The following is a 265,133-nucleotide window of genomic DNA, read 5'->3' on the forward strand; positions in this document are numbered from 1 at the left end:
AATTCAGACCTTATTTATTAATATAAATTCTTTTAAAGATATTTTGTTCAGTGTGAAAAGCATTTTATAGAAGGTTTAGATTGTGTCTGGATTGGAAAGACGCTGGAGTACATATATTATGATTGATATTATTACTTTTCCAAGTTTCTGAAAAATGAAGAATGACTCTGATAATGATGAGATGAGTTACACGTAGTAGTGGTTCAGTTTGAGAAATGATATTATACACATGCACGAATCTAGACGGGGGGTCACCCCGTCTAGAAAATGAAAATTTATTAAATATATATAGTAAAATTATCGCGAATATGCCTCGACCCCCCCCCCCCCCCCCCGGCATTCCCCCCTCCCCCAATGGATTAGGAATTTCATGATTTTGGGATTTTTTTTTTATATACATGTAGGTGCGTTCAGAGTTGTACATACCTTTAGTGAGATTTAGATCTACCGCTGACAGTATTTGGTCAAATTCAAACAAGTGGTAGTCTTTGGTTACCAACTGTAACCGTAAGAACATATAAAACGGTGATAAAATTATTCTCTTGTAAATGTGTTGCAGTAAATGTATTTCCTAGAACATTTAACAAAACGTGCTCCCTTTAAGGATTTATTCTACTAAAATACACAAATTTCACAATTTTATTTCTAAAATTATAGTTCAAGGGACGTCATGGAATACTATAATATGACTATCAATCCATCAATCATTTATGAAATGATCGCTAAATTGTAAAAGAACTTGGTATACAGTTACATTTTCAGTCAAATTTTGACCTATTTTAAGTGATTTTTTAAAATATCACAAATAATGGAAATTTAGTATTTTGTGACCGCGTAGAATTTACGGTGCTAGTGAATTTGTCTGGATCTGTATCGGTCGTGTGCAGTACGAACCGGGTGAGGGAATGTTGGCGTAAAGGGTATAAGGTATAAGGTTGAGGCACGCTGTGGGCCGTAAGGTAAAAACGAAGGATAGATGTGCCGTATTCCCGATGGTCCACCAGTATACAGATCCAGAGAAAGAAACAGGCAATTGATGCAGGATTCTGGATTTATTGGACGAGATTCAACGATGGCAACATGATAACAATTTAACAGACAGACATGTTACAAACAAGTCGGATATGGCCAGTAATGGCCTCCGGACTCAAGACTCTGGGTGAGTCGGACGTGGCCGAGTGTGGCCGCCGTATTCCAGACTGCCGATTGACAATTGTACATAACTATATATATAAGAATCTGAACAATGAGTATAAATTGACAGGTTATGACATTAGTAAGCTGAGTGAAAGGTTTACAGATATAAAATAATTAAATAAACTCAATGAGTCTTTGATGTCCAAGAAATGAAAAACTGATAATTGCACAATGTTTTTTTAAGAGATTAACAGTCCTTGAGACATGGCATTCTGTCTCTTTGAAATCACATTAAGTCCGAAAAGTGTCAATTACTAAATAAATAATAACTTTGTACGAAATAAACTGTGAGAAAGTAGGCCTATTACGAAACAGACATTGGCCGAACTTGCCTTTAGTAACAATCTGGTGAACTCTGAACGCACTTCTTTTTTCCTAGGTATGATTTTTTTTATTTGAGATCAAGCACGTGGAATCAGGGGGGATGGGAGACTTTTTTGCCCAGCAAAGATTTTTTTTTATTAAATTTACATGCAAACAATTTAATTAAGATGGGGATGCACCCACCCACCCCCCCCCCCACCCCCACTTTTATGGGACCATGTAATAATTTGAATAAAGGAAATAATCAGTGAAATTGAAGTTAAAGGTACACTGTTCAACTCCCTACCCCACCATTTTCGCTAGCGAAGGGTTAACGATCCACTCTGCTCCTCTAGAGGAGCAGAGTGGATCATAAACCCTTGGCTAGCGAAGATGCACCCCACCGGATTAGGATTTTCAGAATTTTGGAAAGTAACCATTTCCTTTTTTTTTTTTTTTTTTTTTTTTTGCTTGTCAAGATTTATGAAGCTTCCCCCTTTTGTTACGTGCCTGGAGATATAGTAGGTATACAACGCCCCCCCCCCCCCCAATGGATTAAGAATTTCATGATTTTAGGAATTCTGATGATTAGTGTAGCCCCCCTCTGACTTTCACTTTTAAAATTATTTTTCTGGATCCGTGCATGATACATAAAAAATTAATTTGATATCACGTAATATAAAAGTTATTTCACAAAACATGTCTGTGATCAATTCAAAACAATCTTTTTAAACAGATTTAAAAGCAAAAAGTTTTAATTGTTCAGAGGGCCCACACCCCTGACCCACCCTTCTTTATTCGCAATTAGTACATGTACATTTATATAGTTTATGTAGGCCTATGAATGGGTCAGTTATTTGATTGTAAAAATACTGGGACATTTAGGAATAATTTTGTTCATTCCGGAATTATTCAGAAATGCAGAAATCCGGATATTCCCTTGTCTTTCCGGATTGGTTTTAGTTGCTTTATTTCTAATTTCGATTTTTCGTAAGTGGGGGTACGTAAGCTTGCCCATAGTTTCATGACAAGCACTGGAGTTAGGCAGGGTAAGCCCTACTACCTTAATGATGGTCTATGTGCTTGTATATGTTATTGTACATATGTTCTATATATTTTACATGCTATAATCATTCTGATGTATGTATTTGTAGGATCTCTCCCACAATATGAGGAACCTGACCAATGACTTGTTTCACTTGGAGGAAAGAGTAGACATCATAACTTCCTGTATGATCCTACCAGACATCAATATTAGTGTCGGTGGAACCTCATTGTCACAATGAGAGAGAGAGAGAGAGAGAGAGAGAGAGAGAGAGAGAGAGAGAGAGAGAGAGAGAGAGAGAATCTTAACTCCTAGTATGATTCTACCAGACATCAATATTAATGTCAGTGGAACCTCAATGTAACAATGAGAGAGAGAGAGAGAGAGAGAGAGAGAGAGAGAGAAGGAGAGAGAGAGTTTTGTATACAGCAGTATTTACATGTATAAATTATTTAGAGATCATGAATATCAGTGTTTAATTAATATATCAATATAATAAAACAATATTTAATGATATCAAGATCTTTTTTTTTATGTTTTGATATAGAGAATGAAAACTAACATTTTGGATAAAGTGCTTCAAGCGACTTGGACACGATTTGACCTTAAAATTCAAAATTTTATTTTTCCAATTTTAATGTTTAGAATAGTTAGTATGGGTACTTTAATCTTTATCAAAGTTTGAAAGTCAAATATTAAGTTATAAGCAAGATACAACGTTTGAAAATCTGTGTTTTGTAAGCAAGGCTGGAGCTTTGTTATCGTTTACATATGTGTTTTATTGGTATAAGTCTCAATCAAATGTTGCTTTTTTCTGTTTACCATTTTATCTATGAACATATTGAATCGGTTTACTTTGTTTCCACAAGTCATTTGGTCCTAGAAATGTTAATTCCATACTTTACATTATTTGTTAACAAATATAAGACTTGGGCTTTGTTTAGATAACAGTGACTTCTTACCTCTGTATCTCTCTTAAAGCTTGACTTCTAACATTCAAATTTTGGTCAATCATTCAAATGAGCAAGTAAACCATATTATACATAAAATAAGAAAAAAAAAATTGATCAAAAATCGTGTCCAGGTCCCTTTAACAGTTTTATTAAGTATATTTTAAGAATTCAAATACTTGAATGACTTTGTTACTGCAAATAATCAATGCAATGCGATGCATGTCAAAATGTTTCGATAAGTTGCGAATCAACTCACTAATGGCAGGGGGGGGGGGGGGGGGTGGATAGATCAATATTGAAATGACCTACTAAAGCAGTGTAAAAACGTTTATTACCAATGTGAATTGTTTGACTTAGAAATGTAACATCTAAGGCAAGTTACTGAATTTTAAATTTAAAAAAATACATCATCGTCATCACAATATGCTCGAATAGTGTTCCTATTTTAGAAATGTAAATTAAAGTTATAAATTCGGAGATCAATTGCTTGAACAATGGCTTTATAGCGTCAAGCATATATTGTGGCTATTAACGTGAATGGGGACTAAAAACATTAAACATAGAAATAAAAAAAATCTATCTGTATCCTGCTTTGAAATATTTGGATTTTGTTGCAACTCGAAAATATCGGAAAATTTTCCATTCTAAATATTTTAAGATATAAACAGAAATGCAAAAAAGTGTACCAGGATATGAACTTGGTAGGTTACGTTATGAAACCTGTGATACCATAATAACTTTGTAATTCTTTCCCTTTCTTAATTGGAATCGTAGAAATGCGTTTTTTATGATACCAAAGATGAGTTTGTATTTGATCCGTAAACGTATACTGTGGATCTTTGACAATTGTTTAAACTTAATCCATCGCAGTGGAACATCTATTAGCATCAAAGACATAACTGCCAATCATATTTTTCCAGCCTTATACACATTGTACAAGTTGACATCTATTGTTTATATATCCGATACCGATAATTATGCTATCGAACAACATACAAGTGTAGATATTATTTTCAATTTTCTTTTTTCAGCAGAGTTTTATTACCTCCCTTACCTCTGGGCTATTACCCCTCCCTACCATACCTAGCATGTATTAACTTGTTTCTCACGCTGTGGTGCATTTAAAACGTCGCCTCCCACACCATAAGACTGCTATAACAGTCAATAATGTCCTCATGAACAGGTCTACGATCTTAGGAGAAACGCTGATTAGATGTCAATCGGCTACATGAAATCAATCCGTTTTGCTGGCTAAAAGTTTGCGTTTCCCATCGTTCCATTATAGGGGCTATAATTGTTTTACACCATCTATAGACAGGTGCGGCTTACGTACCCTAATAATGTTAACATCTCTATGTCAGCTTCATTCAATTATATCTAACTCAGTGACATTCACAATTTGATACTTTGAAGGAAAGTGATTCAGGAGAGCCCTAAGGAGTGTTCACTTGAAAGCAATTGTGACAAAAATTGCCTTATACCATTTACCTACAGGAGTTTAACAGGTTTAACCAGTAGCCTATTATTAACATAGGAGTTTGTATACGCCTTCCTATAGAGGGTGTGCCAACTATTGATGCATACATGCAAAGACACTTGGTGCAGCGGCGTCTTATTCTGCAAGCGAGGATCAAGTCCTCTTGGGACCATTGGGCCAACACTAGCGGTCCGTGTCAGCTCGTGTTTTTTGCATTTTGAAATGGATGTCTTATTTTTTCCACACTTCGACTGTTTCTCTAACGTAGTCTAGCTATATATTTTTTGTGCATTTATTTGCAAAACGCAGTCACCATGCAGTAATGAAAGAAGGATTCAAAACTTTAAAACTTTTAAGAGTTACTTCTCTTGGTTCACATGTGTCTGTCTATTCAGTTTATTAATGTATTAAAATCATTTTCACAAAAGGTATATTATTTTGATATGCTAGATATTTAAAGCAAAACGTATTCAAATGCAAAACTTTCTCTCTGGTGAAGAAGAGTTTTATAAGTTTATAATTAAAAATAAAAATCTAATTAAACAAATTGATTAACAGTAACGTGCAGTATATGTACAAGTACATTTTCAAAAAAACATGCATACACATACATTTTCGGGTCACATATTGTTTTTATGAAGCATAAAATGCAAATACAATGATTTTTTTGAAGACGGATAACTTTTCCATGATATAGAGAAATATCGGTAAATGTCCCAAAATAGGTTAAAAATACATTCTTTAAATTTTAAAAGTCTTGAGAGAGAGAGAGAGAGAGAGAGAGAGAGAGAGAGAGAGAGAGAGAGAGAGAGAGAGTAAACACAAACCCACACAGGATATATACATGAACGACTAAAAAGAGAGAAAAGGATATCGCTTATTCTGTTATTCAATACTTGTGAACGCAAAAATATAATGTAACATGTTCACTAATTACACGTTTCCCTCACTCAGAGCACAATCTAATAAAATGAATATCCTTACATTTACTTAACGTGTGCCTCTGATGTTAATATGTTGCTTTAATTTAATGTGCTGTGAATTCGTTTTGTTTGTTTTCATATTTGCGAAGATGAGAACTCTCATTTTACTCTTATCCACAATTTCATCATTTTTACCTGAGATACACCCCCTCCTTTCAAGCACCAGGGAAAACAAGTGTGTAAAAATGCACTGTTTTTTGTACTTGGTTGCAAGTCTTCATTATGAAAAGATGGTCATTTACTTTATAAGCATAACAAAGAATCGATTCAACATTTTATAGAATTTATGTAATTTTGTTGTGCCTTATTTCCATCTGTAATTTTCAAATAGGAAGATTTTCGATTTTAAAGAAAACAATTTTTAGTAGGCCATTTAAAGTTATAGCATACAATACCGGTATATAGCAAATTAATTTTTGAACTGGTAATGATATAGCGTGATTTTGATTCAATCAAAGCCTTAAATAATTCCTACAGCCATCAATTCTTCTTAGCTAAGTTAATTCAATTGGTTTATATCACGTCAACAATACGAAATAAATTTTGCTTAAAGATGAGAATTATTAGAGATGGAATAAAATGAGAATTTCAAACTCAATCAAATAAATAGCATTAAACTAAAGATGAACGGACCACCTTGTTCAATGCTTAGTTTTCTAAAGCAAAATATCTGCAGCTATTTTTTATTGGCCTACTTACTGCATTATACAAATAACGTACAAACATATTTGATTGCGCCCATGAGAAAAGGGTCCTTATGACGTTTTGTATAAAACAGAGAAATAACGTCATAAAGAAATGACGTTACGTAAAAGAAAAAAATCTCGTCTGAAAGTACAAAACAGCAGCGCTGTAATTCCGTTACTTCGTTTATGAACGTGTTTTAATGCTGAAACGTGTTTAATAGCAGTGCCCCATACTGCAGTATCTTTTGTAATAAATAAAATGAACATATTGATACTTTTTTAATATTTTACTCATTTATATAAGTCACGATCGAATGTAGATTCCGTGCTTGTTTGATACGAACAAAAAAAAACAACTCTTGATCATCCGCATAAGAAAAACTTGTACTGCATACTGCAGTGTCGGAAAGAATAACACGATTAAAAAGTTTACATTCCGTAGATTAACTTGCGGTACTGAATCTGATTTCTGAATGTTTTGAATATAATATAATTTTAGAGTTACCGGTTAATGAGACAACATTATAATCACGACCACGTTTTTTCCACCGATTATAACTTGATGATCCGCCCGTCGGCATCTGTTTACTCGCGCGACCGACTTTAACTTCATGTAGGTCTTCCATTTTCATCTAAACAGGCTCTGAATCTCTGAAGATTCGGGTCCACAAAGAAGTTTAACAATCTGGGTGAAACCCATAGCCTTTTTATTACAAGATAAATATTTTAATCACTGTTTATAAAGGCATTTCGGAAAACAAGAAAGATAATCCACTTCTGTAGAAAATACCATGAGGCTCCGCACGGGGAAACTGATATTAAATAAGATGTTCAATTTATTTCATATGTTCAATATTAATGAGTGTTCTTAAAATCTGAATTAAATAGACTAGTGATTGAGTTATTATCAAAAATAGGTGTTTAGTCTATAGGTTGATACTACTTGTAGATCCAGTCGTTTATCAATTTATATAACTTGATGTTGCTTTTTAGAAAGCCAATTTTGTTGATTTTTTAAAATAGATAAATAAATAGATAATAATAGGTTTTCTTTTTAACTCCGTCTATTATTCAGACTTTCTAGAGATTTTATAGATTATATATACACTCCGAAAATTGTTTGAACTGAATGTTATATGTAACTATAAAATGTGTTGCATACAAATTTAGGCGCAAAGGCGCAAGTGAGCTTTACAATTGTCATTTATTTGTTGCGAATATAGATTTATACAATATAACCAACACCTTATTTTTTGACCCCGCTCTTTTTCTCCTGTAGTCGGCCAGTTATATATTCAGGCACAATAGCGGTATTATTTAATAGGTGCTTTTAAAGTGCGGATTATTCCGAATAAAAATTAAAATATTTTTTTCAACTCTTCATTTGTTTGAATGCAACAAAATTGTAAAGAACAGATAGACATTGACCACGAACATTTAATCAGCTTCTTTCTCTGAGTCATCAAAATGTGTTAAAAAAGCGTACATGTTTATTGTATATAATGATAAAACATTTAAAAAAAATTAAGGCAAAGTTACGTTTGTAGAACCTTTTGGTGCAGCGATTCAGTGATCTAATATTTCAAATACTTATGTTGGCTAGCGATGTACATGTACTGGTTTAGATTATTTAAAGCTACTGTATTGATTACAATTAAACAATAATTAATAATTGATTAGATTTTTTTTTCAAATTCAAATTAGTTGTCCAAAAGTTTTGGGAGCCTCATTTCTTTCAATATATATATTTTTTTGGAGGGGGAGAGGTATTGACCGATTTCTTCTGAAAATTTTCCTAAATGACAAACGGTATATGCATGTAAATTGTGCGTACAAGATCTATTGTAAATTAGAATATAACCTGCTCAGTTTGTTTTATAATAATCTATAATATATGTAGATGCATTTCGGCAGATAAGATACTAGTAATTCTAGAGGAAGCTTAAAAACATGAAAAAAGTTTTTAATTAAAAAAGGTTAGTGTGCTATTCATTCAAAAACTACGGGACATTTGAGCTACATATATAAGCGCTAAATTATTAATGTGTCTACAAATACCCCATGTTAACAAATGAGCTAACTCATTGTATTAACGTCTGTTTAATCACATTAATTACATGTCGACAAATAACCCATATAACAAATAAGCCAACTCATTGTAGTAACATGTGTACACTCTGAGTCATTACATTCTAATTCAATTTAGACGTAAACTATAGTTTTCATTAAACCTAAGAGTATTTAATTTGTGCCCGATTTTATTCTTTATGATTTAATATAATTATAATTTATTGCTTCAGAAACTTGATAATCTAAATAATAAACAATGTTGTCTTGACAAATATAGTGGGTGCTACAAAAACATTAAGAAAATGCTACGAGAGAAAATCACAAGCTTTAGTGCTTGTATTGAGATTTCAGTAAAAGAAATGTCGAGTGGAGAGGGTAAATAAATCAAGGTTCACGATTCGATACCTTTGTACAATATCATTTCCATATCACTCCTATTAAAATGGAACCAACTTTTTTTTTTCAATTCCACTACGCTTTTAATTGTCATACATGCTTTAAACTGTTGTCAGTTAACTTTATGAAAATATTGGTGCTCACGATTTCCATGATTTTATATTCTTGCAATTTCACTCAAAACAGAAACAATGCGGAATAAGTGCTCGCGTAAAATATGAAAATATGTATTATCAGCAACGTTACATATTGATTTACACATAAAAAGGAAACAAAATTAACTACGATGAAGAGTTTTAATTGTGGCAATAAACGTGAGATAAAATAAACATACGTTCGATCCTGGACAAATTTAATTGAAATCAAACAAGAGCATATCTCATTTCATACTTTGACTAGATAAATATTATTTTTTTTTAACTTTAATTTTAATTTTAAATCAAAACACATATCTGTATCGCACATTATCATGCTTACTTTCAATATGTAGTCCCCATTTAGTTTTGCAGATGCCTATGCTAATTGTCAAACTCTCGAAATTCATGCCAAGCTTGCGAAGATGATTATTATCATTATATGGATATAAACTAAATTTGAATTTGGTGAACTCGGTGTATCTTTTATTGATGCACGTAGGAGCAAAATGACCGGCGCGAATTGTCTCTAAGACCGAAACGTCCCGCAATCTTACTAAGCTTGCTGCGTATTTTCATAAACCAATTACAGCAAATACACTACCGCTTTGCTTAAAATGTGACTTTTATTTAAACGACTTGATCGAATTCACGTGTGAATAGAGACACTTTTAGGTTAGTAATGTAGTAAGGAAAAGAGTAAATATAAAAGAAAGTAATTTAAATTATTACGGATTACAAAAATATTAAAGCAACATAGAATTTATCAAGCCACGAAGAAATAAAAACGAACGAATCAAAATTAAAAAAATTATAACCATTGATATGAAAACGCTAAGTGTCAATCATGTGTAAATGTACAGAAAAATAAAAAAGCAAAATAAAGAAAGGAAAGATCTACTTTTGGCAAAGTTTTTTTTTATATAGCATGTGCTTAAGAGTCCAGTGTGCATATACATTGTATTTACACCATGCAAATGAAAAATGCCATGTTCATTGTACTTAGTTATTGATAATGAATAACTTTATAAAAATTATTTGAATTGTACAATTAGTTTATATAAGTAGTTCGTTACACGACTAAGATATGATTTATTCAGAAAACATGAATGTGCGTTAAAAAAAACTTCACAGTTTTAGTGACAATTACATTTTCAATGTGCATGAGTTGTGTAAAAAATATGCATTGATATAAATGCATTATTATTACTTAAAGTTATTAATAAGGAATCAAAAAAGAATTTAGTAATGATATCTTGAAAAGCAAATATATGATTAACAAATAAAACTAAGGAGCTATATACCTAACATAAAAATGACGTTGATGAAATCATAACGTAACGTCGCAAGGTGAACAACGTCATAGATAAAAATACCGTAACTTTAAAAGCCAAATAAAGATATTTATAGTTATTGGATCTTCATGAAACTTCATAACTTTAATCTTCTGACAAATATAGATATAAAACCATAAAAATCTGAAATTGTGAAAAAAATGCCATAAGGACCCTTTTCTCATGGGCGCAATCATTTGAATTACTTCCCTTTGACCGAGGAGAGAGAGAGAGAGAGAGAGAGAGAGAGAGAGAGAGAGAGAGAGAGAGAGAGAGAGAGAGAGAGCTGTTGAATACGTTTTTAAGTATATACATGCAATATATATATTATGTGTATTGGTATTGATTATTTCTGTACATAAGTGATTTTTCTTCTATGAGTATTTGACACATTAGTATATATATCATATTTAAGAAACATATTAAAGAATGTACTTCATATGTATACATGCAATTTTCTCTGTACATGTAATTTTTTCTTAGATACAACCTTAAACTTTTTAATTTAAGCACAGATTAATGTAACGATTAATGTTTATAAACTTTATTAATCAGCTTTTACTCTTTTTCCTTATATCAATGCATGCATGCATTAGTTAACATATCTTACAACACTCCTATGGGACACTTTATTAGAATAGGAGTTCATTTGTGATGTGCACGCCAACCATATTTGATCAAAATTAAATTATATATAATATATAAAATCAGAATCTTGGTTTCTTTGTTCATAGATTGATATACGAAGTGTTGTCCAATAAAAATCGAAAATGATATACTTTACATGCATCAAACTAGTACACTGTACACTGCCAGTATTGAGTAGAGGTCACGGGGTAAAAAAGACAGGTTTAAACTTCACCCCTTCATGATATTTTCTGATTGTCTAATCATTGCACGGTGATTATTTAAGATATCTTTAGAATCCTTTTATATTGCAGCACATTAAGCTTTAATCTCTGTGCAACACTTATGAGTTGACGACCCCTACTGTTATTAAGATATATATCAAGTAAAAAGTCAACCACCCTAGATCGTTTGGTACTCAATACAATGCAAACGTTTCTTTCAAAAAGTAGGGAAATAACTTAACTATTAAACAATTATATGTTTTAGATTATCAGTTTGATCATAGTTTAGGAAATATTTGTTTAAGGTTAAGAATTGTTTGCCACGTCAAAGTCCTAAGATTTGTTTTAGCCAGTAAATATTATAAGGACAGACGATTTTACTAATTGCATGAAACTTATCAACACATTACAACTTTTTTTTTCATTTATCAACACATATCAATTTTATTTACAGATAAAATATATAGATAATAAGTATTTCATAGAGTTCCATGAAAAAAATACAATCTCTCAATTGTTAGTGTCCCTAACGTTTGATAAACATAGCATAAATTACACACACACACATACTCGTAAATACATGAAACTCACTACACATGACTTTTCACCAGAAAGTCACTACACACACACACCCACCCACCCAACCACCCACCCACAAAGTTTGGTTACATTTTGAATAGGCATATACGAACAATTGTTCATGTAAAGTAACATAGCATTACATTTACACATGATGAAATTTATTTACATTAAATTATATGTGATGTTTCCTCTGTAGACATGAATAATGAAATGATCAAAGTGACATGCTGTATTGGATTTTCTTCACTTTACCTGTTATCAATTCAGCCACAAAGAGGTTGTCTCTGGTGTTCACACATATACCGGATGAATACTGTAAATGACAATTGTCAATGTAGCGGAGGAACTGTCCGTCTTCATCCAGGATGTGGATACAGTCGTTGTTATAGTCTGCTGTCAGGATCCGACCCTGGCAGTCTGTAGTGATACCGGCTGGATCAAATGGTTTTTTAGTAGTAGAGGAAGGACCAGTGTATGTAAACCGGAGATTCCCGGCCTGATTAACCACCACTATTGCATTGGCCATAGAGTCAGCTACACAGATATCTAGGTTTTTGTTCTCAGTGATGTATTTAGTGTAATCATTAGAGGAATAGAGAGGTTTTCCTTTGTCATTGTATTGAATTGTTTGTTTCTCTGTGGAGCCAGAATAACGCACAACTTTTGATTGTTTCTTATTATCAGTGATCATGACAACCAGGAGGTCACCAGAGGAGGTACAACAGACATAGAGAGGATACCACCCCTGTAGTTTGATCACTGTCTGTATCTGTGTATTCTTCACTATGTTCACAGTTCTATCTTTGTAATCAGTATGAACTAGTTCACCACTCTGTGTCACTGCTATGTCATATGGTAAGTTCCCTGACTTGGTTTGGATTGACTTCAGTAGTTTACTGTGGAGGTTGTAGAGTCTCATCATGTTGTCCTGACCACTCGTCCATACTTCATCATCACTCAGACAGGACACACTGCGTAATTTATTATATTGTCCATACTCTGTCTTTATATGTGTGATGATCCGTGGTACATCAATGAGTGGTCTGTCTGGGGGAGAGGACTCAGCACCAGGAGAATCCAATGTATAGCCATGTTCTTCTGTTTTGATAGATAACGCTGAGAGAGACCCAATCTGCTGATAAATCTGTTCTTTGTTTATCTTCTGAGGAATGAATCTTGGTAAAGAAACTGTGAGTTTAGGAGGCAATCTTCTGAATTCAGCAACCCTGGATTTGTAAGTAGAGACAAGGCTGACATCATTGGAGTTGAGTGATTTCTTCAGATCAGCAATGCTCTGTTCAATTTCAGAAATACTGTGTTTGATTTCATTTTCCTGCTTATCAAGGACTACCAGGTGTTTGGATTCCATTTCATCCACGTCAGATTTCAGTTTCATGATGGCAATGTCTATTTCTCTGTGCAAGTCTTCTCCATGCTTATCTAGAGCTGTTGTCAATTTCTTGGGGTTTTGATGCATATCAGCTTTCTGAACTTGGATATTAGATGCAATCTCTTGGTATTTAGGATAAATCAATTTCTCTAATTCATCTAAATTTCTCTGTAATACATCTTTCTTGCTTTGAAGGGTTTTTAAAATTTCAACTTGTTTGTGTCCTATATGTTCACCTGAGGAGACACACTGCAAACAAATAGGAATGTCACATTGTTCGCAATAAAGTTCACACAATTTTTTGGAATGTTTTGAACATTCAGGTGCAAATCCCCGCTTTTTGAATGTTACCACCTTGTGTTCTTTGGATTCATCTAAGAGGTGTTTCCCAACGCAGGCTATACATAGATGAATGTGACAAATGTCACAGTACATAGGGGGGCCCGAGGTCTCACAGAGATGACACCGTAACACATCCTGGGCCCAAGTACGGCGTTCCATGGTCAGATACCTTGATAGATTGGTTTAGAGAATTCTGAAGAAAAATAATAATTCCAGGTTAAATAAAATAATGTTTTCAATATGAACATCAAGTTGATTATTGTGAAGAAAATCAACCTACGGGTGAACTTTTGCGAGACAAGTTTGCGTTCTTTATTATGACCTTTAAATAATTTGAAATTCTTTGCTCATTTTTACTTCATTTAGCGTTAAGATATAACACAGAATTTTTTCCCGATAAAATCTACAAACAATTGCTACATGTAACTCATTAGACACCGGTTTTTTGTTTAAAGACAGACTACATACCTTCACTCTTCAATATGGCGACTCAGGTATTTTACTTCCTGGTCTGGTCGCTATGGCGGTGTGACGCGCTCTGCCTGTCCGTGAAATTATCACGTGATAAAATGCAGTGGTGAATATAAGGGGACCCGTTCTCCCCTCTTGGTGCAAAATTTCTTTTTTAGTGATATATTTTAAGCCTCCTCTCTATTCAAAGAAAAAAGTGTTTCGTCGTATTTCACAATCAAAATTTTTACAGGTTTGTACTGAAGAAGTACATATGACATATATATATATAAAACCCCACAAAATAGACAAAAAACGATTATATCAAAACTTTCTGTAACTCTTACAACTGTGAAAGAAGTTTCAAATCTTTCTCTTGCAAACACATCACATTTTTAGAAAGTTTAGAGAGTTTCTTAATTGGAAATACGCTGGAGTATATTTTATGATTGATATATTTACTTTCCCCCGTTCTTGAAATACGATGGGCAAGTCTGATAGTAATGAGTTATAGTAGTGTTTCAATATGAGAAATAATATTATACATAAAATATTCGATTTAATATCGTGCGTGGATTCAGAATTTTTTTCAGAGAATTAAGATTCCGTTTCCTAGATGGGGTCCATTAGAGCCTATACATTTATTTGGTAATTTATTGTGCATACCTGGTATGTGTTTTAACAAGTCCGAAATATCCGTGGGATTCCGGACTCCTCTTCCACTACCCTCCCCAGATCAGTTCATGGCAATGTATTTTTATGGACGTAAATGCATACATGCGTATTATCTCACAAAGTTATATATCTCTGTTCAGTACTAAAAAAAACTTGTTTTTACAGATTAAATAAAGTTTTAATTTCCTAGAGGGCCCGGCACCCTTACCCACCCTTCTTTATATGCGCATAAGTACATGTATATGGTAAAAGTGGGTCGGTTATTTAATTGTAGAAATATACATCTATAGGAAGAATTTTTCTCATTACTGAAAAATTAATTCTATTAATTAATTAATACGTAATTACGAACTTATTAATACTATTTATTGCTAGCTGTTTTAAATATTGGTTTTAAATGAAATACTACACTAAAATTGCATCCGATTGTTTTGATATTATGCGTTCTCCCTCCCCCTCCCCAAGTGATCACTGGGTGTCGAGGATTATTTGCAGAAATCCGGATATTCGTTTGTCTTTCCGGATTGGTTTCATTTGCATCATTACTACTTTCGATTTCATTAGAGGTGGGCGTACGGTAAGCTTGCCAGTTTCATGACTTACTTTGAAGGTCTTTGATGGAGCCAGCGATCAGAACAGTGGTGGATGGAGAGGCGTCAGAATCAGACGAAGAGGAGAAAGTAGACGGGGTGACCTACTAACTTACATAGTCATTGCGTGTTTTGAAACAATGAATGGTCTATTGTTGTTTATTCGGCTTGATCTTGTTGATATTTTACCTTTATATTCAGATATATTTTTCTTAATAATACGCTGCAATAAGACTGCGGTGTAAATAAAGTTTACATATACATTCTGCATATTAAAAACAAATTTACAATATATATCATTTTTTAAGTTAAAATGTTAAAGACAATTATAAACAGATAAAAAAACTTCGTGACAAGCCCCTGTGATTCTTGATCATTTTGCAAACTGGTATGTTTTTGAAGACCAGTCGATAATTTTCTTGTCTATTATTTTCCAAAAAAGATAATGGGTTCCTGTGCGTGAGATGGATGAATGTTATATTTCTGCAAGGACAAAAGGGGTTAAATTGGAGGTGATGTCTTCCTCAAAGACTGTTTGTGTGGATTGGGGGTGGGGGTGTTTGAGAACCTATTTGGTGATTAAAAAATTGCATTCTTGAACTTGAATGTTATTGAAAGATGTTTTGGAATTGACAACAGGCCTCAAGCCCTTCCTCAAAAAACTCTTAAGATTGTTTTTGCTTCTGTAGATCTTGATTATTTTTTTCATATCAAAGATCTGATAATCAATTTTTCATATTTAATAAGAATACAATCAAACAGATATCTTAAAGCTGTATTTAGAAACTGACTATTTAAGCTAACTGCACTCTGACATATATTTTCTGAATACAGATCTCACAATGTGGTGACCATAGAACTACATGTAGTATCCCAGTGACCTCTTATTTAGGCAAAGGAATTTTAGGCAAAATCTCAAAATTCCTTGTAGAGCTTTGATCATTATGATAAAATATATAGTTAACATTAAGATGTCAAATCCTCTGTAATTAATAGGTGCTGGATGTAAGACGGTCGGACCAGAACTTTGTGAATGCTGTGTCTATATCAGGAGAGGCCCTGGAGTCAGATGACGAGGGGGAGACAGACCCGCCCATCCCCGCCCTTAGAGGTACTATTGTCAATCAGCTGATTCATGCAATATCTATTTTCTGTATAATGAAAATGAAGGCAAAAAATTTTGAATACTGGAGCTCGAGGTTCCTAAAATTAATATCCAGATAAAATCGTCAGAAGCATATCTCACATATTTTGAATTGTTGTTTTTTTTTCTAGCAGATATAAACTAAATGAAAGTATGATAAATGAATATTTGAGGTTTGTGATTTTATATTCTCGTGATTTGATGCAAAACGGTTGAAATGCGGAATTAAGTACTCAATTAAGGAATATACAGTATAATTTTATTTATTAAAAACATTTCCAAACGGAATAATATTAATTTACTTTTATACAATTACTATGCACATGAGTGTATGTATGTTTTAAAACTTGTAATTGAGTTTGTTAGTATGGAGTGGGTCTTGAAATTAATTTATACATTACTAAAACTGCTTTCTTTTCCTGTAGAAAGGAAAACAAATAAAAGATAACTAAAATTGTGTCAAACTGTGCAGAAAAAAATTGCTAAATAAAAATCATGTCGGTATATCTTTTTCAGATGTTCTCACAGATCCTGGTTCCCTGTTACTCATTATTTCTGAAGGATTGTAGTTGTTTTATACAAGTTTTTACATTTATGTTCTTATTCGTTCCACTTATTAATAACTGAACAGAAATTATTTACAATAATAACAAAACACATGATTAGTGAAAGAAACGTTTATTTGCTGCATTTATTTACACGTACAAATACATATAAAGATTCTTCAAACTTTTTTCTGAAATAAATCAATTTACATTTTATTGTGCACAGTCCTTCGATTTTTAAATGTCACTAAATAAGTGGGTGGGTGGGGATTGTGTAAATGCGGCAAAGAAAGGCCTTCGAATGAGTGAAAATCGTCCTTAACTTGAATACCTGTTCTACAGGTTATACGCTATAAATAGTAGCCAATGACTACAGGTTAAAATCTATAAAAGGAAAACATAAAACATGTGTTCTAGTACCTATGACAAATTAATGCATTATATTTCTGCTTGACTTAGAAACTTCTCTGCATGAATAGATCAATCAGGGAAAGTGTCAAAACATATTTTCTAATATGTTTTTTATGTTTATAGTAGAACACGGAGAGAGTGAGACCAGGCAAGAGGAGACTGGATCTCACTCAGTGACCAGACTCTACTCCAGTAAACCAAAGTACGACAGGTAAGTTATCAATATGTACATGTACCAGGTAATGTAGATATATAGGGATATACAAGAATATAAGAGATGCTTACACTATTTTTCCTTCCATGTTTTGTTTGTTTGACCAGAGCACTGTTTAAGAAACATGTTAAATACAAAGAAATTGTTAAGTAAGAACAGTGTTATCATGTTGATCGATTTTATGTCAAAAGTTGAAAAGGTTGTCAATTTTAGATAATCGATTTGAAATCTTATAATCAATTGTGGTCGTTTAATACATTTAATACTTTACTTTTTGTTTTGTTAATTATTCTATATTCGATGAAAATGAAAACTTTTGCACACTTTTATTTTAATCTCAAAAATGTGTAACGCTTAAACTTATAACAATACAGTATGTTACCTTTTATGATAGTCTTAAATAAGTAAGTGTAAATTGCACTAATATATATATTTGATTTAACCACAACAAAAAATTTAGTACTCCAATTTAATGAAGTAAGAGTGAAAATGACAAAAATAATAAGGTATACAATATGGCTTTATGTATTTGTAGATAATGTTTCTAAGTTAACATTTTACTCATTGTTCGTTTTGATTTTTTTCCAGTCTGCTCCACAAGAAGTTAAGTAAGTACAAGGACCAATCAAAAACTTTTTGCCATACATCTGGCTCTTTTACTAAATGGCATATTTTCATCAAATTTTGTATACACTTGTTTAAAATTCAAACAGTAATTTAAATCAATTTGAATTTAAAATATCAAATATAATTATATATGTATATGTTCACTTATAAATTAAAACTGAAAAGGACTATGAGCGGTTTTATGCATTTTTGCCCCCAAAATCAGTTTTAGAAAGAGCTTTAAAAATAAAATGAAAGATATTTAAAATCTTATTGGAAATGAAGGTGTAAAAGGTTATCACCACAGTGACGTCATAATGTAGAATTGACGTAATGAAGATTTTGATAGATTGATGTTTTGTAGCAAAATATGGGTGTTTTCGATGGTTTTTTCGACTGGGAAACATTAAGCGCAGGCTTGCTCAAGTACCATTTTTTAATAGAATGTGTAATATGTTTAACGGTGCGACCGTTGGGGCGAGCACAGCATGTGATCAAACAATGAATTATAATAAATTAATAAAATAAAATTAACAACGTGAAATTTGAATGCCAAAAAATAAAACATACCTATTTTTCAGTAAATTTTCATTATTCATAGTTTATAAGATTTGTTATAATTTATTTATTTATATGTAGAACAATAGTTTAATCTCAGATACAATGTTGTTAAATAATAAAGATTTTAATATATAAATATTCATTGCAATGCATCTCCTCTTTTAAAGTGATTGTGATTATGATTGATTGATTGATTTCCCCCTTTTTTTAGCAGTAGACATTTTTTCTTAAACTTACATATAAAACTTGACTCATCATAGAGCTCCCCCCATGCTAATTTTTTTTTCATTTTTGTCAATCTATACATAGAAAATCGACTTACCATGGATTTGCCCCTCCACTTAAAAAAAAATAATGTTTAATTTTATTTTTACTTTACGCTTAAAAATATTTGCTTATCATGTTAAAAGAACATGGTGTTGCCCCCCCCCCCCCCGCATGTAATAAATGGAAGTGAAGATAAAGAAACCATTGAACTGCTAAAGAGCTGAAGGATTAGAATTTTCATGATTTATTTTTCTTTTTGCTTGCAAAGATTTTTTGGATGAGGCTGCCATCCACCCACCCACCCCCTTTAAAAAAAGGCGCTGCTACGTATAACGTTACGTTTCAGGAAATTACCGTAATTATAGTGAATAAAATATTTGTGAGCATTCATCCAAATTAGTGCAATTTACAACTGTTTCCTGTATCTGAAGAAATGTCCTTATTCGTCAGCTGTTCTTTATCTTAGGCTTTGCAAGATTTTAAGAGGATTTTGGTCATTTCAGCAGATTTACAATAACTTCAATGAGAGTAATTTCCCCTTATCAGTGCTTATTGTGACGTCAAAGCTGACGTTGGTTTAGTGTCGTCTTACTCTTTAAAACTCCCCATAGAAATAAAAGTATGCGAAGTATACTGTTTTATTTACTTAAAAAGCATGATATGTTCTTAAAATTACACATCTTATAAGCTTTTCAAAGGTTTTACTTTGATTCTCGGGAGAACGTGATGTTGGAACGTGAGGTTGGAAACCATTGGTACTATGAATTGTGGGTCAAAATTTACTGACACCGAAAAAATATATCGGATCAATGTGTAAACGTTTGTGACGTCACACGATTATTTTTTATTGAAAGTGTACTGAGGTGAACTTTAGAGGTAACATTGACTGTATTCGCTTACATCGCTATTGTTTTTACTGTCTAAATTTGTCTTGCTGATTCTCGTGAGAGTGTGAAGTGATAAAAATTGCCATGATTACAGGGAACTACTGGGACGATTAAAACGATGCATTACTGGTCCGATTTACTGACGCCAAAAAAATCCGTTGAATGAATGTGCAACTAGTCCGAATTTTCTATTCACACACGCCTTGCCGGTAGAGCTCGCTTCGCGCCAGCGCTGCGCGCCGGCGAGCTGCGCTCGCTATAACTATCTGACGAAAAACGTATGTTAAAATCGCACTTGAGCACACCTGTGATTTAGACTTCCAAATGCAAAATATGGAGCAAAAATGAGAATATTTTTATTTGTTTGCAAATTTGCGGGAACTAGGTCATTTAAGTGACGTCATAGATATACAGCGAATGAGCAATGATGACTAAAATCAGGATTAAAGTTATAGGCATTCTCTTTACAATGATATGTGAAGATTTTATTTTTATATGATGCTATTTAAAGATTGGTTGAAATAGGGGGGCAGATATTTGACCATAGCGCACATACAAATGTAGTCCTTTTAAGGTCACTGCACACAGTTTTTGTGTTATGTAGAAAACCCATATAATATTGAAAAGAATGTTTCCATTTTGTTATGACATGTAATTAATCAGGAATCAATGATCTTTTTTCTTGGTTTTCATCGTAATTGTGATGGAGATGTTTGTGTTCAGATGGGCAAAGGGAGATAATTCATCAAATATAATCTATTTATTGTTACCGGAGATGCTTTGTATTTGAAGAGTAACACTGCTTTTAGAAATTATAGAATAATTCAATACAAGTATATTTAAAGTACATGTGTGTGGTAATTAATTTAAAACCAAAACCCTGTAAATTGTGTTATGTTCTCAATGTCTAAAAAATTGTGGGTGCGAGTAGACTCATCCGGAAAATTATTTAATTTTGAAATAGCCAACACACTGTGATAACAGCTCCCCCATTTTCTCCCTCATTTAGAATCTCAGTATTATTATTAATATTAGGTTAAAAGTGCTTCAGTCACAGTTTAAGTGTAAGCCTCACTACCTTTATGATGGTCTATGTACTTGAAAATGTATATGGTATTGTTAATATGTTCTATATATTTTTTTTTTACATGTTATAAACATTCTGATGTATGTTTTTGTAGGATCTATCCCACAATATGAGGAACCTGACTAATGACTTGTTTCACTTGGAGGACAGGGTAGACATCATAACTTCCTGTATGATCCTACCAGAAATCAATATTAATGTCAGTGGAACCTCAGTGTCACAATGAGAGAGAGAGAGAGAGAGAGAGAGAGAGAGAGAGAGAGAGAGAGTTTTGTATATAGCAGTATTTACATATATAAATAAATGATATAAATTAATATATAAATTATTTAGAAATAATTGAATATTAAGGTACATGTACATTGATTATGAATATCAGAATTTAATTTATACCAGTATAATAAACATTATTTAATGATATCAATATTTTATTTTTGATATTTGATGTATTTTATGCGCAAAAATACACAGGTTCAAATCTAGTAATATAGAGAATTATCAGAATGTCCACGGGCACCCAGTTTACTATTTACATGTACTGACAGAAGAGAACAATTTCAGCATTAGAACCCATGTCTTGGAATTTAATATCAATACAAAATACGAAATCGGTTGTCAACTTCCCGTTAAATGTCAACTTTGCCTTTTTTGCATATTCACATCAGAGCTGGGGAATTACCAGTGAGCATATGCTCACAGATATCTTGTTATTATTTTTGTAAAATTACGTTTTATATATAATTATATCAATGATTTTTTCTTTAAAACGCTTTCTCCTTATTCTAAAATAAGGTTTGTGACTTATTAACAACATTTGTATTGAGTGGTGAAAGTAGTAAAATACAAACATATTATAAATCGTTCACAAACATATTTTATATATGAATTGAATATTTCACATTTTTAAAAAATTATGTTTTACATATATATTTATGTTTTTTTCTTTATTTAAATATGATTATTATACATGTAACTTGTGTCTGAGCATATTTGACATGTTTCATTCAAAAAAGTTATTGTGCATTTATTTAGAATTATTCCAAAGCTCCAAAATATCTTCTTAGCAGCCACAGGCACCTGACTTTATAATTTTTTGTCATAATAAATATTAATATCCTATACCTCATAATAAACAAGGTACCTATCGCCGCCACGTTGTATTTATTTCAAACTGCCACATCAGCTGAAATATTTGCTTAAAACTCATCGGTAAAATTTTTGTGCGATCCTCTCTGTCTCCCGATTGTTCATTCAACATCTAAGCTTACAGCCAATTTAACAAAGGCGCACAAAAATAGTAAATCGATTTATGTTGCACATTTCTTCGAATTATAACCGTTGTTTGTTTTCTGTTGGACGTGGCATCGGTAGAAAATGTTTAAAATGCAAATGTTTCTAAATGATCTAAAAATAGCAACATGGAATTAATGCAAAATACTACTAAAATACAGCTGTTTTAAAATAATTTTGCTGTCTCTGGGTCTTCTCTCTCCACAAATATGAAACGTGTAAAGATGACATATTTCAACATTAAAAATGTCAATTTTTGAAAAGATAGAGAGATGACCCAGAAATGACTAGTTATTTATTTTTCAAATTTTTTTGGAGGATAAAAAACAGAGTTCACTGAAAGTTTATGACGATGTTGTATCAAACACCACTTTGTACCACGGAATGTAAAGTCTTCTACGTGGCTTAATGGTTTTGTCCGGGATTATTGAATAGTGAATAAAAGTTCGCAGTCTTTTGGGTTTAAATCCTCCTGGTGATTCCTTCATTTTTTTTTTATCTTGTTTTTTAAATGGATGTCGATCTAACATTATTGAGTCTGACATCATCATGACAATTTAGTACAGTCCGTGATTTTTCTTAGGTCGCTGTAGGCTTCGACCAATAGATAAACGGGGCGTGTAGATTTCGGTCTGGCTGTTTCTATAAAGCTATGATTTAACTATACATTTCTGTAACAAATAGAGAGAATTGTACTCGGTAGATGTAAATATAAGCATTTGAATCCCAATTTATTCGTGTCGATGATTCCTGCAAACTTACAATCTTGGGCGCCCAATTTCCTACAATAAAATGTATAAAGATATTAAGATGATTAATTACTGTAAATTCCTAATTAAACGTGAGGAATTAATATCCGCGTAAAATGGCGAGAAGCACTCCACGCGGATTTTAGAATATCGCATTTATTTTCTGAGATTTAAGAATTATGAGTGATTAGGATGAAAGTTCGGCATTCGCGATTTTATATTCTTGCGTTTTGATACAAAACACCGGGGTCACGGAATTAAGTGTTCGCGAAAAAAGAAATCTACAGTAAGTAAAACAATACTTTGAGGCTAAAGAATATATATGATTAAATCTTTACGAACAAAGCCAATATTAAGGAAAGATCACTGAATACATTGTACATAGGATCTAGGGGAGCAGCTCGTGTCGTGAAGTATCGACCACAGAATGTACACAGTATACACACTGAAAGTAGAACTCTTGCTGACGAAATAATGGCTTTTGGAATAGAAAACGATTCAGACAGGGTATAGATATAGTTAAATTAATTAGATAAAAGACTCCACAGACTGCTAACGTCTCAAAGAGAAAACCAAGACATGGGTGAATTTTGTTTTGGTTAATTAAAACACAGATGTTTGGATTCAACCAAAATTAATAAAAATATGGATGAATATCTGAGATCTTTCACATACATATGGAGAAAGCCTGTTCAGTGAAAATTAATTCTACTAAATTAATGTTGTAAGAATTACATTTTCAGTGCCTTTATGATAACAATACGGATTGTCACGTATAAACCAATACATTTAACTAATGACGCACATGATGTAAAATGTAGTAAGGGGAGAAAAGCGGGTTTTGTATGATTATACAATATAATAATAACACTAACATATAAATTCAAATCCATAATGTAATCTTTAATCTTACTATAGCTAAACATTATAATAAGTAAAAAAGAAATTATACTTTGAATATTAAAGGTTATAATTATGGTTGGCACGTGATAAAATTTATCGGGCTTTATTGGATTTGATCACGCCCCGACCAACATTATCACGTCATAATACCCAAAGAATGATTCCTTATTCCTTAAACCAAAATGCATTAATGAATTAATTTATACCTTCTAGCAAACATTGAATCGATTTTTTGTTTAGTTAAATCTTTATCCACTAACCCCCCCCCCCAAAAAAAAAAAAATGAAAGAGTGTTATGTAAGCACAGTGGGTCAAATTTAGAAGAAAGAACTCGATACCAAATCAGAAATAACAATACCAATAGGACCCCTTTATCAGTCCACATCGATCGCTATACACAGGGTTATCAAATTGATATGGAGTTTAAATAAATTTGTCTCTACTTAAGGAGGCTGGGGGTCACAATATAATATTATATAAAACCATCAAATTTATTTCACAATTTTATATGCAATTTCTGAAGCTATCAGCTACTATTTGGTAAAGAAAAATTTCATATATTTTAATATAAAATTTGATCATTTTCCATCCTTTAAATGGAGCTCTTCTTTTAAAGGAGATCAATATTGTCTAAAATGGCAGCCACCCCCCAGCCCCTTAAAAGTTTTATAAGGTATGATTTAAGAATTCAGATAGCTGAATGACCTTGTTACTGCAAATACGCAATGCAATGCATGGCATGTCAAAACTTTTCGATAAGTTGCGAATCAACTCACTAATCGTGTGTGTGTGTGTGGGGGGTGGGGGGGGGGGGGAGAAAATACTTTAATATTGAAAGGTCTTTCTAAAGCGGTGTAAAACATTAATTTTAATTACCAATGTAAAATGTTCGACTTAGAATTGTAACATCTAATGCAAGTGTTTGAATTTGAAATTTAAAAAAAATACTTGATCGACAACACAATAATCTGGATTGCTGTTCATATTTCAAAAATGTCAAAGTTATTAATTAAAAGATAAATAGCTGAACAATGGCTTTATATAGTCAAGGATATATTGAGTAGTAACTTTTAAGGATGTTGGTAAGTGGGGACTTAACAATATTAAACAATGAAAAATTGTTTTATCGGTACCCTGCTTCAAGATATTTCTGAGTTTGCTGCAACTCGATAGTAGGCATAATTTTCCATTCTAAAGATTTCAAGAAATAAACAGAAATGCTAATGAAAACTTCACCAGGATATGAACTTGGTTTGTTATGTGATGAAATCCTGTGAAGCCCTAATAGCTTTGTTAATTCTCTTCCCTTTCCTAATGGGGATTGAAGAAATGAGTTATTGTGATACAAAAGATGAGTCTGTATTTGGTCCGAAAATGTATGCGAGAATGACAGTGGGTTTTCTGACAATTGCATGAATTAACCTACTTCATCTCAGTGGGACATCTATCAGAGGCATAAAAGAAACTATCACTTATATTTTTTTTCAATCAAATACACATTGTACTGTGAGACATCCGTATAAACTCCATTTGTTTATTTATAGAAAATTATGCTATCAAACAATTGACAAGTGTTACTAACATGCTACACTACTTTTTCAGCAGAGTTGTGCTACCTTCCTCCCCTCTAGACGGTTGTCTCTCCCTTCCATACCTAGCATGTATTAACTTGTTACTCACGCTGTTATGCATTTTAAACGTCGCCTCCCACACCATAAGACTGTCGTGACAGTCAACAGTACCCTCATGAACAGGTCTACGATCTTAGCTGAAACGTTAACTAAATGATTAGATGTCAATGGGCCACAGTTGGGGCAATTAAAAAATCAGTCTGTATTGCTGGCTAAAAGTTTGCTTCTCCCATCTCGTCACTGGGGCTATCATTATTTTACACCGTCTACAGATACATGTAGGTGCGACTACGTACCCTAATGTTGTAAACATTTCTATGTCAGTTTCATTTGGTTATATCTAACTCAGTGACATGATACAATTTGATACTTTGAAGTGATTCAGGACAGTCCTAAGGAATGTTCACTAGAAAGCAATTAGGAAAAAAATTGTCTTATACGATTTCTTACCAACAGGAGTTTAACAGGTTCAACCAGTAGCCCATTATTTACCATAGGAGTTTGTATACACCATCCTATAGAGAGTGTGCCAACTATAGATGCATACCTGTAAAGACACTTTGTGCAGTGGCGCCTTATTCTGCTAGCGAGGATCGAGTCCTCTTGGGACCCCGGGGCCAACACTACTGCTCCGTCTTAGCTCGGTTTCTTTTGCTTTTTGAAAAAGATGACTTACTTCTTCCACTTTTCGACGGGTTGTCTAAGGTATTCTAGCTATATCATTTTGTGCATTTATTTGCATAAAGCAGTCATCATGTAGTGAGCGAACGATGCAAAACTGAAAAACTTTTAAGAGTTACTTCTCTTAGTTCACATATATCTGGCTAGTTAGTCTATTAATGTATTAAAAGCTTTTCGAAAAAGGTATATTATTTTGATATGCTAAATACTTAAAGTTCGAATGCAAAACGTTCTCTCTATTAAAAAAAAGTTTTATAAGTGTATAATTAAAAATTAAAATCTGATTAGATAAATTGATTAACAGTATCGTGCAGTATATGTACATGTACATTGTCAACAAAGAAGCATACACGTACATTTTCGGGTCACATATTGTTAACAGTTTTTATGAAAGATAGAATACAAATGTGATGACCTTTTTGATGGATAACGTGTTCGTGATATAGAAAAATAGAGGTTAATGTCTTCAAATGGGTTAAAAATACAATCTTTAAATTTAAAGTTCTTAGAGAGAGAGAGAGAGAGAGAGAGAGAGAGAGAGAGAGAGAGAGAGAGAGAGAGAGGGGGGGGGGTTAAACACAAACCCACACTGGATACATAAACGACTGAAAAGAGAGAACAAGAGAACTCTTATTCTGTAATTCAAAACTTGTACAGGAAAATATAATGTAACATGTACACTTAATTATTACGAGTTTCTCTCACTCGGAACACAATCTGTTATTAAAAGGATAATCCTTACATGTACTTTATGTGTGCTTTTTGTGTTGATATGTAGCTTTAATTAATGGGTCGTGAACTCGATCTGTTTGTTTTCAATTTTGCTAAGATGAGAACTCTCATTTAACTCTTACCCACAATTTCATCATTTTTACCTGAGATACGCCCCCTCCGTTCAAGCACCAGGGAAAACAAGTGTGTAAAAATGCCCTGTTTTTTGTACTTGGTTGCAAGTCTTCATCATTTACTTGATAAGCATAAGAAAAAGAATCGATTCAACATTCAGTCAAATGCGTGTAATTTTGTGATACAAATAACCTATCAATATTTTTGGATTACTTCCCTTTGACCGAGATGAGAGAGATTGAGAGATTGAGAGAGAGAGAGAGAGATAGAGAAAGAGAGAGAGAGAGATACATGTAGCAGTTAAATACGTTTTAATCATATACATGCACTATATATATAATATGTGTATTGGCATTGCTTATTTCGGAACATTCGTGATTTTTCTTCCATGAGTATTTGACACATTAGTATATATTACATATTTAAGAAACATATTTAATTTAAAGAATGTACTTCATATATGTATACATGCAATTTTCTCTGTACATGTAATTAATGTACTCGGTTTTATGTACATGTAATTAATTCTTAGATATAACCTTAAACCATTTAATTAAAGAACAGATTAATGTAAACGTTTATAAACTTTATTAATCGGCTTTTACTCCTTTTCCTGATATCAATGCATGGTCCACACTTCTATATGGGACACTTTATAAGCACACGAGTTCATTTGTGCTGTGCAGGCCAACCATGTTTGATCATAATTAAATTGGGTTTGGCTCTTTATTATTAAAAGAATTCAATCAGATCGAGGAAATATGCAAATATAAAATAAGAATCTTGGAATGTGTACTCGAGATATATCGCTAAAAAGAAATTGACAAAAGTTGAAATTTAAAAAATAAAATCAGATCTTTGAGAAAATTAACTATAGATAACAAAGAATCTAAGCTGATCTTTTATTATGAGGTTTATAAAATCCAGTTTCAGTGACAACTGTTTTAAGTAAGTGTAAGAAATTCTGTAAAGTTTGATATTTATCAATTTAAAAAAATGATCATTTGGTACTCAATACAATGCAAACATTTCTTTCCAAAAGTAGTGAAATATCCTAACTATTAAACCATTTTTGAATATCAGTTTTATCATAGTTAAAGAAACATTTGTTAAAGAATAATAGATGTTTGCAACGTCTAAGTCCTTAGGTTAGTTTTAGTCAGTAAATGTAATAAGGACGAAGATTTTAATGTTTGCATTAAATTTATTAATACATTACATTTTTTTTTATTTATCAACACATATCAATTTTGTTTACACATAAAATATATAGATAATAAGTATTTATATAGAGTTACAAGAATAAAATACAATCTCTCAGTTGTTAGTGTCGCTAAAGTTTGATAAACATAGCACAAACTACACACACATGTTAAGTTTGGTTACATTTTATATAGGCCTATATGAACAATCGTTGATGTATTAGAACATAGCATTACATTTACACATGATGAAATTTATTTACATTGAATTATATGTGATGTTTACTTTGTAGACATGAATAATGAGATGATCACAGTGGCATGCTGTATTGGATTTTCTTCACTTTACCTGTGTGATTATCACCAACAAACAAGTTGTCTCTGGTGTCCACACTTAAACCGAATGGATTCTGTAAATGACAGTTGTCAATGTAGCGGAGGAACTGTCCGTTCTGATCCAGGATGTGGATACTGTGGTTGTTGAGGTCTGTTGTCAGGATCCGACTCTGGCTGTCTGTAGTGATACCGTCTGGATAAAATTGTTTCTTTGTAGTAGAGGGAGGACCGGTGTAGGTAAACCGGAGTTTCCCGGCCTGATTGACCACCACTACTGAATTGGCCATAGAGTCAGCTACACATATATCTAGGTTCTTGTTCTCTCTGATGTATTTAGTGTAATCATTAGATGAATAGAGAGGTTGTCCTTTGTCATCGTATTGAATGGTTTGTTTCTCTGTGGAGCCAGAGTAACGCATAACTTTTGCTTGTTTCCTATCATCAGTGATCATGACAACCAGCAGGTCACCAGAGGAGTTACTACAGACATTGAGAGGATACCACCCCTGTAGTCTGATCACTGTCTGTATCTGTGTATTCTTCACTATGTTCACAGTTCTATCATTGGGATCAGTATAAACTAGTTCACCACTCTGTGTCACTGCTATGTCCTGTGATATCCTCCCTGACTTGGTTTGGATGGACTTCACTAGTTTACTGTGGAGGTTGTAGAGTCTCATCATGTTGTCCCTACCACTCGTCCACACTTCATCATCACTCAGACAGGTAACACAGCGTAGTGCATTAGATTTTCCATACTCTGTGTTTATTTCTGTGATGATCCGTGGTACATCAATGAGCGGTCTGCCCGGGGGAGAGGATTCAGCACCAGAAGAATCCAATGTATAGCCATGTTCTTCTGTTTTAATAGATAACGCTGAGAGAGACCCAATTTGCCGATAAATCTGTTCTTTGTTAATCTTCTGAGGGATGAATCTTGGTAAAGAAACTGTTAGTTTTGGGGGCAAAATTCTGAATTCAGCAACCCGGGATTTATAAGAAGAGACAAGGCTGACATCATTTGAGTTGAGTGATTTCTTCAGATCAGCAATGCTCTGTTCAATTTCAGAAATACTGCGTTTGATTTCATTTTCTTGCTTATCAAGGACTACCAGGTGTTTGGATTCCATTTCATCCACGTCAGATTTCAGTTTTTGGATGGCAATGTCTATTTCTCTGTTCAAGTCTTCTCCATGTTTGTCTAGAGCTGTTGTTAATTTCTTGGAGTTTTGATGCAGATCAGCTTTCTGAACTGGGATATTAGATACAATCTCTTGGTATTTAGGATAAATCAATTTCTCTAATTCATCTAAATCTCTCTGTAGTGAATCTTTCTTGCTTTGAAGGGTTTTTAAAATTTCAACTTGTTTGTGTCCTATATGTTCACCTGAGGAGACACACTGCACACAAATAGGAGTGTTACATTGTTCGCAATAAAGTTCGCACAATTTTTTTGAATGTCTTGAACATTCAGGTATGAATCCCCGATTTTTTAATGTTACCACTTTGTGTTCTTTGGATTCATCTAAGATATGTTTCCCAACACAGGCTACACATAGATGAATGTGACAAATGTCACAGTACATAGGGGGGGCCGGGGTCTCACAGAGATGACACCGTAACACATCCTGGGCCCAAGTACGGCGGTCCATGGTCAGACAACTTGATAGATTGGTTTAGATAATTCTGAAGAAAAATAATAATTCCAGGTTAAATAGAATAATGTTTTCAATATGAACATCAAGCTAATTATTGTGAAGAAAATAAACCTACGGGTGAACTTTTGCTAGACATAAAGGAAGTAAACAAGTTTGCGTTGTTTATTATGACCTTTAAATAATTTGAAATTCTTTGCTCATTTTTACTTCATTTAGCGTTAAGATATAAAACAGAATTTTTTCCCGATAAAATCTACAAACAATTGTTATATGTAACTCATTAGACACTGGTTTTTTGTTTAAAAACTGACTACATACCTTCACTCTCAAACATGGCGACTCGGGTATTTTACTTCCTGGTCTAGTCGCTATTGCGGTGTGACGCAGTTCCTGAAGTGAAATATGATGGGCAAGTCCAATAGTATAATGAGTTGTAGTAGTGTTTCAAGATGAGAAATAATACATACTAGTATGTATGATACATAAAAAAATCGATTTAATATCGTAGGCGGATTCAGGATTTTTTTTCTCAGAGAATTAAGTTTTAAGGGAGAATTCCGTTTCCTAGAGGGGGTCCATTAAGGCCTTTACATGTATTTGGTAACTTATGGTGCATACCTGGTATGTGTTTTAACAAGTCCGAAATTTCCGAGGGATTCCGGATTCTTCCTCCACCCCCTTACCTAGATCAGGTCATGAAAATGTATATTTATGGACGTAAATACGTATCATTTCATAAAGTTATATATCTGTGTTCAGTACTAAAAAGTAACTCGTTTTTACAGATTAAATAAAGTTTTAATTTCCTAGAGGGCCCGGCCCCCTGACCCACCCTTCTTTGTATGCGCATAAGTACATGTATATGGTAACAGTGGGTCATTTATTTAATTGTAGAAATATACATTTATAAAAAGAATTTTTCTCATTTCTGAAAAATTAATTCTATTAATTCATTAATTAATTGATACGTAATTACAAACTAATTAATACCATTTATTGCTAGCTGTTTTAAATATTGCTTTAAAATGAAATACTACACTAAAATTTCATCCGATTGTTTTGATATTATAACAATACTTGTGCTTTCCCCCTCCCCCTCCCCAAGTGATTACTGGATATCGAGGATTATTTGCAGAAATCGGGATATTTGTTTGTCTTTCCGGATTGGTTTCATTTGCTTTATTTCTACTTTCGATTTTACTGGGAGTGGGCGTACGTAAGCTTGACCACAGTTTCATCACTTAGTTTGTAGATCTTTGATGGAGCCAGCGATCAGAACAGTTGTGTATCGAGAGGCATCAGAATCAGACGAAGAGGATGAAGTCTACGTACTTACAAGTACCAATTCATAACGTGTTGCATCAATAAACAGATGAATGGTCCAATGTTGTTAACTTTTATTCAACTTGATATTTTCCCTTTAAATTCAAATATAAGATTTTTCTTCAAAATAGACTGCAATAAGACTGCGGTGTTAAAAAAAAACACCATAATATGCATACTAAAACTATTTAATATTTTTTGTTAAATTGTTAATGGCAATTCATGATCATTTCCTAGCACGTTTTTGGACACTGGTGGAACATTTTCCTCTCATGTAATTTCATGTTCGCAAGTCAAGGGTTTCTGATCTGCACCGCTTGTCACAAACTACTCTGAATTTCATTTGTATACATACAAAAAGTTCAATCGGTAATTACTTCTTGTTCATTATTACATGTATTACTGCTAGAATCTCTGTGAGAAGCGGTGCGGATCAGAAACCCTTGACTTGGGAAGATGATGTAATTTCCTATGAAAAGATAATGAGTTTCTTGGCGAAAGATGGTTTGATGGTATATTCCTGCAAGGTCAAAAGGGGTTAAATGTCTTCCTTAGACAATATGGAGGGGTGTGTAATATTTTGATGATATATATGTGCATTCGTTTTTTAACCAGGGACATATATACTATACTTAGTATTATTATATAAGTCCCTGCTTTAACTTGAACAATGGAATGTCATGTGAAGGTGTTTTGAAATAAATAATAGGCCTCAAGCCTCCCTCAAAAGATCAAAGCTTAAATTAAATCACTTAAAACTTTCTTTGCTTCTGTATATCTAAACTTTTTTCATATCAACGATTTGATAATTGATATTATATGTTTGATAAGAATACATCAAAACAAATATGTTAAAGGTATAAGAAATAAACTATTTCAGCTTATTTAACAATGACATATTTTTTTAGTACAAATTTCACAATTAATGTTGCATCCATAGCAAGATTTGAACTTGCACCCCTGTAAATTTGAACCAGTCACCTCTTAGGGCATGGAAGTTTTTGCAAAATTTAAAAATTCCTTGTAGAGTCTTGATCATTCCTATGATGAATAGTTAACATTAAAGCTATACACGCTATAATTTACGTGAATTTTGAATGACAGTGAAAACGCATGTGTTTGTCTACTTATAAAAGTTATCCTTAATCTGTAAATTACAATGGTGAATTCCATCCTGTTACAAAGATATAGATTTTTAATTGTTTATTTTCCTGCCAGGAAAATATACCTTTTCATGAATATTGATGAATGAAGAGCGAAACCGACCTCATTGCGCATGTCCGCGGAGAACTAGGTGGTCGTTATTGTTCGCCTAATTAAATATCCAACTTGATTTTTAATATGCTGAACAGTTGTTAATTTGAAATACATACATGTATAATGAGTAAAATACGTCTGTCATTCACGATACCCTTACTTCTGCATTAACACTAATAAGATCTATAAATAGCACATAGGGGAAAAACACAGGTCTACGTCATTTTTTTAAAGGAAGTATTCATATCTACTCACAGGCTTGTATTTTTTTCCTTTGTTTGTACTCGTATATCGGACAAATTTATGCTTTACTGAAAATGTTCTTTCCTATCTATTTGAAACTATCACAATTATGAAGATGTTGACCCTTCACCAGTTGTGGTATGATAGACTAAATTTAGCTGTCGATATCACGTGATAGATTGATATTCACGAGGAGGCATTACTTTCCTGGCAGGAAAATAAATATTTTTTATTGTTTAATATTTGTGATCGAATTGAGCATTATAATTAACAGCATAAAGATAACTTTTATTAGTAATCAAACACATACATTTTCCCCTTTATTCAAAATTGACGCAAATTATAGCGTGTATAGCTTTAAGATGTAAAATAAATTCTCTGTAATCATTAAATGCCCGATGTCAGACAATCGGACCAGAACTTCGTGAATGTTGTGTCTATATCTGGAGAGGCCCTGGAGTCAGATGACGAAGGGGAGACAAACCCACCCATTCCTGCCCTTAGAGGTACCATTGTCAATCAGCTGATTCATGCAATATCTATATTTTCATGATTTTGTAAAAGAAAAGGATAGCAAAAAAATTTTAATACTGGAGATTCCTAATTACATGTAAGGAAATAATATCCAATAAAATCAGGAGAAGCATATCTTGCAGATTTTAAAATCTTGATTTTTTCTTGCAAGGTAAACTAATTAAATGAAACTATGATAAACATTTGAGGTTCATGATTTCATATTCTCGTGATTTGATGCAAAACGGTTAAATCAAATTGCGGAATTAAGTACTCAAATAAAATAAGGAATGGGAAGTAATTTTATTTTGTATTCATGTAATTTCCAATCAAAATAAAATAAAATTCGTTTTTTTTTTTTTAGCTCTGATATATACATGAAGCATGCACATGATTATTCTGTTACATGTACATTGTATGCAGGTTTTAAACTTAATAATTCTGTTTGTTAGTATGCAGTGACATGCATGGGGTCTTGTAGGTAATACATGTATTTATACATTACTTGCTATCTTTCTATGTAGAAAGGAAATAAAAAAGAGAAGAAAATTAAAATTCTGCCAAACTGTGCAGAAAGCTATTGCCAAATAAAGAGAGAGAATGAGAGAGAGAGAGAGAGAGAGAGAGAGAGAGAGAGAGAGAGAGAGAGGACACTGGGTCCCATTCAGTGACCAGCAACCAAAATTATGACAGGTAATTCCAAAAAATGAAATGCTTTCTTTGGTGATTCTTGTGGAGCACATGGCTAAAGTTTTAAGTTGCATTTGGCCTTTAACCCAAAGGTTGCTGGTTCAAACCCTGCTGTGGTCGTTTGATGTTGTGTGTTGTACACTTAGACAAGGGACTTTATCTACAGTGTCTTAGTCAACCCAGGCAAAATTGGGTACCAGCTTATGCTGGGCTTTAACCTGCAATGGACTGGTGTCCCCATCCAGGGGAAGTCAATGACTCTCATCTCATCTGCTTAGCACCATAGAAACCGAAATAAGCACCGCCCTTATGCACCTAATGGCTCGGAGAAGAATATAACTTTGGTGATTCATGCAGGATATGAAGGTGGCAACATTGCAGAAAAATTACATAACTCACTAACACGGGTTATGTATTTTTTTCCTGAAATGATTGCTACCTTCATAACCTGCCTGAATCATCAAATAAAGCATTTTATTGTTTGTTACATCTTTGCTTAAACAAATTAATAGATTGATTGTTAAAAGTTAGTAAAGTTCACTAAATTTCTGTTAATATGCATCTGGTGCCTAAGCTAAAAGAAAAAGCCATATCATCTCCTATTGGAATTTAAATCTGATACCAGTATGATTTTTTTGTGCTGTCCTTGATTTTTCTTTGGTTGATGAAGGTTTCGTCAAATCGATAAATGGGGTATATAGATTTTATTCTTGTCAGTTTCTACAGAGCTATGAATTTAATTTAAGGAATAAGAAATCATTCTTTGAGTAATATGAGGTGATAATTTCGGTCAGGTCATGGTCAAAACCAATAAAGCCCGAAGGGCTTTATGAAAGATTGACCACGCTCTGACTGGATTTATCACCTCATAATATTCAAGGAATGGTTCCTTATTACTTATATCATTTTAAATTATTTCCAATTTGTACATGTTAAAACAACATACATCTAAAACCACTATTTTTTATGTAACTCATGTTATTTATTATTACGCAGCACAACCAATACCGTTTTTCGGTTTTGCTATTAGACATGCCCATTTTGTGTCACTCAGGTTTTATGAATTTTTTGGGTTTTAGGGTTCAAAATTGATTCCTAATGTTATCACAGACAACGACAGTTGAAAATGTAAATATAACAAATTTCGATGAGAAATGGAATGAATTATACTTGTTGGTTGTAAATATATAATTATGTACAAGGTGCATGTATTAGATATAGATATTTTTCTGATTAAGTTTTTTTGTGATGGAGAGGATGCAGCATATATATACAGAATCTATTTTATGTTATATTAATTTACTTGTATATCTGCAACACTATTTGTCCGCCCATGTTTTATTTGCTTGAACAGAGTACTGTTTATGAAACATATTAAATACCAAAAGAATAAAAAAATAATAATAAGGTATGCAATATGGCTTCATGTATTTGTAGATATTGTTTCTAAGTTAATATTTTGCTTATTGCTTGTTTTGATTTTTTTCCCCGGTCTGCTCCACAAGAAGTTAATTAAGTGTGAGGACCAACCAAAACATTTGGCATACATCTTTTACTTAATGGTATATTATCAAATTTGGTAAACTTTAGTTTGAAATTTAAAACATTAATTTCAATCAATTTGAGTTTAAAATATTAAATATATATCTGTATATGTAAGAATTATTCATAACTTAATACTGCAAATGTTAAGACCACAGTGCAAAGCCTTTTGTGTTATTTAAGCAATAAACCATATAATATTGAAAAAAATTCAGTGTTTCTGTTTTGTTATGACATATAGGAGAGAGGAATGCCAGTTTGAGGAGACACTTGGTGGATTCTGTCCATCAGATGTACCTGGTGTCTGCCAAAGATCTACACAACACAAGTCTGCAACTCCATAAGTCAAAGGCTTTGATTGGGGTAAGTACATGTAGCCAACAAATCAAAGGCACTTATTGGGGTAGGTACTTGTAGCTATCAAATCAGAGGCATTAATGGAGGTAGGTACATGTAGTCAACATATGAAAGGCACTTATTGGGGAAAGTATATGTAGTCATCAAGTTAGAGGTACTTATTGGGGAAAGTATATGTAGTCATCAAGTTAGAGGTACTTATTGGGAATAATATATGTTATCATTAAGTTAGAGGAACTTATTGGGGAAAGTATATGTAGCATCAAGTTAGAGGCACTTATTGGGAATAGTATATGTAGTCATCGAGTTAGAGGCACTTATTGGGGAAAGTATATGTAGTCATCAAGTTAGAGGCACTTATTGGGAAAAGCATATGTAGTCATCAAGTTAGAGGTACTTATTGGGGAAAGTATATGTAGTAATCAATTTAGAGGTACTTATTGGGGAAAGTATATGTAGCATCAAGTTAGAAGCACTTATTGGGGAAAGTATATGTAGCATCAAGTTAGAGGCACTTATTGGGGAAAGTATATGTAGTCATCAAGTTAGAGGTACTTATTGGGAATAGTATATGTAGTCATCAAGTTAGAGGTACTTATTGGGGAAAGTATATGTAGCATCAAGTTAGAGGTACTTATTGGGAATAGTATATGTTGTCATCAAGTTAGAGGCGCTTATTGGGGAAAGTATATGTAGTCATCAAATTAGAGGCGCTTATTGGGAAAATTATATGTAGTCATCAAGTTAGATGTACTTATTGGGGAAAGTATATGTAGTCATCAAGTTAGAGGTACTTATTGAGGAAAGTATATGTAGCATCAAGTTAGAGGTACTTATTGGGGAAAGTATATGAAGCATCAAGTTAGAGGTACTTATTGGGGAAAGTATATGTAGTCATCAAGTTAGAGGTACTTATTGGGGAAAGTATATGTAGCATCAAGTTAGAGGTACTTATTGGGGAAAGTATATGTAGCATCAAGTTAGAGGTACTTATTGGGAATAGTATATGTAGTCATCAAGTTAGAGGTACTTATTGGGGAAAGTATATGTAGTCATCAAGTTAGAGGTACTTATTTGGGAAAGTATATGTAGTCATCAAGTTAGAGGTACTTATTTGGGAAAGTATATGTAGTCATCAAGTTAGAGGTACTTATTGGGGAAAGTATATGTAGTCATCAAGTTAGAGGTACTTATTGGGGAAAGTATATGTAGTCATCAAGTTAGAGGCACTTATTGGGGAAAGTATATGTAGTCATCAAGTTAGAGGTACTTATTGGGAATAGTATATGTAGTCATCAAGTTAGAGGTACTTATTGGGGAAAGTATATGTAGTCATCAAGTTAGAGGTACCTATTGGGGAAAGTATATGTAGTCATCAAGTTAGAGGTACTTATTGGGGAAAGTATATGTATAATACAAGGGGTTATGTATTTTTTTTTCTGCAATGATCGCTACCCTAATAACCTGCATAAATCAACAATGAAAGAATTTTTTTGTTTATATTTACATCTTTCTTTTAACAAATTAATAGATTGACTGTAAAAAGTTAGCAAAATTCATTAAATTACTGTTAATGTGCATAAGGTACGTTAGCTAAAAGAAACAGTAAATAGTCTTCTATTAGAATATGTATCTGATATCGGCATGATGTTTTGTGCAATCCTTGATTTTTCTTTGGTTGATGAAGGTTTCCATAAATATGGTGCATAGATTTTAGTCCTATGAATTGCAATAAATTTTGATAAGAAATGGGGTGAATTATACTTGTTGAATGTAAATATACATGTATATGTACAAGGTGCATGTATTAGGTATATTAGGTATTTTTCTGATTTAGTTTTCTGTGGTTGGAGAGGATACAGCATGGAGATATGGAATCTATTTTATGTTATATTGATTTACATGTATCTGTCAACACAATTTGTCCTCTCATGTTTATTCGCATGGACAGAGTACTGTTTAAGAAACATAATAAATACCAATAAATTTAAAATGAAAAAGATAATAATTTATATATATATATATATTTATATATATATATATATATATATATATATATATATATATATATATATATATATATATATATATATATATATATATATATATATATATATATAATATGGTATGCAATAGCGATTCATGTATTTGTAGAATTCTGATATTGTTTCTAAGTTAACATTTTGCTCATTGCTCATTTTGATTTTTTTCCAGTCTGCTCCACAAGAAGTTAAGTAAGTACAAGGACCAAGCAAAAACTTTTTGCCATACACCATTAATTTTGTAAACATTTGTTTAAAATTTAAAACGTTGCACTAATTTCAATCGGTTTGAATTCAAAATACTTAACATATATCGGTATACGTAGGAATCATTTATAATTTAAAACTTCAAATTTTAAGGTCACAGCACAAAGTCTGTTGTGTTATGTAAACAATAAACCACATCATTTTGAAAAGAATGTTTCCATTTTGTTATGACATATAGGAGAGAAGAATGCCAGTTTGAGGAGACACCTGGTGGATTCTGTCCATCAGATGTACCTGGTGTCTGCCAAAGATCTACACAACACAAGTCTCCAACTCCATAAGTCAAAGGCTTTGATTGGGGTAAGTATATATAGCAAACATCAAAGGCACTTATTGGAGTAGGTACACGTAGCCATCAAATCAAAGGCACATATTGGGGTAAGTACATGTAGCCAACATATCTAAGGCTCTTTTTGGGGAAGATACAGGTAGCAAACATATCCAAGGCACTTTATATTTGGGTAGGTACATGTAGCCAAGATATCAAAGGCACTTATTTGAGTAGGTACAGTAAAACATGGTTATAGCGAACACGCTTATAATGAATTGACGCTTACAGCGAAGTGAATTTCATTCCCCAAGTCTCTATTTCATGTTGTAAACTTGACGGATATAACGAATTACGCTTATAACGAAGTTAAATTGGCCGTCCTTGGGACTTTGTTATAAGCGTGTTTTACTGTACATGTTACCAACACATCAAAGGCACTTATTAGAGTAGTTAATGTAGCCAACATATGAAAGGCACCTATTGGGGAAAGAGTATATGTAGCTTACATATCAAATGGACTTGCTAGGGTAGGTATACTTAGCTAACAAATTAAAGAGACTTATTGGGATAGGTAAATGTACAAGTAGCCCATAAATCAATTTATTGCAGTTATCATATGTACTTAATCAGGAATCAATGATCTTACTTGGTTTTCATCATAAATGCGATAGAGGTGTTTGTGTTCAGATGGACAAAGGGGGGTAATTCATTATATATAATCTATTTATTGTTGCTGGAGATGCTTTGTATTTAAAGAGTAACACTGCTTTTAGAAATTATTGAATAATCAATACCAGTATATACATGTATAAAGTACATGTGTGTGTTAACTGTTTTAAAACCAAAACCCTGTAAATTGTGTTATGTTTTCAATTTCTAAAAAAATTGTTGATACAAGTAGATTCATCCAGAAAATTATTTAATTTTGAAATAGCCAACACACTGTTGTAAAAGCTCCCCCATTTTCTCCCCCTGTTTAGAATCTCTGTACATATTATTAGCTCACCTGAGCTGAAAGCTCAAGTGAGCTTTTCTGATCAAGATTTGTCTGTTGTCTGTCGTCTTTGGCGGCTTTGTCGTTGTAAACTTTTCACATTTTCGTCTTCTTCTCCAGAACCACTGGGCAGATTCCAACCAAACTTGGCACAAAGCATTACTGGGTGAAGGAAATTCAGGTTTGATCAAATGAAGGGCCACGCTCTCTTTAAGGGGGAGAAAATTATTGAAAATTTGTTGATATTTTTCAGAAATCTTCTTCTCAAAAACTATTAGGCCAGAAAAGCTTAAGCTTGTGTGGAGGCATCTTCAGGGAGTGTAGATTCAAGTTTGTTCAAATCATGTTCCCCGGGGGTAGGGTGGGGCCACAATGGGGGATCAAGTTTTACATAGGAATATATAGAGAAAATCTTTAAAAAATCTTCTTCTCAAAAACTATCAGGCCAGAAAAAGCTAAAATTCGAAAGGAAGCATTCTCAGGTAGTGTAGATTCAAGTCTGTTCAAATCATGGTCCCCGGTGGTAGGATGAGGTCACAATGGGGGTATCAAGTTTTACATTGGAATATATAGAGAAAATCTTTAAAAATCTTCTACTCAAAAAATATTAGGCCAGGAAAACTCAAATTTGAGTGGAAGCATCCTCAGATTATGTAGATTCACGTTTATACAAAGCATGGTCCCCGGGGGTAGGGCGGGGCCACAATTGGGGGATGAATTTTTATATAGGAATATATAGAGAAAATCTTTTAAAAATCCTCTTTTAAAAATATTCTGGGAAAGTTTTCAGTCCAAAACGCAGTTACTTGTGCGAAAGCACAGGTTGTGCAGATTAAAGTTTGATGAAACCATGATTCCCTAGAGAAAAGTGGGGCCACAAAATGGGGGGGGGGGGTAAAGGAATAGAGAAAAATCTTCTTACAGGTATAACAACAAAAGGGTCTTGGATTGGAAGACTTTTAATTTTTTAGCAAGATCTACTGTACTTAGTTGTTAAGATACTTTGATTTCGATACTGTAATGCTAATTTGATCAGAGTTAAGGCAATTGTTGCTCAGGTGAGTGATGTGGCCCCTGGGCCTCTTGTTATTAGGTTTAAAGTGCATGCTTCAGTCATTGTTTAAGTAGGCAAGTAAGGCAGAGTAAGCCTTTCTACCTTAATGATGGTCTATGTGCTTGTATGTGGTATTGTTAATATGTTCTATATATTTTTACATGTTATAATCATTTCTATATATATTTTTACATGTTATAACCATTCTAATATATGTATTTGTAGGATCTCTCCCACAATATGAGGAACCTGACCAATGACTTGTTTCACTTGGAGGACAGGGTAGATATCATAACTTCCTGTATGATCCTACCAGACACCAATATTAATGTCAGTGGAACCTCAGTGTCACAATGAGAGAGAGAGAGAGAGAGAGAGAGAGAGGGAGAAAGAGAATCTTAAATCCTTGTATGGTTCTACCAGACATCAATATTAATGTCAGTGGAACCTCAATGTCACAATGAGAGAGAGAGAGAGAGAGAGAGAGAGAGAGAGAGAGAGAGAGAGAAGGAGAGAGTTTTTGTATACAGCAGTATTTACATGTATAAATTATTTAGAAGTAAGTGAATATTAAGTTACATGTACATTGATCATGAATATCAGTATTTAATTAATACCAGTATAATTAAACAATATTTAATGATATCAAGATCTTATTTTTTGATGTTTTGATATAGAGAATAAAAACTAACATTTTGGATAAAATGCTTAAAGGGACTTGGACACGATTGAAGCTCAAAATTCAAAATTTTATTTTTCCAATTTTAATATTTAGAATGGTTAATATGGGTACTTTTAATTCTTTATCAAAATTTGAAAGTCAAATATTAAGTCATAAGCAAGATACAACGTTTGAAATCTATGTTTTGTAAGCAAGGCTCAAGCTTTGCTATGGTTTACATATGTGTTTTTATTGGTATAAGTCTCAATCAAATGTTGCCTTTTTTCTGTTTATCATATCATTTCCACGAGTCAATTGGTCATAGAAATGGTAATTCCATACTTTACATTATTTGTTAACAAATATAAGACTTGGGCTTTGTTTAGATAACAATGATTTCTTACCTCTGTATCTCTCTTAAGACTTGACTTCTAACATTCAAATTTTGGTCAATCATTCAAAATGAGCAAGTAAACCATTTTATACATAAAATAAGAAAAAGAAAATTTTGATCAAAAATCGTGTCCAGGTCCCTTGAAAAGTTTTATTAAGTATATTTTAAGAATTCAAATACTTTAATGACCTTGTTACTGCAAATAATCAATGCAATCCGATGCATGTCAAAAAGTTCCGATTAGTTGCGAATCAACTCACTAATGACGGGGGGCGGGGGGGATATATCAATATTAAAATGACCTACTAAAGCAGTGCAAAAACATTTATTACCAATGTGAAATGGTTGACTTAGAAATGTAACATCTAAGGCAAGTTACTGAATTTTAAATTTAAAAAAATACATCATCGTCATCACAATATGCTCGAATATTGTTCCTATTTTAGAAATGTAAAAGTTATAAATTCGGAGATACATTGCTTTAACAATGGCTTTATAGCGTCAAGCATCTATTGTGGGTATTAACGTGAATGGGGACTTAAAACATTAAACATAGAAATAATCTGTCATGTTGTAAATTTTGAATTTACTGGGTGGGTGTAAATACAAAATTTACAACATTGTCATGTTGTAAATTTTGTATTTACACCCACCCGGTAAATTCAAAATTTACAACATGACAAATCTATAAATATTATTTTCATTTTTTTTTCAGCAGAGTTGTGTTACCTCCCTTAACTCTGGGCTATTACTTCTCCCTACCATACCTAGCATGTATTAACTTGTTTCTCACGCTGTGGTGCATTTGAAACGTCGCCCCCACACCATTAGACTGCTAAATAACAGTCAATAATTAATGTCCTCATGAACAGGTCTACGATCTTAGGAGAAACGATGATTAGATGTCAATCGGCCACATTAGGGGCAAAAAATAAATCACTCCGTATTCCTGGCTAAAAGTGTGCTTCTCCCATCTCGTCATTGGGGCTATAATTGTTTTACACAACTATAGAGAGGTGCGGTTTACGTACCTTAATAATGTTAACATCTCTATGTCAGCTTCATTCGATTATATCTAATTCAGTGACATGATACAATTTGATACTTTGAAGGGAAGGGATTCAGTTTTCTTTGCAAAATATAACAGCTTATATTTTCAAATTTAGATGAAAAGAGATCAAGCTTTCAACATTATTAAATTAAGCTGAATAGTATTTTGTATGAAAATTGCATGATATTTGCATGATATTCGCATGAAACAACAATGAAGCATAAGATATAATTTTCGCATGAATATTGTGCGAAATTTTAATCATATGATATTCGCCTGAAAATTATGTCAAAATCGCATGAAGTTTTTGCATGAAATTCATGCGTGTTATTTTTCGTCTCCTTCTCATGCGAAGAATTCGCATGAACTTCATGCGAATTTCATATGAGAATCATGCGAGCCACTTTTGCCTGTGTGCAATTTGATACTTTGAAGGGAAGTTATCCAGGAGAGCCCGTAGGAGTGTTCACTTGAAAGCAATAAGGAAAAAAATTGTCTTATACCATTTCTTACATACAGGAGTTTAAAAGGTTTAACCAATAGCCCATTATTAACATAGGAGTTTGTATACACCTTCCTATAGAGGGTGTGCCAACTATAGATACATACATGTAAAGACACTTGGTGCAGCGGCGTCTTATTCTGCAAGCGAGGATCGAGTCCTCTTGGGACCATTGGGCCAACACTAGCGGTCCGTTTCAGCTCGGGGTTTTATGCAGTTTGAAATAGACCACTTATTTCTTCCACACTTCGACTGTTTCTCTAAGGTAGTCTAGCTATATAATTTTGTGCATTTATTTGCAAAACGCAGTCACCATGCAGTACTGAAAGAACGATTCAAAACTTTAAACCTTTTAAGAGTTACTTCTCTTAGTTCACATGTGTTTGGCTAGTCAGTTTATTAATGTATTAAAATCATTTTCGCAAAAGGTATTTTATTTTGATATGCTAGATATTTAGAGCAAAACGTATTCAAATGCAAAATTTTCTCTCCGGTAAAGAAGTTTATAATTAAAAATAAAAATCTGATTAAATAAATAGATTAACAGTAACGTGCAGTATATGTAAATGTACATTTTTAACAAACAAGCATACACATACATTTTCGGTCACATATTGTGAACAGTTTTTATGAAACATTAAATGCAAATGCAATGACCTTTTTTCTGACGGATAACTTTTCCATGATATAGATAAATATCGGTAAATGTCCCAAAATAGGTTAAAAATACATTCTTTAAATTTGAAAAGTTCTTCTTGAGAGAGAGAGAAAGAGAGAGAGAGAGAGAGAGAGAGAGAGAGAGAGTAAACACAAACCCACACAGGAGAAATAAACGACTGAAAAGAGAGAAAAAGAAATCGCTTATTCTGTTATTCAATACTTGTGCACGCAAAAATATAATGTAACATGTTCACTAATTATACGTTTCTCTGACTCAGAGCACAATCTAATCAAAAGAATATCCTTACATGTACTAATATTCTTCTAAAGAAAACAATTTTTAGTAGGCCATTTAATGTTTTAGCATACAATACCGGTATATAGCAAATTAATTTTAGAACTGGTAATGATATACGTAGCATTAAACTAAAGATGAACGGACAACCTTGTTCAATGCTTAGTTTTCTAAAGCAAAATATCTGCAGTTATTTTTATAGGCCTACTTACTGCATTATATACTATATTTGGATTACTTCCTTTTGACCGATGAGAGAGAGAGAGAGACAGAGAGAGAGAGAGAGAGAGAGAGAGAGAGAGAGAGAGAGATCTGTAACATACGTTTTTATGCATATATATGCACTATATATATTATGTTTATTGGTATTGCTTATTTCTGAATATTAGTGGTTTTTCTTCCAGGAGTATTTGACACATTAGTATATGTTACATATTTTAGAAACATATTTAATTTAAAGAATGTACTTCATATATGTATACATGCAATTTTCTCTGTACATGTAATTATTTCTTAGATATAACCTTAAACCTTTTAATTAAAGTACAGATTAATGTAAACTTTATTAATCAACTTTTACTCATTTTCCTGATATCAATGCATGGTACATATAACATTTCTTACAACACTTCTATGGAACACTTTATAAACACAAGAATTAATTTGTGCTGTGCAGGTCAACCATGTTTGATTTAAATTAGGTTTGGCAAATTATCGATGACAGAATCCAATCAGATCGAGGGAAATGACTCTTTAATATATGCATATATAAAGTAAGAATCTTGGTTTCTTTTTTGTAGATTGATATACGAAATGTTGTCCAATAAAAATCAAAAGTGATATACTTTACATGCATCAAACTATAGTACACTGTACACTACCAGTACTGAGTGGAGGTCACAGGGTAAAAAACCAGGTTCAAACTTAACCCTCTCTAGATATTTTCTGATTGTCAAATCGTTGCACGGTGATTATTTAAGATATCTTTAGAATCCCTTTATATTGCAGCACATTAAGCTTAAATCACTGTGCAACACTTATAAGTTGACAACCCCTACTGTTATTAAGATATCAAAGACAAAGTTCAAGGGTCAAACTACACTACCAGGTATCCTGATATCAACTTTAATGCTGACATTTAAACTTATGTATATATACTCGAGATTTTCTCTGTATTGACAAATGTTGAAATTTTTAAGAAATCAGATCTTAAAGAAAATTAACAATAAATAACAGAGAATCTAAGCTGATATTTTCTCATGAGGTTTATATATAAAAGTAAGAATCTAAAATCCAGTTAAAGTGACAACTGTCTAATAAGTGTCAAATAATATTGTAAAATTTGATATTTATCAATTCTAAAAAATGATCATTTGGTACTCAATACAATGCAAACATTTCTTTCCAAAAGTAAGGAAATATCCTTACTATAAAATGATTATAGATTTTGTTAAATTGTCAGTTTTATCATATGATAGTTTAAAAAATATCTGTAAAGAATAAGAGATGTTTGCAACACCTAAATCTTGAGGTTAGTTTTAGTCAGCAAATGTAATTAGGACAAAGGTTTAAATGTTTGAATTACATTTACCAACATATTACAAATTTACTTTCATTTATCAACACATATCGATTTTATTTTCACATAAAATATATAGGTAATAAGTATGTATATAGACTTGCAGGAATAAAATACAATATCTCAGTTGTTAGTGTCACTAAAGTCTGATAAACATAACACAAATTACACACACACACATACATTTTGGTTACATTTTATATAGGCCTAATAAACAATTGTTTATGTATAAGAACATAGCATTACATTTACACATGATGAAATTTATTTACATTAAATCATATGTGATGTTTACTTTGTACACATGAATAATGAAATGTTCACAGTGACATGCTGTATTGGATTTTCTTTACTTTACCTGTTTCATGTTCAGCCACAAAGAGGTTGTCTCTAGTGTCCAAACACAAACAATATGGATAGTCTAAATGACAGTTGTCAATTAAGCGGAGGAACTGTCCATCCTGATCCATGATGTGGATACAGTAGTTGTTATAGTCCGCTGTCAGGATCCGACCCTGGCTGTCTGTAGTGATGCCAACTGGTCTTAATGGTTTCTTGGTAGTAGAGCGAGGACTGGAGTAGGAAAATCGGAATTTGCCGGTCCGATTGACCACCACTACTGCACTGGCTCTATGGTCAGCTACACAGATATCTAGGTTCCTGTTCTCACTGATGTATTTAGGGTAACGATGATCAGATGAATAGAGAGGTTGTCCTTTGTCATCAAATTCAATCGTTTGTTTCTCTGTGGAACCAGAGTAACACACAACTTTTGCTTGTTTCATATCATCAGTGTTCATGACAACCAGGAGGTCACCAGAGGAGGTACTGCAGCCACAAAGAGGTTGTCTTTAGAGTTCACACATATACCGTATGGAAACTGTAAATAGCAGTTGTTAATGTAGCGGAGGAACTGTCCGTCCTGATCCAGGATGTGGATACGGTGGTTGTTACTGTCTGTTGTCAGGATCTGGCTCTGACTGTCTGTAGTGATGCCGGCTGGATTAAATGATCCCTTGGTAGTAGAGGGTGGACCGGTGTATGTAAATCGGAATTTCCCGACCGTATTGACAACCACTACTGCACCGGCTTTATTGTCAGCTACACAGATATCTAGGTTCTTGTTCTCACTGATGTATTTAGTGTAATTATCGGACGAATAGAGAGGTTGTCCTTTGTCATCGTATTGAATGGTTTGTTTTTCTGTGTAGCCAGAGTAACGCACAACTTTTGCTTGTATCTCATCATTTCTGATCATGACAACCAGGAGGTCACCAGAGGAGGTAACACAGATAAAGAGAGGAAACCTCCCCTGTATTCTGATCACTGTCTGTATCTGTGTATTCTTCACTATGTTAACAGTTCTATCATCGGGATCAGTATAAACTAGTTCACCACTCTGTGTCACTGCTACGTCCTCAGGTATCTTCCCTGACTTGGCTTGGATTGACTTCACTAGTTTACTGTGGAGGGTGTAGAGTCTCATCATGTTGTCTCCACCAAACGTCCACACATCATCATCATCAAGACAGGACACACTGCGTAATGTATTAGATTCCCCATACTCGGTGTTTATATCTGCGATGATCAGTGGTTCATCAAAGAGCGGTTTGTTCGGAGGAGAGGACTCAGCACCGGGAGAATCCAATGTGTAGCCATGTTCTTCTGTTTTGATAGATAACGCTGACAGAGAACCAATCTGCTGATAAATATGTTCATGTTAATCTTCTGAGGGGTAAAATGTGGTAAGGAGAATGTGAGCTTAGGAGGCAATCTTCTGAATTCAGCATTCTTTGATTTGTAGGCAGATACAAGGCTGATATCATTGGAGTTCAGTAGTTTCTTCAGATCAGCGATGCTTTGTTCAATTTCAGAAATACTGCATTTGATTTCATGTTCCTGCTTATCAAGGACAAACAAGTGTTTTGATTTCATTTCATTCATGTCAGACTTTAGTTTTTGGATGGCAATATCTATTTCTTTGTGCAAGTCTTCTCCATGTTTGTCTAGAGCTGTTTGTTAACACTTAGTTCATGCAAAGTACACATAATAGGCGCACTGCTGGTTTGTGGGGGTAATGTCCTTCTTGTTATGACATTTGGTTAAAAAGGTTAGATAGAGTCACAATATCTTGGAGTTTTCATTCAAATTAGCTTTCTGAACTGGTATGTTAGATGCTATATCTTGGTATTTAGGATGAATTGATCTTTCTAACTCTAGTAAATCTCTCTGTAAGACCTCTTTCTTGGTCTCAAGGATTTTCAAAATTTCAACTTGTTTGTGTCCTAGATGTTCACCAGAGGAAATACACTGCACACAAATAGGAATGCCACACAGTTCTCAATACAGTTCGCATAGTTTTTTGGAATGTTTTGAACACTCAGGAGAAAACTTTCGATTTTTAAATGCCACTACTCTGTGTTCTAAAGATTCGTCAGAAAGATGTTCCCCTACACAGGCCTTACATAGATGTATCAGACAAATGTCACAGTACATAGGGGGATTGGGGGTCTCACACAGATGACACTGTAACACATCCTGGGCCCAAGTACGGCGGTCCATGGTCAAGCACTTTGAGGGATTTCTAAAAAAAAATTCCACTTGCGATCATATTGTACAACCTTTAAATAATTGCAGCTGTATTCAATTTGACTTCATTGAGTGTTCACAAATAAAACAAATGAATAGAAAACTTTTTTCTGATAAATTCTATAAACGTGTGTTACATATAACATCTTTAGCACCAGTTACTAACTCATAAAAAAAATAGATACCTTTACTTTCCAATATGGCGATTTAGATATTTTTACTTCCTGTTATGATCGCTACGGTGATGTGACACGCTCTAGATATCTACCCGTGTGATCATCACGTGATGAAATACAGTGGTGGGTGCAAACAGGGTAGCGACCCCTTTCGGTGCAATTTTTTCCAATAAACATGCAATTAGCCAAATTATTGTAATTTGTGAAAGTTATTTCTTTTTCCTTTCCACCAGGCAACTTTTCCCGTCTTGTCTAAAATGAGGGTCATTAATTATTACATGTTAGTAAATTGAATAGAATTGAATTGAATTGAGTTAGCATCTACCGTCATAAATCCCCCGATTTAAAAAATGAAGAAATTTGCATTTCCATGATTGGTGTTTTTTTACATGTTTTACAGTTTACTAATTATATTCCGCTTTGTGTTCATAGAAGATTTGCCTGTCAGTCTAATTAGTCTTTTTAAAAGCCAATGTTTCACTTTTCATAAAAACTGGATCACAATTGTAATATTTTTGTAAACTATTTATTAAATATGAATGAATATTTATTTTTCACGCTTTGTTCAATAAATTTACGATCTCATTGTTTCATTTTGTTCTTAATTTTTTTTATCATTTTAATTTTTTGAATCAAAGTTAATAACCGCAAAAGTACTGATTGGAGTGACGAATATTTACAAAGGCTGTCTGTGGTCAATGGAACAGCAAGATTGGAATTCTGCTGCTTACACCAGTCTTAGCATGAAGTTTGGTGTATATACCATGTCGATTTTACAATCTATCAATAAACTGCGCAGAAAGCAATTTGTACCTTAAAGTTATGTTGGTAAATGTAATAAAGGTATTTTTTGTTTTTCTCACAGATGACACTGTAACACATCCTGGGCCTAAGTACGGCGGTCCATGGTCAAGCACTTTGAGGGATTTCTAAAAAAAAATTCCACTTGCGATCATATTGTACAACCTTTAAATAATTGCAGCTGTATTCAATTTGACTTCATTGAGTGTTCACAAATAAAACAAATGAATAGAAAACTTTTTTCTGATAAATTCTATAAACGTGTGTTACATATAACATCTTTAGCACCAGTTACTAACTCATAAAAAAAATATATACCTTTACTTTCCAATATGGCGATTTAGATATTTTTACTTCCTGTTATGATCGCTACGGTGATGTGACACGCTCTAGATATCTACCCGTGTGATCATCACGTGATGAAATACAGTGGTGGGTGCAAACAGGGTAGCGACCCCATTCGGTGCAATTTTTTCCAATAAACATGCAATTAGCCAAATTATTGTAATTTGTGAAAGTTATATCTTTTTCCTTTCCACCAGGCAACTTTTCCCGTCTTGTCTAAAATGAGGGTCATTAATTATTACATGTTAGTAAATTGAATAGAATTGAATTGAATTGAGTTAGCATCTACCGTCATAAATCCCCCGATTTAAAAAATGAAGAAATTTGCATTTCCATGATTGGTGTTTTTTTTTACATGTTTTACAGTTTACTAATTATATTCCGCTTTGTGTTCATAGAAGATTTGCCTGTCAGTCTAATTAGTCTTTTTAAAAGCCAATGTTTCACTTTTCATAAAAACTGGATCACAATTGTAATATTTTTGTAAACTATTTATTAAATATGAATGAATATTTATTTTTCACGCTTTGTTCAATAAATTTACGATCTCATTGTTTCATTTTGTTCTTAATTTTTTTTATCATTTTAATTTTTTGAATCAAAGTTAATAACCGCAAAAGTACTGATTGGGGTGACGAATATTTACAAAGGCTGTCTGTGGTCAATGGAACAGCAAGATTGGAATTCTGCTGCTTACACCAGTCTTAGCATGAAGTTTGGTGTATATACCATGTCGATTTTACAATCTATCAATAAACTGCGCAGAAAGCAATTTGTACCTTAAAGTTATGTTGGTAAATGTAATAAAGGTATTTTTTGTTTTTCTCACAGAACTTGTTTTCCTTTTATTTTTTATTTCAATTGTTTCTGACAAAATTACTTTTTATGATATTTCTGCTTTATTTCGAAACATGCATGAATTAACTGATTAACCCGGGATCGTGTTAAAACATGTTTTCTTTGGCTGGATGTCATTCAATGACCAAACTATACTACAGTTTACCTAAGTATGACAGGTTAATAATCAATAGAGAGAGAGAGAGAGACAGACAGACAGACAGACAGACAGACAGAGGCAGACAGAGAGACAGATGGAGAGAGAGAGAAAGAGAGAGAGAGAGAGAGAGAGAATGGCACTTGACCATATGTATAAAATAACTTTCCATCAAAGGATTTGAATAACATAATAATTTTCTAAATTTCTTGATATATGAACCGTTTGTTAACACTTAGTTCATGCAAAGTACACATAATAGGCGCACTGCTGGTTTGTGGGGGTAATGTCCTTCTTGTTATGACATTTGGTTAAAAAGGTTAGATAGAGTCACATCCATTAAACATCTATATGTTTCTATAAAAAAAAAAGGAAAATAAAAAATAAAAAAACCCCAGGTGTTACATTCCTGCGTCAAAGCACATAAATGCTCACCATTTAATGAATGTGTTGTTTCATTATTGTGTATGCATATTTAATAATCACTGCTCATTTTGTGTATTGTCATGCACAGTACATACACACGTCAGTACATTTTCATTGGAGCCAGTTGAGTAACGTACAACTTTGGTTTGTTTATTATCATCAGTGACCATGACAACCAGGAGGTCACCAGAGGAGGTACGCAGAGGAAGCCAGGTCCCCACCGCCGTAGTCTGATCACTGGCTGTATCTTGTATTTTTCACTTTGTTAACAGTGCCATCACTAGGATCAGTATAAACTAGTTCACCGCTCCTTGCGAAAACTATGTCTACTTGCTGTTTCCTTGAATCGGTTTGAACAGACATCACCATCTTACCTTGGAAGTTGTAGGGTATCATTATGTTATCTTGACCACTGGTCTACAGTTCATCATCACTCAGACGGGACGCGTTGCATAATCTATTAGATTCCCAATACTTTGTTTTTATATATCTGTGATGATTTGTGGTACATCAAATGGGGTTTTATTTGGGTTAGAGGACCCAGCACTGGGAACCATTGTGAAGCCATGTTCTTCTGTGTTGATAGATAACTCTCACAAAATGTTTATAAATATGTTCTTTGTCGATCTTTGTAGGAATGAATTCTGGTAAAAAAAGAAATTTAAGTTTATGAAACAATCTTCTGAATTCGGCATTCTTTGATTTGTAGGCAGAGACAACCCTGACGTCATTAAAGTTCAATAATTTTTCCAGGTCTGCAATGATCTTTGTGATTTTAGAAACACTGTATTTGATTTCTTCGTCTTGCGTTTTTCAGACAACCAAATGTTAAGATTTCATTTCATCCACATGAAATTTCAGTTTTTAATGACATTGTCTATTTCTCTGTGTTTATCTTCTCCATGTTTGTCTAGAGTTGTAGTCATATTTTGGGAATTTTGTTTAAGATTAGACCTTTAAACTGTGATTTCAGATGCAATATGTTCACCTGAACACACTCAAAACAAATCGGAATGTCACATTGTTCACAATGAAGCTCACACAATTGTTTAGAATGTTTTGAACACTCAGAAGCAAGCCCTCGTTATTTAAATGGTACACCTTTGTGTTCTGCAGATTCATCAGAGAGATGTCCTCCCACACCAGCTTTACAGAGATGTATGTGACAAATATCACAGCACATATTGGGCCCCTGGGTATCACATTGATGACATCGTAACACATTCTGGGCCCAACAACGGTTCATGGTCAGAAACTTTGAATGACTTTGTGGGTTTTTAAAAGAATTCTGAAAAAATAACCTATTTATCATTAGATAACTTATTATTTGAATGTTTGGTGATACAGGATGCCGATGGAATGAATTTTTCCTCATTAAAGTAGTCCGAGTATCGCACTACGTCATAATACGGATTTTACAATATTGGTTCGACTTTTACAAAGCGTTTTTGATACCCGGTATTGATTTTGCTCTACATCGCTGTTATAAACAATGGCAATAATAAGCAATTAGAACGGTAATATATGTATTCTATGAGAGATAGAAATGATTAATGTTGAGAAACTCGATTCTGTTAAAGTAAAATGAAAAACGAAGTTTCTGATTAACCAGGATCTCAGGTATGCTTATATCTTCTTTGTTTTGACACCCCCCCCCCCGAATTTTTCTTTTTCTTTTACTAAAACCGGTTTAAATTTAGAGACAGAAGCTATTTCGAATTTAATCAATCGTCAATTAATTATTGTTTAAATGATATCTAACATTGTTGACAGATCTAGGCAGAAAACTGTAGCAACATGTGATTTTTACAGATTGTTTCGTCAGGGTCTACTTGGTTTAGAGCTTATAGCGTGAAAAGTAATCCGTCAACATATAATTTTTTTTACCAAATCTTTTTTCTAAGATGTCAATCTATAGAATAAACACCATGAATTTAAGTTTGAGTCCATAAAATAGCCAAAAAATTACCAAACGCGATACTAGCATTGCATTTTTTGTATTCTATTTTGTTACATTAAGTCCAAAAAGCGTACTTACTTACAAAAATTTGCGCAAAATTATTGATGAGGTATGGCTTAAATAAATATTTATACTCTACTTTGTATGTTCAGTTCTAATTTTCCCAAAATTGGTGAATTTTTTTAGGAAAAAAGGACGTCTGACAAATTTCATAATTGTCAATAATTTTCGCAAGGGGGTTCACCCGTCTGAGAGGTGATAACAAACAAACTAGCATGTAAACATACATATTTTCTTTTGAATATGTATTGCTAGAATGTATATTTATAATTTAAAGCTAAGCTTTTAATGATTGAGCCCATTAAGTGCCGAGTATAGGACTACCTTAAAAAACTAAACTCGGGCATAATGGTTTAAATTGACATAAACTAGAAAATGTACTTGATTTTGGCCTTTATAAGATTGATAACATCTTAAACATTTCCTCATTTTTATTTCATTCAGTGTTTACAAATAAATCACTCACTGTCTTGGATAAAGGCTGCAAACACATGGTACAAAACACTCCTAAACAACAGTTACTTATTCGAAAACAAACCTTCACAATCCAACGTGGGCGATTCATGTATTTTTACTTCCTGGTCTGGTCACTTTGGTCCATGGTGTGACACGGTCTCGAGGTTGTGATCATCACATAAAAAACTTCAGTGGTTGATAGAAGGGTACCCGTTCCCCCTCTCGTTGCAAAAAAGAACTTGATAATAATTCTTATAAATTAAGACCTTATTAAATCTAAACAAATTAAATCGTTCTGTTTCGCTAAAGTCTGACAATTGCAGAAAACCAGTTTTAATCTATCTAGGCTTCTATTCAGATTTCCTCCCAAAAAAGAAAAATAAAACGAAAAAAAAAGAAGATATCGTTTGTACAATGGAATACAGCTTTTCAGCATTTTTTATGTTATGAAATTGTGAATCATTTCAGTTAAAAACAGAATATTATCAGATATTTTTATGAAGAATTTGGAGAAAAAAAGTTATCTTTGAAAAAAAATAAAATGTAAATATCCTGGAATCTGATATATGAGGGACGGGTTCAATTAACATGAAGACGTGTATATATTTAAAAAAACATGTATTGTATTATAATCATATAGATATTATGTGCAGATCTATAATTTTTTCCAGAGAAGGTCAGAGGGAGGAACTTGCTTGCAAGGTATTGTCCAAGGCAAATTTCTGTAAATTAATCTTCTTTCCGATTTTAATGAGGCTGAACTATAATAGAGGTGGAATGGGAATACTGGGACCCCCTCCTCCTCTCCCTCCCTTTATATCTGCGTTGGACTATATTAAAGGGACAAAGACCTGATTTGATATCAAACAGGGATAGGGTGGATTACTTCAAACATAATCGATTAAATTACAATTACTTGGGATTTTAAAAGTAATCGATTACAAGACTTTCAATTTTAGAAGTCAATTTCATTCTATAATTTTAAGTATCAAAATGCTTTTCCATGAATTAGCGATTTAGCAATTTTTTTATAAAACAGTTTATTTTATAAGAATGAGTGTTATAAAAGAGACTACATTATGAATATATCTATCTAATAGTGAATACTGACTTATAAAGTCAGTATTCATTATGATCTGTGCGAGGATGACAGAAATCCGTTTATCGGTTTGTATTTCCGAATTGGTTTCATTTGCTATAGCTATACTTATATTGGCTTGTTCATGGTAACAAGGGACAGTTTGGGAAAAAATACTTTTTTTTGGGTTAAATTGAGAATTGCTGTACATTAAGGCTTATGACTGTTGCTAAAATCCATGAAGTGATTTTTAATGATTATCATTACACGTAGTCAGACAGATGTCTCGTGTTGAAATTGATATGCACTATGTAGGCATCTACTATTGTTAAGTACAAAAAAATCAGGAGTAAAATGCGAAACTTTCGGCTATTTCTGAGGTGTTGATTTTACAGTGAAATAGCAAGCTACAGAAGGGAGGAGAAATAACACGAAACGTAGGTGGGTGGGACAAAGTAAACTATGCATCAGTAATTTTTTGATATGTTAATTGGGACATACACAGGATTGTCAACCTGTTGTTACATGTAGAATTCAGTTTGGGTAGATATAAAAGGCTGAAATATTAGGAAAAAGGCCTTATAAGGAGTGAATTAAGATATTTGTGTTGAGTGGGAACCGAGGAAATTCTGGTTACAGAGTTTCAAAGACACATATCCCCTTGCTTCAGTGAATTGTATGAAAAAACTGTTCTGTGGAAATTTTCAGTTAAACATTCATTTATGTTTAATCTTGTTACATGAACACAACAGTACTTAAATATTTAATCGTATTGCAAACTTTGGAAAAAACAAGCATGCTAGCCGCTTTTAAGTAATTCCAGTACTTTGATTAATCTTGTTCATTGACATCCATTTGAAACTCTTTCGTACACACAGTCACATGATTGTGAGGAGCACGGTGAGTGAGGTGGAGTCAAGAAGGGTTAGTGGTGAACCTCACATGGCTGAAATAGTGCAAAAGAGGCACACGTTATTTAGAAGAAAATTTATCAAACAATTTATTAAGACAATCAATCAACAAATGTTCGTGCTTTGACGGTACGTTATATCATCACATAGTGCAATATGAAATGTGATCTAATTGATTGCTTGTTTTAATTTTAAAAAACATGAACAATTAAATAATAATGAGTTTTAAAAATATACTCACTCAACTTCCACTGTAAAGTGAATAATTATGAAAGAGCGGCCGTTTTAGATAATGCTCAACTTTTCATTTTATATATATGTCTCCGAGTTCAAAACGATTTCAATGAGTTTTCAGTCAAATCAACGGCTCAAAACATTGTTTGATTGTTCACAAATATGCTATTGGGTTGTTGTAATTTCTCAAATAAACCCTTTGTTGAATTTAATCCAGTAAAATTAACAAATCTTTCGTATGTACTTGAATGCTTTTATTATTTTTTGTCATTTTCTCATTGCGAATTGACAACAATTTTATTAACACTAGAAGTTGATATATCAAAAAAACATAACGTATTTTAAAAAATTGTAATCGGAAAAATTATATTATATATATTTTTTTAAATTTTTATTGCAATGATCAAACGTTTAACAAATAGGCATTTAATCTTATCTTACATGTTAAAACATGATCCTGATATATTGATGTTACCTAATGTTCATCAAATATATCCTACCCTCTACTAATCGGATCAAGATCATCAAATTTCGTTTAAAGCTTATATGAATAAACTTGTAATTTTGATGCACCTTTAATTCGATTTTTAATTTTTAGTATTGCATCCAGCTTTCAGATTCTCGATTAAGAACAAAACTATTTCTCGATGAGCTGACAATGCACTAAGGATCATTGTCGTGCAGCATTTACTTTGCACATAATGCTTTACTTTGGAAATTTAACCATTATCTTTATATTAAATCTTTATTTCTGTTTATCGCACAAACAGACCCCACGCTAACCCACTCCTCCTAAATTAATGAACTTGTTTTGAAACGAGTTTGTTAAATATTTTGTAAATAGATCAATGTTGTTTTTTTATGACGAATGCATTCAAACGGTGGTTTTTCAGGATAAAAAATATGACAGAAGAACTGCACAAAATATGATAGGTTTTTAAAAAATATATCACAGCTATGTCAATGAAAGCTTAAAAAAGAAGACATCGTTATGCGTATGTATGCAAAATATTAATTATGGTCAATTAACGACCTTTATCGGAGAGAGAGAGAGAGAGAGAGAGAGAGAGAGAGACCTTATAAAGCAATTTCTTAAATTTTTGATTTAAAAAGGATTTTACAAAAATTGTGCTCGATTGTTGAAAAACTTTTTTTTTGCGATGATAGTCACTTTTATAGCGCGTATTAATCACCAAAGAAAGTTATTTCATTTTTTTATTTCCGCATATATATTTGAATAATTCAAGTACATGTACATGAAAAGTGAGTACTAGTAAACGTAAGGCTTATTTTTTATTAATAGTTAACGAAAAACTGACAATTTTACCACATATGTGAAGGTAACAATAAACTTGGAAACCATACTCTTAATGTAGCTTTCGTTTGAATCATCATAACAAATTAGCACGAAAAAAATCATACACCACAATAGGAATACATACACAACATTAATACTTGAACAATATGATCATTATTTATCATATCTACTTGAATTAAAATAAACACTAAATTATAACTACATGTACATCTAAAGATACTTTTGAACGCATTTTTTACAAGTGAAAGAACTGCATGTAAATATATTAACACTTGGATAGGTCGTTTAACTAGATTGTGTAAATTCTTGTTTTTTCATTTTCTATTTTGAACAAAACATTTTTTTTTCATTTTCGATATTTATCAAAACAAATTCTTAAGAATTAGGTGAAATTAAACATGGATGTAAATAAACTAATTTCAATGAGTGTTCATAGGTCATAATTATTAAATTCAAATGAAACAAACTTTATTGATCAATTAGGGCCCCTTTAACTGGCAACAGACTAAGTGGAAAATCTTGTAAATAAACAATATGCACAATTAACACATATTCAAGAAGAATAGAGTTGTATGTATGAAAAAAGACAGACATAAACATTGTGTTTGTAAACATGTATCATTACATGTACATGTATGTATATGCATAGCATGTAGATTCATATAAAATAGTCAGATTTTACTTAACATTCTAAACATTTTTGCAGTAATCTAGAAAAATTTCTTGATCGGCACGTGGCACTTACCTAGTGCTAGTGGTATAGAGGATAGGGGTTGCAAAACTATTGTGTATTTAGACTAGATTAAACTTAAATTACATTTTTACATCTCAAACCTATTATTTCTGGGAAAAAATATTTGATTATTATTTTCATTCAGGGATAAGACAGAAAACTCAATATTTGCCTACTCGTAAATTACCTTAGTCTACAATAACTTGATTTGTTTAAAAGAGCTTTTTACTATATACCAAGAGGCATGTCTTCTACATGTACTTCACTCCTCAACTCCCCAAGGTGATTGTTAAAATATGAGCAGTTTGTTTGCAATTCTAAGGGCATGTTTACGAGAAAACTATGCAAATATGAAAAAAAAAAACATTAAAAGGAAAGATGATTATCTTTTTAAAGAGGAATATTTAATAATTAATTGTTGCACATATTGTGTCATATTTCTATCTGTCGAATGATGAAACAAGAGTGTAATTGTTGGCTGGATGCTAAAAATGATTATTATTCATTTTTGTCAGTTTTTGAGAAAGAATTTCTCAGAAACCGGCGATTTAGTTTCTATTTTTTTTGTTAATATGAAACTCTTATTATATTTCGCTATTGGTATATCAAATCCACCATTTGATTCTCAAAGACTTAATAGCCATAAACAAAATAAAACAGGCCTATTTCAAATGAACAAAAATTGGTTGTTTCTAAAATTCTATTTTACAAGTGATTTTCATCCACTCAGAGCATATGAGTCGGACAAATACTGTATATACATTCATTAGCTTATTTACAAATGTTTTGTTTATATAAGATATATATATGTACTATAAGAACAACATACAGTCACTAGTTAGTTTGTATATTGTCATGCATAATATATTTAAGTTTGTTTACATGCCATGCATAAAATAGTCCATCCACATTGACTGACAATTGGATATTTTACAGTTTGTTTATATTTCATAATGTCCAAACAGACGGACTGTTAGCAAAAAAAATATTTCATAAAACAAATGTAGGACAGATCAATTTGATATTGAAATAGATTTGAAGTAAATCATTTTAAATCTACACATTTTTTATGACTATAATCTTTCAAATTCAATATATTCACAATGCTCACAAATAATGTATAAAGAATTTGTACACAAATCAAATTTATTACTGTTTAATGTTTATATGTAATATTGAATTTTCTTCACTTTACCTGTTTTCCACTCACCCACATAGAGGTTGTCTCTGGTGTCCACACATAAATCCCTTGGATGTTCTAAATTACAGTTGTCAATGTAGCGGAGGAACTGTCCGTCCTGATCCAGGATGTGGATAAGGTCATTGTTACCATCTGCTGTCAGAATCCGACTCTGGCTGTCTGTACTGATGCCGACTGGATCAAACGATTCCCTTTTAGTAGTAGTAAAAGAACCTGTGTACGTAAAACGGAGTTTCCCGGCCTGATTGACAACCACAACTGCTCTGGCTTTACGGTCAGCTACACAGACATCTAGGTTCTTGTTCTCACTGATGTATTTAGGGTAACGGCCTGATGAAAAAAGAGATTTCCCTTTGTCATCGTATTGAATCATTTGTTTCTCTTTGGAGCCATTATAACATACAAGTTTTGTTTGCTTCTTATCATCACTGGACATGACAATCATGAGGTCACCAGATGAAGAAATGCCGATAAAGAAAGGTCTCCACAGTTGAAGCTTAATTACTGTCTGAATCTGTGTATTCTGCACTATGTTCACAGTTCTATCATTGGGATCAGTATAAACTAGTTCGCCACTCTTGTTCACTGCTATGTCCCCTGGTATTTCTCCTGACTTGGTTTGGATTGACTTTACTAATTTACCTAGGAGGCTGTAAAGTCCTAGCATGTTGTCTTGGCCACTCGTCCACACATCATCATCACTCAAACAGGACACACAGCGTAATCTATTAGGCTCTCCACACTCCGTGTTTATGTCTGTGATAATTAGTGGCACATCAATGAGGGGTCTTTTTAGGGGAGAGGCCTCAGCAGCGGGAGAACGCATTGTGTAGCCCTGCTCTTCTGTTTCCATTGATAATGCTGACAGAGAACCAATTTGCTGATAAATCTGTTCTTCATTAATCTTCATAGGGCTGAATCTTGGTAAGGAAACTATGAGTTTAGGTGGCAAACTTCTAAATTCAACATTCCTGGATTTGTAAGCAGAGACAAGGCTATTATTATTGGAGTTTAGTAATTTCCTCAGATCAGCAATGCTCTGTTCAATGTTAAAAATACTGCGTTTGATTTCATTTTCCTGTTTATGTAAAACAACCAAGTGTTTTGATTCCATTTCATTTACATGAAATTTCATTTTCTGTAGAGCAATGTCTATTTCTCTGTGAAAATCTTCTCCATGCTTTTTAATAGAGTCTGTCAATATCTTTGAGTTTTTAATGAGATCTGCTTTTTGGTCTGGGATTGCAGATGCAATGTCTTGGTATTTTGGAAAAATCAATTTCTCTAGTTCTTGCAAATCGTTTCGTAGTACTTCTTTTTTGGTTTCAAGACTTTTCAAAATATCGACTTGTTGGTGTCCCATATGTTCACCAGAGGATGCACATTGAACACAGGTAGGAATGTCACATAGTTCACAATATACTTCACATAATTTTTTTCTATGTTTTGAACATTCAAGAGTAAATATGCATTTTTTGAATGTTACCACTTTGTGTTCTTTTGGGTAATCTAAAAGATGTTCGTCGACGCAGGCAACACACAGATGCATGTGGCAAATGTCACAATACATGATGGGGCCCGGGGTCTTACAGAGATGACACCGTAACACATCCTGGGCCCAAGTACGGGGGTACATGGTCTGATACCTTAATAGATCTGTTTAGAAAAATCTAAAAAGAATAAATCATAATCTCAGCTGGAAATAGTTTTCAATATCTTCAGTGATCTTATTCTTGTTCATCCCCAACAACAAAAAATACCAAGTGAGAGGTTGCAAGTAATGCAGTTTACGCTTTATATTATGACCTTTCAAATGATTTTAATTTTTTTGGCAAATGTTCACTCTATTTAGCAAGAGAGTTAGAACTGACCACTGCATGATATAATTGACAAACACCCACTGAACACTGGTTATTTTTCTACTAACAAACTACATACCTTAACTCTACAGCATAACGGGTATTTTTACTTCCTAATCTGGTCACGATGGCGGTGTGACGCGCTCTACCTGATCGTGAGATAATCAGGTAATAAATGCAGTGGTGAGGGAGCCGATATTCATCCCTCGTTGAAATTTTTACAATTTTTTTTAAGAATATAGGATATAGATAAATCTAACATCTTCATTTTATTTTATTTACACTTAATTTATGTCAATGTATTTTACATGTATATACTGTAGAAAACACAGATGGCAAACTTGTAAATAACCAAAAGCTTAATAAATCTAAAATAAATTATTGGCTTTGGCGCCATTGTTCAATTGTTCAATTATGTGCAAAACAAACATTATGTTCAATGCCTTTTTCTGGCCCCTTCTCCATACAAGTTTTCTAAAAGTGCCTTTTTCTTAATGTTGTTGGTTATTTAAAAATTAATTAATATATTAAAATCCAAATTTGCACATAGGTTGTATGGGAGCAGCTGTTGCCGTGAATAATCAAACATAGACTGTAAACCTTATACACACTAAAAGATGATCGCTCTGATGAAATAGTTGTTTTGCTAAGCTACATGTAGTTATTTAGTTTGAAAATCATTTGGACAGGACATAAAGATAAGTTGAATGAAATTGATAAACGACTTAAGCTTCGAAACGTGTATGGGACAGACAGCAAATATTGCAAACAGAAAACCAAGTGATGTGTAAAACCTTCTTTGGTCATTTATAACACAGTTTTGAATTCAGATTTTACATTAATATCTATATTTTTTTAAAAGAAAGAAGTTCGAGATTGTTCACTGATGGGCTTTTCAGTCAAATTAAATGCGACTTAAATAATATAAACACACTCAAATACTATACAAACCTTTAAAAATATATTGATTATGCTAAGTTGTTCAGTTTTATCCCGGATCAAAGGACCACAGACATAACATGGTTGACTTTGCTGAGAATTATTGAAGAAACCTAAACGAAACCGGCTAAATAAGTGTAAAATTGAACCTGAAGGTTAAGTGTGTTTAAGGGGAACGGACACGATTTTGGTCAACGTTTTCTTTCTTTTATTTTTATCAAATACGATGTTTTAGTAATGCATTTCTAATAATCAACTAAAATTTGAGTATCTGTCGTTTAGTTACATGTATAATTAAGATATAGAGCTTACAATTCTTTGTCATGTAAACACGGTTCGTGCCTTGTTTTTGTTTACATTGGTTAAATATACTGGTAAAGGTTCTATTTTAAGCTGGCTTTTGCTATTTACTTATTTGTTTGAACACAAATATACAATAACCAAAACTGGAATATTTTGAATTTCATATAAATACCAATATATCTTTGAAGTTTTTAAGAATAAAAACTGTTTTAGATTTTGGAGTAAGAGAATCAGAAAATATAAAGCAGAGTAAATGTTTTACCATGTTGGGTTTTCAATGTTTGTTTCTTCTAAATGATATGTAATATGTTTAATCATTGTTTGTGATGTTGATGCTAGGAAATATGCCAATCACAGAACCATAATGGTAACATGTATTGTTTGTACCACATAGCTAAAGATTTGCATACAAAGATGGAATAGCAGACAAAAAATGTTATATGGGATGCCAGACATAGATAAACACAATACATTTACCATTTATCCGAAACTATTGCTGTTGATATCATATCATTAACCTAATTGACGTTAGTGAAGTATGTGGCTTGTGATACATTCTGAGGTTGAAAGAGAACAGGGAGTTAAGATTGCGTGATCTATAAATAAATATTGAGGATTAAAAGGTAACGGAATAGAATCAAAGGATTACCTTGCATAATCATCGTTCCTGACCATGGCGAGTACTTGAGTTCCATGCCGGCTGAGATAGAGATAATATGACACAGGGTGGCCTTGTGCGGGGTTAGGCTTAAGGACACATACATGATGCACCAAAACATTGCACATGAAATTGAAAGTTTAGCATATTTTCTGCTCAACATTAGCAAGCAAATTAATTTTTTTAGAGAGACAAACAGGGACCACCGTCAACAACATTTTGAAGGTTTTCTTCTCATTTCACAGCTCAAAGTCTTTATTATTAAATGTTTGTACTTTGAATTCCTCTTTTTGACCAATAATTTAGATAAACAGAGTTTAATATAGTCTAGCCAATCAGAACACGTTAAAACAAACCGTTAAAAAAGTAAATAATTTTTGGAAAGAATGAACACTTTTACCAATATTACTGAATGTAACAGTGGTAAAAAGGGTATTTGTTCCCTGACATTTTTTGCATTTTTATGGTAAAAATTGACCCCTTGTCCTAGAAAAATTAAGACAGAGGTATAATACATGTATGATCAAGACCTAATAATAGTTATAAGTATTGATATAAAAAGTACTTTTCTCTATTAATTTTATTTTATCATCAATCTTTACAACATTTCTGGAGATGGTCACAAAGTTTAATTAAAGATTTAAGTTTTCTAAAAACTGCTATTTTGGCTTTCCCAAGCAACTGTATATTGGTTTTAGTGGAGCAGCTGCTGTCGTTAAATATCAACCAGAGAATGTAAACATTATTCACACTGACAGAAGAACGCTTAAGATAGAATATAATTTAGACAGGAGTTAAAGATTAGTTAAATTAATCAGATAAAATACTTAAACTCGGACATATACAAATGGGGCACACGACTAATGTTACGAAGGGAAAACCTTGAAGACATTAGCGAAACCTTCTTTGGTTAATAGTATAATACATACGTTTACATTCAGATTTAACAATATTATTTAATTGAAGATTTAACAATATTATATAATTGAATACATTAAATAGACCTACTACATGTACAATCTTATAAAATAAGAACCTTTCATCTCCTCATGTAGTTCACTGTATACAGGATTATCACTTTGATATACAGCTAAAATAATGAAGTCTCTTTTAAAATTATCATCAGGTATAAGTTAAGAAATCAAATATAGCTGAATAGCGTTGTTACTGCAAATACGTAAATAAATGCAAAACACTTCAACGCTTTCCGATTAGTTGCAATAACCTCACTAATGGAAGAGGGGGAATCATGAACAATATTTAAAACTTTCTACTGCGGTGGACAAAGTTATCAATATTAAATAGCCGACTTAGTTTTTTTGGCCAATTTTTGAATTTTTAATAAATAACTCTTTTTCAAATTAACACAATTCGTTGGAAAGCTGTCGGACTATTTTCAGATGCAAACGTAATAAATTCAAAGGTAAATGAAATGTAAGAAGTTGTTTAACAATGTCTATATTAACGGACAATGGTCTTTTGTGAAATTAGACTAAATTGGTTGTTGGTAAGGGAAAAGGAAGGAACAGAACAGCACAATCAGAGAAACAGTTGATGTAACTGAATTCTTTTTTCAAATATTTGGATTGTGATGATTCCCTCAAAATATTTTTAAAAGTATACGACAATGCTAAAAAGTTATTGGGCTCTGAGCATGGTTGTTACATGATCGAATCCTTAAGAGCCCGAATGTCCCCTAATCGGCCTCGATGTATGTGTACATACAACACCTAGAGTTTTGCTTTTTAACGGTGGATCGAGATAATTTTTTTAAACCAAAGATGAGTTGTATTTGTATCAATTAGGGAACATGAGGATGAAAATGTGTTTCTGACAATGCAGTATCAGCTGCATAAACTAAATTCACTGTAGTGTAACATATATCAACAGCATCAACGACAAAGCTAACGTATTTATTTATAATTTTTTCTTCTTATGTACATGTTGTACTATTTGCCATTTGTTTATTCTTATATAATCATTATTCTTTAGAACAATAGATAAGTGTTGATATAATGATATATTATTTTGTCAGCAGGGTCGTATTACCTCCCTAACATCTAGGCAGTTGTCCCTCCATACCATACCAAGCATGGCTTAACTTGTTACTCACAATGTGATGCATTTGGAATGTTGCCTCACACACCATAAGACTGTTATGACGGTCAACAGTGCACTCATTACCACGTCTACGATGTCAGCTGCAACTTACTGTTTTGGATGTTAATATGAGCCGCAATCGCAGCAAATACGTAATCAATCCGTGTTACTAACTATAAAGGCGGTTCTCCCATCTTGTCATTGGGGCTATTATTATTTTCTACCGTCTATAAACTGCGCAAATAATTTTTTTGCGGGAATTTTCAAGAAAGAATTTCTTTTGCTAAGGCATCTAGTTAGTAACTTATTATGTGTTTTAATAAGTCGCATTTTACCAAATCAACTGTACGGAGGAACCAATGAGATTGCTTAGAGGTCACGTGATGGAAAGTGTTTAGAGGTTTCTCATGATATATAGACGTGGATTTTTTTGTGTTTAAGCAGTTTGGATTATTAAGGATTTTATTTGTTATATCGGAACTTTCCATCTCCAGTGCAAATTATTGTGCATTGATTGTAAGAAAAGCGGAGGAATTTGCAGATCTAACTCTGTAATTAAATGCAGAGAAAGTAAGGGAACTTTTCCCTGAAACTTGATACAAGTTCGATGCCTAACCCAAGTGGTAACGAGGCTGGAGCTACACCCAATTCTGGGACTGGCATTAATCATGATAATGCAAACGTGACTTTACCCAATTCTGGGTTGAATGAAAATGTACCTTATTCTGGGTCAGACATTCTGAATACATTCAATTCTGGATCTACATTTTCACAAGGCCGTTGTGCAGTCAATTAATTCTGGATCCAGATACAAATGAAATACCATCCGCCAGTGATAACAACCATCCGAGATCTCGCGAGACTCCGGTAACGGGAACAATGGCGGCGCACATACGCGAATTTACGCTAGGGACAATTTTGAACAAACAACAAACGTTGTTACACAATGTAATGTTTGAAATCAAGGAACTGAAATCTAAAACTCAAATCACTGAAAATCGAAAGAAGACAGAGAAAATACACCTCGGCAGACCAGAATCCGATGAATCTGATGACGACGATATGGAAGAAATTCGGAGGACAGTGTCACACAAACCGCACATTTATATGGAGTTAGACGATCTCCTCCAAGCCGAACATATAGGTTCAGATGAAGATGAAGACCTGATTAAACAAATTGAACATTTTTACGAACAGGACGAGAAATGTTCAGGGAAAGTCAATGATAGATTGGCTTAAATAGTCAACGATGGAATGTGTATTCGTATAAATGACGATAAGAAGAGAGATCTGTTGACTAAACATTACAAACCTGAAAATTGCGAAAATTTACAAATTCCAAAAGTAAACAAAGGCATCTGGACCTCACTGGGACGACGAGCACAAGACAATGATCTCAAACTACAAAATTCGCAACACTTGTTTGCAAGGCTTTATATCCATTGTTGCATTTAATGGATTTACTCATGAAAAGCTACAAATAAAGTTGAGATGAAAACAACGGATGTCAAAAATGTTTTAGCCTTAACTACAACGACACCTTCAAATTAATGCAAATAGCATTTGCTGATTTATCACAACGCCGTCGCGATTGTCTCAAGCCAGAGCTCACCAAAGAATTTAAAACATAGTGTGCTGTGGACAATCCCGTTTCCAGCAAACTCTTTGGTGATGATCTTGACAAACAGATGCGCGTCGAATAAGCAGAAAAATCGTACACTTTAATAGAGCAGATAGAAACAATCGAAAATATCTGCCCTATGATAGACAAAAGACATTTTTTCCAAAATTTGGACACAGGCAATTCGGTCAACGAAATACAAAGTCAACTTTTTTAGAGAGGCGCCAACAGCTAAAGTTATCCAGGAAACAAAACCACTTACCAGTACAGAAGAAATAGACCAACATGTAAGTGATTTATAACATATGATTGGGGCTTATTCTGTGGTGAACACGCCAGAAAATTTTCATGGAGAAAAAATTCAATATTTCTTAGAAAACTGAAAGAAAATTACATCAGATCCTTGGACTCGTCAACAAATGAAAGGTTATAAATTAGAATTTTCTGGTGTACAACAACAGGCTAAGATGCCAAGAAATTATTGCATCAAGAGAATCAAAGATCTTATATTAGGAGGTTTGTATATAAAAGTGACATGGCAATCTTAGTCTTATCTGGGTCCAATTTCAGTGACAATCAAGTCTCCAAAAATAACATAAGTTTGATATCTATAGATTTGAGAAAACTGATCTTTATGTTCTCTATACAATTTAGAGATTTCTTTCCAAAGATAGATAGTTTTACTAGCTATTGAACAGTTATAGTTTAAATTATTAGTTTTTTCATAGTTTAAGAAATATCTACCAAAAATAAGAATTTTAAAATTCTGCAATGTCAAAGGCCTTAGTGATAATGTACATTGTTAGAAACCAATGTTAACAACAAATTGCTAAGATTACATTTATTGACACAAATCAATTTGATTTACATGTTAAATACATGTACATGTATATAGATATTAAGTATGCATACATGAATAAAACACAACCCTTAATTCTATCCTTCAGAGTCACTACAGTATGATAAAACAATAAAACACTGTAAATAACAAACACAGTTTGGTAACATTTGATAAAATTAACAGAAGTTTCTTGATTTATTGTACAACATTTTTACTTGACAAATTTATTTACATTTAGAAGTGATATATTGTCTTTGTAGACATGTACTAAAATGATCACAGTTTGTTTACATGTAATATTGGATTTTCTTCACTTTAGCTGCTGTACATTCAGCCACAAAGACATTGTCTTTGGTATCCACACATAAACCCCATAGAATCTGTAAATGACAGTTGTCAATGTAGCGGAGGAAACGTCCGTCCTTATCAAGGATGTGGATATGGTGGTTGTTAAGGTCTGCTGTCAGGATCCGACCCTGGCTATCTGTAGTGATCACGATTGGATTAAATGGTTCCTTGGTAGTAGAGGGAGGACCAGTGTATGTAAACCGGAGTTTCCCTGCCTGATTGACCACCACTACTGCACGGGCTCTGTAGTCAGCGACACAGATATCTAGATTCTTGTTCTCACCGATGTATTTAGGGTCAACTTCAGGTGAATAGAAAGGTTGTCCTTTGTCATTGTATTGAATCGTTTGTTTCTCTGTGGAGCCAGAATAACGCACAACTTTTGCTTGTTTCTCATTATCACTGACCATGACAACCAGGAGGTCACCAGAGGAGGTACTACAGACATAGAGAGGTCTCCACCCCTGTAGTCTGATCACTGTCTGTATCTGTGTATTCTTCACTACGTTCACAGTTCTATCATTGTAATCAGTATAAACTAGTTCACCACTCTGTGTCACTGCTATGTCCCCTGGTATCTCCCCTGACTTGGTTTGGATTGACTTCACTAGTTTACTGTGGAGGTTGTAGAGTCTCACCATGTTGTCATCACCATACGTCCAAACTTCATCATCACTCAGACAGGACACACAGCGTAATCTATTAGACTCTCCATACTCGGTGTTTATTTCTGTGATGATCCGTGGTACATCAATGAGCGGTCTGTCCGGGGGAGAGGACTCAGCACCGGAAAAATCCAATGTGTAGCCATGTTCTTCTGTTTTAATAGATAACGCTGAGAGAGAACCAATCTGCCGATAAATCTGTTCTTTGTTAATCTTCTGAGGGATGAATCTTGGTAAAGAAACTGTTAGTTTAGGGGGCAAAATTCTGAATTCAGCAACCCTGGATTTATAAGAAGAGACAAGGCTGACATCATTTGAGTTGAGTGATTTCTTCAGATCAGCAATGCTCTGTTCAATTTCAGAAATACTGCGTTTGATTTCATTTTCCTGCTTATCAAGGACTACCAGGTGTTTGGATTCCATTTCATCCACGTCAGATTTCAGTTTTTGGATGGCAATGTCTATTTCTCTACGCAATTCTTCTCCATGTTTGCCTAGAGCTGTTGTTAATTTCTTGGAGTTTTGATGCAGATCAGCTTTCTGAACTGGGATATTAGATACAATCTCTTGGTATTTAGGATAAATCAATTTCTCTAATTCATCTAAATCTCTCTGTAGTGAATCTTTCTTGCTTTGAAGGGTTTTTAAAATTTCAACTTGTTTGTGTCCTATATGTTCACCTGAGGAGACACACTGCACACAAATAGGAATGTTACATTGTTCGCAATAAAGTTCACATAATTTTTTGGAATGTTTTGAACATTCAGGCGAGAATCCCCTCTTGTTGAATGTTACCACTTTGTGTTCTCTGGATTCATCTAAGAGGTGTTTTCCCACGCAGACTACACATAGATGAATGAGACAAATGTCACAGTACATAGGAGGGCCCGGGGTCTCACAGAGATGACACCGTAACACATCCTGGGCCCAAGTACGGGGGTACATGGTCAGACACCTTGATAGATTTGTTTAGAAAATTCTGAAGAAAAATAATAATTCATCAGGTTAAATAAAAAAATGTTTTCAATATGAACCTATCAACCTAATTATTGTGAAGAAAATAAACCTACGGGTGAACCTTTTTGAGACATAAAGGAAGTAAACAAGTTTGCGTTCTTTATTATGACCTTTAAATAATTAAAATTCTTTGCTCATTTTTACTTCATTTAGCGTTAAGATATAAATCAGAATTTTCTCCCGATAAAATCTACAAACAATTGCTATATGTTACTCATTATACACCGGTTGTTTGTTTAAAAACAGACTACATACCTTTACTCTTCAACATGGCGACTCAGGTATTTTACTTCCTGGTCTGGTCGCTATGGCGGTGTGACGCGATCTGCCTGTCCGTGAGATTATCACGTGATAAAATGCAGTGGCGGATATAAGGGGACCCGTTCTCCCCTCTTGGTGCAAAATTTCTTTTTGGCTATATATTTTAAGCCTCCTCTCTATTCAAAGAAAAAAGTGTTCAGTCGTATTTCACAATTAAACTGTTTACAGGTATATGCACTGTAGAAGTGCACATATGACACATCTGTCTGTTTGTCATATCACAAACAGTACATTTGCTAAGCTGAAAGTGTCTCAACTTGCACAAAACGTAATAAGAATTATAATTTATTAATATCTCATTGATTATCTTTTTTACAATATTTTTTGTTTAGTAGCATTGTTCAAAAAACGTTCAAAACAAGCAATATTTTCTTTCGATTTCTTTTCAGACCCCTCCCCCTTTTCCATATAGGTTATATATATAAAAAAAACCACAAAATAGACAAAAACGATAATGTCAAAACTTTCTGTAACTGTTACAACAGTGAAAGAAGTTTCAAATCTTTCTGTTGAAAACACATCACATTTTTAGAAAGTTTAGAGAGTTTCTTGATTGGAAATACGCTGGAGTATAATTTATGATTGATATTTTTACTTTTTCCAGTTCTTGAAATACGATGGGCAAGTCCAATAGTAATGAGTTCATGAGAAATAATATTATACATAGAATATTTGATTTAATATCGTGCGCGGATTCACATTTTTTCCCCAGAGAATTAAGTTTCAAGAGCGAATTCCGTTTCCTACAGAGGGTCCATTAAGGCCTATACATGTATTTGGTAACTTATGGTGCATTTGTTTTAACAAGTCCGAAATTTCCGTGGGATTCCGGACTCCGACTCCTCCTCCACCCCCCCCCCCCCCCCCGCCCCCCGATCAGGTTAAGAAAATATCTAGCTGTTTTAAATATTGCTTTAAAATGAAATTCTACACTAAAATTGCATCCGATTGTTTTGATATTATACTCTGTCCCGAGTTTTTGCTTCCACCACTTTTTGCATGATATTTCAATATTAAATAGTAAATACCTTTGTGCTCAAACTAAGTTCATCCACTAATATAAAAAATGTCCAGATTATCTGTTTTGAATAGCCCCCTCTACCGCTTCAGGTTTCAATACACATCCCGAAATTGAAAGTCTACGGAGATTTTGCATTGCAACAGCCATTAATAAGCCCGGATGATAACGTTAAAAAATTGTGCGATGTATTCCGAGTGTATTCCGAATGGAGAAAAGATGTAAACATTCCCCATTATAAATCTCCGTTAGGAATCTGTTTTCGTTCCTGTGAGTTTTTCTGAGTGGAAAGGGATAATTGTTCAATGAAGATATCTTGGATATATCCCTTTTAACGATTTCAACTGTATTTCTTTCACAGGTATGTGTAATTTTATTAAAAATCATCAAAAAGCGATGGAAGCAATAACTTGGGACAGACTATAGAACAAGACTTATGCGTTCCCCCTCCCCCTCCTCAAGTGATCACTGGGTGTCGAGGATTATTGCAGAAATCCGGATATTCGTTTGTCTTTCCGGATTGGTTTCAGTTGCTTTATTTCTACTTTCGATTTCAATTTAATGGAGGTGGGCCCACAGTTTCATGACTAACTTTGTAGATCTTTGATGGAGCCAGCGATCAGAACAGTGGTGGATGGAGAGGCGTCAGAATCAGACGAAGAGGAGGAAGTCGACGAGGTGACCTACAATATTTACCTATCCATAACGTGTTGAAAATAATCTCAGCAAGATTCGTTGAAAAAATTAATCGTCCAGTGTTGTTTATTCGGCTTGATATTTTCCCTTTAAATTCAAATATAAGATTTTTTTGATAACAGACTGCAATAAGACCGCTGTATAAAAATACCCACGAAATCTGCATATATACCTAAAAAAAAACCCACCAATAATTTAACTACTATCAAGGATCGTATTCATGTATATACGTCCCTGCTGCTATTAATAATTCATGATCATTATGAAGCATACTTTTGAAAGCCATTAGAGCATTTTCCTTTGTGTGTAATTTCCCATGAAAAAGTATTGAGTTCTTGTGTGGGAGTTGGATGGATGTTATATATCTGCAAGGTCAAAGGGGGTTAAATTGGAGGTGAGGTCTTCCTCATAGACTATTTAGAAGGGAGGGGGGGGGGTAGTGATTGATAGAGAACCTTTTTCAGTGATAAAGAAAGTACATTCTTGAATTTGAATAGATATATTTAAGTAGTTTAAAGGTGTTTTAAAATCAATGATAGACCTCAAGTCCTTCCTCAAAAGATCAAAGGTAAAATTAAATTCCTCAAACTGTCTTTGCTTCTGTTAACCTAGATTACTTTTCATATCAAAGATTTGATAAATAATTTTTATAAGAATACAATAAAACAAAAATCTTAAAGCTGTAAGAATCTGACTATTTCATTTGAACCAATGTCCCAGCTTTGATCATTCCTAAGATATATAGTTAACATTAAGATGTAAAATAAATTCTCTGTAATCATTAGGTTCCTGATGTAAGACAATCGGACCAGAACCTAGTGAATGCAGTGTCAATATCGGGAGAGGCCCTGGAGTCAGATGACGAGGGGGAGACAGACCCGCCCATCCCCGCCCTTAGAGGTACTATTGTCAATCACCTAATTCATGCAATATCTAGAGTTTGTAAAGAGGAAAATGAAGGCAAAAAATTTTGAATGCTTGAGATACCTACAATGTAATTAAATGCGTCAAATTAATATCCAGATAAAATCGCGAGAACCATATCTTGCAAATTTTAAAATCTTGTTTTTTTTCATGCAGAGTGAACTAATTAAATGAAACTATGATAACATTTGAGGTTCTTGATTTAATATTCTCTTGATTTGATACAGAAAGGTTGAATTTCAGAATTAAGTAATCGTGTTAAATAAGGAATCTAAAAAAAAAATATTTACATTCTGTGATCTTCAAAGCCTCTAAATGCAACAAGTACCGTATTTTTCCGACGATTAGTCGGTATTTTTTTCCTCTGAAGCAGAGCACCCGACTTATCGTCTTGTTCGACTTGTCGTAGGCTCGTAGTCAGAAATTTTTAAAAAATAGCATTAAAAACCTTGGTTTTAATCATCTTGAGTTGGCTGTGTGATTGAAAATTACGTTGAATTCACTGTTCATCGTCAAAAGTCAAATTGACGAGTTTTTTTATGACGTCACAAACGTTGAACGCTGTAAACTGCAATGTCACAAGCGAAAATCAAAGTTCTCGCTTGTGGCTGTTACTGTGGCTCTTCCATTAATATCAACTTACCCTTAGGATAAGATAGGAATTTTAAGGTATGGATCACATTTGCAGACAAGGCAAGAAGTTAAAAAATGTAAATATAAGCATTAAATCATGATTTTTTGAAGTATACACTCTCATAACTGCAGCGGTGTGTGCATACAAATTTTCATAACGCCCTAACGCGCGTTACTTAATTTGTATGCACACACCGCTGCAGTTATGAGAGTGTATACTTCAAAAAATCATGATTCAATGCTATAATATTTTTAATTTCAGTAATTTCCAAACTGAATAAAATTGTTTTTTAGCTCTGATTTATGCATGTACATGTACCATTCACATGAATATACTGTTTACATTGTATGCGTGTTTTAAACTTGGTCATTCTGAGTTGAAATATGTGGGGTCTTGTAGGTATAATACATGTATTCATACATTACTTGCTATCTTTCTATGTAGGAAGGAGAAAAAAGAAAAGAAAATTATTTAAAATTCTGACAAACTGTGCAGAAAGCTATTGCTAAATAAAAATCATGTTGATACAATTGGTGATTCAAGATTTTTGATGTTCTCACAGATCTTGTACCCCTTTTATTCATTAATTCTGAAGGATTGTTATTGTTTGCATAATCTCTTATCTTAGTTCTGCTTGATTTAGAAACTTCAATACATGAATAGATCAACCAGGGTTAGTGCACAAAACATATTTTCCTTATGTATGTTTTTTATGTTTATAGTAGAACACAAGGAGAGTGGGACCGGACAAGAGGAGACTGGATCTCACTCAGTGACCAGACTCTACTCCAGTAAACCAAAGTATGACAGGTAAGTAATCAATATCTACATGTACCAGGTAATGTAGATATACAGGTGTATGCAAGAATATAAAACAGAGAGAGAGAGAGAGAGAGAGAGAGAGAGAGAGAGAGAGAGAGAGAGAGAGAGAAATTACACTAGTACTGGATCCCATTTAATGACCAGGCTTTACTCCAGCAAACCCAAGTATGATAGAAAAGTGATTATCTAAACAATAAAATGCTTTATTTGGTGACTTTTGGGGGATATAAAGGTGGCAACATTGCAGAAAAAATACCTAACCTGCTAATACAGGTTTTGTAAACAAAATTCTGCAATGATTGCTACCTTTATGACCTGCATGAAACATCAAATATTGCATTTTATTGTTTATATTTACATCTTTCTTTTAACAATTTCATAGATTTAGGTTGATGAAGGTTTCGATAAATCGATAAATGGGATGTTAGATTATAGTTTTGTCAGTTTCTACAGAGCTATGAATTACAACAAATTTCCATTTAATCCAAGATTCCTCTGACTCTAACCCCCGCTTTTATATTGTGACTTGCGCAAGTCACAATATAAAAGCGGGGGTTAGAGTCAGAGGAATCTCGGATTAATTTCCATTATGATAAGAAATTGAGTGAATTTTACTTGTTCGATGTACTTGTAAATATACATGATTTGTACAAGATGCATGTATTAGATATAGGTATTTTTCTGATTTAGTTTTCTGTGGTGGAGAGGATACAGCATGGATGTAATAATGTAATCTATTTTATGTTATATTAACTTACATGTACCTGCTAACACTATTTGTCCTCCCATGTTTTATTTGCTTGAATAGAATACTGTTTACGCAGGACAGTTAAGGCAACATTTTGCTTTTAAACAGCAGTAAAAGGAGGTCTTTTTGCTTTTGTCTATTCATTTCTGCATAATGAATAGTTCTAAACTATTTTGGGTGTTATTGTAAAGATATGGGTCTCCTTTACTTGACCATGTCTAAATTTGTCGGTCACGTGACTTTTTAGGGTCACGTGGGCGTCTTTTAGACAAAAATCGTCAATGCTAAAATGAGACAAAAAGTTCAAGGGTAAGGCAAAGAAATTTAAGAGTAAGTAATATGGCAACATATTCAAAATTATCCATACATCATAGAAATCAATGCTCATTCAGTTGTAAAGTTTACTAGTTATGAAAATTTCTTTAAAAACTGGCTACTTGTTCCTAAAATAGTGCATTTTTGTATATCTTCATTGCAATTACAATGTAAACCTTCATCTCTCAACAAATGAGCATCAGTTTTTATAAAGAACTCGTAAAAGGGAAGAAAATCATACCAAGTTTGATAATATCTATAGCCGTCTTGCACTTGAACTTTTGGATTTAATTTCTCAATCTAGAAGTCCTCTCAAATCAATACACATTTCAAACGCACAAGTGATCCCAAAAGGGGAGGTAACTCTTTGAGCGATAACTCTTTTGATATAGGCGCGATGTCATTTTCTCACATAATCCGAATTAATTTTAGGATATGTTTCAACAGTACATTATGTAAATGGTTATTTAAACATAGTGCTTCTGTTTTATTTATTTCAAAAGAGAAAAGATGGTTACGATGAATCGTCCGCATTTCCTCTGTTGTATCATGGATGTAAACAAAAAACCGTTGTGTATCAGTTCTCTTGGTTAACCGCATTGGTGGAGTTATTGGTTTCTTAATATTTTGTTAGTAATGGGAGAAAAATATATAAGAGCTAATTGTACACAATTATTTGAGGGATCAGATGTCAACAGAAACAAATGAAGCCCCTGATATTAATAAACTATATAACTAAATTGTTCTCATAATATATATTAAAAAATAAGATATGGAGTATTTTTTTCATTATTTATGTGCAGCCTTTGCCCAATGACTGCATATTCTATAGCACTGCTTGGGTCTGTTATTCTGGGGAGGGGGTTCAAAGGGGTAACTTTATTCTGTTTGCCAGGGGCCAGGTACCATGGTGTTTTACTATGTAAATTGTGAATTAAATTAGAATTTGCCACGGGGACTATACATGTAGATCTGCCCATGTATGAGGCCTTTTCCCATCCCCCATAAGCAATCAACAGTATTCACCTTTGTATTACACATGTTTCACTTGTAATTTAAACACTCATTAAAATTGACTTTTATTTTTATTCAACACATGCAGAATGATTAAGATTAAGGAGAGGGGGAGGGTTAGCATATCTATTCATTCACAAAATAAATTCTAAACGCTCATTTCTCATTACCGAGAAAGGAAAGAGAGTGTGTAAATCCTACAACAAGGCGTTCAAAAGCCATTTTGGGTTCACATCAATATATTGAATTTAAATAAGTCTGAATTCTCCTATGTGAGATACTCTCTCTCCCGCCCATTTACATACCATCCCCTTTCCACTTCTCAAACAAAATTATATATATATAAACAATTATATTTGGTTCATTTGTTTTATTAATTCAAGAAGATATTAAAAGGGACTTTCTGAAAAAAAATTCTGTGACAACATTTAAACCTGACATATGCATGCAAACTCAAAATTGCAATTTCTTTTTATGATGTCAATGTGTTTATTGTATGACTCCTTAGTTTTGGTCCTCTTCTCTCTTCAAAAACACAGTCTTCCTGTTTCTAAAGTTCAGGTTTTTCTTTCCATCATTTCATCTTGTATATGACACCAGGATAAGGGTGCGAGTAAATGATCACCAATAACACCCCTGCGAATGTTATTGTCATTCAAATTTTAGACCACGTGGTTTTATTTGACCCTTTCAGTTTCGCAGTAAAAATCGTACCTCGTGTATAAAGTCTATTTCACAGTTCATATATCTAGGTTCTTAGTATAGTAGTCAAATATAAAATCTAGAGGTTTATTGATTTTAAACTTTATCTTCATTAATTGGTGAATAAAATGTGTTCGAGAAATAAATATGACTATACAAAAATTAGTTTTTGTCTGCTGTTGCAACAACTAACATGCTTAAAAGAGATCCCTCCTGAGGATTAATTTTCGATCCGCGCCTGACCTAGTAATAACATCAATAGTGAAACAGACTATACCATTTTATGCAGAATGTACCTTGAAAATGGCTCGATATACTAAGTTTTAATGCAAAACAGACACCCATTATTTTTTTTAAAACATGGTATTGCACACCACAAGCATCAAACATGGCTATGAATTTATTAAGCAACCCAATGGTTATATTTTCAACCACTCTACACGTGTTTGCACACGAACGATAACTCTGTTCTGAATATTATCGTTTAAATAAATAACTGCTAGATGGTAAAATAAGACATACATCTTGAAATTTTTTCCCGTTTTAACATAAATCACAGTAGGATATGATATGAAAAACGACCAGTACTTACGTATTTTGAGAATATTATCCGAACACTTATACTTCCGCTCGAAATTTCACAGGAAGTGAACAAATATTGGTGAAGTCTCGTGAACTTTCATTCGAGCACCTCTGGATTTATTACTTACATAGCAACGATAAAGAAAACATTCCGAACACATTCGCAGGGGTGAATAAGAACATCATTGTAAATCTCAAGACAAAGCAGGTACCAGCTAAAATGAAAATTATATATATTTCAGTAAGTTTAACTTGTTATCAAAATGGCTGAAAGACTGAAATGAAGGATTTTCTACAATTTGATATTCAATGGAATTTATTTATCTTAATAAACATTTCATTATGTTTAGATGTGCATTTAATTTTGCACAAATTCAAATACAGCTTTTCAGTTTGATCGATTTGAAATTATTCGCATCCTCACCCCTGATATGTGCATGATATTAGTTTAATTGCACCCCTTTATTTTACCCGGCCTGACCTTAAAAATGCACACCTCTCTCTCTCTCTCTCTCTCTCTCTCTCTCTCTCTCTCTCACACACACACACACAACTGATTTGATTGATTGATATTATATAATGCTGGTGCAGTCAGTGTGAATTAAAAAATACCATGTATTGTTGATTTGTTGATGAGCAATATTCAAAATTGTAGATTTATAAATAACATAGGTTTATATCAATCATTTTAAAACATTAAATGAAACCATTCGTACTTGAAAATACTTTTTCTAATTGAATTGTCTCATAGAATAATCAGATTGGTCATTATTTCAATGATAAATTATTGAACTTATACATGTATGTTATTTACTTACATTTTCTTCCAGCCTTTTTTTTTCAAATCAGTGTGACACTTTTCAAATTACTCTGCAAATAACAAAATATAATTATGAGAAGTCATACAATTTAATTTACATGCATATAAGGATATGTCAACAGTAATTTGAACATTTTTGTGAAAGGTCTACATAATATATTATGCATGGATGGGTAAAATGACCAACACTTCAAATTTTATTTGAAAGTTACATATAACACAATCCAAATCAAAAAGGGAAAATCAAAATTCCTTTTTTTTTTGACCCTGTTTTTCATATCTGCATCCATATACACCCCTTTTTGCCAAAAATAAGCCTTTACAAGTCAAAATTCATGGAATTTTCCTGAATCATTGACATTTAAATGCATTACACAGACATTTAAAATGAGTAACGTTCCTCTTATTCTTTTAAAAACTTATGAAGCATCAGAGGAACGTTCCTCCTACCTAAACTAAAATCTCTACATTTCATCTGCGGAACGTTCCTCTTTTCACTTCAACAGAAATCTTGACAAAGAATCTGAGGAACGTTCCTCTTTTCACTTTAACAGAAATCTTCACAAGTCATCTGAGGAACGTTCCTCTTTTCACTACAACTGAAATCTTGACAAGTCATCTGAAGAACGTTCCTCTTTTCACTACAACTGAAATCTTCACGAGGAATCTTGAGGAACGTTCCTCTTTTCTCTTTAACTGAAACCTTTACTTGGTACCTGAAGAATGTTCAAATTTCCTTCATTTGAAAGTAAAAACAGCAATAAGCAAAATACCGGTAATCCTAAATTAAATAAGCATTTAAACATGTTATACTTTACGTAAATATTAAGGATGTTAACAAGTACTTGAGTACTTGACTATCGCTCAGTCCCGATGATGATCAGCTAAAAAAATTTAAGTTGATTACTTGATATAAAGTAAAAAAGAGTTTGAATTTTTAATATTTTATATCCCGGCATTTTTGGGTTACAATTCTAAAGAACAGCTTTTTTTTTTTTTTTTTTTTTTTTTTTTTTACATATTTGTTACTATAACTAATTGTTTTCAATAAAAATACATAGGCATGTAATTAAGAATACCAATTTAATATTTCTTTTTATATTAAATATCAAGTTTACTTTGTAATTGGATTAGATGTGTATATATTGTCTCAGTGCATAAGATTTTATAATTACTAAAAACATAAAGCTCGCATCCATCAAATTCAGGATGGAGTTCCCAAGTAGAGCTGCATTTTCCAGAAAGCACTTTCACTTAATTCAGTCTTTGATACATGGTTGACATGAATCAAGGTTTATCTTCTGTTCTGTTTATCTTCTTTTCATACTGTGTGACTGGCTGGATGGCTTTTGAACTTTTCTGTGGCCTCATTGATTTCCTCCCAGGGGGGATGTCCAGATCTTCTATAGAATCTATGTATAATACATATTTGCATTAAAACTCATCATTGCTAAATAACTTCCTGTTATTTCATTTCATAATGAAGATCTGGTTGTAATGCTTATTTTTGTTCATAACGCACAAATTCTCAAACATACATTTAGGTATTGACATTCTTTAAGAAGAAATACCCAGTATATTAAAGGTCACATAAGTTTTTCCCTGCTTAACTTGAAAGAGAGAGAGAAATTAGAGAGATGTAGCACGAGAGAGAGAGAGAGGGAGAGAGAGAGAGATTTATTTATTTGTACAACAAATATTTCTCTTCAGATATATATACCTATATACCTAAATACGTTTAAACATTTACAGAATCCAAGTAGGATAATTAAGCATGAATTTGATTTGAATCTACCAAACATCAATATACTCTTGAATTTCTGCTCTAATCTTAAAACACATTGGTATTACTGCATTATTTTTTTTGGATGGCGACAGATCTTAACACTTCACATCAAATCCCAAAGCTATTGTTATCGGGCCGTTCATTCTTGTGAGTATGAGAATGGTTCACAGCTCTAAATTATTTGTTTTAAGCCAGACAGCTGAGCAGTTGGAATTTGTATCACTTAAATTAAGCAGGAATTATTAACCACGTCAAACAAGAAAGCTGTATAATTCAGATTCTGTTCATCCTATCAATTTAATATTGCAGCAAGGGAATACTAGAATTCAGTAAATAAGCTTGATGAGCTTGGTCAAACTTATTTTTGTTTGAAATTTAGAAGGCAGCATAAATTATTCAGAATATTTGCTCATCATAAATTCTGGCTTGTTATACTAAGGACTTTATGTTTGTATCATCAAAATTCTCTTCAATTTTTTACATGCTCCCAAAAAATGGGAGGGGGGGGGGAACTCCATGCATTTTATTCACTTTTTGATATGTAAATTTAAGAAAATTGTTTGCTGTGAGAAAAAGTTAAGGGGGGGGGGGGGGTCCCCCTACATCCTGATGCTACGTGCCTGCTTGAAAGGGTTGATTTAAAAATAGGGTGGTTTTTTTTTTTTAAAGAAAACACTACAAATAAATGCATCTTGGCTGATGGAAGAAGTGAGGATAAAAGGCAAAAATTTCTGAATGAAACAACATTCCCATGGATGATTTAGACTCAATATTCCCAAATCACTTAATTTGTGGTAACTCCTACCCCTACCCCCCTTCCCCACTCCCCCGACAAAAAAAAATAAGATGAAGAAAAGACCTAACATTTCTCCCCTAAAAGAAAAGCTTATTTCGTGGAGGGATAGGACAAATCATCCAGTCATTCTTTGATTGAGTATTTATTCCTTTTAAAGATATCAGTAATTCTCACGCATGAATAACTTAAATATCATCAGTGCACTAGCTATAACTATACATCCGCTATTCATCTGCGCGTGCAACCAGATAATCTAAAAAAAATTGTAAAATTAAAAGTCTACACCAAAGAAATTAATTGAAGAAATATATGTATAATTTGATAGTTCTAATGTATTCAGTTAAGAAGTAAAGTGGATATATTACAAGGAGAGGACATACATAGGCTAGCTATGCCTGTTGTTCAGTCCTATTAAATTTATTCAATAAAACATGTTTAAATAAATTAGAAGTAAAGTGAAAAAGTCTTAATCATACCCTTTATCTAGTATTTTTGTTCAACTAAAATGTGCATATAATTCATAAACAGTCACCATGTTAAGTTTGTTCCTAAAACATCAATTTATCTGTCTTAAAGTTAAAATTCATAATATACGACTGGAATAGTGAAAAGGATAAGTAATGAACTTAGGAAAAAGTTCTTTCCTAAGATATAACTTAGTCTTAAGTTTGCTTTGTGAAATGGGCCCCTGTGCACTCATTAGATTAATCCTTTCACATTTGTACAGGTTACAATTGTGTGATTAATTCATTTCGGCAGATTAATCATATATTTAATATTTAACTTTTTCTTAAATAGAGCATGTTCCTATTCCATATGACCTAATATCTGTTTATGATTTTCCTATTTACAAAGTCTGATTTGTAAGATCTAAAACTCACATCATGGAGTTTATAGTGTTACTGAATTCATTTGTCCCAAGAGGGCCATTTTCCTAGCAATGGCGTTGATAAGCATTTGTAGGGGAAATTGATAACCTGTAAAATGAGAAGTGGCTAGCAGATTACGCTGTTTCAAAAGAGCCTTGTGGGAGTAGTCCCAGAAGGACAGCTATAGTGTGAGATTAATTTTAAATTAAGAATAACAAACCTTAATCTTCAAGCATCTTCCATCCCGATCAAGCTCTGTCCAAATTAATGCTCCCCATCCTCTAGACCAGCAAACAATTCAGATGCAGTGATTTCAAATCAAAATCCACAAGGCAAAATATTTTGTCACTGCCAATCATCATTACCTATAACATTACATTGTATTATGATTATATTTTAATTTTGCACATCATTTCAAAATTTGATGATTACAATAATTTTTTTAAATATCAGATAATCAAGAATTTTGTATCAATTTAATTTAAATGCTTTAGATTTGCAATTATCTTGATTGTAGTAAATTAGCAGAAGAGCAAAAGAAACTCAGTTATGTATTTTAAACGTTTGGATATGATAAAAGTATTTATTACCTTGATGCCTGCATCCTGCAAAGTTTGCAACTGCAATTTCCAAACAATATTTCTGTTCTGCTTCATAACGTACACATGCAGCGTTGATCTTAAATTAAATTTGCGACCACATTTTGCATCTGTTCCTAAAGCAGTGATCTGCTGTTGAAAGCTCTCAAATTTCACACAGTTACTATTATTAGCACACCCCGAACATCTTATCAGCATCCAGTTAGTGATTGACATCTGATAGAGGACCTTAGCATGTGCATGTAACAACAAGTTGTTACTCAGCTTGAAATGGCCGGCGGTGACATTAGCAAACCAAATGAAGCAGAGTAATATGGGCTTTAGGTCATGACATTTCTATTGACCATGCATGCTGAGAAGTTATTTACAGAATATACTGGAGTATTTTGATATTAGATATTTTCTAGTTGATAAACATGAGATACTCCAAGAAAGCCAAAAAGTGAGTTGTTTTTTTTTTTTACCTAAAATATCCTACTTAATACCTGAGGTAGATTTGTAGATTTATCAAAACTACGAGTACACTATTGAATTATAGCTCGTGTATGTTGTGATTTTATTAGGAAGGGGGAGGGGGTAATTGTTAGCTAGTGTAAGATATAATTTACATGTATATTAATATAATGATTGCATTTCATATGAGAACTGTAATTCAAATTTTATATCCTAATCATGTTTGTTACTATCATCCAGCTCAAAGAATTTGACAATTGCAAATTTCTGGTAACCTGATTGTTTTCTCAAAGCTTAGGTACTGCATTCCCCCAGAGTTTCACGATACTGTTATATTTCTGAAATTGCTGTGGGTTTGCGGGGAAATTCAAAAACATTGTACATGCAGTTGTATTTTAAATTTTTACAAGGTGAAAATGTGACAGTTGACCAAGGGATTTCTACTCAGCTCCTGCAGCGTGTAACTGCATTCCTACAAAATATTTTACTAACAAATGACTGCGCTCCAACTGAGTGCTCATAATGTGCTTAGAGTTGGGACCTCAAGTTTACTGTTTGTGTGTGTGTGCACCCTTTTTCATCAGTCCTTATATTACTTAACCAACATCATATTGTTGTTTCAGCAGCTTGACACAAAGTTTTTGATTTTATATTTAAAATTGTTAAATTATGAGCTGCAAATCCGCTATCATCAGAAGTTATTTTGCACACTTCTTAAACAAGTTATTTAATAAGTGACATAGTTAGCATGTCTTCTAAATTTCAATTGTGCTTATTAGCTACATGTGCAATAGGGGTTTTAGTGAAAATCATCCCTGCAATAATTATCACCGCAATGTATCATATCAATTTGCATCATGATAGATATTAAAAATAAAATCAGGATTTTCCAGTAAAATGTTGACAATCGCACATCAATTATTTACAATCAATTTAAGCAAAACTTTTTAAGTCCAATTGCACAGAAGACGAACAGACGGATAGTCAGACGGACGGACAAGGTGATTCTTATTTACCCCCTAAACTTTGTTTGCGGGGGGTATAAAAACAATAAACTTAAAGTCAGTCCCGGGTTTACAATTTTGCACCCTCTGCACAGGGTATTGCACAATACATAAAGGAAATAGTTTTAATGTCGTAAAACACAAATGCAGAGTAAAATGTTCAAATATTCAGGTTATCATGTAACGTTTTTATATTTTTAAAATTTACTTATCATAAAAATTATTTTGAGAAAAGTGAATCCTTAGAAAAATGTTCAGAAGTATTTTAATCATTTCGCCTCTTCTAGATCTTCAAAATCGATGTTATCCACCTCGAAGTCAACGTCTTACGATGACGTCAGTTGAGACTCCGAGTCTCTTTAAGAATGATTAATTAGTATAATTTTGGTTTGTCAAAATCGTTGTTTCAATTTGTCTTTTATTAGTTTAACAAAAAGGATTGTTGCTAGTCACATTTTGCGTAATGATTAAAATACTAAAAATGGAAATGTTTTGAAGTCCTCGGGTGAGAAGTAAACATTTTGTTAAATGAAATGAGGAATTAACTTTCCTCGAATGCATTGTAAAGATTTCAATTTAAGGAAAAAGAGGAACGTTCCTCGGATGCTTTATACAGATTTCATGTAAAAAGTAAACAATTAACTTGTGAAAGATTGTACATTCCTCAGATGCTTTATGTAGTTTTCAGATGAAGTGAAATGAGAAACGTTCCTAAGATACAGTGTAAAGATTTCAAGTGAGGAACGTTCCTCAGATGCTTTGTCAGGATTTCAGTTTCTATAATGAAGTGAAAAGAGGAACGTTCCTCAGATGACTTGTCAAGATTTCTGTTGAAGTGAAAAGAGGAACGTTCCTCAGATGAATTGTCAGAATTTCTGTTGAAGTGAAAAGAGGAACGTTCCTCAGATTCTTTGTGAAGATTTCTGTTAAAGTGAAAAGAGGAACGTTCCTCAGATGAATTGTCAGAATTTCTGTTGAAGTGAAAAGAGGAACGTTCCTCAGATGAAATGTAGAGATTTTAGTTAAGGTAAAGAGGAACGTTCCTCACTGATGCTTCATTAGTTTTTATGAGAATAAGAGGGACGTTACTCATTTTAAATGTCTGTGTAATGCATTTAAATGTCAGTGATGCAGGAAAATTCCATGAACTTTGACTTGTAAAGGCTTATTTTTGGCAAAAAGGGGTGTATATGGATGCAGATATGAAAAACAGGGTCAAAAAAAAAGAAATTTTGATTTTCCCTTTTTGATTTGGATTGTGTTATATGCACATTCTACACAAACAATACCATATATGACCATGAATGTAGATTCCTCATTTAGAGAAAATCAGATGGAGACATGCAGTCATTTGTTTATTATTATTTGGTTTTTTTTATTACCAATAGTACAGCATCATAAGTATGAACCCAGGTGATTTCAAGATTTCAAACAGTGTTATGGACGTAGTAATATACTGAGTTCTAAAAACAAACTAGTAATAATTAAGAATTTATGTGCATAAACATCTTAATATATCAACTGGATGAATGTGTAAACAATATAAATGAACTGTCATGGAAGAACTTTGAACACAGTAGAAAGGTGTTATTGATCAGCTGTTCATCAATTTCCAGAAAATGAAATCAGCATCTTTTAGCCTGCACTGTACTGATTTTCAGAAAATCAAATCAGATGTTTTCACACAGTCTTTGTATTGTTTACTTACAAATTGAAATAAAAACAACAGCTGTGTAAAGCTAAATATTGTCAGTACAGGTACTATGAACTGATTCGTGTCGATTGGTGAAAATGATCAACAATTTAACGGACTGGCAATAAAGCTACATGTACAATGTACATTGTATAGGCCTAAATGTAAACAATGCAGTCTCTCCTCATGTTTTGAACAAAACAACACATTAAGTCGATCAGAAATGCATCAACAGTATAAAATCACAATAAAATAGTTATTGAGCTATCTGGTATATTACAAATACACTGTATATCTAATCTACATACCTGATAAATCATCAAAAGATCGCCATCATCGGGAATACCAGCTACACGTGTTTACATCGTCTGACGAGCGCTTTTGGGACGCAGATTCACACCCATACGACAGATGCGTTATGGAAATTCTTCGTATATTCTGATTGTTGTAAACTTATAAAAACACACATGAGTGATTCGTAGTTATATTTTGCTTATGAAGTATTAAATCAGCCGTATTTTATGCTTAAACTGCTGTTTTCGGTATATATTCTATATATGGTAATACAGAGGCGGGGCGTATATTATGACGTCATAACTCATTATCCCTTCATTAGCATATCAAAACGATGTGTTGCCTTATCTGTCCTGCGTAAGAAAAAATTTCAATACAAAAAAATTGGAAATGAAAAAATAATATTGTATGCAATATGGCTTCATGTATTTGTAGATAATGTTTGTATGTTAACATTTTACTCATTGATCATTTTGATTTTTTTTCCAGTCTGCTCCACAAGAAGTTACATAAGTACGAGGACCAACCAAACATGTTTTGCCATACATCTTTTACTTAACAGCCATCATCACATCATCAAATTAAGTATATATTAGTTTAAAATTTAAAACGTTACAGTAATTTTAATCAGTTTGAATTTAAGATACTAAATATATATTCAATTTGGTATATGTAGGAATTTTAAGGTCACAGCGCAAAGTCTGATGTGCTAGCTATGTAAACAATAAACTTATAATATTGAAAAGAATGTTTCCATTTTGTTATGACATATAGGAGATAAGAATGCCAGTTTGAGGAGACACCTAGTGGATTCTGTCCATCAGATGTACCTGATGTCTGCCAAAGATCTACACAACACAAGTCTCCAACTCCATAAGTCAAAAGCTTTGATTGGGGTAAGTACATGTAGTCAACATCAAAGGCACTTATTGGAGTAGGTACATGTAGCCATCAGTCAAAGGCACTTTTTGGAGTAAGTATATGTAGCCTACATATCAAGTGGACTAAGTTAGAAATGTATATATACATAGCTTACAAATCAAAGAGACCTATCGGGGTAGGTACATGTAGCCCATAAATCAGCTTATTGCAGTTATCATGTGAAATCAATCAGGAATCAATGATCTTACCTGGTTTTCATCTTAATTGTGATAGAGGTGTTTGTGTTCAGATGGACAAAGGGGGACAATTCATCAAATATTATCTATTTATTGTTGCTGGAGATGCTTTGTATTTGAAGAATAACACTGTTTTTAGAAATTATAGAATAATTAATACCAGTATATATAAAGTACATGTGTGTGGTAATTGTTTTAAAACCAAAACCTTGTAAATTGTGTTATGTTCTCAATGTCTAAAAAAGTGGAGGTGCAAGTAGATTTATCCAGAAAATTATTAAATTTTTAAATAGCCAACACACTGTTGTATCAGTTTCCCCATTTCTCCCCCGTTTAGAATCTATGTACATATTATTTTTATGTTTTAAGTGCATGCTTCTGTCATTGTTTAAGTCAAGCACTGGAGTCAGGCAGGGTAAGCCCTTCTACCTTAATGATGGTCTAATTAGTATGTAGCCTACATTTTATTGTTAATATGTTCTATATAGTTTTACGTGTTATAACCATTCTAATATATGTATTTGTAGGATCTCTCCCACAATATGAGGAACCTGACCAATGACTTGTTTCACTTGGAGGACAGGGTAGACATCATAACTTCCTGTATGATCCTACCAGACATCAATATTAATGTCAGTGGAACCTCAGTGTCACAATGAGAGGGAGAGAGAGAGAGAGAGAGAGAGAGAGAGAGAGAGAGAGAGAATCTTAACTCCTTGCATGATTCTACCAGACATCAATATTAATGTCAGTGGAACCTCAATGTCACAATGAGAGAGAGAGAGAGAGAGAGAGAGGGGAGAGAGAGAAGGAGAGAGAGAGAGTTTTTGTATACAACAGTATTTACATGTATAAATTATTTAGAAGTAATTGAATATTAGTTACATGTACATTGTTAATGAATATCAGAATTTAATCAATGCCAGTATAATAAACAATATTTAATGATATCAAGATCTTATTTTTTTATGTTTTGATATAGAGAATGAAAACTAACATTTTGGATAAAGTGCTTAATTAAAGTGACTTGAACACGATTTGAGCTCAAAATTCAAAATTTTATTTTTCCAATTTTAATGTTTAGAATGGTTAATATTGGTACTTTTAATTCTTTATCAAAATTTGAAAGTCAAATATTAAGTTATAAGGAAGACACAAAGTTTGAAAATCTATGTTTTGTAAGCAAGGCTCGAGCTTTGTTAGGGGTTACATATGTGTTTTATTGGTATAAGTCTCAGTCATATGTTGCTTTTTTCTGTTTATCATATTATCTATGATTATATTGAATCGGTTTACTTTGTTTTCCACGAGTCATTTGGTCATAGAAATGGTAATTCCATACTTTTGGTCAATCATTCAAAATGAGCAAGTAAACCATTTTATACAGAAAATAAGAAAAAGAACATTTTGATCAAAAATCGTGTCCAGGTCCCTTTAAAAGTTTTATTAAGTATATTTTAAAAATTCAAACACTTGAATGACCTTGTTACTGCAAATAATCAATGCAATGGGATGCATGTCAAAATGTTCCGATTAGTTGCGAATCAACTTACTAATGGCAGGGGGGGGGGGTAGATTAATATTGATATGACCTACTAAAGCAGTGTAAAAAGCAAGTTACTGAAGTTTAAGGAGGCCGATTTGGGCTTCTTTGCGGAAAAACTACAATAGCATAACTCTTTTTTTTTTAACCATATGTAATTTAAACCAACTCTAGTTTATTTGCGAAGGTTCATGAAAATCGACCGTCTGGTTCTTTTTAGGGACCATCTCAAAATAGAGGTACATTTACTATAGGAATATACAGGAAACTGTCATTTTCTGCACATCAAAGCAGTTTTAAAAAAATACTACAATAGCTTTTTTCTCAAATTGTTATATATGATTAGTAATATCAGTTCCTACCTTATATGTAAAAAACACAAAATTCTACCGTCTGGTTTTTAGTGGGGGCCATTTCAAAATATCAAAATCCACCAAATTTTGCTATATATTTGGATCATCACGAATGATGATTGGTATAATGGATTCATTCCAAAAATGAGGAAAATGTCCTCGAGGATAGCATCATTCTGTATATAAAATTTCAACAGCGTACAATTTTTACTTTTTCTTTTATGTTATTTCTTATAACGTACTCCTACAAAGCTTCATTTTATCATAACGTCATAAAAGCGCAATGGCAATGCTCCCCTACCGCACAACGTAAAAATCGTGTTAAAAATAAAAATTTCCAGGGCCTTTAAAAATCTAAATATTTTTATCTGTATTTTGTTTATTATGTTCAATTTTATAAATGATATCGAAAAAAATTCATAAGAAGTATAAATCAACTGTATTATAATAGAATGCGCAAAAACATTCGCAATGCAAACTAAAGTCGGCCTCCTTAAATTAAAAAAAAATACATCATCGTCATCACAATATGCTCGAATAGTGTTCCTATTTTAGAAATGTAAAAGTTATAAATTCGGAGATAAATTGCTTGAATAATGGCTTTATAGCGTCAAGCATCTATTGTGGGTATTAACGTGAATGAGGACTAAAAACATTAAACATAGAAATAAATAATCTATCTGTATCCTGCTTTCAAATATTTGGATTTTGTTGCAATTCGAAAATATCGGAGCATTTTCCATTCTAAATATTTTAAGAAATAAACAGAAATGCAAAAAAGTGTACAAGGATATGAACTTGGTAGGTTACGTGATGAAATCTTTGAAGCCCTAATAACTTTTTAATTCTTTTCCTTTCTATTTTGGGATTGAAGAAATGCGTTTTTTATGATACCAAAGATGAGTTTGTATTTGATCCGTAAACGTATACGATAATGACTGGGTTTTTGACAATTGCTTAAACTAAATCCATCGCAGTGGAACATCTATCATCAGTATCAAAGACAAAACTGCGAATCATATTTTTTTCAGTCTAATACACGTTGTACAAATTAACATCCATATGACATCTATTGTTTATATATCCGATATCGATAATTATGTTATCCAACAACAAACAAGTTAAATATTATTTTCAATCATTTTTCAATCGAGTTGTGTTACCTTACTTACTTACTTACCCCTCCCTACCATACCTAGCATGTATTAACTTGTTTCTCACGCTGTGGTGCATTTGAAACGTCGCCTCCCACACCATAACACTGCTAAAACATTATATAATGTCCTCATGAATAGGTCTACGATCTGAGGAGAAACGCTGATTAGATGTCAATGGGCCACAGTTGGAGCAAAAAAGAAATCAGTCAGTATTGCTGGTTAAAAGTTTGCTTCTCCCATCTTGTCATTATAGGGGCTATAATTGTTTTACACCATCAATAGACAGGTGCGGCTTACGTACCCTAATAATGTTAACATCTCTATATCAGCTTCATTCGATTATATCCAACTCAGTGACATTTACAATTTGATACTTTGAACGGAAGTGATTCAGGAGAGCCCTTAGGAGTGTTTACCTGAATACAATTATGAAAAAAAAATGTCCTACATGATTTCTTATCAAACGGAGTTTAACAGGTTCAACCAGTTGCCCATTATTTACCATAGGAGTTTGTATACACCTTCCTATAAAGGGTGTGCCAACATGTAAAGACACTTTGTGCAGTGGCGCCTTATTCTGCTAGCGAGGATCGAGTTCTCTTGGGACCCAAGGGCCAACACTAGTGGTCAGTCTCAACTGGGTTTCTTTTACTTTTTGAATAAGATGACTTATTTGTTCCACATTTCGACGGTTTGTCTAAGGTAGTCTAGCTATATTATTTTGTGCATTTATTTGGATAACGCAGTCATCATGTAGTGAACGAACGATGCAAAACTTTAAAAGTTATAAGAGTTACTTCTCTTAGTTCACATGAATCAGTCTATTAATTAATGTATTACATGTAAAAGCATTTTCGAAAAAAGGTATTTTATTTTGATATGCTAGATATTTAAATTTCAAATACGAAACGTTCTCTCTGGTAAAAAAGATTTTTATAAGTTTGTAATTAAAAATTGAAATCTGATTAAGTAAATTGATTAACAGTATCGTGAAGTATATGTACATGTACATTTTCAACAAAGAAGCATAGACATTTTTGGGTCACATATTGTAAACAGTTTTTATGAAACATAGAATGCAAATATGATGACCTTTTTTTGATGGATAACTTTTTCGTGATATAGAGAAATACCGGTAAATGTCTGTAAATAGGTTAAAAATACAATCTTTAAGTTTAAAGTTCTTCCTAAGAGAGAGGAAAGAAAAGAGAGAGAGAGAGAGAGAGAGAGAGAGAGAGAGAGAGAGAGAGAGAGAGAGAGAGAGAGAGAGAGAGAGAGAGGGGGTTAACACAAACCCACACAGGATACATGAACGATTGAAGAGAGAGAAAAAGAGAACACTTATTCTGTAATTCAAAACTTGTACACGAAAAAATATAATGTAACATATACACTAATTACAAGTTTCCCTCTCTCAGAAGTTCAGAACTTAATTTAATTAATGGAATATCCTTACATGTACTTATCGTGTTCTTCTGGTGTTGATATGTTGCTTTAATTTAATGTGTTGTGAATATATAAATAGTGCCTGTTTGGGAGGGTAACAGTTGAAATTGATACCCCGAGAAAACCATTGTCAACCTCCGCTTCGCGTCGGTTGACAATGGTTTTCGAGGGGTGTCGATATCAACTGTTAACCTCCCAAACAGGCACTATTTATTTTGATATACTGAATGTCTTAGTTTTTAAGAAAATTTTACTGCTTTTATATAGGAATAACGTGAATTCTACAGCGCACCGTACGCGCATAATTTTCGCGCATGTAACAATTTTTAATGTTACCCGTTGCTAAGTGTGTTGCTAACGCTAAGGGTAATAGAACGGATTTTGAACTGCGTCTTAACCAATCAGATTTCAGTATTTAACATCAAAGTATAACAATACGTTTTGTTTGTTTTCATATTTGCGAAGATGAGAATTCTCATTTTACTCTTACCCACAATTTCATCATTTTAACTGAGATACGCCCCCTCCCTTTATGAACCAAGGTAAATGAGTGTATAAAAATACCCTCTTTTTATGTATTCAGTTGGAAGTATTCTTCATGAACGTGAAAAGATGGTCATTTACTTGAAAAGAATAAGAAAAAAATCGATTCAACATTCAATAGAATGCATGTAATTTTATTGTGCCTTATTTCCTTCTGTAATTTTCAAAAAGAAAGATTTCCAAATTTAAAGAAAACAATTTTCAGTCGGTCATTTAATGTTGTAGCATACAAGACCGTTATAAAACAAATTAATTTTTGAACTGGTAATGGTATAGCGTGATTTTGATTCAATCAAAGCCTTAGATATTTTCTACAGCCATCAATTCTTCTTAGCTAAGTAAATTTAATTGGTGTATATCACGTCAACAATACGAGATTAATTTTGATAAAAGATGAGAATTATTAGAGATTGAATAAAATGAGAGTTTCAAACTCAATCAAATAAGTAGCATTAAACTAAAGATGAACGGACAACCTTGTTCAATGCTTAGTTTTCTACAGCAAAATATCTGCAGCTATTTATATAGGCCTACTTAATGCATTATACAAATAACCTATAACCTATAAATATTTTTGGATTACTTCCCTTTGACCGAGATGAGAAAGAGATTGAGATTGAGAGAGAGAGAGAGAGAGAGAGAGAGAGAGAGAGAGAGAGAGAGAGAGAGAGAGAGAGAGAGAGAGAGAATACGTTTTAAGCATGTACATGCACTATATATATAATATGTGTATTGGTATTGCTTATTTCTGAACATTAATGATTTTTCTACTCTGAGTTTTTGACACATTAGTATATATTACATATTTGAGAAACAATTATTTAATTTAAAGAATGTACTTCATATGCATACATGCAATTATCTCTGTACATGTAATTATTTCTTCGATACAACCTTAAATCTTTTAATTAAAGTACAGATTAATGTTAACTTTTATATACTTTAATTATTAATCCGGCAGCTTTTACTCCTTTTCCTGACTTCAATATGGTTCATGCATATCAGTTGTCATTTCTTACCACACGTTTATGGGACACTTTATAAGCACAATAGTTCATTTGTGCTGTGCAGGGCAACTATGTTTGATTTAAATTATGTTTGGCAAATTATCAATGAAAGAATTTAATCAGATCGAGGGAAATAACTCTTAAATATATGCATATATAAAATAAGATTCTTTTTTGTAGATTGATATACGAAATGTTGTCAGATAAAAATCGAAAGTGATATACTTTACATGCATCAAACTAGTACACTGTACACTACCAGTACTGAGCGGAATTTACGGATAAAAAAAACAAGTTCAAACTTAACCCTCTCTTGATATTTTCTGATTGTCTAATCGTTGCACAGTGATTATTTTAGATATCTCTAGAATCCGTTTATATTGCAGCACATTGAGCTTAGATCAGTGTGCAACACTTATGAGTAGACAACTCCTACTGTTATTAAGATATATATCAAGGGTCAAACTACACTACCAGGTATCTTGATATCAACTTTAATGCTGACATTTAAACTGTGTGTACTCCAGATGTGTGGCTTAAAAGAAATTGACAAAAGCTGAAATTTTAAAAAAAATCAGATCTTTGAGAAAATTAACAATAAATAACAAAGAATCTAAGCTGATCTTTTAAAATGAGGTTTATAAAATACATGCAGTTTCAGTGACAACTGTTCAGTAAGTGTCAAGAAATTACATGTGAAGTTTGATATTCATTAACTTTAAAAACTGATCATTTGGTATACTCAATACAATGCAAACATTTCTTTCCAAAAGTAGGGAAACATCCTAACAATTAAACAATTATATTTTTTTAAATTATCAGTTATATCATAGTTAAAGAAATATCTGTTAAAAAATAAGAGATGTTTGCAACTTCAAAGTTCTTAGGTTAGTTTTAGTCTAAAAATGTAATAAGGACAAAGATTTTGTTTCATCATCAACATCATCATCATCCTACACTTCATCTATAATTTACATGTACATAGTCAGAAACATACTAATATCCCTATAACTCCCTGTCTTTTATGCACATACATGTATCAAGTAATAAAATTTTATAGCCCTAAGTCATTCACTTGTATGGTCACTTTCATAGATGTGGATAGGATCAGGTGGTTTACTATAACCAATAGTATGTTTTTATAATATTTGATCAACATTTTGGACGCAGTCATTTATAGTAAGTGTAGGATGATTTTGATAATGAAATAAGAATAACACATGAATGTATTTATTATCATAAAATGCACCCTATTATACACCTGCATTAAATTTATCAACACATTAAAATTTTATTTTTATTTATCAACACATATCAATTTTTTTTACACATAAAATATATAGATAATAAGTATTTATAAAGAGTTACATGAATAAAATACAATCTCTCAGTTGTTAGTGTCACTAAAGTTTGAAAAACATAGCACAAATTTCACACACATTTTAAGTTTGGTTAAATTTTACATAGGCCTATATGAACAATTGTTGATGTATAAGAACATAGCATTACATTTAAACATGATGAAATTTATTTACATTGAATTATAAGTGATGCTTACTTTGTAGACATGTAATGAAATGATCACAATGACATGCTGTATTGGATTTTCTTCACTTTACCTGTTTCAGGTTCACCCACAAAGAGGTTGTCTCTGGTGTTCATACATAAACCCCATGGATGCTGTAAATAACAGTTGTCAATGTAGCGGAGAAACTGTTCGTCCTGATCCAGGATTTGGATAAGGTGGTTTCTATGGTCTGCTGTCAGGATCCGACCCTGGCTGTCTGTAGTGATATCGGCTGGATCAAATGGTACCTTGGTAGTAGAGGGAGGACCGGTGTATGTAAACCGGAGTTTCCCGGCCTGATTGACCACCACTACTGCATTGGCGTCACTGTCAGCTACACAGATATCTATGTTCTTGTTCTCTCTGATGTATTTAGAGTTAGTATCAGATGAATAAAGAGGTTGTCCTTTGTCATCATATTGAATCGTTTGTTTCTCTGTAGAGCCAGAGTAACGCACAACTTTTGTTTGTTTCACAGCAACACTGTACATGACAACCAGGAGGTCACCTGAGAAGGTACTACATACATAGTCAGGTATCCACCCCTGTAGTCTGATCACTGTCTGTATCTGTGTATTCTTCACTATGTTCACGGTTCTGTCCTTGGGATCAGTATAAACTAGTTCACCACTCTGTGTCACTGCTATGTCCCGTGGTGCGTTCCCTGACTTGGTTTGGATTGACTTCACTAGTTTACCGTGGAGGTTGTAGAGTCTCATCATGTTGACCTCACCACTCGTCCATTATATTCTCATCATCGCTCAGACAGAACACATCGCATAATTCATTAGATTCTCCATACTCTGTGTTTATTTCTGTGATGATCCGTGGTACATCAATGCGCGGTCTGTCCGGGAGAGAGGACACAGCACCAGAAGAATCCAATGTATAGCCATGTTCTTCTGTTTTAACAGATAACGCTGAGAGAGAACCAATCTGCTGATAAATCTGTTCTTTGTTAATCTTCTGAGGGATGAATCTTGGTAAAGAAACTGCGAGTTTAGGAGGTAAAATTCTGAATTCAGCAACCCTGGATTTGTAAGTAGAGACAAGGCTGACATCATTGGAATTGAGTGATTTCTTCAGTTCAGCAATGCTCTGTTCAATTTCAGAAATATTGTGTTTGATTTCATTTTCCTGCTTATCAAGGACAACCAGTTGTTTGGATTCTATTTCATCCACGTCAGATTTCAGTTTCATGATGGCATTGTCTATTTCTCTGTGCAAGTTTTCTCCATGTTTGTCTAGAGCTGTTGTTAATTTTTTGGAGTTTTTATGCAGATCAGCTTTCTGAACTGGGATATTAGATACAATCTCTTGGTATTTAGGATAAATCAATTTCTCTAATTCATCCAAATCTCTCTGTAGTACATCTTTCTTGCTTTGAAGTGTTTTTAAAATTTCAACTTGTTTGTGTCCTATATGTTCACCCGAGGAGACACACTGCAAACAAATAGGAATGTTACATTGTTCGCAATAAAGATCACACAATTTTTTGGAATGTTTGGAACATTCAGGTGTGAATCCCCGCTTTTTGAATGTTACCACTTTGTGTTCTTTGGATTCATCAGAGAGATGTTCCCCCACACAGGCTTTACACAGCTGTATGTGACAAATGTCACAGTACATAGGGGGGCCCGGGGTCTCACAGAGATGACACCGTAACACATCCTGGGCCCAAGTACGTGGGAGCATGGTCAAACACCTTGATAGATTTGTTTAGAAAATTCTGAAGAAAAATAATAATTCATCAGGTTAAATGAAAAAAATGTTTTCAATATGAACCTATCAACCTAATTATTGTGAAGAAAAAAAACCTACGGGTGAACCTTTTTGAGACATAAAGGAAGTAAACAAGTTTGCGTTCTTTATTATGACCTTTAAATAATTGGAATTCTTTGCTCATTTTTACTTCATTTAGCGTTACGATATAAATCAGAATTTTCCCCCGATAAAATCTACAAACAATTGCTATATGTTACTCATTATACACCGGTTGTTTGTTTAAAAACGGACTACATACCTTCACTCTTTAACATGGCGACTAAGGTATTTTACTTCCTGGTCTGGTCGCTATGGCGGTGTGACGCGATCTGCCTGTCCGTGAGATTATCACGTGATAAAATGCAGTGGCGGATATAAGGGGACCCGTTCTCCCCTCTTGGTGCAAAATTTCGTTTTGGTGATATATTTTAAGCCTCCTTCTATTCAAAGAAAAAAGTGTTTCGTTGTATATCACAATTAATCTTTTTACAGGTATTCACTTTAGAAGTACACATGTGACACATCTGTCTGTTTGTCATATCACAAACAGTACATTTGCTAAGCTGAAATTGTCTCAACTTGCACAAAACGTAATAAGAATTATAATTTATTAATATCTCATTGAATATCTTTTTTACAATATTTTTTGTTTAGTAGCATTGTTCAAAAAACGTTCAAAACAAGCAATATTTTCTTTCGATTTCTTTTCAGACCCCTCCCCCTTTTCCATATAGGTTATACATATAAAAAATAAACCCACAAAATAGACAAAAACTATAATGTCAAAACTTTCTGTAACTGTTACAACAGTGAAAGAAGTTTCAAATTTTTCTGTTGAAAACACATCACATTTTTAGAAAGTTTAGAGAGTTTCTTGATTGGAAATACGCTGGAGTATAATTTATGATTGATATTTTTACTTTTTCCAGTTCTTGAAATACGATGGGCAAGTCCGATAGTAATGAGTTCATGAGAAATAATATTATACATAGAATATTTGATTTAATATCGTGCGCGGATTCACATTCCCCCCCCCCCCCCCCCCCCAGAGAATTAAGTTTCAAGAGCGAATTCCGTTCCCTACAGAGGGTCCATTAAGGCCTATACATGTATTTGGTAACTTATGGTGCATGTGTTTTAACAAGTCCGAAATTTCCGTGGGATTCCGGACTCCGACTCCTCCTCCACCCCCCCCCCCCCCCCCGATCAGGTTAAGAAAATATCTAGCTGTTTTAAATATTGCTTTAAAATCAAATTCTACACTACAATTGCATCCGATTGTTTTGATATTAGAACAAGACTTATGCGTTCCCCCTCCCCCTCCTCAAGTGATCACTGGGTGTCGAGGACTATTGCAGAAATCCGGATAATCGTTTGTCTTTCCGGATTGGTTTCAGTTGCTTTATTTCTACTTTCGATTTCAATTTAATGGAGGTGGGCGTACGTAAGCTTGCCCACAGTTTCATGACTAACTTTGTAGATCTTTGATGGAGCCAGCGATCAGAACAGTGGTGGATGGAGAGGCGTCAGAATCAGATGAAGAGGAGGAAGTCGACGAGGTGACCTACAATATTTACCTATCCATAACGTGTTGAAAATAATCTCAGCAAGATTCGTTGAAAAAATTAATCGTCCAGTGTTGTTTATTCGGCTTGATATTTTCCCTTTAAATTCAAATATAAGATTTTTCTTAATAACAGACTGCAATAATATCGCTGTATAAAAATACCCACGAAATCTGCATATATATGTAAAAAAAAAACACCTATAATTTAACTACTATCAAGGATCGTGTACATGCATATACGTCCCTGCTGCTATTAATAATTCATGATCATTATGAAGCATACTTTTGAAAGCCATTATAGCATTTTCCTTTGTGTGTAATTTCCCATGAAAAAGTATTGAGTTCTTGTGTGGGAGTTGGATGGATGTTATATATCTGCAAGGTCAAAGGGGGTTAAATTGGAGGTGAGGTCTTCCTCATAGACTATTTAGAAGGGAAGGGGGGGGGGGGGGGGGGGTTAGTGATTGATAGAGAACCTTTTTCAGTGATAAAGAAAGTACATTCTTGAATTTGAATAGATATATTTGATTAATTTAAAGGTGTTTTAAAATCAATGATAGACCTCAAGTCCTTCCTCAAAAGATCAAAGGTAAAATTAAATTCCTCAAACTGTCTTTGCTTCTCTTAACCTAGATTACTTTTCATATCAAAGATTTGATCAATAATTTTTATAAGAATACAATAAAACAAAAATCTTAAAGCTGTAAGAATCTGACTATTTCATTTGAACCAATGTCCCAGCTTTGATCATTCCTAAGATATATAGTTAACATTAAGATGTGAAATAAATTCTCTGTAATCATTAGGTGCCTGATATAAGACAGTCAGACCAGAACCTAGTGAATGCTGTGTCTATATCGGGAGAGGCCCTGGAGTCAGATGACGAGGGGGAGACAGACCCGCCCATCCCCGCCCTTAGAGGTACTATTGTCAATCAGCTAATTCATGCAATATCTAGAGTTTGTAAAGAGGAAAATGAAGGCAAAATTTTTTGAATACTTGAGATACCTACAATGTAATTAAATGCGTCAAATTAATATCCAGATAAAATCGCGAGAACCATATCTTGCAAATTTTAAAATCTTGTTTTTTTTTCATGCAGAGTGAACTAATGAAATGAAACTATGATAACATTTGAGGTTCTTGATTTAATATTTTCTTGATTTGATACAGAAAGGTTGAATTTCAGAATTAAGTAATCGTGTTAAATAAGGAATCTAAAAAAAAAATATTTACATTCTGCTGTGTCATGTGTTTTTCCATTAAGTTCTGTGATCTTCAAAGCCTCTAAATGCAACAAGTACCGTATTTTTCCGACGATTAGTCTGACGTGTATTTTTTTCCTCTGAAGCAGAGTACCCGACTTATCGTCTTGTTCGACTTGTCGTAAGCTCGTAGTCAGAAATTTTTAAAAAATAGCATTAAAAACCTTGGTTTTAATCATCTTGAGTTGGCTGTGTGATTGAAAATTACGTTGAATTCACTGTTCATCGTCAAAAGTCAAATTGACGAGTTTTTTTATGACGTCACAAATGTTGAACGCTGTAAACTGCAACGTCACAAGCGAAAATCAAAGTTCTCGCTTGTGGCTGTTACTGTGGCTCTTCCATTAATATCAACTTACCCTTAGGATAAGATAGGAATTTTAAGGTATGGATCACATTTGCAGACAAGGCAAGAAGTTAAAAAATGTAAATATAAGCATTAAATCATGATTTTTTGAAGTATACACTCTCATTACTGCAGCGATGTGTGCATACAAATTTGTATTCACACACCGCTGCAGTTATGAGATTGTATACTTCAAAAAATCATGCTTCAATGCTATAATATTTTTAATTTCAGTAATTTCCAAACTGAATAAAATTGTTTTTTAGCTCTGATTTATGCATGTACATGTACCATTCACATGAATACATTGTTTACATTGTATGCAAACTTGGTCATTCTGAGTTTGTTAGTATGCAGTGAAATATGAGGGGTCTTGTAGGTAATATATGTATTCATACATTACTTGCTATCTTTCCATGTAGAAAGGAGAAGAAAGAAAAGAAAATTAAAATTCTGCCGAACTGTGCAGAAAACAGTTGCTAAATAAAAGTCATGTTGACACGTGGTGATTCAAGATTTTTGATGTTCTCACAAATCTTGTACCCCTTTTATTCATTAATTCTGAAGGATTGTAATTGTTTGCATAATCTCTTATCTTAGTTCTGCTTGATTTAGAAACTTCAATACATGAATAGATCAAGCGGGGTTAGTGCCAAAACATATTTTCCTTATGTATGTTTTTATGTTTAAAGTAGAACACAGAGAGAGTGAGACCGGACAAGAGGAGACTGGATCTCACTCAGTGACCAGACTCTACTCTAGTAAACCAAAGTATGACAGGTAAGTAATCAATATGTACATGTACCAGGTGATGTAGATATACAGGTGTATGCAAGAATATAAAACAGAGAGAGAGAGAGAGAGAGAGAGAGAGAGAGAGAGAGAGAGAGAGAGAGAGAGAGAAATATGACATTAGTACTGGATCCCATTTAATGACCAAGCTCTACTCCAGCAAACCTAAGTATGATAGAAAGGTGATTATCTAAACAATAAAATCTTCTTTGTTGACTTTTGGGGGGATATAAAGGTGGATGTAATAATGTAATCTATTTTATGTTATATTAACTTACATGTATCTGCTAACACTATTTGTCCTCCCATGTTTTATTTGCTTGAATAGAATACTGTTTAAGAAAAAATTTCAATACAAAAAAATTAGAAATGAAAAAATGATATTGTATGCAATATGGCTTCATGTATTTGTAGATAATGTTTGTATGTTAACAGTTTACTCATTACTCGTTTTGATTTTTTTTCCAGTCTGCTCCACAAGAAGTTACGTAAGTACGAGAACCAACCAAAATATTTTTGCCATACATCTTTTACTTAACAGCATCATCACATCATCAAATTACGTAAATATTAGTTTAAAATTTAAAACGTTACAGAAATTTTAATCAGTTTGAATTGAAGATACTAAATATATATTGGTATATGTTGGAATTTTAAGGTCACAGCGCAAAGTCTGATGTGCTAGCTATGTAAACAATAAACTTATAATATTGAAAAGAATGTTTCCATTTTGTTATGACAGGAGAGAAGAATGCCAGTTTGAGGAGACACCTGGTGGATTCTGTCCATCAGATGTACCTGGTGTCTGCCAAAGATTTACACAACACAAGTCTCCAACTCCATAAGTCAAAGGCTTTGATTGGGGTAAGTACATGTAGAAAACATATCTAAGGCACTTAGTGGAGTAGGTACATGTAGCCAACAAATCAAAGGCACTTATTGGGGTAAGTACAATGTACATGTAGCCAAGATATCTAAGGCACTTTTTGGAGTAGGTATATGTTCATGTAGCCAACAAATGAAAGGCACTTTTTGGAGTAAGTATATGTAGCCTACATATCAAATGGACTTATTTGGGTATGTATATATACATAGCTTACAAATCAAAGAGACTTATTGGGGTAGGTACATGTAGCCCATAAATCAGCTTATTGCAGTTATCATGTGAAATCAATCAGGAATCAATGATCTTACCTGGTTTTCATCGTAATTGTGATAGAGGTGTTTGTGTTCAGATGGACAAAGGGGGATAATTCATCAAATATTATCTATTTATTGTTGCTGGAGATGTTTTGTATTTGAAGAATAACACTGTTTCTAGAAATTATAGAATAATTAATACCAGTATATATAAAGTACATGTGTGTGGTTATTGTTTTAAGACCAAAACTCTGTAAATTGTGTTATGATTTCAATTTCTAAAAAAATTGTCGGTACAAGTAGATTTATCCAGAAAATTATTTAATTTTGAAATGGCCAACACACTGTTGTAAAAGCTCCCCCATTTTCTCCCCCATTTAGAATCTCTGTACATATTATTAGCTCACCTGAGCTGAAAGCTCAAGTAAGCTTTTCTGATCAAGATTTGTCTGTTGTCTGTCGTCGTTGGCGTTGTCGGCCTTGTTGTTGTAAACTTTTCACATTTTCATCTTCTTCTCCAGAACCACTGGGCAGATTTCAACCAAACTTAGTACATAGCATTACTGGGTGAAAGAGATTCAGGTTTGATCGAATGAAGGGCCACGCGCTCTTTAAGGGGGAGAAAATTAAGAATTATTGAAAATTTGTTGATATTTTTCAGAAATCTTCTTCTCAAAAACTATTAGGCCAGAAAAGCTTAAGCTTGTGTGGAGGCATCCTCAGGAAGTGTTAGATTCAAGTTTGTTCAAATCATGTTCCCCAGGGGTAGGGTGGGGCTACAATTGGGGGATTAAGTTTTATATAGGAATATATAGAGAAAATCTTAAAAAATCCTCTTCTCAAAAACTATCAGGCCAGAAAAGCTCAAATTAAAATGTAAGTATCCTCAGGTAGTGTAGATTCAGGACTGTACAAATCATACTCCCTGAGGGTTTGGCGGGGCCACAATGGGGGAATGGATTTTTACATAGAAATATATAGAGAAATCTTATAAAATCATCTTCTCAAAAACTATTAGGCCAGAAAAGCCCAAATTTGAGTGGAAGCATCCTCAGATTATGTAGATTCAAGTTTATACAAATCATGGTCCCCGGGGGTAGGACGGGGCCACAATTGGGGGATAAATTTTTATATAGGAATATATAGAGAAAATCTTTTAAAAATCTTCTTTTAAAATTATTCTGGAAAAGTTTTCAGTCCAAAACGCAGTTACTTGTGCGAAAGCACATGTTGTGCAGATTAAAGTTTGATGAAACCATAATTCCCTTGAGAAAAGTGGGGCCACAAAATGGGGGGGGGGGGGGGGATATAGGAATAGAGAAAAATCTTCTTACAGGTTTAACAACAAAAGGGCTTGGTATTTACCCCCCCCCCCCCCCCCCCAAAAAAAAAAAGAACTATGTGGATAAAATTTGGAAGATTTTCAATTTTTTAGCAAGATCTACTGTACTTAGTTGTTAAGATACTTTGATTACGATACTGTAATGCTAATTTGATCAGAGTTGAAGCAATTGTTGCTCAGGTGAGTGATGTGGCCCCTTGGCCTCTTGTTATTAGGTTTAAAGTGCATGCTTCAGTCATTGTTTAAGTCAAGCATTGGAGTTAGGCAGGGTAAGCCCTACTACCATAATGATGGTCTGTGTGCTTGTATGTGGTATTGTTGATATGTTCTATATATTTTTACATGTTATAACCATTCTAATATATCTATTTGTAGGATCTCTCCCACAATATGAGGAACCTGACCAATGACTTGTTTCACTTGGAGGACAGGGTAGACATCATAACTTCCTGTATGATCCTACCAGACATCAATATTAATGTCAGTGGAACCTCAGTGTCACAATGAGAGAGAGAGAGAGAGACAGATACAGAGAGAGAGAGAGAGAGTTTTGTATATAGCATTATTTACATCATCTTCGCTAACCAAGGGTCTCTGATCCGCACCGCTGTGAGAAGCACTCTTTAACATGTTCTTTTTTCTAAATAAAGTCTAACAGAACACTCTTTTGAAGAGAAAAGATGGTAAAAAGGGCACTATTGTAGTAATTATTCTGTTATTATTCTGTTATCTCCTATTTCAAATTCTGTTTCTCTAACTCGATCAACCTCTGCATGCACAGGTTAAAATTTAGTAATATACAGAAATATTGGATCGAATGCCCTTGGGCTCCAGTTTACTAGTTACATGTACAAGCAGCAGAGAAAAATTTCAGCATTGTGAAGGACTGGTGTCATGAAATTTAATAGCAATAAAATCTGGTGCATGCTATGTCCACTGTTTCTGCTTCCACCACTTTTTAGCTCATCTGAACCGAAGGCTAAAGGTAGCTTTACTGATCAAAATTTGTCCATTGTCTGTCATTTTGTCATTGTTGTTGTCATAAAGGGGATTCAAGTTTGTTCAAATGAAGGGCCACATACTCTTTAAAGGGGAGATAATTTAGAATATTTGAAAATTTTTTAGTATTTTTAAAAAATCTCCTTCCGAAAAACAATATGGTAAAAAAAAGCTGGAACTTGTGTGGTAGCATCCTCAGGTAGTTTTGGATTTAAGTTTGTTCAAATCATGGTCCTCGGGGATAGGGTGGGGCCACAATTGGAGGATGGATTTTTACATAGGAATATATAAAAACAATCTTTAAAAATCTTCTTTTCAAACACTATTAGGCCTGAAAAGCTGGAACTTGTGTTGAAGCATCCGCGGATATTATAAATTCAGGTTTGTTTAAATCATGGCCCCCTGGGGAAGAGTGGGCCCACAATGGGGGGGGGGGATAAATTCTTACATAGGAATATCAAGAGAAAATCTTTAAAAATATTCTTCTCTAAAACTATTAATCCAGTGTAAAACCATTAATGTAGATTCAGGTTTATTCAAATTATTGTCCTTTGGGGTAGGGTGGGGCAACAATGAGGAGATCAGGTTTTACATATCAAGTATATATAGAGAGAAACTTTTAAAATCTTATCAAAAATATAGAAACTAAAGATACAATAAGGAAAATCTTAAAATCTTCTTGAAAAGCTTTCAGCCTAAATAGCTGAAACTTGTGTGAAAGTACGTCAAGTTTTGCAGATTAAAGCTTGTCAAACCAAGGCTACAAAGGGAGGGGGGGGGGGTGGTTATATACAAATAGAGAAAAATCTTCTTGCAAATACTAAAAAAAGGGCACGATATTTACCATAAAATTGTGGATAAAAGTCGGTTTATTATTTTACTTTTTGTGCAAGATCTACTGTACCTAATTGTCAACTTGAAGATATATTGATTTTGATACTGTAATGCTGATTTGATCAGAGTTGTGGCTATTGTTGCGCAGGTGAGCCATGTGGCTCTTGGGCCTCTTGTTGCTTAATATTTTAAAAATCGCAAATACCTGTAGGGCCTTTGTGCACAAACTGGGTTCGTCAACTAGAATTTGAAAATCCAGTTTTTCTGCCTTTTTTTTAAATGGCCCCTCTACCGTTTAGGTTTCAATAGACAACCAAAATTAGAACGTCTACGGTGATTTTGCATTACAAACAACGTGGAAGTAGCCCAGATGAAAATGTAAAAAAAAAAAATTGATATATATCCCGAGTACTTCCGAAAGGAGGAAATATGTAGACAAGTCCCATCTTAATCCCCGTAATATATTTGTTTTTGTTCATGTTAATTTCTCTGAGTAAAAATAGTTGAAGTGTCAATGAAAAAATCTAAGAGTTTCGTTCTTGTATTGATCTCAGTTGTACTTCGATTGTGTATTACAGTGAAAACTCGTTAATTGAAAAGTGACGGAAACTGAGTAACCTGGGACAAAGTATAATATCTACATGGATATTGGTATAATTTGTGGAAAATCCCAAGACGATGCGATTTACAGATCGCTAGAGAGTACTCTCAATATAAAAAAAAAAAAAGAAACGCAAGAAAGTAGAATATTTTATTTAATTGCCTTTAGAATCATTATGTGTTTGCACTGCTAAATCCGTTTTAACCCTTTTGACAACAAATGGACGGAGAATAAATAATATACATACAATTAGAACAAAATAAGAAAGCATTGCCACACTAATGGCGACCGGATCAGGCGCCATATTAGGCGTGGTATAGTGACGAACATCCCGTATTATGACGTCAAACTGCAACAACGTCCCTATTGTGCATAGCACGTGAAAAATTTGGTGGCCTTGTCCGATTATATCAACCTTTCCGGGAACGAGTTTGTCTGGTAAATGACTGGAGAAAAAGAAAACCGACGCTGTTATGAAGCCTACCACGTAACTATGGTGATTCAGCGACGTCAGCTGACAGGTGGGATGGCGAAAACAGTTAACATATCTAGGAAGCACAAGAGAAAAAACAAGAATGGTCTGAGTTCCAAACGAAAACAGCTGCCATAACTTCCTGCGGAAAGGGTAAGGTCGTGAGTACCTAAGTTTGGCAATACAACAACAAAGGCATCCGGCGGCGCTCATTAGCACCACGGAAGGGAGGTAATAAGCACCCAGAACGTCAGTATAAGGGTGATGGCAGCTAGCATGAAAGACGTAGATGCTACAGCCCAGCGTGTAAAAGCCGATGCCTGCGTAGTCCACCTGGAAACAAAGGTAGTGAGTCTCGGCCGACTTGGAGTGGAAAGTGTGCGCCATGGTGCTACAGAATGTATAGGCTAGACAACAGAGGCTGAAAGCCGTCAGGACGGAGTGGAATGCAGGATCAAAGGAAGGTTCGGCCGACAGACTAAGCCACCGGTAAAGGACCAAGAGAAAGGCTAGAAGGTGGGTCCAGATATTGACGGTCTCATTGTGAATCTGAAAGACACTGGCGAGATAGTACAGAAGTCCATGCCCAGATGGGCGATATCCGGTTAGGATGCCCGGCTCCCGGTAGAGGGCGTTTACTTGGTGGTAAGATAAGGTGGGCTGGGATTTGAGTGGCGTCTGCAGGTATGTCCGCAAAAGATAAATAAGATCTCTCTTTCCCATCTGCACTGCCTATGAAAAATAAAGGCTGTTTGTGAATAAAAAATAACATTTTTATTGAGTGATGAAAGTAGTAAGTTAACCTAATATTATCCTTCACAAACATGCTACATGTCTATTTTAATTTAATTTGTCTAACAGAGTATCGTCATTAACTGGTACCTGCTGTGAAACCTGAATATTTGACATGGACAGTATTAATTTGTTCATACTGTAGAATGAATGCCTATTACGTGTAAGACAAGTAGATTGTATTTATTAACTGTTTTATGTTCTAATACCTTCGCAATAAAAAAAATACATCTAACATTTATCGCATGATATTTTCTATTTTTGTAAAATTACGTTTTGCTTATATATTTAAAGATTTTATTTAAGAAATACTTGTTCCTTATTTATATAAATTAAAACTAATATTTAAGTGTCTTTGACATGTTTCACTCGAAAAAAAATTGCACATTCATTTAGAATTATTCTAAAGCTCCAAAATATCTTATTAACAGCCTATACAATTTTTTTTTCACTTTCTTTGATAAAATACAAAAGGATCATATCCATGATTAAATGCTGCTAACAGGTTTTCTTATTTGTGAAATTATGGTGTGTTTTTTTTTCAATAAACTTTATCGATGCATCATAAAATATATTAGTGAGTCGAGCCTCCTTAAGTTGTTATTTGTACAAAAAATCCAGGTGCGAATGCAGATTTTTTTTTTTTTTGGGGGGGGGGAGGTACAATTGGAGAGGTTTGTAATTGTTTATTTTTTTTTCTTATAATTTCAAAGTTGTTCTAAAATATCTGAAGCAAGTAAAGGTAGGAAAGGGGGTTTCTGGATCCCACCCCTGAACCCTTCTAGATTCTGCATGGCATGAAATCCAAATTAACCCCTTGCCTTATCCTGATCAAAACTGTTTCCGGGAACACGAATATTAGCTTAAAATTTCATTCTACTAAACTAACATTACTTGCATAATACAAATAAGCTGTTTTCTTTGTTTGTTTTTTTTTGTTGTTTTTTTTTTGTGGGTTTTTTTTTTAAAACTTTTATTCAGAGTAGAAAAAAAACCTCATGTTTTTATGTTGACAACAGGCTGTCGTACGGATACCCCACGTGCAGATCCGTACACAGGTAAACACTAAATACTTGTTTAAAATGTACATGCAGGTATCGGGATATCTGTGATATTGTGTATGTTGTATAGATATGAAATAAATACAAATAGCTGCCATGTATACCTTATCAGTATCTAGAGTTTCACAAGTTATAGATAAAAAATTTAATACTTACCCTGGCAATATCTGGCCCAGTGTGTCCGCTCCCTGGTTACTGTACACAAACGGATCGTTTACCAAACAGTTCGTCATGATTCAGTAATTCGGCACATATGTAAAACGCTCTTGGTTTTTAAATGCAGTAACCCCCTTTAAATTCACATAGAATCTCGATCCTTTATGCTTTTTTATGCCGTACTATCAATATGCAATTGAGTCAACTCAAATTACAAATGCCTGTAATTAACCTTTATTTTAAGGGGATAAATAACTCACAGATTATCATTGACAGGTATTGATTGGTTTTTTTAATACCGAAAAGTATTTTGTACGGTACCAATGACGTTATTAACAATAGGCTTAAGGGCCACATCGCTCACCTTTACTCTCATCAAATTAGAATTACAGTATCAAAATCAAAATATCTTGACCACTAAGTACAGTAGATCTTGCTGCCGATACTTATATATCCACATATATTTATGGTACATATGTAAATACCAAGCCCCTCTTGTTGGTGTACACGTGAGAAGTTTTTTTATGATCGGCTTCGACCGATCACTGTTGTGTCCATATGAGGCATCCGGCAAATGCTTCCACGTGCGCACACATTCCGCTTGCATAATATTAAGAAGTTCTTATAAAACCTGAATCTTTGGTTTAGTATTTATATAAAATTTTACTCAGTTTTATATCAATTCATTTACCTTAAGAGATGCAAACATACATTAAATACAGTTCGACCTGTTAATTCAAGAATGCACATTTTGTCTCACTCGTAAGAATTTCGATCGAAAGATTCATTTAATAATGCAGTTGACCTCGATGAACTGACCTCGATCATAAGAAGATGCTCCATGAACTGACCTCGATCTATTGATGTTGCATAATAGTAGCTAGGAAAACGGCTTGATTTATAAACAAGGTTACGTTAAAATGCGACCTCAATAGCAAGTTATGATGGCCTTCAATGTTTTTCAGTCGCATTAAATTATTTTAATTACAACTCTTTCATTGTATACGTGTTAATGCTCTTTGAAGAGCCCTACCTAGTATTCTGAAGAAGAAGATACATTAACATTTGATAACGTTACATTAAAAATATAAAACTAGACAAGGAGTTTACGAACGGCTTTCCCCAAATTTATTTCAAAATTAAATTTGTTGACGGTTTATAATGATGAAATTATGGTGTACAGATTCAAAATATTCAATATTTCGTAAAAATACAGTATTTTTTAATTATTTTACATTAAACTGATCATGTTGATTGCTTCTAGCTATTTATAGATCATTGTTGCCGATCATTCCTTTAAATTGAATGCTTGTCTCTATTCCTACATGTATATACCCCCTCTCACTTTGTGGCCCCACTTTTCTCCAGAGAACCTTGGTTTGATCAAACTTTAATCTGTTATTGCTTTTTGGACTTAAAACTTTCCCATGACATATTTAAAGATTTTCTGTATATATTCTTATGTTAAAATTCACATTGTAGCCCCGCCCTACCCCCGGGGACTATGATTTAACCAAACTTGAATCTACACTATTTTAGGGAGCCTTCACAAAAGTTTGAGCTTTTCTGACCTATTTGTTTTTTAGAAGAAAAAATTCATCCCCCATTTTGGGCCCACTCTACCCCTAGGGACTATTATTTAAACAAACTTGCATCTACATTATCTGAGAATGCTTCCACTCTAATTTGAGCTTTTCTGGCCTAATCGTTTTTGATAAGAAGATTTCTACAGATTTTCTCTTTATATTCCTATGTCAAAATTCATCCCCCAATTGTGGCTCAACCTTCCCTTGGGCACCATGATTTAAACAAACCTGAATTTATATTATCTGAGGATGTTGCAACTTAAATTTGAGCTTTCCTCGCTTAATATTTTTTTAGAAGAAGATTTTTTAAGATTTTCTCTGTGTATTCTTATGTTAAAATTCACACCCCCATTGTGGCCCCACCCTACCCTCGAGGATCATGATTTGAAAAAAAAAACCTTGAATCTACACTACCTGGGGATCACTCCACACAAGTTTAAGCTTTTCTGGCCAAATAGTTTTTGAGCAGAAGGTTTTTAAAGGTTTTCTCTGTACATTCTTGTGTAAAAATGCATCCCCCATTTTAGACCCTCCCTACCCCTAGGGACCATGATTTGAACAAACTTGAATCTACAATACCTGGGGATGCTTCCATACAAGTTTTCTGGCTAATATTTTTTAGGAGGAGATTTTTTGAAAATACAAACACATTTACAATAATTCTAAATTATCTCCTCTTTAAGGAGGATATGGCCCAACTTGATTCCCCTTCACCAAGTGATTCTTTGTGCCAAGGTTGATTGAAATCTGCCCAGTGTTTCTGGAGAAGAAGATGGAAATGTGAAAAGTTTACAAAAACGACAACGAAGACGACAGACAACGCACACATTTTGATCAGAAAAGCTTACTTGAGCTTTCAGCTCAGATGCACTAATGCTATTGATAATACATATTTTGTGAAAGGTAACGCGGGGGTCTATTCCTCGTATGAGACATAAAATTACCATTATGTCGGTCGATTATTCATTAATATTAATTTCGAACCAATAACAATCAAAATTGAATCCATATAAAAACAAACACAAACCACAACAAAAACAAAAATTTATTAAATAAAATTTAATGATAAATAAACAGAGTCAGGGGGAAAATCCGAGATTGGGCATGATGAAGTCTGTCTCGTATTCATTAAAAAAAAAGATAATGGAATTTAGTTTTACACTTATTTGCATCTTTTGTTATTTTTCCAAGTTTATTCAGATTTCATAATGATTCGGCGTCAGTATAACAACTTATTAATGGTAACCATGTATAACCATTGCTCGAAAGAAAATTGCACTTTATCATTTTTAATAGATAGGAAATTGAGACTAAATAAATTATCAACGTAATTACTTCCAAAATAATTTCTTAATTACATGTACATTTAAAAAAAAAATTAAATTGCTGAATTGTAAATTTTGTAATTTTAAAAGTAAGTAAATAAGTAACAATTCATGCATTTATTTTAAACGTTAGTGGTTACGTTGTGATAGTCTCATGCATGATTCTTAAAACACTGAAAGACACACTATACTATGTATTTAGCATATGTGCTCCTGATTTTCCACAGTCTAATTTATTTTTCTGTTTTATCTGATAATAGAGTAGCTAATTATTCAGAAATCCGTTTACCAGTTAAGAGGTGTGAAATTTCTAGACTGGGTAATGGATTTGTACCCTTTAAGAAAAGAAATTTAGAAAAAATTCGGAGACAGTACATACTAAAAATGGACAAAATATCTCAAGAGGTCGTCGAGGTGGTCGGACGTGTTTTGAGTAGCTCCCGGGTCGGAGCTAGTTTACCTTTCCTGTCGGCTGTGGAGTTTTATTTTCCATATCTACATTCCTCTTAAGTGAGTATTATTGATTTGGCTGGTGCTAACATTGATATTTAAGTGTAATGGGGCAACATAAACACAAAAAAAGGAAAAGAAAAAGTAAAACTTCCGACAGTAGTGAGAATGGCGGCAGTGAGCAATGTTCACAGGTGCCCGATCAGGAAAGCCATGACTCGTCTATGTTAAGCAGCATCATCAGTGTGGCCAGCAACGTTCTTTACGGGACACCGATACTTACTAAACCAAACGTAGCCAATAAAACGGATCACCTGGGACCCACCACCTCGACACCAAAGACTCAAGCGGCTACAAAACCTAGTGGGGATATTATTTCTCAGTTAAATGAACAGAATGATAAACTCGATAAGATTATGCAAAAGTTAGTTAAATTAGATCAAATCGATCATATTGAAGAAAAACTGGAAAAAGTGAGTGAGACTGTTGCAAAGTTCAATAACAGGATCAGTGATGTTGAAAGAAAGCTAACGGAAAACTCGGCGGCGGTGAGTGCAATCTCAGCGAGAGTTGAAAAGCTAGAAGACCAGGGGGTGAACACCGATCACGAGAGAGACCTGAAGAGACACGAGAAAACAATAGAGTCGCTATGTAAAAGTCTAGACAGTATGAGACGGGATTATAGAGCTCTCGAAGCATCGATTACCGATTTACAGTGTCGTTCAATGAAGATGAACCTCATTTTTACTGGCATCGGAGGGGAGACCAAGGATGAGGATACGGAAGATAAGCTTCGCGCCTTTCTGTATTATGAGCTAGGCATCGACGAGCATATTCAATTCGGAAACGTCCACCGGTTTGGCAGATACGTCCGCGGTCAAGATAGACCGATTGTTGCCCGATTTCTCTACCAAAAAGACTTAATCGCTGTCAGGAGTAGGTCGCACAGGTTGCGCAATACGGGCTACGGAATCCGAGAACAGTATCCCACCTCTATTGAGAGGCGTCGGAGGGAGCTATACCCCGCGATGCGGTATCATAGGAGCCGTGGCGACAATGTGAAGATGGTTCGAGATACGCTTTACGTCAACGGTCAGCGTTACGACCCCGAGACAGAGCCTACAGAGGATCCAACGTATTTTGGAAGTCACGTTGTGCCTGCGCCACCGATCGGCAATATGGACAAGGGTACACCTCAACCCATGGAAGGCGAGGACCAGTTAATCGCGCAAGGTAGTACTGACGCGCCGACACCCACCCAGAGCTAGGGGGACGCTGAGGATAGACCACCGCTCCGAATCGTGTCATGGAACGTGAACAGAGGTCTGGAAAAGAAGTTAGGTGAACATGAGTTTTGTAAACTTCTTTCCTCGTATGACATTGTATTTTTATCAGAGTGTTGGGTAAACAGTGAGTCTACTTTAGACCTGTCTCATCTTACCCAAGGTTATGCGTCCTTTATGTACCCACGTACCAGAGGCAAAGGGGGTGGAATGGTAATTCTGGTAAGAGACGAACTACTAGCTCACTTTTCAGTTTGTAAATATGTTGGTGACAGTATGGTATGGGTAAACTTGTCAGGTATATATAAAAATGACGTTTATATTTGTTTTGTTTACATTGCACATGAAAACAGTGTATTCTATACTACTTATGATATTGACCTTTTTGACACTCTATTATGCGATATTGCGAAGTACAGTGATATGGGTGTTATCATATTAGCTGGAGATTTTAATAGTCGTGTGGGTGAATCAAAAGATTATGTTGAATATGATATTTTGGCTAACAATTTGTTAAATAACATGCCTGCATTCTTGTCATATGATAAGGATTATACTTGTTCACGTAGATCGGAAGACAAACATGTCAATAATTTTGGTCGTAAATTACTCGAATTATGTCGAGCCTCTGGTCTTAGAATATGTAATGGCAGGGTTTCCTGGGACATGCGGGGCAAATATACATTTTTTAATCATTTAGGTTCGAGTGTCATAGATTATGTTTTAGTTGGTAAGGATGATTTTGATGCCATCGAGAGTTTTACTGTTAAAGATTTTAATGAATGGTCAGACCACGCTCCAGTTGAAGTGTGTATTCATAATGTTAAAAACTACCAACGCTATGACAATCATAACATTTTCTGTAGTAATGTAACGGCAGGCAGTGTGTACAGATGGAATGAGGAAGCTTTTGAGTCCATAAAATCTATCTTACACAGTAAAGTGTCTGATTTTTACAGTCTTTTTGAAAAAATGGACTGTGGGATCCTTAGTATAGATCAGGTTGTAAATAATTTCACTAGTATATTAAACAGTGTTTTTATGCCTTTTTGTAGTGTACCCAACTTTTTAGGTGGTTCGTCTATTGACATTAACTCTTCCAGTAGTAATAAGCCATGGTTCGATGACAAGTGTAAAGAACTCCGTAAAGTTTATAAAAGCTCCTTACGTATTTTTAATTGGGAAAGGTCTGTTCAAAATCGTATCACTTTATGTGAAAACAAACGTTTCTACAAAAAGCATGTACTTAGAACTAGAAATAGGTTTGTCAGACACGAAGGTAATAAACTCAACTATTTAAGAAAGCACAATCCAAAACAGTTTTACAAGATTTTCAAGAAAAGAAAAACAATTAAAAGCTCTTTAGATTTAGATGCTTTTTATCAATATTTTAAGAGTGTTTGTAATGTAGATGAAAATATTGTAGACATTGAAAGTCCATTTTTTGAGCAGAGGAGTATTGATACTGTTTTAGTGAATTAGATAAAGCCATAGATGAGGAGGAATTACTTTCAGTATTAAAAAAATTAAAATGTGGTAAAGCTGCCGGAACAGATCACCTGTTAAATGAATATTTTGTTAAATTTAAAGAGTTTTTTTTACCAGTTTTAGTTAGACTTTTTAATAAAATTTTGGATGCAGGTACTTTCCCAAGGAGCTGGTCTATAGGTGTAATAATTCCACTTCTTAAAAAAGGTAACACCAATGATGTTAACAATTACAGGGGAATAACTCTTGTTAGTAATCTGGCAAAAATATTTACCACAGTGTTGAACTATAGATTACTTCGTTGGTCTGACGACAATGGTATCATAAGCGATGCGCAGTTTGGGTTTAAGCCAGGTCATAGTACCACAGATGCCATTTTTGCACTTACTAGTTTAGTATCTTTATATTTGAAAAAGAAAAAGAAACTAGAGCAAAGCTCGTTGCAAAGCAACGAGTGGGTCTTCCGGTGGTGTCGAGAGTAAAGATAGAAGTTCCTGTAAGAAGCAGAGTTTTAAAACCAACTACAAAGAAAATAAAAAAAATATTTTTAAAAAATCGAATAATTCTTAGTACGACTTAACAATGTCTTATTGATTTCAAAAACGAATTAATAAAAATCTTCACAATTTCTAGAACGACTTAATAAAACAAGTCCCGAATGTCTTTAAGTACGAATTAACAATTTCCGAATTATTTTAGGTACGAGTTAATTTAACTTTTAACATAACACTATTTTCTTAACCAAGAACGTGGAATCAAAATTTCCGGAAAACTCAAGTAGCCCTTCTGGCCCCAAATTTGAGGGGTCAGCCCCTTTTTCTTGATATCAAATAAAAGGTCTCGCTAATATAAACATTTTGTTCTACAAATGTTCACGAATGGTTAACCGTTATCGAGATATCTAAACAACTGTATTTTAGGGGCCGACCCTTTAACTCTTTACCGGGGCCACTAACAACAAAATTTATGATATTTATGTTATTATATTGTTCGGAACATTATTTTGAACAACTTTTGTTCTACATCGCTTTTAAAAATATTTCTCCTTTTTTCATATATTAATGATCAAAGTTTTGAATTCTGGCCCCTTGAAAACCCTAGTTACGTAATATATGACTTAGGTATGATACTGTATAGATAAACAGCTGTACAATGAACATTTTTGCTTCTATACTTAATAACAAATTATTGTTCAGTAAAGAGTTCTTGTAAGAAGATTTGAGACCCCTCTTGACCTCTAATTTGAGGGGCCAGCCCCTTTTTCTTGATATCAAATGAAAGGTCTTGCAAATATAAACATATTTTGTTCAACAAGTGTTAACGAAATGTTAACCGTTCTTAGGATATCTTTACAAATATGTTTAAGGGGCCGGCCCTTTATCTCCTAAATGGGGTCATGAACAAAAAAATAAAGGTGGCATATTGTACAGAACATTATTTTAAGCAACTTTTGTTCTACAATGCTTTTCAAAATATTTCTCCTTTTTCATATATTAATGAAATAAATTTTGAATTTCTGGCCCCTTGAAACCCCTAATTACGTAACATATGACTTAAGTATAGTACTGTATAGATAAACAGCCCAATAATGAACATTTTTGCTTCTATAATTAATAACAAATTATAATTCGGTAAAGAGTTATTGTAAGAAGACTTTACAGCCCTCTTGGCCCCTAATTTGAGGGGCCAGCCCCTTTTTCTTGATATCAAACGAAAGCCCGTGTAATTTGAAACAACTTTTGTATTACATGTTTTAACAAAATATTTATACATCAAAAGATATCACAGAAAATGTGCAAAAATTTCATGAAAAAATTTGGTGCCAATTTTCAGGTTCAGGCGAGCTTTGAGGCCTTTACAAATTTTCATCATTGGAAGCATGGGGGTACATCTACATACATTCATCTACAATCCCTGAAAATTTCAAGCTTCTATCTTGATTAGTTTCGGAGGAGATGCGTGGACAAAATGACCCTTAAAAATTTACAAAATCGTCAATATCTGAAACCGGAAGTGACGTCATCATTTAAAAATTTTATAATATGTAGCGCCGTTCATGCTTTATTTGTCCTGAAAATTTTGTGCGAATCAGTTGGATAGTTTTTGAGAAATAGCGCTCCAAAAAAGTCAGAAAAAGAAAAAAAAGAATAACTAGAGCAAAGCTCGTTGCAAAGCAACGAGTGGGTCTTCCGGTAATGTCGAAAGTAAAGCTAGAAGTTCCTGTAAGAAGCAGGGTTCTTAAACAAGAAAACATAAGAAACTAAGACCAAAAAATCGAATTATTCTTGGTACGAGTTAACAAAATCCGAATGATGCCAAGTACGAATTAACAAACCTTATCGATTTCAAGAACGACTTAGCAAATACAAATCCGAATCTGTAAAAGTACGATTTAACAATTATCGAATAATTTTAGGTACGAGTTGATTTAACTCTGAACATAAAACTATTTTCTTAACCAAGAATGTGGAATCAAATTTCCGGAAAAAAATCAATTGTTAAACTCCTATATTTCTGTATTGCATCGTCCGATTTAAGAACGGATTTCAGTTTTGAATTATGAATAATAAGCTCGTATTTTCTGCTTTATTATTAATAACTAATTGTCGCTTAAAAATAAGTTATTATGAAAAGACTTTGTAGCCCTTTTGGCTCTTTATTTGAGGGGCTGGCCCCTTTTTCTTGATATCAAATGAATGGTCTCGAAAAACAAACAAATTTTTTTTCAACAAGTATTCACGAATTGCTAACCGTTTTAGAGATATCCGAACAACTCTGTTTTAGGGGCCCACCCTTTAACTCTTTACTGGGGCCACCAACAAATTTTTTTTAGATTTCATATCATTAATAACATTATTTTGAGCAACTTTTGTTCTACAATACTTTTCAAAATATTTCTCATTTTCTAGATATTAATGATCAAAGTTTTTTACTTCTGGCCCCTTGAAACCCCTAATTACGTAACATATGACTTAGGTATGGTACTGTATAGATAAACAGCTGTACAATAAACATGTTTGCTTCTATAATTGATAATAAATTATTTTTCAGTAAAGAGTTATTTTAAAAAGACTTTAGAGCCCTCTTGGCCCCTAATTTGAGGGGCCAACCCTTATTTCTTGATATCAAATAAAAGGTCTTGTAAATATAAACACATTTTGTTCAACAAGTGTTCGGAAATTGTTGACCGTTCTAAAGATATCTGAACAAATGTGTTTTAGGGGCCGACCCTTAAAATCCTTACTGGGGCCACCAACAAAAATTATTTAGGTAGCATATTGTTAAAAACATTATTCTAAGCATTTTTAGTTCTACAATGCTTTTCAAAATATTTCTCCTTTTCTAGATATTAAAGATCAAAATTTTAGACTTCTGGCCCCTTGAAACCCATAATTACGTAACATATGACTTAGGTTTGGTACTTTGTAGATAAACAGATGTACAATGAACACTTTTGGTTCTATGATCGATTACAAATTATTTTTCAGTAAAGAGTTATTGCAAAAATACTTTTGAGCCCTTTTGGCCCCTAATTTGAGGGGCCAGCCCCTTTTTCTTGAAATCAAACAAAAGTCCTAGTTAATCTAAACAACTTTTGCATTACATGTCTTAACAAAATATTTACACATTAAAAGCTAGGGCCGAAAATGTGCGAAAATTTCGTTAAAAAAATTGGTGCCAATTTTTGACCTCGGGCGAGCTTCGCCGCCTTGCGCATTTTTCAAAATATCAAATAAATAGGATCATCTACAGACATTCATCTACTATCCCTGAAATTTTCACGTTTCTATCGCAATTAGTTTTTTAGAAGTTACGTGGACACAATGGTCCTTAAAAATTCACTTAATCCTCAAAATCTCGAACCGGAAGTGACGTCATTAGCCAGAAATTTTATAATAATAAGAACCTTTGATGCTCCACATGTCCTGTAAATTTCATGCAAATCGGTCAAGTAGTTCACGAGAAATAGCGTTCGAAAAAAGTCAGAAAAAAAATAAAAAATAAAATAATAATAAGGAAAAGAAACAATAGAATAACAAGAGGGTCTTCCGTCGGAAACGGAAGACCCTAATAAAGAAAAAGAAACCGTAGAATAACAAGAGGGTCTTCCGTTGGAAACGGAAGACCCTAATTATATTGTTGTTTTGTTGATTACAGAAAAGCGTTTGATAGTGTGAATAGAAACAAGTTATTATACAAACTTGCTACAAATGGAGTGACGGGAAAGTTGTTAAGTATTATTAAGCATATTTATTGTGAGTTAAAATCATGTGTCAGATATAAGTCTGAACTGTCAAATTATTTTTCGTCAACAACTGGACTTATGCAAGGAGAGGCTTTGTCGCCTTTTCTTTTTTCATTATATATTAATGATTTTGAAATGGATCTTATTCGAAGTTGTTGTGAACCTGTTGACTTCAGAGACCTTTCGCTTTTTCTTTTAATGTATGCTGATGATACTGTGTTAATAGCTAATTCAAGGGAGAGTCTACAGGGTATGTTGAATCAATTGTATCAATTTAGTAATGATTGGAATATTGGTGTGAACACAGATAAAACAAAAATAGTTGTTTTTCGACATGCGGGTAGAATGTGTAAAAATGATTTTTGGACCTATGACCAAAAGCATGTTGAGGTTGTTAATTGTTTCAATTATTTAGGAATCAATTTGAATTTTAATGGGAATTTTAATGTTACACAGAAAACAATTGCAATGCAGGGTAGGAAATGTATGTTTGGTATTCTAAAACTATGTAATGAAACTTATTTAAATATTGAGACTAAATTAAGCATTTTTGACACCTATGTATCTAGCGTTCTTAACTATGGCTCCGAGATATGGGGTTTTCATTCTGGTGATGAAATAGAACGAGTTCACACAAATTTTTGTAAAAGAATTTTGAAAGTTAAAAAATGTACGTCAAACTTTATGGTTTATTCAGAGTTAGGTCGTCTACCTATGAGTATTATACGTAAATTGCGTATCATTAAGTATTGGTTGAAATTGATTAAAACAGAAAATTGTATATTACGCAATGTATATGAGGAAATGGTCTCACAGTTGATACCAAATACATGGTGTTTTAATGTCAGAGAATTATTAGTATCTCTGGGTATGCATGAAGTCTGGCTTTCACAAAATGTGGCTAACATTAATGTTTTCTTAAAAATTGTAAAGCAGAGGTTGTCTGATTTTTTTATTCAGGAAAGAGACGCATTTTTCGAGTCATCCTCTAAATGTTTATTGTACAAGTATCTGCCTGACACTTTTTCGTTACAATTTTATTTGAGTAAAAATATTCCGGAAAACCTTGTTGTCCTTTTAACAAAATATAGACTGTCATCGCATATGCTTTTGGTAGAGCAGGGCCGTTATAATGGAACTGTCAGATCGATGCGTATCTGTAAATATTGTAATTTAGGTGAAGTCGAGGATGAATTCCATTTCATACTTATCTGTCCATTTTATAAAAGTCTACGGGTATTGTATTTAAAAAAATATTACTGGTCTCGTCCTTCAATGTTTAAGTTAGTTCAACTCCTTGCCATTCATAATCGCAAACAATTGTGCCATCTCGCAATGTTTCTGCGTGAGGCAGGTAAAAAACGGGATGTCGGATAACTAGTACACCCAACTGATGTATTATTACTATCACTATTATTATTAATATTACTATTATTATCATTATTATCATTATTATAATCATTTGATTTATTGATTTATAGGGTCTCTCCTCCTATGAATGTACATGTATGAATAATATTTTTTTAGAATATTGTTTAACGTCAATAGCGAACTGTTTGATTTTGATTGGATAGAGTGTAGCATTATATATTTATAATTATGTACATATGTTTCAACAGCTTATAATTCATCTGGTTCAACATAATTAAGCATTGTATCATATTTATATGAATTATGGTTAATTCCCGCGCATGCATGGGATATTATAAACACACGCAATCTTAGTATTTACATTAAATATACATTGTAGATATCGAGTTTCTATATTATATCAATTTTATAAATAAAAACAGCTTGTAAACAAATAATATCGTCAAAGCAGTCACTTTTTATGGCTTACGGCCATCTAGTTGCCGGATAATCTTTACGGCAAAGAGTTCAGTTATCTGAACATGCGCGACAAAAAATAGTTCTATTCGAATGTTGCAAAGTTAACTGTTTGTTATTCATAATAAATATCTTTAAGCAAGATTATACTTTCCATATGTTATTATCACTTATTTTATTGTAACCAATATTGACTTTATTTAAATAAACTCGAAATTTAACGCGAATGAATATAAACTGCAGTGTTTTCCCTAGGCCGTTTTTGCATAGAGGTATAGGCTCCCGCCATGCATCACACAGTGTCGCCATGCTTTCCGCTATGCATACTTACATGTATTATAAGCAAACAATCTTTTCCCAATTATTTCAGATCCTAACAGTGATAAGTAAATGTAAAGTTGTTATTTCGTTCAATCTTCATAAAAACGTTTGCACCCGCTGAGAGCGTCGCTAACTTCGATCGACATCGATCTCAGCAAGGGGGAAAGTGTTTAACGGTTAAAGAACTGAACTTATGATTGAGGTATATTGAAACTGGGAGTATAAATCGGTAATAAATGCATAAATAGAGGGGCAATTACTACTTGTTTTAATATAATGTGCCTTCTTCGACACCTCCGCCATTATCGAATGTTGGGGATTTTCCAAGATCTAAAAATAGCACAATGTTCCCTCAATGGTGTTACCTTGGTTGTGCTATGATTGAAGTGTTTATTTGTCGTAAAAATATTGGAAACTTGAGACCAAATGTACTGAAATAAGAAAACAATATACAGTTAAGCTTGATTGCAAGTCATATACGGAAGCGATGTCACATTACTATAACATAGAGACATCGTATAGTATGCCTCTGAAAATGACTGTGTATACATGTCATGTGAAGAGAGACTGACTGCAAATTTTAGTTATAGTGCAGTAATTAATTTTAATTAAATTTGGTGTCAAAACAAGTTTGCTGTAATTGCATAGTTCTGCCTGTTTCTCCCCCCCCCCCCTCCAAAGAGTTTATCTCTGTACAAAGGGAAAAAAATAAAACAGAAGGTGTTAGAACTGCCTTGTGAATCTATATTTCTTATAAAAGCTTGTGAAGGTCAGCCTCTTAAAAAAGTAGAGAAAAATCTAGAAAAATATGAACAATTATACATTTATGAAATACAAATAATTAAAATGGAATAATACTTGTTGGTGTAGATTTCATGAGAATTCATTAATTATAGTACATAACATGCAGTACATTTCATCATTTGGTTATATTTTTTTTACGCGCAGTGATTTCGCGCTGGCTGTGGTGCTGTTACGTTGCACCGTGCACCAACTCTCGCGCAAGTTCATAGTGCGTAGGAATACAAGGTATACTGATATTTGAGAGCATGTTGGTTTTAAGTGTTTTTGTGTCCTATATAAAGTTGAATGATTTTACAGTTAATGTACTTCAGTCGTTGGATAAAAGAAAGAAACAAATTGTTTCAAAGTGGAGTTTGAGTCTGACATCATCATTATTATTTTATGCAGTCTATGATTTTCCTAAAAGCAATGGTGGTTTCAACCAATTGATAAAAGAGGCATATAGATTTCAATCCTGTCTGTTTCGGTCACTAAGGTTCGACCAATCAACAAATGGGGCATGTTGATATCGGTCCTGTTAGTTTCTATAGATCTATGAATTACATGTAGCTAGTTACTTTTTATAGAGCTATAAATAAACTAAAGTTTCCGTAAGAAATAGAGGGAATCATACTCGATCCATGTAAATATAGTCATATCAAACCCGTAAGCCATTATGGCCCTTCAGGCCTTTGATTATAATAATTATTGTTTGTTTAAACATAATATTGAATTTTTTTCACTTTACCCGTGTCCCTCTCGGGCACAAACAGGTTGTCTCTGGTGTCCACACATAAACCGTATGGGAGTTTTAAATCACAGTTGTCAATGTAGCGGAGAAACTGTCCGTCCTGATCAAGGATGTGGATAAAGTCACTGTCACGGTCTGCTGTCAGGATCCGACTTTTGCTGTCTGTGGTGATGCCGACTGGTTTAAATGATTTCTTTGAAATAGAGGAAGGACCATTGTAGGTAAACCGGAGTTTCCCAGCCTGATTGACCACCACTACTGCACCGGCTCTAAAGTCAGCTACACAGATATCAAGATTATTGTTCTCACAGATGTGTTTAGGATAATTATTGTGATCAGAGAACTCTGAGGAATAAAGAGGCTGTCCTTTCTCATTGTATTGAATAGTTTGCTTCTCTGCTGAGCCAGAAAAACGCATAACTTTTGTTTGTTTCCTATCATTACTCAGGGTGACAACCATGATGTCACCAGAGGAGGTACTGCAGACATTGAGAGGTCTCCATCCCTGTAGTCTGATCACTGTCTGTATCTGTGTATTCTTCACTATGTTCACAGTTCTATCTTCGGGATCAGTATAAACTAGTTCACCACTCTGTGTCACTGCTATGTCATATGGTATCTCCCCTGACTTGGTTTGGATTGATTTCACTAGTTTACTGTGGAGGTTGTAGAGACTCATCATGTTGTCCTCACCACGCATCCACAATTCATCATCACTCAGACAGGACACACTGTGTAATTTATCAGATTCTCCATACACAGTGTTTATATATGTGATGATCCGCGGTACATCGATGAGCGGACTGTCCAGGGGAGAGGACTCAGCACCAGTAGAATCTATTGTAAAGCCAAGTTCTTCTGTTTTGATAGATGACTCTGATAGAGAACCAATCTGCTGATAAATCTGTTCTTTGGTAATCTTTTGAGGGATGTATCTCGGTAAAGAAACTGTAAGTTTAGGAGGCATTCTTCTGAATTCAGCATTCCTGGATTTGTAGGTAGAGACAAGTCTGACATCATTGGAGTTTAGTAGTTTCGTCAGGTCCGTAATGCTCTGTTTGATTTCAGAAATGGTGCGTTTGATTTCATCTCCCTGGTTATTAAGGACAACCAGGTGTTTAGATTCTATTGCATCCATGTCAGATTTCAGTTTCTTGATGGCAATGTCTAATTCTCTGTGCAAGTCCTCTCCATGTTTGTCAATATCAGCTGAAAATTTCTTTGAGTTTTTATTCAGATTAGCTTTCTGTACTGAGATATAAGAGTCAATCTCTTGGTATGTAGGACAAATGGAATTCTCCAATTTTTGTAAATCTCTTTGTAATAACTCTTTTTTGGTTTCTAGACTTTTTAAGATTTCAACTTGTTTGTGTCCTATATGTTCACCAGAGGAGACACATTTCACACAAATAGGAATGTCACACTGTTCACAATAAAGTTCACACAGTTTTTTTGAATGTTTTGAACATTCAGGAGCAAACCCCCGCATTTTGAATGTTACAATTTTGTGTTCTTTGGATTCATCAGAGAGATGTTCCCCCACACAGGCTTTACACAGATGTATGTGACAAATGTCACAGTACATAGGGGGGCCCGGGGTCTCACAGAGATGACACCGTAACACATCCTGGGCCCAAGTACGGCGGTCCATGGTTAAATACTTTAATGGACTTTTAACTTATTTCTGAAAAAAATTGTAACAACTCATTTATCCATTATTAATCAATTGTCAATTTGTACTGCGATCTTATTCTGTTACCCTCAATCACAAAAAAAAGTTCAGGTTAAATCTTGCAAATGTACGCATACCAGATTGCTTCATGATCTTTAATATAGACTTTAAACATACGTAAATAAATACGTCTTTGTTCATTTTGACTTCATCTAGTGTATACAAATTTTAAAAAACCCGTTAATTTCTCTAATAAAATCTACTAAACACTTGTTATATACATATATATCATTCATAGTTTTAGCACCAGTTACTATGTTTATAAACAAACTACGAACCTTTACAGTCCACTTCCCAATATGGCGATTCGGGTATTTTTACTTAAAATTCCTCGCCTGGTCAAGCGCTCTAGCTCCCCATGTGATCCTTACATGATAAAATATAGTGGCGGATTTAAAGACTGGGGCGGCTATCCCAAATCGCTGCAATTCATTATGATAAAACTAGCACCATCCTGAATACCCTGAAGAAAAAAAGGTTTTCGTAATTGATGTCTATTTTAAAAATGTTTTACAGGTAACTTGGCATTTTCTGCATTTTTAGTCTATTGATTTATATGAATTAATCCACTGTCAATCAAAATCAGTCTTACTAGCCAGTGTCCCACTATTCACAAGAGCTGGATTCCAAGCAATTGTAACATTTATGTCATATTGGATCTAACAGAAGGAATATCTTAGTTCATATTAGACAATAAATTTACAATATATCTTCAAAAATTATATATATATAGAAGCACACTCCTACATTGTTCTTCATTAAACAGAAAATAAAATTGTCCCTAACTAGTCTTTTTTCTTTGCAATCAAAGAATCATATTGCTGTTAAAGTGATATTTAATTAATGATTGGAAAATTGCCCATAACAACTGAAATAAACATCATAAAAATCTGAAATTTAAATCATTTTAATGTAACACAGATATTTTCAGAAACTGTTAAAAATTATCTGATAGCATTTGATAAAGGAATAAATACACTAGAATGTGCAAAAACATGCGCAATTATACTTAAGTCGGCCTTCTTTAAACATTAAATTATCCTTCTTCAAAATGTATTAAAACTTTTATCTAAGCGTCTTTGACATGTTTGAATCGAAAATTGTATTGCACATTCATTTTGAATTATTCAAAAGCTCTAAAATACCTTATTGAATTATTAGCAACCAACACATTTTTTTCTTTTTTATTTCTTTAAAAAAATACAAAAGGATGACATTAATTGATATAGGGGAACTATCAGTTTCTCTTATTTGTGAAATTATGATTTTTTTTTCAAAATAAACTATATCGATACACCATGAAATATATTGGTGTATCGAGCCACCTTAAGTTATTATTCGTAAAGATTTGTATAAATCATCAATTGTTCCAATTGTTGTTATAACGAGTGGAAATGAGCTTTCAACGGATGTCCATGAAAGCGACTCCATTCTCATTTTTAAATAAAAAATACATGTTGCTGTCATAAGTCAGAATGATATTACCTGTAGAACAAGATCTGATTTTTTTAACTAATGGTGAACAATTTTGAATAGTATTCATACTAAACCTCGTCATAATTGTGCACTTATCAGTGATCTATTTCGTTGTAGTATTATTAACAATCCACTTTGTTCGTATGTAAAGCTTGAAGACACTTACCATTATTTTTTCACTTGTAACAGTTATAAAGAGGCTAGAAATGTTCTGCTTAATGAAATTTTCCATATTGTAAATTAAATATGGTAAATACTCATATCCTACTTTGGGGCGACAGCTCAATTAGTGTCAGTGAATACAAACATTTATTTTATTTTATTTCGTTTATCGTTATCTCAAAGACACCAAAAGATTTAGTTGATGTTTGTACATCATTGCAAATTTTATATATAACTGTCATATGATCTGTTGACCTTACAAGTTGTGTGAACATTATTTGTACTGATTAATATTCTTGTATCGGGAGAGGGCGGTCTAAGTTTTTGAACTTGTGCCCAATCTCAGTTGTATTTTTTTAACAATGAAAATATGCTCAAATCAAATTAGTAAAGAAAATCTAGGTGCGGATACAGAAAAATTTCGAGGGAGTACAGTTGGAAAGGTTGGTTATTGTTTACTTTTATTTTTTGGAAAATTTTCAAAGTGGTTCAAAAATATCTGAAATAAGCAGAGGTGGGGAGGGGATGTTCGGATACCGCCCCTGAATCCTTTTAGATTCTGGCATGAAATCCCAAACCTTTGCATAATCCTGATCAGACCTGTTTTGGGGTACACGAATAATAGCTCAAAATTGCATTCTATCATACCAACATTATTTACATAAGCACACATGAATGGTATATTTCAGGGTTTTTTTTGTCTACTTCCAAACAGAGTAGAAAAAATTCGTGTTTTTATGTTGACACCGGGCTGTCGTACGGATACCCCACGTATAGCTGAGAACAAAGGTAAACACAACATGCTTGCTTTAGGTATCGGGGTATCTGTGATATTTTGGATGTCGTATAGATATGAAAGAAATACAAATATCTGTCATTTACACTTTAACAATATCTAGAGTTTCACAGCTTAAAGATAAAAATACTTACCCTGGCAATATCCAGTCCAGTGTGTCCGCTCCCTGGTTGCTATACACAAACGGATCGTTTACCGAAGAGTTCGTCATGATTCAGTAATTCAGCACACATGTAAAACGCTCTTGGTATTTAAATACAGTAACCCCCCCCCCCTTAAGGTGGCTCTATACACCAACAGTGTATTCCAATTTTCAATAGAAGACCACAAAACATATACTTATCAAGTATCAAAATGATGATAGGGATACTATAGGTATATGAGAATTTTCAAATTTTTTTTTTTTTTTTTTTTTTTGTAAAATATTTTTTTTTAAAGTTAGCTATTAACAAATTGAGAGAAATTTTTTTGTGATATGATGGATATTTCCTTCGGACACATAAAAAAATATAATACTTCTTAACATTCAAAAATGATATTATTGCAATTTTTTTAATATTTCCCCAAAACATAAATTTTCACATTTTCTTACTCTGTTAACAAATCATCTGAAAAAGTTGCTTGATGTTATAATAATATGTATTTTAGTAAATCTGACATAAAAAATGAATGAAAATCATTGCAAATAAACACAACAAAATATTTTAAATTTTATTTGGTATGAAAGTTCCTCAGGTAAGGGTTATCGTTCCTGAGTCCCAATGCCCAAACACCTTGGGGAATTTTCATTTCTGAGTTGAAGAAAATGTCCTAAATATAATGTTGGAATGATAAATACATACACATTTTTTTTACAGGCCTGTATAAGTGAAAATATTCGTTTTAATGCAAAACTAAGTCAAATGAATAAAGAGGAAAATTGACTAGGCTAATAGGATTTATGTATCCCAACCTGAGAGAAATCCAAAGCAACCCTCCCATCCCCTTAAGGTGTCAAGGAACACCTGTCGATATTAATGCGCATTAAAGTATATTATAATTGAAAAACTTTCACCGGTTTAGAATTTTCTTTCACAGTATCCAACCAAAAATACGTTTTAGAAAATTTTGGAAAATTAAAAAAATTATTGTTCTCAACGGGAATCGAACTCAAAACCTTCAGGTTTGTAGTGAACCTACTAATCCACTGCGATAGGGTGTAACATATGATGGGAAAGAAAATATTTAAAAAATTATACTTGATTATTTCGATAAATAATACCACACAACGTGAAGGTGTCACATACCACATTACTTGTAAGTAATGAATTTTCAAATTATCAAATTAAATCTATTCATTTAACAAATTTTTCAAAAAAGCGGTCCCCATACAATTTGCTTCAGTTTAAATCAACCAGTACCGGAATTGCATGCTTCCAGATTTACTTTTTTGCGCACTGCGTCATCAAAAAGTGGTGTATAAATTTAAATCTCCTTTGTGCTTTTTTTGATGACTTACTATCAATATTCAATGGAGTCAACTCAAATTATACATGCCTGTATTGAAACTATAGTCTTAAGAGGAAAAATACCTCAGTTAAGATCATCGGTGACAGGTATTATTTTTTGGTGTGAAAAGTAAATTTTCTTACGGTACCAATAGCCCTCTCTCATCATTTTTTTTTAGTTCACTGTTTTAACAGGATATGATTAGTATTTACTGAGTATATAATCTTTGATGATATATGTCGGTCAGTCTGTCCCAAATTCGTTTTTCACACTTTTTGGGAGTTGATTTTAAATCTGTCTGTCTTGCTTATCTTATATTGACGGAGACAGCCGAGCGTCTGGTTGAACGAGACTAGAGTTCAATATTGCTTGGATCCATACTATTTCTTTGAAATATCGATTACTGATACGTAGTTTGATGGAATTCTTTGAATATTACACAACATGATTCATAAAGGGTTTTCGCGAAATTCTTGCCGGAGAATGATTCATATTTTTTAAAAATGTGCATAATTCAAATACATATAGGAAACTACTTGCCATGCAAAATAATACATCGTTGATTCTAAAATAAATAATAATCGATAAAATCAACTACCGTCAGCTCTTCAGTACTTTAATTTTCGTTCTGGTTTGGTGAATTGAATTGAAACTTGCAATATAGCAATATAGCATCACACATAGAAACTACAGATCGAGTTTATTATAAGTTGTATGGAGATTGATCAACAGACCATGAATAAATTAATTCTTAACGACTCACAAGCACTGGAAATTATTGTAAATGTATAGTTTGTGCATGTTTGAGAAAGATGGCCGGGTAGTGCATTCTTTTTGACGCAAAATCGGGTTTGAGGAATTCTTGGCGTTTCTTAAACGATCGAAATGTCGCGATGAATCGTTGAAAATACTTCACTTAAATCTATGCATAGATTTGTTCCGGTCCAATGTTGTTCAACCAAATAAAAAGATGTCTATTAACCTAAAAGTACCTTAATTAGAATTTCGCTTGACTTATTTACATCCGGTTAAATCGCAGTGAATCGAAAATTTAGAAACTGAAAAGTTTAAAAAGATCTATTAATAGGTGAGCTACCACTGAAGCAATCATAAAACACGGAAGTAAGTATCATATTTCTAAACCATTGCTTTAATTTTTGAACCGATTAATAATTAAAAAGGAAGTGACGTTGGTGCACTGAAATTGTGTTGGGGTGTGGGTCTCATTATAACTCATTAACTGTGCTTCAATCATTCTGTATTTACTGTAATTTCAATTTGAGGTAAAAAAAAAAAAAAAAAAAAATACCAGAAGAATCAAAGTTACTGTTTTGTAGTAATCGTATCTTCTCTGGCCTTTCCGGCAAGCTTATAAACATGTCTATTGTCTTGATGGAATGATTCAGGAAAGATAGTTCAGAAAAGCTATCCATTAATTTATCAAAATTTCAGAAATAACTTATATCTACCGAACTTCCATAATAAGACCTAAGCTACTGTTACTTATTGTTATTTATGTACTGGTTAGACGAAATGCCCCACAAATAATAAAATTATTTATTGATGTTAAAACGAAATTTACATGTTATAGTTCATTAACAGTAGTATTACCGGAATGCCCTACTGTGCGCCTGAGAGCGCAATCAATAATTCTGTATATTTTAATTATTGACCAATCAGAATAGACTTTTTATTCATTTCGAATAAACCAAATGGACACAAGTCAAGCGAAATTCTTAGTCGTAATTTCTCGGGCCTTACACGACATTACTCGGAAAAACACCTCGAATGTATTACGTAGGCGTCTATGACAATCCTGTGTTTATTAAACTTGATATATAATACAATACATTTTACGATATGTTTACTGTGAGATATACTTCATTTAAGCCAATGATATGCTCTAAATATAGCACAGCATTGACATAAAAGGTTGTGTAGCAGATACTTTTGAAAAATTGGGGGAAAGCAACACCATTTTTTTAAAAAAAAAAGATTCTAACATCCGGTCAGTTAATATAATACAGGTGATTTTTCGAGCTCTGACGGAAAGACCCGAGAAGTAACTTAAACAAAAGTTTCAATGAACGCAATAAAGAATAAAACGGTTGCCTGTATGCTCTCTTTTTATTCGAAACATCATTTTGATTAAAAGAAAAATGGTCAAAACATAATGGTCTATCCAGTATACATATAGGCGAACATTAATTTTCGTAACGAAAGGAAAGAGACAGATTTATGGTAAATCATATTGATTGAGACAAGATTCCAGCAATGATATAATATATTGTTCATTTACAAACATATGTAATTATATATCAAAAATGTGCACATGCACGTGATCAGTACTTCACTCCCTAGACAGATGCATAAAATTAATGTAACAAATAAATATTTCATTCAAACCTTAAAATTACAATTTGAATTCAATTCTTTCCCACAAGATTACACAGGTATGTATGCGTTTACCTATACACCTGTAATCAAGTATAAGCCAAACAATTCTCTTCCATTTAGATTGTCTCTCTCCCATAAAAAGATAATAAACATTAATACAGGTACTATAAGCAATGCACTCGTATAATCGCATACCTGTATGATACACTTGTAACATACTTACACTGTATCAGACACCTGTATTATTCACCTGTATCATACACCCGTATCACACACATGTTATATACACCTGTATCAAATGTCAATATGATACACTTGTACCATACACTGTATCAGACACCTGTATTATTCACCTGTATCATACACCTAAATCACACACATGTAATATACACCTGTATCAAATGTCAGTATGATACACTTGTACCATACACATATATCATACAACTGTACTACACACCTGTAATATACAGCTGTAATATACTTATGTACCATACACTTGTACTATACATCTGTATCGCATACGCGTACCATATATCAGTTCCTGTGTCTTACATTTGTACTATATACCTGAGTGTATCCAAGACCTGTACCATACACATGTATAATGCGCGCTTATCAAACACTTATTTTATACACCTGTATCATACACCTATAAATCATACACATGTATCATACACCTGTATCGAACATCTCCACTAAGACCGGCTCTCGGCGTACGTGTTTTCCGTTTCTTCAATGCTGAACCGTCCGGCTGCAGACTTGGACATCTTGTTGTAGCCAAGGGTTTTCTGACGGGAGGGGCTGTAGGAAGAGACGTAGGTACTTCGGGGGTCCGGGTTTCGGGGACGCCCCCCGCATAGAGTTTGTCTAAACGCCTGTCTGTATTTCCTGGACATGACGTTGTAAAGAATGGGGTTCACCGTGGCACTGAAGAAGTAGAGCACACCTGGGCAAGACAAAACATCAGCATGTAGCTTCAAACATTTTGATTTTTTTTCCCATTCCAGTATACAAGTTTCAAAAATTTATTTTTGTCTTTTTTATTATTTGTTAAAAACTTTTACCGAGAAAAAAGATAAAGAGGAAACAGAAAAACGGACAAACAAACAGACATGATAAGAGATAAATTTATTGAAAGAGAGATAGAGAGAGAGGGAAATATCACCAAACCTGACAGGAAGAACACATGATTTTGGAGCTCCAGTAGCTCAGTTGTCCAGTGTTCTTTCTTCATGTAGATCGTCCACAGCCTCTGAGTGTGAAAAGGCGCCCAGCAGACGAAAAAGGCCACCACTACTGCAACTGAAGGTACAAAAGAAATAGAATCATTAAATCCATCGCAATGTACTTTTAATATAGTTACTTTCATTCAAGAACAGGGGATTTTTTCATAATTCTAAAAAAGTTAACTCGTCTTAAGAATATTCTTTCAAAATTTAGAAATTTTGACATAAAGTAAGAAAAACCAATGACTACAAATTATCATAGTAGGTATTACCTAGCATCTTCAATACGGACTTCCGGGCCTTTGTTGCACTGAACGACTTCTTACTTTGAGCGCCACCTTCCGGTCCCAGTGAGTTCTGCTGAACGCCGATAACTTCTGAGTTATACAGCGTTATCCCAATCCGAATGTATATAAGTGTTATAAGAGTCATGGGTAAGACAAAAAATATGAACGAGGAAAACTGCAGGAACACTTTCATGGTTTCCCGCCATTGATGGGGGATGCTGCAAACCATGGAGTCGAGGAGGGGACGAAACGTCACGGGGTGTGTCATCTCGTAAAACGTCCGTGTGTGAATGGGGTAAGGCAGGGCACACAAAATGGACAGAATCCAGATCACTACGATCTCTTTGACAGCTCGTGATAAATTGGACAACTTCTGGAATCTCATTGGGTGACATATGGCCGCCCATCTTTCTATTGTGAAGGCAGTTATGGTGAGAATGGACGCGTATGCAGACATTTCTGTAATAAATGCTTTGATGATGCAAAATCCCTCTCCCAGTCGCCAGGGGTAGGCCTCCCAAATCATGTATAGCTCCTGTGGAAGAGCTGAAATCAATAGAAGTTATTTGCATTTTACAATTCAAAATTATCATATATATATACATGTACTAATAATTTTTTCGAAGTGTATACCCTTATTCCAGGCAATTTATTGGCTAGTCTAACAGAAAAATGTTGATATCTTCTACATGATCTCTACAGTATCTGAAAATGAATTCTTAACGACAATAATACCAACAAGCTTGCTAATGTCTTTCCAGTCCGTTCAGTACTTTGATTCATCATGTTCATGGATTTGTCAATCGAAACTCTTCGGATGTCTCGCACAAACGTCAATCACGTGATTCTTGAGATTATGAGACATCCGGGGCGTCTCGATTGCACACAATTTGGGTATTGTTACGTCACATGGCAGAAAATGTGCAAACGAGACAGACGTTATTTCATGAAATCAAGAAATCAATTTATCTAGGCCATGGATCAACAAATGTTCACTCTTTAACAGTACATTGTGCGATGAATTAAGATTTTTTTGCCTTATCATTAAAAGAGCCTAACAATTATGATGAGTTTTATCAATAGCTCATTTGACTTCCAATTGGAATAATTTTGAAAGAGCGGCCCTTTTTACTAATGCGCCACTTTCCTTTGTATGTGCAGCAGTTCAATCTATGTATAGTGAATTATTTTTCATTTAAGTATAAGGCTCACAATACAGTAACTGCTTTATACCGGTTATCAGAAATTAATGCATTATTCTTTTGTAGTTCTTTTTTTCTCCAATGAATTCTTTTCGAAATTTGGCGCAAGTTACTTTAACAATATGAAATCATCAGTAAGTTTATGAACTCATGGTTGATTACTTTTATAGTCATATATCCAATAAAAACGAACATTTTATGCAAAAATAAATACCAATTCAATGACACATACATTTGTAATTTTTTGAAGAGAAAAAACAGCCCCCTGATCCTCACCCTTTTCTCCGGGGGTGAAATATTGTCATTAACACCCTTCTAGAATTTAACCTCATCATAAGATTTTGAACTTTTTTATTGTTGAACTAACAAGTTAATGCAGTAGTGTGCGTTGTATAAGAAAAAAAAAACCAAGCACAGATTAAACGGGAGGGAGGGGGGGGGGGGGTCAAAATGGTTTTGTTTGCAAAAGGCGTTTGGGTCGATGCGTATATTTGATAACGTTATACTGAATAAATAAAATAAGTGTAAAATTTTCATGGGAAGGGTTTTCTGACCCCCTACCCCTTTCTTTTCCTTCCTTGATATATACAAGGTATTCATGTTTTTCTTTCCTCACCACACAATGACAATATATCACACACTGTTATTGCTATGTTCATCAGAGCGTGAAATTAAGAAACATTTATCTCATATGTTTAAGTATGATCCTAAAATTGATATTACCTAAATGTACATCAAATGTGTGCTCGCGACAGCTAATCGGATGGAGATCATTGAAAACTGTTAAAAGTACACAGTAAAAACTTGTTATTTTGACGGCATTCTTAGTCTACTTTTTTCTTTTTAATTTTCAATTTAATATCCGAAATTCAGATACTTCAATAAGAAGCTTAACTCACAAAACAACACTTATTCTCGGTGAGCTGACATTGAATAAAGAATCAATATCATGTAGAGTTTACATTGCACTAAATGCTCACTGCAGAAACCATTTATTTTATCTTATTCTTTTAAATGCACAATTAAGACTCCAGGACAATTCACCCTTTCGCAATTATTACATCTGATATTAACTCATTTTAAAGAAGAATTTTATTAAATATTTCATAAAAGATCATTATAATAATTATATTTTTAAGCGGTAATTTTTCTGAATAAAATTTGCGAAAGGAAAAAGTGATCACACAAGATTGTTTTTAAGAAAATCGACACCTTCCTTATAAAAGATAAGGCAGGTGTATTTGTTTTATCTGGAACAATTAAGTGTCCGTTCTAATTTTACTTAAAACAAGTGAGAAACGGAGATGCTTTTGAATGTACCGATCTGAGAGAGAGAGAGAGAGAGAGAGAGAGAGAGAGAGAGAGAGAGAGAGAGAGAGAGAGAGAGAGAGAGAGAATGAAAATACATGTATGTGGAGGGGAAGAGACAGACTGACAGAGAGAGAGAGACAGACAGACAGACACAGAGAGAGTGAGAAAGAAAGAGAGAGAGAGATAGAGTACATGAATGTGGTGGGGGTTGCAGAGTTCGATCATGTCAATTTTTGAAAACATCGTTAGTAGCAGGATCCGACAGAGGCTATTAAAACGAACACGACTCTCCGCTTAAACATAATGCGGACTTAATCCTTCTTAATTGAAAAAGACGTTACACCCCTGTATCACCTCCTACATCTCGTATCTTCGTACAAAAAGGCCTGACAAGTGTGTCGAAGTGTTAAAAATATTTGGTATTGAATTAGAAAATAAGAGAGAGAGAGAGAGAGAGAGAGAGAGAGAGAGAGAGACAGACAGACAGACAGACAGACAGAGAAAGACAGAGAGAGAGGGAGGGGAGGGAGGGAGATAGAGAGAGGTGGTTAAAATGGTAATCAATGGTATATCAATTTAACCCCCTGTTGCTGGCGCTTCAAGTGGCCAATCATATATACAGAATGACAGATCGTGCAAACGAAACTAATCAACAGGCACCGCCATCTTTTGAATCTAGTCGGCAAAAGGGCACGAACTTCAACCGGCTGAAAGAGAAGGTGTCAAACGAGCCGTCAACGTTAGTTCCGACGCGCCGACGACGCAGTAATTAGGCCCTGCGATCAGCAGCTTTTAGCGAACTCACCCCGGAGTTTCCAAGAAAATTTCCCATTTTTTTTTTACCAACGATTTTCGATATATAGAATCACATTTAAGTATTTAACGCTATTCAGAGAGGTCTGTTCTTGGCTAATTTGTCAGAATTTGTGTAACAATGGCGATTGGCGGAAATTCAGCAATCAAGGAAGACGTTTTAGGGGATGCGTTCTGCGTTATGTAGCGAATGTAATTTCTCGTCTTTAGGGTTTTTCTTACCGACAATTTTAGCAAATTTGAGAGTAAACGAATAAAAGTTTTCTAAAGAATATCAATATGCATTTCACAATTTGCTCTTAATTATTAAAAAAAAAACCACCTGACAAGAACCGAAAGAAGAATTTAGATGGTTGAGTATTCATTACGTCTATTCAAATTATTAAAACAACCCCATAAGTTGATCATTACGAAAGCGAAGCAGCCGTGTATAATCTATTGTCGATTCCACTTTCTAAAAGAGAGCTTGACCGCATCTCAAAAGTTCAAATCGTGATCCATGAAAGAATTAATGATATCCGCAACAGTTCTCTCGGGGCCTAGGATAGCTGTGTCAAAATCAAAGTTCTTCGATTGCAGTAAAGAAGCATTAAGAAAACTTATATCGTCAATATATTTCGATAAAAAAATGATTGAAAATGATAAGTGGATGTTTCTTCAAAGAAAACTCGGGTATGTTTTTCATAGGCAGTGCAAATAATTAATCGAGATCAAAAACGTTAATATACAAAGAACTCAGAACTGTGTAAGCAAACTAACGCATGCTTAGAGTTAATCATCAAGATTGTATATATACAGGAATCTTAATTCAATTGATTAATCCTAAGTATATAGTTTATAAATGAATTATGTTTTTCTAAAATCTCGTCATAGCTAGGCGGTCGATAAACCCGATTTCTGAAAGAACTTGTACTATATACTTAAAAATATACTGCAGATAATATTAACATGGTATAAACTCAAAAATATGTTGAAGATAATAAATAAAAAGCGATTTTCAGTCCCTTTAGTACTTTGATTATTGTGCGCAAATTGATAGTAACGCGGAGAACCTTGTTCAGGATTTCAGAAGAGTTTCAACATGTTGTCTCTTCTGATGTTTTATTGAAACCAACAGCTCTCCGAGTGTTTGGGGTCATTAGTGTTCCCCGGCTTTACGTAGTTACTCTCGATATACTATTAAAACACAGAGGAAAAAAAAGATTCTCTATGTTTTACACATACAATGTAACTATGAACGTATTTTTGTTGTTGTCTTTTAACAAGTGTTACAAAATTGTTTCGGTTCTTGAGAAACTAATTTCTGACAACAGTTCTATGCCGGCGTTATATAGGATTTTCGTTCATGAACATATCAATTCATCATTCCTCCAACCCGACTCGGTGCTGGGTTATCGTATATATCCCGTAATTAATATTTCACTTGATCGATTTTTGCTTTTTATTGAACTTTTGTGGTACAATGTACATGCGCATTGCGGTTTTGGTAAAGAGAAAAGAGTATGTAAAATCTTAAAATCAATTTTATCCTGTGTATTTGAGAATTGTTACAAAAGAATATTCAGAATAGAATGGAAACATTTTTCCTAAGATGAAATTTTCTAATTAATTTTGATAATTATTTTTTTTCAATATTTAAGGAAGGGGGGGGGGGGTAGAGGTACCGTTCTGATTCGATGGGAGCAATCAGTAATCATATACACGTATATTTTAAAATTGAAAAAAGAAAGAAAAAAGAATGAAAATTCTTCCTCTAAACGATAGCTCTTAACGCTATACCCTTTTACTTCATGGCAGAATTTACGAGCATCAATATAAATACATGAAAAAAAAACCAGCATTTTATCCACGACTTTGGGATTTGCACATGCAGCAAGGAGAAAATTTAAAGTGAATTATTAACGAGATTTCTCCCGTCAACTTGAATAAGATGAACTCGCGTGTTATAGCGTTTGAGATGTGTGCATTATGAAGCTGACACGGATGTTGGGATAAATTACGATCAAATCATTAACCGGAAATTGGCAAAGAACTCCACAAAATTTAACTATAATTCACCCATTTGAATCAAATTAACAACTTTTTCTCTGAAGAGAGAGAGAGAGAGAGAGAGAGAGAGAGAGAGAGAGAGAGAGAGAGAGAGAGAGAGAGAGAGAATTTCGACGAAATTAGCTTTGGAATATTTAAAATTTATGATCATTATAAATAAGACTCATATTAAAAATTGATTTTTGAAACAGTTTCTTTTCAAGATTTTTATAATGCCATTCGAAATTACAATTCAACAAATGATATAGTGTAAAAAGAAATATCAAAGAGAAAACAGTCAAAAAAGAAGAATTAATTTGCTCTTAAAAATCAAAATCAAAGACATACCCAGAAACAGCGTGGCCAAGTCCGAGACGGACAGACTGAATAGGTAGTAGTTGGTCGCCGTGTGCATGTGCCTGTTCCTGGCGATCACGATGCACGTGCATACATTGCCCACGGTCCCAGACAGAAAAATCGCAACATACACACTGGACAGAACGGCCAGTACAGGGGTGTTTAAATAACGGGGTCCAAGGTGTGATTCCAGGTAACCGAATTCATCAAAATCCGAATTCGATCCGTTTAAAAATCCGGATCCGTTGGAAAAGTCCGGAGACGGACCAAAACTCACGTTATCCATGCCGGTTTATGTTTTTTCTCCCTTTTTCTTTTAGTACTGCACTCTTTTAATGCGTTGACTTTGCACGCTATCCTTTTATCTTTTACCTTAAAATCAATAGTATAATGTTATAAAGAAAAGACATAAAGATCTCATAATCTTCCCAAAATCTGAAGCACAGTCATAGTAACTCTTTCCTATCCGAACGATCACCGAACCTACACAAAGATATCTCCGAGACGTTGAAGTCGACCATTTTTTTTTTATTTTGAGGTGGGGGGTAAAGCTTTGTCAGTTCCTTGGACACGCTTGAGTAAGCAGCGTGCATCAGATATACATGTATCTAGTGAGCGCACTTTTTTTCACGCGCCTGGCTTTTATTGCACCGAATTGATCCGGACTCGAATTATCCTCGACTTCACTCGATCATGAATTATTTCTCTCACTTTTGATCACTTAGTCATTAGAATCTAAGACCCGCTGAACAATCGTCGGTCCCTGTCATACAATTAACTGATGCTAAAGCTTAAATGTATGCTGTACTTTATGAGTAGCCCCAATTCAATCGATTATCTAAATAATGGGTGCAGCTTCTATAATCTTTTATTGATTTACATGCGATTCGCTTTCACATAAAATTCATACTTGACTCTTTGAACTTTTGAAACGGTAAGTTAATAATTAGTATGTTCTCTGGGTTAAAGAGACAAGCAATACGTTTTGATAAATCTGGACTTACAGCAATCGAAATTGGGAAAATCATCGAAACAATTATGAATAAATATTCGCCTATTAAGTAAACATGAACTTGATGGAGATAATTCATCAGAGGAGAATTATTAGATACATAACAGAGTTCAATCGTACGCTAAAGAACTCGTCAACATTTAAAAAAAAAAAAAAGTCAAAGAAAACGCAAGGCAACTTTATAGCTTGAATGCACTTTTTGAAATCCCTGTTTTTGAAATATCTCAATCGAATGGAGTATAATCGACAAACATTTATGAGGGAGGCGTCTCAGCCACGATTACGTAATCGACATATACACGTGCAAACTGAATTTAGAATTAATTGCATTAATACAATGAAAACCTGATATAATGCTTGAAATGGATTATCTAATGTTTCAAGTTTTTTCTGGAAAGAATGTATAGATTATACAATTTATTTCTAGCTATCTCTTTGAATCATTTATGAGTTCTATAGATCCCTTTGCGAGTTCAAAATGAGCATTAACAGACTTATAAATCTAGCTATTTTCAAATAAGCTGCTGTCTATTTGTTGTGGATTTTTTTCGTGTTTCTTTTAACTTTTTGTTTATTTTCCATCGATCAATATAATTTGTTCCTGCAATACACTGTGAAACAGTTTGTTTGATGCAGAGCGAACAAATAAACAAACAAGCAAAAAAAAAAAAAAAAAAAAAAACCAAACAAAACAAACAACAACGAATATTATCAAAAACAAAACAAAGCAATCCCCGCAAAAATTAGTAACAATCTTTGTTCCGTTTCCGAATCTGTTGTCTGTAAGAGTTTGTAAAAATTTCAAATATAACTTTTAACAAAGCTAGGAATCTTCTGTACGTTTTTTGAAATCCTTACCAATGGTACATATGAATTGTTTCATTTCAACCTTGACTCGAAGCGTGAAACACCGTATTCTTAAACTGGTACAAAATATTATCTGGCGATCCTTATCCAAGATAATAAAAAAAATTGACTTTAACCTTGACCAAAATTAGAAAGGTCATGTAATCATATACTAATATAATTGCTGGGTATACGTATCTTTACAAGTTTAAATTTAGCCTTGACCGAAATCAGAAAAGGTCATGGCTTATACATGTCATGTACTTGAAATATTGTTAATAAATTTTAAATTGACAAGTAATTTTTTTTGTAAATTTGTGAAACAAAATTAATTAATATGAATGTTTTCGAAAAATTTCAAATCACACCTTCGCTAGCTTGCTGAGCTTTTTTCCTGCAAATGTAAACTTTTTTTTTTCATATTGTCGCATGAAAGAAATCAAAGTGCATTAATCATAATCTTCAATAAAAGTTAATCCTTTTGGTAGAAATGCTGCAGGTAAAGGAATACATAGAATAATTAATTTGGTGGCAAACTAATTATTATAGTTTATTTGATAACCATAATTCGATCTATCAAAGAACCCATGCACTCAAACAAGAAAAGAAAATCAATCAAATTTATCAACTACTAGTAATTAGTGAGCAAAGCAAAAACTTCATCATAATTATCGACTTGTTGTGTACTTTAACAAAAAAAAACCAAACTCCTTTGAAAAATTGCGAACAAACCTCGAAAAAGTGGTTAAACAGACTGAAGAAATAAAACTTAAAGATTTTGACGCAATAATCAAAATAGTATTTTTTTAAAAAGTGTTCAAAAAGATTTTTCTAGATGCGAACATTAAAAGCAAGGACAATAGTCCGTCTGACCGGCCGATAACAAATTTCAAAATTAGCAGGATCATGCACTGTAAATTGAAGAAAAAGAGAATAATTATATAGAATTTTGTAAAAATATTTTTTTTGTGTTTCATCCCGTTTTCATCCAACTGCAAGTAATTATTGGTACAATGACCAGCAATACAATGCGTATACACCGGGACGACCGATTCTGATAGCGGGATCATCGGCCGGTCAGACGGCCTATTGTCTTTGCTTTTAATGGGCTGCGGTTGTAAAAACTCTATTAGTTGCATCAGGAGTTGCGACGAGCAGCCATTTATCAAAATCTATTTCAAGTGTAAAAGGATGATGCTCCGTGAGCGTGCATTCACGCAGTGATATCACGCTGATAACGCATGGCATGATATCACGCCGAAATAGCACGCCGTGATAGCACACTGATATAGAACGCAGTGATAGCACGCTGATATAAAACGCAGTGATAGCACGCTGATATAGCACGCTGATATAGCATGCAGTGATAGCACGCTGATATAGCACGCAGTGATAGCACGCTGATATAGCACGCTGATATAGCACGCAGTGATAGCATGCTGATATAGCACGCAGTGATAGCACGCTGATATAGCACGCAGTGACAGCAAGCTGATAACGCATGACATGATAGCACGCTGATATAGCACGCAGTGATAGCCACCGTGGTGACATGGTATTTGTGACTTCCAAATTTCAAGAATTAAAAACCATATGTACAAGGAATAATGCCATTCAGAGTAGTAAGAATGCAATTACATGTATGATACAAAAGTTGTATCGTTTGAGAGGAAAGGCTTTAATCCAAAAGAGCTAGAAAAAGGTAACAAAAGTCAGTGGGTTTGGTATGCTGTTTAGTTGATGTATTGCAGACATACAACCATACAGTGAACAAACGATACCAGACAGTGATTATCTAAAATAACTTATTGAACATACGATGTACTATAAAGCAAACACATGATACCATTTAGCAAACATACGCTACTAATAATTTAAAAAACATTACCATACAAAAGATATACCAAACAAGATACCAAACAGTGAACACACAATACCATAGAGTGAACACATAATACCATACAGTGAACACACGATACCTTACAGTGAACACTCTATACCATACAGTGAACACTCTATACAATACAGTGAACACTTGATACCATACAGTGAACACTTGATACCATACAGTGAACACACGATACCATACAGTGAACACTTGATACCATTCAGTGAACACACGATACCATACAGTGAACATACGATACAATACAGTGAACACATGATACCATACAGTGAACACTTGATACCATACAGTCAACACTTGAAACCATACAGTGAACACTTGATACCATACAGTGAACACATGATACCATACAGTCAACACTTGAAACCATACAGTGAACACATGATACCATACAGTGAACACACGTTACCATACAGTGAACACATGATACCATACCATGAACACTCGATACCATACAGTGAACACACGATACCATACAGTGAACACACGATACCATACAGTGAAAACATGATACCATAAAAAAAACACTCGATACCATACAGTGAACACACGTTACCATACAGTGACGATTGATACCATACAGTGAACACATGATACCATACAGTGAACACATGATACCATACAGTGAACACTTGATACCATACAGTGAACACATGATAGCACACAGTGAACATTCGATACCATACAGTGAACACTCGATCCTATACAGTGAACACACGATACCATACATTGAACACACGATACCAGACAATGAACACTCGATACCATACAGTGAACACTTGATACCATACAGTGAACACACGATACCAAACAGTGAACACTCGATACTATACAGTGAACACACGATACCATACATTGAACACACGATACCATACAATGAACACTCGACACCATACAGTGAACACACGATACCTTACAGTGAACACATGATACCATACAGTGAACACTTGATACCATACAGTGAACACTTGATACCATACAATGAACACTCGATACCATACAGTGACGATTGATACCATACAGTGAACACACGATACCTTACAGTGAACACACGATACTATACAGTGAACACACGATACCTTACAGTGAACACATGATACCATACAGTGAACACTTGATACCATACAGCGAACACTTGATACCATACAGTGAACACACGATACCATACAGTGACGATTGATACCATACAGTGAACACACGATACCTTACAGTGACGATTGATACCATACAGTGAACACACGATACCTTACAGTGAACACACGATACTATACAGTGAAAACACGATACCTTACAGTGAACACATGATACCATACAGTGAACACTTGATACCATACAGCGAACACTTGATACCATACAGTGAACACACGATACCATACAGTGACGATTGATACCATACAGTGAACACATGATACCATACAGTGAACACACGATACCATACAATGAACACTCGATACCATACAGTGAACACACGATACCTTACAGTAAACACATGATACCATACAGTGAACACACGATACCATACAGTGACGATTGATACCATACAGTGAACACTCGATACCATACAGTGAACACACGATCCAATACAATGAACACTCAATACCATACAGTGAACACACGATACCTTACAGTAAACACTTGATACCATACAGGGAAAACACAATACCATACAGTGACGATTGATACCATACAGTGAACACATGATACCTTACAGTGAACACACGATACTATACAGTGAACACACGATACCTTACAGTGAACACATGATACCATACAGTGAACACTTGATATCATACAGCGAACACTTGATACCATACAGTGAACACATGATACCATACAGTGACGATTGATACCATACAGTGAACACATGATACCATACAGTGAACACACGATACCATCCAGTGACGATTGATACCATACAGTGAACACATGATACCATACAGTGAACACTTGATACCATACAGTGAACACTTGATACCATACAGTGAACACACGATACCATACAGTGACGATTGATACCATACAGTGAACACATGATACCATACAGTGAACACTTGATACCATACAGCGAACACTTGATACCATACAGTGGAAACATGATACCATACAGTGACGATTGATACCATACAGTGAACACACGATACCATACAGTGACGATTGATACCATACAGTGAACACTCGATACCATACAGTGAACACACGATCCAATACAATGAACACTCGATACCATACAGTGAACACACGATACCTTACAGTAAACACTTGATACCATACAGGGAAAACACAATACCATACAGTGACGATTGATACCATACAGTGAACACATGATACCTTACAGTGAACACACGATACTATACAGTGAACACACGATACCTTACAGTGAACACATGATACCATACAGTGAACACTTGATATCATACAGCGAACACTTGATACCATACAGTGAACACATGATACCATACAGTGACGATTGATACCATACAGTGAACACATGATACCATACAGTGAACACACGATACCATCCAGTGACGATTGATACCATACAGTGAACACATGATACCATACAGTGAACACTTGATACCATACAGTGAACACTTGATACCATACAGTGAACACACGATACCATACAGTGACGATTGATACCATACAGTGAACACATGATACCATACAGTGAACACTTGATACCATACAGCGAACACTTGATACCATACAGTGGAAACATGATACCATACAGTGACGATTGATACCATACAGTGAACACATGATACCATACAGTGAACACACTATACCATACAGTGACGATTGATACCATACAGTGAACACATGATACCATACAGTGAACACTTGATACCATACAGTGAACACTTGATACCATACAGTGAACACACGATACCATACAGTGAACAAACGATACCATACAGTGACGATTGATACCATACAGTGAACACATGATACCATACAGTGAACACTTGATACCATACAGCGAACACTTGATACCATACAGTGAACACATGATATCATACAGTGACGATTGATACCATACAGTGAACACATGATACCATACAGTGAACACTCGATACCATACAGTGAACACTTGATACCATACAGTGAACACACGGTACCATACAGTGACAATTGATACCATACAGTGAACACATGATACCATACAGTGAACACTTAATACCATACAATGAACACATGATACCATACAGTGAATACACGATACCTTACAGTGAACACATTATACCATACAGTGAACACTTGATACCATACAGCGAACACTTGATACCATACAGTGAACACATGATTCCATACAGTGACGATTGATACCATACAGTGAACACATGATACCATACAGTGAACACATGATACCATACAGTGACGATTGATACCATACAGTGAACACATTATACCATACAGTGAACACTTGATACCATACAGTGAACACTTGATACCATACAGTGAACACACGATACCATACAGTGACGATTGATACCAAACAGTGAACACATGACACCATACAGTGAACACACAATACCATACAGTGAACACTTCATACAGTGAACACATGATACCATACAGTGAACACTTGATACCATACAATGAACACTTGATACCATACAGTGAACACATGATACCATACAGTGACGATTGATACCATACAGTGAACACATGATACCATACAGTGAACACATGATACCATACAGTGACAATTGATACCATACAGTGAACACACGATACCTTACAGTAAACACATGATACCATACAGTGAACACTTGATACCATACAGCGAACACTTGATACCATACAGTGAACACATGATACCATACAGTGACGATTGATACCATACAGTGAACACATGATACCATACAGTGAACACACTATACCATACAGTGACGATTGATACCATACAGTGAACACATGATACCATACAGTAAACACTTGATACCATACAGTGAACACTTGATACCATACAGTGAACACACGATACCATACAGTGACGATTGATACCATACAGTGAACACATAATACCATACAGTGAACACTTGATACCATACAGCGAACACTTGATACCATACAGTGAACACATGATATCATACAGTGACGATTGATACCATACAGTGAACACATGATACCATACAGTGAACACTTGATACCATACAGTGAACACTTGATACCATACAGTGAACACACGATACCATACAGTGACGATTGATACCATACAGTGAACACATGATACCATACAGTGAACACTTGATACCATACAATGAACACATGATACCATACAGTGAACACACGATACCTTACAGTGAACACATAATACCATACAGTGAACACTTGATACCATACAGCGAACACTTGATACCATACAGTGAACACATGATTCCATACAGTGACGATTGATACCATACAGTGAACACATGATACCATACAGTGAACACATGATACCACACAGTGACGATTGATACCATACAGTGAACACATGATACCATACAGTGAACACTTGATACCATACAGTGAACACTTGATACCATACAGTGAACACACGATACCATACAGTGACGATTGATATCATACAGTGAACACATGATACCATACAGTGAACACTTGATACCATACAGCGAACACTTGATACCATACAGTGAACACACGATACCATACAGTGACGATTGATACCATACAGTGAACACATGATACCATACAGTGAACACACGATACCATACAGTGAACACTTGATACCATACAGTGAACATACGATACCATACAGTGAACACTTGATACCATACAGTGAACACTCGATCCTATACAGTGAACACGATACCATACAGTGAACACTTGATACCATACAGTGAACACATGATACCATACAGTGAACACTTGATACCATACAGTGAACACTTGATACCATACAGTGAACACATGATACCATACAGTGACCACATGATACCATACAGTGAACACTTGATACCATACAGTGAACACTTGATACCATACAGTGAACACACGATACCATACAGTGACGATTGATATCATACAGTGAACACATGATACCATACAGCGAACACTTGATACCATACAGCGAACACTTGATACCATACAGTGAACACACGATACCATACAGTGACGATTGATACCATACAGTGAACATACGATACCATACAGTGAACACTTGATACCATACAGTGAACACTCGATCCTATACAGTGAACACACGATACCATACAGTGAACACTTGATACCATACAGTGAACACATGATACCATACAGTGAACACTTGATACCATACAGTGAACACTTGATACCATACAGTGAACACATGATACCATACAGTGACCACTTGATACTGTACAGTGAACACACGATACCATACAGTCAAACACATGATACCATACAGTGAACACATGATACCATACAGTGACCACTTGATACCGTACAGTGAACACACGATACCATACAGTCAAACACATGATACCATACAGTGACCACTTGATACCATACAGTGAACACTTGATACCAGAGAGAGAGAGAGAGAGAGAGAGAGAGAGAGAGAGAGAGAGAGAGAGAGAGATTAAAACATCTAAAAGCTATCTATGAAAGACTGGCTTTATTGAACGCGGGTCGCTTTGATAAAATTGGTAGAGATTGCCGGCGATGTTAAAGAATGACTTGTGCATAAATACCTTTGTCATTATAGATTCATGAACACATCAAAAGACCGATCAAACTGTAAAGTACACTGAAGTGATAAACTGATCGTTCTATATATTTAGTGCTAGTTTAATGAGCCCGGTCATTGTTATATTTTGAAAAAAAAATGTATTAAGCATTTTCTTACATGTCTGTACATTATAATTAGATGATCTTCTACGTAAGTGCACTAATGGCGGGGAGGGGAGGGGGGGGGGACAGACACCTTGTTAATGGATAGTCTTTCTAAATGGATTATTACAAACGTTACAGTAAACTACATATATTTAATATAACAAAAGAATATGGTGGCAGACGATTGGCTATCAGGCCGTCTAAAGACGATAGACTTGATACTTAAAACACAATGTCCTGGACGTCAAGTTAAGTGGCAGTGAGGGATATATAAATATAAACGCATGCAAATCATTTTTTCTATATCACGAAGCTACATATTTATCTTCTGAAGCTGGTCATGGTTTTACTTAATGAAGCTAAAACTAATATGAACAGAATATTTGCACCATAAAACTAACGTTGACCAGATTTATCGTCAAACATCAAACTCAAGGAAAAGCTTTAAATAAAAGGTACCTTAGTTCAGAGAGCCACTTTGTTATATCTTTTGATAGCAAGCAGATTTCCTGTAGATCACATTTTAATGTGATATCTTCGGAATGAATCTTTTGTTGGTTCCACCCGAATTATGGTGCAGACTCCTTCCCTCTCTCCATCAATCTCTCTCTCGTCTGTCTGTCTGTCTGTCTCTCTCTGTCTCTCTCTCTCTCTCTTAGCTTTCTTGATACCTCCATTTCTTTTTCTGCATATCTCTCCTCTCTTTTCCCTTCTCTCTATCCCCCAACAAAATTCATGGTAATGGATGTCAAAATACACTAAGCAGGCCCTCATGCTATGTTTGTCTGCTAGACACAGCCTCTGAGATTTATTGTGTAAAAATCGGTAAACTCGTGTTGCGAAAACCATATCAATCAAATGAATAATCAACAGGAGTTCAGCGGCGACTGGCAAATGTTTTTACGATACATCTTGTTTCAAAAACCGTTATTAAGCAAATGTGCTACAAACAAACAAACTTTTAAAACAAATGCATGAACTAATGCAAATAGAGTGCATGGTATCCTGTGGAAATAACGGGTAACTTTACAAGAAATTCCAAAAAATATGACGAATTTAAAGAAATTATTGATATTTTTTTATATTCAAACTTAGATTTTATGACATTTTCTTCATAAATCTTCCTAAAATTAAAGCTACATGTGTATTATGCCAGTAATATAAGGAACAATATACATTGTCAAGGGAATAATATGCCAATTCTTGTTATTTGTCTTTCATTATTATACAGTGAAGATGTTCGAAATGTATCATAAAAAAAGAACTTTGAAAGAAAACAGAATTTGTAGTACATGTACTATCAAATATAAAAAAAAAAGATATATAATTTAGTATATCACTATATATAAATTTTCTAAAAACTGAACTATTACAGTTTATAAAATTTCATAAGTCAGTTTAATCAAATTGATATTTTTTTTATATAGCAGAGACGTTCATATACCCTCTATTACGGGTTACTTTGAGCCAAGTGTTGAAATCATTTGTTCCCAGTCTCATTTATTTTTTTTTGCCTCGTGTAAATGATGAAGTGAATTTTATTTAGTTAACATTTTATTGATGTTTCGAATATTCGTAAGGGATTAATTTCGCTGCATGGTTGTAGGTTTCCATGAATGCATCAGCAACCATCAAAGTACGGACATCGATCGTAAACATGTGCACTGCCATTTAAAATGAGTTGTGGCCATTTTTTTGACTAAATATATTTAATATCCTTACGAAAAAAGATATCTATGGTAAGAGATAACAAACAAATTTAAAGTTTCAAACTAAAATATGTGGGTTTTTATTAATTACTAAGAGAGACAGTTTATAGCTTTAAAAATAATATATTAAAAAGGAAGATCTATTGATAGCTATGTTGACCCCCCCCCCCCCACACACACACACCTCCTTAATATAAAGTTTAAGAAAAGAGAAGTTCAAATTAAATTCCTTTTCTTCGCAAGCTAGAAAGTCAATGATTCACTGTACCGCCAAAAATGATAAAACTTACCATATGAATTTTTCAAAAAATTAATAATTTAAATTTTCTCAATGTATTCTTCTCAATGTACAAGAATAAAGTTCATAAGATATGCACTCAAGTGATTCTTATTCATTTTTCTCTCCCCCCCCCCCCCCCCCCCGACCGGCCCGACGCTCACGTAATTAGTTCAGGGCTTATATATATATATATCAGCATGCAAATTAAGTTTGGATATAATAAATCACAAAACCAATTAAAAATGGCTGCTGCACCGTGCATTGTTCCCGTTTATCAGAAAGACGGATGAAATGCGTCAAAACATGCACTTATGCAAGCATTTAAAGATTAATTAGCAGAGAGTTTAAGGTGCAAAAACATAGTGTCTGATAATTTCCCCGATCAATACAAGGGCGTCCATGATTAGTCTACTCACATCACATAGACGTGTATTCCTCTCTCGAGCTCTTTGGCACTTTGTTCACTTTAAAAAATTGTGATGAACGTTTTAAACTTTAAAAGAAAATGATATAACAAATGTCCCACTTTACTCACACCCACACATCCCACCTCACCCCCCCCCCCCCAAAAAAAAAAACAGATAAAAAACAAAAAAAAACGGAGGTCGGTTTTCACATACCCCATTCTTTTAAAAACATTTCGACACACCTTGCCTATTTTTCCTGTCTTAGAATTAAGACTTTCTGGTGGTTGGTAGGGGGGGGGGGGGGTCGGAGGTTGATAACATAAAAAAAAGAGCAGTATTCATTCTTATAAATAGCTGACACATGTCATCTTACATCTATATAACATGAAGTATAACGCAGAGGTCAAACAACGGTTGAGGGCCACATTTGTTCCAGAGGGAGTCCTGTAGATGATAAAACAGTGACAAATTGGAGGAATAAAACAAGATGGGTGGGGGGGGGGGGGGGGTCCAGATCGATCCATTCAGCAGAGATCAGTGCTGATGAGCTTTCTCTTTGAGACATACATATATATCATCCTCTCTTTTCCGATTCCAATAACGGAAAAAGGAAGTGTTATACGAGGTAAAACCAGCGGATAAGACGTTCATTGATTCTGTGCGGTGACACATGGTTACACTGATCGCGTCAAGTTTTTTTTTTTTTTAATAACTCGACATGGATTTTAATGTATTGATGAATCTGCATGCATGTAGGTTATACATTTATGATTCATGCAACTCCGTACAGTCGCATTTCATTAAGTTTGTACGATATTTGAAAGAAATAGATGGTTCAGCATGTTTAATAAATTTTATTTAGCGAATTTCTGAATGGTTAATCTATCCTTGAAAAAATAAGTGGAAGAAAAAGCTATACATAGCCAAAAGTGTATAATTTAATGGCAGTTATTTGCGTTTATACGAGACTTTTATACGATAATCGGTCAGTTAAAATGCTTTACCGTATGATCTTATTCAGCTCAGTGTTTTATGATATATACATATATATATATATATATATATTCATATATATATGAGCTGGGTCGTTTGCCCTTAGTTATTTTTAGAAAGTTAAAAATACTGAAATATTGGATGAAAATTTTGAATACGCAAAATTGTATATTAAAAAACATATATGAGGATATGTATTCCACCCAATGTGAAAACTCTTGGATTTCTATGGTAAAAAATTCATTGTGTTCTGCTGGTTTTAGCAATGTTTGGTATGTACAAAATGTTCCAGTTATTTTTAACATATATCAGTACGTTAGATAAAAAAAAAAAAAACAGCCAAATCGTCTCGGAAATTTGAGTCAGGCATCATCATGGTTATTTCGTGCAGTCCGTGATTTTTCTTAGGTCGTTGTAGATTTCGACTAATTGATAAACGGGATATGCAGATTTTAGTCTGGCTGTTTCTATAAATGTATAACAGATACTACAGAGAGTTTTTTTTATACACGAATATGTATCATTCATTCTACATCTAGAAAAAATTCGGTTATTTTGTTTGACAATGTATTACACACTAAACTAAAAACAAATACCCGCGGACATCATGATTCAATCAATATAATAACTTATATATGAATAACATGCACATGATCAATTTTCGAATAATATATAATTCGTTTGATGCGAATCACGGGAAGAAATATCTGTACATGTCAATCTGTGTCATTTAATCAACTTAACGTTAGCTGAAACGTCTGAAAAAATGACAGCATGGTAAAGCTATGTCGCCAGCCATCTTTAAGTTACAATTCAGTTGACTAAGATTTAAAATCAATGCAATACCTGGTATTCGACGTAAGCCGCAACTATCCGTTTTCTTTCTCGTTGAATGATTAATCCAGAAACACTATTAAAAAACTTTAGACTTTTTTTCAAAAAAATCTAAATTAGGGAATTTTGCAGCAGTCAGCATTTATAGGGGCAAATACTTAATGTACATGTAGGTGTGATCTTATAATATAATTTAATAAATTCTAAGTCATTAGCAAGTAGAATCCAACCTTGATTTTGCTGAATTCGTCCATTTCTCTAGAAAGAACTATATATGATTTTAGTCAAATTTAGCCCCCATAATTTGCTAATTTTAAAGTGATTCAGGTTCATTAATTTGTTGTGTTATTTTATAAAAGAGAAGACATGAAATATGTTTTTCATCTATTTATTTGATTAATTACGCACTCACTGGCAGTATATGACGTCAGAAGTGACGCTAATTTTATAATTCAATCAAAAACAGTCAAAAATTGACATTTTTCTGATGTTTTTTCGAATCGGAAATATAGAGCGACACTTTGAACAAGAGCGAACTTTTTGTCACTTATAAGTATTGGAGAGATACATCTTTGGTGAAAATATTTTGTTTGTTCAAGCAGTGGCTCAATGTTTCCAAAAAGAAAAACTGCTTCAAAACAAGCCGTTTTATGTTAAAAATGCGAAAATGGCGGGAAAAGGTAAACTTTATAATGTCATATTTTTAAATTGTGGGCACTAAAATCAAAATGAAAATTATGAAAAAACTTCAAATGTATATTTGTTCAAATAAAACAAAGAATTACATTAAAATGACAATGTTCATTTAAGGGGGCCATATTATGCTCAAACCATATATAGTCCTTTGAAAAATTATGCCTTTGAAATCGATTCTTCATTTCTACATGTGGGCTTTTTAAAAAAAAATATATAAAAAAAGAAATATTCTGCCCACACAACTGATAACAAAATGTTTAGAGCAATTTAATCTGTGATGTTGTGCATATAAAAGCTATTATGGTTGAGAGTTTCAACATTTTCGCCGGATGCTTTGTCTGGAGCGCCACCTGTCGGTTCGTTTTTAAAAAATCACAGCGTCGTTGTTTCCGCTCATTAATGCAGTCAAGGTCATCTGCACTAAGGGGTTCAAATGATATCTTAAGGCACGAATTAACTGAAACAGCAAAAAAAAAAAAAAACCAAAAAACAAAAACACAAAAAACAACAAAAAAAACAAAAACAATAAAAAAAAATATCCCCCCAAAAAAACCCTATAATCTACCGCCTGATCATTATACCATACCTTGAGTTTTATGACAAAAGCATTATGCTTTGATTAACAAAAAAGCTATAATATAAATTTTCAATTTCAACTAAGATTTATTTACGTTCTACATTGTTTAATATAGGTAAACTACTAACAACATAGTAAAGCGATATCTATTTTAAAACATTGCAAAATTACATGTAATTCAAGATGTTTGTCCAATTTTCTTCCTAACCAAGTAAATCACATTTTTAAAATGAGATACACACATTGACGAGAGAAAAATTATATATTTTAAACATATTAAAACCAATTCATTCTGTAAGAAAGAGACCGATAATTTGTTTGAAAATCGCGTTTTAATTTGTATATATTTTTCCCAAAAATAAAAATTTATAACAATCTCTTTAAAATATGAAATCTTGCCATGCATTTTTAATAGTTAAACTGCAAGCCTCTTCGAGTGTTTCTGGAGCCCTTGTTTACTATGTTTATATCAATGTGAAAATGTGACAGTATATATAAGGTCTAATATTGTACTTACTCTGGTAAAAAACATGTAACAAAAATTCTTATACTAGTCATTTTTAAAAGATACTAACAATCTATTTACATAGATGGACAATAGCATGCTTTACAAGTTGCTTTTAAGCATTTTTAAAAATGTCGTAGTAAATATGCATACGGATATATAGGCTAATATTTTTTCTTAAAATTTATGATTATAATGGGACATGACATCATATCAAGTTTCATTTTTTAATTGCAATACAAAAACCTTGTTTTAACAATTAGTTTAATCTATCGTTTGACATCCATATATAATTATATAACTGTGTGAAGGGAAATACTCGCCCCCGTTTTATTTTCGCCCCGTATCGCCCTCATCAGCGGGCAGATTAACGACTGCCTGAATTCCATGTACGAAATGTCTCAAATTATCTCTTTTTTAGCACTACTTTGTCTGAGCGAACTACAGACTGGGCGATATACCGTTTGCGTTATTAGAATCGGAAAAAGAGGATGATATATGTTTGTCACAGAGAGCTCATCAGTACTGATCTCTGGTGAATGAATCGATCTGGATCCCCCTTCCTTTAGTCCTACAATTTGTCACTGTTTTTAATCTATCCTTTGAAGTCTATATCTAATCATATATTGTGTGCAGGGAAATATTCGCCCCCGTTTTATTTTCGCCCCGTATCGCCCTCGTCAGCGGGCAGATTTAAGACTGCCTGATTTCCATGCACGAAATGTCTCAAATTATCTCTTTTTTAGCCCTACTTTGTCTGAGCGAACTACGGACTGGGCGATACCGTTTGCAAGTCTTAAAGGGCAAAATTAACACGCGGTGAAAATAACCCACTATAAAGTATTTGTATGTATTATTTCATTATACATGTAAAATTTATTGTTCTCCTTCCGTCTGTTTGATGATGAATTTGTGGTTACTAAAAAACGTAATGTATCCCTCACGCCCCCTACACCCATATCACTTCCAACAGCATATCTTTGTATTTTCTCAGGGACTCCTTTATATTTTTATTTTGAAGAATGGTTTCTAGTTCTTGAAGTTCTATTTCCTTCGCCTGTTACAAGAATAAAGAAATACAACGTTTAGTACTCTGTAAAAGGATAACTTTGCACCAAGATAAAGTCCTTTGGGAAACATATTCAACAGTATACACGCAAACTAAGAATAAAAAGAGCCTAGATGGACACACAGTCTTGTATATTTTTGAAGGCAATAATAGAACCATTTTAACAAGACCCTGGACTATCGGTAGCTAGGATATATTTATTCATTTCTTGTACCAAAACAAGTAAAACATGAGGCTGGTTTCCAGAAACATATGCACATATTGCGTAGTCTTAGCTCCCAAAGCCACATATATCTCGTTGATTTTTAAGAGCCATAGCTTAGGGGCCAGCAATGAAAAAGACAGGCTTACGTCACATTGTTATTTGACACAACTTCCCAAAGTGGAGAATGTTTACAGAGGCACTGCGTGCTGCCTAATCAATTTATGTAAATGTATATATATTTGCAAAATATAATATGTTCAAATCAAAAATCAAAAGTCAAAGCTCTTGTAAAAATGGTTCTAATAAAATAAATAAAATAATGGACATGGAACGCCTTTTTACCTTTAATGTTCTTAACAGGGACAGCTTCCGTTTCTCAGCCTCGATGTAATCATTGTGCAGTGTATTCGTGATGGGTAAAATGGCGCTTGTTCTCTGCTTACGTTTATTTTTGCCGTCAAAGCTCAGCTGCTCTCTATGGATGTTATCCATGAGGTGGCTCAAACCGTTTGATCCTCTTGAAATCGCTGACCCTGAATCAACTAAATCACTGGATTAAATTGTAACATTTGATAACTGCCTTGAAGTCAGGTTTATCAACATTTTCACATGATACCTGAGCAAATTATGTTTTAATAGCTATAATATTTTGTCCTTTTTTCATATTCAGGCGAAGTTAAATCTTACCTACCAGTTTTGGATTCAGTACTCTTCGAAGAATCTTTATTAGAATATTCTTCATCAGAACTCTCGCTATAAAAGTCATCTATAGAGAAAAGGTAGTCAATGTTATTTTATGTTACATGAATTTTATGGTGTTATACAGTGGCTATAGTATTCGAAAAATTGCCTGTTCCTGTAAAATTATCATAACGAATTGCCATTTTATTCAATAAATATATATACATATCATGAAACATATTTGAACAGTACGACAATCGTACATGTATATATTTTATTTAAAAACATCGACAGGAGTAAAACGCAGTATTTATAGTATTGTCTTTTCTCATACGATTTCATGTATATGTTTAAAATTTTAATATTGTATACAGAAGAATTCAATATTCGTCCACGTTTTATGTTTGCCCCTTTCGGCCTAGTTATCATCGGACGAATTTAGGACTGGGCGAATTCCAATGTCTTAAATCAACTCTCCATGAACAATGATGTGTCTGGGTGAATTCAAGACGGGGCGAAACTGTTTGTCACTGTGGAAGATGGAATATTACAGGAGGCAAACAATAACCCATGCAGTATACAGTATACATTAAGATATTAATGTTATAGTAGTTGAATTTTATTAAGTCATATAACGTATACATGTACTTGTACCTTGTTCCCTAGCCTCTGTTCGTTTATCTGGGTATTTTGTGGATTCTCTCATCTTGTTCATCCATCTTCAATAGAAATGTGCCATGCATAGTATCAAGTACAGACAGATGTTTTGCAAAAATTAACCATTGTTCTAACATAGAGAAGCTTCCTGCGAAACAGGTGTTCTCAGTACATGTATAATTACATTTTAAGGTTGAACATTCTATAATTGTGAATCACATTCAGACCACAACTTTTTTTTCAAAAGTTACTTAAACTATTCAACTGATCATGATACATCTATAAGAATTATAGTTTTAAGTCACAATTAAGGCATTACTTAAATTTTCATAAGAGTTCAATTTTCAGTAACTTGCGAATTCTATTATCATATTCAAAACTTTAATTGAGTTATAAACACAACAAGTAATAGTTATGATTCTACAGCAAGATCGGGTACTTACTTTATCATGTCATTCTGTCGTTCAGATGCGAATACAAAAGTCGTTCCCGAATGGTGGACTTTAAATGCACTGTAAAGTATTGTAATTGTCTAAATACAAAAGTATGCTATAAAGCCACAATAAATTAAACATGTACTAAAACAACAAACCTTTTCAATGATGTTAACCTTTTGAAACAATGTTAACCAATGTCATTGTCCTTAAATTGACTAAAATTCTCTAGTTTAAATTAATAAAAGATGAAAGAAATTTCAAAACAATTCATTTCTTTAATATATAATACAAAGAAAATATAAGTATATATCCCACAATATATAAAGGGTTATACAAGATGTGCATCGAAATTAAAATATTCTTCTTACATTATCATTTTTAAAGTGGCAAAGGATTACTGTCAATGTGTTATTTGAGTAACAATGGGAAAGGACTAAATATGGTTTGAGCCTAAAATGGCTCCCTTAAATGAACATTGTTATTTTACTGTAATTCTGTGTTTTATTTGTACAAATATACATTTGAAGTTTTTTCATAATTTTCATTTTGTTTTAGTGCCCACAATTTAAAAATATGACATCATGAAATTTACCTTTTCCTGCCATTTTCGCATTTTTAGCATAAAACGGCTTGTTTTGAAGCAGTTTTTCATTAAGGAAACATTGAGCGACTGCTTGAACAAACAAAATACTTTCACTAAAGACGTATAAGATGTATACTTATAAGTGACAAAAAGTTCGTTCTTGTTCAAAGAGTCGCTCCATATTTCCCATTCGAAAAAAGATAAGAAAAATGTCAATTTTTGACTGATTTTCATTAAATTATAAAAATAGCTTCACTTCAGACGTCATATACTGCCAGTGAGTGCATATAAATCAAATAAATAGGTGAAAAACATATCTAATGTCAACTCCTTTATAAAATAACACAACAAGTTATTGTACCTGAATCACTTTAAAAATTGCGAATTATGGGGGCCATATTTGACTAATATCATATATAGTTCTTTTTGATTAATTTTTTGTTCTTGTAATTTTTGTTGCGGATATATTTTATACTTACAAATGTTCTGTTTTGACTTCGGGAGCAGGAGATATTTGAAACGCGGGTAAGTGTAATAAAACCTCTGCTTTCAGATCCTGCAAAATGTGTTAAAGACAAGATAAAATTATGACTTTCAGTCAACTAATGTTAAATAAAAGTTCTGAAAAGATTAGTAATTGGCAGGGCAATGCCATTTTTTTCATCTTCCAGAGGACATTCAGATACCTTTCAGTTTGAATATTGAATTGCAAACTTTTAAAGGGGCATTGTCACGATTTTGGTCAAATTCATTTTTTTCTGTTTTTATTATCTACAATGTTTTAGGAATGCATTTCTAATGATCAAATGAAATTTGAGAGTCAGTCGTACAGTTATAAGCAAGATACAAGGCTCACAATATTTTGTCATGTAAACAAGGCTCTGTCCTGATTTTGTTCACATAGGTTCAATATACCTAAAAAAAAAAACCTTTATCAAGCTGATTTGTGTATTTTCTTATTCATTATAAGCATAAACAAACAGTTCCTAACGTTCAACACATTCATTTCAGGTCTAAAACTGGAATTTTTACTTGAACTTTCAAAATGTAAACAAAAGCTTTGTTTACATAGCAAACATTTGTAAGCTCTGTATCTCGCTTATAACTCAACAAATGTCACTCAAAGTTTGGTTGCTCATTAAAAATGCCTTACTAAAGCATTGTTAACATTAAAATCAGAAAAAATAATTTTTGACCAAAATCGTGACCTGAGTGATGCCCCTTTAACCTCTGACATAAATGTTTTTGTTAAAAGGAGATACTTTCTTGCAACATTTGAAGAACTGTTAAAGGGTCTACCAGAAGGATACAGAACCAATTTTACAACAAGTATATTATTTAGATATTAAGGTTTTGCTAAAGCCTAAACCCTTTAACCCTTGCTAAACCCTCTATATATTACAGATTGAACGGTTTTTCTTGTTTCAATTGTTCACCATAATGCTTTCTTGGTGATGCTCATAATGTAATATATTAAACTAGTATTATATCATTGACGTTTGTGGTTTTGTGTAAAGTGATCAAATAATAAAGGTAAGTAAATGACAATTTTGCAAAGGTTGAGTATGAATACGTCGGTGAATTCAATATGGTACTCAACACTGCATTTACTAACGGTGCACTTTCAATGCAATTTGCCAAGATGTGAGATATTTTTTTAAAAAAGCGGACTTTTAAAATGAAGCATGAGAATGTCAAATGAACCTCTAAAGTCAAATAGATGTACGTGTTTTATAATAACTTATCAATGCAAAGTGTCCTGGATGTGAAATGATAAAGCTGCAGTTTATTGAAAACGTTACATGTACCAACATAAGAATATCACTGTACCTCAGTGGTCTCATAGATATACATGTAGTGGTCCTTGATGATACACCACCGTTTGACCCAGTCATCCGCCAGTAACCTCCTGCCGCCTTGTCGTTTGTACAGCCATCCTTCACAGTCCCCCGACCCAAGGTCTTTACAACTCACTCGTCTATCTGTTGATACAGCAAGACTGGAGTTATGCCATAGTCAGAAACCCACGGTCAGTTTTGCAATTTCTTAATGTACCGAACGCCGGCAAACTCACTGAATTTTTCTCGTTCTTATGAATATTTATTATTCTCAATTCATCAGTGAGAAAGCAAAACTCTATAGTTCTTGGGTGAATCAAGACAACGAACAAGTTATGAATGCATGCCTTGTTGATATAAAGTGTGTCTAAGTTTGAACAGGCCGGAATGTTAAGCTTTTCTTCACAAAAGTGTGAAGGTACCTATCAAAATTAAACAGGAATTATTCATGATTACGGGATAAGCTTAATGAGTTGGCCTACAGTCAGTCAGCGTGAGCAAGAGTTGCCATGGATTTCCGACGATAGTTTGATGAAAGCAGATATTAGAATTTGAAAAGAGAGAAATTGTCAGTGAAATAAGATTTTTTTCACAAAATATTTATTTCACCAATCAAACGTTTATACAGTGAATAGGGAAAGGGTGACACATTTTAAACGCGGACCATGCAGTCGGTCAGTGAAAATGATTTATCTTGATCTGAACCATATAGCCTTGTACATGTACTACAGATGCATTTGATATGAAAACGACTTTTAATTACAATGTACAGATTTCAACCATGTGGAATCACTAATATGTATACCGAAATGTTATAACTTATGAGTTTATTTATTATACACAGCAGTTATAAAAAAAAATTACATCTTTTTTAAAAAAATGACAATTTATTAAAGTTGGCCTACACCAAATTAAATTTTCACATGACTGCTTAAAAAAAATTGCGAAATGAAATTGTCTGTCTATATACATATAGCGTTCTTTATAATAGCAGTAAGTGGATATGATTGTGTATTTAACTTACTTGCATGTTTTACCTTGCTTTTTGATCTCATGACAACTGCTGACTGTGAATGAAAAATCAGGACCGTGAATCTAGATACATGCAAGACCAACATTGAATGGACAGATAAAATTTAAGAAGAATTGAGACCAGGAAGTAAGGCTTCATGTTACATTGTACTGACCTCCTTTTCGAGTGGATTCTTGTGGACCACGCCCCCTACCACTGTCACCTTGTAACTGCCAAAAAATAATCAAATAAATAGTTACAAATAAAGGTAAATGACATTCTACTTAAAAATTCCTAGGCGTGACGAAAGAAATGTACATGTATCTTTTTGACTTGAGTAGAACAAATGAGAATTTCAGTAGCGTATTAAGAATATATAACTTGGTGAAAAAAAAAATCTAGATTTAATTAATATCTAAAATAACAGTCTTGGAAGTGAAGCAAGTGTGAGGGGGGAAAATTGCTCTTGCAACAATTTTGACCACAAATAAAGTGACTACTAGTATTTCTAGACTTATTAATTATTATTAAATGGCCAAACTGTGAAATAGGACTACGTTTTCTATTGTTCTATCCTATTTGAAAATTTAGCGTAGATTGTATCGTTCCATGACCGTTCAAGAAATAAAATTTTCGTGTTTCATTTTCGTTTAAGACATAAAGGGTAGGATTTTCTATTATGAATGAAAAGAGAAACATCTTTTTAAAGTAAATATGAAAACTAAGCCAACCGTCGCCCTATCCAACCAAAGAGCACTTTACGACGACATATGGATGTTATCCTCTTTAAAGGCATATAATTTGAGGCTACAAAAATGACAATCTAGTTAAATCTTACCTTTGGTTCTGATACATCCTACATTTGTATAAAGTATGTCTTCATTTTTTAAACTAAATAAAACTTGCTCAAGTCGCAGGTCTCAATGAAATTTGAAGCATAAAGAGTTTTATCATAGTTTGAAAATTCAATCCTTTACGGTGTATTTAGAATCATGTGAAAGAAATCTGATATACATCCTCTTTTTTTCACCTGATAAAATCTGTCCTGCATTCTTGTCACAAGAATCTAAAGTTCGGGGTTTCTTTTAGCACTTAGCAGCCTTTTGTTTATCAACCTGTTTTCCATGTAAAGGTTTTTTTTCAAAGAAAGATTGGTTTGACTTATAATGTCCTTTCAATGAATTCTCTCTCTCTCTCTCTCTCGAACCTTTAAAAGTTGACCTTGACTAGTCGCTTTTTGCATTCTCCTCTGCCATATTCTTTTTCATTAATCTACATATTTCAAGCCCTGGGTATACTTTTTCATTTGTTCGTGGCCCAGTGCATTCCGCTAATCTGATTTCACATGTATGTCATCGCTATGCTGTTATGGTTAAATATAATTTTTTAAAAATGCTTTTATAGAGGATATCTATTTTTTGTGATTATATATTTGCTTTATCCGCGTAGTTGAAATAGTTCATATATTAGCGAATATAACGATTTCAACGAGTTGGATAAACCGAATATAAAATCACACAATTATAGATGTTTTTCTTTTATCTCGTACGGTTTCATTTAAATTATAAAGCTTCTGAGTTTTGAGAAAGCGCCATAAATAAAACTTTTTTTTAGTCTAATCAGTGATGCAACGTTGTATAATGCAGTTATTGTGACCTTGCGCTATACAATTAAGTGCGTCATTTCGAATGCAGCTGTTTTTTAAATATTAAGTTTCACTGAAAAAAACCTTGAAATTATTTTTTATATCTATATTTTTTTTTCTTTGAAATGGAAATACTTGAATAGCCATGTTTATTGACAATGCACAAGTTGCGAATCATATTTTCCTACGAAAAAAACAGCCATGTAATATTTTCGCTGTCTATTTTACACACAGATTGACCTTTAATTTGATTTTAAAAATTGTCTGCATCAACATTTAAGATAGATTGCATAACTCACGCTATTAACATTACATGTATACATGTATGTGGCGTATCAACCCAGCGTATAATGGAAAGCAGTTAGTGTATTGTATAGGACAAAATGCTTACTCCAAGACTTGATATTAAAATTAATACTTTTTATTGTGATTTGTTATTTTGGAGAATCTTAAAAATAAAAACTATCCTTTATTTACACATCCTACTATGTATTAAAATGTAGTAATTTTTATTGGATATATTTGTGTTTTGTCTGTATTTATTCATATCATTCTGTAAGTTTTGTTTAAAATAAAACTGAAATTTCCTTTCATTGTTTTATCTATTTCAATCATTTAGTCAATTAATATATTGTATAAAGGTTGCCAAATGATTGTTAAAATAGACATGACTGAATCATTGATAAACAAATTAAAGCATGAATATTCACGACCGCGAGAACTTGCTTACAAAATGTTATTGTTAAACAGTATAAAAGTAAATCAGTCGAACACATTTATTTTATGAATATTCATGGCAAATGAAATAAAGTCAATTAATCAAACAAACAAAACCATGGATATTCATGATCATTAAAATAAGACCCTTGCATACCAAATAACATCGACAGATAATAATAGATTTTACATCTTTAGGCATCAAAACATCTAACCAACAGACGAGAGTTGCACTGCATATCATTAGCATATCAATATCATTAGCACTTAGTGTCATTCAGTTACAACCAGACCATTTCATAATTCAAAAAGAATATCTTAACCAGGACAAAAGATTCATATTTTATGCTATATGTATATATTACTTACAGAAAGAAAGCTACATACATAATGCAATCATTAATAAAGGTCGCAATTACATTGTAATTGGTCCATTGCACATCTTCCAATAACATATCATATATTAATTTGTTAATCTGAATCCACTTTCAGTCAAATCCCATGTTTCATATCAAACAGATTATAAACACGTCCAAACTATCTATGATGCTCAATGCACTCATTTTCTCATCCAATAATACGAACACACAATTCACAAAATTGAAATCAAATTACACAGTGTTGATCCACAACCAATCATGCTCCGAGTTTCATTTAATCATACGACTCCCATCCAATAGAATTCCATGTTCCATCTCGACATGTTTTTATTCAACATCTAGATTCATCTCAGGTTTGCCTTATAATTACTACTACGTGTACAATCAATGTGTTTCTTCCGTGTGGTTCTCCTTAAAACTTCGTAATAGTTCCTTTTTATTTCCACCTTTTAGTATATTTTCTAATTCCTGAAGCTCTAATTCTTTGGCCTAAAATGAAGCAAAATCGGATGTTATTGATTCATGATTATCATAGCACTAAGAATTAATCTGTGATGGTCATGGCTGCTTGTTTACATGCAATGTTTTTATTTGCATTCTGTCTGATTTTTTTTTCTATTTTGGTTTAAATTATTCAATATACCAAATGAACGGTCTTTTGATGTTTTTCTTTTGTGTGCTCTAAATAATACAATGTACATGTACCAAACGAACGCCATCATACTAAATAATAAAATTTTTGGAAGTAAAAATTGTCAAAAACTTACTCAGAAATCAAAAGTCATATAATGATATAACATGTACATTAATACAGCTAATTTTCTGATTTGCTCTTAGAGTAAACTATAAATCGTAATGAGAAAGAAAACGAGATAACTGTTTTGTGCTTCTTAGGTACATGTAAAAGGAAAACAACATTTAAATTAAGTATATCAATGACTTATCAATCTTCTATAATACATATTATTATATTCCAAAAAAAAAAATCACATAAAATTCTGTCCTTGATTATTATTTCCGTCAGTTATGGACGATTTTTAATGAAAAAAAACATACCTGTCAATTAATTCCCTTACTATTTTAATTTTTCTCTGTGTACGGACACTTGACTAGATAGAGAGACGTTTCAAAGAATTGAGGCTATTTCATACCACTGAATGAACACCATTTGAAATCTCCAGAGTTTATGAAAATCAAATAATTTAGAAAATGTGCCGCATGAATATCTCTGAACAGAGCAAAATAGGTCACCATGGTCATACCCTATTTTCTCATAAAATATAAGGACATATTTTTTTCTCCAATAACAACTTGACGTTTGATGTCATTCTTTTTTCACTGTAAGCGATTGTATTAGAAAATTTTAGATCTAAGCCACCTTGTGCATTTAATTATCACCTTCAACGTTCTCATCAGCGAGTGTTTCCGCTTGAGAGTCTCTATACTCTCAACGGGCGTCTCGACCGGGGCGCCGTCTGTCGGTAAGATGGCGCTGGTCCTCTGTTTCCGCTTGTCCTTGCCGTCAAATGTCAGCTGTTCCTTGTGGATGTTGTCCATGAGACGAGTCAGGTCCCCCACACTTCTTGATATAGGAGCGGGGGAGTCCACGGCATCGTCTACATACAAGTAAATTAGTTAACATACAAAATTCAGTTCAGGAAAATACAAGTAAGCCATTAATACCAAATTCAGTTCAGGTAAAAAAAAACCAAGTAAATCATTTATACAAAATTAGGTTAAGAAAATAAATAAAATAAATTCAAAATTCAGTTCAAAAAGAAAAACCATATTAGGTTTTTAAATAATATTCAGTTCAAATACTACCTGTAAGCTATTCATGCAAAATTCAGGTTCAGAAAATTTAGTTCAGAAAAATACAAGTTAGCCATTTCTATCAAATTCAATTCATGGTTATCTAAAGGAGAAAACCATCATCACCAGTGAGAGTTATTCTTCCTGCATGTAGTTTGCTAAACAGTATTTGGCATACATGTAGGCCTATATCAATCATATACTGTACTGTGGCCGATACTCTCCAGAGATTCTACACTAATGGTGGATTCTACACTAGTAGTGTGGGTCCTACCTGTACTGTGGCCGATACTCTCTAGAGATTCTACACTAGTAGTGTGGGTCCTACCTGTACTGTGGCCGATACTCTCCAGAGATTCTACACTAGTGGTGAATTCTACACTAGTAGTGTGGGTCCTACCTGTACTGTGGCCGATACTCTCTAGAGATTCTACACTAGTAGTGTGGGTCCTACCTGTACTGTGGCCGATACTCTCCAGAGATTCTACACTAGTGGTGAATTCTACACTAGTGGTGTGGGTCCTACCTGTACTGTGTCCAATACTCTCCAGAGATTCTACACTAGTGGTGAATTCTACACTAGTAGTGTGGGTCCTACCTGTACTGTGTCCAATACTCTCCAGAGATTCTACACTAGTAGTGTGGGCCCTACCTGTACTGTGTCCAATACTCTTCAGAGATTCTACACTAGTAGTGTGGGCCCTACCTGTACTGTGTCCAATACTCTTCAGAGATTCTACACTAGTAGTGTGGGCCCTACCTGTACTGTGTCCAATACTCTTCAGAGATTCTACACTAGTAGTGTGGGCCCTACCTGTACTGTGTCCAATACTCTCCAGAGATTCTACACTAGTGGTGTGGGCTCTACCTGTACTGTGTCCAATACTCTTCAGAGATTCTACACTAGTAGTGTGGGCCCTACCTGTACTGTGTCCAATACTCTTCAGAGATTCTACACTAGTGGTGCGGGCCCTACCTGTACTGTGTCCAATACTCTCCAGAGATTCTACACTAGTGGTGTGGGCTCTACCTGTACTGTGTCCAATACTCTTCAGAGATTCTACACTAGTAGTGTGGGCCCTACCTGTACTGTGGCCGATACTCTCCAGAGATTCTACACTAGTGGTGTGGGCTCTACCTGTACTGTGCCCAATACTCTCCAGAGATTCTACACTAGTAGTGTGGGCCCTACCTGTACTGTGGCCGATACTCTCCAGAGATTCTACACTAGTGGTGCGGGCCCTACCTGTACTGTGGCCAATACTCTCCAGAGATTCTACATTAGTGGTGGATTCTACACTAATGGTGTGGGCTCTACCTGTACTGTGTCTGATACTCTTCAGAGATTCTACACTAGTGGTGAATTCTACACTAGTAGTGTGGGTCCTACCTGTACTGTGGCCGATACTCTCTAGAGATTCTACACTAGTGGTGTGAGATGGATGGTCCTCTTCGTCTGAACTCTCGCTGTAGTAATCGTCTGTGAATAATTACATTATATTGAATTGGAAAGAACGTACATAAAATATCTTTCCACACAATTTTCAATGAAAAAAAAGTTTATTGCATATAGTTACAGTAAGTTGCAATACTCAAACGGGTAGTCTAAATTTTGATTATACAATCATGTAATTAACAATACCCTATATAAATAAAATTGAAATTCAAGTTTTTTTTCTGATGTTTGACCAAGTCCCAGATTTTAACTTTTTAATGATGCAGTAAATTGTTAAACATATATATTGGGTTGTTTTTTAGGCCCAATACTCTTTAAAACAAACTAGACTTTGACCCGTGCGTGCACGGGTTGACATTGCATATCGAACATTTAGAAATAGGTACATCGATACACCTTATTATTGACATTTACATAACAAAGCTATAAGCCTACAATAATGCTATTAATTTCACTACACTTTCCTTAGTTTGAATAACCTAACTGTGTCTCGGGAAAAGTCCCTCCCTTACTTGTACCCGTAAAGTAGCAGAAAATTGCAGAATCGCTCTGGAACGATTTTGGAGAAAGTTAATGAATGATGTTGCCTTGAAAATAACAGTCAAATACATCACAACAAACATTTTTGAGACTGCAAATACCTTTCAACTAAAAATTTTAATCCATAGAATGGAAGAACTCAAAACCTTTTCACCAACGTAATCGTATATTCTTTGTAAAACTGGGTCTGTAGGACATTATTCATTTTTACGATAAAACATATTCTATCTTCACTCTCCTAACAAATATAATGTAACATTTTTGCATGTAATCAAATATTTGTTGTCATCACGAAGATGAAAGTAAGTGCTTAGTTGAAATGTATATTTGTTATTTTATACTTTCTCTCATAAGAAATCATTAATTTATATGAACAAAATATATAGCGAAAGTCCAATGAAAATTTACCCGTATTTGTATTATCATTTCTGAGTTTATTCAGGCAGATGTGATATTGTGGAAACAAATATAAACTAAAGATCCCGTTAGTGTGAATGTATTGCGCAAGTGCAAGATTGTAAAATCCAAAAAATCCAGGTGATTTCCGGGATTTTTTGAGGAATTTTCGTTGATTATTAATTAGCGAAGCTTAACTGAGAAAAAATAAAAACAAATTGGTAATCTTCAAGTACCAAAGATGTTTAAAATATATAAAACAAAAGACAGTATTCTTCCGATTTCTCGGTATTAAAGACTAAAAATTCGGGTCTATTATTTTAATATAGTAGTATAGATTCTAGCAAATTGTGTGCGTTTTTGTCCATAAAAATCAATTTTCAGGCTACTTTGACTGACAAAAATGATACTAACTTGATGCACTATGTTCACCATGCTTTATCACTTTGGGTGGAGAAAAAGATATTGCAGCTAACCCCATCTTGTTCATCCATCTGTAACAAACAGACTCAATAGTAAGTATCAATTTGACGCAAATAATTTAAAAAAAGTTCAAACCTCTTTATCCGTTAAAAGAACGTGTGAAAACCCCGAAGAATTCTGTGTTAGCCTGCGACCACATATTATTATATAATTAAGCAATACATGTATTTCTTTCTAAAAAACATAATAAATGGGAAAGAAAAAAGTGGATCAAGCAGACTTATTTAACAACCCTGATTTTCTTACTTTTTCATGTCATCTTGTCGTTCCGACGCAAAGATAAAAGACGTTCCCAAGTTGTGGACTTTAAATGCGCTGTTAAAAAAGTATAAAACGTTTAGTTGACTAGAAAAAAATAACGGGACAGTACTGTGGTACTTGTGTTCAGCGCTGTCAACAGAGGTTTACAGCACAGTAAACAGGGATTTACAGCACAGTAATCAGAAGTTTACATCACAGTAAACAGGTTTACAGCACAGTAATCAGAAGATTACATCACAGTAAACAGGTTTACAGCACTGCAAACGGAGGTTTACGGCAGGGTAAACATGAGTTTACAGCACAGTAAACAGAGACATGATAGCGACGTGGGTAAAATAAGGTGGTATGATAAAGGATATAGAGATGATAAACGTGTGGATACAGATTTAAAAATTTAATGTGAATATATTCAATGGGAATTATTTTTAGAACCAATGACAGGGAAAATGATGCATTTTGAATAATATTGTAATCTTTAGAACACAAAGATGTAAAAATCAATTTCACATTCCGATGTACATTGTACTAAGAACTTCATATAAATCATTAGTATTTATTCCTTTTAGTGACTGTAAAATATATAAAGCAACGATGCAACATATTCTAGAGCAAATAAAATATATAAAAAAACATGATGCAAATGAAAGATACCGTTAGTAAAACATGCTACATATTCAAATAGTTCTTCCTCTAGTTACTTCTTAAGAGTGATATCTCTCTCTCCAGCATATGCATTTCATATGCTATTGAAAAACCGATAGTATCCTTATGATATAATTTCATTGATACCTGTTAAATTAATGTTACAAGCTTTTAATAAAACGGCACCTGTTGAGAATCGCTTAATTATGTCAAGTATACTAGCTAAATTATGACAAGTTCCGAGTTTCTCAATGTACCAAGTTTAAAAAAGCGGATCTTAAACTCCTTTCAAAAATGTTTAAGTAATCATATAAAGTAAAACATATAAAACGAAGTTACTGTTCTTATTTAGAAACTGAATACATCTCAAAATCCATTGTACTGTCAAGTGTGGATGTTTCTCAATCTCCTAAATACACTACATATTGACTTCAGTAAGCATCTAGTACTCTAACGGTGCAAAATTTTTAAAAAACTTATATCTATGAAAAATAAAATGTTCATCTTTATAATATTTCTTAACAATTACTATCGTAAAATAAAGTGCATTATATATAGATGTATAAATTGTATAATAATCTGGCAATTTTAAGGATTTTTTTCAACTAATATGTCGCATTCAATATAACTAAAAATATGAAAATACACACATGTTTAAATAGTCATAAAAGGCGCAAGACAGGGCATAAACCAAATAATAAAAGAGTCATTCCGAAACTACTGTTACAGTAATTATTCAGAAAGAAAACGCAATCATAACATTCCATTCTTTCTACTAACTCGTCTGCCAATTCAAAGCATTAACGATCACAAGCATAGTATCAAGTACAGACAGATGTTTTGCAAACATTAACCATTGTTCTAACATAGAGAAGCTTCCTGCGAAATAGGTGTTCTCAGTACATGTATAATTACATTTTAAGGTTGAACATTCTATAATTGTGAATCACATTCAGACCACAATTTTTTTTCTCAAAAGTTACCTAAACTATTCAACTGATACATCTATAAGAATTATAGTTTTAAGTCACAATTAAGGCATTACTTAAATTTTCATAAGAGTTCAATTTTCAGTAACTTGCGAATTCTATTATCAGTGCTCATAACCTTAATTGAGTTATAAACACAACAAGTAATAGTTATGATTCTACAGCAAGATCGGGCACTTACTTTATCATGTCATTCTGTCGTTCAGATGCGAATACAAAAGTCGTTCCCGAATGGTGGACTTTAAATGCGCTGTAAAATATTGTAATTGTTACATTGTATCTTACTTATGTTGATATGTTGATGTTACTGTACAGGACGAGATCATACGCTTGTTCAACTTAACTTAAAATCAGATCTAAATAAAAAAATTATGCTATAAAGCCACAATAAATTAAACGTATTCTAAAACAACAAACCTTTTCACTGATGTTAACCTTTTGAAACAATGTTAACCAATGTCATTGTCCTTAAATTGACTAAGAATTCTCTAGTTTAAATTAATAAAAGATGAAAGAAATTTTAAAACAATTTATTTCTTTAATATATAATACAAAGAAAATATAGTATATATACCACAATACATAAAGGGTTATCCATATATATAAGATGTGCATCGAAATATAAATATAATCTACTGACATTATCATTTTTAAAGTGGCAAAGGATTACTCTCAATGTGTTATTTGAGCAACAATGGGGAATTTTGATTAATTTTTGTTCTTGTAATTTTTGGTGCGGATATATTTTATACTTACAAATGTTCTGTTTTGACTTCGGGAGCAGGAGATATTTGAAACGCGGGTAAGTGTAATAAAACCTCTGCTTTCAGATCCTGCAAAATATGTTAAAGACAAGATAAAATTATGACTTTCAGTCAACTAATGTTAAATAAAAGTTCTGAAAAGATTAGTTATTGGCAGGGCAATGCCATTTTTTTCATCTTCCAGAGGACATTCAGATACCTTTCAGTTTGAATATTGAATTGCAAACTTTTAAAGGGGCATGGTCACGATTTTGGTCAAATTTATTTTTTTTTCTGTTTTTATTATCTACAATGCTTTAGGAATGCATTTCTAATGATCAAATAAAATTTGAGGGTCAGTCGTAGAATTATAAGCAAGATACAAGGCTCACAATATTTTGTCATGTAAACAAGGCTCTGTCCTGGTTTTGTTCACATAGGTTCAATATACCTTAAACAAAAACCTTTATCAAGCTGATTTGTGTATTTTCTTATTCATTTTAAGCATAAACAAACAGTTCCTAACGTTCAACACATTCATTTCAGGTCTAAAACTGGAATTTTTACTTCAACTTTCAAAATGTAAACAAAAGCTTTGTTTACATAGCAAACATTTGTAAGCTCTGTATCTCGCTTATAACTCAACAAATGTCACTCAAAGTTTGGTTGCTCATTAAAAATGCCTTACTAAAGCATTGTTAACATTAAAATCGGAAAAAATAATTTTTGACCAAAATCGTGACCATGCCCATTTAACCTCTGACATAAATCTTTTTGTTAGAAGGAGATACTTTCTTGCAACATTTGAAGAACTGTTAAAGGGTCTACCAGAAGGATACAGAACCAATTTTACAAGTATATTATTTAGATATTAAGGTTTTGCTAAAGCCTAAACCCTTTAACCTTTGCTAAACCCTCTATATACTGTGGAATCATTTAAATTCGTGGGGGTCAATTTTCGTGGATTCTTGGTTTTTTCCTTATTTGTGGGGATGTAATTTCGTGGGTGCGTCAGTTTTCAGTTTCAGTAAGAAAGAATACTCTTTTTAAATTTTTTTTCGTTGAGGATGTAAATTCGTGGGGAAGGGCTACCCACGAATACCACGAAAATTGAGCCACCACGAATTTTAATGATACCACAGTATTACAGATTAAACAGTTTTTCTTGTTTTAGTTGTTTACCATAATGCTTTCTTGGTGATGCTCATAATGTAATATATTAAACTAGTATTATATCATTGACGTTTGTGGTTTTGTGAAAAGTGATCAAATAATAAAGGTAAGTAAATGACAATTTTGCAAAGGTTGAGTATGAATACGTCGGTGAATTCAAAATGGTACTCAACACTGCATTTACTAACGGTGCACTTTCAATGCAATTTGCCAAGATGTGAGATATTTTTAAAAAAAGCGGACTTTTAAAATGAAGCATGAGAATGTCAAATGAACCTCTAAAGTCAAATAGATGTACGTGTTTTATAATAACTTATCAATGCAAAGTGTCCTGTATGTGAAATGATAAAGCTGCAGTTTATTGAAAACGTTACATGTACCAACATAAGAATATCACTGTACCTCAGTGGTCTCATAGATATACATGTAGTGGTCCTTGATGATACACCACCGTTTGACCCAGTCATCCGCCAGTAACCTCCTGCCGCCTTGTCGTTTGTACAGCCATCCTTCACAGTCCCCCGACCCAAGGTCTTTACAACTCACTCGTCTATCTGTTGATACAGCAAGACTGGAGTTATGCCATAGTCAGAAACCCACGGTCAGTTTTGCAATTTCTTAATGTACCGAACGCCGGCAAACTCACTGAATTTTTCTCGTTCTTATGAATATTTATTATTCTCAATTCATCAGTGAGAAAGCAGAACTCTATAGTTCTTGGGCGAATCAAGACAACGAACAAGTTATGAATGCATGCCTTGTTGATATAAAGTGTGTCTAAGTTTGAACAGGCCGGAATGTTAAGCTTTCCTTCACAAAAGTGTGAAGGTACCTATCAAAATTAAACAGGAATTATTCATGCTTACGGGATAAGCTTTATGAGTTGGCCTACAGTCAGTCAGCGTGAGCAAGAGTTGCCATGGATTTCCGACGATGGAGTAATGATCGCAGATATTAGAATATGAAAAAAGGGAAATTGTCAGTGAAATAAGATTTTTTCACAAAATATTTATTTCACCAATCAAACGTTTATACAGTGAATAGGGAAAGGGTGACACATTTTAAACGCAGGCCATGCAGTTGGTCAGTGAAAATGATCTATTTTGATCTGAACCATATACCCTGGTAAATGTATTACAAATGCATTCGATATGAAAATGACTTTTGATTACTATGTACAGATTTCAGCCATGTAGAATCACTAATATATAGAGATATTATTCATAAATTATGAGATTTTTAATATTTATTATACAAGGCAGTTATTAAAAAAAATTACATCCTTTCTAAAAATGAAAATTTATTAAAGTTGGCCCACACAAAATTAATGATTCCACAGGGCTGCTCGAAAAATTTTGCTAAATGAACTACAATTATGTTTGTCGGTCTCTATACATATAGCGTTATTTGTAATAGCTGTAAGTGGATATGTGTTTTTAACTTACTTGCATGTTTTACCTTGCTTCTTGATCTCATGACAACTGCTGACTGTGAATGAAAAATCAAGACCGTGAATCAAAATAATACCAACATTGGATGGAAAGATAAAATATAAGAAGAACTGAGACAAGGAAGCAAGGCGTCGTGTTACTGACCTCTTTTTCGAGTGGATTCTTGTGGACCACGCCCCCCACTACTGTCACCTTGTAACTACCAAAAAATAATAAAATAAAGAAATAGTTACAAATAAAGGTAAATGACATTCTACTTAAAAATTCCTAGGCGTAACGAAAGAAATGTACATGTATCTTTTTGACTTGAGTAGAACAAATGAGAATTTCAGTGGCGTATTAAGAATATAACCTGGTAAAGAAAATTCCAGATTTAATTACTATCTAAAATAACAGTCTTGGGAGTGGAGTAGTTGTGAAGGTAAAAATAAAGCTCTTGCAATGATTTTGACCACAAATAAAGTGACTACTAGTATTCCTAGATTTATTTATAATAACGGCCAAACTGTGAAATAGGACTACGTTTTCTATTGTTCTAAACCTTTTTGAAAATTTAGCGTAGATTGTCTCGTTCAATGGCCGTTCAAAAAATAAAAATTTCGTGTTTCAATTTAGTTTAAGACATAAAGGGTAGGATTTTCTATTATGGCTGAAAAAAGAAACATCTTTCTAAAGTAAATATGAAAATTAAGCAAACCGTCGCCCTCTCCAACCAAAATGCACTTTACGACGACATTTTGGATGTTATCCTCTAAAATGCATATAATTTGAAGCTACAAAAATGACAATCTAGTTAAATCTTACCTTTGGTTCTGATACATCCTAAATTTGTATAAAGTATGTCTCCATTTTTAAAACTAAATAAAACTAAAAATGTGTGTTCAAGTCACAGGTCTCAATGAAATTTGAAGCATAAAGAGTTTTATCATAGTTTGAAAATTCAATCCTTTACGGTGTATTTAGAATCATGTGAAAGAAATCTGATATACATCCTCTTTTTTTTTTTACCTCTTGAATCTGTCCTGCATTCTTGTCACAAGAATCTAAATTTCGGGGTTTCTTTTAGCAGCCTTTTGTTTATCAAGCTGTTTTCCATGTAAAGGATTTTTTTTTCATAGAAAGATTGGTTTGATTATATAATGTCCTGTCAATGAATTCTCTCTCTCTCTCTCTCGAACCTTTAAAAGTTGACCTTGACTAGTCGCTTTTTGTATTCTCCCCTGCCATATTCTTTTCCATTAACCTACATATTTCAAACCCTGGGTATACTTTTTCATTTGTTCGTGGCCCAGTGCATTACGCTAATCTGATTTCACATGTATGTCATTACTATGCTGTTATGGTTAAAAATAATAAAAAAAATTTGCTTTTATAGAGGATATCTATTTTTTGTGATTATATATTTGCTTTATCCACCTAGTTGAAATAGTGCATTTATTTGCGAATATAACGATTTCAACGAGTTGGATAAACCGAATATAAAATCACACAATAGATGTTTTTCTTTTATGTCGTACGGTTTTATTTAAATTATAAACTTCTGAGCTTTGAGAAAGTGCCGTAAGTAAAACCAATTGAATTTTTTTTAGTCTAATAGGTGATGCAACGTTGTATAATGCAGTTATTGTGACCTTCTGCAATACAATTTAGTGCGTCATTTTGGATGTAGCTGGTTTTTAACGTAAAGTTTCACTGAAATAAACCTTGAAATTATTTTTCACGTTTATTAAATAAATTTTTTCTTAGAAATGAAAATACTGGAGACTTGAATAGCCATGTTTATTGACAATGCACAAGTTGCAAATCATATTCTCCTACGAAAAAAAAAGCCATGTAATATTTTCGCTGTCTATTTTACACACAGATTGATCTTTAATTTGATTTTAAAAATTTTCAGCATCAAAATTTAAGATCAATTGCATAACTCACGCTATTAACATTACATGCATACATGTATGTGGCGTATCAACCACAGCATATAATGGAAAGCAGTTAGTGCATTGTAAAGGACAAAGTGCTTACTCAAGACTTGATATAAAATTAATACTTTTTATTGTGATTTGTTATTTTGGAGAATCTTAAAAATAAAAACTTTCCTTTTTTTACACATCCTACTATGTATTAAAATGTAATAATTTTTATTGGAAATCATTGTGTTTTGTCTGTATTTATTCATATTTTGTAAGTTTTGTTTAAAATAAAACTGAAATTTCCTTTCATTGGTCTTTTTATTTCAATCATTTAGTCAATTAATATATTGTATAAAGGTTGCCAAATGATAGTTAAAATAGACATGACTGAATCATTGACAAACAATGAAAGCATGAATATTCACGACCGCGAGAACTTGCTTATAAAATGTTATTGTTAAACAGTATAAAAGTAAATCAGTCGAACACATTTATTTTATGAATATTCATGGCAAATGAAATGAAGTCAATTAATCAAACAAACAAAACCATGGATATTCATGATCATTAAAATAAGACCCTTGCCCACCAAATAACATCGACAGATAATAATAGATTTTACATATTTAGGCATCAAAATATCTAACCAACAGGCGAGAGTTGCACTGCATATCATTAGCATATCAATATCATTAGCACTTAGTGTCATTCAGTTACAACCAGACCATTTCATAATTCAAAAAGAATATCTTAACATGGACAAAAGATTCATATTTTATGCTATATGTATATATTACTTACAGAAACAAAGCTACATACATAATGCAATCATTAATAAAGGTCGCAATTACATTGTAATTGGTCCATTGCACATCTTCCAATAACATATCATATATTAATTTGTTAATCTGAATCCACTTTCAGTCAAATCCCATGTTTCATATCAAACAGATTATAAACACGTCCAAACTATCTATGATGCTCAATGCACTCATTTTCTCATCCAATAATACGAACACACAATTCACAAAATTGAAATCAAATTACACAGTGTTGATCCACAACCAATCATGCTCCGAGTTTCATTTAACCATACGACTCCCATCCAATAGAATTTCATGTACCATCCTGTCATGTTTTTATTCAACATCTAGATTCATCTCAGGTTTGCCTTATAATTACTACGTGTACAATCAATGTGTTTCTTCCGTGTGGTTCTCCTTAAAACTTCGTAATAGTTCCTTTTTATTTCCACCTTTTAGTATATTTTCTAATTCCTGAAGCTCTAATTCTTTGGCCTAAAATGAAGCAAAATCGGATGTTATTGATTCATGATTATCATAGTACTAAGAATTAATCTGTGATGGTTATGCCTGCTTGTTTACATGCAATGTTTTTATTTGCATTCTGTCTGATTTTTTTTTTCTATTTTAATTTAAATTATTCAATATACCAAATGAACGGTCTTTTGATGTTTTTTTTTGTGTGCTCTAAATAATACAATGTACATGTACCAAAACGAACGCCATTATACTAAATAATAAAATTTTTGGAAGTAAAAATTGTCAAAAACTTACTCAGAAATCAAAAGTCATATAATGATATTAAATGTACATTAATACAGCTAATTTTCTGATTTGCTCTTAGAGTAAACTATAAATCGTAATGAGAAAGAAAACGAGATAACTGTTTTGTGTTTCTTAGGTACATGTAAAAGGAAAACAACATTTAAATTAAGTATATCAATGACTTATCAATCTTCTATAATACATATTATTATATTCAAAAAAAAATTCACATAAAATATTAAAGACTAAATTTTATGTTTGTCATTACTTGTAGTCTATTTTTGTCAAAATTTGTCAGGGCTAACAGTAAAAGGGTCAGGGCTAGTAAAATATTGCTGAGGTAGCACGACTGGTCTAGTTATTAAAAAACTTAATGTCAAACCCTGTATTATACTCCAAAATAAATCACATTAAATTCTGTCCCTATTTATTATTTCCGTCAGTTATCGACGATTTTTAATTTAAAAAACCATACCTGTCAATTAATTCCCTTACTATTTTCATTTTTCACTGTGTACTGACACTTGACTAGCTAGAGAGACGTTTCAAAGAATTAAGGCTATTTCATACCACTGAATGAACACCATTTGAAATCTCCAGTGTTTATGAAAATCAAATAATTTAGAAAATGTGCCGCATGAATATCTCTGAACAGAGCAAAATAGGTCAACATGGTCATACCCTATTTTCCCATAAAATATAAGGATATATTTTTTTCTCCAATAACAACTTGACGTTTGATGTCATTCTTTTTTCACTGTAAGCGATTGTATTAGAAAATAGTTAGATCTAAGCCACCTTGTGCATTTAATTATCACCTTCAACGTTCTCATCAGCGAGTGTTTCCGCTTGAGAGTCTCTATACTCTCAACGGGCGTCTCGACAGGGGCGCCGTCTGTAGGTAAAATGGCGCTGGTCCTCTGTTTCCGCTTGTCCTTGCCGTCAAACGTCAGCTGTTCCTTGTGGATGTTGTCCATGAGACGAGTGAGGTCTCCCACACTTCTTGATATCGGAGCGGGGGAGTCCACGGCATCGTCTACATACAAGTAAACCAGTTATCATAAGAAATTCAGTTCAGGAAAAATCCAAGTAAGACAATAATACAAAATTAAGTTCAGAAAAAAAAGACAAGTCAGGTATTTATATAAAATTCAGTTCAAATACAATCAGTTAGCCTTTAATACAAAATACAGTTTCAGAAAATTTAGTTCAGAAAAATTACAAGTAAGCCATTTCTATCAAATTCAATTCATGGTTATCTAAAGGAGAAAATAATCTTTCGTCCGTGGGATTTATTCTTCCTGCAACTAAGGGCCTCAAACTGTCTACTAAACAGTATTTGACATACTAGTACATGTATATCCATTACATACCGAGCACGGTCATACCTGTACTGTGGCCAATACTCTCCAGAGATTCTACACTAGTGTTGTAGGCCCTGCCTGTACTGTGTCCAATACTAGTGGTGTGGGCCCTACGATAACCTGTACTGTGTCCAATACTCTCCAGAGATTCTACACTAGTGGTGTGGGCCCTACCTGTACTGTGACCAATACTCTCCAGAGATTCTACACTAGTGGTGTGGGCCCTACCTGTACTGTGTTCAATACTCTCCAGAGATTCTACACTAGTGGTGTGGGCCCTACCTGTACTGTGTTCAATACTCTCCAGAAATTCTACACTAGTGGTGTGGGCTCTACCTGTACTGTGGCCAATACTCTCCAGAGATTCTACCCTAGTGGTGGATTCTACACTAGTGGTGGATTCTACACTAATGGTGTGGGCTCTACCTGTACTGTGACCGATACTCTCCAGAGATCCTACACTAGTGGTGTGGGCTCTACCTGTACTGTGTCCAATACTCTCCAGAGATTCTACACTAGTGGTGTGGGCCCTACCTGTACTGTGACCAATACTCTCCAGAGATTCTACACTAGTGGTGTGGGCCCTACCTGTACTGTGACCAATACTCTCCAGAGATTCTACACTAGTGGTGTGGGCCCTACCTGTACTGTGTTCAATACTCTCCAGAAATTCTACACTAGTGGTGTGGGCTCTACCTGTACTGTGGCCAATACTCTCCAGAGATTCTACCCTAGTGGTGTGGGCTCTACCTGTACTGTGACCAATACTCTCAAGAGATTCTACACTAGTGGTGTGGGCCCTACCTGTACTGTGACCAATACTCTCCAGAGATTCTACACTAGTGGTGAGGGCTCTACCTGTACTGTGACCAATACTCTCCAGAGATTCTACACTAGTGGTGTGGGCCCTACCTGTACTGTGACCAATATTCTCCAGAGACTCTACACTAGTGGTGTGGGCCCTACCTGTACTGTGGCCGATACTCTCAAGAGATTCTACCCTAGTGGTGTGGGCCATACCTGTACTGTGGCCAAAACTCTCCAGAAATTCTACACTAGTGGTGTGGGCCCTACCTGTACTGTGACCAATACACTCCAAAGATTCTACCCTAGTGGTGTGGGCCATACCTGTACTGTGGCCAAAACTCTCCAGAAATTCTACACTAGTGGTGTGGGCCCTACCTGTACTGTGGCCGATACTCTCCAGAATTTCTACACTAGTGGTGGATTTTACACTAGTGGTGTTGGTCCTACCTGTACTGTGTCCAATACTCTCCAGAGATTCTACCCTAGTGGTGTGGGCCCTACCTGTACTGTGGCCGATACTCTCCAGAGATTCTACCCTAGTGGTGTGGGCCATACCTGTACTGTGGCCGATACTCTCCAGAAATTCTACACTAGTGGTGTGGGCCCTACCTGTACTGTGGCCGATACTCTCCAGAGATTCTACCCTAGTGGTGTGGGCCATACCTGTACTGTGGCCGATACTCTCCAGAAATTCTATACTAGTGGTGTGGGCCATTCCTGTACTGTGGCCAAAACTCTTCAGAAATTCTACACTAGTGGTGTGGGCCCTACCTGTACTGTGGCCAAAACTCTCCAGAAATTCTACACTAGTGGTGTGGGCTCTACCTGTATTGTGACCAATACTCTCCAGAGATTCTACACTAGTGGTGTGGGCCCTACCTGTACTGTGACCAATATTCTCCAGAGATTCTACACTAGTGGTGTGGGCCCTACCTGTACTGTGGCCGATACTCTCAAGAGATTCTACCCTAGTGGTGTGGGCCGTACCTGTACTGTGGCCAAAACTCTCCAGAAATTCTACACTAGTGGTGTGGGCCCTACCTTTACTGTGACCATTACACTCCAGAGATTCTACCCTAGTGGTGTGGGCCATACCTGTACTGTGGCCAAAACTCTCCAGCAATTCTACACTAGTGGTGTGGGCCCTACCTGTACTGTGGCCAAAACTCTCCAGAATTTCTACACTAGTGGTGGATTTTACACTAGTGGTGTTGGTCCTACTTGTACTGTGTCCAATACTCTCCAGAGATTCTACCCTAGTGGTGTGGGCCCTACCTGTACTGTGGCTGATACTCTCCAGAGATTCTACCCTAGTGGTGTGGGCCATACCTGTACTGTGACCAATACTCTCCAGAGATTCTACACTAGTGGTATGGGCCCTACCTGTACTGTGACCAATACTCTCCAGAGATTCTACCCTAGTGGTGTGGGCCCTACCTGTACTGTGACCAATACTCTCAAGAGATTCTACACTAGTGGTGTGGGCCCTACCTGTACTGGGACCAATACTCTCCAGAGATTCTACACTAGTGGTGTGGGCCCTACCTGTACTGTGGCTGATACTCTCCAGAGATTCTACACTAGTGGTGTGGGCCCTACCTGTACTGTGACCAATACTCTCCAGAGATTCTACACTAGTGGTGTGGGCTCTACCTGTACTGTGGCTGATACTCTCCAGAGATTCTACACTAGTGGTGTGGGCCCTACCTGTACTGTGACCAATACTCTCCAGAGATTCTACACTAGTGGTGTGGGCCCTACCTGTACTGTGACCAATACTCTCCAGAGATTCTACACTAGTGGTGTGGGCCCTATCTGTACTGTGACCAATACTCTCCAGAGATTCTACACTAGTGGTGTGGGCCCTACCTGTACTGTGACCAATACTCTCAAGAGATTCTACACTAGTGGTGTGGGCTCTACCTGTACTGTGGCTGATACTCTCCAGAGATTCTACACTAGTGGTGTGGGCCCTACCTGTACTGTGACCAATACTCTCAAGAGATTCTACACTAGTGGTGTGGGCTCTACCTGTACTGTGGCTGATACTCTCCAGAGATTCTACACTAGTGGTGTGGGCCCTACCTGTACTGTGACCAATACTCTCCAGAGATTGTAAACTAGTGGTGTGGGCCCTACCTGTACTGTGTCCAATACTCTCCAGAGATTTTACACTAGTGGTGTGGGCCCTACCTGTACTGTGGCTGATACTCTCCAGAGATTCTACCCTAGTGGTGTGGGCCCTACCTGTACTGTGGCTGATACTCTCCAGAGATTCTACACTAGTGGTGTGGGCCCTACCTGTACTGTGACCAATATTCTCCAGAGATTGTACACTAGTGGTGTGGGCCCTACCTGTACTGTGACCAATACTCTCCAGAGATTCTACACTAGTGGTGTGGGCCCTACCTGTACTGTGACCAATACTCTCAAGAGATTCTACACTAGTGGTGTGGGCCCTACCTGTACTGTGACCAATACTCTCAAGAGATTCTACACTAGTGGTGTGGGCCCTACCTGTACTGTGACCAATACTCTCCAGAGATTCTACCCTAGTGGTGAGGGCCCTACCTGTACTGTGGCTGATACTCTCCAGAGATTGTACACTAGTGGTGTTGGTCCTACTTGTACTGTGGCAAATACTCTCCAGAGATTCTACACTAGTGGTGTGGGCCCTACCTGTACTGTGGCAAATACTCTCCAGAGATTCTACACTAGTGGTGTGGGCCCTACCTGTACTGTGACCAATACTCTCAAGAGATTCTACACTAGTGGTGTGGGCCCTACCTGTACTGTGACCAATACTCTCCAGAGATTCTACCCTAGTGGTGTGGGCCCTACCTGTACTGTGGCTGATACTCTCCAGAGATTCTACACTAGTGGTGTGGGCCCTACCTGTACTGTGACCAATATTCTCCAGAGATTGTACACTAGTGGTGTGGGCCCTACCTGTACTGTGACCAATACTCTCCAGAGATTCTACACTAGTGGTGTGGGCCCTACCTGTACTGTGGCAAATACTCTCCAGAGATTCTACACTAGTGGTGTGGGCCCTACCTGTACTGTGGCAAATACTCTCCAGAGATTCTACACTAGTGGTGTGGGCCCTACCTGTACTGTGGCAAATACTCTCCAGAGATTCTACCCTAGTGGTGTGGGCTCTACCTGTACTGTGACCAATACTCTCAAGAGATTCTACACTAGTGATGTGGGCCCTACCTGTACTGTGGCCGATACTCTTCAGAGATTCTACACTAGTGGTGTGGGCCCTACCTGTACTGTGGCTGATACTCTCCAGAGATTCTACACTAGTAGTGTGGTTCCTACCTGTACTGTGGCCGATACTCTTCAGAGATTGTACACTAGTGGTGTGGGCTCTACCTGTACTGTGGCCGATACTCTCCAGAGATTCTACACTAGTTGTGTGGGCCCTACCTGTACTGTGGCCGATGCTCTCCAGAGATTCTACACAAGAAGGGCGGGCACTACCTGTACTGTGTATGATACTCTCAAGAGATTCTACACTAGTGGTGTGGGCCCTACCTGTACTGTGGCCGATACTCTCCAGAGATTCTACACTAGTGGTGTGGGCCCTACCTGTACTGTGTCCAATACTCTCCAGAGATTCTACACTAGTGGTGTGGTCCCTACCTGTACTGTGTCCAATACTCTCCAGAGATTCTACACTAGTAGTGTGGTCCCTACCTGTACTGTGTCCAATACTCTCCAGAGATTCTACACTAGTGGTGTGGTCCCTACCTGTACTGTGGTCGATACTCTCCAGAGATTCTACACTAGTGGTGTGGGCCCTACCTGTACTGTGACCAATACTCTCCAGAGATTCTACACTAGTGGTGTGGGCCCTACCTGTACTGTGGCCGATACTCTCCAGAGATTCTACACTAGTGGTGTGGGCCCTACCTGTACTGTGTCCAATACTCTCCAGAGATTCTACACTAGTGGTGTGGGCCCTACCTGTACTGTGGCCGATACTCCAGAGATTCTACACTAGTAGTGTGGTCCCTACCTGTACTGTGTCCAATACTCTCCAGAGATTCTACACTAGTGGTGTGGGCCCTACCTGTACTGTGGCCGATACTCTCCAGAGATTCTACACTAGTGGTGTGGGCCCTACCTGTACTATGGCCAATACTCTTCAGAGATTCTACACTAGTGGTGTGGGCCCTACCTGTACTGTGGTCGATACTCTCCAGAGATCTTACACTAGTGGTGTGGGCCATATCTGTACTGTGGCCGATACTCTCCAGAGATTCTACACTAGTGGTGTGGGCCCTACCTGTACTGTGGCCAATACTCTACAGAGATTCTATACTAGTGGTGTGGGCCCTACCTGTACTGTGACCGATACTCTCTTCAGAGATCTTACACTAGTGGTGTGGGCCCTACCTGTACTGTGACCGATACTCTCCAGAGATCTTACACTAGTGGTGTGGGCCCTAACTGTACTGTGGCCGATACTCTTCAGAGGTTCTACACTAGTGGTGGATCTACACTAGTAGTGTGGGTCCTACCTGTACTGTGGCCGATACTCTCTAGAGATTCTACACTAGTGGTGTGAGATGGATGGTCCTCTTCGTCTGAACTCTCGCTGTAGTAATCGTCTGTGAATAATTACAAGTCATTACATTAGATTGGAAAGAACGTACAAAAAAATATCTTTCCACACAATTTTCAATGAAAAAAAAATTTTGATAATCCAATTATGTAATTAACAATACCCTGTATTAATAAAATTAAAATGGAAACTTTTTTCTGATGTACGACCAAATGCCCGATTTCAACTTTTATTAATGCAATGACAATTTTTTTCTTAATTGGTTAAATTTTGATAGAAATTGTTACATTTATGTATAACTGGCCTTTTTAAATGCTCGAATATCTATAAACAAATTCTAGCTATTTCTGTGCGTTTTTGTCTATAAAAATCAATTTTCAGGCTACTTTGACCGACAAAAGTGATACTAACTTGATGCACTATGTTCACCATGCTTTATCACTTTGGGTGGAGAAAAAGATATTGCAGCTAACCCCATCTTGTTCATCCATCTGTAACAAACAGACTCAATAGTAAGTATCAATTTGACGCAAATAATTTTTAAAAAAGTTCAAACCTCTTTATCCGTTAAAAGAACGTGTGAAAAACCAGAAGAATTCTGTGTTAGCCTGCTACCACATATTATTATATAATTAAGCAATACATGTATTTCTTTCTAAAAAAATAATAAATGGTAAAGAAAAAAGTGGATCAAGCAGACTTATTTAACAACCCTGATTTTCTTACTTTTTCATGTCATCTTGTCGTTCCGACGCAAAGATAAAAGACGTTCCCAAGTTGTGGACTTTAAATGCGCTGTTAAAAAAGTATAAAACGTTTAGTTGACTAGAAAAAAATAACGGGACAGTACTGTGGTACTTGTGTTCAGCGCTGTCAACAGAGGTTTACAGCACAGTAAACCGAGATTTACAGCACAGTAATCAGAAGTTTACATCACAGTAAACAGGTTTACAGCACAGTAATCAGAAGTTTACATCACAGTAAACAGGTTTACAACACTGCAAACGGAGGTTTACAGCAGGGTAAACATGAGTTTACAGCACAGTAAACAGAGACATGATAGCGACGTGGGTAAAATAAGGTGGTATGATAAAGGATATAGAGATGATAAACGTGTGGATACAGATTTAAAAATTTAATGTGAATATATTCAATGGGAATTATTTTTAGAACCAATGACAGGGAAAATGATGCATTTTGAATAATATTGTAATCTTTAGAACACAAAGATGTAAAAATTAATTTCACATTCCGATGTACATTGTACAAAGAACTTCATATAAATCATTAGTATTTATTCCTTTTAGTGACTGTAAAATATACAAAGCAACAATGCAACATATTCTAGAGCAAATAAAATATATAAAAAAACATGATGCAAATGACAGATACCGTTAGTAAAACATGCTACATATTCAAATAGTTCTTCCTCTAGTTACTTCTTAAGAGTGATATCTCTCTCTCCAGCATATGCATTTCATATGCTATTGAAAAACCGATAGTGTCCTTACGATAACTTGCTTTGATACCTGTTAAATTAATGTTACAAGCTTTTAATAAAACGGCACCTGTTGAGAATCGCTTAATTATGTCAAGTATACTAGCTAAATTATGACAAGTTCCGAGTTTCTCAATGTACCAAGTTTAAAAAGCGGATCTAAAACTTCTTTCAAAAATGCTTACTTAATCATATTAAGTAAAACATACAAAATGAAGTTACTGTAGTTATTTAGAAACTAAATACAACTCAAAATTCATTGTACTGTCAAGTATGGATGTTTCTCAATCTCCCAAATACACTACATACTAGTGTTTGTGTGTGTGTGTGTGTATATATATATATATATATATATATATATATATATATATATATATATATATATATATATATATATATATATATATATATATATAGACCTCAGTAAGCATCTAGAACTCTAACGGTGCAAAATATTTAAAAAACTTATATTAATGAAAAATAAAATGCACATCTTAATTACATTTCTTAACAATTACTATCGTAAAATAAAGTGCTTTATATATAGATGTATAAATTGTATAATAATCGGGCAATTTTAAGGATTTTTTTCAACTAATATATCGCATTCAATATAACTAAAAATATGAAAATACACACGTTTCAATAGTCATAAAAGGAGCAAGACAGGGCATGAACCAAATAATAAAAGAGTCATTCCAAAATTACTGTAATTATTCAGAAAGAAAACGCAATCATAACACTCCATTCTTTCTACTAACTCGTCTGCCAATTCAAAGCATTAACTATCACAAATAAGATTTTTTTAAAAACAATTTGAAAAAAAAAATTAATTGAAAACAAAGTGCAATTAAAAAACTTAAAATTAATTGAAAACAAAGTGCAATTAAAATGGTAAACATGCAAATTAAAATAATAAAAAAATATAAATAAAACAAATAAGGACATGCATTATTAGCCGCCTGGCAGTTTGACCCAAATGATATTAGTGCGACCAGTAAACAACATCGATTACTTACTATGGGCTTTTCATATGAGCAAAAAGAACAAAGAATACATTTGGGATATTAAGCCATTACTTTGTTATATTTTTTTCCACATAACTAATCAACAGTGAAAAGTTAGGAAACCACACAACTAAATGATTTAAACTGAAAAAAATCAGATGGTTTAAAATAAAATATCAACGTTAAATTAATGCATTAAAATGTGAGCTCGTGTAAAATTTGTGAATCAAACCTCAAATGAAAAAAAAAATACTGAATTAACTTAGTATTAACTATAGGTTTGTAAACGCACACGATCTATAATTATTTTTAATTGTAACGTTAGTAAAATAAAAAACCCGCCAAATAGCCATTAAAGTTTATGATATTAATCCCTTTCAACAAACACCTTGCCAACTATGTAAGGACAGTTTTGATTGGTTAACTTACAATTTTTTGGTTTTTACTTCCGGTGCTGGAGAAACTTGGAACGCGGGTAAATGTAGCACCCCTTCTGCCTTCAGATCCTACAAAACATAGTTACCACTGCAACAAACGTTTCATCTATTTAACTATTTTTGTCAATCCTGAAGACGAGCTTATGACGTCACACCTTGTAACGCGTAAATTTAGAACAGAAACTGTAACGTTTACACTAAAATATAAAGAAAACTAAAATTTCACCAATTAATGCTTTCTTTGAAAACCTTTTAAATGTGTTTAGTGTGGTTACCTATGTTGCACAAAATACATCAATTCTTAAATTATTTAATAATTTGATTGTCCATTAAAAATGCCTTACTGAAGAATTGTAAACATTAAAATCAGAAAAAAAATAGACCAAAATCGTGACCATGTCCCTTTAAGAAAAATAAACAGCACTATATTTTTTTTTCTTTAGCATGGTCCCCTGTAAGCGTTACCTCTTGGTCGCGGTAGAAGTACATGTTGTACTGCTTGATGACACACCAACGCTTGGCCCAGTGGCTGGCCATGAACCCGCCCTTGTCCCGCTTCTTGTAGAGCCATCCCTGACAGTCGCCCGTGCCCAGGTCCTTACAGCTCACCCGGCGGTCTGTCCAAAGGACACACAGCATAAAACCACTTATACAGCCACTATAAAACCACTTATACAGCCACTATAAAACCACTTATACAGCCACTATAAAACCACTTATACAGCCACTATAAAACCACTTATACAGCCACTATAAAACCACTTATACAGCCACTATAAAACCACTTATACAGCCACTATAAAAACCACTTATACAACCACTATAAAACCACTTATACAACCACTATAAAACCACTTATACAGCCATTATTAAACCACTTATACAGCCACTATAAAACCACTAATACAACGAAACCTTTATTCAATCAAAAGATTTTCATCCTGTATGGGTTATGAAAAAAGTTGTCAAATGGACACCAAATACAAGGTTAATACGCAATCTAATTAAAATTAGATCTTATATCCGCTCACGTGCTTACTGCTTAGTGAAGCGATCGTACGTAAGCGGATCCAAGATCTAATTTAAATTAGATTGCAAGGTTACTCAAAAATCTTTATCAACAAGCTTATGAGGATTTCCATCCCTGCGTGGACATTGGATTATGATTTATTGCATTCTCTCAATATGCCACAAAAACATGGTACCAAATATATATTTGTCGCTGCATGGTTTGCAAAAAATCTTACTGCATGTCATTGCATGTCGAAGAGACATAAAAATCAAATATAAGCCGATTCAAAGTTAATTCTAACGTTACCCGCGCGCGCAGTAGGTTTAGGAGAAATTGTCGTTTGAAAATAAAACAAACAATCCTAAATTTTCAGTTTGATTTTTTCCAGTTTGATTTAACTTTTTGCATGTAATATACTGCACTCTGAAAAAATATGAAATGTCTTGCAGTTGAGCAGACAAACTAACGTTCGTTATTCATTTTGTCTGCTCAACTGATGGCAGTTATTGACACGATGACGACAAAAACAATTTAAATAATTCAAATGAATGCTTAAACATCCTTTACATATTATTCTGTCAGCGGAAAAAGTTGTTTGTCGTTAATTCATTGTTCACAACTTAATTAATATTAACGTTCATGAATCGCAAACGATTTCCTATATAGTACATTACAATGATGTAAATAGATCCTCCCGACTTCCGGAGCTATTAATAGAAACAGTCATTCTCACTTCCTGGATTGCGAAACAACACCTTCTGTATTCAGTGTATACAATGTACGATGTCCTAGAATTTTATTACATGATTTCCCACTTTATAAAAATCTTATTCCGTCAGAACTATAAAACAGAAACGTGGGGGCAAAGTCAAAGACATAAATTTACCGTTACATCTTATACTTACCTACTCGCTTGGCCTTCTTCTTTGGTCTCATCACAACAGCGGGCTGAAATCAAAACAAAACTGGCGGTAACTGTATAGCGTTACTGTAGTAACACGGAAGCTAAGTGATGCGCCGGAAGTTCATTAATTAGAACGCCCTAATTACGTATGATTCTGACATGAATCGATTCAATGGAGACAGTGTCATTTCATATCGCTACTTCTACAGTACTACATGTATACGTGCGATGTGGGGGCTGATAATAGAGAATTTATTTACGAAAATCATATAGTAAGATGTTACTTGGTTATTTCAGTTACAGTGTGCATCTGGGTTGAATTCCCTATGACAAAAATGTGAACTTTAACCTATTCAATTTCAATAAATCTTATCAAAACCGACTTTGTTAAACTTTGTGTAATAATGTGAAATCGACCTCTGCTACATGTACAGCATCATGACCAAGTTTGACATTGTAAAACATGGCTTCGACATAGTTTGACCTTCTGTGACAATATATGACACTGACACCACGTGACATATCTTAATGACATTGGTTACATGTGACATTGTAAGACATTATGTGACACAACGTATGACGTTTTATGACGTTGACATCATGTGACACAACGTATGACGTTTTATGACGTTTACATAATGTGACACTGACTGACCTCTGTCGTGACCGGAATCTTCTGGACGACCCCGCCCACCACAATCGTCTTATAACTGAAACACAACACAGACACAATCTTATAATACACAGTATATATACACAGGTACCTGACAATATATATCTTTTTGGTATTGAAAAAAATACACCCCCTATTTTAATGGCGTTTATATTTTCTTATTTCTAATATATTTTCTTGCAATGAAAAAACGTCAGGTCCTTACAGATGCGTGCACTATATAGCAGTTTGTTTTAGGACATCATACTATATTCAAATCAACAGGTCAATTTTCGTTATAATACTGGTTTAAAATTTTTTATATTCATGTATTTTTTAATATGAAGTTCATCACAAGTAATCATTTAAAATGTTGGATAACAAAATATTATAACAAAATATTATTTGTATATAAGTAGAGTAAAACAGTATACATAATACCAGTAATTATTATAAAGACCTAATAGTCACTCGATCGAGATCGAGGTTTATTTTATTTATTTTACATAAAATATCCGACTCTTGAGATATCAAATGATAAAAGAAAACATTGGGTTTTCTAAATAACAGCCGATAAATTTAAGCGACCTTTGTAGCTGTCACCCAAGAGGAAGAACCGCCGACGATTGTGACTTTATCAGATTAAATAAGCCAATTTTAGACTTTTATATATACTTAACACCATAAATACAGCCCTAAAGGAATATTTGATGAAAGAAATCTTTGGACATTTCATAATACTGAATTTTCATTTTATTTTCTTTAATAAAAATTCTTTGAAATATAAAGCCCTCGGCAACCTCGAAAGGCGAAGAGTTAATTGCAGATTAAATATTGCAATATCTACTTTGCACGTAAACAAAACCACACTACTTCACATCTCCCGGCTTTTGGGTGTGATCTATTAGGGATTTTAGAGGCAAGTTAAGTGGCCCTGGACAAATGTTGTAAAATGTCTTTCATTTTTTCAATGGGGAGTGGGGGATGAAACATTGTTTTCATGCGATATCTTAACACAATATAACTACGGAAACAAGCCGAATACTAGGGCACAATTTTGTTCTCGTTAACTTGCAAGTTGCTTTGCATGCATGGTCGGATGACAAGTGCAGTTCTACGATATGACGACCCGATTTTTTTCCATAGAGTTTAAAGCTTAAATATATACATGATATTTAAAGACGATAATAAATACGCACTGACTTATAAGGTAATAGTTGTTTTAAAACTTGTGTATGTCTTTACATGTAATACAAGTACACTTACACAAACTAGAAACTTTAAACTTGATTAGAAAAAGTACACAGTAGCGAAAGTATTTTAATTATCACTGGTAGTGGACACCAATTAACATAATTACGTAGTATACATCTGACATGCTTCAGTGTGTTGTGATCATGCACTTTTACGTCTCCAAATGCCCCCCCCCCCCTATATTGACCGTCTTCAAAATATCCAATTATCATACCCCCCCCCCCCCAAACCCTGTTTATATATTTTACAATTAAAAGTTATTGGAACAAACCGACCTGACCATCTCTAAACTATATGATTTTGTGTCAATGTAATAAACAAAAAAATTCTTTTGGTCATAATATCAAATACTATAATATTAGACGAGATAGATTTATGGGGGAAAATCTCAATAAAACTCGCGTGAATTATATAAAACAATCCACGTACAATGTGTTATACTTAATATTTACTTACAGTTGTAAGTCCCTGTCATTCTTCATTATGATATGCTCGTCAACTGACGTACTTATATACATATAACTGCCCTAGACAGGGAAACAGCTTTTACTTAAGTTAAAAGGAAGTATATATATAATTTCTTTCTTTCTTTTCACTTAAAACATTTGCTGTCATGTCTGTGAAGCTCATTAAATGAGACCTAACGGGCAGTTATAGAAAAGTCGCGGAATTTGAATATCTATCAACAGCGTATTGGATTGGGAGATAATGCCCTTTTTTAAACAAAAGAAGGAAAAGTCGGATATCTATCTCTAAAGTTCAAGTTCTTTTAAATTCGTGCAAAATCCTTGCTAACCCGGAAGTGGACTTGTTTTGCCTCGGTATTGTGAATATCGAGCCACGGCAATTAATGGCTGTATCAAGTTTCCCTTAATATACTGAGATAAGTGTCTTTCACTTCTTTTTTTCCCCAAGTTATTGTCGGTTTTATTCCTCATGCATTCTATTTTAGATAATGCATTTTCAAAACGCCAAGTACTAACTTAAAGATAAACTTAATTGTACATGCTTTTAAATTATACTAGTAATTGTTTTTCCTCACACATACAATGTACATTTGCGTTCAGTCCATCAAAATGAATATAAGTGCATACATATCGTCTACTTGTTCAATAGTATACATGTAAATGCATATGGCCAAGGTGTAAATTTTTAAAAACGCAGGATCAAAAATTAGAAAACGAAAAAAAACCCAAACAACCAGTCATTAATTTACATTTCACATTCAATTTTTCTCGTTTTACAGAATTTTTGTTTTTATCGAATGAAATAAAGTATTAATAATAGTCCTTTACTTCATTCATATGTAATTGGTTAAAGTAAAATTCAGTAAACGACAAGATTTTTTTTTCTAATTACGAATACATTGATCAAATGTGTACGCTTGGCCACGGGCTATATTCATATTCAATGTTTAACACTGATCTATAGACCCGAGATATCAATTCGTTGAATTTTAATTCGTATATATCAAGCTCCTCGCACATGCACTTTTGTATTATCAATTTTATATATTATCAATCATTGAGATATCATACACAATGCCCCTACCTGATTACATCGCCTTGTTTTGTCGATGCCGAAAAATTCACTTGTTTGTTCCGATTCTGAAAAAAAAACACGATACCGAGTGAATTATCTAAAAGACAGTAATATGTCCATTTGCTTGCTTATTTTTCAATTTCACTAAATGACTTGTTATTTGTTACGCAGAAATGGAAAAACAGAAATGGTTTTTAAGGCGCGAATGTAGATTAACATTATTAAAAACTTAAAGCAAGATTTCAACATTATGTGTTTATGAATCAAAGCAAATGAGTTTTAAGCAAGTCTACAGATACATTAGAAATTATGACTCCTTAGAGAAATATGAATGACTAAGCCGATCACGCTGTCCAGTGGCTCACTTCATTAATTATAAACCGGTGTCCAGACATTTAATATATACATATGTACACATTCACGTGTCATGGGGTCACCCCCTCAAAGCAATATGAGCTGTATTTTTTTTTTTTAGAATTTTATTCTGCTGGAAAAACATGCTAGTACGCTAAGTCTGTATGTAACTTAAACTTTTATGATAAATAAGATTTGAAAAAAAAATCATCAATTTTGATCAGAAGAAAGATTACTCTTCTAAGGAATACATAAATAGTAGTTCAATTTTTGTACAGGACGACAATAATTCAATTTTGCTTCAATTAAGGCTTCTTAACGACTTTTCCCACAAAACTAAGGCTAACAGAGATTAAAAACCATTATATTTTTTGTCGTTATAGTAAAAAAATAACATTTTCGAAAAAAAAATTTCGGCATAAAAATTGCAGCTCATGTTGCTTTAACTATCGCAAAATGCAGATGCATAATTCAATAACGCGGCTTAAAAAAACGCTAGATATTACCACTATAGTACTTTGAAACTAAAGTTATCAATTACATAGTTTCAAACATTGTTATAATCAAAACTTGTAAAAATGCATACCAGTAATCGAATGTTATTTATATTGTATAGTTAATAGTGATTCTTAACAATTAGGTAACAGTATGGAGTATAGAAAATAGCTAGCGTTCTCCGAAAACTCCGGAAAGTTATTTCGTGAGTAAGGTGTACCAAATGTTTTGAATAAACCGATGGGGGTTGATAGAAATAAATCCAGCTGCATGTATTTCTTGTTTTATACATGTAGATAATCGTTAAATATCACAGCAAAAAAGGTTGACACGCGATTGGATTTTTCCGATTTTTGATTCGCTCTCTAGCTTTGCGATCGCTTACTACAATATAAATGAGAAATGTTTGGAAGGGTGTCCAAGTAGTGCAGTGAACAATTTACTCGCTTATCACCGCTACCACCCGAGTTTGATCCCGAAATCAAAAGTGGTTGAATGTGATATGGTATAGCGATTGTCCGCTTTGGCACGCGGGTTTTCCCCGGGCACTCTCGCTTCTTCCCACATCAATGACCCCCTCACGCTAACGAAAAATAAACAAGTTGTAAAATAGGTCAACGTTGACTTGGGCTCGAACCTGCAGTCTTCCTCTTTATTTTATCACACTTTTACCAGTTGTTGCAGAGGCTATAGAGAGCATATAAATGTGCAATATTGCATTAATTGATCCACGAATGCCTGTATTAAAACTCAATTTTGTTAAATAATGTGTAAGCTTCTACAGGGTTAATACCTGATACAGAAAGGTGCGTTAATACTAGATCTGTTACTATAGCAGGATTAGCTATTAGATAATCCGGTTAATTCTGGTCAGCCCATCACCATCATACAGTATGAACTACATACCCCTCCTTCGGCGAAGGATTCAATTTTTCGAATACTCATCAGTTGGGGTTCGTTCTTTTCTCTAACGAAGGTAGCAACCGAGGACGAGGCGGCGACCATGTTTTTACTGCCTTTTCTCCTATTGACGTACGATGCGTTCAGATTTTGTGGAGCTGTTTTCGGCATAAGCGACACCAGAGTCGGCGGTGACGGAGGTGGTGGCGAAGTCGCAGTGCTTGTATAGTGTGCATCATCCGTGCCAACACTTACCCCCGGCGGCGATCCTATGGGCTGGTCGGGAGACGAGGTCGAGATCGTTTCGTGAGCAACATCCTCACTACCACTGTTCTCCAGCTTTTCTTCTTCTTCTTCTCCTTCTTTTCGATCAGTCGCCTCAACTTCCGTCTGTGTTCCGGAACTAGTTGCCACATCCTCTTCCGGTCCGGAGTGGTCGGTCAGCGTGTCTGTGGATGACGGAGAGGATAGGCACGCTGGCTTCTCCGCCGTCTCTTCCACATTGTCTGTCGTCTTCCGGTTTGGATTCTGGAATCTGGACGGCACCTCAAGCAAGTCCAGAACCTTCTTCTGATCCAGTAGGTCTTGGAAGGTCCTCTGCTGCTCCTCGGATGCCGATTTCGGCGTCGTCATGTCGCCTTTTGGTTCTTGCACTATCGGGACTGGCTTTTTGACGGTGAATTCCAGGGACTGTGGGCCTGGTTTCGCTGACTTGTAGTCTTGTCTCTTCTGCTGGGCGTTGTTATTTTTTCCCGCGCCATTACCTAGCTTGGCGAGATTACTTTCCTCCCCTATCAACAAACACAAAGGTGTAACAACTTGACTTTGACATACATGTACAAGTGGCAAACTGGTTTGTGACGACTAAACCTACGTTTATCATCTTTATGAGATTCAAAAGATATAAAAGGAAGATTCATGACTTTACAATTTCGCTACTACTATATGAATGATCTTTTCGCGATCTGTGCGAAATTTTCTAGACCACGAACAATACGTTGGTCTACAGTAAATATAACAGTCTCCATTTCTCTGCTAAAGACTGTCAAACACAATACAATCTACATGTATATATAACAATGACCAATACTAGCTGTCTATTTCTAGCTTACCCATGATTTCCTTGAACTCTGACGCCGGGACGTCCGCCGACGCCACGGTGAAAGATTTAGGTCGCGTGGGCGTTTCCGGGTCGTCAATCCCTAGCAGGGTCCGGCTCAGGGTGGGGGAACCCCCGCTGACGGTGGCCCGCCGCTGTTTCGGGTCGGTGATCACAGGGAGGGTGTACTGGGGGGACTCGGATCCGCTCCTAAATACGTCACTGTCTGTGTCATTGCCGTCCTCTCTGTCGTCTGTCGCTATCTCCTCCCTACGTCAAATCAGAAATCACATTTTATAAATGTATGCATAGTATTCAAACTACAGGGGAATGTGTGTTTTAATGCTATCCCTTTCAGGAAATAAATCTGAATCAGTCGTATGCGTACTGATTTAACCGAATACACACACGATGCAGATAACGTAGATGTGGGTTATCCAAATACACGTTTATTTATAGCGGCGTGTGGCTACTTGGGTATATACATACATGTGAACATTCAACCATATCTACGTTATGTGTAAACAAAAAAAAAAACAACCATTATTTCTAACTGTTGTAAGCAACATATATGTATACTTGCCGGATGATATGTAATCTCCTGAACATCACACGTTTATGAAACGAACCACAGTTTAAGAGACAATTATTGATAATGTAGAACTTTCCATAAAACTAGTTCCGCAAGTTTTCAAGTATGTATTCCAAACACAAACTGAATTCTGTAGTACTATATACTGTATGCAACACTTCCGCTATATTCTTCTATAATAGTTAGGCATTTTTGAAAAGTTTTTTCCGGCCCAGACATGAGGAAATCACGCAAAAATATATACATATACATGTATCGTGCTGCAATACATCCAAATAAAAATGTACTACATATAAGTATTTTTTTGTAATTATATTGCAACTAATCTTACATGTATTTGCATATTTGATCATTAATATTTTTGAATCCCTGTACACTTGTATGTGGGATAAAGACGACTTCAAATTGAGGATTTTTGGCGTAATAAGAAAACTAGAACTGTTCTAATGGGACTAATACCCCCGCAAGGCTAATTTCAAATGGGACAAATAATTGAATTGAATAACAAAGGTTTGGAAAACATACAAATTAAAAAAAATTCTAGAATTGTAAAAAAGAATTAGTTAACAAAGAAAAATCAAAATTGTCAGAATTTCACTGTAAATACATATGTATAACAGTAATACATTTACAAATTTATGTATTTGATGATATTTTTTAATTTAATTGTTTTTTTTTAAACCAACAAAATGACAATAACCCCTCCCTTTGCAGTAAAAGGAAATACCGATAGCCAAGCAATGTTCTTTTGTTGATAAAACTTTGAATATCTTTCTAAGAAGAGTCTTGACAGATGCAATTACTGAGTAGCTGTTTCAAATTTTCCCCACTTTCTCCTATGGTACATTGGAACTCCATATCAGAAAATTGATCCAATAGGACTATGATTTTCTTTGATGAGCTTGATGAGCTATTCAGTTTAGTCGTAAAATACAATTTTGAATTTATTTTTTTCCAATTGAATCTATTCAAATATATTTTAATTCAAGTTTGCAAAAGCACAATTTCTAACTATATTCAGTTTTTAATATATTTAACAAAAGAAAAAAAAAATACTGTCTTAAATTTCTGTGGTATTGAACCCATAACATAAAAACCCTAGATGTATAAGGTTAGCTTATGTCGGGTGTCTAACAACCACACACAACAAAGTAGCGTGTTTAGATAATGTGTCGCTTTGGCCTCGAATTCACGGACTTGTATTATTTTTTTCAAAACGTTCAATTGTCGGGATACAAAATGATATTTTTAATGTATATATAGTGGGTCACCTCTCCACGTTTTTGTTGATTGAAATCGGTTTGTTTTCTTTCAGACCTTATTTGGGCTATGAGAAAAATATGGAGCACAGACCCACTCTATATAAGAAAATGCCTTGAAGTTCTAAAAAATGACACTATTTTCAGGTTTTGATACGTATACGCCTGTTTGAGTCAACACATTTCTAGTATTGAACATATTTATAGGTTTAAAATTAATAATATGTTAAAAATATATTGTTTTGAATGATATTTTAAGAAATATCAGATTGATTTGATATTTTAATTTTCAATATCTTGTCCGACCGTGCATGGGCATTTTACACGCCTTATCCACCCATCTTCTTTAAACAACTTCTAAAAATAATTAACTTCTCTATTTATTTATTAATTATTATATTTATTTCCTTATATTGATAGAAACTTTTGGTTTACATGAAACAGTTTTAAAATAGCCCCAAAATCACCGCCCATTTTTACAGATTATCAATTTTCCCTTAACACATGTTTCACCTAAACCATGGCTCAGATAATGGCCCTCTTGGGACAAGTGAATTCAGCCACACTTGTCTTTGATGTTCTTATTAGCTCCTAAGACTTAAAAAAAATCTAAACTGTTTGTGCCATTTAAAATCTCACAAGGTTTAAAAAAGTTTTCCTGAAAAACAATGTTTCAGAATACATTGCATCGAATTTATCGATTATTTTTAAGAACTAAGTGTTGTCAGCGGGATTGATTTGTGCTTAGGTCCAAACACTGTTTCACTTTCGGATTGCTCGAGTAAGTGCATAGGAGAGTTGATTAAAATCAAATTCCAAAAACAATTATTATTCGTGACTTTATTTTGTGATTTTTTTTTGGTAAACTGGTTCGCAACAATTTTCGCGATCGAGCTTTAAAAAACCCAACAAAACCTTCCTCATAAACATTCAGATCCGAATAAACGAAACAGATATTGCTGGTCCAAGAATGTACTTGATTGTTCATTACCCCTGCATGTACAATGTAATTATATAGAGAAAAATCTGGCCCATGCTACCAAATGTGACAAATTCCCTATGCGAACTAAATTATAAATATCCTGTAGTGTCTAAGACATTGAAATCTTGTCCTTCGAAGATTGTTGCCATTAATTCAAACGAATTTAAGTCTTACGTGTTTTTTTTTTATATTTGTTATTCATTGTCAGTTAAAATGTTTCTGTCAAATTACTTGAAAAAACGCGATTTATTACACATTTAAATTATACATGTACATTTACGCAGCTATTTAGGCGCACATATGAAATATGGTTATATTTTTTCATATCATTGAAATGACGTGAATAATTTCCACAAAACGTGTTCTTCATAGATGTAGGAATGTGCATAATTATTGTAAAATGTAAATTAGGTGGTGAAAAATATGATTTAATCCCCACTAACTATATAAAGAAGGCAGGCTGATGTTAGGATACACATAACGCCAGCCTTTTGCATGTTCAGCAACCATGTAAAAATTACTGTTTGTATTACAGAGAGTATGTTACAATATACATTTTTTTTTCCTTCTTTGGGGCCTCTGTAAATTTTACAAGTCAAAAATTACACAAAGTTCGTAATTTGTTATCGACTTTTGCGATTTTCATAAGCTTTTATAAAGGTTTATATTCAAAATGCATTTAGTAAGTTTAGACTTTAGTCTTCCTTGGTTGAACTTAGTCTTTTAGAAGTCGTAAGCTAGTCGCAAGTCCCTTAGGTTCCTCAACCTTGTTAAATCAATATTTGTGTTTGGTATAACTGTCCAAGGCGTTGCTCCCTCTTGCTGATCCTTGCATTCATGATGGGGACATACAACGTTCAGGTAAAGATGTTTTAGAATGTCGGTTACGATTTCGGACGCTTCGCAAAAAATTAATTGCTCAACACACTTCTCGAGAAAAATGCTTTCATTTCATCTAAATTTAAAATCATTCTCAAAAACAATACTAGTATACCAAAATCTTTCTTTTTTTAACCCAATGCGAATTCTTCCATAACTTTCCAACAAACGGCAAAATCCTGTTCTCCCGCAAGTTAAAAATTCTGAATAAAAAACTTCTCCGAATTGCAACGCAATTCATTCCGAAAAGAAAGGAAATAAAATTACTATATAATTGACCATATTTTCTTTGACAATTTTGTAGGCTTACCGTGTTAAAGTGCAAAAAGTTATATCTATAAACCTCTCAACATCAAAACCCATGCATTGAGGTTTTGCAAATCTATAAACCCTTCTGTAAAGAATTTTCAAAATGCATTTCATGGTCACATATTGTACAATTTAAAAGTTTAAAAGATATGTGAGTATATATTTTGATTATATCATTTACAAATGTCCGGTACTTGCTATCTGCATAACACGATTGATCTATTACTGTATCAATATATGCATGCATATTTGAGTTTAATAATCCAATTAATGAGGAGAGCGTTAATCTAATTACTCTCCAGCTGCGCGCTCTCCTGGTCTTCCTGATTACGTGTGGAGTACGGGCCGCCATCCGTCCCATCGAACTCCCAGACAGCCTCTCCAAGTGTTTCCAGACCTTCTCCAAAAAACACTTCTTTAGGAACGGAACCGCGGAACAGCTGTCGCTGACGTGTTTACAACGCTATATGTGGTCAGGCGAGTCCTTCAACATTTGTACTCATTCATACATTCATTCATTCATTCCCTATTTCATTTAATCATTCATTTGAATCTCAACACTATTTTACAACGGTACATACAGTGATTAAAAAGGGAAATAAATGTTGTCTTATAAATATTACAAGCATGGGAAGAAATGAGATGTTTAAGCAGTCTTTTAAAGAATTGTGTCAATAAGAAGGGGCAAACGCCTACTGTTCAGATCGTAAAATAATATATATTTCAAAGGAAAAACATTTCTAATCGTGCATACATACTATATTTCGGTAATAACATTTGGTGTTCAAAAAAGAGACAAGAATAATATTTAGACTGCAAAAGAACATTTGTAAACGATAAAAGTAGATACTTGTACATGAAATGCATTGAAATATTGACATATGAATCTCAAAATTGTAGACGTGGGCATCGTATGCAAAAACATGACCAAGCCGGAGTTGGATTACATCGACAGTTTGTTGTCAAAATTTCTAAGAAACAGGGAAAAGCGTCAAGCGCAGAGGCGACTGAGGCGAGAGTACCGGTCTCTGACACTGCAGGAAAGGAACGCTTATCATCAGGCCGTAAGGGCGCTCAAAAACAGACCCGCGGTAAGTATACAGGCATCATTGTTATGTAAACGTGCTCAAAGTAAGACTTATAAGTACATCAACATGCAGAGAGACCGCTCAAATCCAGACTCACGGTAAGTATCATCAGTCCATAAGTGCTTTCAGATCCAGACAAGCAGTAAGTATCATCATGCCATGAAAACGATCCATTTAAATTCAGACCCTAAGTTAGTATCGTTACGCCGTAAGTGCGCTCAAACCCAGATCGACCCGCAGTATACAGTAATGTCTATTCGGCCGTAAGCGCGCCCAGATCAAGACCCACAGTACATGTAAGTATCATCAAGGCCATGAGCGCGCTCAGATCCAGACCAGCAATAAGTTATTATCAGGCCGTAAGGGCGCTCCATTCCAGACAAGCAGTAAGTTTCATCAAGGCGTAAGCTGCCTCAAATCACGATTGCAGTCAGTAAAATAAGACAGTGAAGGCACGCAAAACTGCAGTTACTGTAGGAAATATCAGCTCCTATGGGTGCTCTCATAGAGCCCCGTGTTAACATAATCAAACCATCAAGGCCTTCAAATATTCATAGTCTGTGACTTAAACTTTTTAAACAAACATACAACAGTATGAGCTCGAGTTTTTAGTACACACAATATTCCCCCAAAATCAGTTACCAAATTTCTATCATCACATCCGTTGTATTTCTGTATTTTTCAAGCCCCGTAACTACGATACCATAGCGAGATACCACCAGGCTAATGTTGGACAGTCGGCACACGGGGGCCCGGCCTTCCTGCCCTGGCATCGGATTTATCTTCTTATGTGAGTAAATGCATGCGATAGCTACAATATTGCTCAAATCTGCACACAGTGCTCGATTTATTTATATTACATCGATTAAGAGATACCGGTAATATTTCAAAGATTAAAAAACAAGATATCTGTGAGCCAATGCTCACAAGTGATACCCCCGCTCTGATATGAATATTAAAAATAAGAAAAGTCGACATTAAACAGGAAGTTGGCATCCGATTGGTACAAAAATAACTCCCACCATATGGCATGCCTAAACAAATAGTGTGTTAAAATTTTAAGCATCTGCGATAAAGAGTTGCTGGGAAATCTTTGACGAAAATTTGTTTGAAAATGTTTTGGCTAAAATAAACAAAGTCACCATTTAACAGGAAGTTGCTGAGAAATCTTTGACGAAAATTTGTGTAACGGACAGACAGACAGACAGAAGAACGGACGGACAGACAGACAGACACACAAGGGAAAAACAGTATACCTCCTTCTCCTTCGGAGCGGGAGTATAAATATAACATGTATATACTGATAACACCTTAAAGTGTCATTATATAACTTTTATTTAAAAAGATAACTTTTTTAAAAGTTAAAATACGATGTATGGCAGATCGACATTTCTTGTTAAATTAAATTGTTTTAAACCCGTACATCGAAAAAGTTAACGCTTTTTATGTCTCTTGGCATTTAGTCCTTAATTAAAAAAAATGCTGCATATTTAGATCATCAAAAAATAATTCCCTAAAAACACGTTTTTGCACTCTGTAGATATGAGGAAGCACTTATCGAGGCTAGTAACGGCCAGATCCAGGCCCTCCCCTACATAGACTTCCGGTTAGACTCCCGCCTCTCTAACCCCACCAGTTCTGTCCTGTGGACCCCTGATTTCCTAGGGACCGGAAACGGACGCGTAAACAACGGACCCTTTGCTAACTGGATTGTGGACGGCTCGGCGCTCATAAGGAATGTGGGCGGCAGTTCTTTGTTGATGACGGACGCCCAAACACGCCGGCTGTTCCAGATACGAAACGTGCGCCGTTTTGGTCAAGATTGCGAGTCTCTCCACAACGGTGCGCATGTGTTTGTCGGGGGAATGATGTCGGAGCTACAGAGGGCGTCCTTTGATCCCACCTTCTTCATGTATCACTGCTTCATAGACTACCTCTGGTGGCGGTATCAGTGTCCGCCCGGAAACAACTGTATCAGCGAAAGGTTCGTGTACCCCGGAACGCCCTCCGATGGCCCCCATGCACCAAATGAGTTCATGGATAATTTATCGTTCAATGGTCGAGTTCGAAATAGAGAAGGTTATGAGCAGCGATGGCTTAATATTTTTACGTATGCTAGTTCGCCAGTAGAATGTACCACTGCTTGTACCTCGCTGTCAAGAGCCGGGGCACTCGACTGTACCACGACTTCGTGTAGGTCTGCTAGTACTGGTGGAAACACTGGGGGAAATGGGGGCGGGGGAAATGGCGGTGGGGGAAATGGCGGCGGGGGAAATGGGGGAACTGATTACTATGATTACTATTACGATTCCCAGCCAATTACTGGGAGGAAAAAAAGAAGTACAGACCAAAACCAACAGCCATCACCCTTCACAATGCCTTCAACCGTGAACAAGAATTACTTCTTGGCTTATCCAGTTCAGAACCTGTATAGAATGAACTGTGTTAGCGATACCAGCAAGTGGGCGTTCATTCCAATAAAAGTCATCAATGTCCGTGCGCATTCGGAACTCTACAATTCGTACCCAGTGAAAAATGGGAAAGTCATTGTGTCCACATCAAATGACATTTACGACCAGTTACCGGAAATCCAGAAAATCGACCGACTCACGAGTCCCGGCAACCAGACCCATTTCAATCCTTGCAAGACCGACGACTCGGGGGCGTTCCGGATATCAGTTACCTCCTACGGTTTAAACTACTACGGTACCCATGAGGATTACGTCATAATCGACAACCGGGCCCCTCTGTATTCCGCCTTGACCTACATTGGCGTGAGACGGCCAACCAGAAACAAGTCCACCAAGGTGTACCTGACCTCTTTCGACAACTGCGGTCGGACCTGCACTGCCGAGTGCTTGGTTCCGGGTTCGAAACCTCCGCGCTACGTCACCTGTTCGGGCGCCATTGAAATCGATCGTAAAGGACCGAAGGGTTACGGGGCGACGTACGACGACGCGGTTTTGATGTACTATAACTTTAAGAAGCCCGGTGGCTGCCCAGTATCAAATGAAGCGTCAGTACCAGTTGTTTTCTACTGCAGAAAGGCCAATAATTGGATGTATACTCCCAATGCATATAAACAATAAGCACATGCAGCATTGGAGATAATTTATAAGCTACAATGTCACTTACTAAACTATAGGAAAGCCAACACCCTATTTCTATGCATAACTGACAACTTAACAAAAATGTAAAACGTCAAATAAGTACCACAAAGTACACACTGTATATAGAATTACAAATGTAGTTGCATTTCATATCCAATTTAGATTTTTTGTTTGTTTAATTTACGTCAATAAATAATAATTGTGACTACTGTATACTAAGTATTTTTATTACATGTAACTTGTGAATCAAACACTTGAATTCCTTAACTTTATCCTATACGACATTGTTTTCATTCGTTAAGTGGGCGTAAATGCTAATAGTTTCAAAAAATATCACATACATGTATGAACAACAATCCCCCCCCCCAGTTTTGTTTCCTGCAGACTTTATATTATTAAGTAGATCTAGCATTTCATAGTAACAAAAAAAAAACCCAAGAGGCCCATGGGCCACATCGTAAAATTTTTACACTCTGATGGAAGGGAATACACAATGTAATAAATTTTGTGTTGAGTCAGATTTGATGATCAGCACCTTGCAAAAAGACATAATCAGACCCTTTGGATCAATTTACTGTCATCATGATGATAACATTTACCGTCATGATTATATAAAGAATTATGTAATAATAAAAAAAAAAGACTTCAGACGACCTACCGTGGTGTATAGAGATCTTCTGAGGGCACCGAGCTGACAAACTCCTGCAGGGAGGGTCTGGGCTGCTTGTTGTGCTCACCCTCCCTGGATCGCCTCTTCTTGGAGGGCAGGGTATTGACCTGTGGCTGCAGGAGATTGGTGTTCTGGTGGCGCTTGTTTGGTAGCTGACCGTACGGACTGATGTGGTGGGGCCGCTTCTTCAGCAGCAGGTGGACCTCTTTTGGTTTCTCTTTCAGGGTGTCCACCAGACGTTGAAGCTGCCATCCAACCTACAAATAATCATTTTATACAATATCAATCTAAGTTATATGATGCTATTATTTTTACATGCTTGGAAATGTATTGTCTGTTTCTTTAATTGCATTTAATATGGAAAAAATGTTACTATATATGTTTTCTGGTTTCAAACTGTGGTATCAATATTTGCTGAATACCAGTTTTCGTGGATTTCATTAACAGTTTTGTTTATCCATGAAATTAGATGTTCATTGAAGTGCAATTTCTATTAAAATTTTATATAGATAGGATCATTGGCCATGAATTTATGTATCCTTGAAACTGTGATATTCACTTCATCCGCAAAAATTGACACCCATGAATATTAATGAAACTACAGCAGGCATATTGCTTTTTTATCATGATATGTATATGCATAAACCATTGTTCACTCTATGTCAGAGACTCGCCACTCTCTTCCTATTGTGCCTAAAATTTTATTTAAATGTGAGATGCATATCAGTGTTTTCTGGTTGTGAGGAACCTACTACTGTTTACTGGTTGTGAGACATCTACCAGTTTTCTGGTTTAAGATACATGTATATCCAATGTGTTCTGGTTTTGATGTACCTACATGTTCCACTGTTTTCTGGTTGTGTGATAAGATATCTACTACTATTTTCTGGTTTCAAGACATTTATCACTGTTTCTGGCTGTGAGATACCTACCACTCTTTCCTGGTTGTGAAATATCTACAATGTACCACTGCTTTCTGGTTGTGAGATATCTACCACTGTTTTCTGGTTTTGAGATACCGGTACCTTCATGTACCACTGTTATCTGGTTGTGAGACACCTTCTAGTGTTTTGTCTGTGAGACATCTACAACTGTTTTCTGGTTGTGAGATACCTACCACTGCTTTCTGGTTGTGAGATACCTACCACTGTTTTCTGGTTGTGAGATATCTACCACTGTTTTCTGGTTGTGAGATACCTACCACTGTTTTCTAGTTGTGAGATACCTACCAGTGTTTTCTGGTTGTGAGATATCTACCACTGTTTTCTGGTTGTGAGATACCTACCACTGTTTTCTAGTTGTGAGATACCTACCAGTGTTTTCTGGTTGTGAGATACCTACCACTGTTTTCCGGTTGTGAGACATCTACCACTGTTTTCTGGTAGTGAGATACCTACCAGTGTTTTCTGGTTGTGAGATACCTACCACTGTTTTCTGGTTGTGAGATACCTACCACTGTTTTCTAGTTGTGAGATATCTACCAGTGTTTTCTGGTTGTGAGATATCTACCACTGTTTTCTGGTTGTGAGATACCTACCACTGTTTTCTAGTTGTGAGATATCTACCACTGTTTTCTGGTTGTGAGATACCTACATGTACCACTGTTTTCTGGTTGTGTGACATCTACAACTGTTTTCTAGTTGTGCGATACCTACCACTGTTTTTTGGTTGTGAGATTCCTACCACTGTTTTCTGGTTTGAGATACCTACCAGTGTTTTCTGGTTGTGAGATACCTACCACTGTTTTCTGGTTGTGAGACATCTACCACTGTTTTCTGGTAGTGAGATACCCACCAGTGTTTTCTGGTTGTGAGATACCTACCAGTGTTTTCTGGTTGTGAGATACCTACCACTGTTTTCTGGTCCACCTGTACCACTTCATCCCCTTTCTCTATCTTTCCACACAAATCTGCTGGTGACTGTAAAGGAATAAATTCTAAACATTTTCACATGAACTTGATTAATGTGAGTTTCAAACATGCACCAACAAACATTTTAAGGAAGTGTATATGCAGTTGCTTCCATCGTTAAACATTTAATTTTGACACTTTACAAATAAAATATTAATTTCATTTCTTATCCTGAATTTGACCTTTACCATATCATAATGTATCTTGTCCTTAATTCTAACAATCAAATTTCTTACCTTCACACACTTCCTTTATCATTATAGTTATGTTACATATTTTTGCTAGCCAAGGATTTTCAGTTCATTCTGGGGAGTGGAGTAATTTAAGCTGAAAACCCTTGGTTAGCAAAGATGTATTAAATCAAGAATTAGACCATACGATTCTTACCCTGCCTCTGATATCCCCAATTACGTGAACACCATAGTATGCCGAGTGTATCGTCATTCCCTGGAAATAGATATCTCTAAGTGAATCGTCTTAGTACATGTACATCACAATTAGTTAAAACCTTTTGCTTTAAATAGCAAATAAGCTTTATAAAAAACATTTTCCCTGCCCAGGGGCAAAAGCCAATTATCATTTGAGAAATTAGCGACTCTTTGTAGGATTTCGTGAAAAATTATTCATTTTATAACACTTCAAATTCATCATGTTATGGGTTCCTAATAAGTTGCTTAAACATAATTATGAATAAAGTTCAGTTACTATTACAAAAGCTAAATTAATATGTGTTTCTCAATTTTGGGCATCAAAATAATATCCATTGCATATAAGTGTCTTTTGGGACCAGAACTTTTCAATGTATCCTAATCAAGAAGATTGGTTCAAGATGGCATGTTACCTCAAATTACCTTAAGTTTAAGATTTATAAATTATTATTATATACCGGTATATATATATATATATATATTCGTTATCAGAAAAATTGAAATACACATACATTGACTGTTTTAGAACTGTCAATAAGGCCAATAATTACAGTAAAAGTACAAGTCATTGAGTCAATTAGTTGCAGATGTCTCATAATTAATTTTTTGTCCTCATGGCTTTCATATACGAACTCATCAAAAGATATCCTTATTGATTTTTAATGAACCGTAAACACAAGCTTAATCATTGTTAAAATGTAATTCTAAATACTCAACAATTTTTTTCTGTACATGCCAAAACGAATTTAAGAAGATTCCCAAAGATTTAGCAGCCTCAATCTTTTATATCCAAACTATTTTAACTGCTTATCGGCTAATTCTAAAATATAGTGAGGAAATAGACATAATATTTATCCCTAGTATTTGATATCAAAGATCAAATTAAACTGCATTTCTTCTATAATACAGATGTCCATATTGACAATTTCGCTTTTTTACCCACTGGCAGGCAATTACATGTGGTATCAATATTAGTACTAATATTTATGATATTACTAATGGGTTTGTTACCAACAGTTACTGTCTACCAAAATATGTTGGGCTATTCAAGTCCATAGAAGGTGAGTCAATTAAGATTAATAAACATTACAGCTGACATATGGCTGTCTATAAATTCTGCTGTTGTTGTCTACATAAATATAAATGGCAATCATGGGACAGGTTTTATCCAGTTACATTGTTTCGTACTAGTTTGAGAGAAAACAAAAGAGAATTCTCTGGATACTATGTGATGAGATGTTAATTTACCAGTTCCTCCCCGGGTTTCTTGCGGATGGTCGTGTGCTCCAGGGAGGCGGGTTGTATGGACAAAGTCTCAGAATTGCTGACCACCAAACCGTCACAGTAGTCAGCCAGCATGTGACACTACAAGAATGAAACAGGTGTCAAATCAATGATACATCTGAGAGAGAGAGAGAGAGAGAGAGAGAGAGAGAGAGAGAGAGAGAGAGAGAGAGAGAGAGAGAGAGAGAGAGAGAGAGAGAGATTTTCCTACAAATATGGTGACTCAAAAATTTTTTATGTGAACACTGCAGAGTTTATGGATTCAGATAAAAATGCAAAACTCAATATCCAGTACTGATACTGTATTCATTTTTTTTTTAGTCTTAATAAGTTGGATTCCAAAATAGGACTATGACTGTTTTACAATAATAATCTATTAAAAACACAGACTCCAACTTTAAAATTACCAGGAAAAATAGGGGAAGAAAATGTTTTTTGTACATACTGCAGTAGATATTTTTTCCTCTGGGTTGGAATCTGTTGTGTCTTTCTGACATGCAGATATCAGATCTATACCGAGCTTCACCAGGGTGTTACGCAGCAAAATCATGTCGTATATTCTGTCAAAGGGTGCTCTGTGTCAAAAAGATTAAAATAAAATTTCAATAACTTTATCAAATATAACTTTAAATGTTTTTCAAAAAGTTGAAGTATATACAATGTAAAATATATACGTAAACTAGATTAGTTTCTTAATCAATGTTTTTTAGTTACAGTAAAATTCTTAAAAGTCAAATGATGGACTGCACCTATAACATGCATATTCAACATCTAGATGTAGTTGTAGTCGACTACAGATATAATGTTACGTATGAGTTTCGCAAAGTGAAATTCCCCATCACTTCCTCAAAAAAATTTTAATTTTAATTTGATATACCCCTAGTACATAACATGCTTACATTGTACTAATACTAGAAGTATATATCTGTAAACAAATGACTGTCCACAAGTAAAACAGAGATTGCACAATAGGAACTCATTTTCAATTGGTAATCAAAAACTCTTAAATAATATAAGTACTATATATTATATATTACTTTATTTTTTTTCCTGGTAACAAAACATAATAACTAGGATACATTTATGTACTAAAACAACAAATAAAGTGTATGATCTGCTCATTTCAAAGGGAGATAATCCGCTGATTATTTTTCCATACTTTCCAAACTTTTACCTGTCCAGCCATTGAATGACACACTTCAGTGTGATAATTAGGTCAGCGACCGAGGACAGGATCTCGACGGACAGCTGGTGTGGCCTTGACCTGGATGAGTGGGAGTGGTTGGCCATATTTGGGTCGTTCTCCAGGTTGCGGGGCTGGACCTCATTAAACAGACTTCTGGCCTTACATCCAAGCTGCAGGGCTAGAGACTGGAGATTCTCCGTTTCATAGTCATATCGCTGAAAAATTGCAAAATGCAAAGCATACTATCATAAAAATCATGAACTGTTTAGAATGTCAGACATTTTATTTATTTCCGCTTGAAATAAAATTTTGAGTCACAAAGTTTAAAAAAATGGGTTTTTAAAAAAATCAAATTACATTTTCTTCTGGATCAAATTTTTGAATGCAGTGCATTCAATTATATCTATTTACATACCTTACACTGCACAAAGCTTGAATGCTTTTATATTTGACAAGCTGTACATATTAATATATAGTTTGTTCATCAAATTTCAAAAGAATTTAACTGCAGTGATAGTTTTAAAACTTAAATTGACATTTCCTTCAGAATCAACTTTTCGTACAGCAATGTAGCATATTAAATTCAATGCTACGTGTACCTCAAATACTGTCATTCTATTCTTTTGACAAACTGTATGGTAAGCTATATAGTTCATTAAATTTTAAGGTTACCAACTGATATTTTTTTGCTCCTGATTCTGCAGTTATTATCTGAGTCAGACAGAGATTTAAGTATAGAAGTTCACTAAATACAAGTGTGCATAAAAATTACAGTGTCACAGTCTTCAGTATCTATATAGATAAGTGTACCAGACTAATCGAGAGAGAATATAAATCAATTATACCAGAGATCTGAGGAGATCGACTGCTTCCAATATCAGCTCCTGGTGACCCAGTTTACGGACGCCTATCTTCTCCAAGTCGTAATGCGTTAACATCATCAGCTTTTTGCCGTTGACGTCCTTGTCCTTGAAATGGACAACGTACTGTTGGATGACATCATCCAAGCCTGAAATTACATTGATCAGAAATCACTGTATAGATAGATGTATGATCATCTTAAATGCAGTTTATATGCAAAGATATTACAAAGTTAATTTGAGAAAAAAGACCTAACTATTGCAGTGTTGTAGAAGAAGTATTATAAATACCATACCTAAGTTTCTATTCATAAATAATTGGTTGAGAACTGATTTAAGACAATTACATGTAATAATAAAAATGTAAGTTTTGTAAAAAAAAAAATACATAAATAATATTTTCAATCAATTATATCATGATAAAGAAAAGAGTTGCAGGTTATCTATATATACATGTAACAATAAATCCAAAAGCATTCAAGGCTGCTTCGATTAAATGAATGCTAATAGCAGTTGATTGAATATTGGAAATAATTACCTAACCAAAGGGATTTTGTTGTTTTATTACAAATTAGATATTTTCATCTATTTTGTATGACTGTGTATTCCGTTTTTCTTAACTTTTCAAAATTAATTCACATCAACTGAACTGCCAGTCAATATATAGACTGCACAATTATGATCTATCATACATATAAGGCTGTCGATCAATAGACTGTGATCTAATGGACCAGCAATGTTTTTCAAATGCGGGTCTGTTAAGGCTTTCCGATTGATTTTACAAGTCACCTGTCTGTACGACATACGATATGACATCATGATTTGACGTCACAATCTGCAGCATTTAGATAGTTCTCAGGGAATGTAACATATATAATGTACGTTATAAGTGAATTTTATTGAACATTAATAAAAACGCTTATTTCCTTTACATAGAACCTGTTTTAATATACTAGTGATACCAAATCCAATATTAATTTTTATCAATATTGAATATCAAATGATCCCTTTGAATAGGTAACAATTAAAACACACCGAGTAGTTCCCTGTTAACGGCCTCGGACAATAGAACACACTGAGCTGTTCCTAATCAGAGATTCCTCTTACTCTAATCCCCACTTTTTGTCGTGACGTGTGGGGGTGGGGAGAGGGGAGACACGTCGCAATATACAATCGGGGGTTAGAGTCAGAGGAATATCGGATTAAGCTGTTCCAAGCACCTCGGGGAAAATATTCTGGTTTATCGATTGCTTAAGCATTAAATAAGTGTATACTGTAGGATGAAATTGAAAAACATACTTAATTACAAATGCAGCCCTGTTTTAATTTACCGGTGTAACTGTCATCAAATATGATCAGATGATAATGAATATCCTACACTCATGTACTCATGTATCAGTGCAAAAATAAAATGTAGATTTATAAATTGCCTTACCTTTCAGCCAGTCGGAAACGTGATTCGATGACCAATTTTCAAAATGAAGGTTGTTGACTAAACTTGCTGACATTTTGTAGCCGCATGTAAATAAAGTGACATCACACAGCAATGTTTACAATTTTCTTTAACACTTCCGGGTAAACAGGCATGCTATTTTTGAAAAGTATTGCAGCGACCAAGAATTGACATTTTAAATTTAAATTACTGAATTATCTTTTTTTTTAATTTAGTATTTTAATTGTCACAATTTCAAAAAGGACTTGTAGACTTTGGGCAAGGCGATGTGTTTTCATGTGAACATGTGAAAAAAATGTGCGCATGCGTGCAATGAAATCGCCATTTTGGTCGAAGACGAGGCCGTACGATTTCGAGGTTGGTGACTCGTTTTCACACCCTTCTGCCTCTTTTTGCTTTCCCCGCTAAATAAAAACCAAAACAAACCGGCAAAACACATGTTATGTCTGAATAATGGTTTGCTGCACTATGAATGCGTTAAATAGCTTTAGAGAAATATGGATATGGAGTGTTAGCATATTTTGTGTTAAAATTATATGCTTTTCCCTTTGTTTTGCCTTGTTTATAAGGATTGAGGCTTTATTCGCTCTTATTGTTTATATACATGAAACTTCTTCGATTTCATGACTGGTATCATGAAGTCTTAAACTTTTTCATTTTTTTATTTACCGGGTAATATAATAAATTATATTGTACATGTGATTACCATCATGGAGTGATACAATTGCATAAGGAAGTACTCTGAACAGTCTGTAAATGGGATATTTTTAATATTCTTAATGCATGGAGATATTTCTGAACAGCTAAATTTGCATAAGGAAGTACTCTGAACAGTCTGTAAATGGGATATTTTTAATATTCTTAATGCATGGAGATATTTCTGAACAGCTAAATTTTAAGGTTATTCACAGGGATTTGGCTCAATTTGAGCAACAGAAAAGGCCGGGTTATATAATTTAATTTTAAACAATACACCACCTTTTTGTTGTTGCATAATTTATCATTAATTCTTTGATGTCGGCAATTTTATCCATAAAACAATGTAAACATTAACCTGTGAGCTTCGCGAGCAGCGCTTCGCTAGGGAAAGTTAGTGATTGCATTCTTTTATGAATGAAATTGCCAACTCCTTTGATTAATTAAGTCAAATTCCTGTGTGGCTCATTACAATTTTGGCAAAGTATTGGATATAACCTTGCAAATTAATGCGTAAAAAAAACCCAACTCCTAGCAAACAAATTGTCTGTACTCATACTGTTTGGGTTATTAATTGTACTATCCCTTCATCATGTTAATAGAGGATGAAAATTTTGTCATTCAGCGATCGACCTACCCTTACAGAAAAGAATGCCATTGAACTTCCATTATTTCTGCAGTTTATTTCTGGCCATTGAAACCCCATTGGTTTTCCAGTTACCAAGATGTCACATAAAATGGCATTATATATTGTCTACCAAGAAAAACCATTGAATTTCCAGTTTCCAGTTAAAACACAGTGAAAACTCGGTGAAAATCCATTGAAACACCATTGAAAATGAATACTTATGCAAATTAGTTTGCACCAGTTAAATGATGTCATCTTTCAATGCTAAATTAATGGAGAAAGGACGGTTTACACAAATGCATTGAAAACCCATTGATTATTATTTGATTGCTTTATAGAAGATACGTAGGTCAAGATCAAGTTGCATCATAAGATAACCCTGAACATTTTGCAGAATACTGACCCAGAGAAATCTCAATATAGATCAATTCAAATCTCCCCATAATGCTTGTTATACATGTAACTCTACATAATTCATATGAGCAATAATTAAGGACAACTTAATTGTACTTCATATAAAAAAGGTAAATATTATCTAAATGTTCTCATGCATGCACATGCATACTGACATGCATAATTAAATTATTTACTAGTTTATTGACTTCCAAATACAATCTAAAATGGTAGACATGAAGCTATATTACATAACTCTTTTTTTTCAATACATCCATGCACTAGCTGCTTGCAACACTTAAATCACTTGATAGTGTGTAAATGTTATAGTCTTTACACAAATTTGTATCAAATCATACAAGTGTAGGAATTTAATATCAAAATTATTACCTCAAGTGATCAAGAATATATCCCCCCAAAAAGTTCCATAAATTCACTGTATATATATGCCACAAAAGAGCAGGATGCCCAACAATTACACATTTTCCTTACAATGTACATCACATTTTGGCTCCAAGATGAACATTCAAAAATTTGCAACTCAACTTCCTGTTATGCAGTAATCTTAATTCTTAGTGGTCAGTTTATTTGGCAGAGGCCAGTGACCCAGATTGGCAACTCAGCTTGAAATACAATGTAAATCTAGAAATGTGTATCAGAATTCCATTTAACTGCTCCTGAAAATAAATGGTATTTTACTGGGAAACAGTAACATTGAAGTTTAAGTGAAATGGAAAACTGGTGTTTCACTGAGAGTTGCAGGTCATTGAAAATGCAGTTATCTGAAAACTGCTATTTAACTGGTAGGTATAAAACTGGTCAGATGAAGACACAAGAAAAATAAATGCACAATCAATGGTGTTTCAATGAAAACTGGAAAATCAATGAAAGTTCAATGGAATTTCAATGGAAAAAAGCCAGTTCTTTTCTCTAAGGGTACACAACAGCTAGACACTCGATCAGAAAAGATTTTTAACTAAACTTGCCCAAAACCAAGTGTCACAAAATAAGCAATAATTATAAATACATGTAAAGTATTGAGTATACAAAATGGTGAGTTTTTATTTCAAGAAATGGTATGCGCGCAGTGGCAATTAGGACTTAGAGGTCCTAGACCAATACTGAATGAATTTCTCTGTTTTTTATACATTAAACAAATATAAAATGACCAATAAATTAATATAGTGCATGTGTATCCGACATGATATAATTTTTTTTTTCAAGCTTCAAAATGGTGGATTGTTTAGACCTGGTGACCTCAGCCTCAGAGGTCATCAACACAGTTACCATGGTATCGAACGCAGACAACGATGACATCATAACAATAGAACCTACCTTGAAGGATGACCTAAGTGACGAGATGGTGGTGAACGCAGAGACAGGATTGGCTGTAACCTCAAGTATGATCACAATATTTAATGAAAACGAGTTCTTAATTGTTAAAGAAAAATTCATAAATTTTAATATGTTAATACATAACTGGCAGAGGACCCAATCTGAAATGTTGCAATTATCTGCTTGAAGAAGTAACTAGTAATAATTCAATTTTACTTGTCTTTCTCGGGAAAGCTAGACATGTATTTAACTTTAATCTAGTATGTAGCTAATTAAAAAAGTACATGTACAAACAAGTACATATTTTTGAATTGGAACTAGATGCATTTATGAATTGCATTGAATTATAGAATTGAACACCATAAGGTGAACAGACTTTGATCCTCTCCCTAACTGTTGTAGTGACCCCCAGTCTGGCCAACCCCACGATACAGGGGCTGCTCTCCTCCCCAGCAGGCCTCTCGCTGCCCAGCGGGCAGATACTGACCACTGATGGGATACAGATCATTGCGGTCAACGGGGCGGGGGACCTGTCCAGGGAGGGTCAGATCTGGCAGGTGCTCCACCCAGACATGACCATCATTGCCGTCAACAACGACCAGACTTTTGAGATCGAACCTAAGCAGGAGGATAAATTGGGTATAAACATATGTCTTTAAAGCTGATTGTTTGTTTCAGTCGTAAAATAGGCACTGTTCGCCCTATTTCTCTTTCATCACCACTGTCCCTACAACCCCTATATAAGCAGCAGACGTCTTATAATAGTTTAATGTATTTTGCTGTAGATGTCTCACCTGTGTGGACGAACATCTTACCTTGCAGTTTTACTCAGTCGCAATGAAATTATCAAGTTTTATGCACTTTTATTAAGCCAGGAGAATACTAGCATCAAATGAGCAGGTCATTTTTTTTTACAAACAGAATATTCACATAAAATTAAAATAGGAAATAAATGCATAAAATCCAGAAACGACATACTACCCTTCGGCCATGAGCTTCAGGTGTGCAAGTCAAAGAGTTTATATACCTGTGTGATAGTGCCTATTTACTAGTGGTGTTCTGAATTAAGTCTTAGAATGATAATAATGAAAATTTAATCGAATAAATTCATTAAGTCTCAAAAAAGTGAAGACTGAAAAATAAACTTGGTGTGTCTTTTATATTTAATCAAAATTATCAGAGAAATCACCTTCGTATGATGAAACATCAGTCGAAAAAATTATTTGAGAAGAGGATGTAATTACTGGATCCTACTATTTTTTCAAATAATTTGTCATAGAGACAGAATGATAATATAACATATATTGAACATGATATGCAACAAGAAATGAATTTTAAATCCAATATAAAATTTTGATTACTGTGGAATCATTAGAATTCGTGTTGGCTCAATTTTCGTGGTATTCGTGGGTAGCCCTCCCCCAGGAATTTAAAACCTCAACGAAAACTATTTTAGAAACAGTTATCTTTGTTACTGAAACAGTGACCGACGCATCCACGAAATTACATCCCAACGAATGAAAAAAAAAGTCACAATCCACGAAAATTGGCCCCCACGAATTTCAATGATTCCACAGTATGTATTTTTTTTATCTTTATTTTATTTGAATTACAAGTACCGTACTATTCTTCTGTATAGCCTCAGTTAGTAGTTGTTTAATATTTCAGCCATCTTATTACTATGTAATGGTAGACAAGTGTTGTGCTACTTGTTTAATTACATGTGGAAGTACCTGTATAATTAACTCTTCCTTTGTATGTTACAGTTGACACAGAAATGGAGGAAGCAGACAGTCGGAGTTCAGGGATAGGATCTCTGCAGGACAGACTAACTCTGAACACGGAGATCCTCCCGCCGGACACCCCAGTGTGGGCCCAGAGATTGAACAAGTGCCAGGTCAGTCCCACTGATTGTTACATGTATTGATCGTACAAGTGTGGATCTTTTTGACTCTTATTGTTTAACAGCTCACATATACGTATATATACTTTAGATTTTTGAGGGTACCTTTATATAGTGAGAAAAGAAATCTATCGAAATGTAATTGTTTTATTTCGTTTTTATTTCATTTCGCATTTTAAAATGTGCCCAAATTTTGAGGCCTGTTAAGCAAATGTCAACATTTTACATTATTATCAACAATAATTTTTTTTATTCACCAATTTATATTAATAAAAAGTCTCTTTTTTTTGTTTTTGTTAGAAAATAGGTGACTACTTTAGAGGATATGTGGACTCAGAGGTTGACCTTGACCTTTTGTTGACCCATCACAGGCAGCACACGGCTAGTTTCTGGGGCACACGACAGTCACCCTGCCCGGCCAAACCGTCCACGCGACTGATGTGGAGGTCACAGTACGTCCCGTTTGACGGAGTCCCATTTATGAATCTAGGTATACGATTTCAAAATAAGTAAGATGTGTAATATGACAGGATGTGATAAATATGTACATAGTAAGGCCATCAAAATTTAATTCCTTGGTTCTCAGGGCCTAGCATTGCAGTGATTTAATCTTAATTATAACAAAATGCAAATGGCTGCCGAATCATCGTTTAACCTTAAATGCATATAGAAGGAGAGTTCTTGTAGCTTGTACTATACTAAATATCCCATCATGCTTAAACACAGGGCTTTCTCAAGCCTCGTAGGTGTGATGTTTCATGAAGAACATAATGACTTGTTTATTTCTTTTAGTTTGAGCTAATTAATCTAAGACCTAAACATTCATTACAAGGTAACAATTTATTTGCTTTACAACATTTTTTTCATTTTTTTTGGATTTTTTTGTAAGAATTGCACAAACCTCATCCTATTATTATGTAAAGAAAATAAGATCACCGTCTGATCGCATTTGTTTTTGGAAATATTGGCCGGAGAACCAAGAGATTAATTTTTTATGGCCTATTAAGATGTGAAATGTGTGACACTAGGTTGTTTGTATATATATATCATAAGACACTAGAAAAGAAATGCCATCAGTTTACTTTGATAAATATATTCTTCTCAAAGTAGGGCTTTACTAGATTTAACCTTTCAACCCTTTATGAAATGTTGAGTTCAGAAAGAGATATTACAGATTTAATCATTAAAGGACAGATAACTCTTGCTCAGTCATGTCTGATATTTCAGGCATTGTTGAAATATTGAACATGGTTATAAATCCTCTTAATAAATTGATAAACTTTACAGACCATCAGAAATACAATATACTGTCTGTTGATAATCTTAAATATATTTTTGAGTTCTTAGAAATACAGTACACTAGCTGCTGGTCTGTAGCTCCCGATCTGAAAAAAATCAAATGAACGACCTGGGAGCTACAATGCCACCCATTGAAAAAATTGTGCATTTATTTCGCACAAAAACGTGCGCTAGTTTTGGACTGATTTACCTTATTTATGAACAAATTCTGTGAAAACAATTAATACCATTAAATTTTCCATGCAATTTACTACTGATGTTGTCAAATTGTAAGAAATGCAGTACAGATGAATTTATTTTCAGGTAGTCGAGCTGTCGTCATGGAGTGTCAGTTTGGTCCAAGACGTAAGGGAAACGTGAAACACACGAGCGAATACAAGCAGACCTGTCCGGCAAGGTAACAGAGCTTGTCACATGACAATTAGGGTACCGAGGAACCATTTGAATTCATGGGGGGAAATTTTCGTGGATTGTCTGTTTTTTGCCTAGTCAGGGGGTGGTAATTTCGTGGATGCGTCTGTTTTCAGTTTCAGAAAGTTTACTAACCCTTTCAAAATTTGTTTTTGTCGAGGATGTAAATTTGTGGGGGAGGGCTACCCACAAAAATTTATCTAACACAAGTTCTTATGATTCCACAGTATCTGTCTTAGTGAATCAGAACAAAGAGTAGTTCAATGACGAAATAAGGAATCATTCTTTGAGTGACATGAGGTGATCAAATACTGATGGGGCATTATCAAGTCCAAGAAAGCATGAAAGACTTCATGATGTATTTGATTATGCCCGGTGTATTTAATCACTTATAATACTCTAAGAATAATTTCTCATTCAGAAGTTATATTTGTATAATTTTCACCATTTGTTAAATTAATATTGGATAATTGACAGTAAAGTTAAAAGAAAGATTCTAATGTTCATTCATAAATTTAAAACAATAAATTCATTATGATGATGTGTACCAATCTTAATTTCATGTAATAATTATAAAATATTGTGAAAACTCTTTTAGTAATTCAGTTAAACATTTGTACTACTGTATGAATTTGTAATAAAGAAGCAGTTTCATGCATATTTTTTAGTTGATTGAAGTATATTTAACACCATGATGATATTTCAGGATATACATAAAGAAGGTGAAGAAATTCCCAGAATTTGCTGTTGATGTTAACCAGGATAAAAAGTCACTAAAAACTGCCATGGATAATGCCTTCCATCAATTAAAGGTTCTAGGGACCAATGAAATTGGAAAGGAGTTGTAAGTATTACTGTAGTCAGAACAAAACTTTAGTCATTACATTTTTAAAAATATATACGTTTGTACTTATTATTAAGTACATTTATAACAATTGAGGTAAAACGTAATTATCAACAGTAAAAACGTTTGAAAAATATGAATTAAAGCAAATTCAATATGAATTAATTTGAAAGAACATTCTTGTAGTTCAAAAACTTTTATAAGTTCATTTTCTGAACATGGTTTTCTTTTACATTGCAAAATATTTTATATGCAAAAATGATGTCTCGTATTGTCTTCTATATGAAACTTTTAAAATCGCAAAAAATGACTATAACACCCAGTTATATTATCATTCTGTTAACGTGATGTCTAGTGACTTAATCTATTCAGGATATCCTTGTAACATTCTCTTTTACAATAAATTACATCCAATTACTATCTGTATACAGAGAATCACAATTATGTTCTTTGTACAAGGTATTAAACTCAGTTACATTCTCTTCGCAAGGTTCTACATCCAGTTACCCACAGAGGACGCTCATGAGTTTCATGCGGAGCTGCCAGCAGAGCCAGCCCCGGTGGTGACCCCCGAACCAGACACCCTCAAAGAGAGGCTGGACCCAAGAGTCCGACAGAAGATCCGCGAGTTAGTGGCAGCCGGGGAATGTAATGTGTATGCTGTCCGCAAACAGTTACGGTAAGAGTTTGTGAGAATTTTTTTTTTTAAAATGTGGCTGTTTTATCCTCAGGGTTGTCTCTAAGACCTGGGAGGCGGGGAATTCCCCCGTCTATAATGCATCAATTACCCGGCTATTTTTTTATTTCAAACACAATGTAACTATATGCAAGACCCCTCCCCCTTCTACTTTTTCATTTCCTACTACTACTACAATTTTTAGAGACAACCCTGAATCTATCTCTCTCTCTCTCTCTCTCTCTCTCTCTCTCTCTCTCTCTCTCTCTCTCTGTGCACTCTAAACAATATCAAATATGTACTTGTCATTGAAGAACCTATATCTCTAAGGTTCTATACATATTTATATCGTTACATATTGTTCGATGCAGTCATTTGTCTTTACGATATAAAATATGTCGTTGTCATTATGATATAAAATATGTCATTACAGAACCTACGTATCCAAGGTGCTGTACATGGGCACTGAGGTCCCAGAGAGACACGACCTGACCCTGTTCCCCACGGTCAACGACCTAAAGAACCAGATCCACCAAGCCATGGTGGACGTAGAGAATGGCACGCTGGCCGTAACTAGTCCCCAGGTATACCAGTACACTCTTGGTCTAAAGGTGGGGTTACACGTTGAAATCTGTCAACTGGTTTTCCATGTCACAATGACTCGACATGTACATTGATCAAAAATTGTTATGATTGTAAAATCAATTGTAAAATGTGGTCACCTCAACAATGGACTCCACTTGACTTACCATAGCAACTAGCAAGCTGATTTAAAATCCGATGGAAAATATCATCATGTAACCGCACCTTAACTATAGACCTGTTTAGCAGTGGTAGAAACTAGTCCCCAGTTTTTGTTTTTGTTGTTGGTTTTTTTGTTATTGGGTGTTTTTTTTCACAGAAGAATATAAAAATTATAGATCTAGTGAGTGCACACTGCTCTTAAATACAGAGGTCTGAATTATTTAATACATGTAAACTCTCTTCAAAATTTAACAATCAGCAGCATTTTGTGGATGTATGGATTTGTTCATGCAATATTGAGAAGAAGGTCATCCTCTCCTTTTGACATAACTATGTTGAACAGGTGAACGTGGAAATTGTCGGCCAGTCGTCGTCCAGTCAGACAACAGAGTTCTCTTCGGTGGTGGACGGGTCGATGTGGTCGTCTGATGGGGTGGAGCCTGTCCCAGAGACAGTGACCGTCACCCTCACCCAGAAACCAGGTGATGGTACGTATCTCAGAGCCTCATCAAACCGGGCATTCTTTATTTCAGAGTTTCATTAAATCTGTTGAAGATAAGTGTCTCAGGGTCTTATTAACCAAGAGAGATTAGATATCACCCTGTCCCATTATCCAGGTGTTTGTAGGAATCTATAGGCTTTTCTTTTCCAGGGATTGTATGTATATTCCAGTAACTTTTATTATGGATTAATGATGAATCATTAGAATTCATAAGTGTTGATTTTTTCTTGGAAATTGTTGGTAGCCATCTCCAAAAAATTAACATTACCAATGAATAATGTATTACAGTCTTTAGACATTATACATACAAGCAAGTCTAATAAATCAAACCTTTATAAAAATAAGTCAATCTACAAGATTTTCATCCACAAATTTTAATGATTCCACAGTAATTGATGACTATCATCTCATTGTCACAGTCAGTTTTTTAATCTGAAATTTTCCTGTTTCCTAGATGGACATCATGTGATATCTCGGATAGAGACTCACCTGAGTGACGGCTCGACTCGGATCAGCACTCACCTGACCCCTGAGACTGCTCAACTTCTGTCAAGACTCCACCCCAACATGTTCCCTGCCGGCTGTCTTCTACCGGTATGTACATTTATCAATGGCATCAGAATTTTGTTACCACTTGGAATTTACATATAAGTAAATTTAAAGTAAAATTAATCACATACTTGCATACACTGTGTTTAGCAATGTTTGAAGAGACATGAATGTGCATTGGATAGGTATTAGAGTAAATTGATGTTCTAAAATTTTCAATACTATAAAGTAAATGAGTAGTGGATTATTTCAGCTTTATGAAATTGATACTTCTTACAGATACATATATTTCCAAGAAATAACAAAGGTTAAAGAAAGTTTTTTCAATAGATAAACTTTTGTTATCAGAGTATCATTTCTAATCTTGCTTCCTGCTCTTTTTTCCCTGCAGTCACAAGACTTGGACGAGGCACAGCGCTCGCTACTAGAACCCAAAACCGACGACTTTCCCCTAAAGGAGGACTCATCGGACACCCTGTGCATCGGTGCTATCCCATCTTCTAGTCAGAGTCCCTCCATGTTAGACGGCGCAGAGACGCACGACATCGAGTCGCTGGCGGTGATTGTGAATGGCACGGACTGTGACGGACGGACGATGATGTCCTCCATGGATCATCACGGAAGTCACCTGGATGACACATCGGATCCTCCGTCCGTCGTACATCACACAGAGGACGAGGACAATTCCATCGAAAATCAGCTGATTAACTGTGTTGGTGTTTCCATGACGACAGACTCGGGAATTATTCTCAGCGATCCCCCTGTGTCGGAGTTTCAGCATTTACCAGATTCATAGTGCAATATTTTTGTAATAGTTTTTTTTTACTTGGAATTTCTTTTAAATGTTATTTTTGTTATTGTTGTAAAGCTTTATCTGTTTTATTATTTATGATTTACATTTACCTACAGGGAATAGCAGTTGTGTTATTGTAATATATCTCTCGCTTCATTATAAATTCATGATCATTGAAAATTGCTTTAACATGTACATCTTCTTAAAACATTACCATCCATTAACTGCCTATTTTAAACAAATCTCAACTACCGGTACTAGTCAATTACAGATTAAAGTAGTATTGTATGGGTACATGTGTATGAATTGCTTTAATGACTTTTAATATTTAAAATTGTTGAGGTCTTAATTAGCACAGGTCTGAATCTTTTCAAATCCAGTTTCTTACAATTTTAATAACTGTCACATGCAAATATTATTTTGTTATTGTTCATTCAGAGACATTTAGCTATATTTGTCAATGCATTCACTTTATATAATAACACTTTGAATGTATGTATTGAGAAACAGGGTTTCTTTCAGCTGTTGGTAAAAGTTACACTTACTATAAAGTTTTGAAGTTTACCAGACTGAGTATATAATTAAAGAAGATGAAATCAGATCACTTGATGTACTTTTTAAGCAATCTGATTAAAATCAGATCCTTGAATCGCTTCTTGTTTTTCTATTGTCGCCGACTTTTGAAGAAAACAAATTTAATAAACTGTCGGTGTTCAAGTTCATGTGCTTTTATTAAAATGAAGCAAAGAGTTCTAAAACGATATGAAGGCAGTGCAAGGCACTAGTGTCCGAAACTAAGAAGTATTTTAGAATGTTAAAAGCCGAATCCTTTTACTTTTGTATAAATGAACGTCCAAATGAGAAGTAAAATGTTGTTTTTAATTGATTAATAGATGGCATTCTAAGGAGTATCAAAAGTTTATTTTAAATTTCGCAAATATTTTTGTTGTGAAAGCTGCTACAAGGATTTTGTATTTGAATACTCTATACATGGCTATTTTCACCCATTTTTTTTCTTCACCCTTTTTTCACTTGCAAATAGTTTCTCTCCGTCTTGAATTTACCCAGACACAATTGTGATAAATACTATGTCCTAACACAGTGAATTAATAATTGTTTTAAATTCGCCCAGTCTTGAATTCACCTACTGATGATTGCGAAACAGGTGAAAATAAAACAAAGGGCCAGTTACCCCCTTTATACAGTAGTCAACACTTGAAGTGGAAAGGAGAAAACAAGATGGACTATGGCATACTTTCTTGAAGTGATTGCTCATCAATGCCTTTTGCTGTATTAAGAATGCTGCATAAGTCAGCAGATTAACCATATTAACAAAATATGATTTTATGGATTTTGAATTATTATTTAAGTTTTTACTAAAAAAATCACCAAATAATGATAAGTTACAATTTAAACTATATAAGGTGAGTTCTTATAAAGATCTTTAATCTGATATCTAAATTATTATTTTTTTTTTTGCAACACTATATGAAATGTCCTGTAAATAAGATTTCTTGGTTCAAATGTTTATTCATAAAATGCAAACATGTTCCATAAGGAGAATTGACCGTGGTATTTAAGGTCAATAAAAAAGTTGTTGAGTTGGTTTACATTTGGTATATTATTCTTTAACAAAGAAACCAGAAAGCAAAAAAAGAGAAATCAATTCCCGATATACTCAGGGATTTTGCATAACTTTATCTAGATGTTCGATGTATACGTACATTAGGACAACTGGATTTTTACGTTAAGCAATATACAGTCACACTTCGTTATCTCAAACTGGATGGGACTATTTTAAAAACTTCGAGATATCCGACCATTCGAAATATTGAGGCTAAAATACTTTAAAAAATAAGTGGTTGGGACTTAAAAATAACTTCGACATTTCCATTGTATTCGAGATATCAGTATTCGAGTTATCGAAGTTCAACTGTATGTATATTTCGTGACAAATTGAGGTATTCCTGGTCTTAAGCATATAATGTTTTCGTATGGATCTGTCCGATCATGATCAGTTGAGACTTTCAGCTTCTGATTCGTTAGATTCCATGGCGTAAAAAAGTGTAACGCTGGTCTCTAATGTTGGTAAAACTCGTGTCAATTTCAACTCTGAAATTGAAAGTATTTAAAATATAATGCATATAAACATAGGCTTAAAAGACATTTATAATTATAGTGTTGCAAAACATTGAATTGAAAATGGTTGGGTTTTTTTGATTTGGTTACTGGTAATTAATATATGTGATGAATTTTATTTCATAACATTATTCTGAGAATTGCATATGTTAATATTCAAGACTTCATAAATAAAAGATATATTTTAAACAAGTAAAAGAGTTCAATGAGATTCAAATGAAATTTTAATAAAATAGAATAGATTGCACAGAATTGTTTCTTTTTATACTGTAGAAACATATATTTTCGTTGGGTTAAATTTCGTTGTTTTTTAACATAATAATTTCGTTGGCATTTAAATTCGTCATATCATAATCTCTGCATCACGTATTACTCTGTATTTTTAAAATAATAATACTTGGGTTAAAAATTCGTCACGGATTTAATTTCGTTGATATATACTGCCGACAAAGTAACAAAATTAAATCCTCAACGAATATTTCTACGTCTACAGTATATTGTATATAATTAACTAGTATATATACTGTAGTAGAGCTATACATATAAAGTAGACTCACTGTCATCACTTTCGTTTCGTTGATAGAAACTAGGATTCGAGTGTGTAGATATTGATATTCTATTCCCAGCTTTTTATAATGCAAGTTGTTGATCCCATCACGCCGATATCTTCCCTTACCAGTTTTGATCAAATGATGCCTGTAGAAGTGAAAATTGAACCTCAAAATGTATAGGGCTGGTACGTACTTTAACATATGATAGCATTCCTAATAAATATTAGTTACTTATCATTTGATCATACATACATTTTCATGTATTGTTGTATATTAAGTAGTTGAAGTCAAATCAAAAGTCTTTTATTTAACGATTCAATAAAATAATAAAGTGTTCAGATACAAGTAATAAATGAATAAAGCGCATTTATAAATAAGCACATACAGGCAGACGAGGTATATCTGTTTTTTTGGTGCAATTTTTTTTTCATCTGAATTAGATAAAATTGGTACATTAGTACAGATGAACCTCACGAAAAATACTAATTCTGGCGCACCGCATACTTAAACGACGAAATGAATTATATGAATGAAATGTATGTACTATTTATGGTCATATACAATTAAGAAAACGAATACCGTGGCAACGTTGTTTTGTCTAGATGTATTGATTAGCTGTTTAAAAATGTTGAACGTCCTATGCAGACTCTTTCACTGAACGGACTTATTGTTATACTTCAAGTAGTAATATGTGGCATCATAATTATTTCTTTACCTTCGTTTGTTTGCCTTGTTACCCGCGTCATGGAGATGTTTGATCATCTTGTATCTGGATAAGGATGCTTGATACCTTGATATTTTAAACCCATTGTTAACCAACCTGGAAGAGAAATGATGGGGTCTATAATAATGGTCCTCCTTCAATCTAAAATCGGAACACATATCTGTAACTGTCCTCAATTTAAACCTGATGTTGAGAGAGAGAGAGACAGAGAGAGAGAGAGACAGACAGACAGACAGACAGACAAAATAAGAAAACAGTGATATGCTTAAGGGCTTAACCTCCTGAACATGTCATCATCTTCACCTCCCCAGCCAAAGAACTTGTTGGAGTGTCCATTCACCTTTTCAAAGTGTGCCCGCTTAATGGCTGTCACTCCACCAAACAATTGTGAATATGGCAACCTGAAACGCAGTATTGGATATATAACAGTAAAATATAAACAGAACCACACACAGAAGTAGCACACTGCAATGCGATGGTTAAATGGTTAAAATTAACTAAAATAGACAACGAGAAAAGCATTCTTTCTATCGAAAAGGGACTTTTTTGTCATAACATTTTATTTATGATTACTATAGTGATTTTCTATTGGAAATTTCTAGCTTAAACCTGTTTGATACCATTTACGTGTTTATTTTCTAGACATACATACAATTCATTCAAAATGCAAAATGAGAGCAAAAAGGGGGATGGTTTGCGCAGAGTGACTTGTTGATAAGTTTTTGCTATAAAAAAACCCCCCACAAATTTAGTATATATCTGCGTTCTGTGCGTTCTCGGGGGACAAGGCACGATCGGCGCCTTTACTAGCATTTCAGACTCGAACAAAAGCTAAAGTTAATATATTGTAGCATTTCTGGTAAAGCATCTTCATATCTGTGTAATTCTATCAAATCTCAGAATTTTCTAATGGTTGCCGCGCGCCCCAAACAACGCGTCTTGACTTATTATGTAGCCAACCTTTTTTGGCAATAATTTATAATAAATCTCGATCATTCAACTTAACGTAGTTCTTTGATGGTGAATTACATAATTTAGAAGGAAATTTCTTGTCTTATCAGTCCACCTGTCTTATCCAAATGTTTGATTTAGATAAAACTCATTGCAATAAATCGGCAGTTAGCCATGATTACACATTTAAATTTAGATTCGTGCAAAACCCTTCATAATGTTTTGTTAGCGAGGTTATCATATGAAATAAATGACATATCTTTGTAACACTGTTACATGGTGTTAAAGTTATAACCAAGGAAATATCTAATTTCAATGAGGATATAATCATAAATATATCTATCTATATTTCCTCCTAAACGTTTATGCATATGGAAATTTCAACATCATAGACAAAATAAAATAATTCAAAACTTTCATCCCAACATCAATTCATATTTTTTTTTTTATCAATTAACGATTAAGATAATTTGCTTTTAATCAAGATGTGTCAACAAAAAAAAAGACCTGCATTCAAAATTATCAGTTCAAGGAAATAACTCGATACTTCCTTTAATCAGCATTTATTTATATCTTATGAAATGTAAATGATCAATGTCACAAGTCTTATTCAAAAAAATAGTTACCCTTGTTTTGCGACTCAAACTTTTTTCGCTATTAATAAAAGCAATTTTTTAAAGTTTGAAAGTGAATGTTTATTTAAAAAAAGATGAACAAATAAAAAAGCATGAAATTGAACAAAATGTAACTTTCTAAAAAAAAAATTCTTAAATCTCTGTGTCCTTCCTTATATGGCTCAAACTCGGTTTGCTTAAATCAACATACTTAGTTTGGTATAAAATTAATATGTTCTAATGGAAAATAAATAAATTAAAACCAATAACCAGTAACAACTTCACTTATATGTTTCACAAAAAAAGAAAAAAAAAACCTAGGTCGTTTGTATTCCAAACCCCCATTTCTTCCGGAAAAAAGAAGAAAGAATGGAAAAAGAATAGAGAAAGTAATATTTAAAGTGCTGATCTTAGTAATAAATAAAGCTTGCATGGATTTGCACGAACTGAACTTACTGTGGCATCATTAGAATTCGTGGTGGCTCAATTTTCGTGGTATTTATAGGTAGCCCTTCCCAACTTATTTACATCCTCAACGAAAAAAATTTAGAAAGAGTATTCTTTTTTACTGAAAGTGAATACTGACGCACCCACGAAATTAAATCTCCTCGAAAACGTAAAAAACCAACAATCCACGAAAATTGGGCCCCGCGAATTTAAATGATTCCACAGTAATATGTTGTTGTTTTATAACTCACTTATATTTGAATTTATCGACGGCTGACGACAGGTGTCGGGGGCTGTCCCTGCAGTCGTACATGATACGGTCATTCTCCGGAATCAAGTCCACGTCGTGAAAAACGAAGCACGTGTAGTTGTAGAGTTTTATGGACTCGGCGTATCCAATGTTCATCAACATTGCTCTGTTAAACTGAGTGCCATTTTCCTGAAAGACGAGAACAAATTAATTCATTTTTAATATTTTGTTATTAGGAAGGATTGTAAAAATAAAACGGCGCAAAGGAGAACAGGTACACTTTTAAACTCTTTTCTACAACGTATGCTTTGCATTTCCATCGACTATTCAAAAGTTCCGCAAAATTATATTAATCAAAGCACTGAAAGAACTGTAAAGCAGTTAGCAAGTAAATTGTCCAATTGTTGGGTATATTTTCGAATTACCATTATATTTTTGGTTACCGTAGAATTTCTCTACAAACTTAGAAAATATAAATTATAGTGATGGAAGAGCCAATACACAATGTATTTTGTTTTCTGGAATACCAGACGAATGTGTTTAATTTCTTAATAGATTTGAAACAAAATAACATATTAAAACAATAGTTTGTTCTTATGCCTATTCAATGCAAGAAGACCACAACAAAAATTTAGAAAAACTAGCCGATTAAACCAGAGAGACTGAACAATTTAAGGGAGTATATATGAACTTGACCTCCGAAACGGAAGTTGGCGCACCTGCTCTACGACGTAGATGCCATAGTCAAGCTGCTGGCGCTGTAACATAGGATGGAGATTATGGAGAAGAATCCGGAGGTGTTCCTCGCGGTCTCTGAACGGAATGATGATGGCTACCCGCTCCCTGGCTATACAGTCAGGTGGGGTGTATAGACCCCCTGGCCTCACGAGGGGGTAGATTTTGATCATTTCTTTATATGAAGGCGCGTCTTTGTATGTTCCCAGAGCACCAACTGGAAAACATTTACATTACGGTAATGGCAAAGAGAAGATACTTAATTGTCACCATATAGACCGCACATTATTATAATTGCAGTTAATAATTCATAATTTTCAAAATTCTACAAGACGAGACCAGCATACGGTTCGCATACGATAGAAACTTGTTCGCTCGGTCATTATTATCAAATGATAAATTGAATTCATACATTTTTTGTCCAAGAACTCCAAATGAATGGGGTGACATACTCGTATATACGAATTAATTGTACTTTTAAAGGTAACAAAAGGAAATGTACGTCTAAATAAGCACTTTGTTTGATAACAGCATTGGTCATATTTGACTCTATGATAAGATCGGAAAATCTTCATGTACGTATATATTAAATTTCATATTCATTACTAGCAATTTCAATCCAAGTTTGATAATGTGGACATCACTGACTATTCCGTCCGCACTGTCAAACGCATGCAGCGATTTATAAAACTGATGACTGATGCGTGATGAGTAAGCGCCCTTGGAATATAACCCAACTTGAGTCTAAACAAGGTGTCCCTACTTAAACTATTACCCCCCCCCCCCTTCACCCAATCATCATTTTTATTGGGGGGGGGGTGTTGTGGTCGGAAACGAGGTATATTCATCAAAGAAATAATATCTCTTATAATTACGATATTTTACTTTAATATGGTTCAAGTGAATACATTACTAGTCTTATCGTTGCGCCGAGAGAGTGCTTTGAAAGTAATCTGAAGATATTCAAAGTCCTCTTTTTACGTGTAAATATTTACAAAGCACGTGTAACATATACATGTAATATTTTGTTATCAACGTAAAATTTCAATGGAAAGATGTTATATTTTGATTCTAGATTGAATGTAACAAAAACTACAAGCTTATTTAACAACCTCATCTCTTCTGTTGCTTTAATATTTTTGCAGACTTAGAAAGTCTTGATGAAACATAGTATATTCTAAGAAATCATGTTCAAAAATCTTCTTTTTTAAAATAAATGTTTTTAAAATGTAGTATATTTGTTTTTAGAATTGATTTGATAGAAAAGGATAGAGAGGAGATAAATCTTTACTCTGAAAATGACCATGCATGATTATCTAGCCCTTTAAAAGTCTTTAACGAAAATTAAACATCATATGTATGGGTATATGTCCTCACGTTATGTTAATATCTGTTTACGACCTTCTGGAATAATCAACACTAGAACATGTCACTTGAGTGCTGTATGTAGCGATGTAAAACAATGCAACGTAATCTCCGTGTGAAGTAGGTCTGTATATAGCTGACTGCCGAACGAAAGCGGTGCGAGATAAGTGTCAAAAAAATTGGACATCAGGAATTTTGTACACATTATTAAACATGGCAAATATCATTCTCATTTAAACATTTGTTTTAACATTTTAAAGCACTGATAATTGTGTTCACAACGACATACTGTTTTTCATCATTATTGTGACACCAAAAATGCGCAAAATCGTTATACAAAAATATGAATATTTTTTGTTTGATACCTTCGTGGGTTGATAAAATATATCTCGAGGATTTTGTACAGCAGATTGAACTTGATTTATCAGATACTAAATACTTAAATTCATATGTATTTAAGGAGAGAGAGAGAGAGAGAGAGAGAGAGAGAGAGAGAGAGAGAGAGAGAGAGAGAGAGAGAGAGAGAGAGAGAGAGAGGGAGGGAGGGAGGGAGATAGAAGGGGGGGGTTAAAATGTTAATCAATGGAGTTTTGTGATAAATATGCAATCAGAATATAACTTATTGGGAACAAATAACAAGGTGTTTTCATTTTCATTAAGCAACCTATCAAAAGAAAATTAAGATAACACAATTTAATCTGATTTAAATCCAACTTTTATTATCTGTTCTTTTTGAAAAAAAAAGGTTGTTTTAAAGTAATTCGGTCATTGGAGACAATGCCAAAATTATTTCATTTCTGTTTGATTTATCCAAATGCTATCAAAACAGACAAGGATATTTTTTTACGCACAAAAATTAGTAACATATTATCGATTTGAATTATCAATTACATAACTTTGGAAGGACACGTCAAACATGCACTTATTTTGATAAAGTTTTAAGGTTACATATGTTACTGTTATCAGCAAATTGGTTTTTAAATCTCAAAAATTGGTGTCAATTTCTGGGTCCGATTTTCTTAAAAATATTTTGGTGCGAATTAATAGTTTGCTTTCGGAAAATAATATTGAAGTATAATAATTACGATTAATTATTATTATTGTATACATAGTCCATTTGATATTTAGAAATATTTAGATCATTTGAAATTATTTGGGTTTATTACAGTTAAATGCTACATACCAAGATCGGATGGGCTGCTGGAACAAACCCTCACCGGCTTACACCCCCTGTCCCTAATTTTCTGCAAATCTCTTATGGTAGCATTTTGCATCCAACCACAGGGATCAGAAAAGTTAACAATTAATGAAAACCGAGAAATATCCTCCAACGTAGTGAGTATTCTGCGAGGTGAAGAAACCATTTTGTACGTTTTCCTATGGACCGAAAAGTTTAAAGAAAGTTCTAAGAACAGAAGAAATATCACAGAGTATAGACACACGCGGATAACACTCCCACGTGACACAAAAACATCGTCCATGTTGATACTAATCACATAGAAATAAGTGAAATCCTCATAAGTAAGAATGCCGGAATTTTTTTGTTTTTTGTGCAAAACCAAAGAAAAAAAAATCGATTAAAATGTGCCATGTACTGGATTTACGCAATACATTTTCTTCTACTCGTTGGTATTAAATGTAAAAGTGACTGCTTATCAGAAGTCTAACAGATAACTCCAATATGGCGATAAGAAACAGGCAATCAAGGTAAAGTAAGAGCTATATCATTATCTGGCCTTGTTAGTACGTAGTCTATCAAACAGTGGAAATTAATTAATTTCATTTTCATATTTTAAAAGAGAAAGTAATAAATTCTTTAATTTAATTAGATCAACTTTTTTTTTTATATGTCAAATATTAAATTATTTAAATAAAGTTTATCCATTTTTATAACATTATAAAATACTATAATACCAACCATGCAAGAAGTGAAATATTTAATAATAAAATAAAATGGCTTTTAGTCTAAGAGAGTTATATTTCATTTTGGTTACTTCACAAAGATACAATAACTTAAAAGGATTAAAGTAATGTTTTTCTTTAAATATTCTACAAAGCATTAATACAACAATATTACTTCATTTGAATAAACAATGTTCAATAACTAGTCATATAATATATATAAACAAATATAAACAAATTTCATCATATGTTGTTAGCTAATAGCTCGCAAAGATTCCATTCAATATTGCTATAGGCGGTAGCAAAAAAGACGAGGACTTCCGAACAGTGGGGTCCAACACAGGGACACTGATAAGTACATCGTGAGGGACTGTCATTATTAGAATGCGACACGAGGTCATCCGAAAGTTGACAATACGTCATGTCTCCCTGGAAACCTATCATTGGAGACGATATGGGGAAAAGTACCTTAAACGAAATAAGCAACGAATGTATACCAAGTCAGAAATGCTGACTGTATACTTATTAATTCTTATATACCGTAATAAATGCATACATGTATGTATTTTACATGTAATAAAGTAAGAAGCACTAAAAAACCCAGCAACACTCAATTTCTATAGGTGTCGGATCTGAAAGATACACAGTTAAACATGAGATATTAAAAAATACTGAAAATAACAAACTACGCGTAATGTAACGACACGTAATAAAATATGTATTAAGTAAACAATGCATAGCTATAAAATATGTATACGTATAACATTTTAAAGTAAACAGTGCATAGTAATGAATATGTATACATAAATTATTTAAAAAAACCAATGAATAGAAATGAAATATATATACATATATTATTAAATAAACATTGCATAGTAATGAAAAATGTAAGCATATTTTATTACAAGTAAACAATGCATAGCAATGAAAATGTATACATACATTGTTACATGTAAATAATGCACAGTAAGGAAATATGTATACATATTTTGTTACATGTAAACAATGCATACTAATGTAATGTGTATACATATTTTATCACATGTAAACAATACATAGTAATGAAATATGTATACATATTTTGTTACATGTAAACAATGCATAGTAATGTAATGTGTATACATATTTTATTACATGTAAACAATGTATAGAGTGAAATATGTTTGTATATTTTACTACATGTAAACAAGGTGAGAGGTTAGGATAATTCAAGAAGGCTGGATGATCAACAGATATGGCTTAAAATTTGAAATTCTGTATTTTTTAAGGCAAGAACCATTTTTTAGTAAAGGAGATATCGAAACATTTTTATGATATGTATGATGTTTTGGGCCATAAACATTGAGTAAAGACAAGTTCTAAATACGCATATGAGCTTTGAATTAAAGCATTTTCCTATTTATTCAGAGCTCTTCTTTGTAAGGAGGTAAACATGGCCACGATCATCCAGCCCTCTTATCGTGTAAAAGTTACTAAATCGGAAATGATAATAACAACGTATCATGACAATTTAGCAGCATGAAGGCAGTTGTAAAAAAATGCAAGTTTCAATTAAGAGTATTTTTAATAGTAAGTTTAAATACTAATATTAATGCATGTTTAAATTATTATAAAAAAACATGCATAATCATTAGTAAAATAATTTATGAGTTATAAAATCTCATTACATGTAAATGTAAAATGCCCTTTCCGGTACACACATATATATATAAAGCATGTAGCATTTTTACCTGTAATAATGTAACGTTGTTGTGTTTATTACAAGATATTCCTTGCCCAATCACAGTAAGTTGAAAAGCGGAGGGGGCCAATCCCCAGATCATTGAAGTGTTTATGCGCATCCACAAAATGGGCGGAGTTTGTCCGATTACAGGAAGTTTGACACAGGTGTCATTTTTGCTGTCAAAGACGGAAATCATGTTTGATGTGATAGTGCCATTGATGTCATTAAACACTTCAAACCCTTCCTCAACTGTCAATTGAAAAACACAGTTTGGTTAGTGACATATTATCAATAGATTTTTGTGAAAAAATTTGAGACAAATTATGTCAAATATATTGAAGTAATAAAGAAATAATATTAGCCAAGTATATAAATAATTATGTACAAAAAGTTTGACATGATTGTAATAAAAATTTTGATCTGAATCCTTTAAAACATGAAAAAAGATTGTCTACATATAACAACGATTTGCAATGTATATAATTTATTGGCTTACGATTCTTAACCAAGAATTTGTGTGCTACACAACAGTAGGTGCTGTTTGGACTGACTGCAACTAATCCAATATTAATACTCAGAGGTCTGTCTTCCAAATTGTAAACCACATGTGTTGCGTTCTCGGTTTCAAACTGTAGCTGAAATTCAAAATTCACTGTATATTGAAAAAAACCCTTTTCTTCTATTTTCACTATAAAAGTATTATCTTTAAAGGTGAGAAAATAGAAGTTTGATAAAATGTAATTATATATCATTTTGATTATTTTCTTATTTGAGAAAATGAAAGATAACGTATTTTTATATACATTAGAGTTAACATTGATTCTGTGGGTGTAATTGGCTTCCATTAGTTGAAACCTTAATTTTTTTGTGCGCATCACTAAACAAATTCAATCCAAAAGCGTTATTTCTCTAGGTATCCAAGTTCATATTTCAAACCAAAAACATTTTTTTTGTCAAATGCTAGAATTATGAAATTTTTAACACACATTGGTCGACTGGTAATTTAAGCTGTCTTTGCTGTATGTTACTTCACAGTTGCTGACAAATTGCGTAACATCAAAATCAGTCTTAAGGATCTCGATCCCATGCACCATAGAGAGTTTTTCGAAAAAGGTCTGAAAAAAAATAATAGAAAAACTCAATGGTAGAAGCACCTTAATGGTTATTTATTGATTAAAAAAGGTATGATTAAATGGTTTTGACCAAAAATCAAAACAAGGAAAAACAAAGAAAAACAAAGAAAAAAGATGAACCAAAAAACCCCCCAAACAATCAGCATTTTTAAATGTAAAAGTAAATGACGATCAAAACGTTTGAAACATGCAAAAACGCAAATTTATTTTTTAAAAACATTTTTAGCCTCGTTATTTTCCAGAAGTTTGATTTAATCTCGGTTTCCCAAGATTGTTATTTCATGCACATTGGCATTTGCCCCCAGTATAACATATTCACATTGACCAAGGGCTATTGATTAATGCAATGTCGTTACAATGCATTGCTACAATGTAGTTGTAATATGTCTTTGGTTTTTTCCCTCTCGTTCCAGTACAAATTATTATGGAATAATTGTATTTTGTATGTTTTATTACACATGTATTTTGAAATAGTGATATTAAATATTTTTTCAACCCATTCAATGGATTAGTCATAAAAGTATATATTTCAGAGGATTAAACGATGGAAAAAAATTGCTTTTCTACTACGAAATATTATTAACTTAATTAATGGTGGTATGAGACAACGGTCAATATCAATGAGGATAATTTTACAATGCTTGAACAAAAAATATGAAAATGAAAATTTTTTGAAATGCGAAAACTACAAAAGCCATCAGCGGGATTCGAACTCAAGGCTGATGTTATTGTGTAAAGCAAGCGGAAGTACGTCAGAATATGGAGGTGTCCTAGACAATCTTAAATTAAGGTCTATATATAATAGTTTTTTGATTCCCAATAATGTGGCATACTTTCAAAATATGTGCATAAAAATTAATTATTTATGACGTCATTGGGTTTAAAAGCAACTTTAATATGTCTAACCATTTTCTCAATAATAATGTCGAGTGTTGCAAGAACGTTTTGTATCAAACCGGATGACTTGACGAGTACGCTTAATCCAGCTGTAGAACTTTCCACTTGTATGTCATTCCGGATACCCATTACAACTCTGATCGTCAGTTGGTCGGCGAGAACAGTGCTGCCCCTTAAGGGGTCCTCTTTGTTGCAAAACAGAGGAAACTCCAGGGTAACGTTTCCTAAACTCCCGTCATTGTATACACTATATGGAAAACATAAAAATCTCAATGCAAATTAAGAAAGGTCAAAATGTATCAAATAAATATGCATACTTCATCAAAGAGAAAATGAAAATGAGGTCCATGTTTAAATTGGGGTTTTTAAAAAAAATTATTTTTGATAAAATATATTCTTTTTAAGTAGAAATATTTGAAATCATCTTTCAATATTGTTCTTGAAAATAAAGGCTATATATAAAAAAAAATATAAATAAATGATCATCGGAAAGATATATTGCCATTTAATGAAAAGAATATATATCATATTAAATAAGAAAAAGGCAGAAAATATGTTGTAGTAAAATCGACAAACCAGTTTTTGATACCCTTTCATTTAGTAAGAATTTTTCCTCCCTCATACTTACGTAAACTTATCCAGCGAACCGTCTAACTGTATCGATTGAAAACATGGCAAGAGATTTTCTCCCACATGAACAATCTTGTATTCGTGTACAGAAAACGGAGTCTCGTCGACAGGAAATTGAACGAACAATGATCCGGGGGACTTGTTCCTTTCTGTAGTGATGTTGACCAAAATTTCAAAAGTTTGGTTCTCTGATATACATGCCATTGAGTCTTTATGATAGAAATCCACGACATAAACCAAGTTTTGCTGAAAAAAAACCCAGTTAAATCTACTGTAGATTGCTAAATAAACGCGAGGAATAAATTTCCGCGCAAAATCGCGATAAGCAACCCTCACGGATTTTAAAATCATTTTTCAAACTGTTTTGAACTATAGGAAATTACAAAAAAAGAAAATTGTGATCGCTATTTCATATTCTCGCGATTTGATGCAAAACAGTTGAATCGCGGAATTACATATTCGCGTAAAATAAAGAATTTAAAGTATTTAACGATAGCTAAAGACAGTTGAGAGTTATGATTACTGCCAGTAGGAATGGTTTCAACAGAGTGTACAATTGAACTTAGTTGAGTTTTTATGATCCGACCCTCCCACGATATATTCATTTTAAGACATCATGTCTATTATGTCGGTGATAATGCCATTTCATGAAAACATTTTTTTTTCAGTAAATATCAAATGGATATCTGTACTTTGAGTTATTTGAGTTTCTAAATTCACAAGAGGTTTTAAAATTTATTTTTGTAGCATGACGTACATCAAATGTTTCGATACTGGTGACGTCCACTTCTTCCGAGACATTCCTAGGACCACTGCTGATGTCCATGGAGTTGGTATCTCCAATCTCGGTGTATCCGGGCACAGGAATCGCTGAGGCCCTCAGGACCAGCCAGTTCTTGTCCTCGTTTGGAGACGGAAGTTGACTCCCAAGGTTAGTGACACCTATGACAGCTACCATTACGTTCTGGACTTTTGACTGACCCGTTTTGGAAAAGTGCATTTTCACGGAGTGACACAAGATGTTACTTCCTGTGAGTTGTACAGTAATGTCCTTCATCATGACCCCAGCCTTCCCGCTCTTTCCTCTTACTACGGATTTGACGGTAACGTTTATTTGGAACACACCAAATTCCGGAAAGGTCAGATTGAGGTCCATGGAAAACGGCCGACCAACGGCCACGTTTTTGTTGTTTGGAAGCATTTTCATATTTGACGCAACCTATGGGAAAAAACCTGGTTCAATCGACATCAGTTTGTCCGTCTAAGTGTCTAAATGTACACGTGTAATCATCACGTTGTAACAGGAAAGCAAAATATCAACATTGAAGCTTTTATCATGAATTTATCAAAATACAAATATATTTTATCATTTACCGGTATAGTAACGGGTGCTTTGGAAGTGAATTGGAACGTTTTGGTCCATAACACGGAATTGTCAACGTAGATAGTGAAGTCCAATGGGAATGTGGCCCCGGCCAAGGAGGTAAGGTCCATGTAAACTAGACTCTCCAATTGTATGAGGTCTTTACTAGAGACAGGAGTAGGCGAATAGGCGTCTAATTATGAAACATCAATACAAAGAGGTTAGGTCCATATAGATAAGACTCTAATTGAATGAGGTCTTTACTAGAGACAGAGGTAGAGGAAGAGACGTCAAGATATGAAACATTAACTTAAAGTGGTTAAGTCTATATAAGTCTATAATTGCATGAGTTGTTTACTAGACCAAGTGGTTGTGGAAAAGGCGTCTAAATATAATAAACATCAATACAATTTATGACATTTTCCAAAGATATTTATCATTAAATACTTGTAATGAATACATTATAAAAGCTTTGAATACCCTAATTACATACCCAAGTTTGCAAGGTGCGTTGGAAATACAAGTTCAAGAGTATCATTTCCTGTGACAGTCTCGTCGCAAACGACGCCTTTCACAACGTATTTATCAAGTTTCATCTGATGAGGAGAAAAATATCTTTATTTGTCTCTACAATCTACCTAACGTAAAATCATTTGCGAAACAACAATTAAAAATAGAAAGTATTAGCTATTAGCATAGCCTAGGTCACGCAAGCCGTTTGACTCCCCACTTTGTCGTAGAGCAAAGTATTGACAAAAGTCTAGGTGACCGAGACTACTCTTAACATTGAATATAATACTTTGCTTTGCTTTTACTTTCCCCATGATTGTAAATGAAGGATTTTTCGTCTGAAATCAGTCATCCTTGATTTTGATTCGGTAGATTTCATAAATGATGAAACCTTGATGCATCGAGAGTTAATTAAACCTTAAAATAAATTAATCGTAGCAGGTAATGCGGAATTGAACAGCCAGATCACTCAACTCTGCTTCTTATTCTTGCATTACACGAGTTTCTCTGTTGTGTCCGATAACGCGAAAAAAAAAAACACAGTGTGAATTTTCATTACCCATGGGAAATATATTTGAGTGAAAGTATAAATGTTTTTAATTAAAACAAAGTCTCCGTGAAGTTAAAACTATCGTGAAATACAAGAATAGAGCAAACGGTAATCATTCACACACGTGGAAATTATGATGTTGGAAGTTTTAATCTTTCCATTAAAAGGTAATAAAGAAAAGTTCGTATGAATTTATTTCTTTCATTCATTGTTGCATATTTTAAAGTAAATAGTGATACTTTTCATTCTTTTTCATACTCATGTGTCCATACTTATCTTCATACTCATCATTCAAAATCATGATATGTATATCTTTATATATATATATATTTGCATGTGTATTTATTCTAAGAGAAACCCCGGTTTATCTAATGCATGCTATATAATAAACTAATCATCACTTTGTTTTAAGTTTTTAATATTTTGTTTGAGAATATCTTTAATTAAACTGGCTTATTTGCCTTTTGTATTTTAGCCGCCATTCGGCCTCTTCCTGTCAGCTTGTTTTAATTGAAACAAACAAAAATTGAGAAACTTTGAAGAAGTGAAAACTGAGGGAAAATATTAAAAGCTTTGACAAACGCAATCTGTGCAGTTTATCTATGAAAATGAAATTCTTCATCTCATTTTACATCAGGAAAATGTGAGAAAATATAAGATAGCTTTAACAAAATCCCTTGCATTATATTTACTATTAAACCAAAGTCTTTAAATAATATATATCATGAAAACTACAAGTAAAATTATTGGACAGTATGAATTGATATTTAAAACATAATAAAGAGTTTGCATTTTTAATTCATTGAGGAAAGGGTAAAGTGATTATTTAACATTGATTATGAAAACGTACTTAATGTTTTCAAAATATGTTTGTCGAAAGTTTACTTTTAATTTACATACATGATACTCTTTAAAAACAAACTTATAAAAGTTCTAATAAAATTATATAATTAGTAATTTGAAAGTTTTATTTTCAAATCAAATGTAAAGGAAGTATCTTTGTTTAGTCTGACCAGGAATTTGAGGGTTATAAAGAAATTTAATATAAGTATTTGATATTGATTATCAAAACTTTAAAAAAAAAATGGAATCAAATACAAATGTTCCTTTAAGAAGATTAAATAGGAAATGTTCACTTTTAAATTGAAAACGTGATAAGACTTTTAATCAAAAGTTTAGGAAATATATTGGGTTTTTTTAAGTTAAAGGAAGTATTTTTTGCTGAAAGACTTACAAGGAAGTTGAAATTATCTCCCACTGCTGATACTGATAGACGGAGTACTCGGAGCTCCGACTGGAGACTTTGGATGGTCACCACAATATCAGGGTTTGGCAGGGGCATCCAAAGGTCGACAGAAATCCGGGCCATCATACCCCGCTCAAGGTCAGATGTGTCAGGAAACGTTACGAATACTTCTGGTGTTTTTGGCGGATCCTTCAAATGAAAAGGATATGATCTTTATTTAATGTATCACTTAAAGTATTCACTTCCAATTTTGGTGTGAATTTAAAGTAATCGCTTATCATAATAAGTATGTGTTTACACAGGAAATAGAATAAATGATTCTAATTAACAAAGAAAGATATAATGCACCAATATTTAATTTTTAATGTATCAATATGTCTACAAAAAGTAGTTGTATAAAAATATAAACCATGATTGCAGTACGCATCGTATATGTGACATCCCTGTTCCAAATGCTGACTCCATTGTTATAGGCCGTGAATCTGACGACATACTGCTCTCCCTCAGTGATAGAATCTATGGATGTGACGTAAGCTTCAGTCTCTACGTCAACTACGCTGTCCTCATAGTTAGTTGAAGATCCAGAATTATCCACATTTTCTAGAGTAAAATTCCCTCCAAGAATGGTGTAAAATCCACTCTAAAAATAGAATTAATGCAATTAAGTGGAGGAACCCAGAAATATCTACATTTTTCTAAAGTAACCTTCAAGAAAGTGTTAAATCCCCTTTTAAAAATAGAACTGATGCAATTAAGTCGAGGATCTAGAGTTATCCATATTTATTAATATAAATGGTGTAAATTTCACCCTAAATATACAACTGATGCAATGCAAAACAATGGTTTTAGCATTCATTATATACAAAAATATTAAGTGTTTTTTTAATTTCCAAAGAAATGTACCTAATGGCTATAGTGGCTGACTTCATATTTTGTAAACCAAGATATAAATAATGGAGGATAAGCTTTATTAAGAGTAAGCTTTAATATACATTACCGACTTTGTTGAACTTAAGACAATATAGTATAATCCATATCTTAAGTAAATAATATTTCCCCCTCTTCTGGCCATATTAGTATCGCCAAGCGCCATTGCGAGTTTGGTTGAAGAAGCCGATATTGTAATTGTCACACTTGGAGTGGTTCCTGAGGGGAAAGCCACCTTCAATGTCATGTTGCTTTTATAACCAAGATGTAGATCCGAATTTTCTCCTTCCACACTCATCGATACTTGTACAGAACCCGGAATAGCTGCCTTAACTAAAGACAAAGAGGAGGAAAAAGATGATAAATGGTGCAAAATACCCCGAATTTACACCAAAGGTAATTGTAATTAATACACAATGTAAGTTTTTTTTATCTGTTTCGTTGAAATGTTGCAGCTCATATGAAGAATTTTTGAAACAAAAAAAATGGTACATTTGTGATAATATTGTACTTGATATTGTTTAGTTCTCGACACTGTTTCACAAAAGCGTCTTAAATTAGGTACTTCTTAACGAGTTACGATCTTCTTATATCCTACGTATGCACTTAGTTAAGACCGTTTTATAAAAGGTACTCAGTTCCGACGTAACTTTTTGCGTATTTACGTCCGTCTTAAATTACCCGAAGTTGATTTCAATATAGTATGGCAGACTAATTTGTTATAAAACCAAAAAGGGAAGGAAAAAAGAGTTTACGAGGTTACATAGGAAGCTGCACAAATTATGTCGCTTTCGTGAATCGCCCAAAATTAACTAATTACTTCCTACGTCGCACTTACGTACAGCGTAGGATATACGATTCTTTTGTGAAACGTTGTCCTGAATTCGAGTCACAGGTTTCAGATGCTGGATGATTGTAAATTTTCGGATTAGGTCAATAAATTTGTAGAAGGTGCCCCGGGTCGGCATTAGGTAGGTTTTGACCAGTCCGATCTCAAATTTACCAAACTTGGATGGGCTATGCTTCTTGTAATACTGATGAAGTTGAAATCTTAGATACTGAATCTCAGGCAAAGATTTCAAATGATAGTGAAATGTACAGTTTTGTTTTGGATCAGGTTGAAGAGTTTGGAGCAAATCGCATATCTAAGTTACCTCGGCTACATTTTTTTGTGTTACATATGCATGATTGATGTTGTTATAAATAAACAGTGTTTATAATCAAAAGTCCAAAGAAAAAATACATTACAGGGGGAGATTAAACACGGATCTTTTAAAGAATAGAGGTAGGATCGGGTGCCACGGAGAATCAATATTTGCCCTAAAATTTAAAAGTTGCTTAAATCTCATGAAAACGCATATACCATCTTCAATATGTGTGTCGATAAAGTACCAAGTTATACACTTTTATCTTGTTTCAAAAATTAATTATGACTTCAACATTTTGGTATAATTCTAAGATTTCATTGATAATAAAAAATTGCAAATTTTCTTGTAGTTTTTTAAAAAGGAAAGTTTGTCCCACAACTGTCGTCCACAACAAAGAAATTAATACATTTTATTTGATATCACATGATAAAGTTATAATGTGAGTTTCATCTTGGGCGACAGCGGCGGACATTTTCTAATAAAAAACCCACTGAAGAATAGATATCTTCTGCTCATTTTTTTTTTAATTACGGGAAAATGCACTGTTTATGACGTAAAAATTACCCTTGTAAAAAGTTTAATCAGGTAACTATTTATAGATTCTTAGTTTATGGGTATTTTTGAGTAAATAAATGTTGCATTTCCATTTTTTGTGATATTTTTAAAAATCACGCTAAAACAGGGCAAACTATGACTAAACCTGTACATTGTTCTTTCAAAGATTGTTTTTGATATAGAGCTTGATCTCAAAATCAGGATGATAGACGCTCTTAAAGGCATTTTAAAGAAGCTTAGAGTCTTAAAGTTAGTTCCACATGGAAAAAATATTATTATAGAAAAAAATTAACAGAAACCATTGCTTGATTTTGAGCAAACTCAGAGTCCGTTATATCCCAACTTTTTTTTTTTGGCTGTAAGTAACATTTTTTACCTTTGTATCATTAAAATACACAATCATTCAAAACCTGATGCAATTAACCCCCCCCCCCCCCATCCCCCACTCCCCCAAAAATGTTGACGCTTTTTTATCATATTATGGTAACATAATTTTTGTTTTTACTTAGAATAAAATTGTAAGATCTATATCTATTGCATTGAAAAATTTAGAAACCATATTGTGCTACTTACATCTATTGTAGAATTAAATGACAAAATCATAGACTGGTGTTACACTTGTATTTTTTACAACGTCTTAATATGCCACCCCCCCCCAATCATTTTTTTTTAATACATCCTATTAATTGCTTTGTAAAACAGTCGAAGTCTTTGATATTAAGAAATCCTGGTCTTAAAAAAATTGAAATCTATTGGATGAATTGAATTTCAAAGCATATACACTTCACTACACTACATGTACAAATACAACATTATAAATGTTGTTTTAAAACATCATAAACACATACTTCTATTAAAAATCCCTAATCTAAATGCTGATGGAAATTTTACATTACCAATTTATCACACTGTCTACTTTGAAACATTAGTAACAATGATCGATATTTTTTTTTAAATATAGTGAATACAGACTATCAGTGATAAGTTCTTATAAGGGGGGACCCATCCGAATGTCCTGATGTTGCACACTTCTTATTTATAATATAAAAGCCTCCCCTTCTGTGAACGTTATTAGTTCGACATATTTTAGTTCTATATATTTATATCACCTTGAAAAAAAAATAGAAAAAAAAACAACAAAAATTTTGCCGTCTATACTTTGCTACATGCCAACTATAAAAATATAGATTCCAATTCCGGGAAATGCTTGATACAATATTATTATAATTCCGATATTCATTAATGTAGAACAGTAAAAATTGTTTACTATGTGAATAAAGATAAAACATGATTTTGGCATCACCGACACGGTAAACGGAGGAAATAACCCCTCTCACTGAGGTATGCATGTACTGAAAGTGTCTATTTATCCTTTACATTATTCAAACATTCCTCTAAACGAACCTAACTAGCTTAACCCTTACAACATCATGATGGAAACTTAAGCTTAATTCGGCTTTAATTCCTATTCCATCAATCTACATGGTCTCCGATGACGATCTTCTCTTGATCATATTCTTGTCAGTCTGTCTCTTTTTTTCTTTCCTCGCCAAATCTGTCAAACTTAACGATCTTTCCCTCTTTTTCGTCGTCGACATATGTTGTTGACAGACCGAGATGTACGTCACATGACCCATTTAATGTGAGGTAATTCAAATCTTAAGTATTTTTTTACCGGCACATAAAAATAATTATACCCGCACTTTCTATAGAAAGTTCGGGTATATTGTTGTTAGTACCCTGTGTCCGTCCGTCCGTCCGTCTGTCAACTTTTACTTTCTCAAACTGCTCTTACATCTTATAAACCAGCAAACTGAACTCTTGGAGTGTGATTTGGGGTATCATGTTGTTTTGTAAAAAGGTTTCAAAAATTCTCTGTTAGTCTTGGGGGTCAAATAATTGGTAAAAAATGACATTTTTAAAAAAAAAAAAAAACCTTCTTCCTTTAACTCCTCCTACATTTTCAACAGTAGACAAATCATCTCTTGGAATATGTTTAAGGATATCCTACAGATGCGCGGAATTTTTTAATTTTGACCTGGGGGTCATTTAATGGCTAATAAATGACCTTTTTTTATACAAAAAAACTGGTTTCAAAAACGTCATTTTTTTGCAGTAGCCAAATGATCTTCTAGAATATGATTGGGGGTGTCATATTGAAGTGTGATCAGGTTCCAGATTTTTTTTTATCAAAGGGATTAGTAGGCAACAAAAAAATGACGTTTTTTTTGCAAAAAAAGTATGGTTCCCAGAACTCTTCTTACAACTTCTGGAGTAGCTATGTTATCTCTTGGGATATAATTGGGGCTGTCCTATAGATGTGCAATAAGATTTTAAAAATTTAAATTTCATCCAGGGAGTCAAATAGTAGCAGAAAATTGACGTTTATCACTAAAAAAGAACATAGATCCTAGAACTCCTCAAATGATTTAATGGATAGACACATCCTATCTTGCGATATGATAGGGACTGTTCTATAGATGTGCAGTAAGGTTTTAAAAATTTGAATTTCATCCACGGAGTCATATAGTAGCAGAAAATTGACGTTTATCACTAAAAAAACATAGATCCAAGAACTCCTCTTATGATTTAACGGATAGACACATCATATCTTAAGATATGATAGGGACTTTTCTAAAGATGTGCAGTAAGGTTTTAAAAATTTAAATTTCATCCAGGGAGTCAAATAGTAACAGAAAATTGACGTTTATCACTAAAAAGAACATAGATCCTAGAACTCCTCTTATGATTTAATGGATGGACACAGCATATCTTGGGGTATGATAGGAACTGTTCCCTAGATGTGCATTACTGTTTTGAAAAAAATTAATTTAACCTTGAGGCCCACTACTTACATACCGTTTGATGCCCTTTAAGGATCAATAATATATATGGTTATTGGGTGGGAATCTCAACTGTTTTCAAGATATTTGTGCACTTCCTGTTTGAGGTAGATCACGACCACCCTCGGGGCCCATGACCTACATATCGTTTGATGCCCCTTCACACAAGGAACGAGAATAGATATGGTTTTAAGGTGTGGATCTCAACTGTTTTGAAGATATTAAGGGACTTGCTGTTCGAGGGGGTCAGGACCACCCACAGGGCCCATGACCTACATAACATTTAAAGCCCCTTGACATCCAAAACTTGAATATATATGGTTTAGGGGTCATGGTTATAACAGTTTCTGAGATATATGGGGGTGGGAGTGGGGATGACCCCAGGAGTCAGATCTAATAAACCCTATATATTGCCAGTAACAGTCAATATATGATATGAAAACCCATATTATTATCTTTGTCCGTTTTCAAGTTACCATTTAGAGTCTAGATTCTTTCTACAAGGTTCACTGTTAGACCCCACACCCTTTTGACCCCCCCCCCCTTCCCTCAGAAAAGTGGTTGTCTAACCCAAAATGAGAAAAATCATACCAGGATGCACAACTCGATATGCACGCCTATCATATCCTAGAGTTTTGTACTATTCTGTTCAGCCATCTCTGAGAAACAAGTTCAGAGCGGAAAAGAAGAAAAAGAAGACAAAGAATAATAATACATGTATTAAGAACCGTACAAAAACAACAAGTCTCCAAATTTCATTTGAGATAATTAATAATAAAGATTAAATAGAGATAGGACCATCAAACATAAATAATTTAAAGATAATTTACAATTTCTGATTCTAAAGGGGTCTGGATGACCCCTTACGGTCATGACTTACATGCCATAATGATCAGATGCGCCATGACCTAAGGAGGAATAATATATTTGGATTAAGGTGGGGATCAGAGTCAATGCTTTTTATGATATTTGATAATATCAGGAAGAGCACTTGGGATCATGACATACATACCATCTGAAATGCCTTGAAAAAAGAAACAATAATATAATATATACATGATATATGATTCAATTTAAGAACCCAGATATAGATCAATCATGTTTTGTAATACTTCCTATGTATATATACATGTATTAGTTTATGTTTTGTTCCATACTATTCATGTTCATGGTAGTATGGCTTAGTCTTATTTTGAATTACATGTAACGCTCGGAACGCTTGCCTTGTGTTGAGAACAAAACGATGTAAAGTTTATAATTTATTCAACCATAAATAACATGACACAAATAACAACGCCGTTCAAAAGAAAATCAGACAAGTCTCAACCCTTGAGACGATGGCAAAATCGGTACAATTACCGACACAAAATTATATCCTATACGTAAAATCCCCCGACCAAAATAAAACTTAAAGGCTCTCGATAAAATACGAATTAATATCTCCGCTACTAGTTACAACTACTAGTATACAGCGAAAATATTCCCTAACTCTCTATAAATCGAAATAACTAGTACTGAACTAGTAAATATGATTTAAACTAGCACTATAACAAAAATTATAATTAATCAAACCCTATTACTATAAATGTACTTCAGTCACTTAGATACTGAAATAGTACGCACCTTATCATATGCTGCAAAAATATGTGTGTACTTTCCCGACACACAACGAAAAGGAGAGAGCAAACGTTTCTCAGTGTCCCGAGTATTTATAGAGTGCTAAAAGCAGTCGACAAATTACAACCAATAAGATAAGTTAATCTCATCCCATTAAAAAGATTATCCGATCATAGTTAATCTCCATCCCGTAAGAGAATCTCGGTCTTGTATCAATTAACGTGAAAATATTACAGTACAGTAAATAAGTAAAACAATTTAAAGTTAATTATTAAACACAAAAATAATAACTTACAAGTATTTTATAATCGATATAAACAAGTAAATTAAATTTATCCGCCAAAAGGTACTTCGTTACAAAAAAAGAATAAGGAACTATGGGTAATTCCGAGAAATATGAATAAGAAAAATGGCGGCAACGTAAACAACCAAGGCATGTGTGAGAAAAACAAAGAACTACAGGAAGTGCACTGCCTGTCGTAACCAACTACTTCAAGTCGGAGATGACTCCCGACGGGCAAAGGTACTAATAATAAAGATTATTTATTTATATGAAAATATTTAGGCCCTAAATAACAAATGCATAATACACAGGTCAAGTGCTACGTCACACTCGTCACCGGAATCATACCGATACACAGGCAAAACACCAAGACATCGAAAACATTCACACAGAATTAAAATAAAAGGAATCGGGGCACCATAATGTTACATACATTTAAAAATTGTCAAATATATGACTTGGAGCCCCACCCCCAAACAAACTCATATATAAACTGTTCTCCCCCCCCCCCCCAATTGTTGAATGATCTATTAAAATCAAAATATAATTTGGGTGTCTAAAAACTTTTATAAACAGGTAAAAAATGTTATTCTTAAAAAAAATACATTACACCTTGCATAATTGACAAAAGATCTATTGAGATATTATCAGAGGTCATACATTGTACTTCTACCTTGGGATCAATAACTAATATTCATTGACAAATTAAAATTAATAACTTTTAAATTACAATAAATGATTCAAATTATAAATGTTTATACTCCACATCCCCCCTCAATCTTACCTGGTTGTAAAGATTCAGTCTTCTTAATACATTCTTACATGTGTACAGTAGCAAATTTTTAATCATTTCTTTATTGCTTGTTCTCTCCTGATGCACATTAACATTTTGGAAATTGCTTAATTCAATTTTTAAGATTTATAAACAAAATGTTATATGCATGTGTATATTCGCCTATTTGGGGCAATTGTAAAGCCTCCTAAACAAAGCAGTGTCTTCATTAGGCTAGGAATTACCCACGTGGATCAAACGCTACATATAAATAAGATAAAATACTTCATTATTTCTAGTTCTAGAATGTCAGAGTGTCTCCAAGGGGGCATAACCTATATACAATATGACGCGCAAAGACACAAAAAACAAGAATAAATTATATGGTATAGGGATGAGGACCTCAGAAGTTAACAAAATATACAGTATATCATTTCCTATTTCATAAAGGGGGGGGGGTTAAAGACAACACCTGGGGGTCATGTACTTTACACCATTTGATGCATCATAATGACATAAGAAGATATTTTGTATTTTCCTGTTTCCTGGGGTCAGAACAGTCCCATAAGGTCATGACCTACATTGTATTTGATGCATTATAATACATTAAGAAGGAAATACTCCTTCCTTCCTATTATAACTCATATAAAAATGATATCTGTCCATACTCACTTACATGTAATACACAAATTTAATACGAAATTGTTTATGAAATTGTTTATACTGGGTCAATATGGGTTCAACTCAATAGTGTAAGTCTGACAAATGAAAAAAATAACTTTTGCAATTAAAGTGACAAACTTTACAAATACGATAGGATAGGTAACGATGATAAGCTTATTTAAATATTAAAAGATGATGATACAGTATGCTGCCAAACGGAGATCACATTTAGAAAGTGAAAGTAATACTTATGTATGCTGGCAATCTCATTATGTTGTGCTACTTCTACATGTATTATGCTTACCTATATTGGTCAACATCATAATGATAATCCAATTAAAGCACAATAACGAATTCATTTAGCTGATCTTAACTAATCCTTTTCTGCATATGGAAAACACATACATGTATGTATACACATGAATCCATCAAAATCGAAGAGCTGGGTAAAACTAGTACCCGCTAATGAGACCTGCAGACCTGTGTTGTGTATGTAACTTCAGACAAAGATCAGTTATTTGTATCATTGCATGCATGTATTTTTATGACCTATTCTTTAAAACCCCTTGCACTATTTTATTAGGTGAATAACAGCTTTAAGGTTGTGCAGGACACCTGCATATTGTAATGTATACTTCCTATTGAGATTATAAACAATAAATTATATAAATATTAATTAGATATTTACCCCCAAAATAATGTTACCTAACATTGAAGCGCAATGGGTTAGAGCGTTTACATGTCTGTAAGAGCATTGGGGTCCAAGGTGTATTTTTGGAAATTTTACTATTAATATAAATGAATTTTCATGGGGGGGGTGTCTGGACCCCTCACTCCCACCCTTCTCTAAATCTGTGCACATGATGATGTACATGTAGGCACACAGAAGCAAATCTAAAACCGGCAACCGCCACGGGGAAGGGGCATAATTTGATTTTTAATTTTGTTTGTAATAATTATATAGACCATTATACTTTCTATGACATGAAATGTTAAGATTATTGATTAACTGAAAATTCACCGCAAACAGTTCAACACAAATTGCACATAAGGTGCTGCTCATGTGTATTATCATAGGGGAAGGGATCTCATCCTTCAGTTAGGAAAATTATAATTTTAAAATGTATTACCGGTGCTTGCATGTGGCCTTCATTTTTAATTAAACTGGTACAAAACAGTGTTATTTAGGGGCAAACACTTGGTGCGGGTATTATTGTCTAATGACAGCATCTAGTTTTTTTATTTCTTGTATATTTGTTATGCGATTGACTTATACAGCGTAACCAAAGTTATGACGCAAACAATCAGATTTTTTTTATTGTTAATCATTAAAAATAAACCATTTTAACCTTTTAATGCTATACAGAACATAATACGACATAGACGTTGATTTTGATGTAGCGTTTTGAGTATTGTCTCATGTAGGTACATGAAAAAATGACAATAACAAACCACGAACCATCTCAAAAATCCATAAAACAAAATACAAATTCAAAGCAGAGCAACACGGACCTCCAAATAGATAGAGGTAGGATTAGTTCATAGGTACATGTAATATCTTTTTGAGGTATTAAATGCTGCATTCTTTAAGGAATAAGCCTTTTCGTTATCATACGTCCTTCTTAAATTAAGAAATTCATGAAGTTTTCACACAGTCAAGATCATATAACCAATTGATTTGATCAGTGTATTCGAATTTGACCATCCGATTTCACACCAAGGTCGGGTGAATTTCACTAACCTTTCCATCATTTTAAAGGATCATAAAAATAAATTTAGTTATTTGCAGTTATGTAGACATCTGTTTTAGATATGAACATTCTATTTTTCAATGAAATGATAAAATATCAAACTGTCTATCAGCTTATAATACTTAATTGAAATAAATATTTAAACTAAAATTGATATTTCTTAGCCTGCGTTTCTTCTAATAATTTAAATTTTGACGATATTTTGACTAGTTTTTTATGCTTCTAATAATCAAATACTTATGATTTTTACATATTATGAAGACTTTACATAAATACACAAATTGACAGAAAAGCAATTGACCTTTTATTAAGATAAAAAATTCCAATCTTAGTGATTTTGTCTACACAAATCTATTTATAGAATGAGCGCTAAAAAGCTAATAACAATTGATTTGTGACCAAATCTTATCATAAAACCTAACCAAACTTCCTTATTATTAGTTCACATCAGTTGAAATAATCTGGCATTAAAATTTTTGTTTTAAAGATGCTATATGAAACCAAATATATAAGTCATGTTAAGTTCTTAACTTTCATTATTTCTATGTCAAGTTGAATAAAGTAAAATGCAAAGAAAATATTATGTTTTAATTTCATTTCATTTCGATTTATTAGACATTTATTCAAGTTAACCTTTGGCAAGTTAAAAACCAGATACGACTCGTTCCTTTATTACTTATACTTTTATTCAAAGATATATATTGCTTCACTGATTGAAAAAAAAATCATTGATCGTAACTAATCATATATGTAAAATTTGTAATTTTAATCGTCCGTGCATGGAATATGTTATTGCCGGTTCTAATATGTTGTAATGAATCTTATTACAAACGTGTGTATTTGAGTGACAAAGTGTGTGGTTATTGCAATATTTTTTCATGTTAAAAATAGGTTGCATGATAATGAAACAAAACATATACTGTAAATTCCTTACATTACGCGAGTACTTAATTCCGCGATCCCGCTGTTTTGTATCAAATCGCGAGAATATAAAATCGCGAACGTGGAACATTTTTCCATATTTCTTATCGTTACAAACTCTCAGAAAATAAATGGCGAGGTTTTAAAATCCGCGAGGGGTGTTTCTCGCGATTTTACGCGGATATTAATTCCTCGCGTTTAATTAGGAATTTACAGTAATTCTATTTCACCCCAAACTAATCTAATTTTTTATGCTTTATGCTTTGAAGCACATTTTTTTTTCAAGAACTTTTACTTATCAGAGAGGTGTTGACATGTATATTCTGAAATGACTACGATGAAAATCACACAAAAAATGTGTTTTACAAATTAAATGTACCAGAAATCGCAGGTATCAAGAAAAAAATGTGCGTCTCTAAAGTTACTAGCTAGCAAGATAATACTGTCTCCTTCAAAAAGTAAATCCTTATCAATTATTATACAAGTTTTATATTACATATATAAAGATATGCATTGAGACTGGTACTTACCCAATAGTTCATGGTCAATAGCTAGAAAGATAAAGAAAAACTTTAAACAAATTTCCATCTCAGCTCGCACTCTCTATATCAAAACACACTGTATATGTTAAACTCGTTTGAAATTAACCTAACTTTGAAATTGTTAACGTGACATTCATTATGCTAATTAAAAAAATAATGAAGTCGGAAAGGGTTTGATTTAATAATTTATATATTTTGTTGTTTCCAATATCTTAAATAAGAATAAAGCTTTCAACGTATAATTTAAATAGAAATTTAAGCCAAAAAGCGAAAGTAATTACTAAAGTAATTACATTTTTACTGAGACTGGTAAACAAGGATATCAATAATTGAAATCGAGGTTTTATAACAAAGTGAATTGTTTTGCAGGTAAAAATCAATATTATCATATAAACTTCTAAAAACGTTCAAAATTAAACCCATTGTAATTATGCCATTTGTAATATACTGCTGAACTTTGAACCCGTTTATAATACGCATTCTTGACATACTGACCCTATGAAAATTTGAAATAATATTAAACGGTCCGAAACTTGCAATTTTCTAAGCGCTGTAAACTGCAACTTATAATTCATAAGGAACTGTAATTCTCGGGTCGTCCATTCAATTTTTGCACAGATCTGCAGTTTCTTTGGGGATAACTAACCTAGTTTATATACATATTAATTTTTTCTGAGAATATTTGCAATCATTTAATTTTAAAATTAGTTTTGATCAAATTGAGCACCCTTCTCTCGTAGGGCTAAATTATAAGTTCCAGGTTGCTGAAATAATTTTTTTATCTTTATCAAGACCTTAAAAAGTAATATAATTAATTACGAGATTGTAAATCTTAAAACGATTTTAAAATAAAGAAAATATATTTTATGATTCTAGGTTAAACTTTTTAATCATTGATTATTTTGATTATTGATTTCGAATAGACGAGAATAAAAGAGGGGAGGGTGTTACTTAAAATGATACTGAGTTTTTGATGAATCAATATAGTTTCATATTAGTTTCACATTGTAAATTTCTAATAAAAAAAACTGAAGAATTTTTTCTCTATTTTTTTAGTGGTCAGAGATTGAGCAAATTAACTCTTCGAAATGGCGTTCTTGTAATATCGGAAATGTTGGTACTTCGTTCTTATAAAGTATTGATGTTAAACACCCAATCAAAATTCCAAAGTTTTTTTTTTAACAAGTCTCAATTTTAAGAGAATGCTGGATATTATCTTAAAATTTCCTCTTTAATTACTTATCTTAAGGTCAAACAGGTCAAGCTGCTTTTTTGAAGTGAAAAAAGATTCAAAAGTTAATAGACTGGCAGATAAACAAACAGACATATATATTCCTGACCATCAGCTTTCAAATTAATTGATTGATGTTCACGGACGTTTAAAAAAAACTTCACAACGCATGGTGTCTTTTATTATAACCTCGAACTTAATTATGGCAATTGAAATAAAAATTTTGAATGCTTTTTTTTCTCTGTTTTGTTCCTTTTTACATTTAACAGTAATAAGGTTCGATGTTCAACATTTTGAATCTGGGATGAGCTAACACGATGAAAAATATAGTCAGAAAGTGGGAGAAATAGTAGTATATCTAGCGGATTTCTGATTAAATAAATAGTATAAATATACCGATTTTATATTAAGGAGATTGGCACCAGAAATACTGGTAATGTCAATCATCCGAAACCTTCTTAATATATATATATATATATATATATATATATATATATATATATATATATATATATATATATATATATATATATATATGAGGACTTCAGATGTTCATTTTTTTCATGTGTGACCTATGTCACATGCCATATTCTGGAAATATGGGACTCAAAACAGAAATGATAATTTTTCTGAAAATATTGCTAAAATTTGGCATGGAATTGATTATTTGGAGTAATTAATTAAATGTTTATAGTTTGAACTATGCTTTGGTTATGAATTCAATACAGTATGGAGATGAATACATGTAGTGACTATAAAAGTTATATTCATGTCGAAGTTTCAAAAACATAACTTTACTGCTGGCTTCAAATGCCTGTGCATTATGAATACAACAGCAAATGTAAAAATTGTTACAAAATTTTGGAGTAATCAAATCATTACGCAAATAAAAAAAATAATAGAAATGTCATCTTTTCAAAGCATTGCATACACACAGACATACATTTAATGTCTCATATAAAAGTAAAAAAAAAGTAGGGGTCAATCTCAGAAAATTGAGATCTGATATGAACTATGCTAATTTTAGGCTAAAATTGGATTAAATGTTTTCTTGACTTCTATGAAATATAAGCTAGATATGCCAAAAAATATTGATAGAAATAGCACACAATTGTTCAAATATGCTTTTTCAGGACAACATAAATATATCACAATACATAAACTATCTGTAAGTTTAATCTGCGCTGAAAATTAGGAGGCTAAAGTATACATGTAAATACTCTAAAACTGTTGAGTTATGAATATTATTCATTTTCTTCTTGAAAACCTTCCGCTACAATATATAGTCCATTGTAAATTATAAATCTACAAATAAAATTAACATATGATTCAGAATTTTTCGGCAAAAAGTGGCATAAAGTAATTACCCAAAAAGAGATACGAACCTCTTTAACTCGAGAAATTCATTATTCATATTGCTTAGGCATAATTTTTCAGGGGGGGGGGGCTCGTAAAACCCATTGTAATTATAGTGTTTTTTGTTAGTTGATGATGAATCTTTTTTATTCTACCTTTTTTTATTGATTAAACTTTAAACTCCTGTAGTTTTACAGAGCTATATATAATGAACTAAGACACGTTTCATAATCAAAACGTTTCCTGTGCGATAACAAGCTACGGTGTAACAAATCTGCCTTACAAATATATTTTTAAGATTATCATATGATTGTTAGAATGTCTCGCTTAACATGGTACTCTGTGGGATTGTTTAACTATAGACAGTCTATTTGGCATCATTGGCTCGCTGTGAGCGACGTCTTAGCTCACCTGAGCTGAAAGGTCCAGTGAGCTTTTCTGACCGTTTTTTGCCCGACTTCCGTCTGTCTGTCCGTCCGTCCTTCCGGTTATAAACTTTTTACTTTTTCGATTTCTTCTCCAGTACCGCTGGGCCTGTTTCAACCAAACTTGGCTCAAAGCTTAATTGAGTAAAGGATCAATTTCGTTGAAATGAAGGACCAAGCCCTCTTTCAAAATGAGAAAATAAAGAATTTTAAAAATGTGTTGGTATCTTTCAAAATTTATCTTCTCAAAAACAATATGGCCAGAAAAACTGTAATATGTGTGGAAGCATCCTCAAATAGAGTAAATTGAAGTTTGTTTACATCATGATCCCCAAAGATAGGATGTGGCTACAATCGGGTTTCGCAATTTGATATAGAAATATAAAGAGAAATTCCTTTTGAAATTTATTCTCAGACATCATTTGGCGCGAAAAGTTGTAATTTTTATTGAAGCATTCTGTTTTTAAATACAAAGTCTGTTCAAATCATATTCAATTGATTTGACTGTGGTCTCTGGACAATTATTGGGCCCCACAAAGGTTAAGTTTCTGGTGTAGATTAATATAAACCATAACAGTGGGACAGTAGTGAAATTTCACCTCGGGACAGTGAATCTTGTTCACTCGGCTGATTTTCACTACACCACACTCGTAATAATAAATGTTTTTATTATACTTTTGTGTTAAATACTGAAATATGATTGGTTTAGACGTAGTTTATAATCCGTTTTTTTTTACTCTCAGCGTTCACAACGCACTTGGTAACGGGTAACACAAGGAATTGTAACATGTGCATAAATTATACGCGTACTGTTAGCCGTAGAATCCACGTTATCATTTACGAAAAATAACGTTTTCTTTAAAAATAAGACATTGATGATCAATATGATAAAATAAATGGTGCCTGTTTGAGAGGGCAACATTAAGTTTCTTCGCTGAAAAGGATCAATTGCCTATTACAATTGAATTGACCTATAGGACCGGTAATATTGGTTTCTGTCTTTAAAATAGCACATCGATTTCCGTTCCACTTCTTCATTTTAGGCCATACACAGTAATTTAAACTCTAGGGTTCTAGTTCTCATAATGTTTAATGATTGAACAAAAAGTTTTACAATCGTTGTCCGAGCATTATGAGCAATGGACGCTTTTTTTTATCTTGAAATCTTTTTTTCAGTTTACTTTCTATAATACAAAGCATTTTTTCTTTATATGCGTTTAGTTACAACCCGGGACGTATTAGCAACTATCGAAATTCTCTTAAGAGACCGGGGGGTCATTATTCTACGTCGAAATGTTGTAGAATAATTGGATCTTTATTTAAGAAAATTGACCCAGGTGTCATTCTTCTTCATGTTAAACATGAAGATAAATGACTACCGTAAAAAAGTAACCCCTGCTGTAAACAAGAATGGATATGATTGCGTTCATGAGTAAAGAGTGATTCTGGCATTCTTGCATATTTTGAGGTTTTTACAGAATTGAATACATCACATTTCAAAGTTGTCAAATCTGAAATGTTATGGCTATTTACCAGTTTAAAGTCGAGTCTTTCTCTGCTTTTAGTTAAGTTTTACAAGAGAAAAAATGTGACGTCATTTTAAATCACATGCAACGTCAAAACAATTTTAATAGAAAAGTGAATTTGAAAGAAAGAAGTGATATAAGAAAGCAAATATTTAAATTGCATCTAATTTGGTATACATTTAAACAATAAAATGCGTTTTTGGTGATTCATTCGGGATATGAAGGTAGCGACATTGCAGAAAAATACATAACCCGCGTTAGCGGGTTATGTAAATTTTTTCTGCTCTGCTCGCTACCCTCATAATCCGTATGAATCATCAAAGAAAGCATTTTATTGTTTATATTAACAACTTTCTTTTAGCTGATTAATACATTGATTATAAAAAGCTAGTAAAATTAACTAAATTACTGTTAATGTACATAGTTACGTTAGCTAAAAGAAACAGCCAAATCGTCTATTGTGAGACTTTGAGTCTGACAACAGCATGATTATTTCATGCAGTTCGTGATCTTTCTTCGGTCGCTGTAGATTTTGATCAATCGATAAACAGGGCGTGTCAATTTCACTCCTGTCAGTTTCATGTCAGTTTCAGGAGCTGTAGATTTCGACCAATCGATAAACGAGGCGTGTAGATTTCAGTCTGGCTGTTTCTATAGAGCTTTGAATTACTATAAGTTTCCGTAAGAAATAGAGGAAATAATACTTAGTAGATGTAAATATAATAAAATATTCTGGAAGAGTACCAGTATCGGCAAGGTCTTCATTACTCGTGTATTATTTATTGTTTTCATGACCTATTTTGGGAAGTTTTGAGCGATCATGAATTATAATCAAATTTTATGCTATAATATTCAACGCAAAATGTAACACTGCAAAATCTTACGAATATGAATCAGAGAATGTATTTTTTTTCTTGGAATCTAAAGCGCATACATTTACAATTATATTGAAATTTAAAAATGAAATATTCGCCATTCTTTTCCGGTTCTGGTTCATTATTTACGGTTTGGTATGGTTGATGTAATTATGTTAAATGTCATTAAAGTTCAAGTCATGATGAAAGAATGAGCCTGTGTTATCCATCCAACTGAATCATAACTGGAATATCGGGTAATGTTAGGGGTGACTAATTAGCACAGCTACGTTTGATTGCCTGTAAACATCTTATATATAAAATATCAGTTTAAAATTGAACTAGTTCGTGAAAATTAATCATAATGAACCACAATCGATGACGGATGATGATTGCAACGAACGAAGTCCATTCCATGTAAATCAACAAGAGGCAGAGAATTGCAATGATTTTTTTTTTCTAAATTTTTACCTTTGTACTTTTCCGTGAAATCATCAAAAGTGTTGCATGAGGCTGCAATTTATATTATCTTTGAAGTTTAAGTGAAAGACAATATTTTTTGGCATTAAATATACATTTCATAGTGTACAATTCCATGTAAATCAATCTAATTTGCTGCAGGGAGTTGCAATAAAAGAGTTCTCTGAATTTTAGATAAAACAAAAATTTGTTTACTGTATAAAATATTCATTTCATAATGTAAAATTCCTTGTATATCCATAAACATTGGTTTAGGGAGTTGCAATAAAAGAGTTCTCTGAATTTAGATGAAAAGACAGTATGCTTTTCTGTATAAAATATTCAATTATAATGTGACATTCAATGTTGATCAATCAAAATTGATGCTGGAAATTGCAAGAAAAAAATCCTAAACACTAAGTTATGAGAAAATGCGTTTCTTTAAAAAAAAAAATCAATTTAATTGTACAAGCCCGTGTAAATCAATCAAAAAGATCACATTTGATACAGACGACTGTAATGAAAATTTTTTCGGAATTTTAAATAATGAAAAAAAAATCCTATATATTGGAAGACTGTATACGATTTGGATAAAAAAGATTTAAAGACATTGACCATTTTACATGTTTTCTTTAGATTTCGTGATTCCCTACATAATTATAAAATCTTGATATTAAAGCAATTTAAAAGCAGTGTTGCATTTTAACACAGCATAGAACTTAAAATTTGAATAAAGTCAAATTCAATAAGGTCAATTTTACACGTACAAAATTCCACTGGCAACTAATGAATAGGTATTTAATTTAGCTAAGAAAATGAAATACAAGTATAAGACTGAACATCTTGAAATTGAACCAATTACGATACATTTTCATATGATATAGTATTTCAATTACAAACTAGTACATTTTTATATTCAAAACTTCTTCCTCTATCAACTTTGAGCTCATTGCTATGCCTAGAAGTTTTTAAGACATGTTTTCTGTAAATATCGGCAACATAATCATAGTTTCCATGTCAGGGGTTAGACATAAGCTAAACAAGAGGCCCATGGGGCCACATCGCTCACCTGAGCAACAATTGGCGTTCAAAAGATATTGTGCCATATGGCCCCTCGGTAGAATAACAAAAAATAAATATTGTCAAGTATTCGAATTTTACAATTTATTTTTGCATACACGTATTCTTTGACATTGTACCTTCATGAAATACTATTTTTTACCAGAATAAGAAAATCCTACGCAAGATATAAAACTAAACATTTGGTAGGGGTACACTGTTAAGTTGTTAACTTCCAATTCCCTATATTTTCGTTCTGCCCCCCCCCCCCCCACACACACACACACACTTTGTAAAGCGATCAAAATATATGAGAGCATATAGGTACATTTGTTTCATCAACTACTTACTTGTTATTGTATTTAAAAAAAATATATAATAGTTATTGTATTTTATTTAAAAAATCCTTCATGTATAGATATGAAGAAGAAAATTGTACCTCAATGTGCTCAATTCCTCAAATTAAAACATTCAAAAATTTAATTTGTTTTCCATTATAATTAAATGACTGTTATTTACCTCGCGTACAAACCAGGATAATTTTCCGCTGTGATATTTTCTTAGGAATAGCGATAATTATTTTATCCCCATAACAGAAATGTGTCAAAACTATGGAAACTGTTTTAAAGATGTCGTTTTTATTTACTCGTGTCTGAAAAACTATCAAAATTGATGTAGATTTCACATTATTTATTGTATAATGAGGGGACCCCAGAGAATAGGTATATACAGAATATCATTCTTTTATTTTTTTGTTCAAGTATTTAACATACTCTAATTCATATAGAATTTCTAATGTTCAACCAAAATTTCAGCGTCAATCGTAGAATTATAAGCAAGATACAGAGCTCACAGTTTCCCTAGGTTTGAGTCATATTTTGTTGACATGACTTATTACATTCAGCTTAAGATTTTTAACTTGGTATTTCCTATTCACCATTAAAAATGGAAAAAAAGAATGGCCTAAGATTTTCAATTCTTTTATTCACTCAAGACCAGTTCATTGGTATTTAAGGTTCAAAATCAGTTTATACAAATGTACACAAACACAGTCAAGGATCACATGTACAGTAGGAGTAATAATGACGAAAAAAGGTTAAGTTTACAATACAATAAGTTGTTAAAATTGGTTTCTGGAAGAACAGACTTTGAAAATTTTCTTAATAAATATTGACAAATTTTTTACTTTTTTAATCTTTAGTTTTTAAGATCTGTGTACAAACATAGAATTGTGAGCAAATCTCTGTATCTTAATTGCTTATAATTCGAAGCTTAACACTCAAATATGGTTAGTAAATAGAAATTGTAAACAATGAAACACAAGAAACATGCATGCACTATAACAAATAAAGAACACAATTTATTTTTTCGAAATGAATCATATATACACTGTAACACATGTATATATACCTACATATTTCCTTCAGCGATATCAAACTCTATTTAAACTGAATAAACTCGAGAAAATGCCGAGCATCGATCTCAACAAAACCTATTGCATTAATCTACCATTACGCAACAGATAATGCCGAATTACCGATAGAATGAATTGTATTTCAGTACTTTTTTGATACATCAGATTTTGCTTAATTTGCGCAGGTAAAGAGTTAACTGTTTGATCTACCGAAGTCTCTGTTTGAATTGATACGTAAAAATCACGAAATACGAGAGTTCCCAGGTTAAAATACAAAGCATAAATAATGCATACGAAACGAAAATCAGTCCTAGCTAACACCAACGTCATGTGTGAAATCTGTCAACGCATTGAAATATTTAGCCTCAATTTACTTCACAAAATCGGCACCAATATATTTTGCATGTTTCAAAAATTTCCCTTCATACACGAACTGTTGCATAAACAAGCAAATTCATCATAGTCAGATCGACCCTTTTTCGTATAATGTCATGGCTGCTTTAAACAAAGAACCTCGTTTTAGAAGTATGGAATACGAGTCTTGGTAAAATGGGTATGCAAACCCGGGCCGTGGCAAATTAAAAGCCGGGGTAGATCGGCAATCGTCAATTCCAAATACGCATTATTTTGCGGCAATATTTACAGCGAATACAAATATAACTGGTCCATCAAATATCCTGAAATTTTAATGAGATTGGCAGATTAATAACTGCCAATCTTTTGTTTTGACCAGGCCAAGTCTTGCATACCCATTTTACCGGATGCCGAACCGAACCGAAGCTGAAACACGCCTTTCCTTTATCATTATTTTCGTAATAACTCAGACTTGAAACTGAATTAGACCTTAATTTTTGCAATTTATATTTTCCTTCCCATAAGGATAATTTATGCTAAACTACGTTGAATTTGCCTCGGTAGTTCTTGAGAAGAAGATTTTTAAAAATGCACCCCCCTTTTTCTACAGTTTCAAGGTTTTCTCCGCTTTGAATACAGATCGTACTTTTATTTCTGCAATTTATATTCGCCATCCCATAAGGATGCTTTGTGCCAAATTTGGTTGAAATTGGATAAGCGGTTTTAGAGAAGAAGTTCAAAATGTAAAAAGTTTACAGACGGACGGACGGACGGACAGACAGACGGACAGACGGACGACGGACAAAATGTGATCAGAATAGCTCACTTGAGCTTTCAGCTCAGGTGAGCTAAAAAAGCAATCCACAGTTTACCCACACAAAACTAAATATAGCACTATGTAGATACGTAGATTGATACCTTCAAGTTAGTATATTTTGGTTTAAAACTTCAGGAATTTACACCATATGGATTTTCTGCCTACTAAATCTTTTGATTATATATATATAAACCTTCAAACAAAGAAAAGCGAAGAAATTTTGAATTTTTGGATAACTGGACATTCAGGATAAAAAAAAAACTATAGCTACGAATACTGGACCGTGACCGCTCTGTTACAACGCACTGTGATAAATTATGCACTTTGAAAGACTTTTCAAAGTGCATTAATTTTGAGGCCAAGTAAACGCACTTTGACGTTTTTTTTTTGATATCGTCGATATTAACGCATTTCGAAAATAAAATTGTTCAGGGTTTCGTCAAAATAATTGATGCTTTTATATACAATGAATGATTGTTTTAACCTTGTTTAACTTATTGTGATGTTTTTAAAAAAGAACACATTGTATTCTCAACTGACTTGATAAAACAGTTTCTCAATTAAAATTTGTTTCTTCTCTCATACGACAATATTGACAATGTACACATAAAGAACTATTTAGGAGACTTAAATTATCCAAATATGACATAAACTGCATCGCTTAGCAACTGCATTTTTTTTTTGCATGCAACAAATTTACTTCATATGATTTAATGATTTAAGTAAACTTATTTATTGATAAGGAATATTACGTATAACATTTCAACTAGCTTCAATTGCATGTGCTTATAAACAAACATGATGTGTTAAAAAAGGGTACGGTAGGAATCATTGCGAGAAAGAAAAACCTAACCCGAACACTTATTTTTAAAATTTATCATATAATAATTCATTGTTTGTCAATGTACATTTAATTTTTTTTTTTTATAATTAAGTGATCTTATTAGAATTTTTGTAATGAGGGTCTATGTTGAAAGACATAGATAATACTATCAACAAATTGGGACTTCAATTCCAAAATTTGTGATTATTACATATTTTTTTTCAAAGTGCGTTTAGTGTCTAGATACTAAAAATGTTAATGTACCTTTATAACGCACTTTGAATTTTTTTTCAAAGTGTGTGGATTTGGTTAAAAATTAAACGCACTTTAAAAAAAAAAGTTTATAAAGCGCGTAACTTTTTCAAAGTGTGTTGCCACACAGGTGGTTACAAATTAACCATCAGATCTGTCTTAAACTTAAATTTCAGCTTTAAAATTTATCAGATTCCATGAAAAAAAGTTCTGTATAGAGATATATCTTTATAAAGAACTCTTTTTCATAGAAGATTTAAATAGTCTAAAAATGGCCACAGCCATTGAGCCCTTTTAATATTTCGAAACATAGATATTTTATTTGATGGATAGACAAAGAATCTTTTTTTTTTTTTTTTTTTTTTTTAAATTATTTCACATAACAGAGACTAATATTGGCTTTCATGTACGGTAATTTCATGCATATCTTTTTTAATTTTATTCTATGCTATGGTATGCTATTTCAATGATTTGCTATGATATTTTTATGCAATACTATGATACTTGTATGCTTCCAGAAATTGAAATACATCGTAAAGAGCATAATGATATGGTATGCTATGAGATTTGAACAAAAACTAACATGCAATTTGAACAGTCTACTTACTTATTTATTTAACTTAAAAAAGTCAATGAATGTAATCCGAGTTATCAAAAGAAAAAAAACATTGTTCAACAAATATCTAAATAATTTCTTTTTATCACTTTCTTAATTTTTAACCGGGTTTTCCAAAGGAAAAATCCGGTTATTAAAATGGCGGGCGGCTGCCAAAAGGGTACCCTCATTGTACGGATAACTCCTCCTACAGTTTTCAAGATAGGAATTTGTTCTTTTGCAGATCAATTGTACATATATCAGAGGTGTGCATATTGCTAGGATTTTGATTTCTGATTATTTATGAGAAAAATACTAGCTTTTGAACTTAGTCATTTTTGGAAAAATGTTGCATATGGGGTACCCTCATTGTACGGATTACTCCTCCTACAGTTCTCAAGATAGGAATTTATTCTTTTGCAGATCAATTGTACATATATCAGAGGTGTGCATATTGCTAGGATTTTGATTTCCGATAATTTATGAAAAAAATACTAGCTTTTGAACTTAATCATTTTTTGGCAAAATGTTGCATATAGGGTACTCCATTTTACTGGATACGGGTTGACATGGATTATGGATACAGTTCACATAAAAGAAAACCCAGTTTGCTGTCACATTGACAGCTTTTCACTTGTTTTATATGATTTAAATAAACTTACACCTCTGACAAATTAAAATATTGGCCAGTATGTAAATAAATACTTGATTTAAACTAATTTGAACCTCATGGAAAATATTTCATACATGCATTTGATTAGATGAGTTATTTGTCATATTATCCTCAATGCATGTTCATGCAGATTACTCTATCATTATACATGAGCACAAAAGATTTCAAAAGAACTAAATATACGAAGTGCCAAAGTCAGGCCTGTCACAACAATAAGTCAAACTCTCTCAAATAATGCTTTAAGATTAATGATTAATAAAACACTTTATTTTTTTTTAAAAATATTTTCTAGTCATTCAAACTTGATATTGTTCCTACATGCTCACTATGACGCTATGACGTTGACGTCTTTACTATAACGTCATAAGGAAAATGATAATATTAAGTATATGAAGGTAAAAAGCATGTAAAGACCCTAAGGTTATACACTAAATGAATTTTTTTAATGGACTGAGAGAAAATTACATAATAGCATAAAGAAATACAAATAATAATTAATGTAATAATTACTTGTAACTATAACCCCATTAGCATGGGTCACTGAAATTTTTGCAATTTTTGAAAATGTATTAAATTAAGCTCCTTCGGTCTTCAATCATGTTCCTGATAATGTTTTTTTTTAAAAAGTATGAATCGTATGAACTATGTAAAAATCTCGAGATATTTCAAACTGCTGTTTATAGAGGCTGATTTGTCAAAAAAGTAACCTTCAAATTTGCCCTAAATTTTTAAAAATGATTTGTTTAGCTATAAATGATTATTTAGAAAAGAAAAAACTATATATTTTTTTTTTAATTTGGGTACTTTTCTATATTTTACAGAGCTCTTTTTTTAAAGGAGACCAATATAGTCTAAATTTTTCACGACCAACGAGCCCTCTTAAGACAACATAATGGTACATTACTCCTGGTTTCATAAAACAATACACCTATATGATCAGAGTTAAACCTTCTTTAAGAAAATGATACAAAGAGAAATGTGTCAACGAAAAAATAGGAATTAGATCTTGCAAGAAAAAAAAATTATGAAGTTAATTTCAAATTCTTACCAAAAATATGAATCACTATAACAAAAAACATCGTTCCTTGCATTTTACGATTGCATGTAAATAGTCCAAAGCCCCTGCAAACACGACATTTATCTGATCAAATAATTGTGGGGAAGAAACTTACACTAACGCTAGGATAGTATCGACAGTTGGAATGCATGTCAAACACACTGATTTGACTACTCCACCGTTAATTGTCTGACATTTATTCCAGGATAAAGCAGTGGGCTGGCTATGAGAGCTTTCAGAGTTCCTGTTATACATTTTTACCCTAAAAAAGAAAGAAACCACAAACTGCACCCCCCCCCCCCCCAAAAAAAATAAATAAATAAATAAATAATGAAAATTAATATGTCCAAGAATGTGTTCATCAAATCTTTGTATAACACACTTACAATGTACAAATTAGATGCTTTTCAACTTTTTTTTTAAAGTCCGTGCCCTGTTTTTTTTTCTCAACATGCAAATTTCACAATCCTTAATACTAGGTTATGAGATTTTTTTTTGGAATAAATTGTGATTGTTAAGCGTAAAACATTTTTTTAAAGAATTGATACACATGCAGAAAGCAATCTTATTCTTTGGAAAAATGTCGTTGAAATCTTTTACGTAAAAAAGTCATATTTTCCAATCAATCAATGGTCGTTAAAAAGTTTAATACTTATATGATCAATTATGAGATGTATGACTGTGTTATTGTAGGCATTGGGAATTGTTTTTTCCAATGTTAAGGAAGTTGGATGGCCAACAAATTGACAATCAAATATTTCCCAATTTTTCAAATTATGATTTGGTTAGATATAAAGAATCATGAAGTTAAAAAAAATTTTGCTTCATTTTTAAAAAGAGCTCTGTAAATTCCGTCTAATATGCAAAGTGTTCTTAATTTCATGTACGTCTTTGATACTCCTAAGTACGGTCACATTTTAGCTGTGATAACCTGCTTAAACCATAAAAATTGTATCCTCACTCATACGTACCTGTCTAATTTTCAAAAAATGAAATCGATTTTTATATCCGTCTTATTTTGTGAGTCTTTCTGGCAGTCTGTGACGTCACACCTATGTCGGGTCACCCAATGCAACGAGGAGAAATAGACATCACACATGTAAGTACGAACAAATTGCAAACTAGGAAAAATCTCGAACGTCATTGATTTTTGAAAGATTTTGATTTAAACGAAGACAAGTGTTATTCCATGATTTTTTTAAGAAACCCAAAAAAAGAAGATCGAAAAACTAGAAAGTTTCCAACAGAAAAAAACCCGCCTCGCATGTATTACATAAGCCTTCATGACAATTAAAAATGTTGATTTAAAAACAGAATTATATATTAATATTAAAGGTTTATGTGTCGTAAAATTTATATCGAGCGGAAGTACGACCTGTTACACCAGCACGGTGCTTCCTGTGGGGGTCAGAATGCAAGCATGCACAGTGGTCCATATGAAATATACATCGGGGGTCAGCAGGTATTCATCAAATTGTTACAGAATTTAAACCACTCGAAATCGGGTCTCCAGGTATATTGTAACGTGTCTATTTCTTGCACGTAATATGCCAAAATGCACGAATTAAGAACCTTTTAGAAATGTGGTTAATGTTTACAAGCACGCAGCGGTTTGAAATATAATCAGTTCATCTATTTCTTGTTTTAACATGTTTTATTTCTAAAGAAACTTGCATAACTCTCAAGATATGAAATTATCCAGCATAGGCCTAGTTAACAAAATAATCGGAGCCCTTTAACTTTACACCGGTTTCCTTGAAACAGATTGTCTTTTTCAATGGGTTTTAGTTTTAAGTACCTGAAAGCTTTATAATTTAACCCATTTATAATATTCATATTCTCTCTCTCTCTCTCTCTCTCTCTCTCTTTGAAATTTTAGTTTTATGTTAAAAGATTTAATGTATTTAATAGCTGTTAAAAATTCAAATGTGAAACATTTTTGCAATAGCAAACAACACAACTCTTTGATTCTTTATGTTGTTTTTCTTTTATGCAATGAATTCATTGCATCTTTTGACACATATTCCAAGCAAGAGAATTACCAGACTGTCACGTGATTTTTTTGCTTTTGTTGTTTTTTGTTTTTTGCAGTCACTTGCATGTTTCAGTTCACATTTATACTACTATATTAAAATAATAGACTCGAATACCGAGAAATTGGAAGAATACTGTCTTTTGTTTTTTTATATTCAAAACATCATTGGTACTTGAAGATTGCCAATTTGTTTTTATTTTTTCTCAATTAAGCTTCGCTAATTAATAATCAACGAAAGTTCCTTTGAAAAAATCCGGAAATCATCTTGATTTTTTTTAATTTTACAATCTTGCGCATGCGCATTACATTCACGTTTAATCACGGGAACTCTTTAGTTTATGTTTCCACAATTTCACACTTGCATGGATAAACTCAGAAGCGATAATACAAATACGTGTAAATTTTCATTGAAAATTTGTCATACATACTGTTCACCAAAG

General features: G+C 33.7%; 16 protein-coding genes and 3 long non-coding RNA genes across 31 annotated transcripts; 5 read left to right on the plus strand and 14 right to left on the minus strand.

The window, feature by feature from the left end:
• Positions 1–12,079: 12,079 nt before the first annotated feature.
• On the minus strand, positions 12,080–14,316 carry LOC109617221 (tripartite motif-containing protein 2). Its single transcript, XM_020062662.3, has 2 exons — positions 14,212–14,316; positions 12,080–13,936 (listed from the first exon to the last, which is right to left on the minus strand). The coding sequence occupies exon 2, from the start codon at positions 13,900–13,902 to the stop codon at positions 12,226–12,228; it is 1,677 nt and encodes a 558-aa protein (XP_019918221.3). The 5' UTR covers positions 13,903–13,936; positions 14,212–14,316; the 3' UTR covers positions 12,080–12,225.
• Positions 14,317–15,415: 1,099 nt separating this feature from the next.
• On the plus strand, positions 15,416–87,962 carry LOC105328374 (biogenesis of lysosome-related organelles complex 1 subunit 3). Of its 5 annotated transcripts, none has more exons than XM_066070496.1 (6): positions 15,416–15,557; positions 16,455–16,569; positions 17,682–17,769; positions 18,361–18,380; positions 36,286–36,407; positions 87,540–87,962. In XM_066070496.1, exons 1-6 carry the CDS (start codon positions 15,486–15,488, stop codon positions 87,669–87,671), a joined length of 549 nt encoding a protein of 182 aa, XP_065926568.1. In that variant the 5' UTR covers positions 15,416–15,485; the 3' UTR covers positions 87,672–87,962. The 5 variants fall into 5 exon arrangements, with proteins under 5 accessions (XP_065926568.1, XP_065926569.1, XP_065926567.1 ...); XM_066070497.1 differs by lacking the exons at positions 18,361–18,380; positions 36,286–36,407 and adding exons at positions 38,616–38,635; positions 38,889–39,010; XM_066070495.1 differs by lacking the exon at positions 87,540–87,962 and adding an exon at positions 41,255–41,672.
• On the minus strand, positions 28,456–30,881 carry LOC136271139 (tripartite motif-containing protein 2-like). The gene is made up of 2 exons (XM_066070489.1): positions 30,795–30,881; positions 28,456–30,504 (listed from the first exon to the last, which is right to left on the minus strand). The coding sequence occupies exon 2, from the start codon at positions 30,468–30,470 to the stop codon at positions 28,794–28,796; it is 1,677 nt and encodes a 558-aa protein (XP_065926561.1). The 5' UTR covers positions 30,471–30,504; positions 30,795–30,881; the 3' UTR covers positions 28,456–28,793.
• Positions 67,875–70,275, minus strand: LOC109617194 (tripartite motif-containing protein 2). The gene is made up of 2 exons (XM_020062577.3): positions 70,060–70,275; positions 67,875–69,766 (listed from the first exon to the last, which is right to left on the minus strand). The coding sequence occupies exon 2, from the start codon at positions 69,730–69,732 to the stop codon at positions 68,062–68,064; it is 1,671 nt and encodes a 556-aa protein (XP_019918136.3). The 5' UTR covers positions 69,733–69,766; positions 70,060–70,275; the 3' UTR covers positions 67,875–68,061.
• On the plus strand, positions 71,715–86,425 carry LOC136271140 (uncharacterized). Its single transcript, XR_010708988.1, has 3 exons — positions 71,715–71,821; positions 74,120–74,207; positions 86,384–86,425. It is a non-coding gene; the product is annotated as an uncharacterized lncRNA (long non-coding RNA).
• LOC109619778 (uncharacterized) lies at positions 76,920–86,365 on the minus strand. Its single transcript, XR_010708987.1, has 3 exons — positions 85,909–86,365; positions 78,399–78,450; positions 76,920–77,795 (listed from the first exon to the last, which is right to left on the minus strand). It is a non-coding gene; the product is annotated as an uncharacterized lncRNA (long non-coding RNA).
• On the minus strand, positions 79,550–83,194 carry LOC117692310 (uncharacterized). Its single transcript, XR_010708986.1, has 3 exons — positions 82,442–83,194; positions 82,072–82,216; positions 79,550–79,812 (listed from the first exon to the last, which is right to left on the minus strand). It is a non-coding gene; the product is annotated as an uncharacterized lncRNA (long non-coding RNA).
• A 6,442-nt stretch (positions 87,963–94,404) lies between the features above and the next one.
• Positions 94,405–96,827, minus strand: LOC117691560 (apolipoprotein A-IV-like). The gene is made up of 2 exons (XM_066070491.1): positions 96,652–96,827; positions 94,405–96,357 (listed from the first exon to the last, which is right to left on the minus strand). Exon 2 carries the CDS (start codon positions 96,321–96,323, stop codon positions 95,358–95,360), a length of 966 nt encoding a protein of 321 aa, XP_065926563.1. The 5' UTR covers positions 96,324–96,357; positions 96,652–96,827; the 3' UTR covers positions 94,405–95,357.
• A 966-nt stretch (positions 96,828–97,793) lies between these two features.
• LOC117691559 (biogenesis of lysosome-related organelles complex 1 subunit 3) lies at positions 97,794–103,371 on the plus strand. The gene is made up of 6 exons (XM_066070492.1): positions 97,794–97,951; positions 98,766–98,880; positions 100,263–100,350; positions 100,831–100,850; positions 101,105–101,226; positions 103,220–103,371. The coding sequence occupies exons 1-6, from the start codon at positions 97,880–97,882 to the stop codon at positions 103,349–103,351; spliced, it is 549 nt and encodes a 182-aa protein (XP_065926564.1). The 5' UTR covers positions 97,794–97,879; the 3' UTR covers positions 103,352–103,371.
• A 2,043-nt stretch (positions 103,372–105,414) lies between these two features.
• On the minus strand, positions 105,415–107,863 carry LOC105328373 (membrane progestin receptor beta). Its single transcript, XM_011429222.4, has 2 exons — positions 107,760–107,863; positions 105,415–106,482 (listed from the first exon to the last, which is right to left on the minus strand). Exon 2 carries the CDS (start codon positions 106,471–106,473, stop codon positions 105,433–105,435), a length of 1,041 nt encoding a protein of 346 aa, XP_011427524.3. The 5' UTR covers positions 106,474–106,482; positions 107,760–107,863; the 3' UTR covers positions 105,415–105,432.
• A 13,600-nt stretch (positions 107,864–121,463) lies between these two features.
• On the minus strand, positions 121,464–126,162 carry LOC136271141 (tripartite motif-containing protein 2-like). The gene is made up of 3 exons (XM_066070499.1): positions 126,120–126,162; positions 123,830–124,014; positions 121,464–123,503 (listed from the first exon to the last, which is right to left on the minus strand). The coding sequence occupies exon 3, from the start codon at positions 123,468–123,470 to the stop codon at positions 121,785–121,787; it is 1,686 nt and encodes a 561-aa protein (XP_065926571.1). The 5' UTR covers positions 123,471–123,503; positions 123,830–124,014; positions 126,120–126,162; the 3' UTR covers positions 121,464–121,784.
• Positions 126,163–129,640: 3,478 nt separating this feature from the next.
• Positions 129,641–137,951, minus strand: LOC105328372 (neuropeptides capa receptor). The gene is made up of 4 exons (XM_034477841.2): positions 137,086–137,951; positions 131,369–131,929; positions 131,041–131,172; positions 129,641–130,816 (listed from the first exon to the last, which is right to left on the minus strand). Exons 1-4 carry the CDS (start codon positions 137,378–137,380, stop codon positions 130,566–130,568), a joined length of 1,239 nt encoding a protein of 412 aa, XP_034333732.2. The 5' UTR covers positions 137,381–137,951; the 3' UTR covers positions 129,641–130,565.
• A 13,902-nt stretch (positions 137,952–151,853) lies between these two features.
• Positions 151,854–172,794, minus strand: LOC105323045 (connector enhancer of kinase suppressor of ras 2). 5 transcript variants are annotated; one of them, XM_066070502.1, is made up of 11 exons: positions 172,654–172,792; positions 159,337–159,391; positions 159,174–159,216; positions 158,142–158,293; positions 156,791–156,867; positions 155,735–155,803; positions 155,289–155,353; positions 154,645–154,719; positions 154,296–154,495; positions 153,624–153,736; positions 151,854–152,054 (listed from the first exon to the last, which is right to left on the minus strand). In XM_066070502.1, the coding sequence occupies exons 1-10, from the start codon at positions 172,668–172,670 to the stop codon at positions 153,629–153,631; spliced, it is 861 nt and encodes a 286-aa protein (XP_065926574.1). In that variant the 5' UTR covers positions 172,671–172,792; the 3' UTR covers positions 151,854–152,054; positions 153,624–153,628. The 5 variants fall into 5 exon arrangements, with proteins under 5 accessions (XP_065926574.1, XP_065926575.1, XP_065926572.1 ...); XM_066070503.1 differs by lacking the exons at positions 151,854–152,054; positions 155,735–155,803; positions 156,791–156,867; ... (1 more) ...; positions 159,174–159,216; positions 159,337–159,391 and adding exons at positions 168,664–168,732; positions 169,239–169,315; positions 170,801–170,952; positions 171,844–171,886; positions 171,994–172,048 and having other exon boundaries at positions 152,237–153,736; positions 172,654–172,794; XM_066070500.1 differs by lacking the exon at positions 151,854–152,054 and having other exon boundaries at positions 152,237–153,736.
• Positions 161,569–167,347, minus strand: LOC136271143 (uncharacterized). Its single transcript, XM_066070505.1, has 5 exons — positions 166,837–167,347; positions 166,522–166,601; positions 165,106–165,195; positions 163,302–163,519; positions 161,569–162,392 (listed from the first exon to the last, which is right to left on the minus strand). The coding sequence occupies exons 1-5, from the start codon at positions 166,842–166,844 to the stop codon at positions 162,288–162,290; spliced, it is 501 nt and encodes a 166-aa protein (XP_065926577.1). The 5' UTR covers positions 166,845–167,347; the 3' UTR covers positions 161,569–162,287.
• A 1,442-nt stretch (positions 172,795–174,236) lies between the features above and the next one.
• On the minus strand, positions 174,237–209,501 carry LOC105323047 (connector enhancer of kinase suppressor of ras 2). 4 transcript variants are annotated; one of them, XM_066070506.1, is made up of 20 exons: positions 209,221–209,499; positions 207,771–207,934; positions 206,914–207,140; positions 206,185–206,314; positions 205,704–205,820; positions 204,415–204,474; positions 203,968–204,036; positions 202,106–202,374; positions 193,242–193,498; positions 192,136–192,920; positions 190,390–190,445; positions 187,588–187,642; positions 186,934–186,976; positions 185,482–185,633; positions 185,009–185,085; positions 182,801–182,869; positions 182,486–182,565; positions 182,031–182,120; positions 176,146–176,363; positions 174,237–175,057 (listed from the first exon to the last, which is right to left on the minus strand). In XM_066070506.1, the coding sequence occupies exons 1-20, from the start codon at positions 209,291–209,293 to the stop codon at positions 174,953–174,955; spliced, it is 3,096 nt and encodes a 1,031-aa protein (XP_065926578.1). In that variant the 5' UTR covers positions 209,294–209,499; the 3' UTR covers positions 174,237–174,952. The 4 variants fall into 4 exon arrangements, with proteins under 4 accessions (XP_065926578.1, XP_065926580.1, XP_065926579.1 ...); XM_066070508.1 differs by having other exon boundaries at positions 192,385–192,920; positions 209,221–209,498; XM_066070507.1 differs by lacking the exon at positions 182,031–182,120 and having other exon boundaries at positions 209,221–209,500.
• LOC105323046 (putative tyrosinase-like protein tyr-1) lies at positions 196,793–201,647 on the plus strand. Its single transcript, XM_011421998.4, has 5 exons — positions 196,793–196,922; positions 197,552–197,726; positions 198,150–198,340; positions 199,024–199,127; positions 199,878–201,647. The coding sequence occupies exons 1-5, from the start codon at positions 196,899–196,901 to the stop codon at positions 201,424–201,426; spliced, it is 2,043 nt and encodes a 680-aa protein (XP_011420300.3). The 5' UTR covers positions 196,793–196,898; the 3' UTR covers positions 201,427–201,647.
• On the plus strand, positions 209,445–220,660 carry LOC105323111 (calcium-responsive transcription factor). 2 transcript variants are annotated; one of them, XM_034477868.2, is made up of 12 exons: positions 209,445–209,595; positions 212,180–212,355; positions 212,693–212,929; positions 214,057–214,187; positions 214,494–214,683; positions 215,796–215,889; positions 216,610–216,747; positions 217,238–217,426; positions 217,857–218,007; positions 218,511–218,655; positions 219,124–219,263; positions 219,610–220,660. In XM_034477868.2, exons 2-12 carry the CDS (start codon positions 212,187–212,189, stop codon positions 220,012–220,014), a joined length of 1,989 nt encoding a protein of 662 aa, XP_034333759.2. In that variant the 5' UTR covers positions 209,445–209,595; positions 212,180–212,186; the 3' UTR covers positions 220,015–220,660. The 2 variants fall into 2 exon arrangements, with proteins under 2 accessions (XP_034333759.2, XP_034333760.2); XM_034477869.2 differs by lacking the exon at positions 209,445–209,595 and adding an exon at positions 209,618–209,748.
• Positions 220,661–221,966: 1,306 nt separating this feature from the next.
• LOC105323048 (beta-1,4-N-acetylgalactosaminyltransferase bre-4) lies at positions 221,967–229,436 on the minus strand. The gene is made up of 7 exons (XM_011422002.4): positions 228,971–229,436; positions 226,407–226,639; positions 225,689–225,876; positions 223,704–223,826; positions 223,417–223,521; positions 222,708–222,846; positions 221,967–222,123 (listed from the first exon to the last, which is right to left on the minus strand). The coding sequence occupies exons 1-7, from the start codon at positions 229,266–229,268 to the stop codon at positions 222,118–222,120; spliced, it is 1,092 nt and encodes a 363-aa protein (XP_011420304.3). The 5' UTR covers positions 229,269–229,436; the 3' UTR covers positions 221,967–222,117.
• Positions 229,437–229,828: 392 nt separating this feature from the next.
• Positions 229,829–249,864, minus strand: LOC105323112 (uncharacterized). The gene is made up of 13 exons (XM_020065144.3): positions 249,752–249,864; positions 238,739–239,001; positions 238,151–238,381; positions 237,730–237,930; positions 235,929–236,031; positions 235,447–235,628; positions 234,830–235,291; positions 234,071–234,318; positions 233,452–233,689; positions 232,399–232,527; positions 231,909–232,047; positions 231,420–231,661; positions 229,829–230,157 (listed from the first exon to the last, which is right to left on the minus strand). Exons 1-13 carry the CDS (start codon positions 249,807–249,809, stop codon positions 229,933–229,935), a joined length of 2,721 nt encoding a protein of 906 aa, XP_019920703.3. The 5' UTR covers positions 249,810–249,864; the 3' UTR covers positions 229,829–229,932.
• Positions 249,865–265,133: the final 15,269 nt, after the last annotated feature.

This window comes from Magallana gigas, chromosome 9 (assembly GCF_963853765.1).
Source record: "Magallana gigas chromosome 9, xbMagGiga1.1, whole genome shotgun sequence".
Classification (NCBI taxonomy): Eukaryota; Metazoa; Mollusca; class Bivalvia; order Ostreida; family Ostreidae; genus Magallana; species Magallana gigas.

Coding starts and splice junctions, on each gene's coding strand:
- LOC109617221 (XM_020062662.3), bottom strand. CDS start 13,902: ATGGAACGCCGTACTTGGGCCCAGGATGTGTTACGGTGTCATCTCTGT.
- LOC105328374 (XM_066070496.1), top strand. CDS start 15,486: ATGGAGCCAGCGATCAGAACAGTGGTGGATGGAGAGGCGTCAGAATCA. Junction 16,570..17,681: donor GCCCATCCCCGCCCTTAGAG/GTACTATTGTCA, acceptor TTATGTTTATAG/TAGAACACGGAGAGAGTGAG. Junction 17,770..18,360: donor AGTAAACCAAAGTACGACAG/GTAAGTTATCAA, acceptor ATTTTTTTCCAG/TCTGCTCCACAAGAAGTTAA.
- LOC136271139 (XM_066070489.1), bottom strand. CDS start 30,470: ATGGACCGCCGTACTTGGGCCCAGGATGTGTTACGGTGTCATCTCTGT.
- LOC109617194 (XM_020062577.3), bottom strand. CDS start 69,732: ATGTACCCCCGTACTTGGGCCCAGGATGTGTTACGGTGTCATCTCTGT.
- LOC117691560 (XM_066070491.1), bottom strand. CDS start 96,323: ATGCTCCCACGTACTTGGGCCCAGGATGTGTTACGGTGTCATCTCTGT.
- LOC117691559 (XM_066070492.1), top strand. CDS start 97,880: ATGGAGCCAGCGATCAGAACAGTGGTGGATGGAGAGGCGTCAGAATCA. Junction 97,952..98,765: donor AAGAGGAGGAAGTCGACGAG/GTGACCTACAAT, acceptor TGTAATCATTAG/GTGCCTGATATAAGACAGTC. Junction 101,227..103,219: donor AGTCAAAGGCTTTGATTGGG/GTAAGTACATGT, acceptor ATCTATTTGTAG/GATCTCTCCCACAATATGAG.
- LOC105328373 (XM_011429222.4), bottom strand. CDS start 106,473: ATGGGAAAGAGAGATCTTATTTATCTTTTGCGGACATACCTGCAGACG.
- LOC136271141 (XM_066070499.1), bottom strand. CDS start 123,470: ATGGACCGCCGTACTTGGGCCCAGGATGTGTTACGGTGTCATCTCTGT.
- LOC105328372 (XM_034477841.2), bottom strand. CDS start 137,380: ATGGATAACGTGAGTTTTGGTCCGTCTCCGGACTTTTCCAACGGATCC. Junction 131,930..137,085: donor CTTGGCCACGCTGTTTCTGG/GTATGTCTTTGA, acceptor TATTGATTTCAG/CTCTTCCACAGGAGCTATAC. Junction 130,817..131,040: donor TCATGTGTTCTTCCTGTCAG/GTTTGGTGATAT, acceptor TGTCTTGCCCAG/GTGTGCTCTACTTCTTCAGT.
- LOC136271143 (XM_066070505.1), bottom strand. Junction 163,520..165,105: donor GAGTATCGGCCACAGTACAG/GTAGGACCCACA, acceptor ACTTGTATGTAG/ACGATGCCGTGGACTCCCCC. Junction 162,393..163,301: donor CGCTGATGAGAACGTTGAAG/GTGATAATTAAA, acceptor GCTTCATTTTAG/GCCAAAGAATTAGAGCTTCA.
- LOC105323045 (XM_066070502.1), bottom strand. Junction 156,868..158,141: donor ATATCTATGAGACCACTGAG/GTACAGTGATAT, acceptor CACATTTTGCAG/GATCTGAAAGCAGAGGTTTT. Junction 155,804..156,790: donor GAAGTCAAAACAGAACATTT/GTAAGTATAAAA, acceptor AATACTTTACAG/TGCATTTAAAGTCCACCATT.
- LOC105323046 (XM_011421998.4), top strand. CDS start 196,899: ATGATGGGGACATACAACGTTCAG. Junction 197,727..198,149: donor ACAACGCTATATGTGGTCAG/GCGAGTCCTTCA, acceptor TCAAAATTGTAG/ACGTGGGCATCGTATGCAAA. Junction 198,341..199,023: donor CGCTCAAAAACAGACCCGCG/GTAAGTATACAG, acceptor GTATTTTTCAAG/CCCCGTAACTACGATACCAT.
- LOC105323047 (XM_066070506.1), bottom strand. CDS start 209,293: ATGTCAGCAAGTTTAGTCAACAACCTTCATTTTGAAAATTGGTCATCG. Junction 204,475..205,703: donor AGAAACCCGGGGAGGAACTG/GTAAATTAACAT, acceptor ATCTATTTCCAG/GGAATGACGATACACTCGGC. Junction 182,566..182,800: donor CGACAAGATGACATGAAAAA/GTAAGAAAATCA, acceptor TGTTTGTTACAG/ATGGATGAACAAGATGGGGT.
- LOC105323111 (XM_034477868.2), top strand. CDS start 212,187: ATGGTGGATTGTTTAGACCTGGTGACCTCAGCCTCAGAGGTCATCAAC. Junction 212,356..212,692: donor AGGATTGGCTGTAACCTCAA/GTATGATCACAA, acceptor TAACTGTTGTAG/TGACCCCCAGTCTGGCCAAC. Junction 218,008..218,510: donor TGGCCGTAACTAGTCCCCAG/GTATACCAGTAC, acceptor TATGTTGAACAG/GTGAACGTGGAAATTGTCGG.
- LOC105323048 (XM_011422002.4), bottom strand. CDS start 229,268: ATGGACGATGTTTTTGTGTCACGTGGGAGTGTTATCCGCGTGTGTCTA. Junction 223,827..225,688: donor GTCGATAAATTCAAATATAA/GTGAGTTATAAA, acceptor ACTGCGTTTCAG/GTTGCCATATTCACAATTGT. Junction 223,522..223,703: donor GATGATGACATGTTCAGGAG/GTTAAGCCCTTA, acceptor TTTCTCTTCCAG/GTTGGTTAACAATGGGTTTA.
- LOC105323112 (XM_020065144.3), bottom strand. CDS start 249,809: ATGGAAATTTGTTTAAAGTTTTTCTTTATCTTTCTAGCTATTGACCAT. Junction 239,002..249,751: donor TATTGACCATGAACTATTGG/GTAAGTACCAGT, acceptor CTTTGTCTTTAG/TTAAGGCAGCTATTCCGGGT. Junction 236,032..237,729: donor GAGATAATTTCAACTTCCTT/GTAAGTCTTTCA, acceptor TCTCCTCATCAG/ATGAAACTTGATAAATACGT.